This window comes from Rhinolophus hipposideros, assembly GCF_964194185.1.
Source record: "Rhinolophus hipposideros genome assembly, chromosome: 13".
Lineage (NCBI taxonomy): Eukaryota > Metazoa > Chordata > Mammalia > Chiroptera > Rhinolophidae > Rhinolophus > Rhinolophus hipposideros.
This window is the reverse complement of record NC_138059.1, coordinates 61,498,439-61,786,796: the sequence shown is the minus strand read 5'-3', so window position 1 is coordinate 61,786,796 and position 288,358 is coordinate 61,498,439. Positions and strand designations below refer to the sequence as shown.

General features: G+C 40.3%; 4 protein-coding genes and 1 pseudogene across 11 annotated transcripts; 2 read left to right on the top strand and 3 right to left on the bottom strand.

Annotated features, from left to right (window-relative positions):
- The first annotated feature begins 47,533 nt into the window (after nucleotides 1-47,533).
- CRH (corticotropin releasing hormone) lies at nucleotides 47,534-49,596 on the top strand. Of its 2 annotated transcripts, XM_081071126.1 has the most exons (3): nucleotides 47,635-47,777; nucleotides 48,548-49,156; nucleotides 49,279-49,320. In XM_081071126.1, exon 2 carries the CDS (start codon nucleotides 48,562-48,564, stop codon nucleotides 49,150-49,152), a length of 591 nt encoding a protein of 196 aa, XP_080927252.1. In that variant the 5' UTR covers nucleotides 47,635-47,777; nucleotides 48,548-48,561; the 3' UTR covers nucleotides 49,153-49,156; nucleotides 49,279-49,320. The 2 variants fall into 2 exon arrangements, with proteins under 2 accessions (XP_080927251.1, XP_080927252.1); XM_081071125.1 differs by having other exon boundaries at nucleotides 47,534-47,777; nucleotides 48,548-49,596.
- Nucleotides 49,586-91,612, bottom strand: TRIM55 (tripartite motif containing 55). Of its 6 annotated transcripts, XM_081071124.1 has the most exons (11): nucleotides 91,163-91,612; nucleotides 90,455-90,627; nucleotides 85,937-86,102; nucleotides 83,801-83,896; nucleotides 72,731-72,964; nucleotides 72,368-72,390; nucleotides 72,140-72,264; nucleotides 70,767-71,047; nucleotides 69,200-69,452; nucleotides 67,748-67,835; nucleotides 50,192-51,611 (listed from the first exon to the last, which is right to left on the bottom strand). In XM_081071124.1, exons 1-11 carry the CDS (start codon nucleotides 91,328-91,330, stop codon nucleotides 51,506-51,508), a joined length of 1,713 nt encoding a protein of 570 aa, XP_080927250.1. In that variant the 5' UTR covers nucleotides 91,331-91,612; the 3' UTR covers nucleotides 50,192-51,505. The 6 variants fall into 6 exon arrangements, with proteins under 6 accessions (XP_080927247.1, XP_080927249.1, XP_080927250.1 ...); XM_081071121.1 differs by lacking the exon at nucleotides 67,748-67,835 and having other exon boundaries at nucleotides 49,586-51,611; XM_081071120.1 differs by lacking the exon at nucleotides 67,748-67,835 and having other exon boundaries at nucleotides 69,165-69,452.
- A 20,134-nt stretch (nucleotides 91,613-111,746) lies between these two features.
- On the bottom strand, nucleotides 111,747-193,525 carry DNAJC5B (DnaJ heat shock protein family (Hsp40) member C5 beta). The gene is made up of 6 exons (XM_081070457.1): nucleotides 193,318-193,525; nucleotides 158,055-158,174; nucleotides 151,722-151,849; nucleotides 129,283-129,496; nucleotides 125,537-125,708; nucleotides 111,747-113,082 (listed from the first exon to the last, which is right to left on the bottom strand). The coding sequence occupies exons 3-6, from the start codon at nucleotides 151,838-151,840 to the stop codon at nucleotides 112,988-112,990; spliced, it is 600 nt and encodes a 199-aa protein (XP_080926583.1). The 5' UTR covers nucleotides 151,841-151,849; nucleotides 158,055-158,174; nucleotides 193,318-193,525; the 3' UTR covers nucleotides 111,747-112,987.
- On the top strand, nucleotides 166,133-253,890 carry LOC308506672 (uncharacterized protein). Its single transcript, XM_081070458.1, has 4 exons — nucleotides 166,133-166,300; nucleotides 203,091-203,236; nucleotides 240,608-240,745; nucleotides 253,287-253,890. The coding sequence occupies exons 1-4, from the start codon at nucleotides 166,185-166,187 to the stop codon at nucleotides 253,439-253,441; spliced, it is 555 nt and encodes a 184-aa protein (XP_080926584.1). The 5' UTR covers nucleotides 166,133-166,184; the 3' UTR covers nucleotides 253,442-253,890.
- A 28,032-nt stretch (nucleotides 253,891-281,922) lies between these two features.
- LOC308506590 (translationally-controlled tumor protein-like) lies at nucleotides 281,923-282,438 on the bottom strand (annotated as a pseudogene). Its single transcript has one exon. The product of its transcript is annotated as a translationally-controlled tumor protein-like (transcript).
- Between the last annotated feature and the right edge of the window lie 5,920 nt (nucleotides 282,439-288,358).

The window sequence follows — 288,358 nt, the reverse complement described above, 5'->3', positions numbered from 1 at the left end:
TCTGTAAAAGTCCAGTCACTTTGCACAGCTAATTTTGAATAAAAACCCGGTCAAAGAGGAACAACAAAAAACCAGTTCAGACTTCAGTTCTTCAGATCTTCATTTCCTGATCAAGACTCCTGTGTCATGTAAAAATTACATTAAATACATTTGTATGCTTTTCTCTTGTTAATCTGTCTTTTGTCAGTCCACTTTACAGTGCCCCAGGCAGAGAACCTAAGATAGGTAGAAGAAAAGATGTTTTCCTCCCCTACACCTCAAATGGATAGCCAATAACCCCAAAACTATTGATTGAATATTCTATTTCACTCCCCTGTCTCTGATATGAAGTGTCACATCTAATATTAACCAAATTCCAGAGTGTGCTCATGCATGAATGTGTGTGTGAGATGGGGGGAAAGGGGGGGGGGGAGAGAGAGAGAGAGAGAGAGAGAGAGAGAGAGAGAGAGAGAGAGAGAGAGAGAGAAATGTTCTTTCATTTTCCTTCATGGTTACTTAGCTGTGAGGGTTTCTTCTTCTTGAGTCAATTTGGATAAATTTCTTTTTCTTAAAAAATATCTATTTTATTTAGGTTTTCAAATTTATTTTTACAAAATTTTATGTAGTATTTTCTTACAGTTCTAACATCTTCCTGTGTATCTATAATTATTTTCTTTTTCTAATTTTTAATATTTTTATTTATGTCCTATTCTTTTAGTCATCACAGTGCCAAAGATTTATTTATTTCATTTGTTTTTTTTAAAAAAGAACCAGCACTTGATTTTCTTAATCATATCTCCTTTCTATGTTTACCATTCCATCAATTTTTCCTACATTATACTTCTTTATTCCTTCTTTTTACTTCTATTGATAATTATTATGTTGTTCTGTTTATAATTTGTGAGTTTGATAATTAGCTGATTTATTTTCTAATATGTAGGAGTTTTAAAAGGATATATGTTCTCTTTTGTAGTGTATAAAGTAATATTCTATCTATTAGATTTAGCTTGTTAATTGTACAGAGGGTGCCAAAAATATATATACACATTTTAAGAAAGGAAAAAACTGTATTAAAATTGTAATAATATATACCTATAACAAAAGATGAATACAAGTCATGTTTATACATTTTTTTGGCACCTCCGATATTATTTAAATGCTTTCCAGTCTTATTTTTGTTTGCATGACTTAACCTCTGAAAGACAGATTAGTTATAATTTTGCTATATATTTTTTTGTTTTCTCAAGCATATACAGAGATATTTTAGAGAAAAGTTGGCAGAAGTTGTGATAGGAACTATTAGTCAGGTGCTACTATTAACAACTTGGCGAGGTATTTCTTAATAACTGCACAATAATTGCTATTTTGCCTAGAAGTGGTTTCTATGAAATCATACTCATTCTTTAAATAGCTCACAGTAGTGTCATACTGCTTAATAATCCTGTTGCTTTGACATTCCACCTGTCATTCTGAATAACTTGTTATTTTTGTTTTTTTTACCTCTACCTAGATTATAGATTCTCTGAAAGAGCAACTTTTAAATTAATTTAAAAATTAGTGAGATCTAAAGACCCAGAGCATTGTACTAAAAAAAGTCTTTTTATTTTTCTCTTTACTTTCTCTTATACCCAGTCTTTAAAGAGCTAATGAAAGGTGATTTTTTTTCCTTCCTTTCTCCTCTCTCCCTTCCTTCCTCCTTTCCTTCCTTCCTTTTATCTTTATGGTTTTTTTGTTGTTGTTATTGTGGTTGTGTAGGAAAAGACCCGGTTACTAAAGGCTATGATAAAGGACACAGATGAACAGCCAGATGAAGAGATACATAAGGTGAGGTCTGAGAGGGTCTGGAGTACAGGAGCTTCTGTCCCTGAGAAATTGGGGTGCGTCACTCTCCTGGTACAAAGATGTGTTCATCAACCTACAACCTATCTGAACACCAGATTTGGGGATTTTTAGGGAGGCTTCCTCGCATAGGCATAATCAATTATTAACTTCATTTCCAGTTCCTTTCCCGTCTCTGAAAAATGGGTGTGGGACTGAAAATGTCAAGCTTCTAATCATGGCTTCGTCTTTCTGGTGACCAGCCCCCACCCAGGAACCATCTAGGAGCTACCCAAAGTTGCCTCATTAGAACGAAAGATGATCTCTTTCGTTCTCTTACCACTTAGGAAATTATAAGGGTTTTGGGAGACCTGTGTCAGGGACAGGTCAAAGACCAAGTATATTACATACGTACATATTTCTTATTATAAATTGCAATAGCACAGGTGTATAATTAATATCATGATAGTTTTATTTAGTTCAACATATCTTGTTAACTATCATTGACTTGGGTGCTATATTTTTAGGCTTTTAGTTTTAATTTTTCTAATTTTTATATTCTATTATTTCCACTTAATAATTCATAATGAAATTATATTAGCTCAAATAAAATATATATTCTCATTATTACTTACAGAAAATGAGAAGCTAGAATGTTCCATAGTATTTATTATAAGCATTTCTCCAAATGACATTTGTTAACTATTTTATTGAAATTATTGTGTGAAAGACACTCCCATTTTATGGTAGTTCTTGCATAAAAATTACCTTCTGTTTTTCAGATTAAGGTAAACTTATTATGGGAATAAAAGGAATAATCATTATGAAATAGGAACTTAGGATTTAAACCTGAATTCCTTGTTTGCCTCCCCAAATCACTACTTTCATCACATTTTCTCTTACTTGAGAATCTATAAGCAGGGTAGAGTTCAATTTTAAAGGGCTGAAAGGTTATGTAATTTTGATATTTCTCATTAAGAAAAAGAATATAAAATAAAAAATACAAAATTAGATGTAGAATTTATGCCAAGAAATCACAACAAAGTGCACATTTTAAAAGAGCTGATAAAAACAAATATCACAAAATTAAATGCCTAACACACATTGCTATGGATTTTCCACCCTACATTTCACTGTGAATTCTTTACCATCTGTTCCTATGACAACAATTTTGTAATATTTTCTATAGCATGAATGGAACGACAATTCAGTCTCTTCTTTGTCATGGTTGATTATAACGTGTTGTTATTACTGATAGTTCAGAAAAGTTTCTTTCAGCTTCACAACTTGTTATTGTCATATCCTGTAAACTTTACAACTGTTGACAAATATAGGAAGCTTCCATCAATTTTCTTACTGTGATCTGACTGTCACAGATGTGCTTGCTCTTCGTAGTACAGCTTTCTGCTCTGCCCCAGAAGCCCCAGGACTTCATGTGTTAGTTTAAAGAAGGTGGGTATGACATCCGGGAACTGTTCAGAGCACGGGCCTTGGTGTTGATGGCACTGTGTTTGAATCCAGCGTTACCACTGTGTTTCCCCGAAAATAAGACCTAGCCGGACATGTCTTTTAGAGCAACAATTAATATAAGACCTGGTCTTATTTTATTAAATAAGTATTTACTAAATAAGAATTTTACTAAATGTGTATTTAGTAAAATAAGACCGGTCCTATGTCATATATCATATCAAATATCCTATCTTATCCTATCCTATCAAATCATATCATATCATACTGGGTCTTATATTAATTTTTGCTCTAAAAGGCGCATTAGAGCTGATTGTCTGGCTAGGCCTTATCTTCGGGGAAACGGCATTTACTGTCAACTCTTGGTTATTAAACTGTGTTCTAATAAAGATTAGACTCCTAAAGTGCTTTCAAGCCAGGCTTTTAAAAACTTTAAATAAACTCTTTATTTTAGAATAGTTTGATTTATAGTTTCAAGTCATTTCTCATGTGCATTTTCTCATTTGATCGTCTTAATATTGTGAAATGAATATTTTGAGATTTAAGGGGAGATAAGGACCTTACCTAAAGTGACAGCACCTGTTGGTTCTGGGTTCCATGCTGAAGAGACATTGGTGCTAACAGCTTTTATACAACAAACAACGCTAGAAGGCAGTAACAAGGGCTGTAAGATCATTATGTAACTAACTCAAAGCAATTACCTTTAAAAAACATTATTTCTTTTTGCCAATCCATTATACACATAGTTGGCCCAATTTCTCTTCATGAGTTTAGTGAGTTTTCTTAACAATTCATTTCTCTGTCTAGACTTCAAAGTGCTTAGTAAAATCCTCATAAGACAACTAAGCCCAGTTCTCTTCCAATGACTGTCTCTCTTTGGACAAGCAGAGCCCTGGGGGGCTGAGCTGACCTCGTAGAAGTTAGTTCCATGAAGTGACTACTGAGGATAAGAAGGTATCTTTGCCACTGACCTTGATGTATCTATCTTTTAGTGCAATAACTTTCTCTAGATAGACCTACCATAACTAATTGGTGAAGGAAAATCAGTTGGAAAGGAGGAAATTATATTGTGAGGAGAAATCATCACATATGGGAAATGGTGAATATCTGTTCTTTTTCTGTTCCCTAAAATGATATTAAAATGATAAAGAATGAGAGAGGAAAGAAAAGAATAGGAACATTAGCAGAGCTATTTATTTCAACTTTTAAACATTTTCTATCATTAAAAAACAAAACTAATCACTGTGCTAAGATGGCTGTGCCATCAGCAGTATAACAGTGGAATGAACCAAGGCTTTGGAGTAAGACAGAACTTGATTCAGATTCTGGTTGTGTTGCCACTCACTGTATGATACTGGATGGGGTATTACACTGTTAAAAACCTTAGTTTTCTCTACTAAAATAGGGATAATTGCAAGCTTGCAGGATTGTTATCATGGAAGATGCATACAAAGTGCCTAGTATACCGTCTGTTACGTTGCACTGACATAACAGGACTAGCTGTGTTATTATTTGCATTAACTAACTGTGTTGTTGGAGGGCTTCTTCCTTGTTAAAGAAGAAATTTTAATAGGGACCTATCAGGGCCTGGTTGTAATTGCACTGGACAGGCAGGACGAGGAAATCCATTAGCTTTTCTGTTAGAATAAAAGGCATATGGGACTGACAAAGATATAAAAAAAGTTGTATTGAGCCAGTATTTGCCTATGACATGGTACGATGGTTAATTTTATGTGTTACCCTGGCTAGGCCACAGTACCCAGATAGTTGGTCAAACACCAGTCAGGCTATTGCTAGGAAAGGATCTTCTAGATGAGATTAACACTCAAATCAATAGACTTTGAGTAGCAGATGAATGTGGGTGAGCCTCAGGCCGTCCATTGAAGGCCTCAAGAGAAAAAGATGACATTCCCAGAGGAAAAGGGAATTCTGCCTCATGTGTCTTTGTACTCAGGCTGCCGTATCAGCTTTTCCCTGGGTCTCCAGCCGCCCAGCCTTCTCTGCAGTTGTTTGACTTGCAGCCTCCACAGTGACGTGAGCTAATTCCTTAAAATCAATCAATCTCCCTCCCTCCCTCCTTCCTATAATGTCTGTTTCTTTGTAGAAGCCCGACTAATACACATAGATTAAATATTGGTTTGTGGGGACGTTGTAAGTTATGGAAGGGCAACACATTTGGTTGGAGCCCTGCCTCTCTTCGGCATATTTCTTGTCTCTTTTTAATGCTTCTTTTGGTTTTCAGGTATTTAGGGGACAAATGCCCACATACTGTTGCTTAGTATTTGCTCTTTATGTTCTAGATATTCAGTAGAAGTCAGAAAAAATATCAAATGTTGGGTAACTTGTAACCATTTACAAAGCACGTTCGTACACAGTATTTATTACTTGCACCAACTTTGTGGGATATTAAAATTATCCCTTGCCATATGACCCAGCAATCCCTCTCCTGGGTATCTACCAAAAAAATCTGAGAACATTTATCCATAAAGACACGTGTGCTCCAATGTGCATTGCAGCTTTGTTTACGGCGGTCAAGACATGGAAACAACCAAAATGTCCTTCGATAGATGAATGGATAAAGAAGTTGTGGTATATATACACAATGGAATACTATTCGGCGTTAAGGAAAGATGATATAGGAGCATTTGTGACAACATGGATGGATCTTGAGAATATGATGCTAAGTGAAATAAGTCAGACAGAAAAAGCAGAAAACCCTATAATTTCACTGATATGTGGTATATAAACCAAAAACAACAAAAGAACAAGACAAACAAATGAGAAACAAAAACTCATAGACACAGACAATAGTTTAGTGGTTACTAGAGGGTAAAAGGGGTGGGGGGAGGGAGATGAGGGTAAGGGGGATCAAATATATGGTGATGGAAGGAGAACTGACTCTGGGTGGTGAACACACAATGGGATTTATAGATGATGTAATACAGAATTGTATACCTGAAATCTATGTAATTTCACTAACAATTGTCACCCCAATAAATTAAAAAAATATATCCCTGTTTCAGAGATGAAAGAATAAAATTAAAAACATTACTGAGTATTTGTTGAGCTCTTCTGGGCTAAACATGTCACAGAAACAATCTCATGTAAGTCTCACAGCAACCCATAGCATGGGTGTGTGCTCCTTCTGCTTCTTGTTTGCAGATGAGCCCACTGAGCTTCGAATTCAGTTAGGCCAGAAGGGAGCTTTGATCTGCAGATTCCAAAGGCGCCTGTGCTCTTTTCTCCCAATGACAGGGGCCTCACCCCACACCCACCCCTCCCACCCCACGAGACACATCTCAAAGCCCTTTTGTGGCATGGGTCTCTGTGCTAGTGTCATATTTCTGGATCTCGGCTAAAAGTCTGGTATTCAATTAGGACAGAAATCAAGTGACTCCAGGCTGTAAAACCAGTGCTTTGCCCCCCGCTGTCCCCAGTCAAAGATTCTCATTTACAGCTATTAATATTGAAAGGGATGAGACATATCATTGTATCAGTCATCAATTTTCTTCTGCCTTCTCGGTGGAGCTGCGGGACAATTCTGGGCACCGTTCCACGTGCCTGAGACAGTAAGGAGAGGAAACAGGGGACTCGAGGGTTTAGGAGCCATAGGCTCTTAGCTTTTTATCCTCCCCTGTTTGACAGATGAGCAAACTGAGGCAGCGGAGTTCAGTCACGTGCTTAAGGTATGTTAGACTGGAGCAGCTAACATTTAATGTGCACACAAAGTCACTTGAAATCTTTTTAAAGTGTGGGTTCTGATTCTGCAGGATGAGGGTGGGGCCCAGGTGCAGGAGTCTGCATTTTCTAGCAAGTTCCCAGGTGAAGCTGCATCTTCTGGGCTAGGGGTTCCATTGTGAGTAGGAAGGGAGAGTGAAGCATCAGACAGAGAGGGCAGGAAAGGTGGAAAGAGGGAACTAGGTCTTAATAGGTCTAGGTGGTCTCAACAGTGTTTATTTAGGCATCTAATATCCCTTTTAGTGTGACACGCTCTGCACTAAATACGTGTCCTCTAGGCACGTCATGACTTGTGTAAGGAAACTATCACTTCCCTCCCCCCACACACTACACTTTAAGAACTCAGATGTTCTTTCAAAAACACTGATTTATAGATGATGGCATGATTTCAAATGCTACCAAGGAGGTGATGAATTTTAATAGGCTAGAACACTAGATTGATTTTTACCATGCTTAAAGCTAAGCACAATGAATATGATCCAAAAAACTCATTGTACAAACACAGAATGGGGGAAATGCCATGTCGTAGCCACCTATGTGAAAAGACCAAGAGGCTTTAGTTGCTTATAACTTTATTGAGTCCACAGCGTGGTGTGGTTATATTGACAGGAGTGTAGTGTGTGGGGAGAGGGAAGTGATAGTTTCCTTACACAACGCACAAGTCATAACACGCCTAGAGGATGTGTTCAGTTTAGTACAGGTCATGTTAAAAGGGATATTAGAAACCTAAAATGTGTCCAGGCGAGTAAGTCTGGGGACATCTGGGGATGACAAATGTGAGGAATAGCTGAAGAAATTGAGTGTTTGACCAGGAGATTAAAATGTGATACAGAATAATGTAAGGCCCGACCCAAGTATTTGAAGGGACATCATATATATAATAATGTTAGGCTTATTCTGTGTGAACTAGGATCAGTTAAAATGGAAACTAGAGAGATTCCAACACAATCTAAGCCATTTGTGGGGAGACTGAGGAAGAGAACTGAGCTTGGAGTTGAATTCCAGTTGTGTGACATCAAGGAAATCACTTAGCTACTCTGACCTGGCCTCCCCCTTTTTAAAATGGGGGAGGGACTCTTCTTCCCTGGTCATTGTAAGGAGTCAGTGAGATAATATGTGAAAAAACATGGCCAAGTGTGGCAAAGAGTGCTGATTCTATCACTTTTTAAAACAATATCCTAGAACTAGAGCAGTTTAGCCATGGAATAAACTACCTGAGGAAGCAGTCAGTCCCCTGTCACTGGATGTGGGCAAGCCAAGGACAATTAGCCTCTTGGGAATTTGGGATAAGAACCTTGCACAGAGGTTTGCTGCCAGACGGGAAGTTGATGCGTAATGAGCATGATTTATAGGGTGCCTTCCAATTTTAAGAGTCTATGCAGGCTGGCATCACCACTCTCTTTTCCTGGCTATTAAAAATGCAGGTGGAAAAATTGCTTCATTCAATTGTAATACTATTCACCTCTCAACCCAAGATAGGGAGGCCGAAATGGACTTTATTTTGAGCATTTCATTCCCTATTCCCAAATTGAATAATTTTTCTTTGAATCCTAAAATGGTACCCTTTCCATTTTATGAGGCTATCAAGGGCATATGTACCATACAGAATAGCTTTCTATGTGGTATGATTTTGTTTTTTTTACAGAATATTGGTTAAACATTTATATAATTTATGAAGTGATTTCCTCCTGATAGGTCTCGTACCCAGCTGGCACCATACAAAGTTATTACTATATTATTGACTATATTCCCTTTGTTGTACTTCCCATGTGGTATGATTTGAGGAGCTCAAAGAAAGACTCAATTGCACTGAAGTATTTTTTCCATTGGTCCTGTTATACACCTTAAAATTACTCTAGAGTGACTAACGCCTCAAGCCATTATCAGTCATCATCATCTTGGCCAGACTCAGACTGGTCAGTACCGTGGTACATGCGATGCTCACTTCTGCTGTAGGAGCATTGTTGGCTGGCAGCCCCGCTGCTGGTGCATGGGAACCGCCGCCATATTTGCACCAGCTCATATTTCCTGTGGGTCACTCCCAGGCAGTGAGTGACCATGGCGAGGGCAGGAACGCAGGTGTGTTCTTAAGAGCCGTGGGTCTCCTCCAGGGGTGACTGGCTTGAGGACTCCCCATCAGCCCAGCTGAATGTTTCCAGGAACGGTGCTGCAGTCCCAGGCTCTCCTTCCCCAATTCCGTCCTTCCTCTCCTGTCACAAGTATCAGATGTACGCTGTGGTCTGAAGGTCCTCTCTGCCTTCTCCTGCTCCCTCCCTTCTATCCTTCACAGGCATTTCCCTCAACAAATCTCTTGCACATGTAACCCTTGAAGGACCCAAACTATCACAGGTGGTTCTAGGAGTGGTCTGAGAGAGCAGGGGTAAGCCGGGTTATGAAAAAGGCACAGAGGGCACCATCCTGAGTGATATATGGGCAATGGGGAATCCCTGGCACAGGGTGCAGACCAGAAAGCTAAGCTTTTCTCTAGTGGTGACCTGGGAAAATGCCCCAGTGAGAGGAACTCCCTTGCAGGAGCAATGAGTCAGCCTTTGAAAATGAAGAGGGAGAAGGAGATGTCTACAAAGGCAGTGGACTTGGATGGTTGCTACTTACAGGCATACCTCATTTTATGGCACTGCTCAGATGTACATTTTCACAAATTGAAAGTAAGACCCTCTACCTGCAAAAAGATGACAACTCACTGAAGGATCAGAGGATGGCTGGCATTTTTGAGCAATGAGGTATTTTGAAATTAAGGTATGTACATTGTTATTTTGCATATAATACCATTGCATACTTAATAAACTACAGTGTAGTATAAAACCAAAAAATTGGTGTCACTTGCTTTATTGCGATCCTCACTTTATTGTGGACTGGAAGCGAGTCTGCATTATCTTCAAGGTCTGCCTGTAGCTGCCCCAATGCCCTGCTGAGAATGAGATGGGGTCCTTTCGGTGGGAAACCCGGGGCCTTTCCTAAGCAGCTAAAGGCTGACCAGGAGAGCCACAGACTCTCTTTAATAGCTTACAGAGACCCAGCTGAGCAGGTCTTTAGCAAGAATTGCAGAGCTCAGGGACATCTGTGCTCAGCTGTGGCGGGTCTCTCAGGGTCCTGGTTGAGAAGACCTGGTACTCTGAAACATGGCAGGAAGACATCTGGAGGGATGTCTCTGAAGACTTCCTGAACCCCCAGAATTTCCCTGGTATGAGTGAGCACATCTCTAAGAGACAATAGGGCTGCTCCCACTTCCTCACCTGGCTGCCAGGTAGATAACAGGTTAAATCTCAGCATAACCTGGCTGAGCCTTGCTGGACCTGATAAAAGATGAAAGAGATTATACACGGAAGGAGCTTCTAGAATTAGCCATCAGGGAGATATCCCTGGAACTAGATTTTGAGGGTGTTTGATCAAGGGGGCTGGAATGTATGACTAGGTTAATAAGAATTCATTTTCTCAGGGACACTTTGTTGGGACGTATGAAATTAGCATGCTGGGAAGGACCCCGGGTGTAATGTTTGTGGCCCCTCTCCCCAGATTCCTATATTGAAACTCTAATCCCCAGTGCGATGGTTATTTGGAAGTGAGGCCTTTGGGAGGTAATGAGGGTTAGATGAGGTCAAGAAGGTGGGGCCCTTGTGTTGGGGTTAGTGCCCTTATAAGAAGAAGAGAATTAGGAATAGAGACAGTGGAAATGTAATGGCTTGGTGTGATGTCAGAGGGATAGTGGATGGGGGTAGGGGGGTCCACACAGTGTGAGGGATATAAATGATAAACGTCTAAGTATTACTTTGTCTTGTGCACCTGAAACTAATAAAAAAAAGAAGAAGAAGAAGAGACATGCCATGTCTCTCTCTCTGCCCGCGTACACCAAGGAAGGCCGTATGAGCATATGAACTGAAAGAGGGCCCTCACCAAGAACGGACTATGCTTGCACCCTGATCTCAAACTCCAGCCTCCAGAACTTTGAGAAATAAATGTGTTGATAAGAGATTGCAAGGAAGTGAAAGAGGAAGAAATACCAGCAGTTCCCCATGATGAGCCTGGCTCCGTGGACTAGGCTCCATAGAAAGCTTTGTGTGCCTGGGCGCGTGAAGATGCTGGGTGCCAAGGGAGGGGGCACAGAAGTGAGACCACACTTGGTCATTTAAGTTGAAGGTCAGTCTACATTCTGTGTAAATCTCATTGTCAAGTTTTTCAAAGGAATGTCAAAGGCAACCTTGAGAAGGGAAGTGGTGCTGCCACGCTGGACTCCCTCCAGGAGCACGTGCCTTCCTCCCGCTCAGGGCCCTCCAAGCCTCACACAATGGGCCCACGCCCCAGACCTGTGTTCCTGTGAGAGCAAGTTCACAGAGCACATGGGACTGTGGGCCGCAGAATGTTTTGAAACGCCTGAATGTTTGATGAGCGTGAACAGTTTAGCCCATTTTAAATGCGGTTTTCACATCAGAATTTGCTTATGAACATGAAATCAAGTTTTCTATGGCAGTTGCAATGTTGCTGGGCCTCCACTTATTCTGGACCCCACCATGAGCTCCATCTGGGTTCTCTGGAAGACTCTCTGAGTTTGCTCCCTGAGGTGTGCTTGGGAATAAGAGATGGGGGGCAGGCAGGAGCTGAAACAAGGTGAAAGTGGACAGATCTTTAGTTATTTTCTATGACAGAAGTGAAGTCAAAATGGGACTTTGAGTCCCTGCACTCACTGGACCGATGTGAGCATAAGGCTAAATGTAAGAACATATTTAAAACACACAGAAAGTGCCCGGCATTTAACTGCTCAATAAATATCTATTGGTGATAAGAACAACATTATCTTTTTTGTGCTGCCTTTCCTTCTCCCTGTAATACATTCTCCTCTTCTTCCACCTACCTAATCTTATCTGTCCCTCTGCTTCCTCCTTGAAGTCTTCCTGACTTAGCTCAGATCACACTAACACATTCTTTGTTTATTGCTTTAGAACTTACATCTCTACCCTCATTGGGTACAGACAACATTTTAGCTTGTATTCTGCTCCAGATACCCATCTTATCGCACTGGAGGAGGAAAATAAGGCAGTAGACACAGTGATTAGAGCATGGGATAAAGAGCCAGAATGACCAGGATTCCATTATTTGTTAGTTATGTGAGCAAGTGACTTGGCTTTTCTAAGCCTCAGTTTCCTTATCTGTAAAATGGGAATCATCAACTTACCTCATATGTTTGTCACAAAGATTTAGAGATGAATATGCAGAGCACCTGGTAGATAGAAAAGAAATTACTTTATCATTTACTTATTATCATATTTCTCCTTGTATCTGTTAGAGAATCTAGCAGGAAGGACACAATATATACTTCACAAATACTTGAAATAAAATTGAATTTTTTTTTGCAATCTTCTTTAGATAAAGATTGTTATGAAATGGGTGCTTCCCATACTTTCCAGGGCATGTGAATCCCTTGGAAAATCTAACTTGGTAGCTCAGGAGTAGAGAATGTGAGCATGCATCTCAGGGCATTCTGATATCACACCACTGAGGAAAACAGCTATAAACTCAAAGGATACTTTAAATCCTCGACTATTATGTAAAGGTATCTGTTTCATAAAAAGAGTGAATTTGTACCAGCTTTTTAATAATTGACTCACATTGCAGTCCAACTGCTTTTGGCAAAGTGACCACCAGCAAGAAGTAGGTGGGTATGTGTGGATAGTAGCATTGCCATCTTGCCACCACTGGGTCAGAACCAGTAGCTGCTAGAGTGGGTACTGCCTCTCTAAGTGAGTGCCAGACGTATTTCCTTAACTGAATGAAATCCAAAATTTCAATTCATTTCAAAACTGCATAATGTGGTAATTAGAAGCCTGGTTACATCTAATGCCCTGAATGGAGATCCCAGCGTTGTCTCACAACAGTCAAGGGGCCTGGGCAAATAATTATAAACACTTCACTGTGATAATTGCCAACCTTAGAGAGCTCCTAGGAGAGAAGGCCCGTAGAACCAACAACTTTGAGAAGGAAATCACTGCTCCAATGTCAGGCATTGTTATTAAAAGAGATTTTGTCTTTTATGAAGCTGGGGTTGGTAGAAAAGGGGTTCTTTTACATGTCATTGGTTTCCTTTTTATTCACTCGTCCACAGTGAAATGGTTTTAATGAAGCATGGGCTAGGCTGAGACTAAGACGAAAGTAGAGCAACATCTAAAATCTAACAGGGAAGAAAAAAGAACATTCAGCCCAGGAGCATCTTCCATGGTGCAAGGACAATCTTTAAGGAGATTTCCTAGTGGAAGCATTTGCAGCTTTAATAGCAGACTTGAAAGTTAAGCTCAATCTATTTCCAGGCAGCACATGAGTTACCTTTAGAGATATTCAATGTATCTTAACATTCAGATAGATTCAAAATGAATCTAGCAGGAAGGACACAATATACTTCACAGGGCATAATCCAAGCAAAGTAATTTTAAAAAAGTGTGTAGTACTCTTATCTTCTCAAGCCTAAAAATCAATTCCAGAAATCCAAGAGTCTGGTTTTAGAAAAAGAACTGAAAAGCCCACAAAGCAAGGGTATGTGTATGGGAGTTGTACACGTGACCTGACAGCATATGCTATTTGATATTATGGCTTACAAAAAATATTCCTTCATTTCTAAATCTTAAAATGAATGGTATTATTTCCAATAGACACTATATTCTATTACTTGAAAAAAGTGAAAACCTCCCTTAACCCATTAACATATGGTGGAGAACAAGAACCCCCCCAAACTGTTCACTGTTTTACTTTATAGAAAGTGTTTTTGAAATATTGATGATATTGGTGGTTGTACATATGAGGCTTGGTTGTTACGGAGACATCTTAATTATGATGAGAAGGTCATGCAAGTGTGAGGGGAGGTGGCCTGCAAGTGGAGATATTGCATCATGGGAACCTACGTTGGGAGCAAATTCTATAACGTGTCGTGTTTCCAGACAGGTATGTGAGGTCAAGACCTTTAGATGGTGAGTTCACTGAGCCCAGACCGCCACAGCTCATGGTCATGTTCACGAAATAAAAAAATTAGAATTTTTCTGTGGTTTTTAAAAAAGGATTTGAAAAGAAAGTTACCCCAGTGTTGCTGATAAAAGTAAAGAGAAAGTTGAGGTCGAGGACACTTACAGTTCTTAACTAGAAAACAGAAGTTTGGGGTGAATCAAGCAGTGGAATGTAAAATTCAGCAGTGACCCTGTTCTGTGAATATAATCAATTCACCATGTATTCTCCACAGAAAGAAGAAAAAAAGTACTTTGTGAAATAGTTTCAGCTGGTGTCTCAGCTAGTACAAAAATTGCTCATCAAGTCAGAGATAAAATTTTAGTGGGAATTGAAAAGACAATTTTTGGTATAATGATATGCACAAGAAGCCTATGTCTGTACAGAAAACTGATTTGGGTGAAATCCAGAAATATCCATAATTAAGATCTCAGGGATTTGTGAAAACCTAGATGCTTGTGTGTGTGTGTGTGTGTGTGTGTGTGTGTGTGCGCGCGCGCATATATATATATATATATATATATATATATATATATATACATATATATGTATAAATAGCTATATCTATCATCTATCTATCTATCTATCTATCTATCTATCTATCTATCTATCTATCTATCTATCTATCTATATCTATCATCTATCATCCATCCAGTCATTCTTTTTTTAAAAGCAGTAGTGTTGTGTGTCAGGCATTGTGCTAGAAGGAGGGTTATAGACTTTAAGGGATACACACTGCTAAAAGAGGAGATCTTAAGGCATCCCCATGAAAAGACACTTGTTATGCATTAAGGACCAATCTGGTATAGGATAGGAAAGAATATAACCCTTATGGTTTACTTCTTCTTATTCATTTTCCACTCACCACTTTTCTGCATTAAACCATTTGACAAGTAGCAAATCCACTCAACCTTATCAATCCCTTGATTTTTTTTCTTTCCAAAATGTTTTTCAAGTAATCCTTGATTAATTGTCTCTACAAATTATATACCATAGGGCAGTTTGTCAACAAGACATACAGAGCTTACACTGGAATGAAAGGAGGAGTTCTCACTTTGGTTTTCTATGACTTCCTGTGGGTTTCAAGTGATCTGAGACCAAGTATTAAGAGTTCTTTCTTGTTGCTGAATGTGCTTTTCACGTGGAAGGGAGAACCACCATAGGTGCTGATAGTTAAAATTGTTTCTGAAGGAGGACCCAGAATCTGGGACTAGCTTTCTATCTTTCAAGGTCTCAATTGCCTCACCCTCTCCTCCATGAATACAATAATAGCAAACACATTATGGCACAGTTATTAAAAGGTCTTTCCTATATTAGCTCATTTATTGCTTACAACTACCCTAGGAGGTAGATGCTATTACTATCCTCATTTTATAGATGAGGAAAAGGGGCCCAGAGAGATTAAGTCGTTATTGGAAATTGCACAACTGGTGAACTGCAGAGCCTAAACTCAAGCCCACAAGGTATGGTGCAGAAGACTCCAACTTCCCTGCCTCTCACACCACAGTCACTCCAGTGAGGGAAATAGCCCTCGGCCATCATATCCTCACCCACTGTTGCATGTGACAAAGAGACTCTCCCCCAGGGGCTCTTCTACTGACTGTCCCTCTCCATCTCATTAGATTAATTCATATGGAGAAAGGATAGGTATCATTAAGAACTTTAGAGCATACTTCGGTGGGAACTGGGAGACTTCTAAAACCATTTCCAAGTACGCACTCTGGTGGTGGTCCTGGCTCCATGTGCGTTGGACACAATAAAGATAACTGAAGTAACAAAAGGTCCTCAAAAGCAGACATTGTATGTTCTGTTAGAAATAGGTCTCCCTCACTCTGTAGCTGTAGGTAATGAGTTGCTCTCTGGTGAACAGAAGTAAAAAAAGCTGTTTGGTTCAGTCTCCCCCTTTCCTCACGGACAACAGTGGGTACTGGGTGTGATTGATAGGGGGTCTGCAGAAGTCCTGGACTGGTGCCAGGCCATTTCTTCCCTGACTTAACATCCCCAAATGCCTTTCACTCTTCCCCTTTAACGCAGTAATAAAATATATCAGAAATAAAAATCAAAGTGCTCATCTTTGCTCACAAAATGGGTGAGCCAGCTTCATCCAACCTTGACCTTTTTTTCTGTGAAACATTTTTGGAACCTATTTTAAGTTGTTGAAGGAACATTCCACTTGAAGAAAAGGTTAAAGTAGTCGTGACTGGGCTGAGAGGGCAGAAATCCAGAATGAGCTGAGGTTTCAGGGGCTTCGTTGACCTATTTCTGCCAGTTTTGGGAGAAGTGCAACACCCGTACCTTTCGAGTGGTTGGATGACAATCAAGGTGATCCATTACAGTCATCCTCCCTGAGTCTGGGATTTGTTTCTCCTCCTACCTGCCCGGGTGACCCTGCTGAGGGATGTGTTGGGACGAGCAGTGGGGAGCAGGAGAACGCCTTCTCCCACTGAACACGTGATGTCTGCCTTTTCCTCCTTTCTCATTTCCTTTGGGACCTCAAAGGGGACATTTTGATTGACGGCAAAACATAACCGCAAAGTGAACTCATCTGGATGTGTTTGTCCCAGCTGCGCTGGATCTCTTAGCATCAGATTCCGTGGGGGCACTGAGAGTATTGCTTAGATTCATAGGACCAGGTCACAGCTGGATTTCACATTCCCCTTCTTGATTTACCACAAACTTCTGTTTTCTAGTTAAGAACTTTAACCGTCTTTGACTCAACTTTCTCTCTGCTTTTTTGAAGAAACCCCGTTGTTTCCTTTTTTTTGGTTTGCTTTATTTTCTTTCATTTTCCTAATCACAACAGTTTCTTTTGAAATAATTCAATCTTGGATTGAATGAAAAAGAAAAGGATCTATTTACATGTCGGAATCTTCCATGAGACAGTGGCTTCCCTAAGGGGCACATTGGCACAGAGCAGAACTCATAAATGTCCATTAAATAAACGAATAAGCATTCAGGCCACTGTTCTCCACTGGAAATCAGCTGCATCACATCCATTCTTTCCACTGACTGTAGTAACTTCCTGACTCTCCATGCTGTCGACCTAAGTGTGAAGCCTGTGCTTTCCTGGTATTTACTGTGTGACTCAGGGCTGGTCTCTTAACCTCTTAGTACCTCAGGGTTCTCATTTATAAAAATGGCCCTGATAACAGGACCTACTTCACTGGGCTGTTGGGAGGATTGAATCAGATAATCCATGTGAAATCTTACATGGCTTATCGTTCCAGTCATTTCTGGCTCAATGCCTGCGCTTCCCACGGGACACCCAGCTGAGTTCCTCTTTTCTGTTGAGGGTCCCCTCTGGTGCTCAGCACACTTTCAGAGTAAAGATGACTGGTCAGTCCTTTGTGTGGTGTAGACTGAGGCAGTTGGCGTCAGGCTACCATGTCTGAAACTCTGCTGACTCCTGCTCTATGGATTATAACTGTGTGACAAAATACTCAATACTTAGAAGCGTAAAATAACCTTTTTTATTATGCTCACATTTTCTATGGGGCAATAATTCAAAATACAATGGGGATGTTGTCTGTTTGTCTGTCCTACAATACTGCGGTCCTCAGCTGGGAAAATATGATTGGCTGGGGTCTGGAATGACGGAGGCTTTGTCGCTCACATGTTTGGCATCTGGAGCTCCCAGGTGTTTCTTGGCTTGTGGCGCAGTAACTTCAATCTCTGCCTCTGTCTTCCCATGGCTGTCTCCAAGTGTGTCTGTGTGTGCACACATGTGTTCTCCTCTCTGATAAGCACATGTTCAAGCCCCACCCTACTCCAGTATAACTTCATCTTTAATTACATCTGTTTCCAAATAAGGTCACATTCTGAGGTACTGGGGGTTAGACTTTAACATATCTTTGGGGGAGACACAATTCAGCCCCCTAACAGTTGGGATGACTGCGAGCTTCCAAGAGACCCAGATGGCAGCTGCATGGCCATTTATGACCCAGCCCTGGTGTCACACAGTATCACTTCTGCCGTACTCAACTGGCTAAACCAGTCACAATCCACCCAGATTCTACCTCTTGATGGGAGGAATGTCAAAGAATTGGGGGGCCATGTTCCCTCCCCCCACCCCATTCCTACCAGCCACACACACACACCCAGCCTGGGAATAGGTTTTCTGAATTTGCTCATTTTTATTTCCATATTATAATACAGAACTTAGACTCATCTCTGAGGAAATAGAAAGGTTATTCTCTCCCACATTTCTACCAAAGAAAACACTTGTTTGATGTCGTTTTGAAGATGGGATACTAGGCTACACTAGTGTATCTTTATATTTTAATATCACCAAAGAATTTTAAAGCAGAAAAAATTAGACTGGGAGAAAGTATTTTTGAAAAAAATTTTTAAAAAATTTTTAATTAAAAAATAGAGCTGAAAATAGATGACATGACGAGCCGTTGCCAAGAGGCCAGAAGTCTGTCAGGCAAGAATGTTCCAAGCCCACAGAGGAAAGAATGAAGGCTGTGGCGTAAGCTTACTTGTTGCTGCTTGATTTTAGAGAACAAACTGCCAAAATATTGTGGAGAGATGATGTGAATGTCAATTCATCTTATTTTTTCCGAATAGATTTCTAAATACACTCAGCACATATTTTCTTATTGAGCTCCCTGAAATGGGGCCTAGAAAAGCAGATAGATACGTGACCCTCTACTCTCGAGCTAAATAGTGCTGAAAAATATGACTTGCTATGTACGCGTATGTTTACCAAAACAGGTATCATAGCAGGACTATTTGAAATAGCCCCACCTGGAAGCTACCCAAGAGCCTCAAGCAGAATAGATGCAATATAGTCATTCGCAGTGGGGTACTATACTGTATAGTGATGAGAATAATCTATGGCTACCCCCAACAATATGGATGAATCTCACAAATGATAGTGAGGGAAATAATACAGATACAAAAAGAACATACGGTATGATTTCAGTTTTATAAAGTACAGACCCAGCAAAACTAATCTATGCTGTTGTAAGTTCAGATAATAGTTACCCTTGGAGGAAGAGTGACTGGAAGGGCTTCTGGTGATTTCCTGTTTCTCGATCTGTGTGCTGGTTGCATGAGTACATTTAGTTTGTGAGGCTCAACACTTCTGATATGTGCACTTTTCTGGATGCATATTTTGCTGCAGTACAAAAAATTAAAAATAAAGTACCTGCACTCAAACAGTAGGCTATGAAAATGGTGAGTACACATTATTAGAGAACATAAGAACTCGCATTGAAACTTACAATGTTCATAATCAAATGACTGGCTTTACTGGCCTTCCTGGTGATGTGTTTTAATTCAGCAAGTTATTTTCATTTTTAGTAGAGTAAAATGGGTACTGTCACCTAAACCTCCAAAAAAAAAAGGTCACTTAACTCTGGTTCTCACTTAAAGAGAGAGTCCAAGGAATATAGGAATCTTAGGAGGCAGAAAACAGCTCACTTGTCACTTTGAAGGGACCCAAGACTGCAGAGCAGGAGAACCATTGGCTACATCAGCAGAGGAGGAGAGGGAGTCAGGAGGGGCCAGAAATACCAGATGAAATACGAGCTTTGCTAGATTCCCCATTCACCTGCCTTCCCTTCAGATCCAGGCTCTCTCTAGCCGGAGTCTTCCAGGATTCTGGTTTTCACTCCACCTTCTTCCCTCACTTCCATTACCCATGCCCTACTTCCAGGATATCTGCGTAGGATTCTGTGAAAACTCTTTTTCCTTTGGGTGTCCTTGTTTTACTTCCCCCACAGGAACCAATGACCACCTGTCTTGGGGGTCTTGGTCTTTTGTGACAAACTCCCCTCAACAGGTTTCCTTGAGGCAAATTTGCTCAAGAGCTTTATAGTCTTTGAGGATGCAGCCGAAGCTTCCAGACTCCCTAGTCACAGATTAGGACCCATACGGTACATGGCATGTTTCCCCGTGCAATGGGAGGGAAAGAATGGGGTTCATTGGTTGTTTTGTCAAGTTGGCAGCAACTCTCAGGAAGAAGACGGTGTCATTTGTGCTGATTCGAAAGAGTGCCTAGTGAAAGGAAAAGCAGTGAGGGGTCAAGGCCTGAGTTGTGCGATTCCTTGAGTACAGCCACAGAGAATGTTCTCTGGGCCACTGTGTGCAATCACTGATTGGGAAAGTGTCCCTGTGGTTTGACTAGCACTTGACTTCCCTGTCTTGGTGAGGTGAGCAACACATTTAACTCCAGCTCCTGAGTCCCTCTGCAAACCACCTCAGCTCAATCCCTCCTCAGCTGTGTCTGCTCCCCTGTTCTCGGAGGACAGCATTTTCACTTAGTAGAAACTGGGAGGAACCGTCTGAGCAAGCAGGTTGGTTACTAATAAGGAAACTGGCACTGGCAGCTTTTCAGGCTCTGATGAGAGAAAAGAGATGTCTTCACATCAGAATAGTTTAGCTCTCAATGTAGCATATCTACTGTTTGAAATTTAGAGAGAGGGAGAGAAAGTTAATTGTCGGGTTGTGGTGAGTAGTGTCACAATTACTTAGATTGTGAGACATATTTCTCAGCTTAAAGGCCACAGCTCTCATCTTTATTTCTGGTATGGTCAGCTCAAACAGGATCCAGAAGCCCCAGCCTATAACTCACAGTTCCGTCAAACACTCAGCAGAGGAAACAAGACGTATTTGACTGTAATATAGTATTAGCTATGAAATGTTCCCTATTAGTCATATGATTCTATTAGCTCCGCTCATTCCTATAAGATTAATAGATATTTCAGAGGTATTTTAGAATTAGAAGGGTCCAAAGAGATAATACAGTCCTATGTTCTCATTAAAATATATATTTTTTAAATTGAACAACAACAAACAAATTAGGCCCAGTGAGATTAAGTAACTTGCCTGAAGTATTCCATCAGACACAGAGCTGGAACTGCAGTTCAATCTCAACTGTCCCCAGCCCACCGAGGACCCTACTGTGCCACTCCGATGACCTGCTGGCTGTAGAAGTCTTTTAGAGTCAGAATGACTTCTTGCTGAGAGGTACATGTCTCTGAGATGAGAACCATATGGGAGATAAGAGGAAAGAAACAAAATGAGTCCATTTTCCCCCCATGCCCTCTTTTCTCCACAAAAGCAGAGTGTCAAGCTGTTTTGAGCCCCTATTGTGGAGCTGGGACTGAACCCCAAAGACTGCTAAGGAGCCGACTCCAGTCTATCATGGCTCTGGGGGAGTTGGCTCCACACCGAGCCACTCCTGATGTAAGGGTCTCTGGGCGTGTTAGGGAGAATCTGTAGATGGGGGCTGTTCTATTTAAGCCAAGGCATTCAGTTCTTTATGGAACCCCTCCAATACCCCCAAGTCTGTGTCATGATTCCCAAATACCCAAGAGAGTAAAAATGTCTCCCTTTCTCCCTAAAGTCCTGACGTTGGAAGACCTAAGACAGAGGCAGACCTTTCAGAAACTTTGCGGGGGGTTAAATTTATGTCTAGTGGGCTTGGGCATTAGGAGACTGTAGTGTTCGCCTAGGTAAATGGCCTTTTCCATGGTATTGTTTGTCCTCAGAAGACATTCATAGCGAGTCCAAGCGAAGGTTCTGCTATCTTCTGCTCTGTAGTTGCTCAGAGTTTTGCCGAGCTGGGTTTATAGCTAATCGCGGTGGAGGAGAAGGAACTCAAGCCAATATTGCTCAGTATGGCAGATCATGGCACAGTTAGTGACCTGACAGTTCTGAGTTTTGAGCCGAGCTCCATGACTAACTAGTACAGCCGTCAGAACTAAAGGGGCCAACTCTGGGAATCCTGGGAATGTTTTAGAAAGATGTGAGGTTTCAGATATACAAGCTCTTCTATTTGCTTATACCTATTCTCAGCGTACATGTATCAGCGTACATGTACCTGATTTATTCAACAAGTACTTCTTCAACACTTGCTGGAGACTCTTGAAACAAGCTGATACATGAGCTTTAATTAAGCACCTACTCTGTGCCAAGCCCTTTCTTATACATACATAGTCTCAGTTGTATTCAAAATACTGTTGTGTGTGTTATTTTCTCTTTAGAGCAGATCCCGAAATTGTGGTTCAGAGAAGTTAGGTGAATTATTCAAAATACACAGAGGCACAGAGCTGTCTCTTCTAATTTGGGGTTCTGGGTGGTTTCTACTGCACCTGCCTATTCTAATAACATACTCTCAACCACTGAAATTGTTGACAGGAAAAAAATGTGTGGTTATTTTGCCTAAAAGAATCCATCAAACTCAAAATCTTTGATCTGGTCAACATTCTAACTTAACTGTGCTTAACACATAAACAATAGTGATTCGATGTAATGGATGATAAATGCAGCCATTTATAGTCTACCTGGAAATGTATTACACATCTTTTTGACAACGAATTTAACTTGAGTGTCTGGTTCAAACTAATTTTAAAATTATTACTTTTTGTTTCCTGGGCTCATATCCATTTAAAAAGTCATCTGGAGAGCAGATAGAGTCAGCCTGGGACCACCGTGGGTCATAATCTTAAGGACCCAAACGTAGGCAGCAGTAGGCAAGCACGACACCACTGACTAAAACTGCAAGTGGAAACACTCGGAAAACACACACCAGCCACCCTGCAGAAACTATTAAGTTCCTTAAGAGACACAGTGCTAGATCCAGAAACCATCACAGCCAGGAGGATAAGCTTTGGAATCTAAGAAAGCTGGTTCGAAACTAGGCTCTGCCTGTCATGTATAAGCTAGAAGTAACTGGGAAGTTACAAAACTCAGATTCCTTCCCTGTGTGGAAATGGTGTCCCCACCATTTCCTGTGACTGCCTTCCAGTGCTGGCTGAGGCAGGAGGGCATAGTGGAGTATGACACCTTCCTCATGGGATTGTTGGACAGCTGAATGCCCCTTAGGGTGGAGCACGGGGAGAATGTACCAGAAGTGGCTGCTATTGTTATTAAATATAATAAATGATGAGAAGCAAGATAATAACATAACTATTCATTTTCACTCAATAAAATCAATTTATATCAGAGAAGCTAAGGAGTTTCTTGAATTAAACATCTGATGAGAGCTTAGACAACTTGCCCTTTATAGTTCGTTCCAACCATGAGGGTCTCAATTTGATAAGCCCTTTCAGGGGTTGAGTATTCAAGTGAGATCCTAGTGTCACGTTATTTTTAATTAGGTGGAATGTTAATGAATAGGTAAATAAAATATAACTGAGAAAGAAAACGATAGATTGAACACTTGCATTCATCTCCACTTCTGTGAAAAACCTCACAGTAAAGGAATTCAAAACACATGAACGTATAAGAACAAGAGAAGGGGAGAGGTGATAAGAGAGAAAAACAAAACTTTGTAAGCTGGAAAGCAAATGAAAGAGGTGGTAACATGCTTAGTAGATTAGGGACAGTTGAAAGCTGCATGTCTGTGCAGGGGAGAAGCCAACAAGAAGGAATGAAAGAAAAGCAAGCCGATTTCGATGTGGAACCTCGGAAAGGCTTAGAATAGGAAATGCCTGGAACTGCTAAGGCAGCAGAGCTGAGCAGGGCTGAAAGCCCGAGGCTTGGTTGAGAGTTTGCAAAAGGAGCAGTGGGACCCAAGATCTCCTCCTTGCCACTCAGCCAGGTGGCTACCAAAGCCCCACCTCTCTTTTCCACAGTCACCTCTGGTCAGCTCATAAGAATTTTTCTGTTGTTGCCACAGCCTTTTTTAGTCCACTTTACCCCAAAGTATGGATACAGAAACTTCTCTCCATTCTCCAGTGCGTACTAACACAACAGGAGGTAATGATGTTCATCAAACTTTATGATGAAGGAAAGGAAACCCTAAAACAAGACACCATAAATCACTATTCCTAGATTCCATCATCATGCCGTTTCCAGGTTCTCTCTCCTCTGGCCATTGCCTCCTGCTACTGGAACAAGGGCCTGCCCTTCTCCACGGTTGGAAGTCCTCTATATCTTGGCATCCTAGACCTACAGTCAAAGTAAGGGAAAACCTGTTAACCATGTCATATAACACAGGCAATATAACAGTTGACAATATATAATTGACGCATCTTGTGCAATCTGAAGATAGAATTTGTCGATTGTTGGAGTAATGACCATTCTCTGTGTGAGGCATCTAGAGGTGGAGCATTCCTTCTGGTCAGGGCTTCTATGCATGACTAAAAAAGACCAAAGTGAACCACCAAGAACAAACGGAAAAAGACCTACCCTCAAGGATATATTTTCTACCCCAAAAGCAGGTGTTTCTAACAACACTCTAGAACCAGGATTTTTTTTTTTTTCAACCCCAGATATATCAAGATGGAGACACAATCTCCTAGCAAAAAGAGAGTTTGGGGGTCTATCTCTAAAATATTGTTTGGTTTCCCATTACAGTTCCTTTCTGATTTCCCCAAACAATGTTTGTTGCTCCCTTATTCCTTATTGGTTTCTCATACTTGTATGTTTATACAAACAACAATAAGATTTATAGCTCTGTCACAGCCTACTAATGTTATTTTGTTAGCGGGACTGTCTCTCCCGGTAAGCTGTGAGCTCTTTGAGGGCAAAGAATATTTTATTCATCTTTGTATTCCTGGCACATAGTAGGCCCTTGGAAATGCTGCTGCTGAATTGAATTGGCTGTGGTAGAAGAACAAAACGCTTCTCCTCAGTCAGCATTTGTTTTCTAGGATCCATTCCAACATACTTCCAACTCAAAAATGTGATTTAAGAGACAGGCAAAAAGTGAATTGAACTGAATGTTTTGCAAAAACACCTTGTCTTTAAAGGTGGAAAAAAAAATCAGCCACCTCCCCAAGATAGCTATTCTGTCCCACATCTTGAAGCAATGAAATAATGAGTGCTGTAATCAGAGAGAAAACCCTCAGAAAACAAATTAAAATCCAACTCTAGTAATGCAGCCATAAGCTAGGAGGGAAATGACGAAGGCTATCGTTATCATTCTGATATTTTTAGAAGTTTTTTGGTGACAGGTCAGAGTTTTGAGAATCAGAAAATGATAAAAATAATCTTGTTATTCCACAAAGGAGGCTCTATATATATCAGGCCGATTTTGAACACTGCTTGAGAAGGCTGAGAAAATACTTTTAAGTGTTAGTGAAATGATAGGCTTTGGGGGCAGACCCAGGCTTGCTTTATAAAGATTTCTTTTGGTGGGGGTGGGAGTAGGGGGACGAGTTGAGAGATTTTAGTGATGTTGCCATCATAAAAAAACAGAAGTGGGTGTAAGTTTTTATTTCCCAGAATTTGAGGAGAAGGGTCCACATGGTAGAATTTCATGAGATATATGGAAAACTGAAAATTGCTTTTGAAATTATTAGAGGTGCCTGGGGAGCCCTCCTGGCCCCCACTAGATGACCACGCTATCCAGATCTTCAGGCACCTTTTGTTTTCTTTACTTTCAGATTTCAGGATTCTGTAGGATTCCTTTTGCAGCTTCCATCTGTAGCAGCCCCATAGTCATGTATCCAAAGGGACGTGGGGCATTGGACTTTAGGTAGAAATGACCCTCTGTTTATTTGGGATGTTTGCTTCTTTAAATACTCAGCCATCTGATTCTCTAATTGTTTAGGATTAGTCATAAGTTAAGTAGGACAGAGAAAGTGTTATAAATATTGCATATCCATTCAAGAAATTTAGGCTAAGTTTATGTATCCTAGCTACTAAAGGATAGAGCCTATGGGTTTCTTTAAAATATTTGGTTCCTGTTTCATTTAGAATATATGAGTCTAATATGAACAATGATTCTATAATATTTATGTCAATTGCTCTTTTCCTCATACTTATTTTGCTATCTTTTTATTTCTTGTTTATCTTAAGTCTGAATTTGAGCCTTTGAATATATTCCCTTTAAGACTTTTTTAATATTTTTAAAACACGAATTAAAAAATATAAGTCCACAATGTCAAGGAAAAGTTGTACACTTATTTCTATTGACCACTATCAATACTCGGAGTTTATTTTACTGAATAATGTTATTTTGGTAAATTACGTCTTACTGTGGCCACGGAGATCTAACTATAAAACAGAAATAATATTAAAATGTAATATTAAGAAATATGGAGGAGCCAAAAGAAAGATATTCTTTATTACTAGAGTAAAGAACAGTTGACAATAGGACTTGTAAATAGCCTGTGTCATTTATAGAGTGCCCAGGACAGCTCTGGCACTGTGCACGAATGACGTCAGATGTTGCCTCTTTGGGGAGATTTGAGGAGTTCGGAGTGATTTGCTTGTAAGTGTATACCTGCCACGGGGCACACACACATGCTCCTCCGTCTGCCAGGCGCTTACCGGAGGCACTGAAGGCCTCCTGCAGAAGGCAAGCGTGTTGTGGGAGAAGCAATGCATCAAGGCATAACACCCGGCGTCATCAGTTAGCACAGGAACTGGCCTGTCTCCTCCGCGTGCACTGGAGAGAAGGGGGAGGGAGGAGGAGCTCTGGAGAGGCAACTTGGTTCTCGCCCAGATGGAGGGAGCACCAGCCCAGATGGAGGGAGCACCACGTATCCCTGCTCTGGGCAGCCAGCGTTGGGGGAGGGGAAAGGAGAACACGGAGAAAAGGAAGGAGAGATCAGGTAGGGCGACTCGCGGTGTCTCCACAAGTTGCTACGAGGCTGCGTTTCCCGATTTGGTGGAGCCATCTGGAATAAGTAATATTTCAGTGGAAATTTACATAAGCGCTCTCCGGTTTCTCATGGGGATTTTGCTGGTCAAGGACTCTGGTCCATTAACACAAAACATGCCCTCTACTGCCCTGTGGCACAGCAGGAGTCTGACGCAGGCAACTTGAGTGGCCAGCTCCCTGGGAAGACGGGCGTTGGAAGTTCTCTCTGACACGCGTGAGCAGCACCAGAATCCTCCTGGAGTCCCCCACTCCTGACAGCCATTGTCCTAGAAACAGTCTCCTCATTTGCAGCATGAGAAAGCAATGCAGGAGTATCTGTCTCCCTAGGACTTGGGACTCGCAAAACATGTCAAGAATGAGGGTGAGTCAAACATTAGGAAAAGGGGTGCAGTTGGGGGTCCAAATGATCACTGCCCATGTCCTTTGGCGGCAGTATCCGACGTTGGTGCCAGTCACTTGGGGGGGTCTTTCCAGGTCCTTTGACGAGCCTTGAAGCCTTGGTGACCTGTGCTGACAGAAACCCCATGTTCACAAGCCCCAGTGGAGAAGCAGGCTGGAGGCTGCCAGCCTTGTCCATCGGGTTCCCAAAGGGGTGAACCTATAACCACAGGGCAGTGCTCATTTATACACATTCACTGGGGGATTGTCTCTGGGGCACAGAACTTCTCTTACTTTGCTCTTTCTGCCCAACAAGAGGCAGAAGATGGTGGGAAAGGCGAGGCCTTAGAGCGATGAGGCTGTGCATTCAGTCGTAGTCTAATAATTTGAAGCTCAAGTCATTAAGTCTCATTGACTCTCATCTCTAAAATGCAGATGATTATAGTAATTGCTTCATAGAGCTGTAGAGAAGATAAAAGAAGGTCAGAAGTGAAAATTTGACATTTATCAAAATAACCTTCGTGAGATTCCTAGTGGCAAGGACTGGCTTTTGATCAGATAATTAGCTTTCCCAAAGGGAAAAATTCCAGGTTCCTCATGGAGTGAGCAAAATTTTGGGAGGAAGCTTAGAAATATTCTTGTTCAGCCATCATACTTTAGTTTATTTTTATGTAAAACTCTTTTGAAAGAAATGCCTGTGTATAGTTTAAAATAAAATATTTATAATAAAAGCAACAGCTTTCTACCCCCATTGCACCTCAGATCCCACGCTCTAGAAGATGCTATCTTGATGAATTCAATTTTAGACATTATCTGTTGCTCTGATATATGAGCATTTACTTCCTTATACCTCCCTTCTCTATACCCATCCTCTCAATATAGTCTTGTCACTATTTTTAGTTTCTTCGTGGCATAATTTTGTCACTTCAAAAAATGAACAATTTTATCTCTAAATGTACCACGAGGCTATAATTCTTGATTTCACACTTTGAAACATGAGGCTATTGGCACCCCCTCTTCCCTTCATCCTTCACTGCCTCCCACTTCGCAGTTCCTGTCATTTGAATTTTTATGTCTATATTGCTAAAGTTGGTGACATTTACATTTTGTTTTATAATCATAATTAAGCGTCTCATGCCTTGTTTACGGGTTGTTTATAAAAGCTTAAAATGAGTAAACTATTTACCTAAGTGTGGTTAAATAAATGTGGTTTACTGCAGAGCCAGGTGGAAGACCGTGATCACACTGCTCCTCATGTACAGCAGTTTGTTTTTTCTAGGAGTTTCTAATTGAACTTTTTTACTTGATCACATTTTGCTCTTGTCATTTGCTCATTTCAAAGATTTTAAGTTAGGTTAGCTATTCTTCAAATTCTCTTTTTTCCCCCAGAAAACTTCTATTTTCCTCTGGTGGACATCTACATTTTCATTCATATTTGTTATTTTTAGACTTGTCTTTGCTTTTTTGGGTTGAACATCTTGTTTCCTAAATCCCAACTCTTCTGTTTGTTTTTTTAAATGGACTTTATGCGTTGAAGCAGACCCTCAAACAGTTTCCTGAAAACAATGCAGCCCCTAGGTCTGTGATACCACACAAATAATGTTTACAGGCCTCTTTCTACATAAATAATTTGATTAAAAATATTACAAAATTCATGGGCGTATGTGGAGTATAATGTTTTATTGGACCTAATTTAGAATATTGGATAGAGATGAAATGCATATTTAATATTCAATCAATGTATGTGAAGATTCTTCTTTCTTCCTTATGTTCTTTATTGTCTCATGCACTATTCCTGGCTCGCTCCCACCCTGAGAAAAAAGGAGCAACACTGTTATTCCTCACAATGCTGAACGCTTGGGGACCTATTTGCACTGAAACAATACAGATCTGTGTTTCTGCAATTTTCTAATACCACCTATTGGGTGCTGGTTCTGTCTTTACTTGTGATGCTGCGTCATCCATCATGCCACTCGTGAATATTGGCTTACAGTCACGCCATGCTGTGTCCCTTTGATGATGACCACAAATGTAAGTCTTAACTGGAATACTCAGGAAAATGTGAATCACGATTTGTTTTCTGCTTGTGTTGAATTTACCACTTGGAATGTTATAACATAAACGTAGAATAATATGTCTTCTAACTCTGTCATCTCTTAAATTCCTTATGGGGTGATCACTATGTTCCTAGAACGTGATTATTTTCATAGTACCTGCACCCCACCTTCCATTCGCTGCCACTCCTTGAGACGACTGTAGGGGGCACGAGAAGAGGGACCTCATGGCACAAGGAATGTCTGTGCCTTATCAGGCGTGGCTTCAGCCGACCTGGAAAAGCATCACGTCCTCACGTCAAAGGAGGCAGGATAGGGCATCACTTGGGGTCACACAGAATGCAGGCTGACTGATTGCCGCCCTGTGTTGCTCTGAGGGCGAAAGCCAGAGGCAGCACCATCACACAAAGCCAGGCAGGTGTTCACACCTGAGTCCACACATGCAGCTCAAGTCAAGGGTCCACGTGTGGAACCTAAAACTTATTCTGTATTTGATGTTTGAGAGTCTCTTAAAATCGTCATGTCTGCCATTGTGGCAGCCCAGCCACACACAATTCTATGAAAGAAATATAACACCGGGCAGCAGGAGGAGTCCACTTGCCAAGATGCCTTTCTGGAACCAGGGTCAGCACAGGACCTCAAGAAACCCCATGACACGAGTCCAGAACTCCTTGGGGCATCTGGGCAAACTCATGTGCAGGGTAGATGGTAGGAGAGCACTGGGAAAGGGTAGAAAGGGGACTGGGGCCCATGTGGATCCTGGTCCAGGCTAGGGTGCCCCCCAGGGGGGTCCACCTGGCCCTGTTCAGTCCCACGCACTGGAGGAGGCCTTAAGAAATTGCAAAGAAGACATTTCTGGAGACCAGAGCCCACGAAGAACCAGATCTGAGCTTGGTTCATCCTACCCAGCGCTGTTAAGACCCAGGCCCTGGAGAGAACTTAGAACTTGAAGACAAGTACCCCTAAGGGACAGCAGTCTCAAAGTGTTATTGCTTGCAAGTGTGAAATGTAGTATTGTTCAGTTTACCCATCTCTGAAAATGGCTTTTTCCACCCTTATCCTCGATTGTTGCGTAGAATATGGAATTCAACGTTGACAACCATTTTAACTCAGAACTTTGAAGGCTTTTGCGCCACTGTCATGTCCGATCCAGTGTAGCTGATGAAAGGTCTGAAGCCGGTCAGAGTTCTTGTTTTTATAGGTACCTTTTAAATTTCTCTCTTTCTTGCTGAAGGTTCGCAGTCTCATCTGTTTGTTACTGATGTGTTGAACTTTTATGATGCTGGGTCTAGAGGTACACGCAGGTACGTGACTTAGGTGGGTACTTAATCGGTATCTGGGTACTTGATCGGTATCTTAATTTGTACACTCATGTCCTTTGACTCTTGGAAAAATCTTTTGTGATATTCCTTAGACGATATCTTCCTCTTTGTTTTCCTTTCTGTCACTCTATTTATTAGATCTAGGGCCTCTTGGATTTATTTTCTATATATCTTACCTTTTATTTTTTTCACAGATCTTTGTTCTAGTATTTGTAGACTTTCTCTACCATCTATTTGAATTTCAGAGTCATGGTTGTATTTTACAGTACTTCTTCCTTGTTAGCTCTTTGTATTTTGTTAATGCAATAACTTTTACTCTTTCTAGGAGTGTTAGAGAATTTTTAAAGGTTAAATTGTGTTTCTAGATTATGTCTCTTCCTTTCAGAGTTACATATTCTACTTATTTTATCTTGGTCTCTCTCTTTTGTGTTGTAGAGTTTCCTCAAAAGTCCAATGATTTTTGGCTGTTCCATCATATTTTAAAACCAGACAATAGGCTGACCTTGATGGGTGTGTGTGTGTCAGGAGAAGAGGTTGCTTGCAGGCTGGTGGTTCCCACTGCCCTTCTGTTCAGAAAGATTTCCTCTCTTTAAAAGAAAAAGTCTCCAACAAAATTTGGGATTTTTTAAAATAATAAACCATAGCAACAGCCAAAGCCTTTGGGAGGAACCCTTAAGCCCAAACTTCTGAATTTCTTTTAAAAAGAAATTAAACTCCAATATCAGTAAATAACTTTGTTTAAAACTGGGAGGGTTCAGAGTAGATGACTGCTATGCTTCATACTATATTAAATGATCACAGATAAAACATTAGTTTCATTCATTCATTTATTCGTTCTTTTAGTTATTTCCCCAAACTGGCTGATAACAAGCCTTGCCATGGTGTGTGTATGTGTGTGTGTGTGTGTGTGTGTGTGTGTGTGTGTATCTGTGTACACACATGCTCAAATACCTGCCTGGGTCTGTGTGTTGTGTGTGTGTGTGAGATGTCTGTGCATTTCTATGTGGCATATGTACGCATGCACAAGTATTGGGCACACTAAATTTGGGGTTGCTTAAAAAGGAATAAACAGCATTTTATGGGAATAGTCCAGAGTACAGCCCTGTTATCCAGTGCTTCCTCTAAGAACAGCATACGCTCATTCAGAGTTGCTGATTTTCATCCTTTGTACCCACAAAGCACTTTGAGATCTCTTCTCATACCTTGACAGGTGGTGATTTGACCCTAGTCCCCATCTGCCCGTCTGGGTTGACAGCACTGGGAGCCTGCTGCCTGGACGGTGCCTGCTGCCCATCAGTCAGCTCTGATGAAGCTTTCAACACACACGCAGGTCAGGTGCAAGAGAGCTGCACGGATGGGCCTGGACCCACCTATCCCACTCCCAGGAAGGGCCAAGAGCTCTGACTCTTGGAGTCCATGACATGACCAGCTGAAGGCACGGGGCTGAGCAGCAGGAAGAATATGGTGGTGGACTGTGCATCTCCTCGGATCCAAGAAAGGGAGAGATGATTGGAGACCAGTCTGCAAGGGAAAATACAGCTGGGAAGGAGGGCAGGGTTCAGTCATTCTTTTGTTGCAGTGTAGGATAATTTGTTCCATTTCTTCAAACATTATAAATTTTAAGATAGAGCAACTCTTTTTCAGTGTCCCCCATAGGACCTAGCAGATAGTATGGGAATCCTGGTTGATTGATACAGGTATCCCATTCTGTGTTTCAATAGTACTTACATGCGGGTTTCATCCATTCAGATATTCAACAAACATTTATTGAATGCCTACTTTTGTGCCAAGCATTCTTTTAACTCTGGGTTACAAAACAGACAAAAATCTCTGCCTTTCTGGAGAGACAACAGTAAATCTGATCACCAAGATAGAATATGAGCACTAAGAGGGGAAAGTAGAAAGCGGGCTTTTAAGTGAGTGGGGAGAATGGTTCAAAATGTTACGTGAGGCGGTCAGAGAGGATGTGCGCAGACCTGAGAGATTTCCTCGGCTGGGGGAGGAAAGGCCTCCATGTGGTGACTGTACTAGACTCAGCACGTCACTTACAAGGTGGGTGTCTTTGGTTTCTGTGAAGCGTCTTTCTTCTCGTCAGAGTGATCCCTGCTTCTGTCTCGGGCAATCCCTTACCTCTGTTCTGTGTTCCATCTTTCCCATCTCCTTCAGGTGCTTTTACTCATCAGTGGGGAACTTCGCTTTCTGTGGGCTCAGGTTGAAACTTGCTTTAGGATCTTCCTTCTTCACAAACAAATAATTATATGCCCTTCCTGAACGTTGCATCTACCTCGTCCTACCCTTTTGTTCTCTCTCTTCTAGCAAGACTTTTTGGAAAAATGGTCCTGATTTACTGCTGCCTTCACTTCTGCTTCTCAACCCATTTCTTCTGCTTCTCAAGCCATTGCTACATGACCTTCCACCAAACCATTAAAATTACTCTCGTGAGGGTCACTGTGTAGATTAAAAAGCCAGTCACTCGGCCTCAAACCACTATTCTAGGTTTTGCTTTGGGATCCTGGGGCAAGGAGTCGGCAAACTGTTTCTCCTTGGTCATCTGCTTTCCACTGGGTCTTGCTGAGGGGACACCAGAGGGAGATTGGCAGGCAGAAGGGCACAGACAGGGTTTGCTCTTTCCTGTTTGCTTGCTGATTTGGTCAGCATCTCCCCAGCATCAGCCCACACTCCAGATGTAGGCATTGGTTCCAGTGTCCTGCCTCTGCCAGCACCCCCAGAGCCACCCGTATGCTGCCGTCCACAGAGGCTGTAGACCCTGCTCTGCTGGGCCCATCCTCCAAGCTTCTAAGGCACCAGCTCCAGCTGAGCGGGACCCCTCCCACGTCCCAGCTTCCTGAGGCTCTCTCTGAGCTGCAGAGGCATCAGCTCCGGCTGGGCAGCATCCTCTCCTTAAAGGTGAGACCAGCCCACGAGGCCTCCAAGGGCCAAAAAGGTCTCCAGTGGCTCCCACCTTTGCCCTTTGTCTCCCTGGTCCTCGGGGAGGGCGTTGCTTCTTGTGGTTACTTTCTGTGCTTTCTCAATGTTCCCTTTTGCTCTTTCAGCTCTCTAACCCCTGTTTACCCAATTCCTTATACTAAATTTTCTGTGTTAAAATAACTAGGGTGGTTTCTCTTTTGCTAACTAGCCCCTGATGGATACACTCACCAAAACTATCTAGGCTTCCAAACCCAATGGTTATCTCTTAGTCTCTGCATCACGGCACTTCTGTGCAGCATTTTACTTCTCTGACTACTCTCTCCTTCGAGAGCTCTCCTGCCACTGCCTCATGATGCCATTCTTTCTTGGTTCTCCTTCTCACTCTTAAAGGAGATCTCCAGCTACCCCTGAAATCTCGGCTTTCCTCAGCTCCTTCCCTGGTCAGCTCTTCTCATCCTGCTCCTCCTAGTGGGAAAAAGCAGAGAGAGAGAGAATGGAGGGACTCTTTGGGAATCCCACACCCCTCCACATATCAGCTGGGAGACATCAGGTCATTCTGAGCCATGGCTTCAACCTCTGGCTGAGGATTCATTTTCCAACCCTGCCCACACTTCTCCCCAAAGCTCGCACCCCTATTTACAACTTCTGGTGAGGTATTTCTACCTGAATATTCTCCCCTGCTCTTCAGTCTCAGTATTTCCACGTCATCTTCTCATGCCAAACTGCTCTCCTGCTGTGTACACCATCTGCCCCATTGCTCGAGGCAAATGACAAGATGGGTTTGGACTTTCCCCTCTGCCCCACATCCTGCCTTTTATTGCACTTATTATTTCCTGAGGCGGTGGCTTGCATCTCCCACCTCTGCCATAGTTCAGATAATAAGAGCTAACACGTACAAAACACCTACTCTGTTCCAGAACCCATACTAAGAGCTTTACCTAAAACTCATTTAATCCTCACAAGAATAACTCTATGAGGTGAGTCCTGTATTGTCCCCATTTCACAGATGAAGAAACTGAGGCACAGAAGTTTATATGGTGTAGCCAGTCACATAACTAGTAAGTCACAGATCTGGGATTTGAATTGGGGAAGACAGGATCTTAACCATGCTATTTGACAGCTTCTCAAATGCCTGGAACTGATCCCAGCTTCCTGACTCAATTTAAAGGTTTCTGACTGCGGTCTCTGTTCTTCAGCATTGTGCTTGACCCACAGTAGTCCCCCAAAAGTGTTTATTAGAATCATCACCTTGCGTGTTATCCATCTAGTCCAACTAGCCTGAGTGTATTTTCTAAAATACATGCCTTCCTTCATCATCTCCCTGCTTAAAGCCTCACTGGACCCCCAATAGCCCAGGAGGGTCAGAGTCCTTCAGGACCCAGCCCTTGTCGACCTCTCCGGCTGCACCTTCCAGCATTTTCCTCTGCGCATTTTCACACACTACAGGGAACCACCTGCAGTTCCTGGGACACCGGGAGGTTCCTCGCAGCTTTGCTTCTTTCCCGTCTGTAATGACCAGCCTTCCTCTGCTTGCTGAGCATTCCTGTTCTTCCTTTCAGTCTCACCCCAGGTATTGCCCCCTCTGTGAAGCTTTTCCTGAACCCTCCCTCCTTTCCCCTGTCTGAGTAGACTCTCTTCTCTGTGCCCACATAGCCCTCACCACAGATGCCATTGTTGTTAACGTGTCTTCCTTGTGGACAGTGAATCCTCAAAGGCAGCAGAGGTTTTACTTGTTCGTTTTTATCTCTAGCATCTAACACAGAGGCTGGGACAGAGTAAATGCTCAGTAAATATTGGGGGACTCGTCACAATTGTTTTCAGTCCTCTCTGGCCAGGTGAGTTCAGTGGTTAGAAGCTGAATTGGGGCCTTACTCTGGACATAGGTGTATCAGTTGAAGGACACACCCCCAGGAACAGTCACAGAAACAGAAGTCACCTGTGTCAGGTTGAATTTGGCAGTGTGATCTCGGCTGCCTGACAATTTCTAGAATAATATAATAAAACTTGGACAAACACGGCCGGATGGCTCAGTGGGTTAGAGCGCGAACTCTGAACAGCAAGGTTGCTGGTTCAGTTCTCACATGGGCCAGTGAGCTGCACTCTCCACAACTAGATTGAAGACAACAAGCTGCCGCTGAGCTGCAAGAAGGGCGGCTGGATGACTCAGTCGGTTAGAGCGTGAGTTCTCAACGACAAGATCGTTGGTTTAATTCCCTCCATGGGATGGTGGGCTGCGCCCCCTGTAACTAAAGATTGAAAATGGCGACTGGACTTGGAGCTGAGCTGCGCCCTCCACAACTAGATTGAACAACAACGACTTGGAGCTGATGGGCCCTGGAGAAACACACTGTTCCCCAATAAAATTTAAAAAAAAGAAAAAAGAAAAAGGAAAGAAAACTTAGACAAAACAATGTGACCTGCTCTGGGATTTGAGAATCCTACCAAATGATGGGGAAATAAGAAGCAAGACTCCCAGCAAAGGCAGCTAATCAGCTCCCGGTGCCTTGTCTCATGTTGTAAGAAAAAAGAATCATGCAAATGTTGTATAATTGTTTGTCTTCATTATGTGAGCTTGTTTCTCACTTCATTATGCACAGAATTTGCAAGTTGCTTTCTGCCTTCCTCCCATTTCAAAAAGCTGATTTGAAATTTCAGGAAAGGTACATATTAATTAGTAGGGTTTCATATAGCAAATATTAATTTAGAAACTGGTGTGAAGCGTAAACATCAGCTTCTACCATCCGTTATAGAATGAGAAAGTGTGCACAAAGTTTCAAGGCCTGGAGACTTGGGGGTGTTGGAATCTATTTTGAGGAAATGCATTAGTGCATTTGTGAGTAGGTTGTCCGCATTGCTCCTGGGAATGGCGACGAAGCATGGGTGGAAGGGGAGGCTCAGTGTGGTATATGCAGAAGAGGTGTGAGGATTAAAATGAAAGAGGAAAAGCCAACGCGAATGACTGTGGAGAAGGCCTGGATACATTTCCAGGGAGGTTCCCACTGAGCTCAGGCATTTTCGTTAGTTCTCTTGGGTGACGTGAACATAAGCAGTGTCATATTCCTCACAATCACACCTTGTGGTTAGTGCTAAGAGAAGAGACAACATAGGAACATAACATAAATATGGGCCTGTTCCTTCAGAGCCATGTGACACTGCCCACCCCTCCCCAGAGCTCCTGGGAGGCCTGAGTGGGAAAGAGCAGAGCGAGAGGGACTCTTTGGGAATCCCGCACCCCTCCACGTATCTGCTGGGAGACATCAGCCACGTTACCTGCCCATTCTGGGCCTCCACTTCTTCATTTGTGGAATGGAGATAATAACTACTTCTTCGCAGAGTTCCAGGGAGGATTAGAGATAAGGGAAGTAAGGCTTCTGGAAGGAGTGTAAACAAGGCAAGTCATGATTATATTTTTCTTGACCAAAAGGGAGAAAGCTGCAGTGTCCCAAAGTTCCCAGAGGGCAAGTCCCAGCGGCTAGTTCCTGAGAACCTGATCAGCCTCCTTCAGGTTCCCCCCAAAGATTTCTGATAAAATCCCAGCAGATACAAACATGGGGTGGCATTCTTGTATTTTATCAAAATGCCAATGCTCCAGTTTCCATCCGTTGCTTATTTTTATTCTGAGCCTTATTCTTGATTCTTAGTCAAATATGTACTTGTCCTAAAGAAGGTGCTCAGTGTTGGAGAGGGGTGACGTGGTTAAGGGGCCCTGACCTGGCTTGGGGATGTGATTGACACTTGGCTAGACACAGAAACCTGTTTGGAGGCGTCCCCTCTTAGTACTCCCAGCGCCATTCCGACCAGTCTCTTTATCTTGTACCTGAACCCAGGAGTCTGCCTGTGTATAAGGGAATGGAGGTCCCGGTGGCACTGTGTTCTGTCGTCAGGAGCTGCCCTGTGATCACACACAGGAATGGAAATAGGAGGAACATAAACATCTTTTAGAGAAATCCAGATTACTCAGCTTCTTGGAGAAAAGCCTACTCTTTCTCTATCTCCCCCACAAAAAGCCCTGTGAAAAGTTCAAGCAGCCAGGAAGATGGCTTTCAACAAAAAAACAGAATGAGCCAAATAAATATATTTATAGATTTTCTAACTTTAGACCAATGGAGCGACATACTGTTTATAAGTACTTGAAAGGTACAAACATTAAGGTAAGAGGAAGCTGAAGGGCTGCAGAAGGAACTATATCTCAGTGTCTTGTGGAACAGGATGAACATGAAATTGCCAAGGAAACAAAGTCTGGAAGAGGCCTGCTGGCCCCTGGGAAGGCGTGAGGCAGACAGTGTACAGTGGGTTGCCTCCAGTCTCCCTCCAGCAGGAAAGGGGTCCTCCAAGTATTGATTCAGGGAGACAGGTAAGATGAGTGAAAGGCAATTTTTTAAATTTATGGTGAATTATTATTTTTTATTGCCTGACCTTAGGGCAGAGACTACGAATGGAACCATAGTAAGATTGTCTAAGAGCATTTACAGTGTGGAGAAAAAAAAGAATTCTCAGCCAGCTTGATGCAAGCAGTTATCCAGGTCACGTTTAGAGAATCTGACAGGTCCATAGCAGCCTGTGGGGCAACAGAAGCTCCCACAGGAAGTGAGGGGCTATTGATCTCAGAATAGAAAAGATGACTATATATTCTTGTATTTTATTTTTAATTAGGAATGTTATTGTTTTTAAACCTTCCCTAAGATGCAAAATTGCCCTTTGAGTGCAACTACTTTTGGTTAAATCAATAAATGATTAGGTTGAGAATAAAAGTTTCAACACGGAAATGATCCTTAATTGAGCAGACATTTATTAAATAGAGCGACGTCAGCCAAACAGTTATTTCCCAAGTCAAAAGGATGCTATGCCTGAGTAAAAGTGTAGGAAGACAGGAAGGAACTTGAAATGCATATTACTAAGTGAAAGAAGCCAGTCGGAAAAGGCTACAATTTGTATGATTCCGACTATAAGTTATTCTGGAAAAGGCAGAACTATAGGGACAGTAAAAAGATCAGTGGTTGCCAGGGGTTGAGAAGGAGGGGGGAAGAGATGAGTAGGAAAAACATGGATTTTTAGGCCTGTGAAAGGATTCTGCGTGATACTGTCAGGGTAGATACATGACATTATGGTTTTGTCAAAACACACAGAATGTACAACATAGAGTGAACCCTGATGAAAACTGTGGCCTTTCATTAATAATAATGTATGAACATAGGCTCATCAGTTGTCACACATGTACCACACCAGTGCAAGATGCAATAACAATAATAGGAGAAAACGGAGGGAGGAGTGTGACCTGGGGAGAAAGAGTGCATTGGAACTCTTTGTACTTCCTGCTCAAATTTTCTGTAAACCTAAGACTGCTCTTAAGAAATAGAGTCTATTAATTTAATTTTTAAAAGATCTGCTGGATAGCTGAAAAACCTCCAGTACTAGAAGAAGACAAAACAGTCATTACACTTATTTTATTTCATTAATAAACATGTATTAAACCTAATAAACACCAGGCACGATGCTAGGCTCTGAGGAGCTGAGATTAGATAAAATCACTACCTTCCACCGTAACAGCCACCCAATCATTAGCTAATAACAATGACTAAAGTTTATTGAATGCTTCTTATATTCTAGGCCCTAAATTCACTATCTCACTTGATGAAATGTGCAAATGAAGACATTAGAACAAATTCCATTATAAACAGGAATCAGATGTGGCGTTCTTCCTCAAAAAGCTGAATAACTCTTTTTACAGAAGAAATCTATTCGATTATATAATTGCATTTCTCTATTCAAATAAAATCCCTTCACTGCAGTTATTGTTGTTGCTGGAAGATGAAAAGTACCTTACGCACAAGGCAGAACTTTACAGCTGTAAGAATTAAAGTGCAAAGAAAACAAGTTGGAAAATGAGGTGAGGCTCAACTATGTATCTATATTTAACTTTGTATGATAAGAGCATTAAACTTCACTGTAGCTTGAGGCCCTTAAATCTCTTCCATTATCTTGGGAACACTGTTGCTTAGATCACTTCTACAATTTGCACAAAAGAGAACAGTGAACGTGGCAAATCAGACAGATCCTTTCTTTCCCACACCTGGGTTTCATATAACCAACCTTTCAAGAGTTCACTGACTCACAGATATGAGACCATTTTGAATTGATGAAGTCTTTCTCTTAAGTCTGACATACTGGGGGTGCCAAAAACATGTATGCACGTGACTTGTGTTCATCCTTTGTTATCGTTATACATTGAGTATTACAATTTTAATACAGTTTTTCCCTTTCTTAAAATGTGTATACAATTTTTTGGCAGCCTCTGTATATTGTCAATCTCCAACAACCAACAAACACTTATCACGTGTAAGCAGTGTACCAGGAGTTACAGACTCCCAAGTACTGGGAAGAAGCTCGTAAGCTGGGAGGCCGGCAAACACACACACATATGAAAATTAACGGCCAGTCTCATAATGGAAGCTGCCATCACATTTTCCACAGGTGGATGACAGAAGCCTTAGGGATGAACAGAGCTTGCATCAAGGTTCACAAAAGGTCTCAACCAACCACCAGTAACATCCTTGAAAGCCGTGGCTCCTGGATGTTGGCTGCGCAGCGTCTCCGGCCATCCAGCAGACCGCATTGCCTGCTGTCTCTTGAGTAACTGAATTTCCTTTATGAACAACCCAACGCCACCTGTGGCAGTCAGTTTTGTCTAGGACACTTCTGCCTCTTCACACCCAAAGGAGGTCCTCCTTTGCAAGGCGGGCCGACAGATTTCCAATGGGCTACATTACTGTAGAAACCAACTCCTTCCCCTGACTAGGAATTGTGCAGACAGACCTGACCATTTCATGGGTAGGGAGGGAGAGCTCAGCAGCTACTTGCTGTGAGGTGACCCTTCCCGGGTTATCCTCAGAAGCACTAGAAATACACGTCTCCCTGTACCCTAAAATCCTCCCTTCAAGGGGGAAAGGCGTCATTTTAAAAGTTTTTCCTAGGAGTGGTGGAAAATGGTGCCGTAGTTCTAATTATGGACTCTAATTTGGATGGCAAAGAAAGAAAGAAAGTACACCTGGACTCTTCATAAGATTTTTTGGCTTGTTGTATTTCCCGACTAGTCCCACAGTAAACATGCTCTGTGCTCAGATGAGTCTGGGAAATGCTGACGATTGGGGGATTCACACTGCAGACAAATATTTTAACATACTAGGAATTCTGCCGTAAAAAAATATATATGCTTAACCTCTCTTTCAATCTGCCCCCTTTGTAACACCAGTAACATTTCTAGGAAAGCTCTTTGGGAATCTTTCTTTAGAGTCAAGAAATGTTCATGAATATAAATACCTATTCAGGATGCTTGGTTGATGGATTTCTTTCTCATGACCAACCATTGTAAGAAGATTAGTTCCTGCAAATTGCCCTTCATGACAGAAAGTTCACACACATCCTCACACTGCCCTCCATCCGTTATCTGGAGCCCAAAACAGAAAATTCGATGCATTATGATGTAAATAGAAAGGTCAACCATGTCTATCAAGACAAGGGCTTGTTAGAGAAGCAGAACTGTACCCCTTTTCTAATGCTCTGACTCATCTCCCCAGGGTAGGTTACTTCCTAACTTCTGGAAAAACAAAAGGACAGGTAACAAAGTCCTTGCCATTTTCTTAAGAAAGAAGATTAGACAACCAATGATCATTTCTGGATACTGAGAGATTTATTGACTGATGGGGCACTGAACGGAAGCCCTGAAGCCCTGCCCCACCAAGCCCTGAATAGGAGTGTGGCTGTCCACAGGCAGTGTTCTGGGCTCCTGGAGCAATCCACAGGAGACCATGCCCTTGTCTTAAAGAGCTCCATTCAAAACTGGCATGTGAAGCTCTTCTCTAGAGGTCCAGAGGTAATGATTCAGAGACCATAACTCATTTGTCTGCCACCTTGCCCCTCCAATGTATTCTTCACAGTGCATTCAGAGAGATCTTTACAAAATGCATGTGTGTTTTCTTCCCCTCCTTCTGAGACCCCATTGACGTGATAGTATAGACCCAAAATGATGAAATGTACAGGGTAAGGACCATAAGCAGGTGAGAGGGTTTAATAAACTTCTGAAATAAGGACAGAAGAAAAGATAAAATGGTATCTGAGGACAGAGGAAGCAGTTGTAAAGTAGCTGCAAGGCAGAGGAAGCAGCTTTAAAGGTCTGCAAAGGGGTAGCTGAGGAAGGAGAGCAGATAAGATACGATGGAGTGGTTACTGAGGGAAAAGGTAAGGAAGCCATTGCAGAAGGCACACAACGGGGCAGGCAGCCGAGGAAGGAGCCCACTAGCAGAACCCAGGAAGAGGACAGGGCTTGGAAACTCCAAATGTCACCAAAGGCAGGAATAAGAAAGGGGGTAAAAAATAGGGCCCCTTGAAAGTCTACGTATGGAAGAGTCGACCCCTCTACCAAACTTTCTCATCCCATGTGATGAATGTCAAGAATTCAAATGTCTACCTGTTAGGCAAAAATCAAGTAAGTAAACAAACATTTGCAAAAAATATTGATTTTGGTTGAATTGTGTCCCACCAACTTGGATATGTTGAAGTCTTAACTCCCAGTACCTCAGAATGTGACTGTATGTGGATAGAGCCTTTAAACAGGTAATTAAGGACCCTAATCCAATATGACTGGTGTCCTTATAAGAAAAGGAGATTAAAACACAGCCACAGACAAAGGAAAGACCATGTGAAGACAGACGGAGAAGACAGCCATCTACAAACGAAGAAGAGAGACCTCAGAAGAAATCATCCCTGTTAACACCTTTATCTTGTACTTCTAACCTCCAGAGTTGTGAGAAAACAAATTTTTGTTGTTTAAACCATCCAGTCTGTGGCACTTTCTTATGGCAGCTCTAACAAACGAATACATATATTTTCTTTAACTGAAATTGAACAGTCACAGAGACAATTTCTCTGTAATGTGCCATTTGTGGATATGCCCAAAGTAATGGCTGTTTCACCATACAACCACCCTGAAAGGAAGACTGCTTAGGGACAAGGTTATTGTCCTTCACAAAGAGTTTCTTGTCAGTTTTACATTGCTTAATTCTTAAATATGAGTGCAAATATTTATATATAGAATTACATTAAGAGATTTAAAGATAGTCTTCCCAACATAAACTAGAGAAGCCAACATAAACAAATTGTTAAGTGACCATGAATGGAATAGATAATTCAGGGAAAGAAAGCTTAGAGACTTTTTAGTTACTATTCTTAAAGAAATTTGAGAAAATACTACACTATAAAGCAAAAATGGGATTTGTGGAAAAAGAGTGGAGAAAGAATTCAAAGCCTGGAAGTTGAATATATGGTTGTAAAACAAACTAATGGAAGAGATGGAGGATATTTAGGAGCCCTCCCAGAAAGTAGAACCCAAAACAAAGAGTCCTAGGAGGAGAGAAAATAATAAACATACAGCCGGAATATCTTATAATAGAAGTCCCAGAAAGAAAGAACAGAGAAAATAGAGGAGTTATCATAGAAATAATGCAAGAGATTTTATCACACTTGAAGAGCAAGAGTCTCCAAATCAAAATGGATAAATTAAAAAAGACCCCAAAAACATTGTAAAAGGTCAGAACATCAACAACAAAGAGAAGATACTAAAATCTTCAAGAGAAAATTAGGAGGAAAAAAAAACAAGTCCCATAAAGAAATGAGAATCACAATGACACTGGATTTCTTATAGCAGCACTGGATGATAAAACACAGAGGACAATATTGTCAAAGTTATGGAAGAAGCTTATGTTCAAACTGGAATTGTATACCTTGCTAAAGTATCACTCAATTATCTGGGTAAAAATAAAACCACTTTCAGAAGTGCAAGATCTCAGAAAATTTATCTACCATACATACTTTCTTAAAAAGTTATTCGTGGATGTGCTTTAGCAAAATAAATGCAGTCATCAAGAAAGAATAAATCATGTGATTCCAGACAGTGAATTTAATTCAGAAAAACAGAAAAGAGAAGTCCCAGGAAGAAGCTGTGCATCAGATTTAGAAATTGACCAGTCTGAAAGCAGCAGTTTAGAGAGCTCAAGAAAAGAGGTCTTAAAAAGAGGGGGAGGGCTTGATAGATTACTTGTCATGATGGAAAATCTGAAAAAGATTGGGCACATAATTAACACAGTAATTCTAAAAGAAACTGTGACTATTAAGAAAATCGCTAATTATAAAACAAAAATAAGAAAGGAAATATAATCAGAGCCTATGACTTCATTCTGTAGTGAACAATTTTTAGATAATCAATGATTAAAAATTATATTGACTTTTAACTCTTTGATCAATCTATAGTCAAAGCAGAAGACATAACTATGGTTATAAAAATAGTAACACTGACAATATAGAAAAATACAGATGACAGAGCTTGGGAGATCAAGGTGCAGAAGGGTGTGTTTATATTTGAATCATGAAATGATTCTGTGGGTGTATTACTAAAAGGTGCAAGGGTAAGATGTAGAAGGGAAATTAATATAAAGCAGTCAATAAAATGGATTTAGATATAGGAAAATGTTTGAGAGATAGTTTTAAGTGGAAAAAAGCATATTACAAAATTTGAGTTATTAAATGTTACCTAGTTATTTCTGGATGACAGACTTATTGATGACTTTTTAATACTTCATTCATTCAACCAATTTTCTATAGTTCATCCATTCAAAAGATTTATTGGATACCTACCATGTTTTGGCACTGTGCTAGAGGCTGGAGTGATAAATATGGTGGTTTATAAATACAGGCAAGTCTCTGTCACACAGTTTACAGTCCATCAAGGAAGACACATATTGTACCAGTGATGGTTTAAAAAATGTGAGCTTTTATCATGGAGGACATTCATGATGCTAGGAGAATACAGAGCACAGGTCGTAAACCTGATCTAGGAAGCTGGGAAAGATTCTTTCAACCAATTACTTTTACATTTTAAATAAGAGGGTTTTGTTTTTGTTATTTAAGTAGAGATTCACAATTAGGAACACAGTATTATCTCAATTACAGAAAACGCATGAGCTCAGGAAAAATTCTCAAGGGAAACAACAAACTATTAACTGAGATTACCTTTAGATTCTGGAATCTAAGGAGTTTTGTATTCTTCCTTACACTTTTCTAATTTTTCCAAATTTTCTATAAGGAGGATGAATGGCTTTGATGATCAGAAGAGATTACTAGAAGTTACTGTTTCCAATGAAGCGGTTAGATATTTGTGCTGTTTGAGATCCTTTCTCTAGCCCTACCTGTCGGTGCAGAAAGTAGTTTATTACCAATCTGAAGCACACTAAAAACAAGTACCTAACCACCTGTCCACCCCAGACATTTTGAAAGGCTGTTATTTGAGATGGTAGATTTGTTTCAACAAATGTTTCTTAGCAGACGTGGAGATATTGTTTGCAGGGAACTTTGCTCATTGAATCACCCATTGGGATACTCCTCAAAAAATGCAAGGATATGCCGAAGACGGAAATAAGCTCAGCAGTTACCTGTTGTTGCTGATATTTCTTTATTCATCGGACTGCTGTGCCGTGTGTTTTTAATTTTAACTGTGCCCTGTTTTATTTAAATTGGCTCTCCAGTGACTCCTTTCAAGAAGTTATTCCTGCATGTAAGATCAAATCTGTCAGTGGTGATTTTCATGGACTCGGGTATTTCCTGTACTGCACACATTTGTATCCTTATTTTGAGAACCACATCACTCTATAATTTATCAAAAGATCTCTATTTTCCAAGGAGAACTAGGTGGAAAATCAAATGCATGCATCTGAAGTTGGCAATGCATTTAAAGACCTCATGTTATAATTGCAAGAGTTCGCTGAAAGGTAAGTTGCAGTGTGTGCACACAGAGACCTAAAATCAGGTGCCCGGGCATCAGCATGCACAGAGGACCTCTGTGTTCTTGTGCCTGAGGAGATTTATATGTGATAAGACTTATCAATATAAGTAAAGTCTAAGAAAAGGAACCTCAGGATTGGTGTGTGAATATGTCACTTTAACGAAATTCATCTTCTTGCTTCATTTTATTCATGTGTCTCTGCTGGAAAAGGAAGTTCAAAGGGTGTTGTTATAATAGGGAAATAATATATGCCGGGAGTCAAAAGAACTACCACTAACTAGTAGTTGAGTGACTTCAGGTAAGTCACTTAACCTCTCTGGTTCTCATTGAAACCGAATAATCTCTTCAAGTCATTTCTCATGTGAACATTCAGTGATTTGATGAGATCTAACCGTTGGATAAACTGTGAGTAGGGGTTGCTCTGCACATTCCCTGCTCCTCTGGGATACAGGCCTTGTGTTGCTCACCTTTAGTCAGAGACCTTTTGTCCCTAACCAACTACCTACTCTAGGAAAATGTCACAGCAAGGATTCAACAGCAATGTGGGAGTTATACGAAAACAACACCTTCCATGTAGCTCAATAGGATAAGGCCAAAACATGTTGGGTCATCTCTGGAGGAAGCTCTCAGGCCTCCCCAATGAAACCTCTGGCCTTATGCTTCTCCTAGTTCTCCTTCGGTATCCTTTTACCTGGACTTCCCCTTCCAAATCAATTCTACCTCCAGATTGACATCTAAGCTGATATCTGCCAATGGGGACAGAGAACGGTTCATAAAGGAAAGTAAGCCAAAAAAAAAAAAAAAAGATTCAGTTCAACTTAAAAGGGAAAAAAAGCTCACAAAAGCAAAAACTAAGGTTCTGTATGCCCATTACCAACATAAAACACAGCTTTCCTCTAAAAGCCCAACCACTTCCCATAATCATGATCTTCTATTAGCAACTCACATCTTTCCCGGAAGACTCTTTCTCTGTTTTCTCAGGTCAATGATCCAAGTATGCCATGACTTCTCTGGAAACTGCTAGTATTTCTTTTTCTACCTTCCTGTTGTTTCTAAGAGCAGTTGTGGATTGGTGTAGACCCAAAATAAGAGTTGAAATACGTATTATATCATTTGTCATATTAGCTACAAAGGAAACAGCATAGGTACCAGAAATGAGGAACAGAAAATTTCTGATAAACAGCTCTGATGGTTATCTAGAAGCTGAATTGAATCATACACAACAGAGTTTGAAATTGCATTTTGAATTGCAGAATTAGAGGTAACTGCCTCCCACCTATATGATAATGTCAGTTTAATTCAAAATTTGAGTGTGGTGTTATAAGCATTCCATTCTGTGGTAGTGCCAGAGAGCATTTATTTATTTTTCAGGCTCCCATGGAGCACATTTGAATTTGGAAAAAGAAATCTCACACACACACCACGCACACACCTGGGTGCCCCTAATATGGATACTATCATGGATATTAATAGTATTTGGAAGTAAAATTAATGAGGTTACTTTTTTACAGGCTCAATATTCATAAATGAAAACATGCAACTGATGAATTCAGTCCTGTTATCAAGGAATTTAAGCTTTTTCCAATAAGAAATAGGAAATTCTCATTGAGTTTGCATTGGGTAGACTAAAGATTGTTTAATTCATGCCCTTCACTGGTCCTCTCTCTCTGTAATTTTGGAATAGAAAAGGCCACAATTAATTTCAGATTCTGAGAAGAGGCACAGAGAGGAGGTTCTGGAAGAACTTAAAATCTTTGCTGCAACGCAGACTGACCCTGGTTTGTACCCCTTCATCACAGGAGTAGCTCTTGCTATCATTTTAAAAACTTGAGCTGCATTTCAAGAGTCTTGTTGGTTTTGCCTCTGTACACTCATAATTCCTTTATCTGTTCTTGGGATAAAAAAGCAGAAGGAGGCTTAAAAGCGGAGTGTCCCTGGGCTTCCGTCTCTTTGTTCTTCACTCTTATCTAGGCAGGAAGGTGGTGGGATATTTTGTCTCTAGCAAAGAGATATTTTCAGATACTGAGGTGTTGCCCAAGACAACTGGGCAAAGAAGTGGGGCGTGGGGGGGAGAGGAGGATCCAGAGCCAGAGCCAGAGTCACCCCCTACAGCTGGTTGCTGCTTCCCCCACAGGACTGTTAGACCTCCCTTCCCCTCCCATTCACTGTCTCTGTCCTGAGCCTCAATTTGGCCTTTCATAGTAAGAGGTCAGTATGTTTTCACACTTGGGAAATCTCATTCAAGAATTTTTGTCAATGGACAAGTCATGAGAAGCCCTTCCATTTTAGGGCCGGTTGACGTCACCAAGGAGGCGATAAATATCTGTTGATATAATTGGATGTGAGATTCAGTGTTGAGATAGCATAAATTCTGCCCCTGGTTCCCTGGCAGGGCCCTATGATTTATGCAGGAGCAGAGGCAGCACGCAATCGAGCTGTCAAGAGAACGTCAGCTTATTAGGCAAATGCTGCGTGGTTTCTGAAGAGGGTCGACGCTATAAAATCCCACTCCAGTCTCTGGTGTGGAGAAACTCGGAGCTCAAGTCCGTGGAGAGACTGAAGAGAAGGAGAAGGGGGAAAGAAAAAGAGAGTGGGAACAGAAAGGCGAAGAAAAGAAAATCCCTGAAACAGCCCGGGAGACGTTCCTCTGCAGAGAGGCGGCAGCGCCCGGCTCACCTGCAGAAGCGCCTCGGAAGGTAGGGAGCGCCTAGACGGAAAGGCGCGTCCAATTTCGCACCGCCGGAGCTGCCACGGTGCGCGCCGCCGAGCCGCTGCCGCGGTCCCCACGCGTGTGTGCGTGCGTGCGTGTGTGTGTGTGCGCGTGTGTGTGTGTGTGTTTGCTGACTGTGTCTCAGGATTCCGATAGTAGCTGGGAGGTGGCAAAAGCAAACTTAGACGGCTACTCATCATTACCCTCACTGCCAGTTCTCCATCCTCGCTGGCTGGGTAGACGAGCCTCCCATCCATCCTGACCCCCGAAAGAAGGATGCTGGGCCAGGGATGGGTAAAGGGGAGGCATCAGCAGTTCTCAATTTGGAGGAACACGCTGGAATGTCCGGAAAGAGGTGGGGTTAGGGGGGAGGGGTAAAGCGGCTGAGATCTTAAATTTGTAGATCTTCAGAGCTCAGGAAGTCAGTTTTGGGGATAGTTAGAAAAGGGATTCAGGGACCGTCCTTTCGGGGGTCTCGGAAGGAGAAGGGTCCCTCCAGCCTCGCGAGGAGGGGCTGCGCGCTGGCGCGGAGCCCCGCAGGCGTCCCTTGTCCTGCGCCCCCTCACGCCCACTCTTGAAGTCCTTGTCCGGGAACTTCAGGACCGCGGACAGCGCCTGCATGCGCCCCGGAGCCACGTCCATGGGTGTCCGGTAGGAAGATGCCCGCCAAGCGCACCTCCCCGTTGAGCTAAACTCTGACCGACTCTTTTTCTCTTTCCTTCTCGCCTTCGCCCTCTGCCCACCTCCGCGCCGCAGCTAGCGCCCCGAACATGAGACTGCCGCTGCTCGTGTCCGCGGGCGTCCTGCTGCTGGCTCTCCTGCCCTGCCCGCCATGCAGGGCTCTCCTCGGCCGGGGGCCGGTCCCAGGCGCCCGGCAGGCCCCACAGCTGCCCCAAGCCCTGGATGTCTTCCAGCCGCCGCCGCAGCCCCAGCAGCCCCAGCAGCCGCAGGCTCGGCCAGTCCTGCTCCGCATGGGGGAGGAATACTTCCTCCGCCTGGGCAACCTCAATAAGAGCCCTGCTGCTCCCCTCTCGCCTGCCTCCTTGCCTCTCGCCGGCAGCAGCGGCAGCCGCCTCTCTCCGGACGAGGCGACCGCCAACTTTTTCCGCGCGTTGCTGCAGCAGCTGTTGCTGCTCCGGCGCCCGCTCGACAGCTCGGCGGGTCCCGCGGAGCGCGGCACCGAGAGCGCCCTCGGTGGCCGCCAGGAGGCACCCGAGAGGGAGAGGCGATCCGAGGAACCTCCCATCTCGCTGGATCTCACCTTCCACCTCCTCCGGGAAGTCTTGGAAATGGCCAGGGCCGAGCAGTTAGCGCAGCAAGCCCACAGCAACAGGAAACTGATGGAGATCATTGGCAAATGAGACAGTGCGTTTGGCCCCACATTCTGCATTTAGCACAAAAATTAAAAAAAATAAAATAAAAAGTAAAGTAATACAGTATTCTGTACCATAGCGTTGCTCTGATACCATCTGTTTATTTTTATATAGCTTGAAACATAGAAGATGTACAGCAAGGGCGCCTACACTCAGCATGCACAGCTGTACTCACGTGCTGTGACAGCAGCAAAATGTTGTTTGTGTTGTCTACTTTTAGTTTCCATTTCCAGGTGTCTTTCACGGTGTTTTACAGAGAATAGAGACCCAAGAGGAAACCTTTTCAAGAAGCAGACATAAGTCACCCAGCCGACTTTGTTGTGGTCTGAGCAGAAAAGAATGTCATTCTTTTTGGTGGGTGAGACAAAATCTGTAAGCTCTTTGAATCAACTTGCCTTGTAAATGTTTCAGGAATAAAACATCTTTCCAATCCTTGGTCCATTTGATTGTGTAAGAGAATGTTCAATATTTATATTTTTAATAAATGCTGCCAAGGTAATCATGAGTTTATTTATCCTTTTCAATGCTAGGAGGGGAAATATTATCAGCTCCTGGCTTCCTTCAAGTTGACTGCAGCACAAGAAACACCAAAACACTTACATTTTCTTTTCTACGACAAATACAAACATATCCGTGGCTTAGATCCCACTGTCATTTTGGGCTCGTCTCTGTACCTTAGATTACGCCCCTGAGATTGAGTTAAGTAATTTGGGAAGTTGCTTCCAGCTCTAAGACTTAGTGATTCTATAAGTGAACTGTCGATTCATAGTGAAAATAACACGTAACCCTGATAAACTATAAGATGTAAAATAATTGGGGAGCGTTGGGGAAAGAGGAAAGGAAAAGAGGAGATGGTTGAGGGAGAGCTCGCCTCCAAACTATAGGGCCAAAATGCTGCATTTTTTTCTATGAGAAAGACTCACATACTATCAAGCTATTACTTTGTTACCATAGAATATTTTTTCTAAGCTGTTTCCCAATGCCTCCTTCTAATAGGAGAAACTTGATAACCTCTTCGCTTAAAGCAATGAAATTTTATTGCTATAAGATGACACTTGGGAAAAAATTTTTATAAAGAACATTTTAACTCGAAAAACTCCCCAAATACCCTCCTCATTTATGTCTATGCCAACTCTAATCACTTTCATCCTTAGAAATATAAACTATATTCACTTTTAAAATCAAACAGCACATCTAATTCGTTTTACAATGCATTCACCTTTGGTAGTTTAGTTATAACTTAAAAAAATTCAATTGAATGTTCAATACTTCAAAATTAATTTGGATGTGTGAAAATGCTCCATCTCTTGGGACCCTCTAAATACACTTGACTAAAGGATTAATAAGAGACTATAAAACACTGAATAAATCATTATAAGACTAAGTTGTTAAAAACAGCATTTATTTAAGAGTTCATACAGAGTAAAGTTATACTTATATTCTGAAAGAAGCATTATGGTGGGACAAATAAAGCATGATTTAAATAGATATACACACATACAATACCCACACACACAAATATGTGTGTGTGGGTATTGTGTGTGTGTGTGTGTGTGTTTGTGTGTGTATTTAAATACACGCAGTTCTGCCGTTTAACAGATTGGTGCCTTAGTGGATACATGAGAAAGTAGACAGTTCCTGTTGAAAAGCTTTTTCTTTTTTCCATTAAAGTGCCGGATATCTGCATATTTAAAACTAAGATTATAGAAATGTCCTAAGCTTTCAACCTTCTGGACTATGAAAGTGTCACCAGAGTCAAAGAACATTTCTACATATACCTCCAGCGATATGTATTATGGAAAAGAGGAAACCTTTGTGAAACAATTCATACCTTTGGTCAATGATTTACCTTTTGTCCATATAATGATAAATCAGTCACTTCTGAATTAACACTGAATTTCACTGACCATCTGCATTGTTAAAAAGGAAAGAGAATAAGAGCTACTATGATATAATATTCAAAACCAGTGCCTATCAGAGACAAGAGTGTAGTGCCCACTTTTTTCTGCCTTCACCAGTTACTACTAACGCACGCACGCATGTACCACGCTTATATATCCTTCATTCATATTGTTTCCCACACAACAAGAGTTTTGCCTAAAATCAAGTTTCTTTTTTTCCAATGCTTTCTGCAACTATTTTCTCAAAGTGTTGTTTTTTTCTTAATGTGTTTCATAAGTCATCTGGAATTAAAGGGCTTTTTTTTTCAGAAATCCTGTCCAGAGGTCCCTTTCCTCATCTGCATAATATTAATCTCATCTAGGTTCCCTGCTCATCTGTGCATCTCAGCCAGGCAGACAGAGGGGCAGCAGTTGGAATGAACATCATTCTTTCAGGGAGTTCAACCAGGAAAAAGAGAAGACATGGCGAGCTGGCTCAGAATCAACTCCATTCCCACTCCCTGCAGCTGCAGCCTGTCCCTGCAGGGGAGGGTCCTCAAATCCAATCTGCAACAGAGAAAATCTGAGTCAGAGGAGGTAAAGGCTAGTCCTTTAGGGAGTGGGTCCAATCTCTTTTCTACTGAGGAGAAACAATCATCATCATAATAATTATATAGGGCATAATTATTATTAGGGATGAGAAGCAAGCTCGTTATCTTGGCCAAGGTCAAAAGCCATGAAAGTAATTCACACTCATGATCCAAAGAGGAGCAGCAGTAACACATGCAGTGGAGGGAAGTTCTTGAGAAAGAGTGAGGCTAGTCTACTTTTTTAAAAAAGTCTACTTGTGCAGTATTTACTGAGATGAAAGATGCATTGAAAATAATGGGAATTTGGATTTAGAAAAGTCTGCAGAATAAATAAAATCCTATTTTAAATGCTATTACTATATCACAGGACATATAATCTCTCCACTGTTAAAGTAAGAATTTCTAACTAGGATGTGAATGTGTGTGTGTGTGTGTGTGTGTGTGTAGCATAATTTCTGCAAAAATGCAGGCTTCGTTTTCAGCAAATCTTCTTTTTAGGCCATAAAAGTCTCATAACATCAATATTTCTAAAGAGATATCTTTCTTTTATAGAGCTATCTCTATAAAAGGTATTTATCTTTTAGAGATACCCGGCAGATACAAGTTGTAATTTTGAAGTAATCTATCAATCTGATCTCATAAGTGAAATCTATGTTGTTTTGAGTTGAAAACATGATAACTTGATGGAATGAAAGACCATCATAAAATCTTATTGAAATGCAGTTTGATGGAGAAACTCCAACTCTTTACACTGAAAGGGACCGTGACAAACACAGATCTTCCTAGGAGAACTACCGAAGACAGGATAACATATGGATGACTTCTGGATGACAGGATGACTTCGCTTGTAAAGTTATCCCACCGGATAGAATGCCAGTGATTTCAAAGCAATGAAAGCACATGCATTCGACTCAGAAGCCCCGGGTGGCTTTATGAGGCTGCTATATGAATGGACAATACGTGGCACAGGCAAAGCAGAACTTTGATGAGTATGTAGTTTTGTTGCTGCTCAAAAATACTTTTGAGTGAAAAATGACTGTCCTGCACTTTATCAGATTTTACCCTAAATATATGTTTTGGGGTAATGTTTCAAGTTCAGTAAAATGATCCCAAGCCCTTATGGCTTTGGGATTATCCCTCCCACGGCCACGTTGCTCCCTGAAAGAAAGTTAAAATATGCCATGAAATCCTATTAGCTACCACAGCCTAAAATGGAAGCATGTATAATAGTTTTCTGTGATGGAATAGTTGATACATTAAGTGCAACTAGGCTTTTACAGAGAGGCTGCTATTGGATTCTATTGATAATGTGATAGCTACCACAATGTCCTTGAAGTTGAGGTAGAATAAACATCATCTTGACAGAATCCTGTGCCTATTTATGGACCTCAAATTCTTCTCCTCCCCACCATTGTCACCTTACTCTTATAAATCCCAAAACAACAACAACAACAACAACAACAACAACAACAAAAAAACCCAAGTGATCTGGGCCTATCATGGATACGTAAGACTTTTTTCTAACCATTCTATATTAGTGAATAGTGAATTCTGCCTATAAGAACAGACCATCAGGGTCCATTCTGTAGCCTCTTTTCCTTAAAGGCAATTTGTAATCTAGAATAAACTTGCATGACAGCTGTTCTAAAATGTCTAAAGAGTGAAACTAGTTGGGTAAGGTATTTTCTGCAGAGGGATATAGTCTTTGTGAAACTACTGGTTTACTAACAAACCATTTGGAACTGCTTTAGGAATTTCTATATATTTTTGTGCTATTTGTACTTGAGATTAAAATCTATCTTTCTATTAAAATGTTTTAGCTGTTAATAGCCTACAGCCTTCAAAACTTGGTATTAGACAGTTAAGGTTTGCTGCTTTCATACCCCACTTTCGCAGTCGTTATTAGATTTTCCTCCGAACAAATTGGACCTTATCTTTCAGATAAACTGTCTTTCAGAGAAGAAAGCCCAGTGGCCGAGGAGGTGGGGGGCGTAGGGACAAGAGCAGAGGTTATCCTGAGTGTCTTTAGGTGATTACACCATCTCCTTGGTCTTGTTTATGTAAACGTGAGGACCTACCAACTATCTCAGCAAAGAAATTTTATGCAAAGAGGCTTATCCTGGTTTTGAATCCCAGACGAACTACTTATTAACTGTATGACACAAACAAGTCACTGAACATCTCTGAGCCTTAGTTTTCTCTTTTGTAAAATAGAGATGAGATCCTATCTAACAAGGTTGAAGTGAGGACTGAATAAAAAGAATATATATATATATATATATATATATATATATATATATACATATATATATATATACCTATATATATATATATATATACCTAAAGAACTGTGCACCTGCCTCACTTATATTAAATGCTTTATAAATGTTAATTTCTCTCTCCCTCCTTCCCTCCCTTCCTTCCTTCCTTCCTTCCTTCCTTCCTTCCTTCCTTCCTTCCTTCCTTCCTTCCTTCTTTTTTACATTTGTGTCAAGGCTCCTCTGTCATGTAGAACCACCTGAGGACGGTTTATGGGGAACTATATACAGTAGCAATGACCCGTACGTACCCCACCCCAGTAAGGAAAAACAATTATATTTGCAATGTTCATCTTTCCAGAATCAAATATTTGATTTAATTCCTTTATCATGTTATAATCGTGGTTATTCATGACCTTCTCCAGTGAATCTCCAAGTGGCCCAACTTTATATATGGCTCTCTCATAAAGGAAGAATGAGTTAAAAGATTTAGAAACCTCCTTTTTATAAGCACAGTCCGTTAAATCATAAGCAGATATTTCTTCTATAGCCTTCCCCCAAATGGAACTGTATATATGTATTCTTTAAATAGTTTTTCCACGGCTGGCTCTCTTCCTTCACAGGAAGTGCTATTTTGGGGGAATAATGATGAACAAAGGACAGAGAATGATGAGTACTGATCTCCTTTACCTGCTTTTGAGTTTGTTCTGCATTCCAGGTTAGTTTGAGGAGTGTAAAAATGTGAAGAAAGAATTGTTAGTTCCATGTTATTTTTAAATTTTACACATTTTTCTCAGATGACAAACTAAATGAACAAACTTACAACCATCATTTAACACTGTAATCTGTCACTATGGGGCTTCAGATAATTTGAGAAATATGAGTTTTCATCATAAAAACCAGAAAATGGATTAGGGAGGCAGCATTTTCCCTCTGTCTCAACTCTGACACCCAATTTGGTCAAGACCCACAGAAGACGAGCAGAAGGGAGTGATATGCCTTTGCTTCGAGGAAAGAGCTGAAGAGGTCAGCTGAACTTGATCAGAAATTCTGGTCAAGTTAATTAATGAACCAGAGTCACCAGAAAGACAAAATTTTTTTGTTTTCTTTTGATTTCTTTCCTGTTACTATCAAATGTCCTTTGAGAGGAAGAAATTGAAGTCAGATTATGGCACTAGGGTATCATTTCACTGCACAGAAGAGCAAGGTGTTGAGAGGTGCTTCCATCCAGAGCTGTGTGATGTGCAGGCATCCCCTGGACAGGTTATGGCACCTAGAATCACTTCTTGTTGATGGGACATGCATGCTTTCTGCATGCTCCTTAGCACGCAGTCTTGCGGACATCTGTCTCTTTGCGCAGGACAGTTGCAAGTTATGGACAGTGTTGGCTCGGCTGGACCGTGTGGCTGCATGGCATTTTGAAAAAAACTTGAATTAGTTGCAAACATGAAACATTCAGGAGCAAGGATGTAGAGAAATAGAAACTCTTGTGCACTGTTGGTGGGAATGTAAAATCGTGTAGCTGCTATAGAAAATAGTATGGCGGTTCTTCAAAAAACTGAACATAAAATTACCACATAATCCAGCAATTCCATTTTTGGGTATATACCCCCAAATAATTGAAAATAGGGACTTACACAGATAAACAGCAGCCCTATTCACAGCGGCTAAGAGGTAGAAGCAACCCAAGTGTCCATCAGTGGATGAATAGATAAACAATGTGGCATTTTTACAGATGATGGAATATTATTCAACCTTAAAAAGGAAGGAAATTGTGACACATGCTACAACTTGGATGAGTCTTGAGGACAATATGCTCAGTGAAATAAGCCTGTCAGGAAAGTCAAATACTGTATGATTCAACAGATATAAGGTATCTAACATAGTTAAGTTCATAGAAACAGAAAGTGGAAAGATGGTTGCCAGTGGCTGGGGGCAGGGAGCAGTGGGAATTGTTTAATGGGTCAGAGGGTCAGTTTTGCAGAATGAAAATGTCCTGGAGATTGGTTGCACAACAATGTGAATACTGAACTGTAACTCAGAAATTACTAAGATTATAATTTTTATGTTACATGTGTGTGTGTATGTGTGTGTTTCATCACAATTAAAATTTCTTTTTAATTTAGGAGACTTCACATAAAAACCTGGATTTGCAGGTTCTCTTGACAAAGGGGAAATGTAGGAACCAGTCCCTGCATGAGAGCCTGGCAGTGCTGCCCCTTCAGGCTGCGCATGCGCTCTGTCCTGCTCCCACAGTGCTCACCACTCCCTTTGCCTCCCCTGCTGCCATGCTGCTTTCCATGGCCATTTATCATGGCCCTTATACAGTTGCTATGTGCTCAGAGTAAAAGAGGAAAGCAAACTATATCTTGTATTTATGCTTCTATCAACCTTTTCTTTTACCTGGCCTGCTTTTTTGTTAATGTTACCTTCTTAGTCTCTAAGAGCACACAAGCTTGTTGCTCTTAACAGAAGGCTAGGTTTTAGTAGGAAGGGGTCAAAAAAAAGAGCGTAAAATGCTCAGTGGAATCTTTGGCTTGATTTTTATGCTAACTGTGATAAATTTTTTTTAAAAAGCCAACATGCTTCTTGTGGCAACATTCTTGAAAATCAAGTTGTGATGTGTAGTCGCACAACAGCCTAGCCAACTGTCCCTCCGTGTCTTTCCTTAAGGAAACAAGAGTCTATGAGACTGTGCCTTTCTGAGACTCTGTTCCATCCTTGTGTTTACACCTTATGTGTCTCTGTCTGGTCCCCAAAAGATGGTTTGCAGCCAAAAACGGGTAAGATATCTCACGGGAGATACAACCTAAGCCAGGCGGAACCGAGTGGGGACCCCCAATGAGCTGCCTTAGACAAATATGGGAAGAGGCCTTGCCTCCCCTTTCCCCTGCCTGGGAAAGTCTGTTGCCGGCTCTGGCTTTTCCCTCGCACCTGTTTGTGAGAGAAGTCATGAGGACAACAAAGGTCAGTTCTCTCCACTTATCTCAACGGAGCTGTTACAATATGAGAGACTTAACCCTGAGAAGGTACATACCTTAGGTAAGACATCATGGGACCTTGTACTTCGGCTGTATACAGACAAAGGGAGATTGGAATAGACATTTTTCTACTATGATGTATGAGTCTCACAGACCTTGTGAGAAACAATGTTACTTTCTTGTAGTTATATACCTATCAATAAAAACCTTCAGTCAGCCTTATTCTGGGCTCCAGTCCTCTGAGACTGAGAGACCCCTGGCCTTCTGAGAGATTTAACCTCATTAAGTCTGTTTGTTTCTTTCTTAAAAACTTAACCCAAACCACCCCTTCTCGCACCCTCACTGCCCTTGTTGCGCGGGACTCGACAGTGATGCAGCCTTCAGTGTTCAATTGAGGCCAGATGTGTCCTTGGGCACCTAGCATAGGGGATGTAACTGGGTGAACGTGCTCTTGTTTTGGCTTGGGGCACAATCCCAGCAGCCCCCTTGACCTAAATACATCTTGTACCACATGACTCACTGACTGAACAAAGCTGAACAGATGCTTTCCTGATACTCATTTTGGCACAAGTCTGCGTAGTCACAGTAGGAGGGGAGTTATTTTTTTAGCTGACCGGAAGTAAAAGAGTGAGCTCGGCCAGACCATTTTGATCAGCAACCAATCAGGCTACGTCTAAGCTTCCTAGGGCTCCAGGAGGTGCCCGCCTCAGCCTTTGCCCAAATGATCATCCTCTGCACCCCCATGATCCTGATCCTGTAGCATTTACCTGTCCTGTGTTCCATGCCTTCAGGATTATCCGCGTGATACTAATTGATCTGATAAACTGAATTGCAAGTAAGATAATGGCAGACAGTAACTTAATGTACACTCCTGCCAGATAGCATTTTACCCAGAAATGGCCATGCTGTATCCTGAGAGGTGACTGCTGCGAATATGTTAGTCCCTATGCCAGCATGAAGGGGATGTTGGAGGCAATGAGGCTCCCACACGTGGGCCCCCCTCTCCTCTCTGTTGCTGTGAATGCCAATCACAAATTCAACCTGACAGCAGGATCTGGTTACCAACGCATGTTAAATGCCAGTCTTTCTAGGCCAATTCAGAAGAACCTTTGCCCTTCTATAATGAAGTCCATTTGCCTTAAAGGAATGTGGATAGGAGGGGTAAGGCTAGACTCAAGTGGGCAGCCGCCCTGTGTCTACCCTGCACCTGCTAGGCTGGGTCAGGGAATCAAATCCAGATGCTGGAAACAGGCGTGGGTAGGAATGCTGAGGTCATGTTTAGGATGTTTATTTGGAAAGATTAAACCCAAGCACTGGCTTGCTCCCTTAGTTAGCATTCCTGAAACTTACGCCCTTGGATAGCTTAAGCTTTACAGATTCCAGACTGGAAAAGAGTACAGCCAAGGGCCTGGGCCAGTCATCAGCCTGCGAAGTAACTGAGACAGGCCCAAGACTCACCGCCAAAGATCTAAGCCCTGGAAACTCTGTCAGGCATGTCTGCCATTGTGGTCATTTGTTTCATAAGAATGCAGACATTTCTCCTTGGTGGTGGAGCAACCAAGACATCTTAGGACCGAAGCACAGAGCTGTGAACATACAGCATGCTCTCCATGAATGTTAGAGGAAGAAGAAAACAGGTACCCCCCCATAAGAGCTCTGGCAGGAAAACAGTCACTAAAAAGCCTTTTTGTCCCCTTGGGAGGATTTAGAGCTGTACACACTGAGTGATTTAAGGGATGCGTGAAGGGAGTTGATTTGGGTGAAGGGAGTTCCTTCTTGCTAAGGGAAGATCAGAAACAAAAGTAACTTCCTCAGGCCTATGAAACAAAAAGAAATTCACTGACTCACTCACTTTTTCTTGACCTAGAGGAAGATGTAGGGTGTATTCTGTTTGGTTTGTTTCAAACATGGGGTCTAGGAATTGAGGGGTTCAGGTGGGGAGCAGGAAGGAGAAGGTAAACTGCTGATATCACAACCTGGCAAAAACTTCAAGCCAGCTCTCGTCTCAGATGTGGACCTGACCACGTGCGTCCCCAACAGACTGTATGTGTGTGTTCTCACCCTTTCTGCAAGACCTGAATTACGGAGAACTGCTAATTAGATCACTCATGCTCACAGACAAGGGCTTCTGTGCCTGTGGTAGGCAAATAGGCCAAACAGGTTCTCAAGAGCCATGGGAGGTAGAAAGCACTATTATGCCCAGTTTACGGATGAGAAAATACAGAAGCAAAAAGGCTGAAGAACTTGCTCCAAGTCACACTAAGGACAAAGTGCTGAGATTTGTTAATAGTTGGCCACAAATCCAAAGAGAAAAGGGGCAGCCAGTGCTGTTGAGCATATGAGACTCTGGAGACCAGCCAACTCTGACCCTGGAAGTCAGATAGAGAGGCAGGGTGGTCAGCAGCATGGCGTGATCTCATTTGCAATGGACCGCCATACCCTTGCGAGCAGTGGAGGCCGAAAAACGACCTGCCCTGTGAGACTATGCCAGTGGGTTATCAGTGGTGCATCAAAGCAAGGAGAACACTTGGTCCCACTGTTTGTGCTTCATTCACATCAGCCCAAGTAAAGTGGGGATGTGCTCATTTTCCCCAGATGTGAGCTTGGCCTCCATTGTACTGCATGTGCACGTCCCATTGGGGAGGCCAAGGCATCACTGGCGACCAAGCTCCCAGCAGCTCTGTGATCTAAGTAAGTCATTGAACGTCTGAGATCCCCCACTATAAAAGGAGGAAGTTTATCCATTCCTTCTGTCCAGGGTTGTTGGGAGGTTTGTGAAAGAATCTCTATGAAAGACTTTGTGAATGATGAAGCAATGTGCACACGTTTCTTACAGCCATTGCCATGTGGCATTGGGTTTTTAGATGCATTAACGTGACGGTGGATTAATTCACCATTTTGTGGGCTGTGGTGGGGAAAAGGCACATCATGGAAATCAAGGAGAAATATTTAAAAAGACAGAAAAAATCCACAGCATGTACAACTGACAAAGGTCTTAGGTTAAATCAGAATAAGAAACAATTTTAAAACACAAGAAGCAACACTCAACTTGCTATGTCATAACAACTTCCCCAGAGAGCTCTCTCCAGGGCTGTGTTACTGTTTTCATGGAATTGTAGAGCTGTAGGCACAGGTTGCCAGGGGAAATGAATTCATTACATTGCTCACACACGATTTACATTATATTTCCTTCTTTAAAATGGATACATCCATTTTAGTTTCCTATTAAAGGGACATTTACTAAGAATGCTATTTGATCCTGAGAAATATAGTCTGCAGTTCAAGTATAGATTTTTTTGTCCTTTTAGGAGAGCCCTCAAATTGACAGTTATTAGGATATCACTTTCCCAGCAAGGGAAGAAAAAAAAACAAAAACAGAAAAAGAAAATTACAGTTGTAGGATGCAAATAATAAAACATTTATAATGTTAATGTAATGGCCTCATTAAAACTTACTTGTTTAAGAAAAACCTTACTCTCTCCTGTAATTTTTTTTTAGTGTAAAAATGCCTGCATTTCATTACTATAAATTGTTATAATTTCCAGGATTACCATGTTTCCCTGAAAATAAGACCTAGCTGGACAATCAGCTGTAATGCATCTTTTGGAGCAAAAATTAATATGACTCGGTCTTATTTTATTATAAAAAAAGACCGGGTCTAATATGATATAGTATAGTATAGTATAGTATAGTATAGTATAGTATAATATAACATAATACCGGGTCTTTATTAATTTTTACTCCAAAAGACGCATTAGAGCTGATTGTCCACCTAGGTCTTATTTTCAGGGAAACACGGTATTAAGTCCTGGACAGTGTTGTGCAGTAACTGCAGGCCAATCCTGACCATTGTTCAGTATTCTCTCTGATTTTACCCAGCTGAAATTCCAGCACAGTCAGGGCACCTGGTATGCCAGTGATCTGTAAGCCTGACTCTCTTAATTTGTAATATATAGCAATCGTTCTCAGTGTGGTTTTCTATTTGAAAATAATTTGACACCTTGAATCCTCAATTAAATTTAGAGAACATAGTTAAATTTTCATCCATTTCAGTTTGTTTTGGAAAATTAAATAGATTATTTCAAAGAACACAGGACCTGTTGTCACACTCATGGGAAATCATGTTCTTAGTCTCCTGCTTTTTTAAAAAGATGTTCTATAATACCTTGTGAGATTAATCTCGCTCAGAAAAGAAGCTTTCTAGACCTCTAACCTCAGGCATCTCTCACCTGTCAGTCTCTGGTGGCAACTGGAGTTGATATTTCCTCTTGAAATCAGAATGAATGATTTGATCTCAAAGGTCATTTGCATGAAAATGATTTTATCTTTTTGCATGTGACATCTTGTGGAGACCCAGGGCTCCCCAAGGCTGATTCTCCTTGGAATATCAGCCCATTATTCATCCCAATTTAGGAAAATATGAATATTTTCAAGGGGACTGAATCTTGGGATGATGAGAAATTTGAACACAAATTTGAGTTTCTGAGAGCCTAGCAAATAAACCCTGGGCTTCAAGAAGAGAAAATAATCTTTGCTAGCTCCTCGCCTGTCTTTTTTAAAACCATTTTTAACAATTCTTCAAGAACTATGACAATGATGAATGTGAATGCATCTAAACAGAGTTTCAAAATACATGAGGCAAAACTGACAGGACTCCAAGGAAAAATACACAAATCTACAATTATAGTCAGAGATCTCAAAATTCCTCTATCTGCAATTGGTAAAACAAGTAAACAGAAAATCAGTAAGGATACAGTAGAACAACACTACAAATCAATTGAACTAATTGATATTTGTAGAACACTTCACCCAGCAGCAACAGAAAATACAATGTTTTCACTTATACATGGAACATTCACCGAGTTAGATCATATTTTGGACCATAAAACAAATCTTAACAAATTTTAAAAGACTGGACTCATATAGTAAAGAATAGTCTCTCTCCACAACAGGATCAAACCAGAAAATCAAACAGAAAGCTATCTAGAAAATTTCCCAATATCTACAAATTAAATGCTACTCATCTAAATAATCCATGGGTCAAGGAAGAAACCACAAGTTAAGCTAGAAAATATTTTGGATTAAATGAAAATACAACATATCAAATCTTGTGGGATATAGCTAAGCAGTGAGTGAGTAGAAGAAAATTTATAGCATTAATTGCTTTTATTATGAAAGAAGAAAGATTTCAAATCAATAATCCAACCTTTAACCCTAAGAAACTAGAAAGAGGAGAGAAAATGAAACCCAAAGAGAGCATAAAAATGAAAAGAAAACAAAAATGAATAAAATAGAAAATAGTCACACACAAAAATAGAGAAAACCAATCAAGTAGAGGACTTATATGACCTGTTTTGGAGATTTCCCCAAAGTTATAATAATCAGGACAGTGTGGTATTGGTAGAGGGACAAACATACCGATCAATGGTACAAAATAGAGAGTCCAGAAGTAGGCCCACATAAACGGTCTTTTGCGTTTCTACAAAGTCATCAAGGTAATTCTCTGAGGGAAAGGATACTCTTTAAAAAAATAGTGTTGGAACAAATATCTATATGGAAAACAAATAAACTAAAACCAAAACCTTTATTTTTACCTCATGTATACACAAGAATTAATTTAAAATGATCTTACCATGTTTCCCTGAAAATAAGACCTAGCCAGACCATCAGCTCTAATGTGTCTTTTGGAGCAAAAATTAATATAAGACCTGGCCTTATTTTAGTATAAGACTGGGTTTAATATAATATAATAATATAAAACCAGGTCTTATATTAATTTTTGCTCCAAAAGACGCATTAAAGCTGATGGTCTGGCTAGGTCTTGTTTTCGGGGAAACACGGTAGATCTACTTTAAGAGCTAAAACTATAAAAATTCTAGAAGAAAATATAGGAGAAAATCTTTGTAATTTTGAATTAAGCAAAGATTTTTAAATAGGACACAAGTATAATCATAAAGGAAAAACATGACAAACTGGACTTCATTAAAGCAAAAATGTTTGCTCTTCAAAACCTACTGTTGAAAAAATGAAAAGGCAAGCCACAGACTGGGAGAAAATATTTGCAAAACATGTTTGATAAGGGAGTTTTATCCAAAAATACATAAAGAACGTTTACAACTCTCTGAGAAGATAAATAACCCAATAAAAAGTCGGCAAAATATGGGAACAGATACTTCATCAAAGTAAATATAAAAATGACTAAGAAGTACATGAAAAAGATGCTAAACATCATTAGTCATCTGGAAAATGCAAATCAAAACTACAAGAAGATACCATACACATCCGTTAGAATGGCAAAAATATAAACGATTGACTCAGTACCATGTTCTGGCTAGGATGTGGAATAATTAGAAGTCTTTTACATTGCGGTGGAAACACAAAACTGAATAGCCACTATGGAAAAGTTTGACAGTTTCTTATGAAATTAACCAGGAACTTACTACACAATCCCACAATTCCACTCCTAGGTATTAACTCAAGAGAAATGAAAACATACATTCACACAGACCGATATGTGAATGTTCATAGTAGCTTTATTTATAGTTGCCAAAACTGCTGACAACATAACCATCCATCAAGTGATAAACAGATATGTTGTGGTATATCCACACAATGGAATACTTACCACTCAGGAATAAAATGAAATGGGCTACTGACACATGCAACAAAATGAATGAATCTCAAAAGTAACATGCTAAGTGAAAGAAGCCAGTCACAAAAGTCTACAGAATGGATCTTTTCATGTATATGACCTTCTAGAACTGGCAAAGCTATAATGACTAGCAAAACATCAACTGGGATGCTGGGAGGGGAATAACTGCAAAGACCCATGAGGGAAATTTGTGTAGTGACAAAAATATCTTTATCTTAATTGTGGTAGTGGCTGTACACTGCTACTACAAGTATTGCATATTTGTAATAAGTTGTTGAACTGTGTGTACACTTAAAATAGATGCATTTTAAAAATCACATATCTTTCCTCTCTTCATTCCTCTACTGTTCTGTGACTGCCTGTAATGTGCGCATTCTGTCTTTGCTCTACTGGACAGTGAGCTCTATAAGTACCTTTAGGTGGACCTCAAGAGTTGAGCCATCATGGATCTTATGGAGTTTATGGCATCTAAAGGGGTAATAACAGCTATGTAAACATTCAGTTAAATGGGTGCGTAGGAGGAGATTTGGAAAACAGTTTGGGAAATGGGGACTTCTGTAATAGCTTCAAGGCAAGAAATGTATCTTGAGAACTGCAATAGGCTCTCCATTTCACGGAGAATCTATTGTTATTATTGTCACTCAGAATGATGTGCATCAGTCCTTATTCCATAACCCTCCCAATGAAAACATACTGAAACAATATATAAAATTATTCATACTAGATTTTTCACTCTCTAATGCTGTGTAAATAGATGAATCTTTTCATTAAGTAGTTGTTCCATTTTCTTGGTGAGAAAACTGAGGCTCAAAGAAATTAAAAACCCAGAGTCAGGTGCAGAAGCTGCAGGACTGGACCCTAAGTCCTTTCTCATAATTTCATTGATCTTTCCAGTGCCCCAAGCCTTAGCAGAATTTCTGCCCAACTTGACCGTCTGTTTTCAAGCTTGAAGAAAGAAGAAATGTGAAAAGTGCATATTCTATTCTAGAAACAATAAATAGGTATGATGTGGTAAAGCTTTTAGGGTCTTATACAACTACAGGTTCATACTCTGGTGAAATACATAAACTGTGGTTCTTTATAGAGGCAGAAATTGCAGAGATTTTAATATCAAAGTTCCTATCTCCAAAGCAATTGGCTCTTTGTGGAGTGTGTGGAGGGGGGTGGGAATAGGGGGCTCGTCTGACATTGAGGCAGCTGCTATGGTCCAGCTCGAGTATCAGCTAGAGCAGCTGCTAAGCTAATCCACCAAATAGAGAGATATTTCTCTGGAAATCCCTGTTCCCTGAACAGCTTCCACGTAAATGGTTAGACAGAGTCTTCCACACAAGGCCACGAAACCTCACTGGGAAGGGAGGAAGGAGAATAGACAGGGGCTTTCATTGCTGCTCCTACTTCTGCAAAAATCTAATTGCCATTCATACTCCCAATAAAATGTCCAATTGTTCATGGGGGTGGGGAGGCAGTCCCTGTGTTAACACCCTGATGTAACTTGCATGTAAGTCACTAGGGAGAGGAATGGCAGGGATGGAAGCAGATTGGACCAGGAAATGGCCACAAGGAGACATCCCCAGGAGGTGAGACTCACAGAGACTGCTTTCCAAGGGTAGACGACCTGTCTCACAGAGTCCTTCTCCCCACCGTATTATTGCCCTGTCATCTGTGGTTGACTAGGTAGGACCTGGTGTAATTTTTTTCAAAATAAATTAAAAAATTAACACACGACATAGGTCCATCGTCATTTCCAACAAATTCTTTTTGCAGTAACTGAGCATACAGTGGGCATGGCCTAGAAAGGTGGAAACTGACAGGGTGATTTTGTAGCTAAAGACCAGTCCGTGCATAGAGGCTTTGCACAGTGTGACCTGTGACCTCTTTAATGAGGTTTTCTGGGAGGAATCAGTGTGATCAGGATCAAAGTGCATCCTGCATAAGGACAAATGGGAATCAGGGCCTTCTATAAGATCCAAATTTGATACAGGGCTGAATTCAAACCTTGTGGAAAAATTGCTTTTTCTTGGAGAATGAGGATGGGGAGGCCAGCCATGCTTCTCTGAGTCCCTGTTCACCACTGGTGGAGTGAGTTGATGTCTGGTTTTTGCCATGACCATCTTCTAACACATAATCTGCCTATGTGATTAGGTGACGAGAGAAAGTATATGATAGAGATTGCATGGCATCAGAAATCACAGGCAGCCAAAGCAAGGGCAGGTTTCACTGTGTGAATGGGCACAAGGAAAGCACCTAGAAACAGGGCATTGGCCTTCTTGAAAGGTTTGCAGTTCCACTGATGGGAGCTGGCATGAGTTCACAGATGAGCAAGTGAGCCTGGGGTGTTTCTAAGGCACCTTATTCCCCGACATGGAACCATACATTAAGAGGGACCACCAGTGAATCAAGCAGAACTTTTGTGTCACAACCTAAGTCTTCAGGGAAAGACTGATGATGAAGTGTGAAATTCCAACCAGCTAACCTTGCATTGGACAAACGTTATGTAGTGAGTTGGTGAAGGTGAATCAGCCTTACAAAAAATTCACAGAAGCCAGGAATCTGAAATTAATGTGAGATCTCAAACGATCTATCCATATTCCCTTTCACAGATCAAAGAATGGTACTCCATCATAAACAGGTTTCCTTCTCTATATGAAAGGCTCTTTCTCAAACACTAAGAACTACACAAGTGAGGTTCTTTGCAATACTGAATGTCCATTCACTCAAGCCCACCCCGTCCCCACCTGCCTCACCCTCATCTCACCAGACAAGCATGTGAATGTCAGCGTACATGACATGGGCTCAGTGGACAGAAAAGAAGCATGACTCTCCCCCTGCAGCCTCAGAGAAGCATTACAAGGATGTACGGCAACAAAACCCAACACCTGAATTCTCAGAATGTAAGCTGAACTCTTCAGACAATTATTCAGATCCACAATTAGGATATTCCAATAAAACATGGAGTTTTCTCTCTCCCCATTTGCCCCACTGAGTCCACGGCCAATACTTCCCCCTTGTTGCTCTTCAACATAAATAATGACAGGAGGAGGCGTTCTGTACCTTAGCAGACTGTGAGGACCCTCAGAACATTCTAGGGGCACAGGTTTCTGGCTGACTATGAGACATTGGGGACAGGTTCCATTCACACACTGTTACAGATATGACAGGAACCAACGAAAATCCCACTGCCTTTGTGTTCAGACAGCTAATGAGGCAGAAAGGAACTCTATGATGGGAGCTTCCAGAAGAGTGAATGTCAACCCAGGGAAAAGTCAGGGAGCCAGAAATAGCTGAGGCCTTTCAGAGCCAGTCACCCTGAATTGCTTCTGAGCTACAGGCACAGGGAGCTGTGTCTCAGGGCCAGCAGGGTCATTTACTAAAAGTACATAGGGTTTGAATCTTTAAATATTATTAATTAAACTGATAACATTCAAAAGACTATTGAGGAAGCAAGATGTCGGTCCCTAAGCCAACCTCAAAATAGTAATCAAGAAAAGGCTTGACTCTGAGAAAGAAAGGCATCTCAAAACGAGCATGTTTGTGAGTTTTGTGACTTTTCTTTGGTACTAATTCTTTATGGCTGGTAAATAAACGTTGCTCTCTGACTCTTTATTCATTCAGATCTCACCTGGCTGCAATCCCCGTGAAGTTATCTCAGGGCACCTTCCTCCCAGGGTGGGAAAGATACTATAGAGCCTGACGGTTCAAAGGGAACTGAGAAGTCACCCGTCCACCTGCTCACCAGTACAAGAATTGCCCATATATCCCAGACAAGAGTCATCTGGCCACCTCCCGGGCCCCTCTGGTATAAGCAGATGAAATGGTGCTACTTTATCTCTGGAAACCCTACATATTCCTAAACGAGTCTTTTGCTGCTCTTCCCTTAATTTTAAGAGCAGCGATTCTTGCAACATCCCGAAACTGGCCACCCCTAATGGCCATTCTGGAGGATCCCTTCTTACTGGATTACTGAATAATTGCCCACTGAGTCACTGTTCCGAGTCAGGGTTCCCCTCCATGCAGGATTAGATAATGGAGCAATTCTCAGGAAGGTGCCTGGAGGTGATTGCATTGTGGGAGCTTGAGGCCACCGTATTGTCTAGGAACTTGGTTCTTTTTAGGTGGCGGAGCCTCAAGGTGGGAAGAAATTCATCTCTGGGCCTACAGAAGAGGAACCTGATGAAAGAAACTACATGAGATGTTAGTCAAGGGAAAAGAAAATATTTCCTACCCAATAAAGTAAAAATCAAGCACTGAATCTGACTCCAGATGTAGTGAAGTATAAGAAAAGCCAAAAGTGCTAGGCAGATTGCTAACTCCTGTGAGAAAACAAGAAGAAAGCTTCACTGATATTATCACAAATAATTGTTCCAGTATCATTTAGATGGACTTTTCATTTTGCTTCGAGCCCTATTTCATGCTCCTCACTGGATATGGCACTAGTCTTTTCAAAAAACAACTCCTCTTCACTCAACTGCCACTAAAAATGTGAGAGTTCCCACAAACTTCTAGAAATAATCAAAGCCTACTCCATTTTTTTAAACCTAAAATCCACCTCAAAAGATTTCCTCAAACCAAACATTTATTTTTGTCATTTTCACCTGAGAAAATAATAAATGTCACAAAAGCATGTTACTTTTAATTTTCCAAAAATCATTTCCTCTTATTACCTCATGGAATTGAGGTTCACTTGAGCAGATACAGTCAAGATGAGAAGTTAATTTTCTGATTTTTGAAATAATGTTGTTTGTTATTCATAATCAACTGATGACCCAGGAACACGGAACTAGAGAGTATTTCTTTGACAGCCCCTTGTCTGGGCAGCATTCAGACCCACACATCATTTAAGAATGCTCACAGGTCTGGAGGAACCATGACCATCCTTGTGAAGAAATTATAGAAGATTTCTTCTATGGAATCTTTGAGCCATGCAAACATCTAAACCAGTGTTAGGAAGAAGACATGAACTTCAAACCTTCATTATGAAAAGGAAAAAAAAAAAAGAAGTAAAGAAATGCCCCTTTTTAAGAAATCCAATGGAGGAACACCTGTACTTTGCTGCTCCCACGAGCACATGCTTAGGCAGCACTGGTTTCATCAAGCCCAGACTATCTTTGTCTAGCTGTAGCCAGCACACTCCCAGAATCCGTGAATCACAGGTTATTTTCCAGGGCAGACTGAGAATTCAGTTCAAACATGCTCCTTGGGGTTTGCTGGGAACGACACAGAAGCAGGTGATTAGTCTTTGGCAGCCCAAGGAGGATACGGAGGAGGCTGAGCAAAGGCAAGTGGCCTTGCAAAGAGGAACAGGGACACGAGCCAGTCACTGCAGACAAAGCCACTTTCAAGTGCATGCCAAGGGCCAGTCTCTCTCGAGCCCCTTCCCCTGGGAAGCCAGATGTGAGGTCACCACTCGCCATCAGGGTGAAGTTGAATTGTTTTTTCATTTTTTGTTTTATAAAAGGTTTAAAAAAACAAATCAATACAAGGCTTAAACCACTAGCCACACGGGGCTGAACTGTTCCTGTGTTTGTCCCACGGCCACAGTTCCTCTCTGCCCCTTTGGAAGCCTTTCTTTCTTGCTGCGATTCTTGCGGGACCCTGGGCAGCACAGGGAAGCATTCAGACACGAGAGCGTCAACACTAACCTGAGAAGTAGCTGCAGGTGAACTAGTTTCCTTACCACTCACTGCTGCCCTCTCACTGGCTGCGGCTTCTGCCACTTCTGCCTTCTGCACATTCGAATCCTCAGAACCTGGAGGCCCTACGTGCCCCAGACCTTCGCTCCCTGGGGTGGAAGGTGGGTTGGTGGTAGCTTTCCGGGTTTGGCCTTTATACCAACTAGGGTAAAACAAGGGATCCGCAGTGTCCGTTGCTGCCGGGACTGGCGTTTCAGACTCTGTGGTCTGCTGAGAGCCAGTGGGCACAACCTCCCCCTTGATCAGGACAGAAAAATTCAAAAGTAAAAAAAGAAAAAAAAAAGAGGGGAAAAAAAAAGCAGTAGATTTTAGTTCCCTTTGGGTTTGACAACTGTGAGCTCTGTGTGTCGTGCCTGATTTAATGCATGTTTGTAGTGCTAAGGGAAGGCGTGCTAACAGCACCCCTTGTTGCAGCGTCTGCACATGCCCTCTTGGGCTTGTCGTTCCCTAGATGGCCGCCTGGCCAGGCACACAGCAGAATCCTAAAATGAAAGTCGCTTATAAAATATCAGATAGGAGAGGAAGGTCAAACTATTGACCAACATCAATTTTTTGACAGTGTGTGAGTCCCCAAAACCTCTTTTCTAAAACCCAAAATTGATCTCACTCTCATTTAGTTACCAAACCTCTTTCAATTTCAGTGCGATTGGTATACCCAGATTTTCAAGATTCTATAAACTATAAAAATTATTTTAGCTTGGTTTCCTGTGGCGACAGAACACAGAATATACTTCCATCTCTGAGTTCTCCCTCTGAGGTTTTGTTACGACAGGTAATTTCAATGCACTTTGAACACAGGTGCAAAATCAGGGCTCCTTTGTGATGAAGACTGCATTGCCCACAAATTCAACAGGTTGGGACCTGTCTGCTGAAGGTGTCACGCAGTCAGTACAAAGGCTTGAAAACTGGACAGTGACATTTTAGAAACATAAGGTCAGCCAATCAGGTATAGCCCCTGGGATGAGCTAATTTCCATAGAAAATTGAAAAATCATTCTGTCAACACATAATCCCATCAAATGACAGATACCTAGAAAGCTAGGCTTCATTTGTTTGCCCACTGAACGAAAGATATAGCTGTATTTCAGGGTAAGCAAGAGGGACATAAACTAGCATGGCTTTTCTATTTACTTACTTTATTATCTGCAGAAAACGCATAGTTCTGAAAGTATAGTATCATTTTTATTTCTCAACCTATGCCCTATGTCTGTATTCAGAGCGGACCCAATCTTCATGATAATCATCTCTCTATGAATATTTCACACACACACAATTTCCAGAGAAAGATTGCCTCAAATTTGAGGGTGTTATTGGTGGAAAAATTGTGTTAAACCTAAGTCTTGCCAACCAGTTGTAACTACAACAACGAATCTGTTGAGTCACCTAGAGGACTTTTCTCCCTACCAGTGTGACTGTCCTGAAATCTTTTGTCTTCCACATACAAATATATGGCATGTACTTATCTTTTTTCTTAAAGCAGAATAAATGGTTTAGGCTATTCAGCAAGAAGGCACATCTACGTGCCCTGTAGGTAAGAACTCATGAACGTTACCTGTGTCACTGGGACATCCAGAGGAGGCAGGGCTGGAGATGGCTCTGGAGAGAAAACCGGAAGTGTTGGAAGTGTCGCTGGGGCAGCCTGGAATTCCGAGGCCAGCTGAGAGGGCTCCAAGGCTTTCTGCAGACTTTCGTCTTCTCCTGGTGACTCTGTGTGAACATTTTCTATCTCTTCCACTTTTACTTCTTCTCCTTCTCCTTCTCTTCCTCCTCCTCCTCCTCCTTCTTCTCCTTCTCCTTCTCCTTCTGCCTCTCCTTCTTCTTCTTCTTCATCTTCTGGTAAGGTAATATATTTTTGAAGTCATTACAACAACCTCCACAGCCATGAAAACAATAGTCAGTATTTACAGCCCAGGTTAAGGTCAGGGTTAGGGAAATCCTCTCCAAGGCATTTGACACTGGCCCAAACACACCATGCGGGGCTTTGCGCTTCTAGTTAAATGTGAACAGACAAATGCAAATCACTATCCTCCTTGCTCCGCTCCACAGTATGATATGCAGAGCTCGCCACCACTGTGCACCATCCGCCTGACCCCCCAGAGCCTGTTACATCTGCAGGCTCCCGAAGAGCTAGGATTGTCACTTTTTTATCTCTGTCAAATTAAATGCAACTCTCTTCCTATCTCAGAAAACACAAAACTCTGGTCTTGTTTTCATTTCTTACCTCCTTTGCTCTGCGAATGCTGACTTTTGCCACAATTAATATCATGACTCTTTTCCTAATCCATTGATCTTAATATTCCCTCAGGCAATATTGGCTAGGATAGATCAAGACCATCAAAGTTTTGGCCAGCTCCAAGGTTATTTTCCTCTTTTCAGTGAGTTCAGCAGAATAAATTTCCAGGAGTGGAATTTATGGGCCAAATGATAGGAATGCGTTTATAACTCATGGAGTACATCTGGTCACACAGACCCAGTTTGATTTCCAGGTTGTGACTTATTCTGTGGCTTGTTACTATTCTTGCCCTGTAAAGTTTAAGTGGATGTGCTGCAATGTCCATCCAAATGACTTCTAGGTGTTATTTTTGTTCGTCCTTAACCTTGTACCTGATGACATTTTATATCATTGAAATTGAGATAGGGTTGAAATTGTGATATCATCATCACCATCAATTATTATTTGATTACCCAGAGTCAAATGCCCAATAATGACATTATAATAGGCACTGCGATATGCAAAGCTAAATAAACACTGTCAATAAACTGTATGACTATAATGAAATAGAGCTTCACATTAGATTATTAGCCTTGTAAAATTGTCGCCATCCATTGTGGAAGTGATTCTGAATCTCCCTTTCCTCCCACGGAACTCCTCTGCAGCTTTCACACACCTGCAGTTTTGGCCAAATGGTCACAAGAATAACAAACCTCTGTAAAAATCAATTTCACGTATTATTTTTTCTTCTCTATTGAGGTTGACTGTGAACTGGTTCATGTTCTCATAACCGTGTTCTATTTTTTCCATCTGAAATGCCTTCGATGCTTCAGAAATTCTGCAACAAAGACAAGTTGCCACTTTGTGTCATTGTTTACAGTTTGATAGCTTTGGGTAAACATGAAAAGTACGCATTTTTCCATAAAATGAAAATGACTTACTTTTGCAACAGGGTTTTGGCATTCTGTGAAAGCAAACAAAAGACAGGCCAGTTTAAATGATTTTCATCAAAGATGCTGTTGAGACTTAGTTCTTTCCTTTGCTGACTCTGAAAATCTCACAGCTTAGTTTCTAAAAGCCAAAATTAACTGCTCCTTTATACCAGAAGCCTCTTATAGTTAAGCACTGCTATGGTCCCTTAAATATATGCTCATGAAATTGTTTAAACAGATGGAGCTATAAGCACACCATGGACTTATATTTTAGTTGATAAAATAGATCAGAATAAGATGTACATAAAACAATGAAAAGGTGATGACAAGTACTTCTTGGTTAGCTTCATCTGGTGCCAAAAGGAGACTTACCTGCAGAAACACGGCCATTTCTGGCTCATCCATGAACTGAATTCCTGACTCAACCAACTTGGATACATTCTCCAAATGATCAGAATACTTTTTGATCAGAGCACGGACGTGTTCCAGCTTCTCCCCTTGGGTTCGGGTGATGACTTGGCTCATCTCATTCTTCCTCTCCTCCAGGATACCATACAGGTAATCAAACTTCTCACAAAGTTCCTGTTTCTGTTTTTTGCAGCATTCCTGTTAGTTGGGTTAGCTAATGTTAACAAGTGTTTGAAAGAATATCTATTTGGAGAAATCACTTGGACCTTTTGGGGGACAAGAAAATTTACTTATGTAGGATTCTCCCCCCACCCTTAGGCTGTGCCTTAGGCATACATATGTGTGGTTTGAAAATCCCACTTTTTTCAAGTTTGATACTTAGACAATCGGAAATCAATCAAATTGGCTAAATGGAGCACTGCTTATTCAGTCGTCTGTTCTTTATGAATGGAGAATGTCATATAAATTAGGACAGGTTTTGTTTTAAATTTATGTTGGTTATTTAGCATATAGGTTTCTATTTTGCTTTGGAATGAGTATGTGTGTGTTTAAGGAAAAAACTGTGGTACTTCCTGATTTGTAGCTTCAGTCTCTGTCCCGCCTATACTGCTGGGGTTTTAGTTTCAGTCCCCATGTAGATTCTGAAGCATCCAGTGGGCTCTGCAGCTCCCCCTTCACGCCACTCACACGCTGCTGCCAAATTCATTTTCCTGGAGCACATTCTCCTGGGGTGCAGTGCTTTTTCTCTCTTATGACTCCCATTGCCCAAAGAATAACATTTAAACTTTGTAACTAGCTTTCAAACCCCTCCATGACCTGGTTCCAGCTTTCCTTCATAATAGTCTATGCTTCTCCATCACATACCCTGTGTCCAGCAAAAATGAACCAACCGCTCACTTTCTTTGCTCATGTTCTCCCTCTGTGTTGAATGTTCTCCCCCAATTCACTAAGCAACCTTAAGGACATGTTGAAATATCACTTCTTCCATTGAGCTTTCCTTGATCTCTGGCTGAATGTCATCTTTTAATCTTCTGAAATTCCATAATAGTTGCCATGCATGGCTTTTACCTGTATCCACCAGGTGCTCTATTTATTCAATACAGTCTAAGAGAGGAAAATACTAAATCTGGTCTTTGATTCCTGGAGGGAAAGTCTGTATGGAAAGTCAGGCTTATCCATTTGGACTGTGTGACTAAAACATCTTCAGTGCTATCCAGCTCCCTTTAATCTGAGTCCATATTTAAATCATAATTATCTTTCCTGTTCGCCTGGTCATTGGCCTTTTGGTTTTGCAAGCTCCAGTAAGCTTGGCGTGTGTGTATGCCTGTCTCCTTAGACCTGACCAACTCTGGGGCGAGGACCTTTATCGCTGAGAGCAGGTTTTGAGCCACGCCGATCCCACCTCACCCTCCTGCCCAGTGGGCACTCTGTGGGTCCAGCCAATTTACCTCTGACATCTCTGACCTTCGTATGACCCTTGTTGCCTCTCCTTTCATTTTAATAAACATTGGTCTCTTTGATACCATGTATTACTTTATATCTCCCTTTACATGAGTTTCTTAAATATCGAAACTATATCTCCTTTAGGTTAGAATCTGGATCTGCCTAGGACACGTACCACTTTGGACAGCAGCTCTTCAATAAATATCTATTGCACAGATTTTTAAAAATTATGTTTCATTTTCTCCCAGCTTCTCTACTATTCTCAGACTAAGGGGGAGAGGGGGAATGATGACCTAAAACAAATTGTTAATTGTGAAGATAATGCCACAAATGTGCAAGCAATATATTCCTCACTTCACTGCCTCCCTTGGAACATAGTGACTTCTCATCAAGTTTCTGACATGAAGGCGATCCAATGGTGCAAACCATTTTAATAATAAGTGCCAGTGTTGCTGTCATCCACCCATCTCTTCATTCATTTAACAACAGTTCTTTAGCATGACGTTTGTGTCATGCATTGTGTGAGACTCTGGGAACCTAACAATGACTTAAATCTATTTTCTGTTCTCAAGGTGCTCACCATTTACTGAATGAGAAAGATTATGGGCCAATAATGTAATACTACCACGGAGGCTGAAAAATGGAAATATATTAGCGATTTATAGCAGGTTTTATAGAGGCATAGAAGTGGGTCCTTAGTCCAACCCTTTATGGGGTGGGGACATTTGAGGGGAACAGCTGAGAGGTGGCGATGTTAGCTCAGGAAAAGCTTCTTAGAGAAAGTGGTGCCCAAGTTTGGCCGTAAAGGATGAGCAGAAACAGATGTGGTGTGTAGAGGGGATGAAATGTATGGAGCCTGCACAGTTATGGCAGTAGTAGGATAAGGGCTCACACAGCATGTCCAGACTTGGAAATTTCTGAGCTTGCCAAATTTCCATCCATTTCCAGCTTTAGCTTGAGATTTAGACTATTATTAAGCCTATGAAGCCTATGAGTAGCTTCCTAAACTTTCTTTCACTGCATTACTTTCTATTCTAAGCTTAGAGGCAACCATGTGCTCACTTCATTCCTGAAATACAACTTTGATGTTCAGATGCTCTACTGTTTATCGTGAACATATGATGATGGTTTCTAGCTTATTTTTCTCAAATGAATTGTGTACATGAATCATGTATAATAATGGATATTATATTAAGATGCAATATTGGCAGCGTGTCTTTGTTTCATAAGTTTTCTCCTATATGATTTAGTATGTGTGACAACATTCAAGTTTATAAAAGCTGAATTCTTTTCAGTGAGACTAATGTAAAGTCATGTGTCATGGCTAATATATTTGCTCAAGTCAGATAAAGGTTAGGTCACTTATTTTGGCCATATAAATTTTAGTTAGTGGCTTAAATGGAACAACTATGTAATTATATTATTTTCAGTTCCAAGTATTATTTTATTTCTATTCTGTTTTTTTAATGATTTACACTATACATTGAATTTTAGTAAAATCACTATCATTTTAATAGCAGCTATCATTTGCTTATACTTTACTGTTTAGGAAATGCTGCCTCATGCATAGTATATGCTTAATTATTATTATTATATGACTGCATATTGTGTAAAGCACTTTGTATATTACTTGGCACATATAGTAGTCATAATTTGAATGTTTATTAAGTTTAGATACAATTTTCCTTAATTTGAATTATTCAGTTGTGGAATTTTGAAGCTGCATGGATCTCAGAAGTAACTTGCACCAAACTAATCATGTCACTCATATAGATATTAAAATCCAGCAGAGTTAAGTTCCTTTCTCAAGCCATTCTGCCATTTACTGCTGGTGCCTGGCCTTTGAATTCCTGGGTCATTGCTACTCCCTCCATACCCAGCAGTGACATACTTTAAAGTAACTTGAAAAAAAATGTATGTGAACTGCTTATCAACTGAATATATGTCTTTTAACAAATCTATGTTGCAAGGAAGACCTTAAAGATAAGAAACTTCAAATTGTTTCAAAATTATATTCATTAATTCATTCCTTCAACAAAATTAACTAAATGCTTACTATGTACCAGGCATTATAAGATCTAAAAACCTCCTTAATTTTCCAGTGTTCAGGAGAATAGTAGGAAAATTATTATATTTTCTAATATCTAAAAAAAGTCCACTCACTTCTTTTTTTCTCTTGCTTAATATACTTTTACAATTCTACACAAAATATGATTAAAAGATAGATTTGTTTCTGAAACAGGAAAATATATTCTTCCTTGGAATTATGAAATTGGTACTTACAAACTTTAGAAATTAACTTTAAGATGTTCAGGTTAATCGAATTCAGATTCAAATAAGAAATTGAAATTCTCCATGAAATTGAAATTCTTTTATTATTTTCATACTCTCAGAGGTAGGAGCAACACATGAGAGACTTCAATCTTTCTTGGGTACAAGGCCTTCAGCATGCTGTGAAAGTTGGTCAACAAAAAAACACTTCAGTTTATCAACTTGCCCTCCAAGGTGATTAGGGAATAGGTATGTGCTATGAAACAACAAAATGCTCTCAGAGGCCACTTGGCTACGGTAGTGATTACTCTGAATTTCAGTACCTACTGTGCCTTTGTAAGTATGAACCTGAAATGTTTTCAACACTGACTTCCTAGTAACCTAAAAAATGAAATAGAAAAAATATGGACTTTGACATCATCCAAATGTCTGTAGACAGCACACTTCAAGAGATGATTGTTATCTGCCAAAGCATGATAGCAACCATGCTTATTTCTTTTTCACAAAAACTTCCTCACCTCAAAGATTTCTCCTCACTTTTAACATACCTTGTCATTTATTTAAGTAAAAGGGCATGTATCTTTAAGCCCAATTCCAGCCTGTATACTTCCCCTCCCCCCACTCCTCGGGATAGTAATTGAATCAAGATAGATATTTTTTGAACTGCCAATTTTATTTTTACAAATATTCTCTGTGTTCTTTCTTTCAATGCCTATGGTTCTATGTCCTGTGTGTGTGCGTGTGAGCGCGTGTGTGAGCATGTTTAACAGTGAAAGTAACTTCCATCATAAATGCTCTCGGTGCTGGCTTCCAATATATTCTCACGCAAAACATGACCTGCAACATGACCTTCCTCCCAGGTCTACCAGGACAGTTATATTTATTGGCTTCTTAGTTGTCTGCATTACATTAATGAAAATAAAACGCATCCCATCTCAAGGGACAGCCCACTATGGATGCAGTATACTAAAACAGGAAAGACTGTTCTGCCCACAATGAAATGGTTAAATAAGGACAGGGGGAGTATTTGTTTCTAACCAATGCCATGTTGTCTGGATAAAAAGAAAAAAAAAATCAAGTAGTCATTTTGTTTCCTTAGAAGTGAGTAAGTGACCTTTAATGTTTATCTAAAAACCACTGGTTAGCTGTAGCCTTCATAGATACGTTAAAATTCACTGACTAATTTTTAGCCACCTTTATATTTTAGTGGTAATAAGATAAAACAAAATATACCACTGCAAAAAGAAGCTATTCATGCAGGGGGAAAAAATCAACAATAGATGATATTATACTAAAAAAGTAGATAGCCTACCAAGCACATGGTACTGTCATACCACCATTTTTAATGGCTAGATTTTCAGTCACTCATTTTTTCCCAAGGCACTTATTATTGTCTGAAATGATCTCGTTGTTCCTTTGTTTTATCATCTATCTCCTTTACTAGAATAAAACCTTCCTGATAAGCAGGAACCTTTTCTGTTTAGTACATCACTATTTCTCCTCATGATATGTGCAGAATATGGCACATAATGCTCACATGAGAAATATGGCTTAAATAATTGAATGAACAAATGAATTAAATATGACTTTTATCTAGGAATAGTCAGCCCTCCCTTAAAAGTTTCTATTTTGTTGTGTTCCAAAGAAATAGGGATTTAACTGGATACCTCAAGCCTCTGCTTTATTCAGTGTGCAAAAGAAAATGACAAGAAATAGCTATGTAACCTTAGGGAAGCCATTTAGACTCAGGACAGTTTTTTTTTTTTTTTTATCTGTACATTAAGGGATGGGACTGGATGATTGCAAGGTCCCTTCTGAGTCCACGACTCTATGGATTCAGGTAAATGTGGAGATAGTTCACAGTCTTCAAGCTATGAAGTACCTTTTTATATATAAAATGCCTCTTTCAACTCCTAGGTAATTTCAGAGTGGTAATCTACAGCACTAAGACATAAATTCCATCCTAGCCCTACAATGTCCGTCCAGCTTGGCAATGTGCCGTGGCTACGACAGGAAAAACCTGAGACAATTGTGAGCACTGCTCTTACCATGTAAGGAACATGGCTTTGTGACCAAAATAGAGCTGAAGATAAGCTCTTAGCCCCACCACTTGTCAACGAGCAACTGGCTCTACCCGGCTCATTCATCTCTACCACATTCCTCCATTTCAGACACACTTGTTTGGAGCAGCAGCTCTGGGTCTGGAAGTGCCCACTGAGCTTCATTTGAGTACTTCAAAATTCCCTTCATTAAGCCACTTCGCAGCAACCCACCCCCCCCCCCAAAAAAAGGAGGGGAAAGTAGATAGTAGATAGTAATACTAAAAAAAGAACTACATTAAGGTAGGAAGATTCTCCCGAGAAAATCAAGCCCAACCTTTCACTCAATGAAGACCCATTATAAGCCCTTGGAAGAAGTCTCACGAGTGTAGGCTGGGATGAGAACCCAGGTCTCTGCCAGGCTGCACTAGAAAAGGGACAGAGAACTCAGAAAAATACTATCCCTCCAGGCACATAGGCTAGATTTGGTCGCTTTCCACCAGCAGTGCTCAGTGGAACAACTCTGTTCAGTGGCCTTGAGCCTCAGGGTCTCCCACACGCATGCGTTTTTGTACTATATTGTGTTGTCACCCATTTAATGTTAGAAAAATAATTGTGTTATAATTGATGGAAATTCTAATGTTCATTCCTGGGGTTCTTGGCATTAGGGGTTTTCTGCGTTAGTCTAGGTCATTTAGAAGAAACTCCGTGAGTAAATCCCATGAAGGCTGAAGGCCAGGTGAGCCCATCTCGACTGGAGCCCCACGGTTCAGTGAAGGCCACGAGACCACGGCAAGCTGAGCAGCTGTTTAACAGACTCCTACCTCCTGTGGAGACTCAGAAGAGCTCTCAGAAGAGCTTCCCAGAGGAGCTCGGCCTCCCTTGGTTGCCAACAGTTCAAGTTACCACTAAGCCTCTTAGATAAAGATAGAGCGAATATCTACTTCATTCATTTTCGGTTTATCCCTTTGCAGGGCGTTGCTTCACACTGCCATCCTAATTGACCAAGACCCTGACAGGCTTATTCTGACACCATTTAAATGATGCTACACATGCTCCAGTGGCTTAAATGACCGTTAGCGTCATTAGAATCAGTGCGCTCTTTGCAAGCTGACTCTGAGGACGATACAAGGTGACACTTATTGAGCCCCTGGCATGTGCCTCTGACCCCAACGTTGTGGTCACAACAACACTGTAAAAAACGTTTTATTATCCCTACTGTATTGTTAAGGAAGTTAAGGCACAGAGAGCTGAAGTAATTTGCCCGAGGCCGTATAAGTAAATGGCAGAGCTAAAATTCAAACTCTGAAATCTGTTCTTTGAAGCACAAGTTATGTTGCCTTAAGAATATTGCCTTAAAAATGTGGGCATGCCCATTAACATGATTCTTACTATTTTCATACTTCATATTTGTAATTGCATGGACAATATCTCAAAGCTGTTTGGAAATATAGTGGATTTGTTCTCACTGCATAATCATTGGAGGATTTCCTTAAAGTTGTCATTTGCAGATGTTGGAAATGCTCAAGATCAAATATTTATTATTCAATCTGTAGCTCTTTCCGCTAGACAGGGATCCTCACAAAACAGGATTATTTCTAGTCTGCCTGCCCGCCTGCCTGGGGAGAGCCAGTATTCATGGCCTGCTCTCCTGGGGTCCGGTGACACAGGATAAGCGCCCTTTGTAAAGACTGTAAGGAGGAGGTTACATTTTCTAGGAATGAAGAATAAAAGTCAAGCACATTTTGCTGGAAGCATAGACTTCCCAAGACAGTACATTTCTCAGGCCCAGCCCATCCCAGGACATCTTCAGGCCTGGAAAGGCAAACGTAGCCCCAGACTGACCATGCTAGCTTGTCTAGAACAGCCCAGAAGGCCCTCCAATGTCCTGCAATCCAGAGCGTTGGGAATGTCTCTGGCCGAGCCACATTCAGCCAGGAGGTCTAAAAGGACCAGGGGCTCCTTCATCACAATCAGCCCACAGCACCGAGGGAAAATGCCTCTCCCCGTCTGACACGGTTCAGACTGCACTTTTGTGACCATAGTCCTTCTCAAAGCCACTCATCATCACCGTACACTCACATCAACTGCACATAGTATTTTTAAAGGATAACACAGAATCCACAATGTGATTTTCCCTAAGTTCAGTAGCTTTCCAGGGCCAGTGGTGAGCGGGCTGCCTGCCCAGGCCTGCCCTGGAAGACGTTGCATGATTAGGGACAAAATTAGACATTGCAGGGAACAGGCACTACTACCAAAGGGCAGGTGTTAGGTCCCCATGTGAGGAGAAGAGAAGTAATTAGGGAAGAAGAGAGCCCATCCCAGGGGCTACTCGATTTCCCATCCCTTAGGGCTTCCTCACCAATCAGAAGGAGAATTCTTTAAAGAGAACTTCCCACCCCCTGGTCGGCAGCCACCAAGGGCTTCTCAGGAAATGTTTCCAGGCAGGCGGTGAGCAGAGCCATAACACCAGGCAGAACAGGAGACCCAGGAGCTCTGAGACCCTGACCCCAGATACAGAATTCACCTGTTAAAAAAGGTAGGGCCATTTCACTCTGAGCCAAGGACCCGTGTGCTTCTCTCTGTGCTGCCTGCAAGTGGGCACAAAGTGAGCCTCTGGTGCTTTACCCACAGAGAAGACCCTGGCTGTAAGGAGATAACCCACTGATTATAGATAGGTGCACACAGTGTGGCCTTTTGTGGTAGCTCTGTCCTCAGGGCCTCTTTGAATGGAGGATATTGGCATCAAGCAGGAATTGTAAAATGAGAGACCTCCAGGGTGGCTCTGAGCCAATTCCTCCATTTCTATATAAGCCACCTAAACTGATCTGAAAGAACTGTGCTTATCTGAGCCACATTTGTTCATTCATTCATTCGTTATTTTATTGATTATTAAAAATGTTAGTCTCACTAGATAAAAATGTGACATACAGGGATATATAAGGAAGGCGTTGAAAATCACCTGTAGTTCCACTATTCACTGCTTTTAATCTTATGATTTCTGGAGATTTTTTCCTCCTGTGAATGTACATGAGGTTATTTATGAATATATACATTCCATAATCTTTTCTATACTGCTTTTTCATCTTATTTCCTTAAGGTAAAATCCCCAAAGTGAAATAAACAGGTAAAGAGATGATCCCTTTTAAGACTCCTTCCAATTTGTGGTCTCATCTTGAAGGCTTGCTTGCAGGCGACAATCACACACCCTCCACCAGTAACCTGATACACTTATAAAAGTGTATCATGTCCGACGAATATTTTTATCAGTAATAATAGGGGTAATAATCCTGATCTGATCGTTGCTGCCATAAAGTTCTTCCTGATATCGCTGCTGAATCCCTTCTGTTGACTTAACTTTCAAACCCGTTCCTTCTGGTCTCATTCTCAGTGGAAGGAAAAAACAGCTGCTTCCTGTTGCACCCCTGACGGGCCTCCAAGAACAAAACCAGTTGTCAGGTTTCTCCTCGCCCTCACAGAGTCCTCTGATGCTGGCTACATTTGCTCAGGGCCAATTGTGACTCACAGAACTTTTTTCCTGTATGTGTCCCTAGCCTAAACAGAGAGCCTGTTCCCCTGGCAGAGGTCTCTGATGAAGGCCCCACCAGAGAAGAGTATAGAGATGACCTCACTGGCCCGCAAGCAACACACTCCTATTTATACACTCAAGACTCAATGTGGTCGCACACGGGAGTGCTGATTCATGGCTTGATGATTAAGTTGTATGTGGCCTTTACTGTAAATAAGTAAAAGATTATATTGTCCACTTTGGAATCTCTTTGGGCTTTTCATCAAGAGGAAATTTTTTTTCTATAAATGGATCCCAGATTTATCATGGATCTTTTCAGGGATCTGAGTATGGAGAAGAAAGGAGATTGACTTTAAATGACGTGAAAATCTAAAATGAGATGATTACGGCCAATGTCTTAAGTCATCATCTAGGAACTGGCTTTTGATAGACTGTGCCTTCCTAATGATAAAGTAATAAGAACAGGCGCTTATGGGGCACCCACCATATGCCAGGCACTGGGCTAAGCATTTTGTTTATGCAACTCCTCACAGTAACTATAAAGTGGGTACTATGATCGCTCCAGTTTTACAGAGGAGAAACCTGAAAGATTGAATGTACGTGCGAATAGTTCTTAAAAACATAATGCTTAGTTTTAAAAAAGTAGGAAGCAGAATTAGAAAGACAACACAATACCATTTATCAAATTAAAAGACATGCATACAAAACAATACACATTTTATAAGAATACAGGTAAATGGAACATCAAACACGTTAGAGTAGTTATTGACAGAGGAGAGAACAGGGGCGGGGAATGGGGATAAAAGGATATAAACAGATAACAGAAGGGGCCTTGCCCACAGACATGAAGACAATAAGCCATGAACTGAGCAGTATAGTGCCTCCACTCTTTGCACCTGAGATCCAACTGAAAAACAAATCACCCCAAAGCTTAGAGCAGGGAGAGAGTAGTAAAAGACTCCAGGGTACAGAGCCTGAGACCCTGATGTCTTGCCTGCCTCCTCGGCAGCATGGCGTAACTAGTCTGAATCTTCAAGTCTTGAAAAGAAATTTGTTCCAGAGCCAAACCTTCAGCAATTATACAATTTATATTCGATTCTGAGAAAAAGGGGATCTGCAGTATTTCTTACATGCCAACCTAAGTGTGAGCTAAATAACCAGCCATTCATCCATTTGTTCATCAGGTTTTCATTGAGCGTTTATGTGCCAGGTACTGAGCCAGGCAGAAGGCAAGCAGAGTCGAAAGGGCCAGAACTTGGCCTCCATGAGCTCCCAGATACTGAACCATTCTCTAACCACAGTCAGACCCGTCTTTCTCCTCTTGCTGGGCCTTTACAGCTCCACTGTTCGAGCCCAGATGTAGCCCAAACCTATCCATGAATTCCTAACGTACTAAAGACCATTTCTTAAGACTATTTGGATTTCCACAAGGAAACTGTGCCATAATGGCAAACAACACTCATTTCCGTTCCTGGAAATTATTTTTCTTGTAGCTAATCTTTCCAAAGGGATTGTTGACCAAGAAAGAACAACACATGTAATAGAACCTGAGTAAATGTAGTAAAATCTGCTTTGTTGTGGTAACTTCTCTTCCTGTGCCAGAAGGTGAATATTTTAGAGACATATCAGGAAGGAGGTTGTTCTATAAGGAGAGATTGACAAGTTGCCACGGGAATTCCTAGGGTGGTGTTCAGGAAGCCACAAGCTCCGGGCGCTCAGGCGTGGTGGCACTCCCCTGGAGTCTTGACTTACCTCAATAGTTTTACACGTGTCCTCCAGCTGGCTGATCACGCCCTGCACGCGATCATTGCTTCCCACGAGGACAGCAATACCGTCACTGAGCTCAGACTAATGAAGAGAAAAGAGGGGTGCAAGACCTTAGGGTTTTTTAGCAAGGACTGCATATGGACTAATCATAGTATTGCCCCCATGGGTTCTTAATCTAGGGTCCATGGAACCCTAAAGAGTGACAGCGAGGCTTGGGAGGCCCGTGAACCTCTTAATCTCGTAACTAAAATGTTGTATGGATATGTCTAGAAATGCATTTGTGGGACAAGAGGTTTCCTATTTGTCATCAAATTCTTAACAGAGGCTATGACCCTGCTGAAAACATTAAGAAGGCTGAATTATAGCCCACAGACAGAGAATAGCATATTTAAGCTAAAGAATTCTAAGTATTGCGTATAAATTAAGTGGTCCAATATATGACATCAGGAACCCAAAATGAATTCTTTGCCTCGTGCAGCTGAGACTCAGTTTTACTAGGGAAATGTATATAGTGAATATTCACTTATTCACTTATTCAACATATACTTATTATGCACCTTCTGTATGCTAGGTGTACACATACATCGTCGACTAAGTCACTACAAACTATAACAAGCTATAACATTCAACTGGTTCTAGGGGGGAAATTTCAACTTGAAATACCTCTCAGCCTCTTTTGACCCAAAGAGATTCCATTGTTCGTACTTACCCCCTCCTCAAGGTTGGCCTAAGGAGCACCAGGGAGCACATTAGGGCCCTCAGTGGGGCATTAGGGCACTGAGTGGGGCATTAGGGGTCTGACTGGGGCATTAGGACACTGAGTGAGGCATTAAGGGTCTGACTGGGGCATTAGGACACTGAGTGGGGCATTAGGGTACTGAGTGGGGCTTGGTCCAACTCTGCCTTTAACTTCTCTGTGATAATGGGCAAAATATGCAATCTAATTTTCTCACATATTGAGTGAGAAGACTGGACCAGAACAGTGGTGATAAAACATTTCAAAGCTTCAGAACCCTCTCTTCAAATGGAAGCGAATACAATATCCCAACAGATGAAAGTGAAGCTGCTTTGGCTGAAGAGGAATGGGGTGGAAGTCCTGCCATCTGCCCTTCTGTCCATCCCACATGAGTCTCCAGGGCTCTGAGGGAAGCAGTGAAACTGGTTCTGTTCAGTTCTAACACACTATGACTTGGGGTGGGAGGATGGTGGAAGGAAAAGGGGCAATAAGTCATGAGAAGATTAAAAAATAAATGTTATAGGTGTTTTACTAAATCCTGTTTCTTTAGCATTTAGTTCTCACCGGAGGTAACTGATGTTGCCCAAAAGTTTGGCTTCCAGATTTGATTCCAACTCTGGGCCTCACAGTCAAACACTGACCTAATGTGGAACCTATGATTCTAACAGGAAGAATTTGAGAGGTGGAGCTGCTCGAATTCTAGGTGCCTGGAGTGGCTGCGTTATTTGAGCTCATGACGCTGTATTTATTTGTATCCAGTAGAGAAGTTCCTACTTGGCCATGGGTGAGCCATATTGGGAGGTTAGTGATCAGTTGGGGGAGATGCTGCATTTGGTCAGAATGAGGGAACTGAGGCTGAGGCGCTGGGGTGGGGGCACTGAGCGGGGGCCTCGGCTGAGAGGCCAGGCAGCGGGTTCGCCGAGCCTCGAGCGACAGCATGAGACAATATCTTCAAGTTTTTGAAGAAATGCCATTCATCGTATCTCTTCCCCACCAGGAGTCAGGGAGGAAAGGCAGGAGAGGAGGGGCAAAAAGAACCGTTCCCTGGTGATGAAGAAACATATTCTGTGACTGAATTAAAAAGTCATCCTTATCTTTTCTTTTAAAAAGTCTGAACGTCAAGTAATGTTTGAGTTCAGACCAAGTCCCATAACATTGCTCATCTTCAGCAACCACCAAAGGGGACAAAAACAGCGGCGCTTACCCTCCAAACCCCTTCTTGACGCTCTCTTAACTATCCCTCCCTTCTCTGACCTTTCCTATCACTCCCTAAAGAACCCAGTGGTGGCCACGCATGCAGCACCCCTTCCCCCACGTCAGTCAGTCCAAGGCCTGTGGCTCTGGGCTCAGGCGTCCCCCTCCGGGGGTGGCAGGGGCTCTGTTACCTTCTGCCTCTGGAACACGTGAGTGAGGGGGGCCACCTGGCAGTCCTTGTGCGCCCCAAACACCTTGCACAGAGAGCAGGTGGGCACCTCGCAGTTCAGACAGTAGATGTTGATGTGCTCTTCCTCGTGTTCCTCACAGCGGGGCTGGTCGGACTTCTTTTCTGGTCTGGGAGGAGGTAGCAGATGGATGTGTCAGCTCCCATGGAGGCAGAGCACGGAAGGAGATCAGCAAACCTCGGCGAGCCCCTGGACTCCCCAGCAACCCCATTCCGGAGGGCCCCCAGTTTCGCTATGATATGGCAGAGATGTGCTGACAAATCGTCAACAATCAGCCTGGGGTCGGTGGGGACATAGAGACTCTGGTCTGTAGCATTTGCCGACTTCCGTGGTATGAGCATTCCCAGCATGGCTGATTTCAAGTTCCTGAAGGTAACTTGTTGAATCCCTGAAAGGTAACGCTGGGCTTTGCGTTAGGAGCGTGCCCTAGCACTGTCTCCACAGCCCACTAGTTTCTCAAGAGACCTCCTGCCATTGGCACAGAAAATGAAACGTAAGTAACTTTCTGAGGAGTTGGCCTTGGTGAAGAGTGGGTAGTGTGTGCTCAGTGAATGGGAACAATTACACTGAACAGGCAATGAGAACAACGCAACATGCTGTTCCAGGACAGGGTGGTACCTTGGAAGTGCAAATCCCATAGACAGTCCCCAGGTTTTAGCTTTTCCAGTACCAACCAAAACTTAGCAGAGTGCTCGGAATAAGGGAGCATTGGGTTTGTATGTGCTAGTGACACAAGGAGCAAGCAATGAAGAACTGAAACCATGAGAGAGGGGGTGACAAGTCATTGCTACTAAGGGTAACCCGTTTGCCGTGACATCTGTGAGCTCCTGACTTGATTTCTGCCATATGCTGGAAGCTAACTGAGGAAAGGACACTCCACAACTGAGAAAATTATGCCCCTTCCAGGTCTGTCTGTTTCCTTCACTGGCATGTGAGCTCTACGAGGGCCAGGCCATGGTCTCTTTTGTTTTTGTTTTTGCTGGATCCCCAGTGCCCAGAGCAACGTCTTGCATAGAGTGGGTGCTCAGTATATATTTGTTGAATGAATAAGTGAGAATTGAAAGAGAATTTGCCAGATTAATGGACAGGACTCCCTGTGCTGTAACATCAAATCCTTCATCCGGAGAAGGGGAAAGCCCAGAGTCACTGGGCACCTATGAGTGGCAAAGGAAGAGGCCAGACAATGGCCTGAAAACTCCGTTTATAAATGACAAAGCCCTCTGATGCTTGTCTAGAGGTTAGGAGTGGCGAATTGGTCTTCCTTTGGTCAAAGGCTTCTCTACCTCTAAAACCTACTTCCCATGTACTTATACCTTGCAATCATTATCAAGCAAGTGTTTGGAGGACATTTTCTGGAAAATGGTGCAGTCGATGCCACTGCGGCTCATCTTCCTAGGCATTTCCTGAAGGCAGCCCATGTCCTTGTGCTGTTCTGATGTCAACGGCTCTGACCAGACATGTTATAGAACTCAGGTATGTGCACCATATGCTAACGCTGAAAATGTGGGAAGAGCCGTGAGGCTGTATGTTTAGTTTTTGATTGTGACCATTCTTTTTTTCAGAATGCAATATCAGACTGAGAACTACTTCCTATATTCCTGATGAGGCTTTTATTGTTTAGGTGGCAACATAGGCCCAGAGGCACCCCCACTTACAAATGAGCATATAATGAAAACTTCTAGGCAACTTAAAAGACATAACAGACTTGGGACAAACATGGCGTGTAGAATAAAGGTGTCAATACCCTTTCGTGAGGTGAGGGTGGCCAAGCTCACAGCTGTGGTTTAGGGCCCAATGCCAAATGATGGCAGTGGTCTTAGCCGCCCGGTGCAGCTGGACTCAAGGAGTCTGTAGGCTGCTGGAACCTACACGTTGGTCTCCGGTCTCTGAGGTTGCTGGGATTACGCTAGAATTTCCCGAAGGGTGGATATCTGGTCTTCAAGAAGCATTTCAGGAAGTACCTTTAGAATCAAATTGGTCTTATAGCTTAATTCTAGTTCAGCTTCTCCATGTGGTGGCTGTGTGGCCTTAGGCAAGTTATTTAATCTCTTTCAGGCTCAGCTTTTACTCATATCTAAAAATTGGACTAAGGATCTTCTAATTAAATATGGCAGAATTTAAATAAACACACACATTTATTTATGTTTCCTGTTGGAATCCCACTAAAATAAGATGCCTTGGAGTACTATTTGAATGTTTAAAATTATATCTATATGAATTACTTTGAATAAAATATTAAAAACTTTCACTAAGTTAATAATAATAATAGTCACAACCTCACAGGATTGTTGTGAGAATTCAAGAATAACACGATTTACGTGTAAAGCGCCCTGAACAGTGGCTGACACATACTCAGCACATATTAGTTTTACTTACTATATTTTAAAGTTAATTAGTATGTTCATTATTAATATCAGCAAAATTAGGTCCTTCTCTTGTCAACGTCCCCCAAACTGTGGCTAGTTCAGCACCATGCAGAATTCTAGATAAGAAGGCCAAGTTTGACGAGACCTCCAGTTTCTAACCTTTCTGTGGGAGGTCAAAGTTGAGCATCTCCTCCCCATTCTGCCCCCAAACCTGAAGCCTATGGGTCAGAGCTGGGTTCATCTCACTCTGTATATCCCAAGTTATTCCAGAGTCACCTAATGTACCCTGAGGCTGAGGGTTCCGGGCCGGTAAGGTTGCCATTCTCCAGGGAACAACTGGGCTTATTGCCCAAACATGTGCCGAGCCCTCTGTGCAACCTGTGGTTTTGCTACCAAGTAAAAACGTCCCAAAGGCAAGTCTCAAGTTCAAGAAACAGCAACATAAGAAGAATTTGATAATCGCAAAAACACCACTGGTGTACTCAGCTGTTAACCTCATTGTTGGAAATTTGGTTCATTGCTTTTCTATAATTTGCTCACCTGGGCACCAGGTTTGGCAGATGCAGCACACAGACTTTATAGTTAACGGAAGGAGATATCTTGTAGTTTTACCAGTGCTACAAGTTTTAACATCTCCTCTTCCCTGGATGTCATAACAAGTATTGTTATTATTTCACATGTTTCAAGCTCTCACTATGGCAAGTAACAAAACAGAAGATTATTTCAATAACCAGAGCATGTGAGAAGATTTGTGGTGTTGCATGATCAGCCTGCAATTCCGGGGAAATTATTCTGTGCAAGACACGGTGCTAGGCACTGAATCAGTTGTTACATAAATTCGCTTGCTAATTGGTTGGTTGTTAATTGGATGTTTACTTTTTTAAGAGACAGTGTATGTATTTGCATTTTAAAGTAATGAAGTATAATGAAATCAGGACTGTGAGGCAATAGCAACAATAGTACTTTCCTTCTTCTCAAGAGACTTTGGAAACAAGGGAAATAGCCGACTCCATATCTCTGCAATGTGATCAGCAATCATTCTTTCACCCCAGTTCTACCTACATCCTGGCACTTATCTAATTTAGTTTTGAATCTTAAGCAGAAACTAATAGCCATAGTGATTACAATAATTATGTTAGATTTATAGAACAGCTTTCCTTTTAAGAGCGCTAGGCTCTTAGAGCCCTGCAGCTGTTCCACAAATACCTGCCTCCTCATAAAAATCACAATGAGGTCATTTCTGCATGGTCTCAGTTCTGCTACCAAGCTTTGTGGACCCGACTAACCTGTGTACAACTGAAAAAGAGCTCTTCACACCATGCCTTCTAGGAAGGAAACTCCTGCAGTGTTGTCTCCAGGAAAGGAACCCTACATCCAATGTGATTCGATGAGTAAGAAGCAACCTCCCCCCCTTTTTTTAAAGATTGGATGTATATACTACATATCCATCAATCAGCAGGTGGATGCTGAGAGTATGCAGTAGAGACAAACTACAGAATAGGGAAATGTAACCTGAACTCCATCTTTTTTTCCCTCTCGTGTCTCTAAACTTTTAAGTTGCTAAAGGCCAGGACTGTGCCTTGCTTTGCAACAGACCATGACATGTTAGAGAATTTAGGGTTTTCTTTGTTATCGTCTAGATAACCTTAAAGCAAGACTATCTGAATTAGAAATGGACTATTTTGACAGGTGCCATTCCTGTTCATTTTCTGTAAAGTTTTATACTGTCATTTTTCTGCTATGTAGAATCTGAACTACAGAGGGCCTGTGAAGTACAGAAATGTCTACACTGTGTGTAATACATGGCCTGGGTGGGAGGCAGCATTATGCCTCTTTCAATATCACCATCTGGACTATATTAGCGTTGAGTTAACTTCATTCTTAAATTGATAAAAGCGTGGGCACCAGCTCCCTTCTCTCCTCCCATGAGCAACTGTCGCTTCCATGGGGAAGAACTGAATTGGAAAAACATTTTCCTGTAAAACAATTAGCCTGTGATTGGTAAACAAGCATTCAGAGTCACAACCCACTAAAACAAACAAAGAAATAAACCCAAACAAGCTTCAAATGGGCTCGATGCAGGCAAGAACCATACCTGGTGGATTCCTGCTTGTAGATGTCAATGATGTTTTCCACCAGCAGGTTCCTCTGAAGTCCGTATATCCCATGTCTGTCCAAAACCACTTCGTGTCTACAGGATGGGCAGCGGAATCGGCCCCCTGATGCCACGGTGGTGCCTCCTCTCGTGGGCAAGTACGGATTAGAGGCCTGTTCTTGCCAAGCAAGAAAAAAGGAATTGAGTAATGCCACAGGTAGCCTTTCTGAGACTTTTTCTCACTCTCTGCTTCTACAAAACAACATCAACTTCCGCTTTAAGTTTGTCATAAGAGACTCCCTTAGGGCCTATCAGCAAGAGGTCCTGAAACGCAGGGCCAGCCCTTAGCCACAGTCAGTGGCAATGTACCATGTTCATCACGAAGTATTTTTCCATCCAGTGTTTTCATAACCAAAGTTCCAGCCAGAAAGCCTAACATTGATGCCTTGGGTAGCAATTCATTTACAATTTTGAAACAAATTCCATTTATTAAAACAAATGTGATTCTTACTATTGAAATAAAATTAGATTTGGAAATAAGGAGAAGATTGACAGCAAAGCACAAAGCAAATCATTAAAAAAATTTTAAAAAAATTTTCTTGGCAATGAATGCAGGCTTTTAAAGTTTTCAAAAGGAATTCACATCAAAGTTAAACACTTGATTCAGAGGAGAATCTTTTCCACCCCCTACATTCCAAACAAACTTACCTGGAAAATATCACTGGCGCATTTCCTACACAGGTTATGCTGACAGGGGAGAATGACCACAGGCTTTGTGAACATCTCTAAGCAGATAGGACAGATGAGTTGTTTCTCCAAGTTATCCATGGTCTGCTGCTCTTTGGAAAAAGACTTGTAATTCAAAGATGCGCTCATCTCCTGGCCGTCCCCGTGTCACTGCCAGGGAAAGGGTGCTTCGAATGGTTCTTACAAGTGGTTCCTAGAAATATTTCCAAGGATTGTGTGATTGAGTGCCCTTCACGTTTCTTTCGGTGGAGGACATTGTTTCAGGCCCAAGTTCAGATTGGGAGCCGGTGCTGTTTTTAGCAGCCGTGAGTCACGTGACAGTGGGCTTTCTTGTCCATATAAGCCAGTGACAGGAGGATGGATTCTGACAGGTGACAGAGAGCAGGAGCCAACATTCCTGCCTGAGGGAGTGAAGAGAGTGGGTGGGAAGGAGGATTATAAACCCCATTTAGACGGGGTTGTGAGGAGAAGGAGGTCGAAGCTGACAGTTGTCATCAACAAATGCGTATATGCATGGCACCGAGTCATGAGCCCTGCCCTCTGTGAGCGCTCAGTAAGAACGCGGTGCTGGGTTTCTCCAGGACCAGGAAAACACAGCTCAAGAGTCTAACTGTAGGATGGATGCCATTTCTGTCTTGAGAGTTCAGCAAATATGCCACCCAAAGTAGCATAATTACATGTCATAGGTGAAAACAAACAAAACGTAGTTTGAAAATCATTTTCCTGGGACAATCATCTAAAAGATTTGACTAATGTTAAATATTTCACCTTTGCAAGGGTTGTGGTAGGGGGGAAATTCCAAATTAAAAACTAATTTCAAATCTTTTCACCATAAAAATGTCCACAAAATAAAAAAATTCCAAACACCAGTAGATGATTCAGTTATTTTTTAAAAGTTGTATAATAAAACTCTAGTATGCTCTTTTCTTTTTTACGTAGTTTTCCCTCTTCCATCCTTTCCCCCTGCTCCCACCCCTACACATACCCCAAAACACAAAGAAAATCGGACCATCTTTAAAAGGTTAAATTTACTTTGCAACAACTATCAGTAATGAGGTACTGTGTTTCTCTGAAAATAAGACCTAGCCAGACAATCAACTCTAATGCATCTTTTGGAGTAAAAATTAATAGACACGGTATTATATTATATTATATTATATTATATTATATTGTATTAATTATGTTATATTATATTATATCATATTATATTATATTACCTAATCTTATAGTAAAATAAGGCCGGGTCTTATATTAATTTTTGCTCCAAAAGACCCATTAGAACTGATTGCCCAGCTAGGTTTTATTTTCAGGGAAACACAGTAGTAACTGGCACGTGGGGTAACAGACCATTTCATTTTGACACATAATGGGTGACAGATAACAGTGCCATTGCCAACTGAAGTGAAAATGTAGTCCTGCTTCCATACCTGTTTTTGTGTCTGGTCTGAAATACCCGCACCCCATTGCATTTGCCGCATCCTCCAAATTGATTTTTGGTTTGCTCTTGAGTCATAAATATCAACTCTGATATTTGCCAGGATGTTGTGAAACAACTGCTGCATCAATACATATTTTATGAGAAAACTTAAAATCAGATTAAAAATGAAAAAGAAATACATGTCTTTTTTATGTGATGAATTTGCAGCTTCATTTCTCCTTGATTTTAAAATCTTCAATGAACACATTTTGCTAATATATTCCCAGTGTGCACTTAATTACCATAGAGAGTATGTCGGTGTGACTGGTTATGTGTGGTCTTAATGCTGTGTGCACTGAGAGCTTATTGAGAACCTGAAAATCTCCATTAACTAATAATAAGCGCGCTCTCTCTCTCTCTCTCTTTCTCTCTCTCTGTATATATGATATATATATACATAAGACATATATATATACATAAGACATATATATATACATAAGATATATATACATAAGATACATATATATGTAAGATATATATATAAGATATATATGTATATACATGATATATATATATATATATATATATATATATATATATATATATATATATATATGTAGTATAAAAAAACCTTGGGGGAAACTTGGGATGTATATAAAGGATTTTTCAGCAGGAACTGGGTCCTCTTTTTTGGTGGATTTTGTACTTCCTGGTTAAGGTGATGTGGAACTCCTCTAACCCCAGAATAGTTAGGAGAGCAACATCAACTCTTGATTCCAATTTGCAGAACAAGACAGAGCATTCTGGGAACTGGAGGCATTGGATAAGTCCCAGAGAATCAGTGTCAGGAAGGCTTGAAGTTTCCAGAACATCCTGAGAATTTCATTTACCCACGTTCTCTTTGTCTCTTTAACACAGATAATTGTAAATCCAGGTAGGTACTTGAAAATAATCCAGGTTTAGCTCAAAATGCTAGTCATTCATCAAACAAAACAGAGGATTTATGGTCAGATGGAGGGTAGAGCAAAGGGAAATAAAAAAAATAGATACAGTTTGAAGCAAAGCAGTGAGGAAGATAGAGTGCAGCTATGGTGGAAGAGAAAATAAGAAGAATCTCCTCACAAGGACTTGACATCTTTAAAATATTTAACATTTTCCTCTGTGTTGTCAGTCTTTTCAGTTTAACTGTCTACCTGTCAATAGGCAGTTTGGATATGTGATTTTTAAATTCTTAATGAGAAAAAATTTACAAAATCTAAAATAAAAGAGAAATGAACCAACTTGTAAAGTACTTAACAGAAGCCAACACTATGGCATTTCTTTCATTAGATAGTTTGCAAACTTCTGGCTGAAAGCTTTTTTTTTCATCTTGATAATTACTTCTTTTCCAAATCTGTTGTTTATAAATTTTACTTCATCATAAATATCTCTAAGGAAATGTTAGAAAACTAACATGTTGCACTTTCCTCTGAACATACCTTGGTATTATTCTCATGCCAGAAATAAACAATGATAGTCCAATAAGTAGCAAATACTTCATTTAGCTAACGCCTTCCCAGTGGCCATGTCTGCACTTCTTACCTTGGCACCAGGCCCTCAGCACACACAATCTCCCTGACCCCCCTCCACCCCAGCCTCCTAATGGTTTTCTCTGAATTCACTCTTGCCTTCTGCAATATATTTCTCATGTGATGCTCCCTATTTACATCCCATTAGTGGTCATATTACCCCTAGGATAATGACATTAATTCTCACTGTGGTCCCTAAGGCCTGACATGATCTGGCCCTTACTTACCTCTCTCTCTGACCTAACTGTCTGACAGAAATAAGATGTAAGTGACATATATGAGCCGTGTATGTGATATTAAATTTTTAGTAGCCACAATGAAAATCAGAAACAAACATAATTAATTTCATTAATATATTTTATTTAGCCCCCAAACATATAATCTAGTATCATTTCAAAATGTAATCAATAATTTCAAAAATATTAGATATCTATAAATATAGTTTTACTTTTTCCTTTGCAATCTGGCGGTCTTCTACCTTTTTCTTTTCTGTTTTTTTTTTTTTTTTTTTTTTTTTGCTTTATTGCACTAGCTAGAAACCTCTGGACATCCTTGCTTTGTTCCTGATCTTAGAAGGAAAGAATTCATGCTATTAAGTATAATGTTAGCTTTGTGTTTTTCAATGATGCTCTTCATCAGTTTGAAAAAGTTCCCTTCCCTTCCAAGTCTGCTGACAGTTTTAAAAATCAGGAATGGATGTTGAATTTTGTCAAATACTTTTTCACAACTACTGAAATGATCATGTGTTTTTTCTTCTTTAGTCTGTTTACTATGATGAATTAACATTCGCTTTTTAAATGTTGAACCAGTCTTATATTCTTGGAATATATCCCACTTGGTTATGATGTAGTTTCCTTTTTATATATTTTTGGATTTATTTGGCTAAATTTTGCTTAAAATTTTTGCATCTATGTTCAGGAAGAATATGGTCTGTAGTTTTCTTGTAATGTCTTTGCCTGGTTTTGGGAACAGGGTAATGTTGGCTTCATAAACTAAGTTGGAAAGTACTCCCTCTTCTTCAATTTTCTGAAAATTTGTTTATAATTGGTATTATTTTTTTCTTAAATGTTTGGTAGAATTCACCACTGAAGCCATCAGGGTCTGGTATTTTCCTTATGAGAGAAATAAGTATTAATATGTGTAAAATAACTAAGACAGTGCTTGGCTTGTGTGAAGTACTGAATAAATGTTAGCTGTTAATTTTTAAAATATAGAAGTACAGGAAAGAGATATTATATTACCTGTAATTTCAATTAAAAATAATGTTTATTATATATAGTCACATGTGGAGTACAGCATAGGGAATAGAATCAGTGGAATTTTAACAGCAACATATGATGTCAGAGGGGTAGTAGATTGGGAGGGGTGTTATCACTTTGTGAGAGATATAAATGTCTATTACATTGTTTTGTATACCTGAAACTAATTAAAATATATATATATATATATATATATATATATATATATATATATATACTGATAACAAAAGATGAAAAAATAATGTTTATTGTAGAAAACTTAGAAAATATTTTAAAATCTTAAGAAAATATTACAGTAATCCTACTACCCAGATCACTACTGTTAACATTTAATGCATTCTCCACTTTTCTTTTTTTTTTTTTTTTTTTTTTTTTCTGGTGCCATCACTTTTATTTTATTTTATTTTTTTTTATATTTTTTATTTATTTTTTTTTATTAATTAATTTATTTATTAGTTTCAGGTGTACAAAACAAGGTAATACTTAGACGTTCATCATTTATATCCCTCATACTGTGAACCCCCCTCCCCCCATCCACTATCCCTCCGACCTCACACTGAACCATCACATTATATATATAAAATTATAGTTGGCATTCATTAATGTTTAGCTTCTGATGTACAATGCCATGATCAGGTATCCACAGTATCCCTGAGGTGGTCTCCCAAATAGGACGCATGTCCATCGGATACCCAACAAAATCTTTACAACATTATAGAATACCTTCCCCAAATTAATTTTCAAAAGAAAAACCCTGAGGCCATCTTGTGGTTACCAGCTGCTTCCAAATCCCTTCACCTTTCCCCTTATCCCCAACCCCCTCCCACACACCCATCTAACCACTCTCGGTTTTTTCTCTGCGTCCCCAAAACTGACTCTGATTAGTTCATTCATAGTCTTTTCTTTAGATTCCATATATAAGTGAGATCATATGGTACTTGTCTTTCTCTTTCTGACTTATTTCACTTAACATAATGTTCTCTAGATCCATCCATGTTGCTGCAAATGATAAGATTTCTTTCTTCTTTATGGCTGCGTAATACTCCATTGTATAAATGTACCACAGCTTCTTAATCCAGTCATCTACCGATGGGCATTTTGGTTGTTTCCATATCTTGGCTATTGTGTAAAGTGCTGCAATAAACATAGGAGTGTATACAGATTTTTGAATTGGAGTTTTGGATTTCTCCGGGTAGATCATTCTCCACTTTTCTAAAGATAATTTCTACTTGTTTATATTGTTATTGCTTATATTGCTCTGAACCTATATTATCCACTTAGTATTTGATTATTAACATTTCTAGTGTCAATAGAAGTTCTTAATAAATATAATTTTAATGGCTATACACATTCCATTATACGGTCATACCATAATTTATTTAACCATTGGTTTGTAATTTAGAATTGTTTTACTCTCCCTGCATAATAGATTCAAGCATCTCTTTCCTGGACATCTATATATATTTATATAAACACATATACAAACCCTCAGAATATTCCCTCCCGGTCTTCCATCTATGGTGTGCTGATAACATACACTGATAATAGCTAAAGTTTATTGTATGTTTATTATGTGTCAAGCACTGTAATAAGGGCTTTACATGCTGTATCTTAATTAAAAATAGATACCATTATTATCATCATCCCTATTTTACAAATGAAGAAACTGAAGCACTAAGATGTCAAGCAACTTGCTCAAGGACACCCAGCTAGGGAATGGCAAAGCCAAGAAAGACCATCAGGTTTCACAGATCACATGACTAACTATGCAAAAGTGTCTCTTGGCTTATACCTTTAGACTTTTTATATGAATTCCATTCCACACCTGAGTTGCTGATCCTGAGATTTTCTTTTGAGTTCTTACCCATCTCACCTGCCCTAAACATATGTTCTTCACCTGGATTTTGGGCACATTCCTTCCTATTCATTCCACTTATTACACATTTCTTGCTTTTTCAGCCTTTTATAGTTTCACTGGAGCTCCTCCTGCCAGCTAGCTATATAACACCCATAATCCCAACTGGAAATTGGGACATATTATCTGATAAAAGGATTATTTTTCCTACTTTGTAAATTTGCTTTCACAAAAAATAATGAGGATATATTTTAAACAAATCACGATGCAGTCAATTAAAAGACTTTATTGAAAAGATTAAACTGAGATAAATATGGATACAGCCCTAAAAATTTATAAAGATATACCAATAAAACACAGCGGGTTATACATTAGTAACAAAAATGCACAAGCTGCCTAGAACCCTAAAATGGACATGGGATTAAATAATTATCATTTATTACTTGTAATCCTCTAAAAGGTAACATCTGTCTGTGCCTTGGTCTGGAAAATTCATGTTTTATGTTTAGAATGGCAGTATGGTTTCAACAGCTTTTTTGTGGCTGTATTCTAGAAAATTAGGATAGGGAGAATTTATTGTCAGAAAAACCTTTGTGTGTGTTCTGCTCAAGCTCTGAATCCGTGTGTGTGTTGTGTGTGTTTATGTGTGTGTTTGGTGTGTGTGTCTTGTCTTTGATTAACAAAATAGACTGACTACACTCAAGGGCAGCCCTAAATTGGAGAACTTTCCTCCACTTAATTCCCTAAATTCTGGTCTCTCGTTAACTCTCTTAATTAGTTCCCAGGAGGAAAATAGCATTAGAACCTTCCTCCGTCAGAAAGCCCTGGCTCCAGGGCCTTTCTCCACTTAAATCACCTCTGCTGAGGTACCAGAGGCCTCCGATTTGCCCAGAGCGGGGCACCCCCACTTTATGCAGTTGAGATGGAGCAGACGGTCCTTGCTTCCTCGACTCAACATAAGTTTAAAGTAGTCAGCGTACTTTTTCTAAGTTCTCTGTTTGTTTAGTTTTGTTTTGCCAACTGTCAGCTACTCTAACTATTGGCAGTTTTGTCCCTGATGAATCCCTGTTAGTGCAGCCATCAATGAGAAACCACAGAGGAGTCAAAATGACCAGATGTTTGACTGCAATTTGTCGCCATTTTTGGAGAGAAAAAGAACCAGTCTCGCGAACTTCTCAAAATAAGTGGGTCTAAACTTTTAAAATTTGAAGGATAAACTGCCAGCATCCACTATCCCGTGTCTGGAAGTTTTACAGAGGGCTAACTTCAAACTCGCAGTATCCCTCAATTGCCGGATGGCTGACTTGCAGCTTCCTTCGGGGTTGAGTGGAGAATCGAAAGAAAAATGACTGTACGAGACGAAGGGAAAAACTGGAGGATGCGGGCATCGATCCCGCTACCTCTCGCATGCTAAGCGAGCGCTCTACCATTTGAGCTAATCCCCCATTGCTGGGCACGGCTGCTAATGTCTTCCCCTAGAGAGAGGTTAGAGCATTTAGACGTGAGGAAATAATCTTGACTACCGTACCTTCCTGACCTTCCTCATAATTCAGGCTAAAGTAAGAAAAATATGCTCTTTCCTTCGAGCCGGAATCGAACCAGCGACCTAAGGATAACCAAAGTCTGATCTACAGTCCTCCGCTCTACCAGCTGAGCTATCGAAGGGAGTGCATCCTGAACTGTCAACTCTTCTTCATAACTTTTAGACATTTCTTCGCCATGTGTTTCATGCTGGGTTTCTTTCCTGATTCCCAGGTCCTTGGAGTACAAACTCTTCCCAGTGGACTTCCCACCTCCTCGGGGCAGCCGGAGGGAGCACTCGCGTCTCTGAACCTGCCCGGGGATCGGAGAAGTCGGAGGCCCCGGGGGCCCGCGGCTGGAGGGCGGCGGGGGCCTTGGCTTTGTCTGCGTGGAAACGCCACACACGGTTTCAACACGAGCAGAAGGTCGTGAGCCGGCAGCCGCCCCACCGAGCGCGGACTCCTGGCCGCGCGTAGGACTTGGAAGGCAGTGCCCCGCTTCGGGGACTCGCACGACTTCAAACGAGGGATGGCGCCACAGACCAAAACTGGAGCGAAAGTGCGCGGGTTTCCAAGTAGTCGTAGGAATGTAACGTGTATCGGAGAAGGATACCCGTGGAAAGGGCCCAAATCATGGAAAATTGGAGAGGAAAAAACGAGCTTGTCTCCTTCGAGCCGGAATCGAACCAGCGACCTAAGGATATCTTGCCGGGAAGTCAGCTACAGTCCTCCGCTCTACCAGCTGAGCTATCGAAGGGACGGAGGGACGGGGTTCGCCTCCTAAAATTGACCACATACCAGCCCAGGCGCCCGGCCGTCCGCTCCAGACTGATTTGAGCATGCGCGGGCCGAGCGCGGGCGGTACGTGCCGTGCGTGTCGGACGCGTGCGCAGAACGGCCGCCGGGCGCTGCCTCGGGGGAGTTACTGAGCCGGTGAAAATCTCCCCACTCGTGTATTTAAAATCTGTGGTGCGGAGATTCAGGGGCTCTGGACGCCACTGCGTTCCTGTCGCGCTTTTCCTGTAGTACCGCGTGTCGGGCGGCCTTGTTTAGTATGGCCTCATTGTTCCGTGGTCTGCGTGCCCCTCATTTCACTGGCGCGTGAGGGGCCAGTGGCGCAATGGATAACGCGTCTGACTACGGATCAGAAGATTGTAGGTTCGACTCCTGCCTGGCTCGAGCCTTTTGGCACCTCAGGTTTTTGAAACTAGAGAGGATCGCTTCCTCTGGGTTGTCCAAGTGACAAATGCCAACAGTAAGTCACGGCACCAGCACCGAGGCCCCCCTGGCGGAGTTTCGCGATCTTGAGAGGTTCGTGAGAACACGGGCCGGGGGTGCGGCGGCGGAACGCCGAGGGCAGGGCCGTTCTCGCGGCTCCAGGCGGGAAGCGGGGTGGTAGCGCGGCCAAGGGAGGCCCCGCAATTTCCCGTGACAAAACTGGCTCCAAGTCCAGGGCTGTTTCCACAGTGCAAGTCCCTGCATCTTGTAAGATGCCTGAAGACGTTACAGTCACTATGTACGTAAACGCCCGCACCCACCGCCGACAGTGCAGACGGCCGTAAGTTAAGGTTATTTACAGTGACTTTTTGGCCTGGGTCCTGCTCTGTTTCATTTTAACGAAGGTGCTGAGCTCTTCGGTTGTAAGCAGAGCATGAAAACCATCGAAGAACATGGGCTGTGCCTTCGGTGGTCTTTTAATCAAAAGAGCATAATGTTGGTTTGAGCAGCCTTTATTGTGAAGTTATAGTAATCTTATTTGTGGAGAGTTTAGAATTATTTCTTTAAACCCCCTAAGTAAGATAGCAATTCCTAGCAGTAAAAGTTTAAAGGCGAAGTTCGGGAAGAGAGAAAGAGAAAATGTGAAGTTAGGAAAAATGGCTGGTTTTTAAGTGAGGAAAGTGGCTTCCTTAAGGCTACCCAAATATGGTTTAAAAAACTGAAAATTTAGAGGGTGGGGGAGCAATCACAGATTATTGGAACAAAAAGCGTGTTTTATTTTTGTTTCCTAAAGAACATTTTGGCATTTTATTCATTTAACAAGCTGATTTATCTTCAAAGTTATAGTGTTTCTGAGTTAAAAAGATATTCATTACCTCCGTGGGAAGTTGGGGAGATATGTTGCACCCCTCCCCTCATGTTTATGGACAGAACCTTGTAAATTAGGCTAAGAGGAAAGAGCTTCCATCTTATTTGTACCTTCTCATTTTACAATGGTGGCAGGTAAGGCATTTATTATCTGCAGAGGTCACTGTCATGGCCATCATTGCACTGTGGCAGAAACCCTGTCTGGCCCCTTGGTGTAATCCTTTCTTGATGCTCCCTCTTCCCCATCAGCCAGCCAGACCACAGTAACATGGTCCAAGAGGGTCAAGATGGTGCAAGATTTCTGGCTTTCTTACTTGTGACAGAAATTCACATAGAGGTATTGTGGGGACAAAGCCCCAAAAAGCAGTTTCCAGGCTCTCGGCCTCACATAGAAAGGTGCTGGCTCGGGTAGTAAATGGCCATTAACTGTGACGGCTAGTTGGCCGTCAGCTGTAACCTGTAAGCCATTGGCCACTAATATTACTGCTGTGGCTACACTAGCCGAGGGGAATGGCGGCTAGCAAGAAGATGGTGGCTGGCAAGTGCGGACTGCTGTTAGGATGGCGGGTTGCAGATTATGTAGATCCCGCTTCTTGTATCTCCAGACCAGCCGTCAGCTAGAATATATTGGTTTGACTCCCCTACTTATGGCTCCGTGGGTGTTCCTTTTTGGCCTCACCATATCCTGCGTTCTTATGTGGGGAGCGGGACCAGAGACCCCGCAGGACGCCCCGCACAACAGGTATGTAAGCAAGAGACACATTTATTATAGAGATACAGGATGTCCCAGGGAAACCAAGGGTGAGATGTAACTGGACCTTCTTACGGTTTTTCTCTCAGTGCCTCAGCTTTTCTGTATGCTGCTTTAGTGCATATAGTTGAAAACATGGTGCTGCCACCCCCACCTGGAAGTACCTGACCTTTATTCCTCATAGTCTGTTGCTGTTGATTCAACGTTTGTGTCCCCTCAAATTTATGTGTTGAAAATCTAATGCCCAGTTGATGGTATTAGAAGGTAAGGCATGTGGGAGGTGATTGGGTCATGAGGACAGAGACCTTATGAACAGGATTAGTGTCCTTATAAAAGGAGATTCCTCCTCTCTTCCACTATGTGAGGACACACTGAGAAGTTCAGAAGTCTGTAACCCAGAAGAAGGTCTTCACCAGTACCTGACCATGCCGGCACCCTGATAGTGGACTTCCAGCCTCCAGAACTGTGAGAAATAAATTTCTATTGTTTATAAGCCACCGAGTCTGTGGTGTCTATTTTGTTACAGCAACCCAAACAGACAAAGACATCTATCAACCAGAGACTCACTTCTGTCTCAGTCCGTACTGTAAAACTCTTCATTGTTTTGGCCTCAGTTAGATGCTCATCCCTAACCCCCAAAATGTGTCTAGGAGTCAGGATTACATGCAGCCATTCAGGGATGGCTCACCTGTAGCCTAATCATTAGGCACATATGATTGCACCCCCTCCTTCCTAGGATCCCAAGGAAAAGATGATAAAGAGATTTAGAAAGAAAAAAGTCTATTACAGCGTGGAAAACAAGAGAAGGTACAATCAGCAAACCTGAGATTTTAATTTCTGGGCTGTGGAAAGCAAATGAGATTGTGTAGATACATAGCCCAAAATGGAGAAAACCACAGCTCAGAATACACATTCCTGAAATTTGTAGAGACAGAAACATTCTCCCCACGGAGCTCTCAAGAGGCTCCAGTCACAGAGGCAGCAGCACAAAGGTCAGAAACCCACAACATTGTGCAGCTGCTGCAGCATTTGTCCTCAGCTGGAGCTGCCTTGAGAACTGCTTAAGCAGAGTATTTTTACCTGGGGAGAGTCCACGGGGTGAGCATAGGGCTGGGGAGAGAGACAGTGTAGAGCCTAATTATAGTAGACATGGAGAGAAAGAGAGACCGCCCCACTCCACTCTCAAGAGTGAGTTCCTCCTTGAATTGGCAGTTTGGGGGGCCTTGGCCCATATGGCTGTTTTCTGTCATGCACCATAAGTGGAAAAGTGTGTTTGTCCCCAGAATGCAGCCATTTTGCAGATATAAATCAATATAGTCCTTTATTCATGAATATGAACAAATGTCTACCAGACCTTGGAGAGGAAACAACAACTTAAGAGAAATTCCAAGATGAACAAACAAAATAACTGACCCTGGAGGAAGCAAAGATAATTTAAGGAATAGTACAGAACTGTTTTTTTAAAATGTCAATTGATATCCTCAGAGACATGTAAGAGGATATTACAGCAATAAAAACCAGAATAAGGTGTTATTAAAAGGAGCAACAAGAGAATAATTGAGTTCCTAAAAACTAAAGTGTGATTGCTCAGTTGAAAAATAATATACTGGTCATGGCTGAAGATCAAATTTGGAGTTATAGAACATAGAATGGAAACGGTCTCCCAGGACACCAGGATATAGAGAACAGAAAATATAAAAGCAAAGCATGGAGGGTAGACCCAGAAGATACAATGGCTATCTAGTCAGAGTTCCAAAAAAAAGAAAGCAGAGACAATGCAGGGAAAGGAATGGAAGAAAGACATTAGTCATCAGATCGAAAGGGCCTTCTATGCAGGATGAATGAAAAACAACTGTGCCTGGACACAGCCTAGTGAAGTTTTAAAGCATTAAGAATAAACCCTAAAAGCTTCCAGAGATGAGGATAAAACAAACACAAAAAACAGGCTAGCTACAAAGGATGAGAATCTGATTATGATCACACTTCTCATCAGCAACACTGGATACTAGAAGACAGTAGAGCAAGACCTTCAAAGTTCTGTGGGGAAATAATTTTGAACCTAGAATTGTATAACCAAAGTAGCAATCACATATGACGACAAATAGATAATTCACACTTGCAAAGTCTTATAAAGTTTAAAAAACGACAAATAGATAATTCACACTTGCAAGGTCTTATAAAGTTTTAAATCCCATGATTCCTTTCTGAAACAAATAAAAAATAAACATTACTTGAGAACGTTATACTGATTAGGTTCTCCAGGAAGCAGAAGGTGACACACAACGAAAGTACAAAGTTTTACTGGGGAGTAACATCTGTGAATGGAAAAGGAGATGGCACAAGATTAGGTAGGGGTAGCTATTAATGAAGACCTGACAGTCTCTGCCAGCCTCCTTGTTAGCTGCAGAGCAAATATATTTCCCTTTAGAGGAGTCATGAGTTGGGCGGAAATGCCTAGGCCCTTGTACCAACCACCTTGTTCAGTCACTGGCCAGAGGCTGATAACCTTGGACCCTGAAGGAGTTAACACCTGGAGACTCTCAGTTAACCATTCTGGCAACTGGACAGTGAATCCTTTCTTGAAAGGCAAGCTAGCCCCAAATCTTGGTGGTTGCCACAAACATACTTCAGCAAAACAAAAGAATCCAAGAAAGAGGAACACACAGGATTTAAGAAAAAAGGGAACCAACCAAGGAACTCAAAATAAATCCCAAGTTGACAGTTATGCAATAAGTCATGAAAACAATCAGGACAAATTAGGAAAAACAAAAAAAAGGTCAAAGGGCTGTAGGAAGATGTTTTTTCAAGAAGAAAGTGGATTTTTCCATGATAGTAATGTGATTCAGGATCAGGAAGACCTTACAGGTATGATAAAGACATATCACTTTTTTCAAAAGCAAAAGATAATTAGGAATTTATAAAAACAAAAACAAAAACAAAAAAACTTTATAAAGAACTCATACTCCAAATATAAAGCAAACTGAAATCAGGCACAGTTTTGAAAACTTGATGGCATGTGTTATGGGCTCCCTTGTGTTTTTCCTCCCCCAAATTCTTTATTGAAGCCCTAGTACCTCATAATATGACTATGTTATAGACCTTTAAAGAGATAGTTAAAATGGAGTCATTAGGGTGGGCCCCCTATCAGTATGACTAGCGTCCTTGTAAGAAGAGATTAGGACACAGGGAGAGACACCAGACATGTGCACACATAGATGACCATGTGGACACATTGCTAAAAGATGGCCATCTTCAAGCAAAGGACAGAGGCCTCAGAAGAAAGCAAACCTGCTAACACCTTGATCTTGGACTTCTAGCCTCACAACTGTGAGAAAATAAATTTCTGGTGTTTGAGCCACCCAGTCTGTGGTATTTTGTGATGGTGGCCCTAGCAAACTAATACCGTGTTTCCCCGAAAATAAGACCTAGCCGGACAATCAACTCTAATGCATCTTTCAGAGCAAAAATTAATTTAAGACCCAGTCTTATTTTACTGTGATATAGGACCGGGTCTTATGAGACCGGGTCTTTCTTATATGAATTTCTGCTCCAAAAGACGCATTAGAGCTGATTGTCTGGCTAGGTCTTATTTTAGGGGAAACACGGTATGGGGATGGTGAGGAAAGAGAAATTTTCTTTTCTGCATTATTTGGTATTATTTGTATTTTTGTTTAATCATATACAAATTATATATGTGGGGCAGACAGTCCCTTAATTGTCATCTCATATAGATAGCATTTAATAAAAATTGATTACAAACGAAGGAACTGATACCCAAAGATACGAAATGACTTACCTTCAGTAACAAAGTTGTACAATGGCAGGCAAGATCTCAGATCTCCCGAGTCTTTAGCCAGGACTCTGTTCTTTTGCGCTAATTGGCCTCTCTGTCCCCTACTGGATACTTGAATTAGAAAGACTAGACTCCTTGATTGCTACCTGGGAGAAAGGAGGTTGAAAGGTGGCTTCTGAAGTCAGGCTAGGTCAGACGATGACCAAGACATTGTGGGAGTAACAGAGTGTTCCATTTAGCAAAAGGAACTCTCTTTTTACTTCTAGAACCCAAAGATCAAATCCCTAAAATTTGTCAACAGTGGTGCACCACAAAAGTTAGGTCAAAATACCCTGAGACCTGAAGGAAAAAGCCATTGTTCAACTTGAAAAATACCAAGTCCTTCCTTTGAGAAAACCATTCTACAGATCAGGAAGCTCCTTCAAGAAAGGTTAAAAAATTTCTTCCTGATGAACCTCCAGATCGGGGAAAGCAGGACTGAACTCACGTTTACTGATTCCTTATCCATGGCTTCCTGTAGATATGTATTAGGTTGGTACAAAAGTAATTGCGGTTTTTGCATCTTTGACTTTTTAAGCCATAATTACTTTTGCACCAACCTAATACTATCTCCAAGGAGGTGAGAAACCAAAAGATAATGTTTCCAAGATCAAAAAGGGGCCACTCTGGAGAATTCCAGGGGAGATACAGTTGATTCTTGTTATTTGCAGGCTCTATAGTCATCAGAAACACTGATTTAGTGAATACTGAACTATTGTTCCTAGGGGAAACACAGGGTTAAGTTCCTGTGAGCCTCTATTCACAACTATTTTTAGTAAGTGATCAATACATAACCTTGTTTTATGTGTGTTTCTGCTTAGACACCTTATTTAATATCTATTATTGGTTCATTAACATTGCACTCACAGCCAACAGTACTATTGCTCATGTCTGAAAGAAGCTTATCTAATAAATATATGTATTTTCTCCAGAAGGTACATTATAACCTCTTGCACTTAGGAACACTAGACAGCACTTCACCACTATGCGTTTAAACATTTTAAATGGTGAAATCACCAGCAAAAAGCACAAAAATGTAAAACATGTGGCACTTGTTTTCAGTACGAGCTGAAACAAGAAGGCAAAACATTGCCTTATTCAACCTCAGCTGGGAAACTCAAATTTCTTGTCATTCTGTGTATGTCTGAATGGCCACGAAATAAATTTTAGCAAGTAGGCAAATTTGCAAGTATGAAATCTGTGAATATTGAGGATTGACTATTATTAAGCCATAGAAATCCTGAATTACATGCCAAACCACTACATCAAAAGATGTTAATGAAACCAACCTCCAATCCCCCGCTCCCTCCATTAAAGAGGGTAACAAGCCATTTGTACTATAGGGACATAGCAAGACCCAGCCACCCTATGGGTGCTGCAAGCTCACTTGCAGTCTTTCACACTCAGGGAAGTGGGACTATCATCTTATTCATACAGTATCTTTCCCAAAGTATGGTTTGGGGAGCTGGGGAAGGATGTTGCAGAGAGATTTTCTTCAGAGATTTATATTTATTCCTTTAACAAACTTTTACTTAGGCTCTGCTATGTGTTAGGCACTGCTCTAGTGGTGGGGAAAACAGACAGAAATCCTTTGATGAGCACACATTTTGAAAGGGCAGACAGACAATAGTTGACAATAAATACCATATATAGTAGGCTCAAAGTAGTGATAAAGGGGAAAATAAAGCACAGATAGATCCAGAGTGTGGAAGATATACTGTGCTTTTCACAATGGCAAGCTGGCAGAGAGTACCAGAAGCAAAATAAATTGCTACAGAATATATATACACACACAACACACATGCACGCATGTACACTTATTTTAAATGGTGGCAGATAAAGTTCCTTTCGAGAAAGTTCAAGTTTGCCAAGTTGTATTTCCTTTGTGCTATGAAGAAATAATAAAGGATAACGAGTTTAATACTTTGACCTAAGTAATGTAGATTATAGAACCTTCACAATTGGTACTTTATTTTGTACAGTGGAGAACTTAAATATAACCACTTTTATTATGGATAACATTTAATGTCATAAGATTACACATCTCAATGTGTGAGTGGTATTGAAATACTTTATTTTTGTAATTTGCTATTATTTTTATATAATAGCAAATGTTCACCTCCCAATCTTATGGAGTCAGAATAATGGAACAGAATATATTAATTTGGGTTTATAGAGCTATAGTATTCACTTTTAGTGGAGGAGGGACAAATTAGAATATACTGAGTGTAAATACTGTTTTGACATTAAATAAGTGGTTACATCTGACTTTACCAAATTCAGGTAAGTCTTAGGCTGCTAGGGTGGTGAGTAGCTAAGCAGACAGATTCTAGAGCTAGACTCCCTGAGTCCAAATGCTGGTGCTCCTATTAACAGCATGGGTTAATTAATGGCTCCAATTTTCCCATCTGTGAAATGGGAAACAGTAGTACCTACTTCATAGAGTTGCTGTGAGAATTAAATAAATTAATCTATATTAAGCACTCTAGCACAGAGTAAGCACCATAAATGTTTGCTATTTAAAAAAAAATTTTGAGTTTTCTTAGCACTTAGAATTTTATCAGAATATTTAAAGTCACAATTATTTACTAATATAATTACTCAAGAATCACTTTTAAAATTGAAAAATAAAATCCAATTTATCACTCACTTGGTTAATGTTGTAGTTATTGGTCAGCCAAGAGAAAGTGGCAGATGTAGCTACCAAAGCCAAACTAGCTTCTCGAGTAAGGAAGGGTGGCAAGGAACTGGAGGAAGAGGAGATGGAGGAAGAGGAGACAGAAGTCTTGGGGAATTTTGAGACTTTGAGGATTTGCTTTTAAGGGCAATTCCCTAGAGGAATCTTCTTGAGCTGCAAAGGACAGTTGAAGAAGAAGGTAGATAATAAAAGGAGTGACAAGAGTGAGTATTCTTTTGAAAATAAGAGAACCCTGGGTAGGAGTTGGGCAAGGATATGAGAGGGTTTGTTTCTAAGAAGGACAAATGTAGTTGGAAATATCGGATCACCATGGAGAGACAATATAGTACAGCTGTTAATATCATGGACTTTAGAACCAGCCTGCTCTTTCCCTTATTAACTGGGTGACGTTGGCCAAGTTACTAAACCTTTCTGTGTTTTAGTTTCTTAGTCTGAAAAATGGGGAATGATAATGCTGATAGGTCCCATAGGTTGTTGTATTAAATGAATATATAAAGCTAATATAAATCTCTTAGGGCAATATCAGGTACGAAGCACTATAACTGTTGGTTATTATTATTCATTTGACAGATTTAATTTATGAATGAATGAATCATCTTTTTCAAATATAAATGCATCTGTGATGTGGGGACAAAGCCCAAAAAAAGTTTCCAGGCTCTCGGCCTCACATAGAAATGTGCTGGCTCGGGTAGTAAATGTTCATTAACTGTGATCAGATGGCCATCAGCTGTGGCTAGTTGGCCGTCAGCTGTAACCCGTAAGCCATTGGCCACTAATATAACTGCTGTGGCTACACTAGCAGAGGGGAATGGGGGCTAGCAAGAAGATGGTGGCTGGCAAGCGAGGACTGCTGTTAGGCAGATTATGTAGATCCTGCTTCCTATGTCTCCAGCCCAGCCGCCAGGGAGAATATATTGGTTTGACTCCCCTATCTATGGCTCCGTGGGTGTTCCTTTTTGGCCTCACCATGTCCTGCGTTCTTATGAGGGGAGCGGGAGCAGAGACCCCGCCGGTCGCCCTGCACGACAGTGATAATAAAAGCCACCACTTCCCACCTCCTTTCAAATTCTTTAGTTGGGAGAGGGGATATGTTGAAAAGAGGTAAGAAAGAACTAAGAAAAGGATAAGATAAGCAGGGAAATAAATCATTTTTCTTTTGTATTAAAACTTTATCCTTAGAATAACATATATCTTTCAGGTAAAATATTTTGTGACTGAGGATTAATTTCCTAGTGTGCTCTGTTGTGTTTAAAAAATAAATTCCAGGCTAAATACAACAAAAACTTTTGAAATTAAGGCATTTTATATAAAGTTGTTATGCTAATAAGTTAATCAATATATAGATTTAATATTTTTCATTCCCTGATGGCTTTCATTTGTTATCTTTAAACCTAGGTTAATTTTTAAATATTGCTTTTGCAATTATAATAAATCCTGGAAAATGCCAGTTTAGTAAATACTTAATGTATACATGTCCAAATAGAACATTCTGAAAAAATAAGAAAATGATGGAATTTCATTCCCAAAGTGAAAATCTGCACTAAAAAATTTTCCCCAATTATTATTCACCAGGAAAGAAAGTGATGAAACTTTGTTTGAGAAGAAATGAGTTTGGACATCTCAGGAGTGGAGATATTTGGCTACCAGAGCAAACTACCCAGAAGTAAAAGGGAAAAACCCTTACCAGGTAAGATCCCCTTTTCCTGGCCCTGGGAACAAGGGTGTGTAGGGGGCTGGGGATGGGGGTGGGGGGGAATTCTAAAGCATTGGAAAAGCTGATAACTGGCTATTAGAAAGCTCTGTTGGCCGCCCACTGGTGAACAGAATGTGTTAACAGCTGTCCTGGAGCTGCTGATTTGATTCTAGGAATTCAGTTTTGCTTTTTGGGGACACTTATCTGTTTGTTTGGCACTGAGAATGTTTAAGTCTCCTTTGGAGAAGCGCTTTTCTTAAAAATGGCATATATTTGAGAATTAATCAACAGGTATTTATTGGTTTCCTACTTTGTTTTTAGCAGTATGCACAATACAGAGTAAACTCTGACTCTATAATGTAATTTTGGGTATTAGGTCAGCTACGGGCATGGTCAAAGCGGCAGGGAGCCAAGTCATACCCCTCTGCCACCGGGGAGTGCAGAATAAAGCACTCACTTTTCTCAACCTGCCTGACTCTCTTAGCTTCACTATCTCGCCGCGAGCCTTACACTGAGTATCACTGCTCCTTTGAGCCATCTACAATTTGGAAATGGATTTGTTTTACAGAAACTGGTTATACATGACTTAATCTAAATTACTGGCCCTTTCTAGTCTAGAACTGCTCAGGAATAATATGAAGATGTGACCTAGGGGATTAGGAGGGCTGCAGGCTGGGGACAAAAGAGGGTTTTGGAGAGGAGGATCCTTGTTTCTCGAATAAAGGTTTTCTCTGCTTGGAGAAGCCCTGGAAATGGCTGTCTGTATATCAGTGAGTAGTAAGGGAGGGCAGGCCGGGGAAATTAAGAAAAACAAAAACAAAACAAAACTCTGTAATTGGGTGAGAAGCTTGATTGCGTGCCAAGCTAACATATTCATTTTTGTATTAATTTAATGCTAAGCTTCCCTAAAAATAAGGATTCTAGCAGTTTTTGTGTTTCTAGCAGTAGGGATTTCTCTATTCTATGACACAGACTAATGTAGTCATTTAATAGATTCTCCCTGATTATGTAGTACGTGTCAGGCACTGTTTTAAGCACTAAGGATTCAACAGGACACGAAAACAGATAAAGAAAACTCTGCCCTTGTGGTATGGAAGACAGATAATAATCAAGAAAGAAAGGATGTTAGTGAAAGGTACTCAGAAGAAAAAGTAGAGAATGGCTTGAAGGTCGCAGTTACTGCTCTAGGCAGGATGGTCTGGAAAAGCCTATGGAGAAGTGCTATTTGAGAAAAGATGTAGAAGTCTCCTGATGTTCCGAGTGCATTATCTGTTCTAAATTAATTTGACTCTGACTCAGAGCTACCGTTAGGCGGCCAGCAAGAAATTTATCGCAGCCAGGTTTTGAGTCTCCCTCCCATTTCCAGGGCTGTAAGGGGCCTGCAGGGGTTATGTCTTTGTCTTCCATGTGAGTGAGTTTTGAGCCTCTAGTCTTGCTCTAGCCCGGTTGTTCCTGAGGTCTCAGTGTCCGGCCCTGACAGCTGGTCATTAGCTGTTGGTATTGGGAATCTTCGTGGGTCTTGTTGGTTGAGAGTAATGTGACATAAGAAGTCACATTGCATTTGTCTGTGAGTCTCCACATATACAAATTGGTGTCAGACCACCTTATATTGTTAAACACTTGACTTTTCAGAGTTCTTTCACCTCAACTATTTCATCTGATCTCACAGCAACTCAGAAGGCAACAGCAAATATGAAAAGAGTCATAGGGAGGTTAGCCACGTTATTCTCATCTCACTCGATCAAGTTGCTAGTTTGAACTTAGTGAACAAATTGCTAGTAGAACTTAGATTAGAACCATGTTTCTTACCTTTCAAACCAGGGCTCTTTCTACTGATTGTGTTGATGAAAAAAATATTCCAATAACTCAAGAGTTAGAGCAGAGTTTTAATGACATCGGAACTGTCAGAACTATCACACCAATTCTCACAATGTATATTTAACCTCAGTTAATTGTAATTTAGTGATAGAGGGAATAAGAAACAAAGAGAAAAGAAAATGACATTTAATAATAGTATATAAAAACATAACAAGATATTGAAAAATGTAATGTTATATAAAGATCTAAGAAAGGCCTAGAAAAACAAACACTTTTGCTGCTGTACTATTTTGGAAAAGGCACATGGTTTCTATCATATAATGAATATGAGGATCAAACAAGGAAATACAGAGATAAGCTCTAAGCTTAAATGTTCCACATGAACAGAGCTGAGCATTTTCTGGTCAATGTAATTAATCCCACCAAAAATGGGGTAAGTAATATGCCTTTAAATCTAAATTTAGGCTATAGAATTTAGAATTCTACTCTTTACTTCATGTGTGTTTTTTTCTTTAGTCTAGCTAATCTAGGCCAGTTGTACAGAAATTATTTTTATTTAAAAATGATCAACACATTGTTTGGGGCTGGTTTGAGCTCAGAATGATTTTCTGGATCATTTATAACATTTAATCAGGTTGAAGTTTTGTTTTTGTTGCCAATTTAAAAGTACACACAAAACCTGTTCTTCCTGGTTTTATTGGTCAGTTTTCAGGGAAAGATAATTTTTAATATTTCAAAAATATACTGTAAAATAATATGGTTTGCCTTTTTTAAACCTAATAATTTCTTCCTGTCTCTTGAAATTTCTGTAACCATATTGAATATTGATAGGGAAAGATCTCCACACACCTGGAAATTTCCTCCTAAATTCTCATGTATATTTTACTGATGATATTTATGGCAGATACGAATATTGCATTTAGCTAAATAGATGAAAAGTGGCCTCTGTTTTGGAATGATACTTTAGTCTGTAAGGAATGAGGTCTGGCTCACATGAAGGGCAGGCTTATAAAGCCTGTCCAGTGCCACTGTCTTACCTCATGAAAGGAGCATAAAACAACTCTTTAGGCGGTTATTCATTAAAATGGAATGTGTTTCATTAGGAATTCTACTCAAAGAGTGAATGTGCATACTGGGGAAGTTATGTAGCAATTATCTTTCCATACCTAAAAATAAAATACAAATATGGAAAAGTTCACAGCATTTCATGGTCCCTACCTTCCCCCCATGACCACCTGGAGACATGGCTGAACCAAGAGCAGGCACTGTGAACCCTCAGTGGGCTCAATATTAAGAGTCTGTGCAATAACTTCGAGGTCCTTCTCTGATTAGCTGTGTTTTCTCGTTTGCATTTGTAGGCTGGAGAACAACAGGAAAGTCCACATCTAAAAATAAACAAAGAAAAGCAATGAACATCCTCTTATGCTATGTCTCCTTTAATGGGGCAAGTGGTGGATATTTTTGTTGAAACCATGATTGGCAAATCAATTCTGTTTGTAAGCTATTGAGGATACCTACCCTTTATGGGACTTCAGAAGGGAGGAGACATTATCTTTACTCTTTGTTGGAGTTCTCTCAGTTATAGAATTATAAAACCAAAGCAACTGAACCCAGCTTTCACTTTGAAGCAATTGCTAAACTTAGTGAACTTGAACTTTAGTTTTTACCATCCTGTGGGAATGAAGACAGTCCCATTACATATGTCATATAGACTATAGTGTCTCTCTATATGAAAAATGCCGCCTAGAGTTGTGCAGTACACAATTAAATATGTGCTCCTGGTTGGGAGAGAGGTCAAAACCCAGAGCTTGCTTAGGTAAAGAGTCTAATAGGAAGCTCTCCACATAAAGCTAGTACCCAAAATGGTTATGTGCTCTCTAAATCGCTATACCTCTAAATCTGCAAAGAAATTTGTTATTCTTCAGTTTTGATGCTGAGTTGAGGGAGGAAAGGGCTCCCCTTAAAATGTTTAATGTCAAGCCAGTCAGCACACTAATTGCCAGACCAAATTTCTAATACCTGTGTGTTCTTAAAAAACTCAAGCTGGTAATTTCGTTTAAAAGGGTCCAGTACAAGATGTGCTCCTAAGCATTAGCCGATGTGAATGGCCTGTCCACCCAGGCCTTAATCACTAAAAATTTGCAAGAAACATGAATTCATAGTAAAAACAAATAGGAGAGATAGGAGATAGGAGGATGAGAGAGAGAGAGACACAGAGAGAGAGAGACAGAGAGAGAGAGACAGATAGAGAGAGGCAGAGAGAGGCAGAGAGAGACAGAGAGAGAGAGAGAGAGAGAGAGAGAGAGAGAGAGAGAGACAGACAGACAGAGGGAGAGAGAGAGAGAGAAAGAGAGAGGAGAAAGGAGAGAGATTGATTGAGGAGGAGAAAAGGAAACATTACACATACAAACAATGCATACTGAGTGAGAGCCAGTAGAAACAACAGAAGGCCCAATCAGACCCAGAAAGACTTCAAACCCTACACTTACCAGGCATAGAATTAAAAGGAAAAAAAAAAAAGTTGTTTTCTTAAATGACCAAATGAATTTTGAAATTAATAAAAAAGAATGTCTAGAGATTAAAACATCTGAAATTTTAAAAACTTGATGAATGGTCTAACAGCTAAAGAATTAGTGAAGTGGATGACAGATCTGAGAAGATTAATCATAATATAACACAGAGAAACAAAGCAGTAAAATATAAAGGAGGTTAAAAGATACGAGGAACAGAATAATAAGGTCTAACATATCTAGTAAGACTTTCATAAAGAAATGAAGAGCAGAGGCAATATTTGAAAATTTAATGGCTGAGAATTTCCTAGAATTGATTAAAGATACCAATCCATAGATTTAAGAACCAGCCAAGATAAATTAAAAAGAAACTCATATTTAAAATGTCTTAGTGATATTCAGGAACATCAAAGACAATGGTTTTGTAAGCAGTCTTACTTTTCTACAATAGCAAATATGAAAACTGGAGAAAACTAAGGAGTTATATTTTCAAAATGCTAAAAGAAGGTATCTATCAACCTAAATTTATTGGCAAACCCTCTTATTGTTACTTTTTTTTTTTTTTAAAGCATGATATACAGGTATTTTCAGACAATAAAAACAGAATAGTGCCACCAGAAGTCTCAATTTAAAAGATGTAATTCAGGCAGAAAGAAAGTGCTATCAGATGGAAATTTTGTGCTGTAAAAATCAATGATTAGTAAAGGAGATGGTAGATATGTGAGTAAAACTAAATGATTATTGACTATATAAAGCAATAATAATAATTTATGAAGCTTAAAATTAAGAAGAAATTAAAATACAATAATAGTGTATAAAGCAGAATGGAGGTGGTCAGAGTTAAAGTGTTATGAAGTTCTGGTATTGTTTAGGAGGGGTAAAGATAAGAATTAACTTTAAACTTTAATAACTTGAGTATACTTGATAAATTTCTAGGGTATCCCTAAAAGAATAGGACAGAGAATATAATTTCCAAACTGGAGGAGGAAAAGAAATGGAATAGGAAAAACATATTCTATCAATACAAAAGAAAGAAAAAAAAAGTAAAGAAGAGAGAACAGAAAAAATAGTCAATTTAAAGTGATAATTATAAGAATGAAATATTAATAGAAAACATGTATATAATATACACAGGCCTAGCACTGTTCTCAGCACTATGTACTACATATGTTGACTCAATAATAGCTCTACCAGGTATTATTATAGCCATTTTGCAGTAAAGGAAACTGAGGCACAGAGAATTTTAAGTATTTAGCCTGAGTTACACAGGTAGTAATAGAACTGGTATTCAAACCTAGGCAGTATGTGTTAGAATTTGTTCTCTTAAAGACAACACTATACTATCTCTCACAAAAGAGTAAATTAGTACTAAAAATCAAAATATATCATTAATTATAATAAGTACAAGTGGAATTAATACTCTTTTATTTAAAAGAAAAAATATTGTCAGGCTGAATAAATCCCTCCAGCTATATGATATTGTCGTGCGGGGCGGCCTGCGGAGTCTCTGATCCTGCTCCCCGCGCAAGAACGCAGGACACGGTAAGGCCAAAAAGGAACACCCACGGAGCCATAGGTAGGGGAATCATATCACTATAATCTCACCAGTGGCATCCGCCTCTCTGCAATCCGCTCTTGCTAGCCCCCATTCATTCTGCTAGCGTAGCCACAGCAGTTATATTAGTAGCCAATGGCTTACGGGTTACAGCTGACGGCCAACTAGCCACAGCTGATGGCCATCTGATCACAGTTGATGGCCATTTACTACCCGAGCCAGCACCTTTCTATGTGAGGCCGAGAGCCTGGAAACTGCTTTCGGGGGCTCTGTCCCCACAGATGTTTACAAAAGACACATCAAAAAACATGAGGACAAAAAACAAAGTTGAGAATAAAAGGATGGAAACATTTACCACACAAATATCAACAAAAAGAAAGCTAATTGTAACTATAGTTTAACAGACAAAATTAAAAAACTAAAAGCATTGCTAGAGCTAGAAGGTAGTGACAGAAAAAATGTTCAATTCACCAAGTAGCTATAAAAATTCTAAACACATATACTATTAACGTATCTTCAAAGTATATGAAGCAAAAATTGAACTTTAAAAAAGAACTTTAGAAATAGAAAAATCCATCATCACAGTGGAAGATTTGAATGCTTCTCTCAGTAACTGATGAAGCAAGCAAAAATATCTTGAAGGATATAAAGAATTTGAAAAGTGTGATGTTGTGGACTGAATTGTGTCTGCCCTCCTAGCCCCCCCCCAAAAAAAAGTTTGTATGTCGAAATCCTAATCCTCATTACCTCAGAATGTGACCATATTTGAAGAGAGCTTCTTTAAAGAGGCAATTAAGTTAAAATGAAGTCCTCTGGGTGGACCTCAATCCAATATAGATTACAGGTGTCCTTGTAAGAAGAGGACATTAGGACACTGACATACAGAGGAAAGACAACGTGAAGACACGAGGGAAAAATGTCCATTTACATGCCAAGAATTAAGGCCTCAGAAGAAGCCAATCGTGCAACACTTTGCTCTTTGACTTCTAACCTCCAGAATTGTGAGAGAATAAATTTCTGTTGTTAAAGCAACTCAGTCTGTAGTGCTTTGTTATGGCAGCTCTAGCAAATTAATACGTGTAATAAACTACCTTTATTTAAATAGTCATATATGGAACAGTGAACCTAATAAATGCAGAATGTGTTGTTTTGAAGCAGTGAAAAATTTATAAAAATTAAGTTCTAGGCTGTAAAGCAATCCTCAAGACAGTTCAAAGTATTGTATCATGCTGTCCCCATTCTCTGATCACAGCACAGTTAATTTAGACACAAACAACAAGAAAGAACCTGGAAAACCCCCAGGTTTACAAATTAAGACACATATAGGCCTAACTTATAGATCAAAGAAAAAATTGTAATAGAAGTTGGAAAATATTTAGTACTCAGATTATAGGAACACTATAAGAATGTGAGTGTGTGTGTGTGTGTGTGTGTGTGTGTGTTTGAAGCTAAACTGGTATTTCTAGGAAAATTTATAGCCTTACTAGCTTAATAGAAGAAGGGCTAAAAATTAAGAAGTGTAAAAATTAAGAAGTCAGAAAATTAACAGAATCAATTACGAGAAGCAAGAAAGAAAAGAAATTAATTATGTAGAAACATATACATGAGAATCAGTAAAACCAAAAATTACTTATTTGAGAAGAATAAAATTTTCAAATATCTGGTGAGAATGACTAAAAAAAAGAAAGCAGAAATAACCAATATAAGGAATGGAAAATGGGACAATAATGCAGACCCTATAGATGCCTAAAAGATAATAAGTCGTTTTGAAGAACTAAGTTTTCAATAAAAAAGAAAGAAAACAAATGGTCTATAAACGTTAAATACATTGAATCAATAATTTAAAACTTCTACAGTCTCACAGCCCAGAAGGTTCTACAAAATCCTATAGAGAGAAATAAACCCAATAAAACATATTGGGTTTATCTCAGGAATTCAAGATAGTCCTCATGTTGGAACACCAATTCATATAATTCTTCATGTGAATATATTAAAATAGAAAAAACATGATTATCTCAATTGATGAAGAAAAAGGATTTCATAGAATTTCAGACCCATCAAATCAAATTCTAACAAAATAGGATTAGAAGACAGTTTTTTCTTAACCTGATCAATAATCCACAGCAAACCTCATAACTATGATAAAATCTTGCAAGCATCTTTTATTTAACATTTTACTATGAGTCTCAGCAAACACAAAAAGCCAAGAAAAAGAAAAAGAAATGATAAGGGATGGGAAGGAAGAATCAAAGCTATCACTATTCACAAATGATATAAACAGTTATGTAGAAACCATAAAGAATTTACAGATAAATAATTAGAAATAGAGTTTAATTTCTTGGATTCAAAATCAATATTTAAAAAGTACAATTCTATATACCAAAAAAGTAGGAAGCTAATATACATGCAATTTCATTTATAATTATATAAAAATGGGTAACGTATTCAGGAATAAATGTAACCAAAGATATATAACATATATGTTTATTGAAAGCCAGTAAAGAAGACCTAAATAAATGGAGAAATATACCATACCACATATTAGAAGACTCACATTTTTAAAGATGTCAATTCTACCTAACTGATCTACATTGTCACTACAATTCTAACCAAGATCCCAAAGGTTTTGTTTAAAAAACTTTTGTTAAAGAACTTGACAAAGCTGCTTATAAAATTTATATGGAAAAGCAAAAGGCCAAAGATATGTGAAACTCACCTGAAGAACAAGTTGGGAGAACTTGTCTAAACAGTATTAAGAATTGTAATAAATGCAATATTAGGCTCATTTACTGCAATTCCTAATACTGTTTAGACAAGTTCTCCCAAAATAACCAAGGAACAAGAACAGAGAGCCAAGAAACGGCTCCATATATCCATTGAAAATATATGCCAAAACCAAGACTAGAAATCGGTGTGCTGGAACGGTTGTTTACTGAATGGAAAAGAAATGAAATTGGAACCCTACATCATACCACATGCAAAAATTAATTCCAGATAACTAAACATGGAAATGAGAAAAGGAAAATTATAAAACTGTGAGAAGACAGTATAGGCATAGGGAAAGATTTCTTAATCAAAACACAAAAATTACTAAACATATAAACAAGCAAAGATTGACATTTTGACTACATTAAAATTAAGAACTCGGGTTCATCAAAAGGCACCATAAAAAGTGAAACACCAAGTATAAACTGAGAATGTATTTTAAACAAACATAATCAATATAGTACCCAAATATATTATAAAAAAATCAGTAAGAAAAAGGCAGATGTTATAATAAAAAACCTGCAAATAATTTGAATAGACATTTTGTAGAAGATTAACCCAAATGACCAATAAACATATGAAAAGATGTCCAACTTTCCTACTAATCAAGGAGATAAAAATTAGCACCACAATGGTATACCATGTCCCACCCCCCAGACTGGGACAAATTTATAGTCTGGTGATGTCAAATTTTGGTAAGGATGTGGAGCAACAGGAACTATTGTTAGCTTTGGGAGTGGAAATTACTGCAACAGTTTTACAAAACAGTAAGTTTTGTAAATAAGTTGTAGATGTGCATACTCTTTGACTAAGATACCCTACTCCTACGTATATACTTAGAAAACTCTAGCACACATGCACCAGGAGAGATGTACAAGAATGTTCATTAACAGCATTGTTTGTAGTGGCAAAAAAAGTTGAAACTACCTAAATATCCATTAGCAGTCGGACAGATAAATAAATGATGAGGTATTTTCACAGAAGAGTGTTCTACAACAGTGAAAATGAATGAATACAGTCACAATGTGAATGAATGAATCTCAGAAATGTGATGTTCAGTAAACAAAACAAAAGGCAAGTAAGAAGGATAATTGTTGAGTAGAAGTCCATTCATTTAAGTTCAAAAATATGCAAAACCAAGCGACACACTGATTAGGAATATAAACATTTATAGTTATAATACTAAAAAGAATAATAAGAAAGTGATTACATTACAATAGCCAAGACATGGATAGAAGTAAAGTAAGTGTGCATGGATGGATAAATAAATAATGAAAATGTGGTATATATACACAATGCAATATTGTTCATCCATAAAAAATAAGGAAATGCATTATGCTAAGTGAAATAAGTCAGAGAAGCATGAATACTGTATGATCTCACTTATATGGGGATCTAAAAACAAAATAAAATCCAAACTCCTAGAATACATTATTTGATTAGTGGTTACCAAAGGCAGGGAGAAGGAAGAGGTGAAATTGGATTAGGGTGGTTAAAAGGTACAAACTTTCAGTTATAAGACAAATTTATAAGTACAATGGGTGTAATGTACTATATGATGACATAGTTAACAACTGCTATATGGTATATTTGTAAGTTGCAAAGACAGTAAATCTTGAAAGTTCTCATCACAAGGAGAATTTTTTTTCTTTTTTTTTCCTTCGGTATCTATATGAGATGATGGATGTTACCTAAACATTGTGGTAATTCTGTCACAATATATGTAGTCAAGTCATGATGCTGAACACCTTAAACTTATAACAGTTATAGAACTGAATTAAGTACCTCAATAAAACTGGAAGAAAACAAAGAAAACGATTACAAATGATTTAAGATAGCAGTTACCTCTGAAGAGGGAAAAGCAAAGAACTTAAAAGATAATGGCAATATTCTTTTTCTGAAATGTAGAAAGTCAGATCATAATCTTTGTATGTATTAAATGTTTAATAGAAACAATGACTGATAAAGTAGTTAAATGAATTACCCCCAAAACCCCAACCGGTAACTATCGTGGCTTGAAATGGGGTTGAGTACTGCTCTCAGGGAGGTGGCGTATAGGCTGATAATCAGCATTCCTATTTCCCCACACTGTGAATCTCGATGCTTTTTTTAGGCCCATGGTATCATCACTTCCTGCCATAGGTGAATTTTCAGGGAACAAAGAACTCTCTTCTGCAGGAAGTGTGTTTAGTTTCTCTAGTCAAATCTTGGTCTACTTGGTCTACTTGGTCTCCTCTACTTACACACTTTTAAACCGAGGTGAGAGTCACAGAACAAAATTAACCATTTTTAAAGGGAACAATTTAGTAGCATTTAGTACATCCAGAATGTACTAAATGTAGAATTTATTACCTCTATCTAGTTGCAAAATATTTCCCCAACAGGAAACCCAGAACCCATTAGGCAGTTGCTCTCTGTTCCTTCCTTCCCCCCAATGGAATCATACAATAGCTGTTCTCCTATGTCTGGCTTCTTTCACTTAGCACAACGTAGCATGTTTCAGTACGTTTTTCCTTTTTATGACTGAATAATATTTCACCTTCTCTGTTGTTTTTTTTTTTTTTTTTTTTGCACTTTCCTCCTCAGAACCTCCTGGGTTTCTCTCAACTCCTTTACCCCCTCCCTAGTTAAATCCTACTGCTCTTGCTCTTCTCTAGCAAACTGTCCAGGATTCCAGCTGTTTTCCACCTATCACACTTCACTTTGATGGTATGAGCCTTTGTCTGAGCATATTTCAGTTTGGGGTTATCTGCAAATATGATCTCTGCACAACTTCAGCTTCGTTCAATTCCTTGTTAAAACTGTTCAATAGAACAGCCCAGTATGACTGTGCCTGCCTTGCCTGGCATCTGGAGCCCCATTTGCCATCTTATCCACAGGATACAGGGGATATTGTGCTAAGTGCTTTGCTGGTATCAAGATTCATCCGTTTTAGGGTTCTGCATCCCCATAATCTCCTACCCCTTAACTCTTCCTCATTCTTTAAGTCTTCAGCTTTAAATGGCACTTCTTCAGAGAAGCTGTCCTCACCCATATCTAGGTCAGGCCCCTGACCATTCTCTCTCACTGCCCCCGTGCTTCTCCTTTGGCAGGCTTATTACCCCTGTACATTAACCACCTCTGTGTACTTGTTTAGTATTTGTCTCTCAATCGCCTCTGCCGAATTCTTTTCTCTAGCCCCTAACACAGTGTCAGGCAAACATTAAGTGCTCAATTAATGTTTGCCTTTGAAAGAGTATCTTGATAAACCTGTCTAGTAAATTTGCTCACTGAATCTTGGCAACAAAAATCGAAGAAACCTTGGATCTGCTCTGAGCTGCTTCTGGGGTAGTTTGAGCTGACTCACTTGTCCTACTCCCCTGGCCCAGGGCCTTGATGATGCTTGCTTGAAATTTTCGTATAAAGAAGGAATAAAGGGCTTTGCAAGAATTATTTTCCATAAATCACTTAGAAATTGACTCTTTCTGATTGGGGGAAAGAGAGTAGGAAGAAGATTGAGTGAGGGTTAGTGAAATTAGAAGAATTAATTCAATCTCTTCCTTGGTGCCCTTTTCCTGGGCAGTAAAGTGTGATGAATGCTTAACAGCAAATGTAGTAAGTGTCTCAATATCTTGGCTGAGAGCAAGAGTCTAATTAGAAGCCATATGGCCTCTTCAGCTCAGTGGCTGTGAATTTATTTGGGTTTCATCCAGGTGAGTAGCAGGAACAGTTAAGCAATCAATAGATTTTTCTATGCACTGAATCTCACGTTTTTGGATCCAAGGTCAACACTATAAAATTTTCTCCTTTAGATACTTTATTGTCTCTTTTTCAAAAAAAAAAAAAAATGGGGAGGGGGGAATTGTGACTCCACAAGAGGAGTTTTTGATTCACTGCCTTCAGCTTAGAAAAAAAATGAATTTCTCTCTTGCATTTTGGGTTTGCTTGGACAGCGTTTTCAGACATAACTAGTTCCCATTTACGTTCTTGCCTCTGTGTTCTCTCTCTCTCTCACTCTCTCTCTCTCTCTCTCTCTCTCTCTCTCTCTCTCTCTCTCTCTACACACACACACTGTCCCAGGGAATGGGATTCTATCTCAAGATGGTCTAGAAAACCCTTTTGGCTAGGATTTTATTGTGGCGTTTAGCTAACTCTTCCTCATTCTTTTTTTGTTGTTGTTTTGATTTTATTGTGGTGTTTAGCTAACAGGAATGTAGGGTCTAAATGAGCTTTTTTTCAATATAACCTCAAATTTTCACAAAACGGAACTTCTAATTTGTGAACGTTTGAAAGGAAGAGAAGTAATCTAGTATCTATTACCTCTATCTTTCAAATTTCCAAAAAGGGGGGATGGGCTCCCCCCAACACACTGTCTCTCTTATATTTGTCCCTGATTGAGTCATAAGAATAATAGAGTTCCCCTGTGTTCCTAGGATTCACTGGGAGTACATTTTTATTTTGAAAAAGAGATGGGAATCAGTTTACAAGTTCTGTAGTTTCCAGTAACTATTGAAGATGCCACTGTTTTGAACATTTCCACCTTTATTTAAAGGTAGAAGCCAGATTATACTCTTTTACACAGTTGAAAGAGACACAATAGCCTAAGCAAATCTCTCTACTACCAAATCCCACTCTGTACCACTACTCTAGAACAGAGATTGGTACCATGATACAACATCAAAAAGTATCTTAGACTTTAGCTAGTGTCAAGGAGTAGGCATGTTTGAAATACACACATAAAAAGAAATATCCAAGAAAAATCGTAAGCTTTAGATATAAAACTAGAATTCTTAAACTATCTCCAGGCAGGTGACAAACATTTCTAATGGTTTTTTATGTCAGTTGGTTAAACAAAGAGTTTGATATTTCAAATTTGAATTTTCATAAATTAAGAAATACCTACAATGTCCAATAACATGTCCTTAAGAGTGAAATTTGAGATGTCACCAAATTTAAATCAGAATTCTTAGTAACACAGTCAAATAGGATCATGATTTACTTAGTCTAGAATCTGACCTCTGCAATGGAATTGGTAGCTCTGGGGGGTCAGAACTGAGAACGGTGAAAGGCACATAGATTTATCACCAGTCACCCTGCAGGAAGGAAACCTGGGTGGAATTTGGCACCGAGGATGAATTTCTGTTCCAGAAAAGAAATCTGAAAAGGTCTGCTGAAATGACCTGGTGGAGCTTTTATCTACTTTAAAAGAGGAAAGACTTTGAGGCTTTTCAGAGAAGTGTGAAACACTGGATATGGGATATCAAGGTTCAATTCACCTAGTTTTGGTTTCAGTGCTAGAAAGGACCAGTTAAGATAATGCTGCCACATTAGATACTGATGACAGTACTGTCCAATCTCAGTGTCCATCTCTATCCTCTATGACTAAGAACTGGACAGGATTGATGGATGTTATGGGATCCTGTAGGCAGCGGCCAGAGCCCCCTGACATGATTGCATAATAGTTTATCTCCCTCACAAGAGCAGATGGGATTAATACACGGGGCTCATCATTCTTCAGCAAGTTATGCCAAGGTCACTGGCCCTTCCCTGAAAAGGAGTGTACATATATGTATCTCTTTTTAACTCATTTAGGGGTAATACTGCTTGACTGCTCTTTTTGTTATTTACACCCCCATAAAAGACTTGACCTTTTCTATCCCAAATAAGGCAGAAGAAACTTGTAATTGTAGTCACCATGGGCCCACAATTTTGCTCCAGGGGCAGCAATAAAAAATTGTAAGAGTGACACCCCGTTTGCTGGACTGACCACCCCAATAGACCCCATAGGAAGGGGTCACAGGTTACAGGAAAATCCCTTTTGTCCTCTCTGACCCCCCTCCCCAATCCTAAAATGGCCTGAAACTAAGTATGATTGACATGATTGAAGATTCCTTCCTTTAAGCTGGAGTGAGGGTGGGTAATAACTGGAGGCTACTTAGCATCACATTTGACTGGGAATAAAAGGTCTGTGGAAACCTTTAAGTAGTCTCTGCTGCTTGACAGCTGGAATTTCTGTTTCATTGTGATCCAAAGAGTCAGAGTATGGTACAGTCCCGAGAAGTGCCCGTTCCTGATTTCAGCAGTTCTGACAACACTGGGCCATTGTCTGAATTATCAGGTAATTCTCTTATTTCACTGTCCAAGGTTTTTTGTGATTTTTGTGGTCAAGTCTGTAACCCAGAATTATGGTGCATTCTACAGGAGAAAATGACAGCAAGACAGAAAGGACAGTGGCAGGTTTGACTCCAGCTTGTTTCAACAAAGGCATTTTGCAGAAAATATGAAGTAGTCCTGGTGTTGTAAATTCTGTGAGATTTTATCATTTGTTACATTTTTTTCTTTTACATTTCTCGGTAGAATGAACTTGAAGAATGAAGTAATATATCATACCATGCATACACACACGTAGATGGACGTGTGGGGTGGTTTAGCAAAGCAAATGGTCCCATTTACACAGGACAATATTCGTGTTGCTGGTTTGAGGCTGGCTCTGAATGTGTCGGTTTGGAAGGAAGCTACATTTCCAGAGAAGAATGACTACCCTATCCCCAGTGCTCCCCCAAACTCATTATCAAATAACCAAAAAGAAGAAAAGTGAAGGATTGCTGACTTTTTTTGATGTCCATTCCCTTCTATTTGAATAGAGATCCTGAAGTAACAGGCTGAAACTACTTTTCCTGGGAGAAATTCTACCTTGGTTCTCCTACCCATGAGCAATGCTACCCAAAGCTCCCAGAACTCAGAGCACACTGTCTTGTAATGAGACCATGAATTGCACTAGCTTTGTTTTTGTAATCAAAGCATATTTCATGATTCTTTCTAATGGTATCAGGTTCTGCTTTTCTATTTGGCTGGTAAAAGTATCTGTCCTTTCATCTTCTGCAAAAGTGGTACCAAGGCTGACAGTCTGTGAGATACCCCTCATTTGTTGTTGGATCTCTCACATTAGTGATCACCATCCCATGGGACATGGCCCTTGGCCAGGCCTATGCAGGGACACCCACTACCTATGCTCTCCTCTTACTCCACCTCTTTCCATGTCAGTCTTGATCTGCTCCTCGAGGTCCTCTGGGGACACGTAGAAGTCCTCTTCTGGCACCGATGACTTGGGCCGGCAGCGTCCACAGCAGCAATTGCAGCAGCAGCACAGACAGCAGCAAAAATAGCAGCCAGTCAAGAGGCCAATGATGACAAACAGGGTCTATGGAAAACGGAGGCAGAGCAACACAGGGGTGAGGGGTGGTGGGGTCTGGGAGAACCCCAGAAATCCGGTGTGTAGCCACAGACCCCCCAGAGACCCAAAGACAGCGCGGTTCCCCCTGCAGCCCACACTCGTCCTCATCCTTATTCCATGCAACAACTCTTTAGTTTCCGTGGAAACAAATTGCACAGTGAGTTTTGTCTAACAAGTTAAACCCAGAGGAAATGGCTTGTAGCTACAGCAGTGACGTATGGCATTTTCTTCTTCATTCTTAAGCTATGGTGATCCTTATTAAGAGGGAAGCAAACAAAGTAACAAACCAATGAACCAACCAAGGAAACCTGTGCAGGTCTCCCGATCTAACCAAGGGCACCGAAGGATTCTGCCCAGAGGAGCTGTGGCGAGCTGCCCCTCCCCGGGCACCGCCGGCATAGTCTCCACGTCCTGTGGAGTCGGGTCCTCCAGATGCCTTGCGCCCTCCCGCTCCTGTCTGTCCTGGCTGGCAGGACTTGAGAACAGACCCCGCTGTCTCAGCTCTGGACTCTTCAGTAGCCTCCTCTCTGGCCTCCCTGCCTCCAGTCCTGCGTCCTCATCCACCTGCGCATTGCTGTTGGGACTTCCTGAGATACTCGTTCTCGTGAACCCATACAGCAAGGCTCTTGCCTCTTAGACCAGGCTGGAGCTCCTTCTTAGGGGCTTTGGGCCTCTGTCAACCCTTCCCCTGCACCAGCCAGCCTCGTTCCTGCCGCCTCTGCATTATTTTTGCTCTCCCTGTGGGTTCATCTGCCTAGACATGCCCCTACCATTCCCGGGTCATCTCAGAAAACCCACTAAATGTGTAATATTCATCTCAATGATCCTCTCCCTGACGGCTTTTCTGACCCCCCCCCTCCCCTCCTTGGTGCCCCAGTTGTACTCCATGCGAGCTGCATACCCTGGTACTGCTTTGGCTGACACTTTAGGACCTTGACTGGTTTGTAGGTCTGTCTAATCTTAGACTGAGCTTCCTGAAGGCTAGAGCTTTGTGTTTGTCATCTTATAATCCCTCCTACCAAAGGATTTAGTACCTGGCATGCGGTAGACACTTAATAAATATCTACTGAATAAATGAATGTATAAAGTAATAGATAAACGAGTGATTCGTTCCTCCTCGCGAACAGTGCCAGGATTTCCCCACAAGCATATCAAAGGTTTGCTCACTAAGTTTGCCACAGCTAAAGATGAACAAGAAACTCTCCTAAACCCCCAATTTGAATTTAAAATAAGCCCTTTTATGTTAATTAAGCAAAATAAATGTATGATTTTATTAAAACTATGTTATTTGAACTAGAAAGACATTGGTTTATACATCTTCGAATCAGAATTCGGATTTTATTTAATAAAGGGAGCAAAGGGGATAAAGATCACCAGGTGTGTCTACAGGATTTCAGTAACTTAACGTGAAATCTGCTACGTCACCTGTCTGTTTGGCTTCTTAGCCCAGGACTGTTGAAGGGTGGAGCCTACGGATGGCTTAGCGTGAGGAAGCTTTACTCACACCCCCACACCTTTAATCTTTTTGCTGTGGATACTCTACGTTTTCATAGACCTGGGTAAATTACTCTGAAAACAAAACTGCAACACTCTTCTCACCACCTGCCTCCAAGACCTTCCTATGCAGCATTCCTGTGCCATTGCCCCAACAAGCTCCTCCTTTCTTACCTACTTTTGTCCTTTTTTTTTAACTCTGTGATTCCCATATTTTCCTCTTCTCTGAAAATGTCCTTCAGTTCATATACTGTTTTGCTCTTTAGTTATTCCAACTAGATTGTCTGTCGCTGGCAGAAATAACCTTACCTTACCCCTTTCGTTGCTTAGCACAGTACTAGGCACAAGTAGGTGTCAGTATTTCTTTAAATACACGTTTTCAATGGTATACTGATTCATCATACGACACGTGCTCACTAAATACTTAGTACATGCTCACTGTGTGTCATCCACTCTAATGGGCTCTGTGCAATTAGGCTTTGGCACAAGCAGAAAGGGAAGGTGGATGGTTTTGTAGCCTATTTTTAAAGAGCCACATCAAGAATTGTTATATATCTCTCTTCAACTACTGGACTGCTTCTGCTTATCTATGAATTTTGGTCAATTCTGTCAACTGCTGGGCAAGAAACGCTATTCTCATTTTTATGTAGGAGGCCCTGATATGTAGGCAGGTGCCAGTGTGCAAAGCATCTAGAACTCCGAGAATGTACCTCCCTGTGCAAAGAGTGTCATCTATGGAGGTGAGCTTCCCAGGCAAGCCCACAAAGGACCATATTTTGAAGTGAATGTTCAATCTATTATAAATGACCTTGTCGTATGTACAGTCTTATTCCACGTTCCATATCTGCTTAGCAAGGACTTGTCTCCCTCCCAAGTCCTCAACAATAGAGAAAGTGAGTTTCAGTGGGAATCCTTCAGTTATCCCCAAGAAAAAGAATTCCGGGGACTGCAGAAGGCAAATGAGGCCTTAGGTTGCAGACTCTCTCTCCATGCTTATGTATAAAAACATATTCTCTCTCTCCCTGCATATATCAAAATCTTAAATTTAGCAAAATTTGTTTTCAGTGGAAAAAATAGTAATCAGAATACTATGGAATATGAAACCTGCCTTTTTGGAAGTCTGCATCTTTTTAAATTATTAATTACAACTCATAGGAATGTGAGTGCATATGATTTCACAAACGTGTGTGAACTGTCCACATGTATGTGAACTGTCCAAAAAATAAGCTGATAATATGCTAATATTATCTGATAATATGATAATAAGCTGATAATAAGCTGATAATAAAATAAGCTGGTTATATGTATGGTTCATATGTAAATCTACTTTTATTAGAAAAGAATGATATTAAAACTCATAAACAAATATAAAGCCATCACTAAATAAACATACTAGGGATTCCTAAGAAACTTCACAAAATTTATTGTCAAAAGTCAGTTCTGATTGCACTAAGTCCTTAAAAATGTTGCCTTTTTCTTGACCAGACATCCTTTTTTGCTTTTTCTTCCTCTCCAACTCCCTGTCCTTCATTACTTAATTCTCACCTTTTCCCTCCCATGTCCCCCTCCACTACCTCACAGCAGGCTCCATATGAGCCTATCACATAATTACCACGCATTCTCCCAAGTATTGTGTTTGCTGATGTAGCCTATGCTATAAATAGTAAAGTACATGACTAAATTTGTTCTATAATAATTTATTAAACAGTCGTCACACTAATAAATTATTTTTGGTTTTGAGCAATGAGTCAGTTCTTAATTAGTCACTACTGGGAGAGAGAGTACAATCAGAATTAACCCGAAGCTTCAAATTCAAATATAATTAATGTCTGGAAGTATTAAGTCAGGCTGTATTTTATAATTATTTGATGAGCTAAAGCAAAAACGATCCTCAAATAACAGCTTTCCATTGAAGCGATGTCTCCTTTTATTTACAAGAGTTTAATAATATGGTAAGGTTAGGCTTTCTTCGAGATCGATTCTAAAGGAGTGGATAATATAATGATCTAATAGGAAATTGTTTTTGAAGGAAAAAAATATGATTCACCTTTGCCCACCAGCTTGACAGCATAAAGTAGGTATTAACATTTTCATCTCCAAATTGCTCGGCCACATAGAGTCCCAGAGATCCGTACTTGTCATATATGTTTCTCTTTGACACGTCAGTAAGTATTGCATGGGCATTGTTGATTTCTTTAAACTTTTCAGCAGCGGTTGGGTCATCTGGATTCTTATCTGGATGGTGTTTCAGGGCCAATTTTCTTAAAAAAAAAAAAAGTGAGGAATAGTGTTACTTGACAAGAATTACAACAATGTTTTCAAAGGGCACTATCCATTTGTGCACCCTTTGTATGTGTCAATACTGTGAAATTATAAGTTTCACACGAATATTGATTTAACTGAGCAAATTTTCATTAAATGTTGCCTCTTGTTTCTAACGTGCAGGCACAAAAGTATTGTTTCTCCCCTCACATCCTCAAAGAAATTCTCAACTGTATAGTTGTTGAGCCTGAGACATTTTGCTGCTGGTACATGTGAAGTTTATTTTTACCTAGAAGCTGATCAGTACCTCACCTCTACATGCAACATGCAAGGAACTTTAAGCGTTCTGGAGACAGGACCAGTTTACATCAAAATTTCATTTAGAACTGGAAGAATTTTCCAGAATTAACAAAACTTCACACCACATATTCTAAAAGTTTAACTCAATTATAAAGAAAAAAAAATTCTAATTTATAACCCCTTTACAAATCTTCCACAAATTGGAACTCCCTTTGTTTTTCTGAACAAATACTGTGACTTCCCTTGTATTCAAATGTATATTTTACCACTTTTCAAATAGGTCTTTTCACTTTAAATAATCTGTAGAAATTTCCTTTGAGTACAAGGCCCCTCTCTCCTCTGCAGACAATAATAAAGCAGTTCCTGAAGGGTGTAGGTATGCATTGTGTTGCATTGCGTATGTGTGTGTGTTAGGGGGAGTTATTTGGGGCTATTCTTTATTATTCAGTTATAGTGAAGTATAAAAAAAACCTGTAAAATGGATGTAAGAACTGAGCTATGATAGTCAGTTTCTGGCTGGTGGTCCTCTACGCTTCGATTTAAATAATGATTAATGCTATGTACAAAATTAAATCTGCAGTATTTTTTTCCACTACAAAGTCAATTAATTTTATGACTTTCTAAATGGAAATTTCACATGACTTATTCTCCCTACTGTGCCCGTCATAGATAGGTATATATAGGAATATACCTTAAGCTTTTGTTTATCAGTTTAAAGTGTTTTATTTTAATGCAATAATAAAGGCATAAGTAGAACAGAAAAGTAAAGTATGTCTTATAAATTAATCTGTACAATAAATTGGAAAAAAATTACATCTATTTTAGGAATTAAAGTATTACTGGTTCAGAAGTAAGTGAATAATTAAGCAGCTCAGCATCAGGATGCTTAAAAAGTACCAAAATATTTAAAAGTATAAATCATGGTATATAATCTATTCTCTCAACTCAGAGTAAACAAAAAGAATAAAACAATGATGGTTCATTTTAAATTTGTTTGACGAAAACATTTTTTACCCTTCTTTTTGAGAGATGTTTAGGGTATCTATAAATTCTTATAGATTTGACCATTGGAGACATTTTTTTATGTGCAGAATTTATGATGAAATCTTGTACTAATAGCACAAAATGCTATTTTGTCATTTTTAAAGCTTTTATAATGTTTATTATATGCTATCCTTACTATTGTAAGGATGTTATAAATATTAATTCATTAATCTTCACTACAACTCTATATAGGTATTATAATGATTCTATTTTACAGATGAGGAAATTTAACCACCAAGAAGTTCAGTAATTTGCCCAATGTCACACAACTAATCATTAGAGCCAGGCTTTGAACATGGCACTCTGATCCTGAGCACATGCTCTTAACCACCATTGTGTTGCTTCCTATATATTTTTAAATTTAAAAATTAAGGCATACAGAATGTTAGTGGGCCATTGTAAGCACTTAGGCCCTGGGTCTAGGTAACATGGGAAGAAGCCATTGGAATGTTTTGAGAAGGAGAGTTGTGATATGACCTTAGTTTTAGGAGGGAATAAAGGCGAGAGCAGGGAGTCTCTGCTACCACAGGAGAAGTTTATAGTGGTTCAGATCAGTGTGGTAGTGGAGGAGTGGTAAGAAGTGGTTAGAGTCTGGGTATGCTTTGAGGACTAGCTGGATTGGATGTGATACGTGAAAGAAAAAGAGGAATCAGGGATGGCACCAAAGTTTTGGCTTCAGCAAGGGGAAATTTGGAGTTATGGTCTAAGTTGGCAAGAGATTTTGGGGTAGTAGGAAATGGTTTGTTAGGATTTGGAGTTCTATTTTGGACACCTTTGGGATGCCTATTAGACTTCCAAGTGGAGATGGAGGTAGAGAGCTCTATGAACCTGGAGTTCAGGTGAAAATTACTATGGAACGTGTATGTTTGGATGTTCTCAGCAGGTAGATTGTATTTAGAGCCATGGAACTGGAAAAAATTCTCAAGAAAGTGGGTCCAAGAGAAGTCCAAATACTGAGCAAAGGAGAGGAAGAAAGAAAGACAAATGATGTAGAAGGAAAAATCTGGACAATGTGGGGTCTTAGGATGCAAGTAAAGTATTTTAAGGAGGATAGTGGTCACCGGTGTCAAACGCCATTGACAGGTCTTGTACGATGAGAACTAAGAACTGATCACTGGGTTAGTGACAAAGAAATCTTTGGTGACCTTCACACATGCGTGCATGCGTGTGCACACACACACACACACACACACACCAGACAGTTGAATATATGTCTTTGTATAGGGGAACATAAAACAGAAAATGAACAGAGGAGAAAGAGGAAAAGGCACAATTAAATGTGCTTATAGGTGCACATTGGGATTATAGGTGATTCTTTGTTTTGTTTTTGCTTGTCATCAAAAAATATGTATGCATATTACTTGTGTGGTTTCCTTCCTTAAGCATTTTTAAGCTCCTGTTGCAAATTTTGTGCTCTTTGAATAGCTGCGAGTTTAGAGTTTGTTCCCTTAAATGACCTACTGCAAATAAGGCGGAGCAGGGGAGGAAGAAAGAAAGAAATCCTCAAACTTGAATGATACAACATTCATCATCAAAAAGCTTCAAGTGGATTCTTTATGTACATTAATTTTAATGGCTCGGTATTCCTGGAATTCTCACCCTATGCCCTGGAATACAATGGCAGCATTTCCCCTACTACTGTTTCCCCGAAAATACGAGGTCTCCTTTTCGGGGAAACACGGTAGTTCCAGAGATCATGTTCAGGCCAATCAAATGCAAGGTCTGTTCCTTCTGCCTTGAAAGAAAGAAATCCCTGGAAAATGGCTCTTTACATACATTACTTTGTTCCTACTGTTCCGTTGCACACTGATACACACTGCCCAGGCCTTGGCCAGAGAGCCTGGATTCTTGTCATATTTTAAGGTGCTTGGATCTTTGTCATCTCACAAGGGCAGATGTACTCAACCATTTATCACATTCCTCTAACAATGGAGTTGGCAAATTCAGAGGCTGGAGCTCCTCCATTTGTAACAAATCCAATTCCTAGTTGTCAGCAGCATTTTGACTCCTCTTGGCAGATACTCTTGGCTCTCAGGAATCCTTGGAAATATGGCTAGCAGAGGCAGCTGCCAAAATCACACAACTGCTCAAGGAGGTAGTTGATCAATGACCCACCCTCTTGGGAATTGTCTATAGAGCAAGAAAACGTGTATGGGATTTAGGGTGAAAGGAAGTGCTTGGAGTGCATTTAAATGTGCGTTTACTCACCTATTCATTTTAAAAATCTTTCTTATAATTTCTTATTTTACATTTAAAGGTGACTTAATACTCAACCAGATGTGAGCCTTTAATTTTAAATGTCTTTCTGCTTTTAGTCACCTGTTAATCTGTTATAACTAATATTAGAAATAGCAACAATGCCTCTAATTTCCACTTCAGAATCCAATGACAGCTCTCAATTGAAATGCACAGTGTATTGTCTTCGGATACCCCTCGTCTTTTGCAGAGTGTGAAAGAATTCACAAGACTCAGAAAAGTCAGAAAGCAAGGAGAGGTTTTATTAAAGTCAAGAGAGAGAAAACTAGTGGCAGTATCTAGAGAGGACAGCTGCCTGTGCTCTAGGCCAGCTTTTTCTTATATAGAAAAGGGGAGGTAAATTTTCTTACAGCAGGAGATGTGATTCCCTCTGAGGTCATTTGATTGACATGTGCAGGTTATATAACTAGTTTCTTTCTGTACATGCTCTTACCCATAATGCATACAGAAAAACCCACGGTGGGGGCAAGCCTTAATGTTCATTTTATTCTAATTGTATTATGATGAGGCTGGAGTTCACTCTGGGGCAGGCCCCCGCAGTCTGCACAGGCATCAAAAACCAGATTTTTCTGGTTGGGCCTTATCTCCTTTTGCTGAGGATATTTTCCACAGGAAGATTTGTCTCTAGGGCTGAGTGTGGGTGGTCCCTGGGGACGGGATACAGGCCTGGGCAGTCTCCCCTGGGCCCACCGTCATTAACTCTTTTTCTGCCTCATCACATAGTGATTTCAGTAAGTGGCAGATAAGATAAACATGGGGTTTACAGTTGTAACTACCTAGGTCTCCTAAGATCTACCTACTTTGAGGCAGTGTAATAATTCTAAGAATTGTAATGTTCTGCCCAGTTCTCTTCCTTGCACCATCTAACACTCAGGTGAGATCTACTTTCTACTCTCTACCAGTTTCTGAGTCACCTAAGAACTGATTCTGACCATGTTGCCCCAACTCTAGTCCAAATCTATCTCGATGGGGTTGAGATGTCAGAGGAGACCTTCTTTTTTGGGAAGGCTGGCCTCTGAGCCTCAGGAAATTAAGGTCCACCATGGCATGGCTATGTCTATAGCTGCCTTTCCCCACTTGACACATATTCAGCTGCTTTCTCCAATTACTGTCAGTTGCTTCCTTTTTCAAAGATTTACTTACTGCTCTGTGACTTCCTGCTAAAATACCTCAGCAAATAAATAAAATACCTCACAAAGTTTATTGCCCCTCTAGTATCCCAAAAGAAAACCACCTGTTGCCTAAGACAAAAGAGTTAGAAGCGGGAGGGTGAAGCATTGATATCTTCTATATCCTCGAACCTTTAAAACTACTCTCATGGCAGAGACAGCATCTACTGCAAAGGTAGCAAAAGAAAGCAAAATCTGAGCTCATATTAGATATATACTATTCTTTCTAGGGAAAGAATGGCTACGATGGGAAGGAGACTGATGGTAGACAGGAAAATAAACTCCTATAACCCAGAGTTTGCAGGTGAAATCAAACCCTAGATTAGTAACCCTAGGTGTATAGCAAATTCTGTAATTATGGAACCTCATAGTATTTCATGACACCGAGGTTCACTGGAACTCCTGTACCCTCTCGGACTCAGGCAACACCCGAGTGAAAATATAAGAAACCAATATATGAGTTCCAAGGCACATCTCTCTGACATGTAGTATTGACAGACATTTTAATGTTTGACAATCAGATGACAGATATTATATATATATATGTATATATATACATATATATTATAGATAGATATGTATTATATAGAGAGTATATTATATATAATATATATAGCTATATATATAATATTTATATATATAATATATATATCTCCATCCCTTTGCAGTTTAATTTACATTTTCTAATTTTGGATATCCTCTATTTAAGTTAGTGTTTTACCAGTTTTGAGTTTAATATTTAAGAATCATTTGTAGGATTTAAAAAACTATGTATTCTGTACATGAATCCTTTGTCAATTATATGTGTTGCATATGTAGTCTCCATTTCTGGGACCATTTTAGGTTGTTGTTGTTAGTTTTTTTATGGAATCTTTCGATGAGCAGGAATTCTTAATTTAGTTAAATTAATCTTTTCCTGAATTCAGGAAGATATTGTCCTATAAACTCTAAAATTCTAAAATCTTTATAAATTTACCTTTCACATGGAAGGCAATGATCCATTTATTGCTGATTTTTTAACGTGGCGGAAGGTAGGCATCCAGTTTCATCTTTAAAAATGGATATCCAACTTTCCTAGCACCATTTACTGAAAAAATAAAATTCTTTTCCTATATTTCTAGGTGCTCTATTCTGCTCCATTGGTCTATTGGGCTGTTTCTGGGTCAATGACAGTCTTAAATATGGTAACTTTCAAATATGTCTTAGTATCTTAAAGAGGAAATTCTTCCATATTGTTGTTCACGAGTTCTGTGGCTATTCTGGGCCCTATGGATTGCCACATAAATTTTAGAATTAGCTTGTATACAAGGTCTGAAAATTTCGCGAACTCATCCTAGAAAAAGTGCTACATACCTCATTGCTGAATATCACTATGGTCACCTTTGAAGTTCTCCCCTTGGGAAGCTATGCACCGATGCCAGTGCCTAGTCTACCCTTCAAAGCAATTTTGGAACTCTTTTTCTGGAATGGCCATCAGAGCTGTTGTCATATAACCTTGACGTCCTGAATGTCATCAAAATGTCTTCCTTTCAATATTTCCTTTATCTTCGGGTAAAGAAGTCATTGGGGGCCAGATCAGGTGAGTAGGGAGGGTGTTCCAATGCAGTTATTTGTTTACTGGCTAAAAACTCCCTCACAGACAGTGCTGTGTGAGCTGGTGCATTGTCGTGAAGCAAGAGCCATGAATTGTTGGCGAAAAGTTCAGGTCGTCTCACTTTTTCACGCAGCCTTTTCAGCACTTCCAAATAGTAAACGTTTGTCCAGTTGGTGCAAATTCATAATGAATAATCTCTCTGGTATCAAAAAGAGGTTAGCAACATCACTGCAACAAGTTCGTGAACTTAATTGTCAGGCCTCATATATTATTTTGTTAATCTTTTCAAAGAACCAGCTCTTTGTCACATTAATTTTTTCTATTGTCTTTTTCATTTAGTTTATGTCTCTATTTCATTTAGTTCTGCTCTGATTTTTGTTATTTCCTTTCTTCTGCTGACCTTGGGTTTCATATATTATTTAAGTCTTTCAAAATTTGAGACTTGATTTATGTCTAATTATGTGTTCAATTTTTATAAATGTTCCATGTATAGTTTAAAGAGTATGTATTCTGTAGCTGTTGGGTGCTTTGTTCTTAGATAAGAGTGTTAGGTTTTGTTTTGCAAATTTTTGTTCAAGTTCTTTACATACTTAGTCGTTTTACTGATCTATCAAGCAAGGTGTATTAAAATTTCCCACTACGACTACAGGTTTGTATGTTTCTCCTTATAGTTTTGTCACTTTTTTCTTGTATATTTTAGGCCATGTTCTTTTACTTACTTTCTTTTCTTTTTTTGGACTTCTTGGTGGCTATTTGTTTTCTGGTAAGTTGGTACCACCTGTGGCTGGGAGCTCAGCTAGGGCTGTGGGCTGAGGACTCTTTCTCCAGCTTGCTTCTCTGCATAGCTAGGCGAGGTGCCTTACAACAAGATGGTCTCAGGGTAGTCATATTTCTCTCCAGTGGTGGCTAGCTTAAACCAGATTGCAAAAAGTAGAAGCTGCGAGGCCTTTTAAAGATTTAGGTAATTCATCACTTCTGCCACATTCTAAATCAGGTTAAATCAGGTCAGAGAGCCAGCTAGATTCAAGAGGACTGCACAAGGACATGAATGCCAGGGGACAATGGCTTATGGAGGACCTCTAAAGTATATCAGCCACAGATGGTTTAATTTCATTCTGCCCTTTCTCTTGGGCTGCAGCATTTTAGAGTCTAAGTAGAATGGCAGGACTCTTGTTCTGGTTGGGCCAGAGTCCAAATTTTTACCCCCTTCTTTGTAGAGACCTGCTCAGCCTTTCAGCTTCTCTTCTCCCATATCATGACCTAGTCAGCAGTAATTCTTTACACTCAAATGCTTTTAAGATGTATATTTTAAAATATAACTTTCCTTTTAGTTTTTCTGGTTGTTCTCAGCAGAAGAGAGAACTGGTACAAATTAGCTACCCAGGGATAACCAGAAACTCCTGATTTGGAAACTCCTTGTTACCTTTACTGTTTATGTTTTCTTCTTTCAAATATATATTAATTCCACAAATAGCTTTATACCACTATTATATAAATGAGCCAAAGATTGACTCTGTGTTAACCCCTACGTTTATTTCTTAACTGCGGGCTGAGACCGATTAGCTCAAAAACCCAATGGAGCCAAACTCAAAATTTTATACATTCGGTTAATTTCAAAATAACCCAAACAAGCAAGTTGTTAGCTATGTAGAGCCTGCCTGCTTTCCATATCTGCAAGACCTCCCTGCATGTGTGCTGGCCATTGATAAGGTACAGCCCTGCGGTTATAGGACGCCACGCTGCCATGGCCTTTGGAGCTCTCTGATGCAGACTCCTCACTGTGCTCCTCAGTGATGTCACCTAGATAATAAACCCCCTTTCAAATCTCCCCCTCCTCTGGGAGCTCCTTAGCCCTCCTCCCCTTTTGAGGGTAGCCCATGCCGTGGGTCTCTGGATGGTCTCATGCTGTGAGGGAGTTGCCCTCTCATGTAATCCTGTTCAAGCCCAGTAAAGCATGTTGTGAGTTCCTGCCTCTCTTGGTCATATGCTTTCCCTTGATCAGCCCCCAAATCTCTCAAATCCCCTATCACCTTTTTGTGTATTTGTACCTAGTACAGTTTCCTTCCCCACAAGAAGCTTTAATATAGTATGCTGCTGGAGAAAACGGAAGCAAGAGTGTTACTGAGGCTCAAGGAAGCAGGAGCCACTGGGCCAGGATTAGTACAGAGTCAAGGGACAGAAATGCAAGCTCAGGGCACGAAATTGGAGTTCAAATTGCAAATAATGTTGCCAATACTACCTCTGCTATAAAATTATTTCTGAACATCTGCTATTAGGTTGGTGCAAAAGTAATTGCAGTTTTTGCAATTATTTGTAACCTTTTAAACCACAATTGCTTTTGCACCAACCTAATACTACAATGAATGATTCAAGTAATTTAACCACCAAGGCCCCGTCCAAGGACCTCTGAAGGCCATAGCGTTAGGCAGCCCTGCGATTTCCTTACATTTACACATAGAATAGCCGAGCAGCTCACCCCAGAAATTGTTAGGATTTTTTCTAGGATCCACAGTCACATTCATTATTCAAAACAGATTGCGTGAGATACAGCAATAGGAACCGTAAATGATGATCTGTTTCAGAGAACTGGTCTTTTCCCTCCTGTAAAACCACAATGAGAGTCAAGTGCTGACCTCTAGTGGCGTCAGTGATACCACTACATCTCAGTGATTTCCTTGGCAAATAGCCTTCCCAAATTTTTACTAGAATGTGTAATAACTTGACTTCATGACGCATTATGCCTGGGTCTGTTTTTAACATAAGAATTACAAATACTTAAACTTTTGAAAAGTTCAAATGCCAATTGATAGAGCTTTGTTTTAGACAAAGCTCTGGTCACTATAATTCTTTCCAATGGCTGGTTTAAGAGCCAGCTCTTTACCTTCCCTAATAGGGTGGAATAGACTAGAATATTAGTGCAAGCACAGTAGATAAAATGTGTCCAATATTAGAAGTATTTGTTCACAGCAATCATAAAAGTATTACTTCAGGGAAAAGTACTACTTCAGTTCTGACACCAATAGGCCACTGACAGTCTTCCGCGGGCCACTAAATCCTTTGCTACATTTTAATCCTTTTTCTCCCCAACTCACACCTCACCCATAATCTGAGAGCTGCATGTAATTCAAGTTCTTTGTATCTGGCTCAGCATCCCAACAAAAGTTTCTGGGCCTCTAACATTATTACATTTCCAGAATTTTGCATTCTTATTGTTTTGTATGTTTTTTTCAAGCCAGTAATCTCTATTGAACACTGAACAGCAAGGGAGAATGAGACTGGAATGTAGGAGAAATGGCTGTACAAATCTTGTCTCCTATTTCCAACAGCAGCTCTCAACGACTGGGCTAGTCAAAGCACTCATATTTACTCGCTCTGATGATCTCCCTGATATTGGAGACATTGGAAAAATGTCTATTCATATCCTCTGCCCATTTTAAAATCAAATTAAATCAGATTTCGGTTTTTTTTGGCTATTGAGTTATATAGTTCTTTATATGATTTGCAAATATTTTCTTCCATTTGGTATGTTGCCTTTTCATTGTGTTGCTGGTTTACTTTTGCTGTGCAGAAACTTTGAGTTTGATGTAGTCTCACTTATTAACTTTTGCTTTAGTTGCCTTTCGTTTTTAAAAAATTCAAAAAATCATTGCCAAGACAGACGTCAAGGAGCCTACCACCTGTTTTCTTCTTGGAGTTTTATGGTTTCAAATCTTACATTTAAGTCTTTAATCCATTTTGAGTTGATTTTTGTGTCTGGTGTAAGGTAGGGGTTCAGTTTTGTTCTTTTGCATGTGGCTGACCAGTTTTCCCAACACTATTTATTAAAGAAACTGTCCTCTCCTCGTTGTACATTCCTGGATCCTTTGTCATAAGTTAATTGATATATATATATATATATATATATATATGTGGATTTTTTTCTGGGCTCTCTGTTCTGTTCCATTGATCTATGTGTCTGCATTTCTGCCAATACCACACTGTTTTGATTACTGTAACTTTGTAATAGGGTTTGAAATCAGGAAGTGTGTTGTCTCCAGCTTTGTTGTTCTTTCTCGAGATTGCTTTGGCAATTTGGGGTCTTTTGTAGTTTCATACTATTTTAGGATTCTGTGTTCTATTTTTGTGAAAAATATTATTGGAATTTTGATAGGGATTGCACTGAATCTGTAGATTGCTTTTGGCAATATGGACATTTTAACGACATTAATTCTTTCAATTAATGAGCATGGAATAGCTTTCCATTTATTTGTGTCTTCTTCAGTTTCTCTCAATAATGTCTTATACCGTGTTTCTCCAAAAATAAGATCTAACCGGACCATCAGCTCTAATGCGTCTTTTGGAGCAAAAATTAATATAAGAACCGGTCTTATTTTAATATAATAGAAGACCAGATCTAATCTAATCTAATATAATATAATATACCCGGTCTTATATTAATTTTTGCTCCAAAAGATGCATTAGAGCTGATGGTCCGGCTAGGTCTTATTTTTGGGGAAACACGATAGTGCTTAGGTTCCAGATTCCAAAACTTTTATTCTGACTGTTTTTCAGATTTTTAGTTGCTTTCATGGAGAAGCAGACTTTTAGAGTTCCCTACTCCACCATTTTCACCGATATCATTACCTATCTATAATTTTAATATCTATACCAATTTCAGTAAAATGTATTAAAGTTTATAGAAAACATATCCTTTTTAAAGTATACTTTTATTATTTATGCTTTCGTTTTAAGAATAGTGATCGGCATAAAGCAGACTTAAGGAACATTTTGGTACCTAACAGAGGTGACAATTTTCATTGAGATAAAAAAGTGTTGTATCTTCATATTCTTGCATTTAAATTGATGTTCACATAGTTTCTTTCAATTACAGTATTAGATTATTTGGTTTGATACCCATTGCTAAAGCACCCAGGAAGCATTGCTTTTTCTCCCTGATTTATTCATTTATGCTTTCATACTTGCGTTTATTCACCACCTATTTATTAAGCACCTAGTTCATCAAGTGTAGCAATAGGTACAGGATATATGGCAGGTAACACGCTGAATGATGCCCTGATTTTACTTTGTCATCAGATGACTTAAGAAGCAATTGGACTTAGCAGTTAGTATTGCCAGAAAGAGGTAATGTTACATTACTTTAGGACCTATAAGGACTCCCTTGCAGATCGTACTATGTTAATTCTCAGATGTATAATATGAACTTGGCTAGTAAATACCAAAAGCTACTGCAAGGACAGATGTCACGTGACCTGGTATGTGCCGTCATCCGCTAGGTGTGCTGATAGCTCACCCACTCCTCACAGTGTCTGGAGCTTATCGCTCTGTCCTCATTCCTACATGTCAGCCTGGGACTAAGAACCTGAATTTCATCCTCAGCCTTCCTTCTCAGACTTGACCTTTGTCTTCCATTACAGCCCATCACTCAGATTTTGGCCTTGGAATCCTTTGGCTTCATGGTAGCTGTGCTAAAATCAGAGAAGTGATGGGTAAGAGCAGTGAGCTCTGGAGTAAGGCAACCCAAGTGCCAGTCGATATTGAGTGAATGAGTGACTGAAAAAAAGTCATTGATCATAATGATTCTAGGGCCTATGAATGACTAAAGTTGAAGTTACATGAAGAAATAAGGTGCTCAAGTGGAAAATTTGCCATGGGAGAAGGGAGGTTATGCAGCTGACCTAGAAGATGATTCTGACATAGCCTGATAATCTCTTCTTTTTAGTGGAAGGTTTTAGAATTCAAGAAACAAATTAGTGCTTGATAGATATTAATTTCAATTTATTTTGTGAGCTTGAATCATCACTTTGCCTTGTAAATATTTACAATTCTTCTATTAGCTATGCATTCCCCTGACATTTATACTTTATTCATCAGTAGCCTCTGTTATAACCTCTAATTGCTAATAATGATGGGTAAAAGCACCACAGAATGGGGTTGCCACAGATCACTATGGAAATGACACTTCTTCCTGCTCCTTGCGAAAACAGCTTTTGCCTCACTTTGGACTACTCTGAGGCAACTCACCTCTTCAGGGATGGAAGATGAGTTCCAGAAAGTTCCATGGGAAACTGAATTACATAGAAAAATCAATTGAATCCCTGCTGCTCTGTGAACTGGATATTTGGTACCTTGTCAACAAGGAGAAATTAAGCTCATCCATAAGGCACAGACCGAGGAGCTGATGTACAAACTAGCTGTACACTCTGGTTTTGCGGTTCTCCGAGAGGCTAAGGAAGAGCTAGATCTTTGTCTGACTTCTCATGCAATAAGCAGGCGAGCATTTTGTTACTTTCTTGCATCAAGAACACCAGAGAAATCAGTCAGCCTCCTTTTTGAGCATCTTCATCTTGTTTTTATCTTACTTCAAAGATGTACATATCAGTGTAAATGAACACTAACATTTACGTTACATAAGAGATTTTGAGTACTCAAAACTCACACTCTTAAATTGTATAATGGGCTCTATTTTCTACAGTTTTCCCTTCCTTATCCCCTACTTCTCTCCTGAAGGGCCCACAGCCGTACAAAATGTATCAGGTCCCAAACTGAAACTGGTCTTTCCTTGCTGATCTGCTTCCCTCTATTTACTGGGTCAGTAAATGACTCCCCTTTCAGCGAGGTGGCCAACATTTCAGAATGGTCCTGAAGAAATTATGAATATAATCCAGGAGAAAACCCAGAGGCAAAGTCTATTTGTTGACCAATTCATTATTGTATTTGGTAAATATTAGCATGGTGCTAGGGCTGGATGTGCGATGGAAGACTAAGCACAGTGCCGCCCTTAGGGAACTGATGGAGTGGGAGAGGCAGAAAAGAAAAAAGGGAATTACAACCTGTGGGGGTTTCATGTTCTGATGGGACAGCACCATGGGGCATGCAACATAGAGAGGGCCTCACAGAAGGCCCCCGACAGGTCTCCTTCCCCCAAACACACCTCAATGGCTCCTTGTAATCATTTTGGGTATGATGTTTGAATCTCTCTCTCTCTGTCTCTCTGTCTCTCTGTCTGTCTGTCTGTCTGTCTCTCTGTCTCTCTCTCTCTGTCTCTCTCTCTCTCTCTCTCTCTCTCTCTCTGTCTCTCTCTCTCTTCTCTCTCTCTCTCTCTCTCTTAGATTCTAACTTTTTGCTTATATGTCCCTTAAAATTTTGAGCGATTGTTCCCTCTGCATTCTAAACTTGTATCTAAATTTTTTTGTTTGTATCTAAAATTTTTATGAGAGTGAAAAGATGCAAAGGATATACATTTTTCAACATAATACAAACACTGCCATGTTGAAATAAAAGTTTTAACTGTCTTTTAAATGTATGCAATTGATTTGAAATGTGTGTGTGTGTCCCACACACACAAACACACACTCCTTGAAGAGTCTCCTTGAGCCCATGCCCTAACTAGTTTGAAGAAGGCCATTCTATAGGGCCATTGCTATGACTTCTTCTGTATCCTTTGTGGTACCCAGTATCCGTGTGCCAGACCTTGGCGAAACACTTCACATGTATCATCTCATTTATCTTCAGCAACGCTCTGAGGTCAGTATCACTATCTGCATTTTACTTATGACAACAAGAGGCTATGACGAGGGGTTTGGAGTCAGGTTTTTCTGACTTCATACCCTGTGCTCTTACCTGCTACTTTATACTTAGAGCTCACTGTAAACAAGGGGTTTTAGTGTTAAAATCGATGTGGAACACCTCAAAGAGAATGCGTAACTCCCAGCAACACTCCTAGCACCCCAGCCCTCCTGCCTGCTTTGCTTTACTCCACAGCTCTCACAACATCTGACAGACTGTTGTTTTACTTACTTATTTATTATTAAGCCTCCCTGCTCCCCCAGCCCAGAATATAGGCTTCAGGAGGACAGGGATTTTGTCTGTTCGCCCAACACATAGTAGGTGCTCAATAAATACTTGTCAAATAATGGACAGCACTTGCTGCTAGCAAGCCATGAAGATATGGGAGACTCTAGACACACTAGTGCCTGCTCAGTGCTCTGATCAGCCTTCCTGGCTTCTGCCGTAATTAGGCAGCAGTACGAGGTATAGATCAACAGTCTACTGACTCTGGAATGAAGGAGTTTATGTGCCAGTCAATATCAAGAAAAGAAGGATCTAATCACACACTTAAAGTGCTTGCTGAGCAGCAGTATCATGGCGAACTCTATTTACTTCATTCAATTTACTAAAGAGAATACAGAATAGGTAGCCTTGTTTGTTGTAGGGCTATGCTAGGAATGCGTCTTTGAGCCATCGCAGCCTACTGTTCACACATGGGAGTCTGAGCACATCAGAGTGGCTTGGAAGCCTGGAGGTGGCCTCCCAGAAGTCCGTCAGGCCTGAAGAGCCTTCCAGAAAGAAATCCAAGCCGTATACGCTGCTGGGCAGCCACAGCTGAGTAAGTCTGATGAACCAGTGGGACAGCCTGACAAGCCTATCTCGGGATGGCATAGGAAATGCAGAATCTTCTTGAAAAGAATGCCATCTTAGGGAAGAAAGACCCAGGCGTGAGGAGCTTGACCCAGGAGCACAGCTTTATCTGCCAGAGAGGATGGGGATTCTAAGTAGAATGTCATTACTGCTAGTCTCTGATTCACCCCTGAGCACATGTCTGGGTCCTATAGAAAGAGATCTTCAAGGAAAGATGGAAGGAGCTTTGCTACCAAGCTTTGACACTCATTGGGGGCTCTAACAGAGGGTGTCACAAAAGGGATGGAGGCATTTTCTACACTCAGCCTTCCACTTCCCAGGGGCACAGCCCGGCAGGCATTGGTGATTCCCTCAAGTCTCAAGATAAATAGCAGAGGTGGTTTCTTAGCCTAGAGGAGTAACCAGAAGACTTGGGCACCGAGTATTTAACAAGAGCACCTGTTGTGCCTGCCAGGCCTGGGAGGGTGACACAGAAAAGCAGCAGAGCAGCTAGACCCAGCCGAGAAGCAGCGGAGCTGCAGCAGTGGTGCCTAGATGCCCAGTTGTGCCTGGGTGTGACCATGGACATGCCCACTGGGTGGCTGGAAAGCGGATGGCATCAGTAGGGTGGAGCAACAGGGCGAAGGACCTGGGTGGTGACAACTTTGCAGGAACCTGTGTCCGTGAGTCCCTTTAATAGAGTAGGTAGGAAGGCAGCCATGAGCAGGAGGAGAGGAGCTAGCAGGCCCCCACGGGTAACCCAGTGGCAGCGTCACCATCCTGTGACAGAGCCAAAGAAGCGAGTGGCCAAAACAAGGACCTGGGCTGGTGCCAACACACTAGGATGGAGGAGGCGTGCAGAATGAGGAGAAAAACAGGACAAGGGAGGAGGAAGAGCACCCACACTATAGGATATAAGGCCAGGGTCCTCAAGACTCTGGGCTGCTACCCCCCGCAGGTCAGCCCGTTCCCTGCTCGGAGCGTACTTGCTTTGCAATCAACTTTGATGTCTGCTGCTTGCTTGCCTCCTGCCTCTTCACTGAACCCTTTCTTTCAAGAAGACAAGAACCGAGGAAAATCGTGACAACTGGAAAGGTGCCAAAGCCCAGCACTGGGGGTTATATAGAGAACAATTTCTGAGTCTCTTGTTTCAACAACTGACTATCTCCCCAATTGTCCCACCATTCACTAGTGTCTCTCTCCTCTCCCTCTTCACCAGCTTCTTAACTCAAATTCCTGTTGGCTCAGAAACTACATAACTTAGGTGAAAGAAGAAAACATGCCATTTTAAAGTTACAGCAAACCTGTGCAAGATGGGTAGCCGCTTAGCCATTCCAGGTGTATTTGATTAACTCAAATGAGTCTCCTTCAGACAACATGAAAAGCGGGAGTCAAGACTTTTAGTCGGTGGGAGAATAGGAAAAAATATTTGCTTATCTTATGCAAACACTGTTAGGACTAAGTCACATGACCCAGCAATGAGAAAATAGGATTGAATGGGCCTTAGACTTCAAGCTCCTCGGTACAACTCTGTTCTGTGATGTGAAAGGCAATTACTCGATAGTGAAGGCCCAGGATGAGGCTCATACCACCAATCTCACCCTGTGATATGGCACTTTTGACATGGAGCAAAAATGCACTTTGTGCTGGATAAATGGTTTTTGAACTGTAGCAGCAAATGGCAGGATAATTTTAGACGTGTAAGGATGACGAGGGTATCTATCCATTCATGATAGTACCTTGTATTTCCATTGCACTTTTCCACAAAGGGCTCCACACTGAAAAAAATGATCTCATTTCTCTTTACAAAAATCCCAGTGAGACAAGAGCTTCAGTACATGATAGATTGACACAATAGAAGCTTCCTCTTGTCATTCCTCCCAGCTGTCCTTTGAGGTAGCTGCGGACTCCAGTTTATCAGCTGACTAATGAAGTATGGTTACACTATTGTTGGAAAATGGGATTTAGGAAAAAGGATGCTTTATTCAGAGAAAGGTTTTATGCTAAAGATTTATAAATAGATATAGGAATTGGCTGGCGTAAGTCTGTGAGGCTGCCATTTATGGTGGTTCTTTAAAGGAATAAAGAGCTAAAGATACTGATAATTTCCTGCCCAACTCTGTACCCCCCGTTAGAGAACATTGCCCCCTTTTCTTCCCATACAGTTGGGTCCCATGGTTCTTGCTAACTCAGGTAGTGGGGATTTGTGATTCCAGGTCTCTAGTCAGAGCCAGCTAGACTGAGGTGAACGTCTGACCCAGCTGGGTTTGTCGATCCTTGCTCGAGTAATTGGGAATCAGGGCACAGCAAAAACTGGAAAGTGGACAGGAACCAAGATTATTTCCCTCTCCTTACCTCTGTCTACCTTTCTGGGACCAGGGGTTTTCCTGAGAAGCTCTGAGTTGGTTCACAAAGGTAGCCTTAGGGAAAAACAACCTAAATATTTATCAACAGGAACTGATTAAATCATGGGACATCTATGTCATGGAATACCATGCCACAGTGAGAAAAGAATGAAACTTTATGAACTGATCATTTGTGAGAATGATCTCCACGATATATTGTAAGAGATGAATGCAAAGCACAGTATAGGAGTGATAGTACACCACCTTTTGTTTAACAAGAAAGGAAAAATATAACATATGCTTAGACCATTTACATTTAATATGATCATTATTTTAGGGTTTAAGTCTATCATTTTATTATTTGTTTTCCATTTCCTCTGTTTCTCACTCCTCTATTTCCCCTCTTTTGTCTTCCTGTGGGTTATTTGAGCATTTTTAAGGATTCCATCTTGATTTACTTGTAATATTTTGGTGTGTATTACTTTGTATAGTCTTCTTAGTGGCTGGATATATATAGAGAGGGTGCCAAAATAATATACACATATTTTAAGAAAGGAAGAAAACTACATTAATATATACCGATAACAAAAGATGAATGAATACAAGTCATGTTTGACTCCTGCAATTACGAGAGATGCTCAAAGTGGTCACCATCAGCATCCAGACACTTCTGATTATGGCGAACTACTGCTTGAGCAACATTGACCAAACTGTTAACATCTGTTAAAATGTGTACACATTTTTTGGCACCCTGGTATACATGTAAGAGTAAATAGATGCAAAGGATATACATGATATCAATGTTTTACCAATTTGAGTAAAGTGCAGAAACATGACTCCCACTTAGGTCCCATTATCCTCCCCACTTTTAAATATAATTGTCTTGAGTATCAGATGATGTTATAATTTTATACTAATCATCATGTAATTTAGAAAACTCACAAGGATAATATATTGTATTTACCCATAATTCTGCATGATTCACTTTTCTTTCTCCCTTCCTGATGACCCAAAATTCTTTTCCTTATCATTTTCTCTCTTTTGAAGAATATTCTTTAGCCAGTCTTTAAGAGTAAATCTGCTAGTGATGAATTCTTTTAGTTTTCCTTCATCTTCTCCTTAATTCATGAAGTGTAATTTCACCAGATAGAGAATTCACAATTGATGGTTCTTAGTTCTTTTCTTCTAGCACTTGAAAAATATTGTGTCACTTCTTTCTGGCTTCTATTGTTTCAGATGAAAAATCTGCTGTCATTTGAATTGGTGTTCCCATGTAGATAATGTGTTGTTTCTCCATCTGCTTTCAAGATATTTTTTTGTCTGCTTGTTTTTAGTTTTCAGAAGTTTAATTGTGATTTGTCTTGGCATGGATTTCTTTAGATTTATCCTATTTGTTATTCATTCAGCTTCTGGCTCTGTAGGTTTATAGATTTTTGACAAATTTGGGGAATGTTTAGTCATTATTTCTTTGAATATTCTTTCAGTCCCACTCTTTCTCCTTCCCTTCTAGGATTCCAATACTGTAGCTATTGGATTTTCATTATAGTCTCATAGGTTCCCGAGGCTCTGTTTGTTTTCAGTTTATTTTCTCTTTATTGTTCAGACTCAGTAAATTGGATTGATCGGTCCTCAACTTCACTGATTCTAGCCTCGGTCATCTCCACTCTACTACAGAGTTCATCCAGTTCGTTATAGTATTTCTGTTATTTTTCAATTCTATAATTTTCATTTGGTTCTTATTTAGTAACTTCTATTTCTTTGATGATATTTCTGTTTTTTTCACTTGTTCCAAGAGAATTTGTAATTGCTTGTTAAATCTTTTTTATGATAGTTACTTGAAAATACTTACCAGATAAATCTAATATCTGGTTCGTCTCAGTGGGGGAGTCAGATGATTATCTTTTCTCATGCAAGTTGTGATTTTCTTGGTTCTTTGTACAATGAGTGGTTTTCATCTGGACATTTTAGCTATTGTGTTAGGAGACTCTTGGTCCTGTTTATATATTTTTATTTTAATAGGCAGCCACTCTTGTTTGGGTGTGACATGCAGCTTACTTTTGTGGGCGGTGGTTCCAGGGACAATCTAGTGTTCAGCACCTGTATGGTGCCATTTTGGTCTGCTTGGTATGTCTCCTGCCTCTGGGGCTTCCACTGGCACTTGTTGGTACTCGCTGAGGAAGTGAAAGGAGCGTCCCTGGGCTGGGTTGTCTGGCGTGGGAAGGGAATCTCCAGGCTGCAGGGACAAAAAGCACTTCCTAGGCTGGGTGTTTCTTGTGACAGAATCTACCTTTTAATATCCCTTGTCAAGTAGCGTCTCTGAGTGAGAGAGGAGAGTCTCAGGCTAGTGGGAAAGTCCTCTGGCTGATTATTGTTAGGGGGACGTTCACTTGGTCCCCTTTTCTGTTTCTGCTGGGCTTGTCTAGAGTTGTTAGCAAGACTCCTGTTCTGTTTGGAGGAAGAAGGACACTGACTACCTGTCTGCCTTCCATTGCTGGAATGGGTGTCAGGAAAGGCCAGGCTGGATTATCTTCTCTTGGGTGGGAAGTCATAAGTTGCCCTGCCACTGTGTTATTCCCTTGGTCCTGTGGTCACTAACCAATTCAGCTCCTCTTTCTACCTTTCAGTGTTCTCTTTTAGCTGTCTCTTGAATTATTTCCAAGGCTTTTAGTCATGCTTAGCAGGGAGGACCAGAGAACGACAAACCTATACCATTCTGCCCAGACCAGCAGGTCTGTATATGTGCTTATATAGGTATAAGTTCTCTCTAGAAGGGTACATGAAGAATTGCTTTGCCTAGGGAGGGAACTTGGTGAATACAAGGTAGGAGGGAGACTTCTTTTTTTTTTTGGATGCTTGTTTGTATGATCTCATTTTAATTAGGTGAATATACTATCTATTCCAAAATAAAGTACAAAAAAAGAAAAAAGTCTTCTATCTCAGCCTTGTTTTCAAGAGCACAACCAAGGATTACAATGGAGGTCAAGCAGCGTATGGATTCAACAATTGGTAATTTTATTAAATTTCACTGACTTTTAATTTCACTATATTTTGACTGCTTTGATCCAGATCCCTGAATATAAGAATAATATTCTCAGTGGATTTTCAGCCTGCTCATACCCTTTGAATAACTTGCAGAATACAAATGTGTAATTTAGATAGAAGTAGATGCTTTGGGCAGCATACTAGTACCCTAATCAGCTGAAAAAATAATATTTGTATGACATTAAAACAAAATTAATAGCAAGACGCTGATTACATGAAAAGACTTCATGCTGTAATTATTTAACTTGCAAACAACTTGGCATAATTAGTGCCCTAATTAAGATCTGACCTGAAATTTTAGCTTAAAAAAATTAATAAAGACAATTAAAAGTCACATTTGTAAAGTGGGTTTTAAAACTTACAAGATAGTTAGCTATCAAATTTGTTTCTCATTTTGGGGAGTATCTTTGTAGATATTAGGCTTACAGTGCAATTACTTTGATTCCCAACCCCCATCCCGAGCACAGTGTCTCAAACCAAAGCCTTAAGAGGTAAGTTTAGTCACCCTCAGTGAAGGGTGTCCACCCTCAGGGGCTGAGCAGGTCCTCGGCACACTCCAGATAGTTCTAGGGCACAATAAAACAGGAAAGACTCTTTCTCTCCCCAGCACTTTAAGTAGAATATAAACTAGAAGATTGATATTGAATTTGATCAAATTCTACCATTTTCACAGAACTATTTGGATCCAAATGGCAATTTTCACCGCTGTCATTTATTCTTTAACACATACTTCTGAAAAGCATTCTGGGTTCCACAGTTTACCACATGGTGAAGTTCCCAATCCAAAAACAAAGAATTTCTATCAGTAGATAAAAATGGAGAATTCAGTAAATATTGGTGGGCTAGTGATTTAGGAAAAAATAAATGTGGAATCCAACTTTATTCTCCATGTCAAAATAAGTCCCAAATTGATCAAAGATTTAATATAGAAACGTAAAGTCATAAATGTGCTAGAAGACATAGGTTAATATTTTTATAATATTGTGATCAGGCGAGGCTTTTTAACTATAACAAATGAAGCAAAAGCCATAAAGGAAATGACTAACTAATTTGCCTACTTAAAAATTCTAACCACATACATTTTAAATACCTAATTCAAGGCCAAATCAATAAGTAACTGATTAAAAATAAACTTTTATTTATATTTTGTTTCATTTTCCTTTTAAAGGCACAATTTTATTCCTTAGTAATTAATGAATAATTGGAAATATGCATCATGATTTATATAAAAGGATATTAAGTATAGGGAAATTTTACATTTTAAAAAATAGTTCACAAAGTAAATGAGAGAACAGCCATAGGCTGCAGGCATTAAAAATCATAATATTCAATAACACTGAGATATTTTCATGATAGGACCTTTTTAAAGTCAAAGAGAATAGAGATGAGTCCAATTTGATTTTAAAATGTCTTATATAGATAGAAAAAAGACTAGAAGGAAAAAATATCAATGATAATTATCATCAGAGGTAGAATTATGGATAAATATTTCCATTTTTAGTAATTTCCAAATTTTCTATAATAGGTAAATTATTTTTGTACTCAATCCTTTTTTTTTTTAATTCCTTGGAGCTTTAAAGGAAAAATGTATTTTATTTCCATTTTTCCCAAAAACAGCTAACTAGGAACTACATCAGATATGAAAGAGCAAAACTGAAGACTTAAAAACTGTGGCATACATACAGCAACTGCCACAAGCCCCCATTTTTTTTTAAAATCCCGCTACCAAATTCTGTGACACTATATGATATGGGTTAACTCACAACCTCTGGTTGTTCACAGTGATATTTCTATCTATCTGGCTATCTATCTATCTATCTATCTATCTATCTATCTATCTATCTATCTACCTACCTACCTAGAATACAGACTACCCTTTCCGAAGATCCAGTACCATGAGACAGACCTTAAAATCTATCCCTAACTGCCTATGTTATAGAATAGGGAACATGAGTTTCAAAACTCTGATTACCTGGTCTTAGCGGGAATCTTCTGTCTTTAATTGGAGGCACTTGCTAATCACAAAATAACTATCACTAGTAGTATAGGAAATGTCATCATTGAGCTACCTCTGTACCTGTAGGTTTTCTTAATTTCTTCATTTGATGCTCCCTTATGCAGACCAAGAATTTCATACAGAGCTTCTCCAGATGTCGACATAGTCCGCTGTCTTTGGTTAGGTGTGTTACATGCCATTTTCTCAGGCTGCAAAACCAAAGCGGGGGAATAGCCATGAAGGTTATGCATACTGAATCCCACTCCCTAAAGAGGAAGATAGTGCATTTCTGACATTTTGTAAAATGACAGTCTGAGTACATTTTTGTGCCAGCTACAAAAGGAGGGGATAAAAGGGTTAGGATTGCCGAGAGTAGAGCTTCAAGTCAGGGTATTAAGGCCACAAGCCAAAAGGAATATGGCTTTGTCCATATGGTTAAATAGAAGCAAAATGTTATCTAACTATTCAGCTAATTCAGAATTATGGAGAAACAACTCTCATAGGTCAGGCATAGGTCGATATCTTTTTGCCAGAATTTGTATAACTCCTTTTTTGTATGTTTTCCAAAGCTAGCCAGCAAGGGAACAAATCTTCCATTTTACCTTCACTTTATTGGCCTAGCCATTGTTAGAGCAGGAATTAAAAAAAAAATAAAAACAGCTTTCTGTAAGTACCAAGGAACAAACCCTGGGCTCATCTGGGAGGGAGGTAGGAATTTCTCTGCAGCTGTGCGATACCGGGGGGGGGGGCCCCACACTGCCCCTGGGTTCAGCATCTGAGAGAGCTGCTTTCCCTGCGCTCTGGCCAGAAGGAGCTGTGCTGCCCCCCGTCCCCGCTGCATTCTGGCTCTAGGAGCAGGTGTGAAGAGTAGCAAGCACACATGTGGGCCTTCCCATATCCACCACTTAACCTCTCTAAGCCTAACCGTCTTCACCTATAATATAAAAATAATAAAGCCCACATCATCAGGATATCTTAAGGATTTAGAAATAATGCATATAATGTAACTAGGACTTAGTAAGTTCAAAGGAAAAGAACCATTTTATTTAAAGGCGGCACAGTGTATAATTCAGAGTTCACTGAAGTCAGGCCCTCAGGAGTGGAATATCAGCCTTGCTCTGAACTTCCCTATGATTTTGGAGACAGAAACACGCCTAAGCACACGTAGCTGTTGTCAGAATTAAGTGAGCTAATATATTAACAAACCAAAATGAACACCATTGTTCAGAACAGCATTATTCATAAAAGCCAAAAAGTTTGGCAACAACCCAGATGTCTATCAACATAGGAATGAAAATGTGGTATGTACATACAATGGAATGTTTTTCAGCCATTAAAAGATATGGAATTCTGACACAGGCTACAATATGGATACACCTGGAAAACATACTAAGTGAGAGAAGCCAGTCACAAAAGGACAAATATTGTATGATTCCGCTTATATGAGGTACCTTGAGTAGGCAAACTCAAAGAGACAGAAGGTAAAATAGAGGTTAACCTCCCGCAGGTTAACTGGGAGGAATGGGGAATAGGCAGTTATTTATTGCTTAATGGGGACGGAGTTTCTGTTTGAGATGTTGAAAAAGTTGTGGAAATAGTGGTATTGGTAAGATGTCACAGTGAGTGTACTCAATGCCACTGAATTGTACACTTAAAAATAGTTTAAAAGGTAAATTTTATGCTATATTTTATCACAAAAGCAAAACAAGAAAGAAAAGAAAAAAAACTACCTAGAGTGCCAGCTCCTCTGACCATAAGTTCCTTAAATATCGTTGTCCATCTCTTAGCTTTGGGTCTTGTGTAGCAAGTGCTGTGAGAGAATGAATGTGAAAGAGTGAATATACCAGGGCTCAGGAGTGTTTTGGGCTGTGGAGACCTTTGTGTGCAACATAAGGAACCTACAGAGACAACGGTGGCAGCAGCAGAGCCCTAGGGGCATGTCCTCGTGTCGGGAGGGCTCAGTCGGAGCCCACTTCCCAGTTCTGCTCCCGTCAGGCTAATGACCGAACCAATGCAGGCCAGTGCAGAGCCCGCCGAATGTTGGCTGGTGGATCAGGTGGTCTTAGAGGCCCCTCAGATCCCAATATTGTACAGTGCATGCGTGTAGTCCTAAGCAATTCGATTAGGAACAACAACCTGAAGACCTTCAAAATGTTGTTGTGAGCTTTTAGTTTCTCAAGGGGAGCAAAGGAAGCCGGGACTGAAGAATGTCAGACCCCAGGCAAAAATTCTGCAGCCCTGAAGGTGCTGAGGACAAAACTGGCCTCCCTGATGGTGTGACAGGCATGGCTGCATCCTCCTCTACCCAGCCGACCATGGATGTGGGGACCCTGGAGGCCCAGCTGTGATGAAGGCAAACTGAAGGCAAAATGGCCTGAGTAACGGACTCCCTCTCTACTTCCTTTCCTGTCCTCTCTCCCGCTGGCACCACACACACATAGGCTCAGGATGGATGCTCTGCCCCACGCACTACCTAACAGTTCCCAGAAGTAGAGGCAACCAGCTGACTTCTCACACGTCACACTCTATGCCAGGAATAAATGGGGCTCAGAAAGTGGGGGTTTCTGGGTGGCGTGGTGGACCAGGAATAGGGCCACAGTCATCATGCTTGTCTCTTTGAGATTTTAAGGTCTGGCTTGATAGCAAGATCCCCAAAGTCACTAAGAATATATCAGCATAAGGATTCAAATCCCAGGGCTGTAAAATATGGAATTAGAGGTCATCTAAGCCAACTTAACAAATGCCTTTTAGGGCTTTCTGGCCAGAGATCATTGTGGTAAACAACTTTACTCTTGGCCTATTAGCTGCTCCTTATCTGGGGAATCCTTAGGTCCCCACTGCAATGTGCTTTTCCTGAGAGCTGCCTCAGTCTTACCTGATCTCAGTTGACTAGACCAGGAATGGGTACCTGACCCAACCCAGACCAATCCCAGCCCTTCCCTAGGATTTTTTTTTCTTCTTATATTGGACAACCTCTCAGAGGATAAAGCCTATAAAATGTAAAATTTGGGGCATGGTCAGCTGGCCTGAAATGAGAGAGTTTGAGACTGACTCACAGAAGAGGAGCGACGGCAAGAGAAGGAGAGAGAGCCCTAACGGGGGTTCAGTCCCCTAGTTCCAGGGGTTTCTGGGTGCACTTTGCAGCTCTTCCCCTCCCACTTTGTCTATCCGCCCTTCCTTGGATTGAACCAGTAAAATTCCTCCCCATACACAAATTTACACAATTTTTTTTTCTTTTGAGCATACATACGTTAGCTAGATTTGGGCCACTGTCAACCACAACTGCTTAATGTCACATGCTCCCTCCATTAAACACCAGTAGTGGTTTGCTGAACACCTCCAAGCCAGACTAACATTCTATTGTGGATTTTTCTTAAATCATAGCAACTACTCTTCACTTAAATTGAATGTGGCTTCCAGGTACTTGGGAATGAATACTTCAGGAAAATAACAATAATATACTAAGAGATTCAAACCAAACAGAGTCAGATGTATTGTGTGGACATTGCTAGTATGGATAAAAGGAGCAGTGATAAATCTGGGTCAGGATGCTTTCATAAAGAAACTCTATAGAGAGCTATACAAGAGAACTAAGAAGAAAGTATGACAAATAGTTAGTTAGCTTTGCTTTGTTTTTCTCTCTATTCATCATTCACTCAGGAACTAAGACAGAGGTTGTGGTTCCCATAAATCAACAGATAGTCTAAAATCAGTTTGAACAAGGCACAGTTTCCACTGTCGTGAGCCTCATGCTCCATGACCAACTTTGATTCTTACACAGGTCTTGCTGTTACCACTCCAGGAAAAATATTTACAGGTTACTAGAGATAATCTGCTAAACAGATTATGATAACACTCACAGCAGACAATTCAGTCATTTATTCAAAGCCTGCAACGTAGTAGGCCAGTCTTCAGGGAGATTGCAAACTGTGACATACAAAACTTTGTTCAGGGGTTAAACAAGTACTGAGTAGAGAGGTCCAACAGAACAAGAAAGAATCTTCTGGAGGACAAGCATTCAGCTTTGTGCCATCAGAGGCCTAGCATTGTGCCCAGCACATATTAGCTACATGGTAAACGTCTGTTGAGTAACTAAATAAAAAACAAGTGGTGAACTTGAATGGGAATATTAGGGAGAACTTCACAGAAAAGATGAAATGTGAGCTGATGATAATACTACCACTTGTTTCTGTAGAACTTGGCACATCTTTCTATTGTGGCCCTTTCATCTAGGCCTAAACTTGGGTCTGCATGGACTTGGTAGCCAGTGATTCTCTTGATCATCTGTTTGCATATATCAACGTGACAGAGGACTTCTGGGTTTGGGGGCTGGAAGAGGAGGAGGACATTTTGACAGTTTGACTGGGACTTTTTTTCAGGTCTGCCTCCTTCAAAGTTATCCTAGGCGTGCAACAAGAGAGATGGGGTCCATTGGGGGTTCCCCCCAGCTCCTTCTAGAGAATAGGACTGGAAGCAGCCTGGGATTCATCCTTCCCTGTCCCATCGCCATCCTCCTACACATTTCACTTCCCAATGGGAAAAAGGAAGGCAGATTCCATTTCTCAAATAACTTCATACATACCTAGAAACTCATACCCAAGAAGACATGGTAACTGGCTATTCCTTTGGCTGATGTACTTTTTCAAATCATCTCTTCATTTATAAATCTAATCACACTGTAATCTGCACCTGCTGAGTGAAATTCGATAGCTGGCTTGCTTTATGGTATGGATTGAACAATATTCAGAATGGGTTCTTATAGAGAGTTTGGAAATTGTTTATTACATGTTTCACCTTCTTTGCCCTATTCCCCGAAGATTTCCTTTCAGACACATATTGACTCCTAATTAAGGTACTGAAAAAAAAAAAAAGAAAAAGAAAAACCAGCACCCATTTACATCATCAGTATTAGGACATGAGATAAAGAGTTGGTCAATGTGATTAATAGTTGGCTGACTCTACAAACTGAAACATAAAGGAACCAAAAGCCTGCAAGTTTGCTATCTGTGCATCAAGCAGCAGCAACCTGCTACTTTTCTGTTTCCTTGCTGAGCTAGAAACTAGACTCTTCATATATTATTGATGTAGAAAACATTTAGTTTCAAATTCAATAGAGAAATACATTGAAACCCTTAGTTGTTTTAATGTATGAAAACAAAGATACTATGCCCTGAGAACATACTAACTACAGAGTAATAGTAAAAACATCTCCTAAAAATTCTCCTTCAATAAGAAAACATTTAGTTTCAAATTCAATAGAGAAATACATTGAAACCCTTAGTTGTTTTAATGTATGAAAATAAAGATGCTATGCCCTGAGAACATACTAACTACAGAGTAATAGTAAAAACATCTCCTAAAAATTCTCCTTCAATAATCTTAAATAATTGAGTCATACCCTTATTTAATTCCTATGTAGAATATAATGTTTATGTATTTTTCTGTAGCCTTTGATTTCAAATTTCCTATGCAAAGTTCAAGTCTTTATTATTTATTCGTAGTTCCTCATCTCTAAGCTATCCAATGGAGAAAAAAATGTTGTCGTGCAAAATTATTAAGTAATTTAATTTTGATCATGTAGTACGAGATACTTAATCTTCTGACCTAAATTGCTTTCTAGCTGCATTATGATCCATTAATATCATATTTTCTTAAAGCACTGGTCACACTATACAGTCACTACCAAACCACATATGGGTCACCTGTGTCTAGATAATAGATGTAGTTGAAAGAAGGTTTAGCACTCTGATGATGATGGGTATCTGATTCAAAATAAACACATATTTTACAGGTTCTAATTCCAGGAGTCCTACAAATGCCATTCTAAATTTTTCATGTTGGCATGAAATGTTCCTTTCAAAGCCAAAGAAGCTTCATCTATATTTATTATGTGAATTTCTGAAAAATGGAAAAATTCAAACTATGCCTTTCTTGGCAGGGTCCCTTCATGGCTGAGAAAAGGAATATGGGCAGGGGAGAATTTAGATCATTAAACACAGCAAAAACACTTTTGATAGCTGGGGTTGGGGAAATCAACATGCTTTGCCATTTTGTTATTACTTCTGTAATTCTTTTATAGGAATCAGTTTACTGCAGCAAAATCTCCTTATTCAAATAGTGTTGTATCTTAAAGCTAAACACATCCAAAATGTTAATTCTATGTTTTAAAGTAATAATTCTTCCTAGCATGATTACTTATTTGAAAAAATAGTTATCTCTTAATTGCCCTGGTACTTACATAAACAGCAACCTGAAGACAGGCAACTTGGAAATATTACAAATAACTCACAGTACCTGTTCCTGTAACTCCGCTTCTGTGTTCTCAGTCAGGAACAACTTGCCGATTTTAACTGGTCTGGAAATAAAGGTGCAAAGAAATAAAGGAAGGCAACAATGAAAGGAGCTGTTCCATACCTGTTGCACTGTTTCAAAGCAAACGGCTCCTCCTTTCCATCGTTCCCATATGGAGTTAAGCAGGTCAATGGAGTCAAATTACTTTTCATTTGTTACTCTATCAGCCAATTGCTTATCCCTCTGGAAAACATAACAAAGAGAATAAAACATGCATGACGATAGGGGTTGCCACTGTAAGGCATCCAGTGATACCAAAATACATGCTATATCTAATTTGCTCATTAGTCAACTGGTGCTTGGCTTAACCAAACGTTGCTAAGGAACTGCCTCCAGGTTTCCAGCAAAACTTCCAATTAGGAAAATATGCTAATCTCCTGACATGCAGAGTGAATTCTTTTCATTTTTTATTGAGGTATAATTGACAAAACATATTAGTTTCAGATGCACAACATAATTATTGATACTTGTATGTATTGCTAAATGATCAGCACCATAAATCTGGTTAATATCCATCACAGTACATAGCTGCAGATTTTTTTCTTGTGATGAGAACTTTTAAGGTCTACTCTCTTAGCAACTTTCAAATACGCAATACAGTGTTATTAACTATAGTCACCATGCTGTACGTTACATCCCCATGAGTTACTTGTTTTATAAGTGGAAGTTTGCACCTTTTGACCTCCTTGACCCATTTGTCCCCCGCGGCCCCACATCTCTGGCAACCACCAATCTGTTCTCTGTATCTATGGCCTCCCCCTTTTTTAAAAAATTATTCTACGTATAAAAGAGATTATATGGTATTTGTCTTTCTCTGAGTGGCATCATTTAGCATAATGCCCCCGAGGTCTATCCATGTTGTCATAAATGGCAAGATTTCCTTCTTTTTTTATGGCTAAGTGATAATGTATATATATTTTTTATGGCTAAGTATAATGTATATATATTACATTTTTCTTTATCTGTTCATCCATTGATGGACACATATGTTGTTCCTGTGTCTTGGCTATTGTAAATAATGCTGCAATAAACATGGGAGTGTATCTATCTTTTTGAATTAGTATTATCATTTTCTTTGGATAAATATCCAAAAGTAGAATTGCTGGGTCATATGGTAATTCTGTTTTTAATTAAGGAACCTCCATACAGTTTTTCATAGTGGCTGCACCAATTTTCAATCTCACCAACAGTGCACAAGAGTTCCATTTTCTCTACATCCTCACCAACACTTGTTATTCCTTATCTTTTTGATAATAGCCATTCTAACAGATGTGAGGTAATATCTCATTGTGGTTTTGATTGGCATTTCCCTGGTGATTAGTGATGTTGGGCGTGTGTTCATGTACCTGTTGGCCATCTGTGTGTCTTCTTCGGAAAAAAATGTTTATTCAGATCCTCTGCCCATTTTTTAATCAGATTGTTTTGGTTTCGTTTGTTTGTTTGTTTGTTTTGCTATTGGGTTGTATAAGTTCTTTATTTAAGGGGGGATAGTAATCCCTTATCAGATATATGATTTGCAGATATTTTCTTCCATTTGGTTTGTTGCATTTTCATTTTGTTGATGTTTTCCCTTTGTTGTACAGAATCTTTTTAGTTTGATGTAATCCTTCTACTTGTTTATTTTTGCTTTAGTTGTCTCTCCTTTCGGTGTCAAATCCAAAATATCATTGCCAAGGCCCATGTCAAGGAGCTTACCACTTATGTTTTCTTCTAGGAGTTTTATGGTTTCAGATCTTACGTTCAAGTTTTTAATTCATTTTGAGTTGATTTTTGTGTCTGGTGTAAGATAGGGATCCAGTTTCATTCTTTCAAATGTGGCTGTCCAGTTTTCTCAACACCATTTATTGAAGAGACTGTCCTTTCCACATTACATTGTACATTCCTGGCTCCTTTGTTATAAATTAATTGGCTATACAAGTTTGGCTTTATTTCTGTGCTCTCTATTCTGCTCCATTGATCTGTGTCTGGTTTTTAATGCCAATACCATACTGTTTTGATTACTGTAGCTTTGTAATATGGTTTGAAATTAAGAAGCATGATGCTTCCAGCTTTATTGCTCTTTTTCAAGATTGCTCTGGCTATTTGGGGTCAAAGTGGGTCCTTTTAAATTTTATTTTCTTTAGGTCTAAAGCTAGTACTAATCAATTGCTTTAAAATTACTGGAAAGACCATATAACATTAATAAAGGGGCAACTGATCTCTCACCACAAAATTCAACTGTTTTTATATCTGCACATTTTACCCTAATCTTAGTCAAGAAGCACTGAGCCAGTGGTGACAGAAGTCGTTTCAACAATTAAGGAATCTCCTGTTAAAACAATGTGCAAACTTTCATATACAGTATAAGTTTACCTGAGAGAATAGTTTCTGTGATTTCAAGTTAAGAACCTACAGACTGAAAAAGGTTTCAATCAAATGAGACAGGTTTTACTCCTGAATTTGGTGCAACGGGGTCAGACTCCTGAGGCTAAAGGCAGAGTTTAAGTATGCTGCTTAGCAAGATGGTAGCAAAGCCTCGGGCTATTTTGTGTGACTATTTCAGAGCACTCTGGTCTTTAGATGGCATTGGTTTTTTTGTTTGTTTGTTTGTTTTTTAGATATAAAGAAATAAAAGGCTGTTTCTCAAAGATCCAGACTTCCAGCCAGAGTTTAGGAAGCAGGCCATCATCATGCAGAGAAATAGGGGACGGGAGGAAACTAAAGACATTTAGAACTCAATCCCCAACTTCCAGCATCGCTTCAGCTTAAGGACAGTGTCTTTGATGAAATGAAAATAGTTTCTATATCAATATGATGAAATTATGGGTGACGTTTTAAAAAAAATTAGTTTATGTTTCAAATTCAGTTTAATAAGTATAGTTAGTAAAATTCATTATTTTTATTCAATTAATTGCTCTTTTTAAATCATTACTTTTTAGTTTTTTTAAATATTGACTAAACCATGAGTTTTGAAATTTTTTAAGTATTGCAAAAGTCTTAGTTGAAGTAGGACTGTAGCTGTGTTTCAAAGAGAAAACATAGTTTCTTATTCATCTAGTCATTCAACAATGAGTCACCTACTCGATCCAGACACTGGACTAGAAATATACTGGAAAACCAAACCAAACACAGACTCCAGGTTTGTGGTTCACAGAGTTGTAGCCTACCAAGAGACACAGATATTAATCAAATGATTACTCAAAGTATAAAAATAAGCATCTTTGGAAAGATGCTACAAGACCATGTAAATTAATAGAACAGGAGGAGATGAAAGACAGCTTCCCTGAACAAAAATAACCAATCAGATATCTGAAAAGTTGATGAAGGGGCGGCTGGTAGAAGCAATGTTCTACCAGACAGGTAAAAGAGCATGTCCAATTCCCTTGGCACTTAAACTAGAGAAATAAAAGAGACCTGCTGATGTGTGCTCTCATACATATGTAGTATATACTCGTAGTATGTTAGCAAATGCTTGCGCATATATGACTTCTGATATAAATATAAAGCTGGAGATGAATGGGATCATATCCCACTTAAACAGGTGAGGCTTTCTATAAGTGGTGAGCTTCCATGATGTTTGTAGAAGGACATAACTCATAGTAAACACACAAATAATTCCCCGATACAAAATGCACTAAATATATTGTAAAAGCTTTGCCAATTAAATCATTCAAGTTTGAAAAGGATAACTTAGAAGATATTCCAAGATTAAAACAAAGTGGCCTTTCTTCTTCAAAAGGCCTCAAAAGGCCTTTCCACCTTTTGAGGTAGAAAATTGAAGAGAAAATGTGTGTGTGTGTGTGTGTGTGTGTGTGTGTGTGTGTGTGTGTGGCGGCGGGGGTGGGGGTGGTTACATGGGAATTTTCCCTGTGTATTCTATTTATGGGGTCTTCATTATTCCCTTAGTTGTTCCTAGAGACCTTTTATATAACTCTTTCTAGTACTGCATAGGGTGAGGCTTATCATAAAAAATGACTAGTCCATCAGCAGAGAATCTGCAGCAGGTACTAGATGAATTTGAATGTTCAACCAACATAATCTAACAGTCATAAATGCTAGGGTACATAGTGTTTCATTTAAACTTCGTATGTCAGCAGGTATAAGCACCACTTCTTATGAACACGTGATGTGCAAGGGTACATAGCCCCAGCAGACAGATCCTAATCTACACAGCCCAACGTAGTGAGCGAAGACTCACTGCTGTCATTGTTACTGTTTTTGTTACCCCTCTACATTGTTTACATTGCTATTATTACAATATATGGAATTCAGGCCATCATCTGGGCAAGCCACATTCTGTTAGGCGACTTTAGAAAGGAAAAAGACGTGTGATTACTTTGATTGTGAAATAAAGAGGCTGTTGGCTGCCACTCCACCGGCATCTCAGAAGTAACTACAGAACAATTCTGATAGTTCTGTAAAATGAAGTGTTTATGTTTCAGAAGAGCAAATTGGTTAATTCCTATTATGTTTCATAATTTTCCAAAGTTAAAAAAAAAAAATGTCCCTTGTAAGGAAGGTTACAAAGGGGTAGAATTTTAATGTGTTTAAATCTGTAAATAAAAAGAAAGTGAAGAGCCATTAGAAAGCTAAGGGAGAAGAACTAGATAGGAACCCTTTGTAAAATCACCGGGGAAGATTTTCAGAATTTTGATAACTGCCTCTCCCCCCCCCCCCCCCAGATTATCCTAAAGCAAATTCTTGCAGAGTGGGGCCAGACTCCAGCACTTTTAGGGCTCTGGGTTGTTCTAAAGAGCTGCCCAGATTGAGAGCCACTGATGATCACTTCCCTTATTCATTGGATCTGGTGAGCAAAAAGCTCTTCAGTTAAGTAATATGGAAAATACCCGCTGACTAAGCAGCTCTCTAGAGGAATTGTCCATTGCCTGAGTTACCTCAGGAAACATTTCCTGAAGACAATGGCATCCATGTGATTAAACACAAAATAAAACTTGGCTTAGTTTAACTCAAGAAGGAATACCAAAAACAACATGCCTGTTTCTTAGACTCTGAGCAGGTCACTGTAGGCCTGTGTTTTCTCTGTGAAACGGTAATGAAATAGAAACCCTTTTTTATCTATCAGACCTTTTGTCTCGTACAGTGTGCCAAGAATGATACTACGAACTTTTATAAACACAGATCTAATGATTGTTTTCTAGGGTTGGGGTTTGCACATTTGTTAAGCAGTTACTCTCTCCATGCCCCTTCCACCCAAATCCAGAGTATGCTAGAAGTGCTTCAAGAATTTGAAAGTGCAATTCTTGTAGATTTCATCCCAAATTTATAATTCATCAGTGAATGGTATACAGTGAGTTGTAATTCATCTGTGAATGTTTATTGCTTCCCTATTATGTAGTGCAAGGCACTACACTGGGAGGTCTGAGGGATTCAGAGGCGATAATGATGGTGATAATAGTAGCTAACGTGTTAAATAGATTATCTCATTGAAATCCTAATCTCATTGGGTATTTTCATATCCTTAGTTTACAGAGGAGGAATATAAGGTTGGAGAGGTAAAATGAATTGCCCAAGCCCACCAGCCTGTAAGCAGTGAACCCAGGCTTTGGAATCAAGCTCTAACTCACTAGAGAGCTTTGCTTCAGGAATTTAAGTCTAATTCCAGGGAACTCCCTCCTGCTCCAGTCCTTTGCTTATCAATCTGTGACTAAGCCAGATGATGTCTGTGTTAAAACTCACAGAAAAAAAAGAGAGAGTAATAGCTTTAAACAAGGCACTACCAATAAGCACACTCCTTAATGAGGTCCAACATGTAGGTCACTGTCAAGGACTATATCTATTCAGTTAAGTAAAGCTCTGAATCCGAGACCTGTGTCACTGAGTCTTGTTCCCTGCTAGGAAACATATATGTATCCCACAGGTGTGAAGTTGAAATACTTCGTTGTATACTTAACAGTAAGCAATTGCTGTAATAAACCAAGGAGGCCTCAGGGCCAACAGAAGTGTTTATTTGACAAAATGTCTATAAACAGAACCTGGATTCCTCATTTTGCCAATAGTTGTTCCCTTTTCACATTAGTCCAAGAAATCTCCTATGTTAAGTAGCTAAAAAAGATAAAAGACAAAAACTTTTGCTCAAGGCAAAAGTCTGAATGTTGCTAAACAGCCTACAAAACCAATAGAGTGCACAGAAATCAAAATAGTTTTCATTTCTATTTGTTTGGCTTTTAAGTGGTAGTAGGATTGGACTAAAACTTTATCTTTATCTTAACTCTAGTTAAGCCCCTTTTCAAATGAACTCCACCCAGCCCAGATAACAAATATTTGAAAGAGAAGGAAATGCTAAGGATTCCCTCTGGAGATTAAGAATTGCATTTATATCACACTTAGTAATTTCCTAAGTGTTATCGCATGTCTTATACATTGTTTGATACTCAATGCCCATTCTAAGAAAGAGAAAACCAGCTGAGTGTGGTCATACGACTTACACCAAGCATGACCGCCAATAATGAGGGGCAAAAAGCTGGAACTGGAATCCAGTGTAAGTGCTCTGCTTCCAAATCCTATTCTTTTATATCCTTGTTAAATAACAAGGCTGATGGAGCCTTAGAGCATCTTTTCTTATTGGTGCACGTGGCCAGACGGCCCCCACAATGTCACAGGCCTGGGAAGTCGGGCCGTTTTCTGTCTGCCTTCTGGGCCCACCACGCCAAGGAGATCATGGTTCTGCACCAATTTCTAGTGTCCATGTGGGTCTTCAGTGGTACATTTCAACTTACTTGTCAGGAGAATGACAATGACCTGTGCCATCTATTACAGATATACATTCTCCCTCATTTTGTCATTTTTCACTTTCAGATAAACAGAAGTTCAGAAAACATTGGGTTACAGTCAGCCCATTAGCAGAGCTTTTGTTCTGCAGGGCCTTCTATTTTGTGCAGTAAGTGGGCTTTGCTATTGACAACTCGCCATCACTAAGAACAGTCTCGCTTGGTACTGAGTGCCATTGGATGGAGTCTAGAACTGAGAGCTCAAGCTGAGCTGCCTCTCCTAGGGGGTGACGGTGGACAGGCCCCTTTCTGAATGAGTAATCGGGTGCAGATTCTTCTACAACTGCACACACTCATCCATGGGTTCCAGACATACAAGAATACATAAGCTCTGATACGTCTCCTGAGGTGTCTCCTCCCTGCTGCCCACCTAGGCAGGCCCCTGTCCACAGGACTCCAAAGCCGAGCCCTCCCCTGCATGTCAGCCAGTCTCTCCTCCCCAGGGCCCTCCCTGCCGCTGTCAGGTCTCCCATAGATGTTCCTAACTGTTCCACCCCTGCTCCTTCCAGGCTCTTCGATGAGCCGTACACAATTTTGCTCCAGAAACCATGAACATTTTGGGAGATCATCCTCACTATCAGAAGGCATCAGCGGGAGCTGGTCCAAGACCAGACACAGACTGGTCAGCTGGCCACCATCACCAGTGCCTCAGTAGGCCCTCTGTAATCTCTCAGCCTCTCTGCCTGCTCTGGGCTAGGCCTCGCTTCCAGATACTGAGTAGAACAATATCATGGAACCAGTTTACAATGATTGGCCCTGGAAGTCCCCAGCTGGGTCACTACACAAGGTAGCTTTAACCTGGGACACGGTCCAGACCTTCCCACAGAGCTGACCAGAACTAGACAGTCTCAGGATGGTGTGGGAGGGTGAGTGACAAGCACTACCCCTCAGAAAAAGCTGCAGCCCTGCCCAGCGCCCTCTGTCAGTCTCCCAGTCCCAGACCCAGGGCTTGGACATCCAGCAAGTGGCTTCAGAAGCCTTCTCTGTAACTTTCTTAGGGGCCTGAGCAAAATACATAGTCAAATATTCAATTCAGCATTTTTTTCTCACGTTAAAAAAAGAAAACTTATTGGTTCCCAGGATTTCCATTTTAGAGCAAGGTAGGCTGGTTATTCAGTATGACTGTATCGCCCTCTGGTGTTCATAAAGAAATTAACTGTAAACAGGAGTTTCAACTAAAACATTCCTCACCCCAAATCACCCTGACTTTCAGTCGCCCTGATGCGTCTCTCCCTCAGCCACCTGAGATTCTGAGAACTGACAAGAAAAACACTCACTAAAACATCAGGGTGGGGCAAGCCATGCCTAGAGGGGGCACCGCCCTTCTGTTACATTCTTCTGAAGCTGAAGTTTTGCAATCGTTTTGAGTAGCTTAGTCAGTTGGGGGATTTAAATTATAACCTTACAAGAATCTGTTTGGAAGCTTATGGCTACAGGGAGAAATGTTGAGGCAGTTATTGAACTTCTGAGGTATCAGGCTCGTCTACTCATGAGCTGGCAGGACAGAAGACCCGCCGACTGGAAGTCACATATTCACCAACAGTGAGTAAATGGTTGCTGGCTGCTGCTGGGGGCAAGCCAAGGCCAGAGACGTTCCCTCCTTCTGGCCACAGTGCAGAGGTCCCACCATGAGAAGCTTCAGTTGGGTTTTCCTTGGCCAGCAGGGTGGGGTAAGTGTTTTAGTTAAAGGCTGAAACATTCCTGTCTGAAATGGTTCCCCTGGCGTCACACTCAGCAACTTTGCCCCATGAGGCAGCTGAGTTTACAACCTCTGGTTAACACCAACTAGAAGAGGAGGCAACATGTGTGCACTTAAAAGCATAACCCACCATACAAGGCAGATAATAGGAAGGACCAGATGATGGTACAAAAAGTATGTGCTGGGGGAGGTAGGAGGGAAGGTTCCCCGGGAGCCACAGTGCAGGAAGAGGGACATTCCCTTTGCGGTTCCCACTGAGGAACTGCCACTTGCCTCAGGCCCACACTTGACGGGGACGGGGATGGGACAGGTGTCTCAGTTTCCTCGAGCTGCTGTAACAAGTTAGCACAGACTGGATGAATTCAAACAACAGAAGGTATTCTCCACAGTCTGGTGGTTGACGTCTGAAATCCCGGTGTGATAGGGTCGGTTCCTTCTGGCAGCTCTGAGGGAGAGTCTGTTTCACGACTTCCTCTTAGCTTCTGGTGTCGCCGGCGATGCTTGTGTACCGGGCTCTGCCTCCATTACCATGGCGTTCTCCCATGTCTGGGTCTTCACAGGGCGTTCTTCTCTTTCTGGGTGTCTGTCTGTGTTTGTTCTTCTTAGAAAGATACCAGCCCTGTTGGATTAGGGCCCCCGCTACTCTACCACAACGTCATCTTAACATCTTAATTACATCTGCAAAGACCCTACTTCCAAATAAGTCCCATTCACAGGTACTGGAAGTTAGGACATATCCTTTTAGTGACACAATTAAACCACAGCAACAGGACTGTAGTGTTGGGCAGATTTGGAGGTTTGGATATTCAGGACTATTCAATGGTCTTTTGGGAAATGTTTGATAACCAGATTTCCAAGGGGAGGAAAAGCCCTAGTTTGTAGTGTTTTCAGATTTTTGTGATGTAAATATTCCCTCCTAGGCCTATTTCAAGCTACCAACATGACACCTAGCTTGCAAAATTCCACAAAAATTAACAATGTGTGGTCCTCATACACTGGTAACTAATTGGCTGCAACGTTCCATTGTGTTTACTATATTAAAAAATGTCAATGGCTAAATGGAGTCATCCATTATAATTTGTTAAAGCAAGATCTGACCATTAAGTTTGCAAACTCAACCTAGAAACAGTGCTACATACCTCATCGCTGAATATCACTATGGTCACCTTTGAAGCTATGCACCAACGCCAGTGCCCAGTCCACCCTTCAAAGACATTTTGGAACTTTTTTTCTGGAATGGCCATCAGAGCTGTCGTCGTATTACCCTTGATGTCCTGAATGTCATCAAAATGTCTTCATTACAATATTTCCTTTATCTTCAGGTAAAGAAAGAAGTCATTGGGGGCCAGATCAGGTGAGCAGGGAGGGGGTTCCAATACAGTTATTTGTTTACTGGCTAAAAATTCCCTCACAGACAGTGCCGTGTGAGCTGGTGCATTGTCGTGATGCAAGAGCCATGAATTGTTGGCGAAAATTTCAGGCTGTCCTACTTTTTCACGCAGCCTTTTCAGCACTTCCAAATAGTCAACTTGGTAACTGTTTGTCCATTTGGTACAAATTCATCATGAATAATCCCTCTGATAGCAAAAGCATTTAGCAACAGGTGTACAACAAGTTCGCAAACTTAATTGTCAGACCTCAAACTTAACTGTCCTTTGCGTACTGAGGCCAAGATGCCCCTACAACGTTTGCTTATCTCTATGTAAAGTGATCTGTTTGTATATAGTTCATATCGAATGTTAACCATGAGCTTGCCTCCAGACCATTCTGTTTCCTGGGTCTCCCCATCCTAAAGCAACATCAGCAGCTTTCTCCTTCCTGACACTCTCCCCCCACCTTTGATTCCCTACCACCCACAGGTTCCGTGTCCTCCCATGGCCATTGCCAGGTCTGACAACTCACCCATTTTCTCTAAGGGCCCTCGTGCTCGGCTCTCTCTCCCTGTACCCCGAGTCCTGTCACTGACCTGGGACCCTTCAGCTCCCATGAGCTCCTCCCAGCCTGCATCCTCTTGCTCACAGCTCCTTTCCCTACTCGGTTACCTAGACGTCCTGCAGCTCTCAGGCCTTTAACTCCAGCCTTGTGCTCTCTGCCCACCATTGCCCAAGTCGCCAGCTAACTCCCCTGGACACATGGCACTTACACCGCACTAACACTTCCCAGCCCCCCAAATCTACCAGCTGTGTCCCTTTGAACCCTTTCCCTGTACAGCTTCTACTCCAGCATCACCATTGCAACTGTTCCCTTGTCAATACCCCTAATTCCTTCCATCGCCCCAGCCGACATTCAGCTGTGCATCCACTCCTGAGGCAGATGTTGCCATCACAGACCCGAGGTCTCCAATGCCAGCTACAACTCTGCGTCGCACTCTTCTGTGTGTCCCAGGGGGACCCTAGTCCTTTCCCATTTTCTACCACTCTCCTCCAATCTCATGCCTCACTTCCAGCAAGACAGTATGTTGTATATCACAGGAAAAATATCGAGTATTGTTTCACGTAAGTTTTTTCACCTACACAACAACTGAGACAAGTGGCAGAGAAAATATTATTATGCCCATTTTACAAATCAAGAAACTGAGGCTCAGAGAAGTTTCCTGTCAGCATCAGACAGTTATTAACAGAGCCTGGGTAGGAGCACAGATCTCCCAGTTCCAAGAATCTCAGGTCAAGCAGTGAAGTGGATGACTTGTTTAAGGGCACCGGTGAGTCCTTGGCAGCCAGGATGAGCACCTGGCTCTCTGGGTACCTTCCAAATTCTTTATGCAACTCTAGAGTGTGCTGCCTTCTCAACAATGGCTCTATTGCTCTCAAAGCGCCTGAAGTCCATTTACCCTTATATTTTAAAAAATTAAAAGGTAGAATGCTCTTCAAAACAATAAGCAGTTTGATTTTTCCTTCCTTTTGAAAGTTACCACCAAGGATCGTTTCCTTGTGTAAATGTTGATCTGACACAGTGTTCTCAGAGCCGTGGCTGAAAAAAAGCCTGCTTGTCCTCAGCTCCTTCACCTGGTTCACAGGCTCTTGAAACAACACCAGAGAGGAGATGGAGGGAGCCAGACCAAGGGTCTAATCTAGAAACATCATCCCATGAAGCCTGAAGGTGCCATGGTGAATCCCCTGAGTGGATCCCTGCAGACTTACAAGAAGCTGATGTTCTGTGAGTACACAGTACAAGCCGAAGCTACGTCCGTCGGGGCTGGAGGCCATAGTGAGTGACTCGCTGCAATTCCAGACACATAGGAATCTCAGCTCTTTCTTGGGCCTTCCAGTGAAGCATGTAGACCAAAGAGAACCTGCTTCTGTTAATACAAAAGGACCTCCCACCCCAGGTTCTCTGTACTATGAGGCTTTGTTTGTGCTGCACACGTCATTGTCCATCACGGTACGTGGGAGCAGACATGTGAACAAGGTGCTCACCTCCCTTGTCTCCCAATGCAGTCTGCCCCTCAAATGCTGCCTTGGGGAAGTGCTGCTCTGCAGCCCGCCTCCCCTGGGCTGGGCTGGAGGCTGCCCCATGCACACCCCATCAGAACTGATATCTATGTGTATTCTGGAAGCACGGATTGGAAGACAGATAACTTGGCTTCTAACTGTGAACTTGAGTAGGTCACATGTCCTCCTGAGTATCAGATTCCTCCTCTTCAAGACTAGAGGCTTGCTGTGGCCGAAGCTAAACATGGCAACACTGGAAAGACTGCTTCTACGAGGTCTGACAGGTAAGTTCGCGAACTCATCCTAGACGAAGTGCTCCATACCTCATTGCTGAATATCACTATGGTCACCTTCGAAGTCCTCCCCTTGGGAAGCTATGCACTGATGCCAGTGCCTAGTCCACCCTTCAAAGCAATTTTGGGACTCTTTTTCTGGAATGGCCGTCAGAGCTGTCATCATATTAATACCTGATGTCCTGAATGTCATCAAAATGTCTTCCTTTCAATTTTTCCTTTATCTTCAGGTAAAGAAAGAAGTCATTGGGGGCCAGATGAGGCGAGTAGGGAGGGTGTTCCAATACAGTTATTTGTTTACTGCCTACAAACTCCCTCACAGACAGTGTGTGTGAGCTGGTGCATTGTCATGATGCAAGAGCCATGAATTGTTGGTGAAAAGTTCAGGTCATCTAACTTTTTCACACAACCTTTTCAGCACTTCCAAATAATAAACTTGGTTAACTGTGTCCACTTGGTACAAATTCATAATGAATAATCCCTCTGATATCAAAAAAGTTTAGCAACAACATTTTGACTCTTGATTAGGACTGACGGAATATTTTTGGTTGTGGAGAATTGGCCGACTTACATTGTGCACTTTGATGCTTTGGCTCAGGGTTGTATTGTTACACCCATGTTTTATCATTGGTGCTAATACAGCCCAAAACATAGTCTTGCTTCTCCAAAAAGTCTTGGCAAACTAAGACTCTCCTTTGCTTTTGTTCATCTGTGAGCTCCTTCGGGACCATTTTTGCACACACCTTTCTCATGCCAAGATTTTCAGTTAAGATTTTCCTATTTCTCTTATCAATGTTTACTTGGTCTGCTATGCTTCTCATAGGTAGCTGACGATTTTGATGCACAGTTTGACAAGTTTTTCAATGTTTTCGTCAGTTCTGCTTGTTACTGGACACCCTGACCTCTCTTCATCAGTGACGCGTTCTCTCCCCTCAGAAAAACGTTTAATCCGTTTGTACACTGCTGTTTTCTTCATGGCATTATCCCCATAAACTTGGACTAACATGTCCCTGATTTCACTTCCACTCTTGCCAAGTTTAACAAGAAATTGAATGTTTGTTCATTGCTCTAATGTAAGCTCAGATATTCTCGTAATGGCACACAAAAACAGGCAACAACAATAATGAATGCCACTCAGCAAGACACAACCACACATTGACATGAACACAGCTGTGAGACACTGATATACTAAGGTTTAAAACTTTACCAAGCTGTTTGTACAGTGCTGCCAATGTGAGCGCACTGCGGCAAGTTAGCAAATGTAATTGTCAGACCTCGTATTGTCACAACAAGGAAGCTCCAGTGGAGCAACCCAGAGAGTGCTTCAGGGAGAGGCACAGAGGAGTCTCCTTTGAACAAGACTGATCAAGGGGTTTACAGGAAGTTTGCCACTGGATGTTTCTTGCAAGTGCTGGTGGAGATGGAAAGTAAGGAGCAGTGGCATGTCAGGCATGAGGACCGAACCAAAAGAGGGGAAAGCCCAGGCCTGTTCCATGGGTGAATCAGCAGACAGCACACACCTGCAGAATTATTGATTCATGCACATTTTAAGCTGGATTTATGAGAAGATTTGGGGGAGGGGTGGAACAAGACTGGACTGGCCCAGGGGGACATTTAAAGCAATGTAGGGCGCTCTTGGTGGCTCTGAAGACAGTGGTTTAAAAGAGATATCTCAGTTACTACCTGTGGCAGCCTCCGGTGTCCCTGTCATCCTCTCCCTCCCACGACAGAGTGGGATGATGAGGCAAGATAGACAAAGAAATTGACAACCCCCTCCAGGGTACAACTGAGGTGCCTCACTGGTTACACAAGTAACAAGTGACTGTAACCAGCACCTGCAGCTGAAGAAAAACGAGAACCAGTTTCATCCAGCAAGGCTAATCCCTATGACGGGCACCTGACCTTTAGTGAATTTTAGTGTCATTTGCATTGCGGTTACTACGACTCCCATCATGCATCTGACTCCATGACAGTTCTGGAGGAACCCAATAAGGAACAAAAGCGGGAGACAGAGGGTCCCACCCAGGGCGAGGAGGTGAATGAACTACATCAATGGGATGTCACCAATTCCCTCTCCGGGAGGTGTAAATACCTATGGTTGGACTTGCTCAGGGCACTTTCCACTCCAGTGTGTACTTTCGTTTCCAATAAATCACTTTCGCTTTCCTGCATCTGTCCCGCTCTTGAATTCCTTCTTGTGCAGAGACAAGAAGCCGGTCACCACGGCTCTGGTGGAGTCCTGCCCCAGTCATCCCCGGGAGCCTCCGGCGACAGTGGGAAGAACACAGAGTCTTTGTGAACATTAAGTGATATTCCTCCCACAGAGCGAAAGCACGTAGTTTTCAATAAAGGGTAGGAACTATCCACGTTCTGTGGATTTCCTCAGAGGCACAGCACAGCAGCACAGCAAAGCCCTCCTACCAACTCCAAGTCGCACTCAAGTCCCATGTGTTCAGACACGTGAAGACAGAAACGAGCTCTCTTCCCCACTGCTGCCCTTAAGCTTTGACCAACAGCTAATGCTCAGACCTGTCCCACCCCAAGGCCAGAGTCTCAGGCCTGTGGGAATGCAATACCAGTCCTGGGAGGCAGTGATCACACAGTCAAGAGCACCAGAGTACTAGGTACTAGGTACAAGAGTACTAGGTCTAAATCATTTAGACCTAGATTAGAATCCTGGCTCTGCCTTTTACTAGCTGTGCTGCCTTAGACAAGTTACTTCAACTCTCTGAACCTCAGTTTTTTCATCTCTAAAATATACAGACATTTGTTAAATAAATATCTATTGAGCAAATGGGAATAAGACTGCTTTCCAAATGGGTCTTTGTGGCAATTAAATGAGATAATTACTAAGCCTACTGGTGACATAGTAGGTATGATTGCTAATTTTATGTGTCGACTTGACTGGGCATTGAGTACCTAGATATTTGGTCAAACATTATTCTGGATGTGTCTGTGAGGGTGTTTCTGGATGAGATTAACACCTGAATCAGTAGACTGAGTAAAGCAGATTGCCCTCCCCAAGTGGGTGGGCCCCATCCAATCAGTTGAGGGCCCGAATGAAACAAAATGTTGACCTTTCTACAAGTACAGCCATGTGCCACTTAACAACAGGGATACATTCTGACAAATGTGTCATTAGGCGATTTCCTTGTTGTGGGAACATCATAGAGTGACTTACATAAAGCATACCTCCCCCAGTCATGGGCAGGAGAGCAGTGGTGGCAGGGGAGGGCAGGGCATATCTGCCTTGGCTGGTCAGTCTGGAGATGTGCTGTTTCCTGATGGCGGGGGAGAGGGGTCTCAAAATGATTCATAAGGAAAGGAAAGATGCAGTCAGAAGAAACTGTGTGTTCAACGACTTTGTTCCAGGTGGGGAAAAGGACATACATAGGGCTCTAGGGAACATTTTTTCTCTTCTTGTACGGGCCATGATTTTGAGAAAGGAAAATGAAGGAAGCAGTCAGCTAGCTTGGGACGGTGTCAAAGGACTTAATTTGGTTTTCTGTGATGACCTTGGCTACCAGACAATAGACACCCTGCAGGGAATGCCATGAAGCCTTTGAGAACCGTCAGTGACCTCGGGGCAGGAGATTTGTCTCCTACTCACAGCTTTCAACTACAACCCTAGTTGGGGAGGGAAAAGGGCCCAATTACAGCTTATACTATAAAAGGCAATAGAGGATACAATGCCCAACAAGTGATAGGAAGAGATAGTGGGAAGGCTATGAGGAACAATACTTATAGGCACGTATGTCTGTTTACCAAGGTTTATTGGACACCTTGGTACCCTGGGACCTTAACAAATGAGTGAGATCCAGCCCCGTGTCAACTGAAGTGTCCTCTAAAAGCAAAGTGTCTGAGAAGCTCTTGATCAGCCTTGTTGGAAGTTTCATCTCTAAGAAGGAAGGAAAATCTCTGTTACTCTGAGCTTAGTTTTGACTCACAAAGAAGTAGTCCCCGATTGGCAGTGGGGCTGTGAGATTTTACAGTTTATAACACCCTTGCTGTGGCAGGAGAAGTACAGGACTTTCAAAGCACATTTCACAAATTTAGAGAAAAGATTGGTGGATTTGTTGCTCAAGGAATGTGAATCCAATAAGCCAAATTGACACTACCGTCGCAGAGACTCAGGAGTGGGAGAAAAATGGTAGGATGTGTTACAGCCAAGTGGCTGCAGAGAGAGGTCTCTTACTTCTGATCTGAAAAGAGATCTGTGTGAAAGGCGGAAGGAGACAGTGTGACCTGGAGTGAGATGAGACCGTGCGTGGGTTAAAGCCGCAGACACCTCAGGAGCTGTGGATGGAGGGCAAGAATAAGGACAGGCAAGCACACTTTCAAACCATGGCGCTTGTGAGATGGATAACTGTAGGTAAATATCCACTGCAGATCACGGAGGAAAAGAACAGAGACTGGGATGGGAGAGAGAACTGTTTCTCATAGCATACTTTTTATCCTTTTTTTTTTTTTAACTGTGCACACAACTTTTCAATTAAAACACTTTTTTTCATTAAGCTATGTTTGGGACAGGATCCACAGTGCTGAGAGGGGGCCACTGCCATGAGCAGCTGTGCCCTGTCAGCATTTAACACCCATCTGCAGATGCCATCTGTGGCCAGCCATCCCTTTCCGGCCATCTTCCACACCACTTCATTTTCTCTTTCGAAAATTACATTTACCTAAGCCAAGAAATCCTTGATGCCTCCTGTTTCCTACAGGTCAAAGTCCAGTTTCCTTAGTTAGGTATTAGTGAGAAGTGATATTGCACTTCCGGACCCAGCCAGAAATCTGGCTGTGTTTCTTCATTTCTCCTCTGCTTGATCCATGCGGATGACCCACCCAGGCCGAATAAGTTCTCCTTTCAAAGCTCTCTGAAGTCCACCCCCATCCTTTCTTCCCACTGTCACCATCTTAGACCAACTTCATCATCTTCTTGGTTCATCCTGCCTCCTAACGGATGGTTCTTTCTCCGGTCTTTCTCCACTGCCATCTGTTCTCCATACACTACGTTCTCTTAAAATGCAAATAGTATCCCACCGCTCCCCTGCTTCTAACCCTTTAAAGCTGCCTACTGATCTTAACCTAAAATTGCAACCCCTTAGCTGGGCAAGCCTCTGCCTCTTTCTCCAGTGCCATTTCTTCCCAGTTCCTCCCTCTCCACTCAGACTCAGTTTCCCCGAACTACTGTACACCATTCAACACACCATTCTCTCCCCCCTCTGAGTCTTTGCTTGTGCTATTCCATCTCAAAACATTCTTCTACTTCTTTGTCCCTAGTCTTCCAAACCCTCCTGGCTCACTACTTCAGCATAAAGGGTTATAAATAATAAGTATGTCACGAGCATATATATGCAGGAAGCATATATATATGCAAATAATGCAGGAAGGAAGCAGTCTCCCCTTTGAGGAGGAATTATGCAGGAGTTCAATAGTGAGAACAACACTGCATGAGTAAGACCATAGAGGCAACACAGTGGGGGCAGGAGGGAGAGTGGAAAGTACGGGGATCCTTCTGGTGCGTAAGCGCAGGGCGGGCTGGAAGAAAGTGTGGCAGCAGGGAGAGGAGTGGCCATGTGACGCCAGGAGGGTGAAAGACCTCAAAAGCCAAGATAAGGGGCTCAGTCCTCATTCTTCAAACAATGGGAAAACTTGAACTGTTTTTAAACTGGCGAGTGACAATCTCTAGTATTTATTTTAGAAAGATGTGGAATGAAATTGGGGAGATGAGTGATCTTAGGGAAAGATGATGAGAGCCTGGCCCAGGGCAGAAGCAGGCAGAAAGCAATGGATTCGAAAGAGAGATGGAGATACAACCTCCTGGGCTGGATGACCAAATGCAGAGGAGAAACCTGGGAATCAGAGAGGACTCACGCTTGTAGCCAGAATAACTGGAATATGGTGAGTCATTGGCTGAGATGGGAATCGCAAAAAGGAAGCAGGTTGGGGGAAGATAATGAATTAGGTGTGGAACACGTTGACAGTGTCAGGTCAGGAAGCTCATGTCCATAATTAAAATCAGACACAGCCCTGGTGACTGCACGCAGGGCCTTTCATAGAAACCACCTGTTTCATTCTTCCTGGTGCGGCATGTTTCCATGACTCCTGTTTTCCATGTCCCAGCCAAACCATGGGAATTGTCTGCCTTGCATGCAAAGGAGTTGTAAAAGGACCGGGGGGAGTGGAGATAAGGTCTGTGAGTGGGAAAAGACCGGGCCCAAAATTTGCACTAGAAAGTTGTTTTTCTCCCCAAGCTGGTGTCAGTCACTGCTCTGTTTCTCTTCCTTCAAGACTCTTCTTGAGTCCCAGCACTACCATGGTGAGCAACCCAAATGCCCTCTGCCCTGCGCTCAGCCTCTGGGACATTGAAATCCACAGTGCAAACGTGTTTCACATATGCTATCTTTCTTTGCTTTTGAACTCTTCACAGGTGTATACCTTGTCTTCCTAACTAAATTCTGAATACTTACAGGGCTCAATTTATGCCAGACATTTCATTTTGTTATTGCCGTAATGCTTGGTATGTATTACGTTTTCAAAAAAATACAAATTGGATTGGAACCAACACTGGATTCATTTGGGGGACTTAAGAGAAAGGACAATAACTTCCTCGAGAGGACAGGGTACAAGAGGTCCTGTATTGGTTAGAGAAGTGAGCCGGTATCAGTTCCTAACACGCAAAGGAACATACTCTAACATGAAAGAATGCTTTTGCTTGCTCTAATAATAATGATTTTGCATTTTAAATATGCTTAAAAGGAGCAGGATGATACTGGTGCTGTCATTGTCAAGTGAGTTGTCTTCTCAACTGGCTCAAAGTCTGTTTTCCTGGGACCACCTTTTGTTTACAAGAAATACTGATAAAATAAGATAAAGAGCTGGTCATTTACAGTTAATTATACTCAGTTGTACTAAATAGTGCTCAAATGGCAAGACTAAGTCTTTCATTTTCTTTTAGTTAAAGGTCCACTTGTGTGGCCATCGTGATGTTTGGGCCACTTAAAAGAAGGGTATTCATGACTCTGCTCATGGAATAATTCCCTGGGCAGAAGAGGGGGGACAACCTAAGTTTTAGCAGCGGCCAGATTGTGCCCTTGACATTATGTCAGGGAGGGGGGGCGGGGGTCCAAGAGGAAGGAAGCTGGTTTATGTTGTCAGTTGACAAGAACCGATAGGCTTATAACGGCAAAGATCCCTCCAGCTGCCCTGCCACCAGTTTCTGGCACTCTACATTAATGTCGCTATTTAATATGGGACACCCCCCCCCCATTAGGATCACCCTTCACCCTGTACAGGCGCACTAGAAGAATGTGACTTATGACTCAGCTTTCAAAAGGGGGTGCAGTTAGGAGTAGGAGAGGAAGTGGCTCAAAAGTAGATGCGCCTCTGCTCTCCGGAGCAGCATGAAGCATGCCTCTGGAGGTTGGCAAAGACAAAGGGAAAAAGCTTCACAATCCTGCCAAGCGCTGGTTCCTGCTCCTTTGCGAGCATACCTCTCCCCCTTCTGAGGTTCCCCAGGCACGGGGTAAACAGCAGGAGAGCTCCTTCGCAGCCCTGGTAGCATGTTGGCTTTGGGTCACATTCCTTTCCAGACTTTACAGGCCTAGGGTTACAAAGGCCTCATTGCGCAATTCTTAGGAGACGGCATGGGGGCGGGGCTGGGATGAAGGGGAGTGTGTCAGAGACCCAGTTGTGGCCAGAGGCCAAGGCGTCCTACGTGGTGGCAGCAAGAATCAAATGGCTCAGGACGTGTAGCGAGGTCACTTTCTTTTACTTTTTTTTCCTTTCAAACCTGTTAAATAAGACTCGTCAAGATGCATCTGATAGGGTAGTTTGACAGAAAAGCATTTCAAAGTTCACTTGCATACCCGTGTTTCAGTTTACTGGAGAGATTTGAGAATTCAAAACCCACAATGAAAAATCTGAAACTAAATATCCCTTTACCACTCCATTTTTCACAGTCGGCTTTCTCCTGCAGTTTTATGTTGTATGTGCAAAATTACTCAATATATTACACAACTTTTGAAATTAATATGGAAGCTGAAAGATGTTGCCACAGTCCTTTTTAAACCCTATGCCATGCCGGAATGTTCTGTACTGTTGGTAATCATTTCATAATTCTCTTTTATTAAAGACAATTGGTGTAGAAAACCAGAAACATATGGAAGAACCTTACAGAACATACAGTTTTCAGTTGGTTAAAAAATAATCTAGTGGCCTAAAACATATTCACCAGAATGTTAGAGCTGATGGATATGAAAATAAGATCTATGCTTCGATTCAACAACTCAATTTCATTTCATTTTCTTTCAGATTTGGGGACTTTAGGCTGATATTAACCTTTTCACTGCATTAATTGATTTCAAGTTTGCTCTCCAAAATGTATCAAAAATCCACATAAAATAATTACAGTATTTATATTTTTAAGTAAATACAGTTAAGGTGCTACATTTTTAAAAAAATAAATGATTCCTTTAAAGTATAAAAATTTCCTATTGTTATTCATTCTTTAAAAACACAAAAATATAGAAAAATGTACATCTGCTTTCCTAACCTTCCTTTCTGGAATACTGAACTCGTGGGGTAAAGTCAAATGCTGCAGTCAGCGCCATGGAAATATCATTCGACTGTAGATGAACATCACAGTGAAAATGTTAATATATTTGCAATGAATTCAATCAAAAAAGGCTCTGGGTTCTGTAGCTAGGGAGTGCCTGAGCTCAAATTTATAGATTAATTGGAAATGCAAGACATATATAGCTCTACACAAAACAAACCTGGACAAATCTAAGGCAGCTCCTAAAATATCAACATAATTCCAAGTGAAACATTAATTCATGGGATAAATCAGGAAAGGCTTGTATAGGAGACGTATTAGGTAACAAGCTTAGTTCAATGACCGTAGATGGTATGTAATAGCCCCACACCTGCCAGATGAAGTGTTTCCATTTACCTATCACAGATTATACACACATACACATCAACAAAGTGATCTACCTAAACTGAAAAACGTAAGGCTAAAGGAAGCCTGTATATTTATTATAAAGCAAAAGCTTGTTAATTGTATAAATGCTTCTTTGTGTCCAATAGACTACTTCTGTTCAGGCCTCAAGTCATAATAGCCTGTCAATTTTCCTGAATTTATTTCCATTGTTATCGCAGCCTTTTGGATAGGGTTTTTTGAGTGCTTTTTCTTGACCTTGACCAAAGTCTGTTTTGTTTGTAGCTGTGAAGGCTAAGAGTGCTTACATAGAGTATCTAAATTTATCAATAACCACATCAAGGTGACAAAGTGAGATTTCCTCACCTCAGAATATTCTAACTTGGAAATTAAAAGAGCTCAGATATGAACCGATAACTTTGTTCAGCATGAGTTAGGGGACAGAAGTACTGGAGAGACCACTAGACTGAGAGTGAGAGGATTTACTTTAGCCCCCAAGCCGGCACTGACCGCTCAATGACCGGACAGCACACTAACCCTCTCTGTGCTGGTTCCTCTTCTGGAAATGAGGACGTTAGAATGGATGATCTCTTATTTCCCCTCCACCTCTGAACTTCTGTGGTTTGTGACTAACACAATGGTCAGAGAACATTACAGTCAATAAATATACATGTAGAATGGTTAGGACATTCTGTGTTTTATTATTTTAGGGTAAACCTCAACTTAGTTTTCATTGACTATAAAATGAACAAAGTCTAAAAACTGGCCAAATGAAGTTTCAATTTTCAAGGATGTAAGCAGTTGGATCATGATCTAATTATGAAAACCATAGAGGCTTTTCTAGGTGGAGAATGAATATATGCTACAATTAATGTGTGAGTACACTTTATTTTTATCTGGACCTCTGGGCTTATTTATATGCTTTGAGTTATTACTACTTTTATAGTGTGAGCGTACTTGCCTTACTCCTGAGATGTATTTATTCCTGATGTGCTAGAGGCCAAAAGGTGCTGAAATTGTGTCCTGTGGATAGAGATGGGGTCTCCCCTCCCCTTGTCTAGTGCCGCTGGGGTCCCCTGTGGGTAACTAATCTACCAGTCAGAGCACTGGAACGCAGCTTCCTTTGAGGGACGTGGCAATAAACTGGGATCTGGCAGGCGAATCTCAGCGTGCTGCCTGGGCAGGACGTACTGGCTCTGGGGTCACACTGCTGAGACCCAGGCCAGTGCAGCTGAGTCAGGGTCTGGCACGCACTCTGCGCTCCGCTCGTAAACAGAGCAGCTATTTGCCATCACTCGGAGCCTCTCGGGGCCCCAAGACTTCAGGAAGAAACAAATACTTTCGAAGCCAAAACCCCAAGGCAAGGTAAAGAAAACAGAACCGTCTGCATCTCCAGCGATGATTTCACTGGCCTGAGTTCCTTAGAGGAGGAGCTGGAGATGGTTCCAGCTGAACTGTTTTACTTCCCACCCAGAGGGCCCTTCTCTTTCACTGTTTATAGGGGGTGGCCTTTTGCCTTTGAAGCCTGGAAATTTTAAAACCAGACTTTAGAATCAATCATGGTTGCTAACCCATAATAACTTTTGTTTCCTCCTTTTATTACTTTTGTTTGTATTTTTGTCCTATTTTATTCTATTAAACTACTTATTTCAGTTAATGTATATTTTGTTTAGTTTATTCTTCTCTGTCATTCTGGGAAGACGTTATTAAAAGAAAAACATGTAGATGAAAGAATAAACATCACTGGGGAACAAATCCAGACTACTTTAGAAAGTAATTTGACAACTGAGCTCTCGAAGTACTGGTGCATTTGCATTTTCCCAGTGGTTGGGGCTACCAGTCTTGGAAAAGTCCTTGTCGTCTGGCTTCCTGACAGTAAGGCTGGCTGTTGGGAGGACGTGCCCCAGTTGTCCTTCTGGTGTGACTGCCTTTGACCGTTGGTCTGCTTATTTGGAACTTCCACATTACTCTAAAATATCTGGCGCATAGTCTCTGCTTATTCCTAAGTCTGGAGACATTTGTTTTGTGATCCTCTCCTTCTGTTTACACACCAGCTATTCTGTTCTGAGCTTAGCGAATGGCACGTACCTGAACTGCAGGCATGGCTGGCTGATTGCTTCTAACTCTGTCAGGTAGTGTCCCACCTCTAATATATCAGTAACTGAACCTCCTGTTACCTTCTCCTTCTCAGTAGGCAGGCTGAGCCAGCGCTGGGTATTGTGATGTCACAGAGTAGGATCCCTGCTCCACCAAAAGGCCCAGGAGACCCTCTGGCTGCAGCACTTCCTTTCCTGCTCGCGGTGGGTGGTTGGGAAGGTAACCTCCTAATTTCTAAACTGACCCACAGAATTATAGACTCTTACTGTGGGCAATGATCTTTGAGACCCAGTGACTAGATTGTAATCTAACTCCCTTAATTTATCGGTGAGGAAATTGAGGCCCCAGGTAGTTAAGTGGGAGAATTAAACCTAAAACCCAGAGCCCTTCTTGAACACACTATGCTCACACTGAGCTCCACTCTCTGCGTTTATCTACATCACGTTTTCTGGTAGACAGCTTATGAGATGATTGGTACCTGAGTCCACCCACATCAAGAGACCATTCAGATAATTTGCATTATGGGAAGAGAACGGTCTCAGTGAAGATCATTAGTTTTTCCAACAATCTGTAGGTGCCAGGAATAAGCTAACTCTGGTGGGAGCCCTAACTCAGGAATCCGGAGCCACCAGACAATTCTAGATTAACAAGTAATGTGACTTTTGAGTAAACAATGTTTTCAATGAGATTTCACGATAAGGAACAAAGCTCGAAAGCCCAGGATGAGTGTTGGCTGTGAGGCCGTATCAGGTTTTAGTATTTGTTGAGGAGGGAATGGGAAGGAACGATCAGTAAAGAAATATTCTCACTAGAATTTAGTTCTTTCTTAGTACCCTTCACTTTTCACTGTCCCGATATGGTATTAAAAAATTACCTGCATTGCATGAGATGATTGTACCTGTCAAACCAGGGAATTGCGCTTACGGGAATCTCTCAGGAGGGGAAAATAAATTGGACTTTTATAATACCACAACCAACATTTTATATCATGCTGTAGCATTTACTGGCTGTGTTTACATATATCATTTCATTTAATCATCACAGCTCAGTGAGGTTAACTGTATTATTTTTAGTACAATTTTATGTGTGAGAAAATTACAGCTTAGAGAGGTTGTGACTTGCACATGATCACAAAGCTCATTAAGTGGAAAGGGTAACATTAAAGTACAAATCACATCTCCCAACCAAGCATTTCCCCCACCACAGGGCTTCCCCGGGATGGGAGGAATTGTTATTTGGTCCCAGAACACACTTAAAGGCAATTACATTAGGCAACCCTTTGAGTGACGGAGAAGAAATTATTCCCATGGGTCATAAATACTGCTTTACTGACCTCCTAAATGTCATCATAAAAACTTAGAGATATGGTTAATGAACACTAATTTCAAACTTTGAAATATTATAATCATTGCCCTTCCACCGGACAATTCCACGTCTGTGGATTCTCCTAAGGAAATCATCATGGATGTGAACAATATTTAGCCACAAGAGGCTCTTTGAAGCATTGTTTACAATAGAAAACAAGTTAAAAGGTCAACATTAGAAGAGTGTTCAAATGGATTATGATTAACTCATGCAAATAATATTGTAGATGAGATTTTCCAAACTATAATCAGGTTTGTGCCATCCTTGGAATATTGTTATCTGCACTAATATCTACTTAACATTTTCCTTTAAGCTAACTCCCACATTGACTAAAATCAGAGGATTTAAAGGGACATATGTAAGTGGAAATATGGTATAATTACCTTAAATGTCAGATAACAATAAAAACAAATATAAAGAGAACAAAGTACTGCTATTAATGCTTCGATTTGGTGCAGAGTTCCTGCACAAAAAGTGGACTGATTTAAGCAAATCATAATTTCTCTCAAAACCTTCACCTCTCTGCATTAAAAATCTTTTTTTTAACCACTGATATACGAGGTCTGACAATGAAGTTCGCAAATTTGTTGCAACGATGTTGCTAACCTTTTTTGATATCAGAGGGATTATTCACGATGAATTTGTACCAACAGGACACACAGTTAACCAAGTTTACTATTTGGAAGTGCTGAAAAGGCTGCGTGAAAAAGTGAGACGACCTGAACTTTTCGCCAACAGTTCATGGCTCTTGCATCACGACAATGCACCAGCTCCCACGGCACTGTCTGTGAGGGAGTTTGTAGGCAGTAAACAAATAACTGTACTGGAACACCCTCCCTACTCACCTGATCTGGCCCCCAATGACTTCTTTCTTTACCTGAAGATAAAGGAAATATTGTAATGAAGACATTTTGATGACAGTCAGGACATCAAGGGTAATACGACGACAGCTCTGATGGCCATTCCAGAAAAAAAGTTCCAAAATGTCTTTGAAGGGTGAACTGGGCACTGGCGTTGGTGCATAGCTTCAAAGGTGACCGTAGTGATATTCAGTGATGAGGTATGTAGCACTGTTTCTAGGATGAATTCATGAACTTAATTGTCCAAATTGTACAACAGTTTCAATAAGGAGAAGAAATATGTGTGTTATTCCAAATCTCAGTTCTGTACATTTATACATACCTTGTATACTAAATAATTACCAACTTCCAAAAGTGACCCTTTGATGTACCTCAGAAAAGAGCATAGCTGTTGTATGGACAGTTCATATAGGAAAATTCATACTAACCCTCTGTGCGATTTTCACTAATAATTCTCAGGAACTGTGTACTGCCTAGGGAGATTTAGACATTGGTTGGTGTTTTTGGGTGTTGCAGTAATTGGCGGTTCGCAGTACTACTGGCTTTGTGGGACAGGGGCCAGCGGTGTCAGACAGCCAGTGATGCCAGGCATGGCCCCACATGACCAGGAATTGACTGGTGATTCCAAGTGACTCTAAATGTCTTACAGAAAATCCAAATTGGTGATAAACATAGTGAGCCAGACCTAAATGTTATTCATAGTTTGTAATTCCCTAAACCAGACCTAAATCCATTTCACATGTAAATGCAACATTTTTACACAGCTTTACTATATGCCAATTTTTCCAGAAATGCAGCTGCTTCGTACATCAGGGATAATCATACTTTATTTTGTTCAGAACTTGACCAACAGTTGTTCAAAATTTTGGAAAAACAACATCACCCCTGGCCATGCTGCTAGTGGTGTTTGAGTCACCCTGAAACTCATCGGTATCCGTCTGCACTTACAGCCTCACATTCTCAGCGAATCTCTCGCTGGTAGTCAAACCCAAGCATTTAACTCACTGAAATGTATATTCTTTTATATGAATTATATTCTTTTGTTTCTCCTTTGTGTCCAAGGTAGGGCATTATGTTTATTTTGATTAAATTATGTACGTAGGTTGGTTGGCTACCTATGACTCTCATTTCAGGATTGCATAAGGGGAGTTTAAATTTTATCATTAAAAGGGAACACTGAGTCTGATAGGCTTGAACACCACTCAGCAATTCCAGGAAGTTATTGTATATGATACATTCACAGGCTCGACTAGGGATCTCACTGTAATTCACATGTTCTTCATAAAGTCGATTAGCCTTGTTATAAGCAACAATAACTATAAAATTATAGGTGCGATGTACTTGTTATATTTTTTAATTACTCACACCAAAAAGTGTAACCATTAAAAATGTTTAAAATGTGTTCATGTACCACCCAAAAACATCATCTTACTCATAAACTGTGGCTTATCTTGCTTTAAGCAATACAAGATTTTTCATGTTAATGATGTAGAAGAATGACCACAAGATATTAGTGACCAAAAAAATAAGTTGCAATAAAGTAGGTACCATTTTTAATAAATACACATACTGGGGAAAATTTGAAAGATCCCTAAAATACTAACAGTAGTTACATCAGAATAGGAGACTACATCAAGACTGTGATTTACATCTTTTGCATGCCTGCCTTTTCTAAATGTTTTAGAATGCACATGTATTGTTCTTAAATTAAGAAAAAAGAGGCTGTTTAAAATATATATACTAAGGAGATAAAATTGGAGGGAAATGTGGGACATTTATATTTACATATACATCTCTGAAGTATTTGACTTCTTTAATAAACATTTTTACTTTTGCTATCAAAAAATCTAATAATGTAGAAAATGAAACACAGAAATGTGGAAAGGAATATACCTGTAAATATAATGAATGACTATCAATTCTTTCTCAGTTGAAACAGAATTATTATAGATATACATTTGTGTATCATAACTATATATCTAACTAGCTAAACAACATATGTACGGCCAATAGACAACACGCACCTTTCTTTTTATTTACTTGGTATCCAAAAACGTTCATTACCGTATTCTTCCTACCATACAAAGTGCAAAGACCTAGACAGCAAGCAGAGAGTCATTAGAAGCAGCATAACACAAACCAACAATTTCCCTACTTTCATTAATGTTTTCAGTAGTGTCCATGGATTAACTAGTTCCCCAAACTTCCTTTAAAGGTCACCTTGCTTGGAATAGAGTGTTCTTACAGGAAGGTATGCAAGGATGGCACTCCCTATCACCTAAAGTGATCTTTCTCTAGCTATCATCTCATAAAACAAATAAAAATAAAAAACAAAAAAACAGCTGAATCCTTAATTGTGTTTTATCTTGGCTGAGCATGTACTTAATCCTTTCCATTCTGCTGATATATGAATGGCACTGCTTCTCCTTTACTATAGGTTTCTGGAATGAAACTGCCACACACCTGTGGAAAACTTCCCTCTGGCAGTGAGTTGAAGGAATATCTTCATTCTTCCAGCTAAATGAAAGTTATAGGTATTTGGGAGTCAGAGTTCAAAAGTTTCTGCTCAGTTTTGGAGGGGACTTTTATGGGGAAAAATATTAATTTTGTCAACACAGCCCAAATTTCTCAAACTGTGGTCTGCAAGACCACATATACCAGAAACACCCACCTTGCTTTTTTTTTTTTTCTAATTCATGTTTATTTCCACACAGCTATCTGGATTTACTGCCACTGAATCTCAGGACCTGGGTTAGGGTGCACAACCCCTCCAAGGGATTGTGCAACACAGAAAGGTATAAGAACAATTGCTGAGGCCAGAAGTTCCCAGACTTCACAGCAGAACATCCAATTGTCTGAAGGGCTTGTGAAAACACAGATTGCTGGCCCCATCCTCAAGTTTCTGGTTCTGGGGCCCTATGGAAGGAGACCAAGACATTTACATAGAGATAGATGATGATATAGATATAGATATAGATGTAGATGTAGATATAGATATAGATATAGATATAGATATAGATTTTTATGAGTGGAGTACATGTGTTTATTTGTTCAAGACGAGTTTATTGAGTGCCCATTATGTCCTATTCCAAATCAATCCATGAATCTAATGGAGGTCCAGTTAAAATGCCAATCAAATTCTTTTATGTTTAGTCTAAATAGATCCATTAGAGCAATTGTAAAAAAATAGTTTAAGATTTTTGAAAAATAAAATTCATAAATGAGAAATTATTCTACAAGTTACCAGAATTTATTATGATAGTATAATAATTAAGACAACATGGTACCAGCACAAGAATAGACGTATCAGTGGAACTGAGTGGGAAACCTGGAAACAGTCCAGATATATGAAAGAATAGTGTTAAAAGTACTGATTCTAACTGATGCTTTGGGAAGAGCTGTGATATCCATCCAGCTGATAGGGAAGGTGTAACATGAAATAATGACTTCATACCATATACAAAATAAACTCCAGATGACGAAAGGAATGACAACAACTAAAAAATTCTGTAAACATTCTAGAAGAAAACATAGATTATTTTTATAGAATTCTGGTGAGGAAAACATTCATAAACAAGACCCAAAGGAAGAAGTAATAAAATAAAATATAATAGCACACAAAAAGTTGTAACTGCTGAATGACAACATACGTGTAACAAAATTAAAGGAAAATAAAGACAGAGAGTATTCACCACATACATAAGAAAAAATATATAAGATATAGAATGCAAATAGCTTATAAATCAATACAGAAAGACATAATAAAATTACATTTTATTATATATTATATATTATATTGTGCAAGATATATTTTAAAATAAATCACACGAAGAAAAACAAATGGCTAATAAATGTAATGAAATTATTATCAAAATCACTAGGGAAATTCAAATTAAAACGAGATGACATTTTTAACCAATCAGTTGGCTAACTGTAAGAGATAGCTAGCAGCCAGTGTTAGCAAGAGTGAAAGGCAAATTTGGAGGTGGATTTGGCAGCAATATCTAAGCATAAATTTTACATAGCCTTCAACAACATAATTCCATGCTAAGGAGTCTGTTTAACACAAAAATGTGCACAAACATACAGGATGTTTATACCATGATGTTCATTGATGCATTATATTTATTAACTAGAACTGGAAGACTACACTTAATTTTACAGCAATGGAGAAACAGTTATGATGGTGTGATGGTCCTTAGTTGACTTTTTCCTCAGATCCATCCCCCCACCCCACCTCCTTCCCTGCAATCATGTGGTTACCAATTTGTGCTTCCTAATCCCTTCATCTTCTCCCTCACCCCCCCATCTAGCAACCCTCAGTTTTTTCTCTGTATTTCTGAGACTATTTCTGATTAGTTTGTTCATTTACTCTGTTCTTTAGATTCCACATGTAAGTGAAAGCACATGGTATTTGTCTTACTCCGTCTGACTTATTTCACTTAGCGTAATGATCTCTAGGTCCATCCATATCATTGCAAATGGTAAGATTTCATTCTTTATGGCCGAGTAATACTCCATTGCATAAATGTGCCACAATTTCTTAATCCAGTCGTCTACCGGTTGTTTCCATGCCTTGGCTATTGTGAATAGCGCTGCAATAAACAGGGGTGCATAAATTTTTTTGAATTAACGTTTTGGATTTTTCTGGATAGATACCTAAGCGTGGAATTTCTGGGTCATAAGGTAGTTCCAATTTCCAGTTTTTTGGATACCTCCATACTGTTTTCCATAGTGGCTGCACCAATCTGCAATCCCACCAACAGTACACCAGGGTTCCAGTTTCTCCACAGTCTCGACAGCACTTGTTGTTTGTTGATTTATTGATGATAGCCATTCTGAACGGAGTTTCTCTAATGATTAGTGAGGTTGAGCATTTTTTCATGTCTGTTGACCATCTGTATATCCTCTTTAGAGAAATGTCTCTTCATGTCCTTTGCCCATTTTCTAATTGGGTTGTTTGTTTTTTTGGTGTTGAGTTGAATGCGTGTTTTATAAATTTTGGATATTAACTCCTTACCTGGTGTATCATTGACAGATGTCTTCTCCCATTCAGTAGGCTGCCTTTTTGTTTTATTGATGGTTTCCTTTGCTGTGAAAAAACTTTTATGTTTGATGCAATCCCATATGTTTATCTTTTTTCTTTTTTTTTAACTTCCCTTGCTGAAGGGGACATATCAGTAAAAATATTACTCAGGGTAATGTCTGCAAACTTACTCCATATATTTTCTTCTAGGAGTTTTATGGTTTCGGGTCTTACATTTAAGTCTTTAATCTGTTTTGAATTTGTTCTCATATATGGCATAAGGAGGTGGTCCAGTTTCACTTTTTGCATGTGTCAGCAAGACATTATATTTTTAGCAAGTATCCAGATGATCATGGCTGATGGTTGGGACCACACTTTGAGAACCCCTGCACTCATCCCTAGAAACTAAGAGTCTAAAGACATTTCCAAACACCTAGGAATGGGGCATGCTGAGATCAGATGCTGCTTGTTTGGGGTTTGTAAACCTTTGAGAGATTTTAGGAGAGTCCACAACATGAACCAAGACAACCCATTTGTATGGAAAAGCCACTGGAAACCGCTTGGATGGTCCTGAAAGTTGGGTGGGGTGGAACCACAAGGAATCACCAGGGTGGGGGTGAATGGTATTAGCCAGTTTGACAGAGACACAGATATGACAGCCACCTGCATCTGCATGCTGAGAGGGGATGGGTTCAACAAAGAAACAACGGTTTCTGCCAGCACTTGTGTCTGGGAGAAAGCTGCTCCTCCAGCCTTTGACCTGAAGCCAGACAATTCAGTTCCTCCCTGTGTGTCCCTGGCACCATTTGAGCTACTGCCCCAGTACTGGAGCTCAGAGCAAATGAGTCCCTCAGTGATTGAGTCCGTGCACAGGCACTTTAAGAGGACATCTGGGACTCCAGCTGCCCTTCCTCTCACTCAGCTACAATCTCCACTGGTTTTCACAACCAGAAGTTGTTGGGACTTCTCTTCTCAGCACTGGAAGCCTGGGCTGGCGAGCCTGGTGTAGGGTTGGGACCCCTCGCTCCTTAGGGGAGACCTGTGCAGCTGAGATATCCCTCTGGATTTTTAATTGCCACATATCGATATGGGGACCAGCCTGTTCCACGTCCCTGCCCCTCCTACTAGTCTCCATTTGGCTTCTTCTGTATATTTTTAGTTTTGGACTCCTGTTCAGCTGGACTTCAGGTGAGTCTCAATGATAGTTGTTCTGTAGTTTAGTTCCCACAAATAATTTTTATTTTTCCACTAAAACTCTTGTAGTCTATGTCCATCCGTTCAGGATTCTGCAAATCAAACAGAATCACTTTCCCTTTATTTTGTACCTCTTATATGTGAGAATTTTGATGAATGAACACAACTGATGTGTGATTTTTCAGATGCCTGCATTAATTTTATTTCAATGACCCACTGAACACCAGTGTTAGCATAACAACAGTTACCAGGAGCTAAAGCTACAAAATAGGTAAAGGATATGAACAGACTATGTGCTAGAGATTTTAATTAAGCCTTAGTGACTCTGAAGCTAAACTCTCCTTTAAAGGATGTTATGAGAATTCAACATAATCCTGAAAACGTAAATCTAAATCCAGACTTTTTTCCAAACCAAACTACTTATACTTAATAGAAATGAAAGGATGCCTGGAGAATCAGAAAGATATGTATTGTCAATGTTTGTTACCATAAGACCCACTTCATGTAGTCATAAAATCATATTTTCTCAAAACAAAAGTAGTGCTATATAATCCAGCGTAATTCATTTTTAAGTAGTGTTAATGACATTAGTAAAAGAAAATGTCAGCCAAACTGCAATAAAGCATTTCCAGGCCAATGAAAGTAGTTTCAGTTGGAGCTTTAAAATTATTGGCTTTGAAAGGTTAAAATAATAAGTGATCACAGATCCAAGAATTACAATACTCAAGCTATTAGCAAAGACATTTTATGCTCTATCACTATCAAAGTCTCAGAAACTTCTCAGTTTAGGTGATTCTTATAGGACAATCTTTGCTATGTGATTCCTCTGTGAAGAACAGAAAGTTATATATAAAGGACCAATAACACAAACATTTTCAGAAATTAAAAAAAAGTGTACTTGGCGTTGTAATAATACATTTGTGTAATTCTGTTTGGACGTGACTGGAAATGCTTTAAACCAAATATAAGACACACTGTGAAGATCTACATTCCCAAAGACGGGTGCTGATATTGGTCTAACTTTCTCACCAAGACACCTTGTCAGAAAATTTTTCTTATTCTTACACCCATGACAGCAGCAGACACAATCACTTCTCAGGAATAAGGGAGTATATCATTTATCGAACTTTGTGATTAGGTACTTGACATACATTATACTTGTCCTCACCACTCTCTTGTGAGGTAGGTGTCTTGTGAATGCCGTTTTACCTAGAAGGACAAAGTTCAGAGAAGTAAAATTTGCCTTGAGCTCTGTAGTAGTCAGTGATGGAGACAAGATTGAACCTGAGAAATGTCTGACTCCAGAGGTTGTGCTCTCTTAACCCCAGACTGAATCATCCTGGAATGAGCTATAGTACTTATACCTGCCCCTACATCAGAGAAGGCAGTCTGTTTCAGCTTAAAAACAGGGCTAGAGTTTCTGGGAGGAGTACAAATAAAGGCGAGACAGTGAAAGGTCTGAACGAGGGCCTTTGGTATCAACTCTTTCTGTTAACGAGAACATGAAAGCAAGATTTCCTTCAAATAATCCGAGGGAAGTGGGTACAGACATCTACTTTATTGTTTGCAAAGAAACTCTTGCTAGTTCAGTTAAAATTTTGGAGCTGAATTATTCCTAGTTAAGCTGAAATTTTATAAATTATATATTAAATGCATCAAGAGAAATAATTATTTATCAAAAATATGAAGTCGGTCCCTTTGTTGAAAGAAGGGATATTTACATCCTAGCTTATCTCCTTTATTAAGTTGAAATTTTCACTTCATAATTCATTGACTTCCACAAATACTAATTGCAAACCTACCACTATGTCAAGTGCTACAGGGGATGGGGTTGAACAACGACATCATCCTCAGAGATTTAGAGCCTAATGGTGCATAAGTTAAATGCAAAGAAAAACAAAAAAAAAAACTCTATCAGGAGGCCGTATATACATATTATAAAAATAATTATTATTAAAGTGCTATGAGATATTAAAGGAGAGAGAACTGACATCTGGGTGTGGCAATCAGAGAAAGCTTCATGAAGTGGAAGGTATATGAAATGAGTAAAAGGATAGGTACTTTTTTAACAAGTGAAGGTGAGAGTGAGAGGTGAGAAGGAATTTCTGGGTATAGCCGGGTTAGAATTTATCTGTTATCAATAATTCTAATCAAGTCAAAGACATGCATTTATTTGTAATCCACTCCAAAGGCTTTGAGAGACCATGTGCCATATTATTAAATTACACATATAATAGGATAGTTAAAAATAAAGATTATATGGGAACTCCTATACTTTTTGCTCTATTTTTTTATAAACCTAAAACTGATCTTTAAAAATTAATCTATTATTTTAAAAAATAAAGGTAGACTATATTATGTTTCAATTCAATGTTTGTTTACTTTTTTTAAATTAAGGAAAAGTCACCTCAAAACCTTACTACCTGCCACTGTCACAGGTGGCTTCCATTATATTATGATCCAGTCCAATATTTCCTCCTCCTCCACGTCAGCGTTCTTCAGCTCAACTGTGCTGGCTCCTGATGCCCCAGATCTTGTTATCACCCAGTTCTAAATTTTTAAATTTCAGTTGTTCTCTGACCATCTCTTCCTGTTCTTCCACACCATTTCCTATTGAATTGCTCTTTGAGCCTGACAAGGGCCTACATTCCATACTGATTTTCCCAGTATACCTTGTTGAACTAAGGACGACATTGTCCCATCAATCACCCTCTTGGGCACACCTTAGATACTTTACTTCATTGTCCTGTTGAACTCTCCCAGCAACAGCTGAGCCTTTGATAAACCTGCCTCTTTTCCTTTTCTTTACCCCAAATAGTTATCATAGCTGAAGAAACTCCTAACACCGTGCAGACTGCTTCCACTGCAAATGGTCTCCAACCTCAGTTATGCCCTCAACACAAGGCGACTCTCCCATTGCCCATTGCGCAGTTGACAAACCTTGTCCAGTCTCCTGAAGCCCTCTCTCTTACCTGTTTCCCTCTCACCCTTAGCAGGGAGCCTTATCTCCTCTGCAAAGAAGTCAGAAGTCATGAAGCATTACCTCTCCCAGCTCCAGCCCCACACCACTCAGCAGCACCTCCACAGTCTGCACCCTCCCGTACCTCCTTCCTTCAGCTAACACCTCCCTTTGTGCGCCGAGCCCCAGTTGATACTGCCACTTTAGGAACTTGTTGTTCTAACTGTCTCCTTTAGCTCATCTCTACCACCGTCTCTCTCTTCTCAGCATAAAAACATTCTCAAGTCTCTTCTATTTATAAAAACACAAAATCTCCCTTAAGCCCAGACCTTACTCCCAACACAGCTACTTTCAGTTCTCTTTTCTCCTTTTACAAGCCAAGCTAATGCAAAGAATAACCTACTACGGTCCTTTCAAGCCACAATGCCCATCTCCAAAGCAAGATAAGAAAGACACAAAAGTACCCAGGCTTGATAGTATTTTATAATGAATGACTCCCTTCATAACATCACTCTCAAACTCTCCCAGGACTTTGTTCAACCTCCAGCTAGCAGACAGACTACTCACGTCCCTGTCTCAAAGACTGTTTACAGTATCTTCATATGGTTTTTTCTCATTCTAATACCATTGCCAGCACATCTGGAAATGGAGTCTGTGCAGTTCAGAGTCAGATGGACCTGGACTCCTGGTTACTCACCAGCTGTGTTTCTGGCTTGCCTCTCCTTGGGAATCACAAAGACGTCAGCTTTCAGCAGTTTCTCCTTCCTCATGAGATCTTGGTGTAATCAGCATGTTTCCTTGAAACCATTTAACTCACAACTTTTTATTTCTTCTAAGGTGTCTTGGATTACCTTCCCTTTCACTTTGAAATGATTTTCCTCTTAATTCCTCCTCTGCTAATACTCAAGTGGCATTCAGAACTCTAAAGGAATTTACCTCTACCGCGAATTAATCTTTTCTATGTGTAGTTTGGGTTGAACTCCACCCAAGTTTATTTCCATAACTATTCCTTGATCCTAGGGTTGCATTGGTAGGAGATACCCAGGCTGAGCATGTCAAATCACAATGCTGTACACCTGAAATTATTACAGTATAATACTGTATGCCAATTATACTATAATAAAAAAATGTTTTTAAAAAGAAGAAAAGACAACTGTGTAAATTAAGACATCAATTGAGAATGTGTTCCAATTTAAGAGACATTTAAATGTGCAAAGGAAGCTCTCTTTTGGCATATAGGAAATACAGTATTTTTGACTACTTACTGTGCAAGACACCATGATAAGATATAAACTGATACAGAGATGGTCCCATATGGTACCAACCCAAAGGAGGTCCCCTACCGAGTAGGGAGACAAAAATCACACAGATTTCAAATGCAAACCAAGTGTTCCAGCAGAGTTGTTAAGACCACCATATTTGGAGTTAAATTCTGAGTTCAAATCCTTAACTAGTTTCCTCATCTATAAAGTGGAAAAAATGGTGCCTGCTTTGCAGGAGTGCTGCAAAGAGGAAATGAGATGGTAAATGCAGAGTTTAGCATGGTTCAAGCCCACTGGAAGTTCTCAATAATGTCAGCGTGATTTTGATGACTAGCTCTATGGACCTAAAGGACAAAGGGAAAACAGACGCTAGGGAGACTCAAGAAAGACTTCATTCAGTCGATGGCCGTTATGAAAAGCCTTGAAGGATGCATTGTATTTCTTTAGGGCGGGATGGAGGAGCTGCATCTCTCTACAGTCCTGGCATGGGGACCCTGAACCTGCCAGTATAACGCCTTAGGGGTCATGGGCAGAAATGAAACTTTGTACATGTTGAAATTCACAATATTTATTTAGGATTGCACCTGGTTGATTTATTTATTCAATAAATTCCTATTTATAGCTTCGATTGGAAACAGGCAATACTTGTTGAGGTGCTATAATATTCATAAGTCAAGAAAGCAAGCAAAAGTATTTTGAATACATGTTACTGTGAATTATTTCAAAAGAGCATACTTATTATTAATGACAGGCAGTGTATGATGTACTCCTTGGCTTGTCACCCCGTCTAGGGAGTACGCGTAAAGGAGGAAGAGTGGGTAATTATATTTCACATGAACATCAAGTTGAGTGCTCCTTCCTGTAGTTTTGTAAAGCAGAATTGTGGCGAGATTGTCCCTTGTTAATGCCAGGGGAAATTAAAAAATAAATGTCTTTTTTAAAATGTCTTTTAGATAAACAAGTAAAACCTGTTAAAATGGTTTGCAGTCATTGAACATAGGTCAATTCTCATTAAAACAAACTCCGTGGATAAGTCTGAATTACTTTATTATGTTGGTATTTTGTTGTATCAAATCTTGCTTGGCATGAAATTAAATATATAAAGTTTGTATCAGAGCAAAATAAATATTAATATTATTATTAATTAAGCCATTGGTAGAGGACTCAAATAATTTTGCGATAAAAAAGTTTTCTTAAGGTGCAAATTTATGGCTCAAAAACAAACACGTAATTTTTCAAATCTTGTTCTATAAATGTAGAAGTGAATTTTTGCCTCAGATGTCTGTTTTAATAATTGCCTTCAAGATATTTATCAGAAAAACACAGTAGAGATTGTGTCATTAAGATTTATAGTATATTCTGCATAAAAATGATCTAAGAGATTCTAATATTCATTAGCATTCTATATCTCAATCTCATTCCCAAGGAGTTTATTATAGGACCTTGTTTGGGACTATAAAAATTATCTGGGTTTTAATAGTATCACTAATTAGTAAAGTTTGATATAATGTTCTGGACTTGAGTCATCGGAGAACATTTCTAGTATCTCTTGTGGGTATATTTGGAACACTCTAACCTAATTTTGGAGAAAGAGCTGCTCATTATCTAAAGAGGCCCTACAACTTTCTCCTTCATGCACGCCCTCACCTCTATTAAACTCAGCTGCCTTCTAGAGCCATTCCTCAGTTCCTTGGCAACCTTTGTCAGATGTATTAATCGGCTTTTGCTGTGTGTACAAAAACTTGTCAGTGGCTTGCAATAACAAGACATTTATGTTTTGCCTATAAGTTGAGCGGGCAGCCGAGGCAGCCCTGCTCTTAGCTGTCGGTCAGATTCAGGTATGTTCCATGAGTCTTTCATTCTGGGACCCAGGTAGAAGGAACAGTGGCTCCTGGGCCAAACTCTTCTTAACGTAGAGCGTGGGAACACAAAAGGCCGAGAGGTCAAGTCAAATGGTGCAAGCACATTGAAAGCTTCTACTCACATTCATTGGCCAAGACAACTTATATGGCCAGCTCCATAGGTGGAGAGGGTAAGAAACTCTTTATATAGATGAGGAAGGGAAGACAGAAGTGAGTATTTGCTGAATAGCAAGCCCCCCCCCCCCAGCCTACCCTCCCCCCTCCACACACACACAACGTACCATAGTAGAACAGAGTCGGGATAACAAAAAGAAACAACCCATTGCAGAAGGGGAAGCAGTCACTGGCCTGTGTCTGTAGGAATTCTGAAATCTTCCTGGGTAAATATTGCCAAGTCCCCAAGCTGGAGGTAGGGAATACTCCTTGACTAGGCTCCAATTTTGTTCTCATTAATCGGCTCTTCCTACCATTGTTCTCATGGCTCTTGGCTCCACCTTCTGGGAGGTAATTTTCCATGATCCTTCTTGTTCACATCTGAGGGAGAATACGTTCTCCCTGGCAGCTGAGCAGTTCCTCATCCTGCTATCTGCCTGCAGAATATTGGGGACCCTAAGGTTTATTTGTTTTTAAATAAAATTTTAATTGAGAATAGTTTTAGATTTACACAAAAGTTGCTAAAATAGTACAGAGTGTTCTCATATTACCCAGTACTGAGTTTCTCTTATTATTAACATCTTACATTAGTGTGGTACATTTGTCACAATTAATGAGCCAATAGTCATACATTATTATTATCCTCATATTTTTTGTATGCCTTAAAGAGTCACAATCTTGTTTAGAAAAAAATGTCCCAGTCTCTTTCAATCCAGGCTAGGCTGCTTTGGGACTTAAATTTCTCTCACAAACTGAGGAAAACTTTTTTTGTAATTCTGTTAGCAACATGAGACAAGAGCCATATCCACAATAATTTTCAAGCTCTCTAAACTTAATTACAAACAGTTTGCATTTATCAGTCTTTGTGGAACTTAGTCCTTCTTTTTTTTTCTATGAGCCATTTTGTCCAGGTAAAAAAAATTGACTGGGTGCCACCTAAATCCACTCAAAGGTTTACCAAAGAGTAAACCTTTTTGGTGTTTTTTATTTAATGGTGGTTTTTATTTAATCTTTGTCCTGAGATACATCTTATTTAGCATCATAACCAGGCTTTGTGGCCTTAAGCATTTCTCAGTTTTTTCCTGTTTCTATTTGAATATGGGCAACCCAGTCCTACTTTTCACATTTACGAGTCCCAGAATTTCTGGAGTCACTCTTTACTCTTTCATCGCTGCCTGCAAGCAGGCCAGTTCTTTCCTAAGAGACCTTCACAAAGGCAGCAACTAGCTCATGCTGTCACAGTCTGTGTTGAAATCTTCTCACCAAAACCACATGTTCAGGGGGTATATTTTTTGTCTTCAAGTTATTACAGGTGACAGTTTTACCAAATACTTGCTATTAGATAACACGGATCACCATTTTTCCAGTCCCCCAAACCTTTTTGCTGCCTGATGTTGAATTCCAAGGCCAAAGTCACATATTTTTAGTTTTTTTTCATCACAGCAGCACCACATTTTTCGGGACAAATGTCTATATGAGTCAGCTTTTCCTGCAATAACGCTGTGTAATAAACAACCACGAGATCTCTGTGACTGATAAACACATCTTGCTCATAGATCTGAGGTTGCCTGCAGTGGCTCTGCTCCAGCCTGCAGGCAGTTCAAATCAGCTTCTCTGTTGTCACTCAGCACCCAAGCTGACCCAGAAGGCTCTTTCTACCACAAAGGGCAGGAATGCAGAAGGCCAAGCCAAATCACACAGGCACATTTTTAAGTTTCTGCTCTCATTTTATTGGCCAAAGCAAGTCACACAGTCAGCTCTAGTCAACAGAGGGAAAAGAGAGAGCAAATACTTACACAAGAATACAATCTAATTCACCAGGCAAAGATCTTCATTATTTATCATTCAGGTGGTCACTAAAATGTAGGGGGAGCAGAAAAGGGAAGGATGCAAATATGGTTAGGGAAAAAGCTTTTTAATACGCTGCCACTCAAATTCTAATCCCTTCTTTCATCTCCCTTAACTAGCTCCTTTCCCTAAAAGACTGTCCAGGGCTGGATTTTGTCACCTATTTTCTGAGGGGTTGGGGTTGCGTCAATACCTGATTTCTGAGGGGAGTGCAAAGACTTTTCAATTTCACTCTGGAATGCTCCTCGGTGCTTTCCAAGGGCTACTGTCTGGCTCTTATCCAGTGGGCCCAGCTCCAAATGAGCCAGAGATTTCTCTTTCCAGCCCTGTTACCTCTGCTGCAGATAAGAGTTCTCTTTTACCACTCTCTTCTAAGGGGGATGATCCTTTTGCCTTTTTAAGGAATTTACAATGTCCTGATAGGTCTCCAAGTCCTTCCCTGGCCTCGGGCAGAGAAGAGAATTGAAGGCCGAGTTGCTGAGCGTGGTTCTGACAATCTCTCAAGATCAAAGCCAAGGTCCTAGCACCCAAGATACACCTTTGCACGTGTTCCTCCTGGGTTTTAGGCAGCAGGCCCTAGCCAGACTTGTAATCCCTGCATTTCTCTCAGTGCCTTCTCTCCTCATCCTCACTGGCTCCATTTGTTCGGGCCGTCACCACCTCCAGCTTGGCTTCCTGTACCAGCCTTTGAGCCCAGCTCTACCTTGAGCCTGCCCACCCCCAAACCACTCTCCACTCAAAGTGATCCAGAGGGATCTTTCTAGGGTGACCATTTGATCTTGTGGCTCTCTTGATTTAAGTCTTTCAATGTTTTCACATTTTGCCTTTAGTAAATAAAAGGTGGTTTTCCGTGGGTACCCCCTTTTGCCCCCAAATATTCAGCGTTAGCAAAGAATCAAGCTTCCCCCTCCCACGCAGGCTCCCACACTTCCAGCCTTCTGGATACAAGTGAAATGGCCCTGGCCATTCTGCTGGACAGGCCTACGGGGCTGCAGAGTAGGACAGAAAGCCTAAGTGCCCCGCAAGTGTGCCCTCCCCCTCGGCCAACACCTCCCCACACCACCCCTGACCTCCCCAAAGCGGGAAATGACTACTGAAAGAAATGTAATCAAACTGCCAGACACATGATATTCGCTTCACAAATTGTGAAACTTAAGTCCTGCGCCCACTTGATCCTGTCTCTGGTATCAGGAAGTAAGTAGAGAAGGCTGCTAGGGAGTCAATGGGGAAGGAAATTTGAAATAATTCTCTTCTTTGGGGTTTCAGAAGTAATAGGAGAACAATTTCTGTCCGAGGTAGGAGTAGGTGACCGCATGCAGTACCTTTTGAAGTTTCTCAGCCTTATTGGGAGGTAGAAGATATCTTTCAGCGTTTCTTCAATTTCTCAGATCGGGCATGAAGAAGGGCAGAGACTCCAGCTTAGTCACAAAGTTGATAGCTCTGTCAGGAAGAATCCATGAAAGTCATAAATCCATGTTTGCTCATAAACAGATCCCTCTTCCCTGGACAAAATCACTGTTCTCTTTTGAAATGATTTCAATCAAACCTTTTTCGTTTCCAAGTCACAAACACATCAAGCTAACAGAAGCAAAACAGTGTGGTTATTGTAAGGATTCTGGGGTGTCTCATAAAGCTCAAGGTCAGAAAAGTGGGCCTTATGAGTAACTGAAATGAGGACTTGGCTACTATAGTACAAATTGAAGCCAAATCTGAGCGAGTATGTATTGGCATTGATGTTTTTGTGTAATTATTATGTTAATACCACTTAGCCCAGGAGAGCGAATGCTGGACTCGTCAAATGCCAGCTGTATTCAGCTTCTCTTCCTCCCTGAAACTGACCCTCCCACCACTTTCTATGCAGGGAACCGGCATGTGGGTCATTGTTCCCTACATAGGACAGCCTTTGGTGGACCCATGACAAGGGCATATGATCCAAAGGCATCTTATCCATTGCTGGCCAGAAACCTGTGAGGTGGGTCAGTACAAAGGTCTCACCCAATAATATCAAGTAGTTAGCTCAAGCCAATTAGTTTGGATTGTGGAATATGGGAGCATTGGCTCGTGAGTAATAAAGGTAAATGGAACCAATTTCCAGAGAGTCACAGATGCCATAGCTAAGCGAACATAATGGCTCAGAGAGCTGGAGATAGTCATTGACCTCTAGAAGTATCTTTCCCAGTTCTAGTTTATAGGTACCTATATTAGTTTGCAGGGGCTCCTGTAACAAAGTTCTACAAGCTTAAACAACAGTAACTTATTTTCTCACAATTCTGGACGATAAAAGTCTGATATCAAGGTGTTGGCAGGGTTGGTTTCTCCTTGGCTCAAACATGGTCATCTTCTCACTGTGTCCTCACAGTGTCTTTCTTCTGTGCGTGTCTGTGTCCCAATCTCTTCTTATAAGGATAGCAGTCAAATTGGATTAGGGCCCATGCTAATGGCTTCGTGTTAACTCAATTACCTCTGTAAAGACCCTATCTCCAAATACAATTACATTCTGAGGGACTGGAGTTTGGACTTCAGCATGTGATTTTGAGGGGTCCCAATTCAGTCCATAACAGTGCCTCCTGCCTTTCTTTTTTTTTTTTTCTTCTTTTTTTACCTATATGATAAGCAGTCTCTATTTTAGTAAATTTTAATTCGGATAGAACAGCACTTACTATATATAGCATCTTGGATCAAAAGAAAAACCACCATAAGAAATTTCTTCATAAAAATTAGGACCTTTACCAAAGGCCTAATTTGATCATTCTAGCTGAATCTAGAACTGTCTTTTAATAGATCCATAGTGAATTTCCTCAGTCTAACAGAAACAGATCTCGCGGTTTCATGTAATAATGGTTTATCAGAGTCAAGCCACAAAATTTTCAACCTCTCACATCTTCTATTTATCTAATTACCCAGCCTTTTCTTAAAGAAATCCCCCTTTCAATGAGCATGTATTGACTACATGTAAACCTAAGAGCTATGTGAGCAATCTTATTCTATTTCATATAAACATTTTATTCTTTTAACTTGAGAACTCTAATTTTCAATTTCCAAGTCTTATAATTATGAAGTCTCCTGAAGACAGTTTCCATATTAATTAGTTAATGATGACTGTCAATTTAACAAACTGAAAAATCCCAAAGCGTCAATGATACAAATAACTACAAAAGCTTATCACTGGCAAAGAACCACGAAAGCATAGATACAAAACTCCAAGCATCGCCAAAAACACCTATTCAAGTTCTTGATTCAGTTATGACAGATATACCTCCTACCTTTTTGAAGTGACTTGTATGACTATGCAATGAAAAGAACCTAACAAACTGTATTAGGACTCTCTGTTGTAAGCAGAAAACCAATTTAAGCATGCTTTAGGAAAAAGAGAATTTATTCTCCCAAGTAACTGAAATGTCAGGAGTATCACTATGTTTAGGCGTGTCAGGATTCGGAATTGAAATAAGGTCATTTTATTTGTCAGAGTCCTGGCAAGAAATAGATGGCTCCATCTACTGGGTTTTTTAAAAAAGGAAGAAAGGGGATCCAGAGCAAGTAATAGTGAGACATCGTCACCATCTCTAGGCATGAAGGGGCAAAGCCAGAGTGATTACTGGAACCTGAAGACAGAGAGTTGTATGACATGGGTCCCCTGACAGGAACTGTAGTCTTCAATAGACACACAATCAGCCTGAGGAGACCCCACGGAAAGGAGCTGGGAAATAAATAGTCTAACGTGTCTCAGCTCCTGATAGCACTCCCACCTGGAAGCCAGGTGGAGGAGAGGGTGATAGAGTCCATTTAGTGAAGCGGTAAAGAGGAGGAGAGAGAAAATCTGGGGCAAGTGGAAAATATGGGGAACCACCACTGAGACTTGGTCTCACTCGCCATCTTCTGTGTTCGTGTCTTTCTAAGCAGGGTCTCAGCTCATCAGTCTTATAGAGTGCAACCTGTGGGAGGCGAGCTGCTCTTACCCAAGTGTTTTTCAGCAAAAGTCCAGGATTTAGTCTCATTGGCCTGGCTTATATCTCCAAACCAATCTCTGTTTCGATCTATACTGATGTCCATCCCTAAATCAGTCTCTGGGGCCAAAGGACAACTGAGCAGGGCATGCTCATCTGAATACCCTTGCAGCTAGAAGGTGGGGTTCATCTCATAGAAACACATAGTGTAGAGTTGGGAAGAATGGCTCCCCAAAGTAAAATGGAGGTGATGTTGACAGAGAAGGGGTAATACATAGAGGCCAGACAGGCAAAAACAGTGTATGTACATTACCTTACCCAGACTCCTCATAGGCCAGTCCTTGGTAAATATGTAATGACTAATTGCATGGATTGGATGTGATATGTTTTGAGAACTATTAATTGCACATAGTTGGAGCTCAATAAACATTTTCAAAAATTTCTTGGAATAATCCCTGGACAGAATTATTTTGTAATTGACTTAGAGATGTTTCTGGATCTAGAGGATATTTTTCCTCTTCCAATCTTTACAGTGATCCTTATGAATGTTGACTTATGATTATTAACTTCTCATTTGCAGAAATCTATATTTGCGCCCCAAACACTGCCTCTTTCAGTATACTGAATTATTTTGTAAACCCTGTTTATTTGCTTTCATTAGACCACAGGCTTGAGAATTTCTGGCTTGTTTACACACATCACCAAGTATTTTCTTAGACTTATTTAGGAAAAGATCATTCTGAAAGAGGTAATAAACTGAAGGAAGATTAGTGAATGATTTAAATTTAACTGTTAATAAGGCTTCTTTGTTTCTGTCCATTATAGATTACTATCAGTGTAGCTAAGAGCTGTTTGCTAAACTGATAAAAAAATGAATATTGTCTTTAGAAAGTCAAGCTGCCTTTATCTGATCTCAAAGGTGAGCTTGTAAAATTAATCCTTCTGATGTTTGCTTGCCATTCAAGCATAACTTTTCTTCTACCCACACCCACTGGTTTTTTTGTTCAGCTCCAGCAAGTTTTTGGCAGTAGTTCTGTTAATGGCTCTTTGGTTAAGAAGCCCTGCCAGTAGGGCTTAAGCAACATTTTGCAGGGAGTGGGAGCAGGGAGTCAGATGGGGCTGACCCTGAAAATCAGAATTTCCAAAGTATAAGAATCACCATCTTTTAGGTTTCAATGCCATTGAAATTTTCAAATAGAGAAACTTTCCTTTTATGTCTCCCACATTCTGGAAATCGATGATTCCTTTTATTTCATAAATATTTATTCATAAATATTTATGCAGTGGACAAGAGAAGCAGGGACCTCACCTTAATGGAACTTAATCTCCTGGGGGCGGGGGGGGGGGGGGGCGCGGCGGTCCCGAATGCGTGGATGATGAGGATTGTTATGCTGTCTGCAGGTGTGCACGTGTAAATGCCTGTGAGATGCTGCACCTGCTGTCCATTCATCCTTGTACAGAACACGCCGGGGAGACTAGGAGAGAAGGCATGAAGTTATGGAGCCTCTACTTTTCCATCACCTGTGCCAACAAAGGCAGGCAGCAATGTAAGTAGCTCCCCAAATCTCACCCATTCAGTTGTGAAATACATGATACGCCACAAGCGTAGAAGGTTTAGTTTTTCTCTCCTCTTACTTAGATATTCCATCTGTCTAAATCCCAGTCTTTTTTATTATGACTTTCTGGTCATTCCAAATCAGAATGTTCATATTGCCCCCTTTCTTTCAACTCCCATAGTATTTGACTTAATTATATACTCCCTCATAGCAGTATCTGATTTTTAGATATCTCTCTCCTAAATCTGGTCCCTGCTCCTTGAGGGGCAGGGACCAGATTTAGTGCTTTTCTTTATCCCTCACGGCCTGTAGCCTGGGGTAGAGCAGGTCTGTAACTACCGACTAAAATAACAGGAATGCTTTGCTCAGGTTAATATTAAACTTAGTTTGCACTCTCAGACTATAAACCACCCCGTCATTACAGGGCTTTTGTGTAGGAGCAAACTTCCCTACCAGTAATGGAATAGATCTTGTTGGGTGGCTGGAGGAAGTAGACCAGGCCTAATAAAAATCAAATAAATTAGGTCAAAACTGACCCAGAGGACATCAGAGCTAGAGGAGTTTATACGAAAAATCATTTGGTGCACAGCCTTTTTTATAGAAAGGAAACCAGGGCACTTAGAGTTGCGACTTGCTCAAGGTCACATTGAATTAGTGACAGAGCCCAGAACAGTAACTACAGTTCTTGACCAGGTTGTGGAGTGAAGAGTCAGGTTGGGAGTCAGCTGGATGTGGGCTCAACGTGCTGTTTGCCACGTCATCATCATGGTAACTCCCATTTTTCAAATCGTTTTTAGTGTTCCTGATATTGTGTCAAGTGTTTCCTTATGGTAATCTACTACTTCGTTTCATCTTCACAACCCATCTGTGGGAAGTACTGTATCAGTCATGGTTCCTTCTGAGAAACAACAAGCAGGAGACATATATGAAGAGATGTGTTGCAATTCGTTGTGGGAGCTGACTAGGAAAGTCCAAAATCCGTAGGGAAGGGTGGGCGAGGATTTGGAGCACAGAGTGAAGCTGCCATCCACAGGTAGAATTTTCTTCTTCAAGGAAGCCTCAGTTGAAAGCCTCAGTCCTTTCAACTGACTGAATCAGGCCCACCTAGATTATCCAGTCAACTCACTTAAAGCCAACTGATTATGAACTTGAATCATGTCTGCAAAACACCTTCACAGCAACACCTGGACTAGTTATCTGAGTTGAATAATTGGAGCCTGGAGCCTAGACAACTGCACATAAAACTGACCCTCATAGGTACTATTACGCTTGACTAGTTCCACACGTCACAGGGCCGGTTGGTGGCAGAGCAAAGATCCTGGCCTGTTCTGCCTGTCTCCATGACCTGTGTCTCCGTCATGCAGTGTGCCGTCTCTGTGTGCAAACATGAGCAAGTTCTCCTACCGCTCTGCGCCCCTGTGAAATGAAGAAAATCACATGTATGGCACAGAGTTCATATGTGAATTAAAGGAGAAAAGGTGAGTAGTTAGCACATAGGAAGGATCCAACAATGTTAGTTTCCTGTCCTTCCCTTTCACATTACATCACACTGACACACACGTGAGCTGTGCTCCCAGTTCACGCCGAAATTAATGCCACGGGATGGGCCCTGGCTCAGGTGTCAGTTTTTTCCTGAAATATTACACAAACATTACAATTTCCAGGAGTAGCAGAGCTGTGAGTTTTTCCATGAATCCTTGGGTGTTCTTTCTGATTCATCCCATTTCTCTTTCTGGCTCTGACTCCTATCTGCTGGAAGATTGGTTTGCTTGCTTCGCCAGGTAAAAGAGGAAAAATTGGCTGATTCCGGCTCTTGCTGTTTTAAGTGTACTTCTACCTCACCTGATCAGATCTCTTTTCTAAGAAAGAAGTATGTCTCTTTCATGCAATAAATGTAAGACATCATCTCGTGTGTTGACATTTTGTAAGCATATTCCCCAGTCACTGCCCTACTACTTCCTGGAACATTCGAAGGTTGTCTGCAAGGGCGGAGGATTGAATCTGCTGGAATTCTTTTGTCTTCCTTGACTTGGGTAGGGCAGAAAGGGAATGGATTGCTCTTGCTATGTTCTCAAGATAAGGGAGGTCACAACTCCAGGTCCAATAACCACGTGGCACCACCTGATATTTCACAGTTTATCTTTTCTGCCCAAATTTGAAACCAACAATTTTAGAAGACCTTCATGGCCTTGACATTAACTTTACCAAATGAAAACATTTTTTCCCCACTGGAAAGTCAGCACTGCATATTTTTCTCTACTGCCAACCTGTATGCTATGCATTGAATGCGTCACCTGCCTCAACCTTCCATCCCTGAGTACATCTCGTGATAAGATCTCTGCACCTCATCCAGATGCAGCTGGGGAAAAATGTACTGAGTCTCCAGCATGTGGTCCTACCCACATGAGCCCTTCGTGCCATTTAGCTTATCACCCTCTCTCATTCTCTACTATCACTATTCCAATCATCTCCCTACTGGACGTCCCCCTACTCACCTCCTGCCTCCTTCCCTGACTCTCAGGAGATGACCCTGCCAACTCCCTTGCAGAGAACTCTACGGCTGGTAGATAGAAACTCTCTCAATTCCTGACTTACCACCTCCCGCTTTCCCCCCTTTCCTTACTTCCTGTAGCAGCCACTTTCTTCAGAAGAAAGGATATTCCTTCTCTTGTTCCATGTAAATTCCTCCAATTATCTCCTTCCCCCCCAAAAAAATTCTCTATCATTTCCTTTCTTGCTTTTAGACTCTTTTGAACAAGATCCTATACAACAGCCTTTAAAAAGGTGCAAGTCTTGTCTATCAGAAAGGGAGTAAGGGAAGGAGGGAGGGAGAGACAGAGGGAGGGAGAGAGGAAGGGAGGAAGGGAGGGAAAGGGGAAGGGGAGGAAAGGAAAGACAAACCACTCTAGCAGTTGTCCTGTCTCCTCTCCTCAGACTTCTCAGGATGGTTGTCCTATGTCTCCAGTTTCTCCTCTTTCACTCTCTGTGAACACACTATGATTTGTCTTTCCCCCTCACCACTAAAGATGCTTTTGCTAAAATTACCAATGTCTCCCTATTATCAAATCCAATGGATACTTTCCATTCACTATCAAACTTGATGATTATGGGGGATTTGACACTTTCTCTTTGCAAAATGCTTTCTGATTTCCAGGATACCTCGCACACCTGGTTCTCTTCTACCTTCTGACAGATTCTCATCAGACTTCTTCCTTGACTTTCTCCTTCTACCTGCTCCCTAAGCTTCTGTCTTTACTCCTTTTCCTTTCTCACTCTGTACCTTCTTCCAATAATGTCCAGGCCTTCCCAGGACCTTTAATGGTTCCTTCCTCCCTGTGACACAGAGCACTAGAACAAACACAAGTTGCTGCAGTGTCTCCCTACAGCCCAGGGAACTTCTCAAGGCAACACCTTTCACCCACTTTTTAGAACCTTCTTCTCTTGTTTTGTTTCCATCCCACTCCCCGAAATTAGGATCCTTATTTTCTAGAAGCTAACCCTCTTTGCATACATGACTTATTTAGATGATGAGCCTGGCTTTTGAGTCTACTGTAACAAGAACAAAATTATTAATGCATGAGTCCATTCAACCTTTCCCTTCCTCTTGGCCTCTAAACGGATCCTGACTTTGCAGGTTTCATTTCTTCTCCTCCCTCACCCTCTGGAGAAGCCTCTTCCTGCCTTACCAGACTCATCTTTGCGGATGCTGAATAAGGGGGAAGTGGGAGGGATATGTGGGGGCTAGAAGTGGGGGAAAGCTTTTCAGGACATGTAGGAAGGCTGGCAGAACAATTTGTGATGGGAGGGAAATAAATGGGAAAGAGAAAGGTGTTGCGATGATCTATGTGTTCATTCAAAATGTTAAAGAAATGCAAGCAAATAAAATGACTTAAAGAATTTTTACAGCACTTTTTGGTTCGTGGCAGGTTTACTTGGACAGTTCTGTTCTAAGGGTGGAACACAGGGTTTCCCAAGTATACCACTCTTTTCCCCAACACCCCAAACGGAAGCGTGGATTCCCCCTTGGATTCCACCCTGGCAGCCCAGGCTTCCTCATTTGCTTGAGGCCAGCCTGTGGTGGAGGAAAGGTCCAAGTGCTCATCAGGCCGCACAGATGCGGTTCTGGGTTCTGAACCAGAATCTCCAGCTCAAGTCTCTCTCTGGAGCTCCAGACCCATCTGTACGTCTGCTTACAAGACATTTCATCTAGATGTTTCACAGAACCCTCACATTCAACTTGTCCCAATGTCACCTCTTTATCTTCATCATCCGGTCTTCTTAATGTCCCTTCTCTTACATTTCTCAGTAAACGTAAGTTTCTCTTATGTTTCTATATCAACCTCAACAGACCCACTCAGTACAGAAACCTGGGGGCATCCTTCCCTTTGCTAAGCCTTCTCATCCAGATGGTCACCAGTCCTTGCCTGCCTCTTAAATATATCGACATGCTGAGCCACTGATGTTTTCTGAACTCTTGAGGTATCTCCTTTTCACGTCATGCCATTGAGTGTTATGTTGTGTTTTGCACCTTTCCATTCCCCACCTCTGCGTGTCTGTTAAACGTTAACTGATACTTAAACTTCATCTCTTCTTCAAAGCCTTCCTTGCTCGTTCCAAGTGGACTGATCACTTTTTCCTTCACACTACTTTGAACTCAGTAGTACCAAGGCAGTTATCACAATGTACTGCAATAATTTTTATTTATTCAACTGTCTCAATTATTTTACTTATTCAGTTCCTAGACAATGAAATTTTTGAGGGAAACCATTGTGTCTTATTGTTGAATCTCTAGCACCTAGCATGGTGTCTAGTTTCTAGTAATCACTCAATAAATAAACATGTATTAATTACTTGAATGAGTGAACAATAAAATTATGAGGTTATCAGTAATCTAAATGAAAGATAGGAAAGATAGGCTTCATGAAATTAAGTAATTTGCCCAAAGTTACACAGCTACGAAGTGGAGGAGCAGGGCTTGAACTTGGTCTGTTACTACAAAGCCCATACCTTTTTTCGCAACAGTCACACTACCTCCTAGCTGGTCAAAACTCTTCTTGTACTTTAGAAGTTTATATACAAACTTCTTTGCTGATAGTGATAATGTTGTCTCTCTTTAAGGTCATAGTTAGGGCATTTTCTTGGAGGTGTCTCAGGGGTGCAAGAAGCATTTTAACTGGTCATTTTCATTGCATATTTTTATGCTCGTATTTGAAGTTTTCCCAGAAAATTCAAACTATTAAAAACCTTTTCTTCTACATGTATTTGACAAATTCTAGGTGGTGATATTGTTGGAAAGTAGTCAGAATCAGAAGCCCTCAGCTCTGCCTGTTGCCATTCCTGGAAAGCCAGCCATCAATGCGAAGGGCCCCTGAAGCAAAGATAGGTGGAAGAGTTTATTCTGTAGAAAACTAGGGGACACAGTGTTTGGGGGAAAGCGTTTTGTATTTAGTAGACCCTTAGTATTACCTAGCAAGGACGTCTCTGTGGACTCCACAGGAGCCAAGTGGAAGATTCACTGATGCTCAGTGAATAGTCTTTTTTGGATTCATTCCTGAGTCTGTATCCTACATCTGTAATTGATACCTATGGCAATGTGGCAGGTGATGTCTGGACATATTATCTCAGGAAATAAAACAGAGACATTTGGCAGTCTACACTCTTAAAAAAAAAAAAGGTGTTTCTTCCCTATTGGAGGGTAGAGAATATGTGAATCAGATCAATCAAATGAATGATTTTTTTTTTTTTTTGCTCTTTCAGAATCTTCTTTTTATTTCATCTGGCAATAATGTGAAGTAATATGGGGTCATTTTTAGTCATTTAAAAAATTATACCACTTTCCTAAGCAATTCATGGCACCTGTATTCTCTATAAGCAGAACACAAAGAGAGCTAGGGAAGTAACCACGGATCAATCATTATCGAATTTTAAAATGTTCTTGGCCCCTTTTGTCCAAGGAAATTCAGCCTCCTCACAAAACCTTCACTGCCAAGTAGGCATTGATCTCTCCAACACCCAAGGAAACAGGTGAAAGTGTGCACTTTTTCAACACCGTTTTAATGAACTATTTGGGGAGAGCAGTCAGCAGCTCACTTGCAGGTGGAATATGTAGGGAGGAAAGTCATGGAGACCCTTATCAATTTGTTCCCCAACATTTGCTAAGCACTTTGCAAGCATCAGGGACTGTACTATGTGTTAAGGACACAGAGATTAAATCAATCAATCTGGATGTCCCTTCTCCCCAGGCACTTACAGGAGGGTGGGCAGTTGTAGCCAGTCCGTACTGACTGACGAGGGCCTCATGGCCGCAAGCACTGAGGCCATGGCGACACATTGAGGGGACCTTGTAAGATGAGGAATGAAGGGAAACTGCCCAGAGGTAGCACCTAGGCTGGGTCTTGAGGATAAATAGGAGATAAACCAAGAAAATATTAAAGAGCTGCTTCTTCTGCCTTTATTAAACAAAGGAAAGAACACAAGTCTCCTTCAGGAAACTAAGGATTTCAAAATGGCTGAAGTAGAAACGTTGAGGCTGTGAGTGGTTGGCCTATGGAGGGCATGGTTATGGGGTGAGGAGGAGACCAGCTCAGACAAAGGGAAAGAGCAGAGAGGGGTCCCATGAACCAGCTTCCACAGCTCCCTGTTTAGCTATAGTTGAGCCAAGTGTCTCTGGCAGACACAGCCTTTTTATAGATATGACCACTTCTCAGAAACAGCCCTGAGAGAATCATTGTCTCAGAATTCACAGAGCCTGCTGCCCTGAACCTAGGAACTCTAGGAGGCAGGAAAATGAGCCCCCTCCCAACCCCATTTACCAAGGAGCCTCTTGCTCTCAAATGGGAACAGGCTTTCTAAGAATCCAAATACTGCAGGTCTTTACTTTCCTTGAGGCCAGCCACCATCAGCAATTGAATGACAGTGTTGCCCCAAGCAGTGGAGTAAACTACCCACATTGCATGGGAACAACTGGGTTCCACTGGGCAGGGAACAACTACACTGTCTCTCCCCATTGCTTCTGATGATTGTTCAGTAAATCTTCACATAGTATTGACTCTTCTGAACTATTGTCTAATGGTAATTGATTGATGCTCAATAAATATTTACAGTTAATAATTACAATTGGATTCCGTGGTGAGGGAGAAACAAAGGAAAGGGAAATGGAGCAGAGAGAAAAAGTGAGGGTGCAGAAAGAATGCAAAAGAAGTAATCATTAATATTAAACTTATTGAGTACTTACTAAATCACAAATCTGAAGCTTTGCACTTATGTATATTATCTCATTTAATATTTACAAAGATTTATTGTTATTATTATTATTGTCTCTAATTAACAAAGGCGGAGACTGAGACTCAGAGAAGTTGAGTGACTTTCCTGAGGCTAGGGGAGTGATTTTCTGACTCCAGGCCAGGGTTTTTATTTGTTATATCTAACTTCTGGTAAGAGAGGGAGAGGCGTTGGGGTTTCTCTGTGGAAGTTTTAGTAACAGTTCTTACCTGAGAAAGAGCAGAAGAGATTCTGCCATATGTTTCAATAACTAAACAATAAAGTTTAAATCTTGCTTGGGTGGCTTAAAAAACTTATGGACCCAGCCACTGTTCAATGAACCACACAATTTTCTCTGGACATTCAGAATCACCATTGTCACCTCTCCTGCTCTGCCCACCCCACCCGACCCCCTTGATTATCCTGATCTTTGTTATAATCTTTTATATCCATTTTGATTATCAACCTCCCATGAATGACAAGTGCATGTATGCTTTTCACCCCACCCGACCCCCTTGATTATCCTGATCTTTGTTATAATCTTTTATATCCATTTTGATTATCAACCTCCCATGAATGACAAGTGCATGTATGCTTTTCAGGGTGCTTTGACTTAGCAGGAAGTCCAGAGATTAGCATCTGGTGTCTAACATGACATCATGACAAATGTCCACACTTGCTGTATGCTTTCTCATGGTGTTGGCTTGGGACTTCCCATTAGATCTGAGGGAAATTATTTTCAATAGAATTATTCATGAATGAGTTGTGGATGGCTTTAGAAACATTAGTTCATGAACGCTCTTTGGTTATCAGATTGACAAAAGTTCACTAGACGATCTATTTAAAGACTGAAAATTAGTGTTTGAAGAGCTCTGCTTTTGCTATACCTGGCCTGGGTGTGTACTTTTATGATTCATTATATGCACCTACGAGGCAAATGTTCTGTGTTATTTAGCCTGCAGATAAGATGTTGCTGAGTAAGCAGAAACATACTTTTGAATAGGTCAATGAGGATCAAAAGGGTAAATAAAAATGAGGAAAATGTACCCCCATGTCACAATGTTTATAAATATAAGCTTAGTCTGTAGTTCACTACAATAAAACTAAATGCAGTGGGATATTTTCTTTCATAATTTCTTATGTAGGCCAACCATAACGGTTACTTAGTTGAATGGAAGAACTGATTAAGAATATCATTTAAAAAAATATATCATTTTAAGTATCAGATTTAAAAGTGCACATTTAAGTTTCTACCATCAATCGTTCATTCATTGAAATAGTTACTGAGCACCAGCCTTCCAGCCGGCACCGTTCCGGGGAGTGAGGATACAGTAGTGAAGAAAACAAAGGTGTTTCCTCATGAAGCTTGCAGATTCTAGTGAGAGGAGACAGAACTGAACCCATAAGTACGTGATGTGCCAGGTGGGGAGAAAATGAAGCAAGACAAAAGATCTACAGAGTAATGGAGTGGTGGTATTTTATTTGGGGAATCAAGGAAAGTCCTCTGTGCTGTGGTGACATTTGAGCAGAGACGGGAAAGTGAACACATGAGCTAAGCAGGAAACTGAGAAAAGAACATTCCAGAACACATGAGCCATGAAGTAACTGAGGGAAGAATATTTCAGGCAGTGGGAAATAGCAAATACGAAGGCCCTGAAGTAAGAGGCGACTAGGTGTGTTTGAGGGACATTGAAAAGGGTAGGCTGAAATACTTAGGATTTAAATCTCAACTATACATGTATAACATTTTTCATTTTTTAAATTTTCTAATAAACCGGCTAAGTAGAAACCTCTTTTCGTTTCAATGCATATTAAAAGTCTAAGTTTCCTACTGAGGTAAATAGTATATTATCAAGTTATTTTAATTTTCTATTCTTTCATTCATGCCTACTACTAGGTATCAGGCATGTATGGGTGCTGTTAGGTGCTAGGCAAGCAACAGTGAATGTCACAGATGTTTGCAGCCTTGGTGAAGTGTACAGTGTTGAAGCACTTGCATTTCTCAAGATCTTCATTTCCATGAGGTGACAGGAGTAGGCTTTGGGGCCAGGATTAGGAATTCAACTCGGAAGACAGGTGGGGAGTGCTGAGAGGGAAGGCAAAGGATTGGGAAGGCCCTGTAGGCAGACAAGCTCTGACTCCGAGAGGAGAAAGAGGAAGAAAAGAGGAGGAATGGTGAGGAAACCGAGGGGGCAGGAATCAGAAAGCCACCAGGCACAGGCACCAGGAGACAGGAATCCCCGCTGAACATGTCGGTCTGCTAGGAGAGGTCTGTGTGAACGGCAGCCGCACCCACAGCAAGAAAAGAGCTGAAACAGCCCATCTCTGCCAGTAGGGCCCAAGGTTTGGCGTGGAGCGTTGGCAAGTTTTTTGGCCAAGGCCAAAAGGACACAATCTCAATTTTTCTGTTGTTGAAAAGGTGAAGGCAGGGGGTTGACTGCATTGTTCACCACAGTGTGGGCTGACACACGTTTGTTGAGTTGACCTGTCCAGTTCCTGACTGATTACCTGAAGTGAACCCCTCTGCTTTCTAGCACTGGTGTCCTCTGGACCCCCAAGGGCCTCCTGGCCAGCCACTATCGGTTGTGGCTCATGTCTGGACCCTCTCTCCCAGCCATCTCTCCTCCCCATGCTCCTGGCTGATAAGGACTGTCACTGTGGAAAGTACCAGAGCACAAAGCAATGACGTTTACAATAAATCTCTGATATCAATTAGACTCTTTTACATGTCTGCTTCTTCTAGAAAAAAAAAAAAAAACCAGAAAACTTAGCCTTTAATTTTATTTACATATGGATGATCAAGATTTTTTGTCGTTTTTGTTTGTTCTTTGGGATCATTTTTCCTCAGTAGCTGTGGCCCCATTCACATTTTTAAACTAGGCATACTTACTCTTTCTTCCCCATACGTGGATACATACATCTTATCTTTTACATGAACAGTGCATTGTATAATGCCATATATGATTGTGTCTTACATACATTCATAACCATCCTCATCTATGAAATGAAAACAGCATTCAAAATATAAATCAAAGTAGAATGTGAATGCTAGGCTCTGGGCTTTATATAACACAAGGTAAAAGAAATCTGATAGCTGACATTTAGAAAATTTGTTTAGGTGTTCAAGTCCGACTGCATGGTTCTTGGTTGCCTTGGCAACCTAGTGTATAGATAAACTCTGAGATGATGAAAACCCTGGGAAGAAGGTTAGATACACTGATTTATCAAAGCTATCCTATTACAAGGACAATAATATTCACCTTATTCCATACTCTTCAACAAAAATTTTTAAAGACTAGTTTAATTTTCTGGGTTCAGAAGTTTTTCTTGTTAATAACTTTTTTCCTAAGTAAAAACGTAATAATCCTCTTCTATACAAAAAAAAAATTGATGAACACATTTATTCTCTCTACCTCTTATAATTGAATCCTTTCGACCTCATGCTGACTGACTGCATGCATGGAGATCCCCCTTAGTTCAACTCAAGCTTCAGATTGCATCAGCTCCGTAGCGACAGGTATGATCAGACCAAAGAGGGCGTTCTAAAATGTCTGTCCCGGGTTTGCCAGTTCCGTACAGCATCTGGACTGCATTAGTTCCCATCTACCCAGATTAGTTTCTGTCTGCAATAATTCATATAGAGGCTCTTTAACTTAGGGACCTGACAAAGGATCTGTTGGAATAACAGCACCCTTTAGAAAGACAACTACACCTAAACTTTACTAAACAAGGGTCTTATAGGTAAACACCCAGGTGATTCTGAATCATCTCTAGTTCTTTCTCACTCAGCACTTAGTGTGGTTGTGGGAATCGTCTCAACTGTTATACAGCCTGGCTTCTCTTCTCCCAGGTTTTGAGATATACTTCTGAATATTTCTCCCTAGTTGCCATGGCGTGTCCGTTCTTTAAGGGGCCATAATCTGAATCTCAAAAAGTTTTCAGGCTTCACTTGTACCAAGTTCGGACTATAGAGAGGCAAATATTAGAGAGGTAAATAATGATTTGCCTCTGTGAATTCTCCTGTTGGAAACTCCATCACACTCCCTGTGCCGAATAAACCCTGGAAAGCAACACCAGAGGTGGCATGATTCTTAGTGGCCAATATCTCGTGGGCTACTTGTTATCTTCCTGTCGCATGTTTCCATTGCACATCGTACTGCCTTTCCCTCTAACTCCACATCTACACTAGAACTACTCCACAGCTTCCTCCTAAAACCAGCTCCCTTCTTGATTTCCTACTTCTACTATGTATTTTCCCACTTACCCAGGCTTAACACTACCTAATCATCTCTGATGCTCCTTCTTCTTGGTCCTCTATTAGTCAACAAGCCCTGACCATTCATAGTTTAGAATCTCCTCCATAATCATAACTCTTATCCCATACCAATGCCACCATTTCAATTCCTGTCTTGTTACTTCCTGGAGTAACAGGGATAGTGGTCTCATTGCCCCATCCTTCAGGCTTGCCTTCCTTCAATACATTTTATTCTCTAGCCAGGTTAGTGGTACCAAAACACTGCTTTCATCATGTCACTCTTCTACTCACAAATTTCCAATGGGTCCCCATTGCTAAAAGGATAAATGCCAAACTCTTTAATTGGGTGGATAAGGCCCTAGTGCCATGCTATCGCGCTAATCTCATCTACTTCTCACCTACTCTCAGCTCCAGTGAGATTTTATTTACTCACCCTCCCTCCAACAAACCTTGTACATTCTACCCTGTCGCCTATGCCCCAGCCCTTTTAGCTAGTTGGCTAACCCAGCTTTCATTTCCAACTTGCTTTATTCTCTTGCTATCTTCTGCTGTTAGATGCTGGGAATGCTAAATATCCTCTTTCCTAACCTGCCTTGCAACTTGGGTCAATCATGTGTCATAGTTGAACATTTTGAATGTCATCACATCTATTATAGCGCTATGCTGTTTTATTTCTAGAAAAAATGTAGTAATTAGTATAGAAATATGGATTCAATAAAATGTCAGGATGGGGGTTTAAAGCCAAAAGAGGAGTAGTGCTATAGTCTCTAGGTTCCTCGGCTAAATTAAACATTTTCATCAAACAAACAATGAAACAATAGATACAACTTCTATTCTGGAGTTATTAAAAACTTCCTTGTTTGATTATTGAAAATGTTTGTATTTCCTTCCTTCTTTCTTTTCTTCCTTCCTATCTCCATTCCTCTTCGTTAGTTTGATGGAGAAAAGAGGAGAGAGGTGGGTTGCTTGTTTGACATCCTAGGGGTGACAGAAAGGTTGAAGTCTTCTTTACCTCTTTTGATAATTTTTTTTAAGTGGTGACTTTATTTACTCGCTAGAAACTACATGTTATTTAGTTGATTATATGCCCCGATACAGGTGTGCTATTAATTAGTAGTCACAAAACTTAAGACTTCTTGTTTACTTGGATTTCAGCAGATATCTTTACAAGGACATTAAGGGTTTTTTTTGTTTGTTTTTTTCAGGGTGTGTTTAGGGGGTTACCAAGTCAAACTGTCCAACCCAGAAATTGTTGAACTGTAGTCCACAAAGTAGTAGCTATAAAAACTGAAAGAGTCGCTTAGAAAGGCTATGTACAATGAAAGACAGCTGTGGTTAACACCAGGCAAAAAAGAAGGAAAGGCCATCGATCCTGAATCCACATTATGAACGGTTTTACTTCTGTTTCTTAACAGTCAAGTGTAAACCAATGTCAAAGTAAAATGTGTCTGAAAAAGAAAGTTATAATGTGGCAACAACTGCAGAAGTCAAATCAAGCTCCCCCTTTGGAAAGTCAAATGATGTTTGAAGCCTTTGCCCATTTGACTAATTGGGCTTAATAATCAACACTTTTCTAAATGTTGTTATAAAAATATCATTCTCTAAAAGATTTCAACTCTGGCATTTATGCAGTACATTTATAACCAACAAATGAAGAAGCAAGAGTAGACAGAAGGAATAAGAAGAAGGAAAAAGGAACGAGGGGACTGTAATGTGGGAGAAAAGGGAACAATGCAGGGGTCAAACCCGCATTCCTTCCCAGGGTTCCTTCAACAATCCGAACATACACAGCCCTGTGCCGGACACAAGTGTGTGCTGGGGTCTAGGTTCGGGGTGTGGAGGTGTGACAGAAGACATGACCCCTGCCCTTTAGGTGAGGGATGCTACCCTAGATGAAGAAGTCTGATGGAAAGCTGGCCGCCATAAATGCTTAAATAGCTCTCTGATAGTAACAGAAAAACAGAGAGGGACAGAAAGCTTCCTTCTTGCAGGTAGGAGCAGGGAGGTTCTGATGGAGGTGGTGAGATTGGAGCAGGATCCGGAGTGATGAGCAGAATCATGACAGATGGAGATGCCATGGGAAGGAGTCAGCCAGACATGGTGACATGCGTCATTCCCGAGGAACAGCAAAGGACTGGGCACGCCGGGGCCACAATTTGCACGGGAGCAATAATGATCGAATGGGAAAGCCAGTCTTGACTTAGATACAGGCTGAGAATTTCAGCCCTTTTGTCTGCCTGAAAGGTGGTCAGTAAGGTGTCTGCCACGGCAGTAGGAAGGAGAATAATTTCAGCAAAGGTCACAGCTCTGGGTAAAGCCCAGCCCTGCCCTTTCTCCACAGTCTCAGCCTGAGCCCCGATCCTGGCAGACAGCACAGACTGCCCCCCACCTCCTCGATCTGCCCCTCCTCCTCTCTGCTTCCATGCTCTTCCTGGGTAGACACCGATTCTCTTTTTCTGCCCAGGACCCTTCCCTTTTTCTGGGATTGGTACCCTTACTTTGGGGAGCTCCTGCTCCCTGCACCTACTCACGTGGGTCGGGGGTCTAGTCCCAGGACCCTGAAGCCCTGAGCACAGCTGGTTTACTAGAAGTCAGCGGGTGTGAGACTCAAACCCATCCTGAGATTTTTCACGCTGGACATAGGATTCAATCTCTCTTTGCTGCTCATGGATGAAACTGATTTAAGAGAATGAATCTGAAATAGAGAAACATACAGAGATGAGAACCCAAGATGGCAATGGTTACGTCCCCAGTTAAGTTTTCCTAAGGTTCAAATGACCTCATGCACTTTCCACTGAGACTTCCAATAAATCTCCTTTTCCGTTTCCGTTACATTAGGATATGGTTTGTCACTTGTAATCACAAGGTTCTTAATTACAAGATGGCTGTGCTAGTTATTTCCCCTGTGCTGGGAAGTCCCTTTATCCACGCGTCCACCCTGCTCTGTGCCCTCAAAGGCTGACTGTGGGGGTTGTATCCAGCGGCCCCTTGCCTTCCTGCTGGGTTTGGCGAATGGGACTCGCTAGCAGGAGATGGAGGAGGGAGGAGAGTGAAGCTGAATACTTATTTCGCTGCTTTTGTTCAGGCCAGGCCCTTGCAGTTTGCCTGCAAGCTTCTCATGAATGTGTAGCCTTGTCCACACTGCCCTCTTCCAGCTTTGGTACCTGCTCCCTTCCCTACCCCTTTCCACAGAAGTGCAGAGATGGCTCCCTGCTCTGAGTAGCCTAAAGTAAGCCATATCCTTTGTTGCTTTTTCTAAACTCTGCCCACACCTTTGCAAGTAGTCTTTTTACTAAAATCACTTCAATTACTCAGAGAGTCCTTTCCCCCAGGACTCTTGACAGGGGCAAGTCTGCAGGTGACTGGTGGGGGCTGTGAACCTTTCCTAGGCCTGGACTCTTGAGATCTACATCATAAACAAACTGCTAAACACCCTGGATTACTTGGTTTTGAAATGGTAATTCTCATCTACCATCATCAACTGTTGTTATCCTACCGGAGTCCTGCCAGGACCCAAGGTCAGCAAATGCAAGGCCACGGCCCGCCCGCACTTCCTGTTTCCATACCCCGTGTGAGTTTACTAAATGCGAGTCCCTCAGTCACATCTCTGTCGCCTGGGCCCAGGCACAGAGTCACAATCCCTCTCAACACAGCCCCGCCCTCAGTGTTAGCGTCATTCTGCCCCGGGCCTTCCCATCATCATGAGCCCCAGAGCAGAGCCCGTCTGTCAGCCTTACGCTGTGTCCTGTCATCTCCCTTGCTCAGGACACATGTCACACAGTAGGGACAGAGAAAAAGTCCAAGGCCATCCCTGGGTCCCACTTCCAACTGAGAATCTTTCAACCAGCGCTCAGGATCATGCCCTACAAGGGTCCAATCTTGATTTTTATGGGAGCATATTTTGGAAGCAGACTCCTGGCTCGGGGCCCTTGATCACCGCCCAAGTGCCTGATCACCCTGGTCACGTACGCCATCTGAACCAATCTTCTCACAACATGGATTCACCGGGTGAGACATCTGGAACTTCAGTGGACATAGGGAACTCGGTGATGAACTTTTCGGGTATCTAGCCATTTACAAAACTTCACAGTCAGCAACCCCAAACCTCTATACAGCTTTGAAAAATAGCTTTTCTTTTTCTGTCCATTTTCTTTCTGCAGAAGTGGTATCTCAGACATGATGCTTCGTGACATACACCCAAGCACAGCACACTCCATAGGTTTGTTAGTTTCCCAGGGCTGCCGTAGTGGCACAGCACCACGGAGTGGGTGGGTTAAAACAACAGAAATGTATTGTCTCACAGCTCAGGAGGACAGAAGCTGAAAATCAAGGTGTCCACAGGGCCATGTTCCCTCCAAAGCCTCGAAGGGGGCACCTGCCCTCGCCTCTTCCTAGCTTCTGTGGCCCCAGGCTTGCCGCGGCTTGTGGGAATCAGCTGCAACCTCTCCCTCCATCTTTACATGGATGTCTTCCTGTGTGTCTGCCTCTTCACATGGCACCCTTCTTTATAAGGACCCCAGTCACACTGGATTAGGGGCCCACCCTCATTGTAACTAATTATATCTGTAAGGACTATTTCCAAATAAGGTCACATTCTGAGGTCCTGGAGGCTAGAACTTCACTGGACCTTTTGTTGCGGGGGGGGGGGGGGGGGGGGACACAATTCACCCCACAACAGTAGGTGTATCTGAGATTGGTCACAACTCCCCAGAATATCAGCCAAAAGTCTAAAACTTTCTCTCTGGTTCAAGAAAGCAACACTGGAATTCAAGTGAGGATCCTGTTAGTATAGAGATCATCTTGAATCTGTTCTAATTTTTGGAAACAAAATGTCATAAGTATTGTTAACTCACACCTGACAGACGTAATGTTTTGTGTCAGAAAAAGGCACTACCCAGAGACCTGTTTTCAAAGCCTGACTTCCCCACTACCAGTAGTTGGCTTTTATTATTTTGTTTTTTATTATTAATGGTAATATTTATAATTTTTATTTTTAAAATACTCCCTTGTACAAAATTAAACTCAGTATGGCATTCTCTTCACCTCACAGGTGATTTTCAAAGTCATTCTCAAATTTCTGCTCAAAATCTTGAATTCAAGAGGAAGGTATTCTTTTTTGATGTATCCAACAAAGAAAATAAGAAAAGCTATTCTATTTTGCTTCCTGTAGGAGCAGCCTTTGGAGCGTTTGATTAATAGTTTTTATGGAGAATCGCAACCAAGACAAAAAGACAATCTGTGAGCAAGTGTCTGCTGTTTAGAGGACAAAATGATGAAATTCCTTTGTTACTGCACTTATTGTTTACTGGGAACTGTATATCACAGGAAATGAGACATTTTGAGCATTGGTCCCAGTCTTTTCAAAGGAGCTTCAAAAAACCTAGATCTGCTTTTTGTTTTCATGAGTCATTCTTGAAGGAGGACAAATCTCAGACCCACCATAAAGAATCATTTTCCCCATAAGAACCGGTGGCAACCTGACTAGTGCACACACAACCTGGCATGACCTGACTTCCGCAATGCAGACAGTGCCTGGCTAATTTCTCCTCGAGTACAAGAAGAGAGACAGAAAGAAACCATCTTTTTCAATCATAATAACAAAGCTTTTTGGGATGTGTTTTAATCCATACCTGGAAGGTATGAATAAAACGAGAAGATATTAAGTATATCCAGTAGCTTCTAAAGTGTGCCATCTTGATTCTCCCTTTATTCTTTCCGAATGGATAACGTTTTACCAGTAGAACATTGTACAGCTCTGCACTTTATTTAAAATGATCTTTAGTGGTCACGAGGGTAACTATTGCTGGCTTGTTTGCACTCGTCTTAGGGGCTAGGTGGAGGAAATTGGACACGATAATTAATTCAAATTCAATACCCAAATGTGCGTCAAGGAACCTGAACTTTAATCTCAGGTTGCAAAATTGCAATTCAAAGAGAACGAGATATTTCTTCTCCCCTGGCATTTTGCTGATAGAATTATAAAGCTAAATGGGAGATTACCACTCACAGTATGTTATATTCACTTTAAACATCAACTACTCTAAGAAGCAGTAAATTACAAGTAAAATGATATCACCAAAGTACTTCCTTGATTTAAAATACTACCATCACACATCCAATCTGAACTTTTAAAATAATCTTTGAAAAACCAAAAAACAAAAAAAATGCATCTCACGTCTACTGATGGTTCCTGTATTCACACACTGTATGGTGGAACTGCTGATTTTTTTTTTCTTCTAAGGGCAATTTTATAATGGAAGAACCTTAACCAAAAACACAGACACACTGCATGTTGAGCATAAACAAAAATACCTAACTACCAGGCTTATTTCCTGGCCAGTAAGTGTTTAATGTGTTTAAATCCTCGTAAAGTATTACAGCCGCTCTGACCGTATGGAAAGTCTCCTTGGGCAGGTTGGTACATGACCTCAGTCTTATTTAGAATCGTCGTCAGCTCCTTGGAGGATACTGGCTTTTTACAGTGGTTTAAAATCCAGTTATGCTTTCCAGGGTGCATTCACCAGCATCTGTGTGATTGTTTTGCGAACTTTTGTTGATGTTTATTTAACTAGTTGCATAGGAAACATTTCCTTTTTGACTACTGTGCTTTCCTCAAAAATAAGACCTAACCAGAAAATAAGCCCTAGCATGATTTTTCAGGATGACATCCCCTGAACATAAGCCCTAATGCGTCTTTTGGAGCAAAATTTAAATTAAAAATTATATTAAAAAATGAATATAAGACCCGGTCTTATTTTCAGGGAAACACAGTAACTAGGCAAGTGAGGACACCAGTTAGTTTACCATATCCTTCATGCCATTGGATTTTGTGATACTTTTAATGACTCCTCCTAATAGATGGCCATGATAATTCCCAGTTATGATTTTCATTTCTTTGGCAACTAGCAAGGAGTTATTTTTTCCCATAATTTGTTTCACTATTTATATTTCTTCTCTTACAAGCTGTCTTTTTGTGTTCTTTTGCATATATCTATCAGTGTTTTAGTGTTTCTTTTATGGATTTGTGAGAGTTCTTATTGAATGCTTTGGTCTCCTGTTTGCTGTATATATTTGTTTTGCTTTTAAACTCATACACACAGAATTTTAAAATTTCCCTGTAATCAAATTTGTGTATTTTTCCTTAATGATTTCTGTTGCTTCTAAACTTGGGAAACTCTTCTCCCCACATAAAATGGGCAAATGAACTCCATTTTCTCCTAGATTTTCTGTTTAACCCTTTAAGTTACCTGGAATCAGTGTTCCTAATGATGTCAGTCTAAACTGTTTTCTCAACTGCTAGCCAATAATCTCATTTGTTTGTTGAATATAATGTTGTATAGCATAGCTATAATTCTTACATTTGAGTGTCAATCTGCTGTGTTTTACTGAGCTATCTGTTTAAAACTTACAGCTGAAATGATTGTAGCTTTATAATATACAAGCACAACCCATATGTCTCCACAGGTAAACTTTTCTTTTATTATTAGAATGCCTCTTGAACTATACGACACAAATTTCTTTGAACATACTTATTTTTCCATACAAGATTTTTTTCACCACTGCTTATGTAAGAAAATTTATATTTTTCCCTGCAACTCAATACCACATTTTAAACAAAAACTATAAAGGTAATAAGTCTTCAGTTAATAAGGAATAATAAAAATAAATAATAATTCTTGAGTCAAATGAAATTCAGGAATATTATAACCATATCAATATCATCATTTGTAGACCATTTTGAAAAGCACTAAGTGAAGGCAAAGGAGATTATATCTGGAATATTACATACAAAGCCAAAGCTGGTTAATAACCATATGAATCGTCTGGTGAACAGAAAGTGATGTTTTAAATGTATTACATATACTAACATGATGTCACTGATATGTAGGCGTTTTACTGTGTTTTGCTTCTGTGTTAGGGGAATTCGTTGGGTGTTTTGGTTTGACAGACCAACGCTACAGTTTTTCCCATTTAAAATAGTGAGAAATAGGCTTCCAGTCCACACTTTTCGGGGAGTAAGTCTGATTATCAAGAACAAATTAGTGACTTAAGTGGGAGGTACCTGTTCTTTATCATCTTGTGGGACCAGAACTGCCCTACCATGAATATTCTTTTCTATAATATTTCTCCTCTTTCCTTTTTTAACTTTTAAAAACCTGAACCACTGAGAGTAAATTGTCTATACGATGGCCCAAAACATCCAAGTACTTTAGTACGTAATTCTTATAAACAAAGACATTTCCTGTATAATCACAATACAACCTCAAAATTGGTAAATTAATGCACTACTATCATCTAATCCATAAACTCCTCCCAATTTTTGTCCAGATCCCAAAAATGCTCTTTGTAGTAAAAGGATGCAGCTCAGAATCATGTGTTGCATTTCATTGTCATTTCTCTTTAGTCTCCTTCAAATTGTAATCGTTTCTGTATGTTTCCTTGTCTTTCATAACCTCGGCACTTTTGAAAAATGTTCCCCAATTTGGATTTGTCTAAAGTTTCTTTTCATTGGATTCAGGTTTTGAATGTTAGTCAGGAATGTCACAGTGTTGCTATATTCTCATAGTAGCCTGCCACAGAGAAATACTAAAAGTTAGTTTTTTGGTTTCATCCTCAAATTCATAAAGAAACAAAAGCAAACCAATTACTTAAAACTGGACAGAACAACCAATACACTTTATTCTTGGTTGGCAGTAAATCAGACAGATGCCGTTGTACCAATTAGCTATTGCTATTCAACAAAACACTTCAAAACTTAAAACTTAAAACAACAACTGTTTTTCAATTCATGATTCTTTGAGTTGGCAATTTAGACTGGGTCTACCTGGGCGGTTCTTCTCGTCAGCTGGGCTTGCTCATAAGTCTGTGTTCAGCTGGAGGACCAGCCAGGAGGGTCAGCTGGAATAACTCATTTCCTCAGGCTCCCAAGTTTCTAAGAAAAAAGAGTGGAAGCACACAGGCCTCCTAAGGTCCAGGCTCAGAACTGAGACAGTGTCACTTCTGTCACATCTAGTGGCCAGGACTCAGAAGGTTAGACAGACTCAAATTTTGTATAGCTAGCAATTACTATGAATGAAAAGAACAAGTGCTTTTGATTAAATAGTGACTTCAAAGTGGAAGTTGGGGCTGTATCATACGACCCCAAACTCAGTGGCTTGAAACAACCAGTTTATTTTGCTCATGAGTTTTATACCTCATGAATTCTGGAAGGGCTTGATTCTGATCCGCAATGCATCCACTGTAGTGACTTGTGCTCGATGACCTACTGCTAAGGCGACTCTTCCATTATGTTCTCATAGTAGCCTGCCACAGAGAAACACTAATACATATGGCACGGCTGTTCTCTTTGGCCTCCCCCTCCCCATACATGATGTCTCATCTCCAGGGCCTCCCCATGTGGTTGGGCTTCTCACAGCATGGTGGTATCAGGATAGTCATACTTCTCAACTGGTTGGTGTCTGGCTGCCCAGAAACAGGAAGTGAAAGTTGCGAATCTCCTAAAACCTGGATTCAGAAACTGCTGCAACTTCACTTTGGCCATATTCAGTTGATCAAAAGCGTCACACAACCTAATCAGATTCAAGGGGAGGGACACAGACTCCCCACTTATCAATGGGAGGAGTGTCAAAGAACTTGTGCCATCTTTAACCTGCCACAGTCTGCCGTGTGGTCACAAATTATTTATATTCTTTCCACATGCAAAATATGCTAACCCCTTCCGCAGTCTCCAAAAGCCTCAGCCCATTATGTCATTGAGCGTAGGCTGAAGGTTGCAGATCTCAGGGCCTGGTGCTGGTAAGCCTCCTTGGGTTTGGTTCCTTGGGTCTGTGTCCTCTCAATCTGAAGTCCTCCTGCGAATAAACAGTAAGTGACTTGTGCACGCAGACACAACCCCTCCGCCCCCCATGCACACACTAACACACAGTGCTGGGGCAGGCGTGCGTAGACAAGCCCTTTCATAAAGGGGCAAAACAGGGCACAGAGCAATCAATGTTCCATAGTGATATGGCATCCAGCTCGGCACATGTGGCCAATTCCTTGAGTAACCCCGGTCCTGCACCCTTGGTGTGATTTTCTGTGGTTCTGACCTTTGGGCCCTGGGTTCTGCCCCAGTTGCTTTTCATTTTCCATAAGAAGTAGCCTATGTTTTCTGCTGAGTATGTTTCTCAGTCTGAATCCTTTCTGTATTAGTCCAAAGCCCTCTTTTAAATGTGATATTGATTCTGACCCTTTCTGTCTGAGGTGGTATAATTCCTTTAAAAACACTGCGGGAGTCCTGGGTGTCAAACCAGAATCCATTCCGTGAGATAACAGTCATACCCACAAATATTTTTGATCTAGGCTCTTCTCTGCTTTTGGCCCTCTGAAAATCTGCTTAAGAATGGGACAATATCTTTAAGACAGTGATATGTGGTATATAAACCAAAAACAACAAGAGAACAAGACAAACAAATGAGAAAGAAAAACTCATAGACACAGACAATAGTTTAGTGGTTACCAGAGGGTAAGAGGGTGGGGGGAGGGAGATGAGGGTAAGGGGGATCAAATATATGGTGATGGAAGGAGAACTCTGGGTGGTGAACACACAATGAGATTTACAGATGATGTAATACTGAATTGTACACCTGAAATCTAAGTAATTTCACTAACAATTGTCACCCCAATAAATTAAAAAAAAAAGACAGAATCTCTTGTTTAACAGACAGGGACTATAAGGCACACTCTTAATATCTTCTGTGTAGCTGGTGGGATCCACGGCATCACCTTCAGTGCTTCTGAGATCTCGTCACAGGGATTGACGCTTGCAGCTTCCACTTCATCTTTACCCTGAGTCTGTGTTCCACTGCCCTGGTTTTGATCTTTACCTCGCTTTAAAAATGTTTTCTTTGCTAGAAAACAGACGAGAAATGGTTCTATTTTTGAAGTCCTGGGTCCTATGTATTTCCTCTAAATTCTGCTAAAAAATGTGAATGCTTCTTCAGCTTATTTCTCCCTATCTATACTTTATCATATGCAGATACAGGAACATTCTGCCTGGAAATGTACTTACTGAAATCCACCAGTTTATTAGGTCCATTTTGTACTTTCCCAAATATGTCAGGTGACAGTTTTGCTAAACCTTCTACGACTACACAGTGTGGGTTACCCTCTTGCCAAGACTGAGTAACAACCTCCTGTCCTTTCAGCCTCATTAACACTCTCTTTCAAGCTTTGCCAGTCTCTGCCCACTGCCCAGTCTCAAAATCAATGCCACGTATTTTAGGTTTTTGTCACGTCAGCACTTCTGTACGTTCCTGCTATTAATTGCTGCATAGCAAACTATCACAAAATTAAGTACCCCAAACAACTGTTTTATTTGCTCAAAATTTGGAGGTTGGAAAACTCAGGATGACCTCAGGTGGGCAATTTGTGTTTGATCCATGTGTTGTCATCTGGGGTTACAGGGGCTGGGTATCCATTTCTAAAATGCCTCATACGTCTCATTCATATGTCTAGCTTCTCAGTGCTCTTTGGTCTCTCTCATTCCACATGGTGTCTCATCTCATCCTCTACTTCCTATTCACATGGCTTTGGCTGCTCACATGATGGTGCCCTCGGGGAAGGTATACTGTTTCATGAAGGCTGGCTTCCAAGAGTGAGTGCTCCACACGGCAGGATGTAGAAGCTGTCAGTCTCTTAAGGCGTGGGCCCCAAAACTGGCAGAGTGTCATTGCCACCATATTCTATCCATTAGAGCCGCCATGGAGCCCGCCTAGGTTCAAGTGGGCAGGAAACATAGACTAACCCTGCTCTCTGGGAAGGATTCCCTCATTGGGTCACTGGCTGTCTTGCAGAAATATTTATTTAAGAAACATTCATTGAGCATCTACCAAGCCCCTAAGAACAAGCTACACATAAATAAATAATTTTAATGCAAAGTGGTGCGTTTAATGATAGATGTGCAAGGTGTTGGGGTGAGTCATAGAAGAACATTTAATCATCCTGGCAGTCAGCGCAGACTTCTTTGAGATGGCACTTGAATTAAGTCTCAAACAATTAGTAGGTTTTAGCCAGACAAACAGGAAGGAGGGCAGTCCAGGGGAGTTGAATAAAGAGGGGCATCATGGGATGAGCCAGAAACTCAGAATACTTTGGCGCTCCTGAAGCATAAAACATAAGGAAGTGAGTGGCAAGAAAAGAGGCTGCAAAAGAAAACAGGAGTCACACCATGAGCCTTGGATACTGTGTTTAAAGGAGCTTAAATTTTGTCTTCGAGGGAGTGGGAAGCCATTGAAGCATTTCAGTGGGGAGAGCACAGTTGGGTTGACATTTATGAAGCTCAGTCTGGTTGATGTGTGAAGGACAGGTACTCCGGGTCCTCGTAATGACCTCCAGATTTGCTTTGTCTTACTGTGGCTCATGGCCCCAGCGAGAGTAGATCTGTAAGGGGTTATGTTCTGGGAGTCAGCCCAGTAGCCAGTGTACCTAAATGTAATTCCAATCTTTATTCCTGAAATAATTCCCAAGAGAATCTAATTTTTTATCCGTAAGTTCTCATTCCCTTTGTTCTTGATACTGCTACCATCCTTCAGCTCCTCCAACCTTTTCTCCTCATGCCTTAATATTATCTCTCCACTGAAATTTGGGCAAGTATGATAGACACACAGCAGCCATTTAGAATTCTGGAATCCCGCTGTGTAAGTGTTGTAAAAGCCCCCTGCTCAGAGGCAGAGAATGTACTTTGATTCTCTATTCCAATATCCTCCTTGACCATAACTGAAGTGAGCTTTGGAGAATGTGCCTTCCTTGGGGACTAGCCTCCTGCCCATCAAAAGGTAGAGACCAAAGGGTCTCTTAATTCTTGAAAGTATAGACTTTTAAAATTCTGGCTCATGGGTTTTTGGTGGTAAAAACTTTAAATATAAATCATATATATATGTATGTATGTATAGATTTACATATGATAAGTCATACACACACACACACACACACACAAATACATATGTATGATTGCCAAGGGCTGTATTGTCCAACATGGTAGTAACTAGCCATAAATACACACCAGATTTCAAAGACTTAATATAAGAACAAGTAAAATTTGTAGAAGTAAAAAGTATGAAATTTCTCATGGATAATTTTTAATATTGATTATATGTGGAAATTATTTTACCACCAAAAACCCATGAGCCAGCATTTTCAAAGTCTATGACTTTCAAGAATTAAGAAGACCCTTTGGTCTCTACCTTTTGATGGGCAGGAGGCTAGTCCTGAAGGAAGGCACATTCTCCAAAGCTCACTTCAGTTATGGTCAAGGAGGATATTGGAATAGAGAATCAAAGTACATTCTCTGCCCCTGAGCAGGGGGTCTTTACAACACTTACACAGTGGGATTTCAGAATTCTAAATGATTGTGTGTGTCTATTATATATATACACATATATACATATACATATATATATATAATTGCCAAGGCCAATATATTTTTGATACATTGGATTAAATTAAATATATCATTAAAATTAATTTTAACATTTCACTTTTACTTTTTTAATGTGACTACTAAAAATTTAACTAAAAATTTAATCTTACATATATGACCTGCATTATATTTCTATTAGACGGTGCTGGCCTTGGCAGAAAAAAAGGAAATGTACCAAAGTGCACACTGGTTCATAAAGTTTCCACCTAGAGGTAATACACAACTTCTGCTCACATTTTTTTGTCCAGAACAAGTCACACTCGCATACCTAATGTTTTCTAGGGGAAAGGAAGTGTGATCAAACCATATGCATTCAGGAGACCCAGAATAATTTTCTATAGCACTAAAGACGATCACACATCCTTTTCATAAACAATTTCATCAATGCCATGTATGAGACAGACTTAATATTAAATGCCATTGAAGGCTGGAACCCCATCAGTTTGTTATTCCCAACCCTTGCCTTACACTTTGCAAATGCTGGCTGAATGCAGATTTCCCAAGAAGCTCTGACTCATGAGCTGATGTGAAGCAGACATTCCTAGGACATAAAGAAGAAACAACTTAAAGAATCAATGGCAGCCCTGCTTAGAAGCAGTAATATACATCAGTGCTGACCACTAAGGAAAAGCTGCAGGAGGCAGACCCTTCTGGTGCGGAGCAGTCAGAGATGGAGTAGTTATTGGTGAGCCAAAATGTCATAAAATATATACATAAGGACACACAACCACAGCATGCAGATATTTAGAGCGGTCATGAATCAAAAAGCAGTCTGCACGTGTGCATAATATACCATCAGAAGAACTGTGGGGGTGTGAGCTTAGCACAAAGACAGGCAGGAAGCTGGGGCTGGGAGAGCAAAGAATGTGCAGAAATTGTGGATCTGGGGTGCATAGCAGGTCTGCAACCAGATAAGGAGCCAAGGGTGAGGTGCTCATACAAATCAAGCATCAGGGCAAAGCTATGAATCAGCCCATCAGTCCGAGCAGCACAACAGTGATTGGTCAGGGAAACTAGTGGGGTAAGAATGAGGGAAGAAGGTAATAAACAGGTGTCCTCATATTGCAGAGAAAGGCCAGACACTGCACCGGAAGGAAAGGGGCAGGGCAAAATGAACAAAAGCAGAGATGCAAAAAACACTAAAAGGAAACCTCAGTGTTGCAGGTAATCTACAGCCACAGCTAGGACACTTCCTGTTTGCTTCTTTGTGGTTCAGGAATTAATTCCTGGCTTAGCCTGGAGGCTATTGACGGGAGAAGGTAAGAGTGAATCTGCCAGGAGGAAGGAGTATTCAGAGATGTAAGAGAAGATCCTGACCATTTGACATAAAAAGAGCAGATTGTTACACAATGGGATCTTTGAAGCTCATGTACCCCATGTAATGTCTTTATAGGTGCATGTCGGCCTTAGGACCCGTTTTCGGTGGAGCATATACTCATCCAGAAGTGGTCGTGGTTGGCCCAGAGCCAGTCACATTGTCTTGTTTCAGCCTTCCATGTGACCTGTGCTACACACTGACAAACGACTGCCAATGCACAGCAGAGCAGTCCCGCAGCGTGGCTCACCCCGTGGAGAATAGCAGTGCGGCAACTTCCGCCCGATACCCTGAGACCTGGCCAGTGGGCAGTCTCCTTTCTAGGAGCTCATGCTGTAGTTTCGTTTGTTGGTTTAGTTGCTTGGCTGGGTGGTGGTGGTAGTGTTGTTTAGGGTTTCTTCCTTTCTTTTTCTTAGTGTGAAGATCATTTGTCCACCTTGGGAGTAGGGGAAGGAAACTCATCTGAAAGAAGGAGAATATGAAAGCATCGGGACAGGCTTAAGGACTGGGCTTTCTGAGAGGATGGCTAGTGTTGGCTCACTTGGTTAGAGGCCATTAGGTTCCTTAATGAGAGAAACGAATAGCGTTGCATGTTGCTTAGGAAGCCTCAAGAAGGAAGCACTAGGACCATGGAGAAGACTTAAGGGGAAGGACTGGGGCCAGGGGCCCTCTGCCCTCCTTTTTCCTACCACACACTTTCCTAGGATCTCCTCCATTCCCGTGGCTTTAAATGCCATCTGTACTGAGCCTGCAGAGTCCCTGCCTGTAGATCAGACCCTCCCCTTCCGGGTCCCAGCTGTGTGTTCTAGCTTCCCACTGGGTGTCCCAATTTGTCTTTCTCACAAACAGCTAAAACTTAAGTCCAAAACTTGAACAGATTCCCCCTCACTCTCACAAATACAACCTCCTCTCAGATTTCCCCGTCTTAGCTAATAACACCACCACTGGACCAGTCAGTCAAGTGAGACCACTGGTTTCCTCTTTTTCTCACTTCTTACATCAGATCCAACAGGAAGTTGTGTTGATTCAACACTAAGTGAAAGGAGAGACCCTCCATTCCTCGCCAAGGCCTCTGTACTTGGCATCAGCCCCCTTACCCGTTCCCTTGCTTTCTCTTCTGCCTCCTACAACCCATTCGCGCGCACTTTGAAGTAAAAAGGACCTTGAAATTGCAGTTATTTTATTCTCCCACTCAGTGGCTTCATTTTCCATGTAGAATTACATCCCAGCTCTCTATCCTGCCACAGACCATGCCTCAATTCTCATCTTGTACCTTCTCCTCCCCCCACCCCACTCTCCCACCCCCGCTCACACCCATCAGCTACTCTGATTTTCTTTGACTTTGTTTAACATATCGACCTCAGGGAGTTTGCAGATGCTGTTCTTTCTGGCTGTAACACTCTCCTTCCTTCAACGGCTTGCATGATCACTGTCTTTTCATTCTTTTTATCCTATTTCTTGTCATCTCTTCAGAAAGGCCTTCCATGAATGGTCATCCTCCCCTAGTATTCTGTCTCTGTCTCTGGCTTATTTTGTTCAAAGCACATTTTACAATTTGTAATCATGTTTTAATTCAGTGTTTTGCTGCTTGAACAATTAGCACCTAGCCTGTGCCTTACATATCGTAGTTACTCAATACGTTTTGCTCTTATTTTTCAGTCCATGTATCTTACACCTGAATTCTACCATCATAGTTGCTTGAAAGTCAACCAGTTGCCCAGAGTACATCTGTCCAGTAAACTGGGGGTATGGGTGCTGTAAGCGTCACCAAGGAAACATTTAGAAATTGTGCTGACTAAAGGGATTCACATGTCAGAGAAGACTACCCATTACACTAGTGGGAATATTTTTCAGTGTGTGTTTCAAGACCTCACCCATCAGCCATTCACTCATCACATATGCAGGAGAAATCTACTGCACGTGCTTTAGACCTTGCCCAATATATATCTGATCACCGCATGAGGACATTCTTCTGACAGCCCAGCAAGACATGCGTGGACTCTAGAGGTCAATGGGAAGCCTGGCAATGAGGGAAAAGGTCCCAAGTTGTCCTTTGGTGCTTGTCGGGGACACACCGGTACACCCTGAGCATGAGGCAGAGTAGAATAAGTAGCTCTATTTCACAGTCATTAGCTTCACCAGTGTCCAGATCCCACACATCATCTTGGATCAGAATTAAGAAGACCTTCCTTTTTGGAAGGGCAACTTAAAGGAAGGAAGAGCGTCCCAAGTGTCAAGTGAGGCTGAAGAAATAGTACCCAGGACAATGTGAGAGTGTGCCAAAGTGTAGACGTAAAACTGTACTAGGAGGAGAGGCATAATCAACTAAGAGTTAGAGAGACAGGAACAGGCGTCAAGTAGGAAGGGTAAACAGGAGCCAACCTGGGAAAGCATCGCGTGGGCAGGCTGGGAAGTGCCTGCTAGGGTTGCCCCCACACCTCAGGGCAAGAGACCGGCGTTTGTGTCACCAGTCTGGTAGGGTGCCAGAAATTCCACCTGCTCTGCTCTGCTTAAGGACTCTGTGCCTGACTGGCCATAGAATTCCCCTGCAGTTTTAGGAATTTAAGAAGTTGTATCAGGTTGCTGGCAAGGCATTCAGACAGAAACACAGGTCAGGAGGGAAAGGGAAGAGGCAAGATGTGACAAGACACAGTGTACTGTGGAAAGGCTACTCGCGTACCAGGTGTGGAGTCTCTGCCCGCAGGGCCAGTAAGTGAATCCGTGTCTCTACTTAATGACTCATTTAAGTTCCTCCCACAGCACTGGAGTGGAAAGGTCTGGAGATCATAAGGTTCTGCCATGGTTTCACCTCAGGCACCCCAGGGTTTTATATCAAAGCCCAGGAGGCTGTGATTTATAGAGAAAAAAGAACCATTTTCTTTTGTCACCTTCAGTCACAGGTATAGAAAGGCAAAAATACAATTTATTCACTCGGAAAACTGAAAGTTTTGAGGGTAGAAAACTTCAGGCATGAATGAATTTAGTAGCTCAAACCTCTCCATGAAAAACCAACGTCTTTCTCTTTCCTTTGGGCCTGGCTTCATTTTCAGGTTGAATTCATGTCCAGACTCACTTCCTTTCTCTTTCTAAGAGGAGAAATAGCTTTTATTTCTCAGCAGTTCTACAAATAGGTCAGGATTGGCTCTATGTGGGCCAACTTAGTCATGTGTCTATCTCCAAACCAATCACTATGACTAAGAGCACGGTATACACTGATTAGCCAAACACTGAATGGTGCAGGGAGGAAGTTTAGCTCTACCTGAATCACGTGAACTATGGGTAAGAGGAGAGTAATTTCCCAAAGAAAAAGAAAAATGTTCTAACTATAGTAAGAAAGAGGAATGGAGGCTGGAAGAGCAAACACAAGACCACAATGGGACTGAGATAAGCCAAGATGGATGTGAATACAAAATAGAGCCCAAATAGAGATATAATCAGGAGAGAGATGGTACTGAGCTGAATGAAACTGTAATGTGAATTAAATGAAAGGGACAAGGAGAGGATCCATGGTTCACGAGTTCTGACAATTAAGTTCGTGAACATACTGCAACGCTGTTGCTAACCTTTTTTTTATATCAGAGGGGTTATTGATTATGAATTTGTACCAACTGGACACACAGTTAACCAAGTTTACTATTTGCAAGTGCTGAAAAGACTGTGAAAAAGACAAAACTGACCTGAACTTTTCGCCAACAATTCATGTCTCTTGCATCACGACAACGCACCAGCTCACACAGCACTGCCTGTGAGGGAGTTTTTAGCCAGTAAACAAGTAACTGTATTGGAACACCCTCCCTACTCACCTGATCTGGCCCCAATGACTTCTTTCTTTACCTGCAGATAAAGGAAATATTGAAAGGAAGACATTTTGATGACACTCAGGACGTCAAGGGTAATACGATGACAGCTCTGATGGCCATTCCAGAAAAAGAGTTCCAAATTGCTTTGAAGGGTGGAGTAGGCACTGGCATCAGTGCATAGCTTCCCAAAGGGAGTACCTCGAAGATGACCATAGTGATAGTCAGCAATGAGGTGTGTAGCACTTTTTCTAGCATGAGTTCACAAACTTTATTGTCCAACCTCGTAATGTGCCCAAGAATTAGTAAGTGGGATTATTAAAAGCATGGATCTATGAGCAGGGCTTAGCCAAGGTTCCCTAGAAAATAGAACCTAAGGCAACGTTTAATTACTAATGCTTCATTGGGAGGTGCAATCCCAGGGCAGCAAAAGTGAGGGAGAGAGGAAGTGACTGGAAGCAAACACAAGATGGTGTCACGCCTTCATGAAGGGACGCAGAGGGACTCTTGTATCAAGGGGCCATCTCCTTTGTACTGTACTAGAACACATTACCTCAGAACAGGTCATTGCAGAGAGGGACTGAAAAGAAATTTATCTGTCATCACCACTGACCAAAGTGTGCCCCCACAGAATCATCTCCCCCCCACTTCTGTGATGTTGCCTGGCCCGTTTAGTATGTGAAGCCTGCCCTTGATATGCAAACTGACCAATCCAGAGCCAGACCTCATCTATCTGGCTGTGCACCCCAGGCAGCAATGTCCCTCTGCTTTCCTCATCCCAGATCCAGGCACCAGAAAACTAGGGACCACCCCTATAGCCGCAACTCTACAAAACTACTCAAACTAGCCAGGCAGGCTTACTGTCCACCCTGCTCTGCCTCTCTACCTCCTGACCACCCTGGTATTTTTCCATGTGGTCCTTTAGAGTGTGCCGTGCCTCTTGCCTCTAGGACCAGTGGGAATAATAAAGTTTGTTGTTGGTTTTTTCCTGAGCCTTTTCTGTATCTCCTCTTGTGGCCACACCTGACTAAGCATCTCAGAAAAAGATACAAAACAAACACCAAACTAAGTGCCAGGCATTGTAATGAATATAATGAATATATAATGAATATATGTTATATCTGTACCTGTGGATATATCTATATGACGTATAGTGATCTGACATTGCAGATAGCAGATCACTCATAATTTTTTGAGGTATAATCATTAAAATATTTAACTACAACCATTCACTCCTACAGTAATTATAAATAATAATCATATAGCACTTAGATGTCCCAAGCCTTGTTCGGAGTGCTTTGCCGATTTCACCTTATTTAATTCCCTCAGCAATTCTGTGAGATAGTCCATAGCCCACCAAGAGATCTTCTTAGACTTAACCAAATGTGCAGACTTACCCCATGACTGGGAGCCACCATCCTACTCAGAAAGATTTAGGAGAGGAACCGCAGCTCATCAGCAGGGCAGCTTCAGACATTTCTCTTCAATGGCAGTTCTTCAAGCAGTCCAACAGTTTGGGACAGGAAAGAAGACCCACCAGGGGTAATCGTAGTATCTGGCTTAGAAGCCTCATTCTTGACCACAGCCAATACCTTCTGTAGGAATTTTTTCCTTTTAATTAATAGATGTTATATTTTAGGGCAGCTTTAGGTTTCAGAAAAATTAAGTGAAAAGTACAGAGAGTTCCCATTTATCGCCTCAGCCGTTTATACCAACAGTTTCCCCTGTTATTAGCATCTTGTGTTAGTATAGCGTAGTGGCACTTGATGCACCAATCAATGCTGACACATTATTAACTAAAATCCACAGTTTACTTCAGGGTTCACTCTTGGTGGTGTACATTCTATGGGTTTCGACAAATGCATAATGTCACATACCCACCATTATAGTATCAAACAGAATAGTTTCACTGACTTAAAAATCCCATGTATTCCACATGTTTATCCTCCTTTCCTCCCCCAAATCCCTGGCGACGACTGATTTTTTTACTGTCTCCATAGTTTTGCCTTTTCCAGCACGTCATATAGTTGCAATTACACAGTAAATAGCCTTTTCAGACTGACTTCTTTCGCTTAGCAATGTAAAAAGTTGGCATCAGTGGAGCCATCTTAAAATGGAGCCGGGCAGCCACTCCAGAGAAGCCTCATTCTTCTCTGCATGTCTTAGTCCTTGAACCTTTGGAATGTTTGAACTGGGCAAAATAACCTCTGGACTGGGTCAAACCAGTATTATCTTCCAAACAACTGTTTGTAAAGCTAACAAGAAAGCGTATCTCCGAACTATAGGACTGAAAATTAAGGACATTCTTTAGAATTAACACCGCCATGTATAATTAAAAAATGACTCAGTTTATTAGCAACAATAGAAATTTCTTCCTTTTACTCAAGTAATTATTTCCCTCCCCTTCCTCATAAAAACCCCTTGCCTTTACCTCATAATAGGAACACTATTTGGATTTCTATTTGGATTTGAACCTGGGCTTCCCAAATATCTATTATTTGTGATCTCAAGTAAACACTTATTGCTTTTCACTTCAGCCTTTTATTTTTAGGCTAACAGTAATATGCTTTTATTCCTCCTTGTCTTTTCCTGGTTTGAGATCTCATTTCTTTTCACTGCTGAATAATATTCCATAGTATGGATGTACCACAGTTTGTTTATCTATTCACCTACTGAAGGACATCTTGTTTTGGTAATTATGAATAAAGCTGCTATAAACATTCATGTATAGCAGTTGTGTGAACATACATTTTCAACTCACTTGGGTAAATACCAAGGAGCACAATTGCTGGTATTTATGTAGTAGCACATATGTTAATATGATAATAGCACGTACGAGGTCTGACAATTACATTCGCGAACTTGCCACTATGAGCTTACACTGGCAGCATTGTACAAACAGCTCGGTAAGGTTTCATAACCTGGGTATATCAGTGTCTCACAGCTGTGTTCGTGTCGACATGTGGTGGTATCTTGCTGAGTGGCGTTCATTATTGTTGCGTGTTTTTGTGTGCCGTCCCGAGAATGTCTGAGCTTGAATTAGAGTAATGAACAAACATTAAATTTCTTGTTAAACTTGGCAAGAGTGGAAGTGAAATCAGGGACATGTTAGTCCAAGTTTATGGGGATAATGCCATGAAGAAAACGGCAGTGTACAAATGGCTTAAACGTTTTTCTGAGGGGAGAGAATGTGTCACTGATGAAGAGAGGTCAGGGGGCCAGTAACGAGCAGAATTGACGAAAACTTTGCAAAAATTCATCAAATTGTGTGTCAAAATTGTCAGCTGACTGTGAGAAGCATAGCAGACTAAGTAAACACCAATAGAGTAACAGCTAGGAGAAATCTTAACTGAAAATCTTGGCATGAGAAAGGTGTGTGCAAAAATGGTCCCGAAGGAGCTCACTGATGAACAAAAGCTAAGGAGAGTCGAAGTTTGCCAAAACCTATTGGGGAGGCAAGACGAGGTTCTGGGCCGTGTTATCACTGGTGATGAAACATGGGTGTACCAATACCACCCGACACAAAGTGTCAAAGTGCGCGATGGAAGTCAGCCAATTCTCCATGACTGAAAAAGTTTCGTCAGTCCAAATCGAGAGTCAAAACGATGTCACTAACTTCTTTTGGTATAAGAGGAATTATTCGTTATGAATTTGTACCAACTGGACAAACAGTTAACCAAGTTTACTATTTGGAAGTGCTGAGAAAGCTGTGTGAAAAAGACGGAAACAACCTGAACTTTCCGCCAAGAATTCATGGCTCTTGCATCACGACAACGCACCAGCTCACACGTGCATGTCTGTGAGGGGGTTTGTAGGCAGTAAACAAATAACTGTATTGGAACACCCTCCCTACTCACCTCATCTTGCCCCCAATGACCTCTTTCTTTACCCGAAGATAAAGGAAATATTGAAAGGAAGGCATTTTGATGACATTCAGGACATCAAGGGTAATACGACGACAGCTCTGATGGCCATTCCAGAAAGAGTTCCAAAATTGCTTTGAAGGGTGGACTAGGCGCTGGTGTTGGTGCATAGCTTCCCAAAGGGGAAATACTTTGAAGGTGACCGTAGTGATATTCAGCAATGAGGTATGTAGCACTTTTACCAGGATGAGTTTACGAATTTAATTGTCAGACCTCATATGTTAATATCTCCTGTAGGATTTTTATAGGTATAGTTACAGGGATCCTGAAAGGTACAAACCTAGTTATAGGGGTCACCATACTCTGGGAAGCCCAAAGCATGGCATCCCCATCAGGTATGTGTAGTTATTTTCTAATTCCTTTCAATCCAGATGCAATTTGCCACTTAGGACTCATTTTTACCATAAATAACAATGTCTAGTGACATAGTTGATACTTCTACTTATTCCAGGTTACCAGGAGGACAGAGCTGGAAAGCAATCAATATTTAAGCATCACAGAGGGATAATAGGTTTAGTTAAACCCTTTGCTCAGAGATCAGTACTTTCATTTCCCCCATTTTTCAAATGAAGAAACTGAGGCATAGAGGGTTCAGTAACTTACCCAGGATCACATGGCTAGTAAAAAGGAAAGCCAAGAATCAGACTTGAGCATCTGGCTGCAGAGTCTATGCTTGTAAATGCTACATTATATGCCTCAAGCATTATTTGCTTTTCTTATAAATGGAGGCAGTGTTTATATAAATAAGGCAGAGGCTAATATCCCTAGCATATTGATTATAAGGCTGTGACCACTAAACTTGCTGTAATGCTGATTTTCTCTAAGGGCCTCTCTGTTTCTGTGCTTTGGGGGAAGTTTTTTTCAAAGCCTCTAATTTCCAGGGGGTGGGGAAGTCCCCAGGATTTCTGGGGACTCTCACCAACTCAAGGCCTCCGAATCTCTGACTCAGCCCCGGTACCAAAGCTTACTGTCTCTGTTTTATTTCCCACCATAACTATGATGCAGAACTTGGCCACTTTACTGGTTTTCACAAGAAATCCAGTCACCTCAAGCTTTTTGTGATTTTGTAAAATTTCCTGAATGTGCATGAGGTCACGAAGAGGAGTCACCTTGCTTATTTCATAGTCTCCCACCAAACATGACGTTTGCTCATGTTCTTTGTTCTCCTTTTTCTCTCTCTCCCTTCTCCTTCTGCCCCACCCCAATTACAAATAGATTTCTTTTTTTGTCTCTTCTATCCTCAGAAGACTTCCAACCATCTAACACCTATACCCCGTGGGGAAGGTTTTCACTCTTTACAGGCTTCTTAAGCTTTTTTCCATAAGAAAGGTGAGTCTCCCCCAAGAGGATCCCACGTACCATTTGTTACATAATATTTTTTCCATCTCATTATATTGCAATAGATTTAGCTAATCAGCAGCCCCTTCTAATAGACCTTCACTGAGTATATTTGATAACAGTAAGTAAATGACCAAAACATTACCAGAAATGTGTCGCTAAAGATCTTTGTTTACTGTATTACATTCTTGTTTTCCACTTTTAATTTTCTTTTCAGGATAGCCAACCAAATGGTAGAGAGAGCAGTAGCCATTTCTTATTTCTGATTTAGCTGGGATTTGCACTTTTCTCATAAACTTCAAGCGCTACAACCCAGGAATCATTTTATCCAGTTCCTCTATTCTGTGTCATCAAATGTCCATTAGTTTTGACTTAAAGGAGTCTTTATTTACAATGCCTGTCTTTGTTAATGTTTAGCCAAAACTGTGGTTGGCATGTTAACCACAGATCGAGACATTTCATCTCTCATTCATCATCTCATTCTTGAACTAATATTTTCAGATATGCCACATCTAGGTCAAAGCTATCAATTTCCTGGAAGATCTTGTATTCACTAGTTTTTAGTTCATTTTCTACTCTACAAATATTTTGAATGCCTGCTATTTGCAAGGCCCCAGATGATGGGAGAGGTACCAAGACGAGTATAGCTGTGTCACTGACCTTGAGAAAGCCTAGTAGGAAAGATAAGACATGAAGCCAATCATTGGAACATAAGGTGGAAAGAAAATGGTACAGATATTTTGCTAAGGGATTTTAAGAGGAAAGATTGATTTCATCCAGTTGGAAAGATCAAGAGATGACTTTAGAGTAGGTCTTTGAGGACTAAGTAGAATTTTGAGCGATCAGGATAATGAGGAAAATATTTAAGATGGGAGGCCCACAAAAACCAAGTGTCTGGTGAGGAAGTAGCAAAGCGCTCTAATTTGGCAGGAGCATAGCGTGTTGAGGGGACTTAGGGTGACAAGATTGGAAAGGGAGGGAATGTTTGAAGAAGCTGAAAACCTGCCTTCAGATAGTAAAAATAGTTGAGGGTGGAAAACCTTCCAGTCTTGAAGTCATAAGCAGTTTCGCCCTCTCGGGCAGAGAGTGGAATTTACCTTTGGGGACAAACTGCTAAATCAAGTTTCTGTAAACATCACTTCAATGGACCTTTTAATTGTGTGGATATAAGGACATGTAAGTACTCACTGTTTTTCTTAAAGAAGGCCAAAATGAGATGAAGTAACCCAAATGCAAATGCCTTGAACAGTCTAGTAATGTAAATTGGGTGTATCTTAAGCTCAGTTATGCTCGTTCAGAGTTATAATTTTTTCCTCAATCCAGATTTACAATTACTTATGTCTGAAAATTGTTGGTTGTTCTTGGGAGATGTGTTGATAGCTTCTTGCCCAAGCATTTGTTTACATCTGATCAGCAATGAAATCTCGGCTGTAGAAAGGGTGTAAAGGACCATTCTACTCTTCCCCGCATGCTGAAGAAAAATCTCTAAAGGAATTGTGCTTGGCTTGTGGTAGTGCTTCCAGGCTGGATTCTTGTGCATGTTGTAAGTAGAACAAGCCAGGAGGCAAGAATTGGTAGATGTTAGCCAAAGCCAAAATAGAACATCTCTCCATTTTAAAGACTAAAATCTTAACTTTCCCCCCATTTTTGAGGTTGCCATGCATATACACATAATTCAGAATTCTTAAAATATTAGAGAACATTTATTAACTTATTCTTCTCCCAGTATTCTGACATTATTAATACTTGTATTTTAAATGTGATTTCATGAATTAGTAAAGGATAAAACTTTAGTCCTAGAAGTGTACAGTTTTAAGTGTCTTACCCCAGCCTTTGACTTAAGGATGGTAATCCATTTCATAAAGAACAAGATTAAGGGCGATAAAAGTAGTAATTTATGTTTAGAGATAAAGGCATGACAGACATAAGTTTATATCTGACAGTTGGTAAAAAGTTATGGATATAAAAGAAAAATGAACTATTCATGTTTCATTTTGCTTTGTGTCTCTGCCCAGGTCATGACCATCATACTGGAAAAGCTGAAACAAAGGCTCTCTTTAATCTTTGGCTAAGCGAGGATATTTTGAGAACCGCCGACTGCCAGAAACACAGAGATAATTGTGCCACCATCTGTGATCACTGTGGGCAAGAAGGTAGGTACTGGATAAGGGAAAACGTTCTAATTTTCAAACATAGGAAGATCGTGGATAATAGAAAGATATTTGTAACGCATTTACTCATAAAACTTTATTGAGAACCTTCTTATGTAACAAGTACTGTGCTAAGCACTGAGGGTAAAAAGAAATAAGACATGTTCTTAGAGAAGGGAGACACCTTAACACATAATATAATAAACATTTGGGAAGTGCAATGATGTTGATTTGCACAGTATGTCACCTGGAGGCCTGAGCTGTAGTTCTGAGTGTGGGCTTACAAATTAGACAGACTTGACATTGATGCTGGCTGTCTCATTTAAGCCAAGTGGAACTGGAAAAGTGATTAAATCACCTGGATCATTCTCCCTCTGGGAGTGAAATTTGTCTCAGACTTGTAGAAATTAAATGAAGTAATGTAAGTAAAGAACTTAATATAATGCCTAGAACAGAGTAGAGACTCAATAAAATGGTGGTAATTGGGGTTACTATTACATTTATAAATTACATATTGGTAATGTTAGTTCTGGGCAAAATTTGAAAACTGTTAGATAATGTGTCTCCTAAGAAGGAAAGATGTGACCACTGAGTCGTATCATAATGGGTTCGCTAACAAATCAGCTGCAATTAACCACATTTCCTTTTACTGACATGGTTGCCACCACATTTAGTTACTGACAAGTAAGATAAAAAGAAGTAAACAGACATAGTGTTGGTGGGTTTTAGCGAGGCGCCCAGCAGAGTCTCCCCTAACACTCCATTAGGTGTTTGGGGAAACCAGGTTAGGCCAGGTGGCAGTACAACTACTGGGAGCTGGATTTGCATGTGGTTGATGGCTTTTACCAAACCCGAAGAGAAGTGTACAGGGCCATTGTTCCTCCCTTCTCATTCAAAAATTTTATGAACAAATTAGAAAAGAGCTTTCATGGTAGCCAGATAAAATATGACTGCTCGTTAGAAGAGATAAGTAATATGTTTCATGATGGATTCAGGACCCCAAACGAACTCTCTCCACAGACCAGAAAAACAGGTCTAGGCAACTTGAATTTTTTTCTGTGTGTAATCTTCAAAATAGTTGTGATTATTTGTAGACTGCATGGTCTGAATTCACAAAGAAAACAATAAAGCTTAAGTGCTCTACTCCAAACGAAAAGCACGGAAAATGTTAAAGTACACATCTAACAGTATATTAGAGACATACTCCTTCTATAGAAAGACAGACATAGTGCTGCAAATCATACAGTATGTCACTATGTTGTACTAAATGTGCATGTGATATAAGAATTTAACTCAGTTTCTTGATGTGCCAGTATTATCATTTTGGTAAATGGCTGAAACTTGTGGTGACAGAATATAAGCTTTCTCTCTGAATTTTCTGATAAGCTTTCAAATTATACACAGCTTTTGACCTCAAGATTAAAATACAAGTATTAATATTTCCCCTAAGACAATTGATTACTCAGACTTTCGCTTTAGTGTTCAATAAAATTGGCATGGATGTTTGCATAGCATTATGTCTTAAACAACAATATATTTGGCTTCTGTTTTTATGGAGCTTTATAGGTTATATTGAGTCGAAAATTTTTGTTGTTTCAATGGAGAATATAGCATGTACTTAAGTAGGGCAGATGCTTGTTACAATCTTTCTACTCCTTGGAATTTCAATAACAGCCTTTCCAGATATGAAAAACCAATTGAGTCAATACAGTAACCTATGCATAAACAATCGGTGGGAGCACACTTCTGGAATACCCTCCTCCTTGCATTGGGGTTAACTTTGTAAAGGAAAATAAATGTGGAGGCAGCAACCCGGTGTTCCATGGCTCAGGGCCAGTGGTGATGAGCTGTGATGTGCTCACACGAAACTGGTGCTGGGTGGAAGTGTCGCCTCCCAAATTCATCTTTCCCAGAATCTCAAAATGTGACCTTACCTGGAAAAAGCATCTTTACAGATATAATTAGTTAAGATGAGGTCATATTACAGTAGGGTGGGTTCTAAATCCATTCTAAATGATATCCTTATAAGGAGAGAAAAGACAGACATCACCGAGGAAAGCTGATGTAAAGTTACAGACACACAAATAGAATGCATATGATGACAGAAGCAGGGATTGCAGAGATGCAAGCCGAGGAACACCGAGGATTGCTGGCAATACCAGAGGCTAGGCTTGGAGCAGATTCTCCCCTATGGCCCAACAGAGAGCATGGCCCTCCCACAGTCTGAACCTGAGACTTGCAGCCTCCAGAACTATGAGAGAATAAATTTCTATTGTCTTAAACCATCTAGTTTGTGACACTTTGTTATGGCAGCCCTAGGAATTAATCTGAACCCTGAGGTGCCTAGGGAGAATGAACTTGTCTTAGGGATTTGTGAAAAATGCAAATTCAGGGTGCCTCAAGGGTTTCACAGAGTTCAGATGAGGCTTCACAGAACATCAGATAGAGCCTCCATTTGGTGGGTCTTGCCCTTCCACCATCTGTTCTCCCCTTGGTGGCCAGGGGGCGTCTTTCTAAAGCCTAAATCTCATCCCTTCATTCCTCTACACAAAACACACTGATTGTTTCCCCCAGTGCCCTCAGGATAAATCCCCAATTTCCCAAGGTAGGGTCTTCCTTATCTGTCCCCAGTTTACCTCACCTTCACCCTGTAACTTCTCCAGCTATCCTACTTTTCAGGCACCCCTGCTCTTTCTTCCCTCTGGTTTATTCCCTCTGCCTGGAGCACTCTTCCTCCCCCTTTTCTCCCGGCTAATGGTCCTCCTCCTTGGCTTCAACATTTCTTCCTAAGAGGCCTTCCCTGCCCCTCCTCAGTGCAACCTGTGTACTCTGTGCTTCACCCAACATTACTCATCCCTCTGTGTTGCATTTGCTTGTTTATTTGTGTAGCCAACCGGAATTTTACTCTTCACTACTCAGGTGCAAGAAATGTCACATTCCATTATTTCTAAAATTAAAACTAAGTGTGCTCCTCATTCTTATCCTCTTGAATCATAAGAATTCAATCTTTGGGCTTCCTCCCTATCCCACACTCCCCTGAGATGACCCAAGAAGTCTGGATTCATGCAACACCAGGAAACTGGTTCTCCAGCTGCATGAAGCTGCAGTTGTGTGGTAACCTCAGGTACCACCCTGAGCCCTGCAGCCCTCTCCACAGCTACAGGAGGGCACAGAGACCGCTCAGCCACTCAGAGCCTCAGCATGGACTGGCCAGTCAAGATTGACTCCCCGTTGGACCAGAGAGTCACCCCACCTTATACACCCCACTCCACCTCTCAAAATCCTTACCTTCATTTATACCCAGGGAAGCCTGCATTCTCCCTTCCCCATGCGCGCGCGCGCACGCGCGCGCGCGCGCACACACACACACACACAGCTAGGCGGTCCTGTCTCCTACTTAAGTCTCTATCCCCGCCCTGAGTCAAACCAGAATATCCCTCCTCAGTCCACCAGAAAAGGTGCGTGCTGACCTGCAGGTACTGGTTCTCTGGTAAACTCAGGGGCCACCCTTCCTACCATGTGGGATAGGATGGGTCTAAGATGATTGGGTTTCCACCTAGGCTCTCCATCTAGGTGGAAATGGACAGGATCTTGATTCCCATTACACCACACTTTCCACTGCAGTGAAACAAAAGCAATTTAGAAAGATAACAGTTTTAACTAACATTCAACCTATTTGTTTTAGTTTTTCTTTCTCACTAAGAGTAGAAGTTCCTTGAGGAGAAGGAGAATGCCATGTCTCCATAACATTGTACTTGCTGTGTAGGAGGTGTTTTAACCATTACACTGTACTGGTAGGTAGCAAACTATCTTTAGAAAATGGACAAACTTGGTAATAGTTAAATAGCGTAAAGTAAGGATAAAAAGCATAGAATTAGACAAATCTGAATTTGAACACATGCCCTGCTACTTAAAAGCTTGTGACTTTGGTGTACCTAGAATATTTGACAACCAGAGTAGATCATTATTTTTAACATCCTCTCCTTTATATAACTCCTCACCGAGAAGTTATTTTCGGTAATACTCATGTGATAATTGCTAAATTGTCGTTATTTTCTTGATTCTTTCATTTTAAACCAATTAACAATTTTTAAAAGTAAATTTCAAAACTAAAGGTATTCGAATTCAGCCAAATACTTAATGAATGATCTAAAATTTGCATTTACTAAATAGAAAAATTACAACTCACAGTTGACAGTTTTATTACTTTAATTTTAAAGAAAAACAAAAACTCCAAATTATTCATATAGAATGATAGCATTAGAGTGACTCAAGTTCTTTGTCTTTATAGTCATATGCTATCATTGTTTATTTTAAATTTAGTATTTAAACACAGGGATATGTAGTACAACGGGTTCAAAATATGAATTGCACTCAAAGTGAGGTCAAATAATTTCAAACCATCACACAAACATTCTCTAAACAAATAGGGGCAGAATCTGTAACTCTTGGTCTCAGAATTAACTTTTATATAGAACCCAGTATTTATTAAAGGGAAAGTAATCTTTAAAATGTGCTAATTTCAAGGCATACACTATATTGTTAAAATTCAGTAATACCCAGAACAATTGCCTAAAACTTGGACCAACAAAAGATTTTTTTCAGGAAGGGGTATTTTATCACTGACATTATAATTGCTGCCATATAATGATTTACACACACACACACACACACACACACACACACGTTTATAAGAGTATATATTCATAGTAGCCAAAAAGTGAAAGCAGCCCAAGTGTCCACAGATGGATGAATATATAAACAAAATGTGATATATACGTACAATGGAATATTATTCAGTCTTTAAAACAAAAGGAAATTCTGACATGCTAAAACATGCATACACCTTAACGACATTATGCAAAGTGAAACAAGCTAGTCACAAACGGACACACACTGTGTGGTTCCACTTACATGAGGTACTTAGAATAGTCAAATTCAGTAAGACACAGAATAGCATGGTGCTTGTCAGGGACTGGGGGTGGGGGGGAAGAGGAATGAGGAGTTATTGTTCAATGGGTTCAAATTTTCAATTTGGCAAGATGAGAAGAGTTTTGGAGCTGGATGGTGGTGGTGGTTGCACAACATTGTGAACGTACGTAATGTCACTGAGCTGTACACTTAAAAGTGGTTAAGATAATACATTTGTTATGTATGTTGTACCACAAATTTCTAAAATTCTAAAAAAAAAAAACCCAAGGTAGTCTGAGTTTTACTCAGTTTTATTTTTATATTTAAGTTCTTTGCAGACAGTGCACCTTCCTATTGCCTGAACTCAGGGCAGCCACACCACACCCACCCCTCGGTGTTCTCCTGGACTTGGGGAGTCTCAGTTTTCTTATTTGCAAGATGAAGATAATTTCTTTAAGGAGTTGTTGAAAGAATTAAATAACTGCCCTTGGCATGTAGTAAACATTCGGCAGTGCTATTGTTATATTCATATTTAAATGATTTTTAGGTGCCATGACATCAATTAAGCCAGGGAAATGAGAGAATAATGTTGGCAGAACTAGAAACTGGCAACATAATTGGGTCCTTTTTTAGGAGCGAATTCTGGCAGTATATAACAAAGTGCAGTGTGCAGCTTTGACCTACAATTTCACTTTGTGCACATGAGTTCCGGTGAGGGTCCAAGCCCATCCCACTGCTTCTACTGTCCACCAACCCCAAGCGAGCATTCTGCCCATCCTTGAAATTAATAAGAGCCAGCTTAGCAGATTTAAGGTGCTCCCTTTGGCTAAACAGCACCTAAAGGGTAAACTGAGGCCCCACCCTCAGCAAATTATCAGCATCTTCTTAATCTGTTTTCATCTCCCATAGCAATGTTTGGCAAATTAGAAAAGAACATGGAGCTATATCAACAATGTTTAGCTATCATTAGGGCTTCCTCTCTTGTAAAGTTATAATGATAATTTTTAGAATACTTTTCTGTATTGAATTTATTAATTTTCACAGGCAGCATCTGCTTCTGCAGCATGAAGGAAGTTGTACTTGTTCCTGCAGAAACAGGATATCATTGACCACATCTGACATGACAACACAGGGAGGAAACTTGGTGCCTTTGCTAAGTGTGTGAGACCAGCTGCAGTGACAAGAGTTAAACAAAAATAGTAGGGGAGGATAGAAATCCAGTGTAACATACAGAGCATACACCACACAAAATATTTACTGCTGTGTTTTCAGTTCCAAAACTAGGGACTAGAAACTTAATATACTTTTGATTTTTGTTTTTATTAATTATGAGAAACAAATTTTACCCATCCCAGCATATTAGGCAAGTTATTTCAAACATAAGTTTTATTACAAATGACAACTACTGATTGGGATTGTAAGAACCAATAGCAGTCATGTCACCAGATTTAAGCCGGAAAATTATTTTTTTCTGAAGAGTGAATAGAAAAAAATACTGAGCCCTATTTTTCAAAGGAGGTAAAGACAAGTGATATAAAGAAAATTACTTCAGTCTTATCTGACATACCATAAACAAGTATGCACAGTGAGTCTAGGCAGAAGTTTTTAAATTGAAGGACATTTTAAAAGGCAACCATTTGAATGACAAAAAGAGTTTTAGTACCACCACAAACTACCACCACCACCACCACCACCACCACCACCACCACCACCACCACCACCTTCTTGTTTCCTGAATCCTGGTGTAGGTGTACAAGGGGACATTTTGAAGTGTAACACAAGTTTGAAGAAATGGGGATCATATAACTTTAAGTAGGTATAGGATTCTTACTAACAAGAGAAAGGAAGGAAGGAGGAAAGTAAATAAGGGGCAGAGAGAGAGAGAGAGAGGGAGAGAGAGACCTAAAATGTCTTTTCAATTCTTGTTATTCAAATTGTGGTCCTAGAACTACAGTGTCAGCATCACCTGGGAACTTGATAGAAACGCAGACTCTCAGCTTCACCCCACCCCCCACTTATGAAATCATAATCTGCATTTTCAAAAGAGCCTCCAGATGATTTGTAGTGTATCAGAGGAAGCAGTACTGTGTTCCAGAACCATGCCAAGGCTAGATGGTGGCAGGGCCTCAGCCATACTCTCCTTCACACTCGGAACTGGTGCCTCAGCTGAAGAAAGCAGAGACATCCCAGGCTAGATGGCAGGTCAGGAGGCACGGAGGGTACCAGAGCTAAGGGAGGGCACAGGCACAGTTCCGGGCCAGGACAGATGGTGTCTGTGGCGACACAGAAGCCACACTGGGAGGCACAAAGCCGGACTGAGGCCTGTGCCAGGGATGTGGCTGGAAACCAATCCCAAGTGCCTCTGCTCCGAGGACTCTGTGTGATTAGAAATCACCTCTGGAAGCAAAGGGCTGAGTGACACATTCCCTGTGTGTCTGGCTATCAAGGAAACCATTTTGTTGTGAATTCTGTCCCTCTCACGCAGAAGGGCTTCAGAACTGAGGTTACTCTTGAAAGTGTCAAGTAAAAATTTTTATATTTAAACAGAGCCAGTGGACAAAGGAAGCTTTGCTGAGGTAATAGAGGTTTTAGGAAGGAGTGTATTAGAGGACTCTTGACTACTTGGGAAGGAGATTGTCACTGAGGAATAAGTGACTCATTATCAAAGATGGAGACATTGCTATCTACTCTGAGGGACACGTCTACCAACAAACCTCAAACTCATGAAAGCCCATTAGTGCATGCCTTCTCCAGCAGCTCCATATAAAGGAGATGCCAATAAGAACAAACAACTGAGCACTCCCTTCCTCTTGACAAACAGGATGTCATTCTACTGATAATCAGTTTAGACACATAAAAAGGGAAGTACTTTATAGAGATCAGAGAATTGAATGATAGTTCAGCAGGTTAATTCTCAATCCAGGAATTTTGACGTAGCCAAATAAATAAACTGAAGTTCTGTTGAGCAAGGAAAGATGTCAATACAAACTGAAACCATTTGTTCTACAGAAAATAGACCCTCCCTTCCCTTTTCTGGAGGTTCTTGGAGCCTCTTACCGTGAGAACACAGGCCCAGCACCATGTGGTCAAGAATCTTCTGAGCAGTGAGAGTTCAGCTCCGTGGTTAGAGTAACCAAACCTGAATGGGGTATCCTTTGTTTACAAGGGCAGATTTCTCTTTACAGTTAGGGAAACAAAAAACAAAAAACTGATTTTAAGTAAGAATGTTATGCAGAAGATAGAGTGGCGAAGACCTTAGAGAAAGATCCCTTCCAATAACCAAAGTACACTCCTAGTTCTTGGAACCTGCTGCTCCCTTCATATTTGTCATTAAAAAGCTTTTTTGTCCTTGTCTAGACAAGTGCTATAGGCTGTATAAACAGTGAATTGCTGCATAAAAGCCTCTATTCATCCAGAATGAAAATGTGTCAGTGTGCAGTCTTTTAAGATTCAAGAGGGGCCTTTGTGCAGAGAAATAGCTATTTACAGCTACTTTGGTTTTACATTAATATTTAATTATTAACATTACAAAATTGAAAACCTAATTTCCTTCCTCTTTAAGTGCAATTTACAAGTCATGTTATTTTAGTTAGTATTGTAAAAAAAATATAAATCATTTTTACTAGTCTTTTATTAATATTTGATGAAGTCAAGCTAAATTATTTTTAATAATCATTCCCATGTATGAACTTAGTTAATTCCCCAAGTTATTTAGTCACTTCCTTAAATATTTTATCTACATTCGCAAATTTCATATATTTACTGTTCTCTTTTAAGATTTCAAATACTTGACAGGGCAAACAAAACAATCCTTACAAGCAAAAAATTCCGTAAGCTAAGAAATGTTACACACACACACACACACACACACACAGTGAATCTCAAGTTATCCTAAAAACATAAGAACTATTCATAAAATTAACCAATTAACCAAATTCTTAATGCCCATTTATTTAAAATTATAAGTCTGAAACCAATAATGTGGGCAAAGCTGAAAGCACATGGGTAATCTGTCAAATTCTCTTAAGCATTACAATTTAATAGATGACCCCGATGATTACTTATTTGTATCCTTTACACGAAAGTATTGTTTGCGGGTTTGGTTAATTTTATTCTCTCTAAGTTGAATTCTAAACTCCATGGGGCTGGAAGGACATTTAGCTGGAGAGCCATGGCGTTGCAGTGCCCCTTTAGTTGAGCTGATTGTGCTGACCATGAGACCTTGACGCTATTGCTTACTAACCAGTGATTCCAGGCAGGGACACAGCCCTGAAGATGCATGCTTGCGAAGGGAAGAGCTGTGACAGGGAATTCTTATGCTTGTTCCCTGGGTTTGTTTTACCTTTATTTTTTTTCACCTTTTTCCTTTTTTCATGATTATAGCTTGGTTTTGGTAGATGGAATTCTACAAACCACCTTTCACCCTCCCCTGATTAACCCTGGCTGAATTAAACTAATCCAATTATTGCATGATTGGCTCTGAATTCTATTTAGATCTTTTTCAGACAACAGTTCTTCAGCCCTATAAATGTCATCTCTTAGATCATGAATTTCTGTCTGGCTCTGTGGCTACAAATCTAAAGTCATACTCGTGGAAAACTGTGACACTAATCATTAGTATACTCTAACTAGAATCTCTAAATCCATGCAAACAGACTATTAGAAAGGTTAAGAGTACTGACCTACACCATTTCCTAACCATACACGTATGACCTTCAGCTGTGTCACAAAATGGATTGATGAAGTGTGTGTGTGTTCAAAAATCCCTATACATATACATGATATACAAAATTGGGACTATACTGAAAATATTTTTAAATTGCACTTTTATCAATGGTCCTATTTTTTCCTGTAATTAAATTTTCTTCAAAAATGTAATGACTGCTGGGAGTTCTACTTCTGGAATGGAGGAAGAATTTGCTCCATGGACCCACTCCCCAGCAAAACAACCACATCTTGTGAACATTATAAAACAAATCATCATTTAATGTCTTTGGAAACTGGCCTAATTTCCAAACATACAGCAAATGAAGAAACACTTATTCAAGAAATCTAAATATCCATTAAGAACAGCAAGTTTGTGGCACTTGAGCCATAACTCATTTCCTCCTTCCCCACTCTCAGCTCAGCGTAATGGCAGTTCCAATCTAGGTGGGTGTGGCCAAAAGGTAGGGCCAACCCTACCCTCAGCTCATAGTCAAGGGATTGCGTATCTCTCTGGGAGAGTCGGGCCCACTAGCATTTCTCATCTCCTCAGCTACAAGTTGCAGAGGCTAAATCCTTGGTGAGTGTGGCTGAGGGTGGAGGCTCCCTTCCTCCATCCAGCCTCCTCACATGTGGTGGAAGCTCTCCCCCAGGCATGGCAGGCCAAGAACACGGGGACCCCAATTGACTTCACTTGAGGATATCCCCTCCCCCCATGCCTTACTCATAAATCAGGTGTGGCACTCTGAAAAAAATGGGCCCCTGTCTCTACCCTCAGCTCATGAGCAGGGTCTGAGAGATTTTGCCCAGGAGGCAGCTAATCCTTACAAAAAGAGAGCTCTGAAGTACTGTCCAAAGGAACTGACTTTATTTGAAACAGAGAGAGGAGAAATTCAAGCCTAAGGATGCTCTTGAAAACAAGAGATAATTTTAGTAAGCAATTAGTAGAAATCTGGTAGTTTGATGAGAGCAAGGAGCTAAATTTGGCCAGCCTAGTTTACCAGAGAAAACCAGAGGAAATAACGCTATGAACTCGTAGGTTTCAGAAAATAAAAAACCTCAAAGATTGGTCTCAAAAACTACCCCTGCAAAGGAACTTTACTGTGATTTGGTCAGACTTTATTGTAATTTGCTCCATTTGGTCAATATGGAGCAAATTGTGCTCAAGCCACTGCTGAACACAGTAAGGCAGTCAGCCAGCAATTAATGGAGTCTAACAGCTGGGTGTGACACCAACCAAGGCAGATGGTGCAAAGGCGAGATCAAGGGAAGAGACTGTCAAAGAATGCCATGCTAAACCCAGGGTGACTGTGCACATGCCCATGGGCATGCCCTCTGAGGGGCAACATCAGAGACTTTACACTGTGGGGAAATAGACTTGATCAGTATAGTCCAGCCAAGTTACAAAACAAACAAATAAGCAAACAACAAAACCAAGCCCCAAGGGTGAGGGACGACAGTATTCAGTGTTGTTACAATGTATTACCTAAAATGTCCAGTTTTCAACAAAAAATTATGAGACATGTAAAAAACAAACACCAAAAGTATGACCCATAAATGGAGGGGTTGGGGGAGGAAACAAACCATGTACAGAAACTGTACTCTATGAGAGTACCCAGATGTAGGATTTAACAGATCAAAGCATCCATTATAAATATGTTCAAAGAACTAAAGGAAACCTTACTTAAAGAAATAAATTGAGGTAGGATGATAGCATTTGATTAAAGAGAAAGACATTATTTAAAAAAAAAACAGAACCATATCAAAATTCTGGAGTTGAAAAAAACAATAATTGCAATGAAAATTTCATTAAGGGGCTCAATAGTATATTTGAACTGGCGGAGCTTAGAATCAGTAGAGTTGAAGATATATCAATATAGGTCATAAAGCCCAAAGAACAGAGAAAACAAAATGAAGCAAAACAAACAGAGCCTCAGAGAACTGTGGAATACAATTAAGCACACCAACATATGTGTAATGGGAGTATCAGAAGGAAAGGAGTATCAGCAGAGAATATATTCAAAGAAACATTTGAAAACTTCCTAAAGTTGATGTTAATATTAATCTACACATCCAAGAAGGTCAAAGAACTCTAAGTACAATAAAAATAGAGACATTCACATTTAGAAATACAGTAAAAATGAATTATACTTTAAATGGGTGAATGCTATGGTATGTGAAATATATCTCAATAAAGCTGTTATAAAAAATTTAATGACTGCAGTAACTTACAATGACTACAAGATAATTTCTTAAATGGATTTGATAATCTGTGACAACTTTAACCATTACTCTCTTTTGAACAATGATGCTGTTTTTAATTTTAAATGTAACAAATAATGTTATAATAAGCGTCCTATACATAAGTTGCATCATCTCTGATATTTCCTCAGGATAAATATTTGCACAGATAAAAATCTGAAAAGGAAATATTTTACAATATTAATAATTCTTCTCTCTGAGTATGGGAAATATACGAGGTGTGATCAAAACTATGGTGAATGTTTAAATAAAAAAATTTATTAGAGAAAAAGACACCTTTACATTAAACCCCCTCACTTCAAACACACTTACTCCATCATTCTTGCCACTTTCTGAAGCAGTTCTGGAAGTCCTCTTCCATGAGTATCTTTAGTTGCCCTGTCTGGGCTGCCTCAATGTCCTGAATTGATTCAAAACGTTTACCTTTCATGGTGGTTTTAACTTTGAGGAAGAGCCAGAAATCGCACGGTGCCAGATCCAGTGAATAAGGTGGATGAGGACACACCATCATGTTTTAATTTGACAGAAATTGTCGTACCAGAAGTAATGTGTGACATGGAGCATTGTCATGAAGGAGGATGAAACCATTTGCCCCTTTCATGTTAATGCATTGTTCATGATCCATGATTTACGGCACACTTTAAAGCATACCTCCTCTCAACCGTAGCTCACACCAGACTGACTGCAACGAACAAGTTGAAACTTGTCCCACAGTTACTAAGTTTTGACATGCCACTTCCTGTATTGAAGATTCCTGAATTTCCATTGGATGACACTCGGCAGCAGAATTCACTGTATTTTTTTATCACACCTCATAGGTGAGTTTTATTCGACTTTTCTCCATTCTCTATACTGTGTTACTTTTATAATCAGAAAAAAATTAAAATGATAGCATTTATATTATTTACATTTATATGAACTTAGAAAGAATGAAGTAGTTGAATATAATACATACATAGAAATAAATGATGCGTCGTACTAAGAAATGTTTAGATCTTCCATTATTGACATGAACAAGGAATCTACCTTACTCCAGAGACCATTCAAGAATATAGAGACTGCAAATAAGAAAGGAATCCATGATGACTAAGTTCCTGCTATGTACTAGCACTATGCATGTGAATGCCTGATAAAAAGGCCCATATCTAGCGGGACCCTTTTATTTCAGTAATTTATAATTGAGATGTTTAAAGAAGAATAAGAAACAAAGATGTATGTAGAACCATTTCAAATGACTTGTGGTTAAATTATATTAAATAATATATTGCTTGAAGTGTTGGACTATACCTGATGATTCTTTGTATCTCTCATAGCACATAGTAGGTACTCAATCATAGTCGTTGATTTTTTTCTAGTGCTCCGTAGGATATAGGCTCAGAATCTTCTATTAGCGTAAGATGATACTGCACTTTCATGAAGAGACTTTAATACCAGAAATTCATTATAACTACATTTAGATAAATATACAAAGGGTGACAAAAAATGTATACACATTTTAAGAAAGAAAAAACTGTGTTAAAATTGTAATAATATAATATGTACTGATAACAAAGATGAATACAATTCATGTGTATACATTTTTTGACACCCCTGGTATTATTTAATGACCCCATTACATGTTAGCCTCTGGTAACAAAATAAATTGCCACACATTCCAGAGAGTACTTTATCAGCATATAAGCACTCCTGTAAATGTTTCTCTAGATTTTTGCTTGGACCTCTGATCCTTCTAGAAGCAGCAGAGGTATGTGTGGTTAGGGACCCATTTGCAGAAAGATCGATTGCCCAGGCAGCATCAGAAGGGCAGCTGTCTGGGAGAGGCCCTACTAACTCAGGGTAAGGAGAAAGCTGGAACAGCATTAAGATTAGAGAAATGGTTTAGGCCAACCAAGCTGCCCTGGAGGCAGCTGTCAGCCCTAGGACTTAAGAGACATCCCGGAAGAGAGAAGCATTGAGGTCTTCTCATTTGCTGGATGGGAACTATGGATCAAGAGGACTTACAGATAAATTGTTAGTTTGACCTTGCTTCGGATCCACAGGCTGGTGAGTTCTAGAAATATGACAAATGTGATCAATGTTAAACCTCTTGGCCTGTCATACAAGGCGCTTTAAACTGGCTCCCAACTTCCTTACCAATCCTATCTCCCAGCGCTCACCAGCCTTGGTCGTGATATTTCTCACTGAGGTGCCGTCTAGTGTGGTCATAAAGAACACACAGTGTGGGGCTGCACTGCCTGGGTCTGAATCCCTGCTCCGTCACTTCCTCGCTGAGGGACGTTGGGCCAGTTGCTAACCCTCTTTTATGCTTCGGTTTTCTCAAATGTGTAATGAGGAACATGAGAACTCCTGTAGCTTAACATGAGGTTTAGATGAGGTTACTAGTTTAGTGCCAGTAACAGCCAGCCATTGCTATTCTCCCTAACAGTTCTTTCACATCTCCACGCTTTTTTAACTTCTTCACTCTGTCTAGAATTCATTCCACGTTGCTCCCTCCCCTCTATTTCCCTTCTGATAGCCAACTGCCAATCAGCCTGAAATGTCAACCAAAGACTTGCCTCTCCCAAACCCTCCTCCATTCTACCAAAGTATTCACTTTTCCTCTGGACCTCCAACTATTTACTCATTACTTTTGCCCTCATTGCATAAAAAAGAATAACTGTAGTACAGATGTGATGGGGTATGAGCACTCAGAAAAGGGGCTTGAAGAGCTTCTATCAACATATTCCCAGGAACACACACTGTGCTTAAACTGTGAATGTAAAACAACTAAAGATGGAGAAAATCAGAGTTTTCTCCAATTTGGCATAAAAGTCCTGATTACTTCCTCCGTAAAGACATTTCCAATGCCTTCTTCTCTCCATGGAGAACAAGAAACAGAAACTTAAATTTCATCTTTGAATCTAGGAAACATCTGTAACCCCAAACCACATTATACCAGTGGGGAAATCAGATGGAGGAATGATAAATGACAGCAGAACACAAGGTCAAATCTAAGTGCCTGCAGAGGTAAGTACCAGGCCAGAAGTAAGCCAGTTTGATTCACTCGATCTCCATATGGCTCAGAAACTGGAGACACCAGCATCTTGAAAGGCAAGGTTGAGTGAGTGTTAATAGTAGGAAGATTATTGGAAAGTCTGTAAAAGGAAAAATTGAGTCCTCGCATCTTCATTCCCAACTCTCTCAGCCTGGTGACCATCCTTCTGGAGAAATGTGAACCGGAGAGGATACTGACAAAGAGAATGGTGAAGGGAGTGCAAGAGTTAAAACAGAATTTTAAGCAGAAGTCTGCATATTAAAGCTCAAGAATCCTGCCAGCTCTCCTTTGAACACTCTAAACATAAGCATCCGGGTTTATACCTTCCAGTAGGAGACTGAAAGATTCTTCCCCGAAGAAACTGACCAGACACACCAGAGAAAAGCCCGTTAGCTATTGATATATGGGGTCCATAGTGAGAAAGCAGGCTGGCCATACCCCTACACCGGGGTTTTTTAACTTAAGCACTGTTGACATTTTGGACCAGATAATTCTTTGTTGGGGTTGGGGAGGGCAGGGAGAGCTCTCTACCTGGTTTGCAGTTGGCCATCTTCTTGCTGTGTCCTCATAGGGAGGACAGCCTGGAGAGAGGAAGCGAGTTCTCTCAAGCCTCTTCTTCTGAAGGCACTAATCCCATCGTTTGGGCTCCACCCTCATGACCTAATTACCTCCCAAAGGCCCCATTTTCAAATATCATCACATTGGAGTTTAGAGTTTCAACATATGAATTTTGAAGTGACAGATTCAGTTCATAGCATCTGACCTCTGTCTTTTTTTTAAAGATTTTTATTAAAATATAGGTAACATACAATATTATATTAGTTTCAGGTTACACAATAGTTATTCAACATTTATATACCTAAAGAAGTGGTCACGATGGTAAGTCCAGCAACCATCTGACACCGTACTATACTATCACAATACTCATATCATTGACTATATTCCCCATGCTGTATATTACATCCCCATAACTTATTTATTTTATACCTGGAAATTTGAACCTCTTATTCTCCTCCACCTTTTCCCCCCCATTTTTAATTTTTCAATTACAAGTCACATTCATCATTATTGTTTATTAATTTCAGGTGTACAGCATAGTGTTTAGACATTTATATAATTTAAGAAGTGATTCCCCCGATGAATCTAGTACCCACCTGGCACTTTACATAGTTATTACCATATTATTGACTATATTCCCTATGCTTTACTTTATATCCACATGACTATTCTGTAACTACCAATCTGTGCTTCTTAATCCCTTCATCTTTTTTGCCCTGCCCCCCAACTCCCTTCCAATCTATCACCCAAACAAATCTAGTACCCATCTGACACCATACATAGTTATTACAATATTATTGACTATATTCCTTATACTATATGCTATATCCTCATGACTACTGTGTAACAACCAATTTGAATTTCTTAATCCCTTCCTCTTTTGCACCCACCTCCAAACCCCTCCCTATCTGGCAACCACCAAAATGTGTTTGTTTCTGTTTTGTTTGTTTGTTTATTTTGTCCTTTAGATTCCACATATAAGTGAAATCACATTGCATCTGTGTTTCTCTGTCTGATATATTCCACTCGACACAATATACTCCAGGTCCATCCCTGCCACTGCAGATGACAAGAACCCATTCTCTTCTATGGCCGAGCAATACTCCATTGTATATATATACTACCTCCTCTTTATCTATTTATTCATCAATGGACACCAAAGCTGCCTCCACATCTTGGCCATTGTAAACAATGCTGCAATGAACATATGGATACACATGTCTCTTGAAGTAGTGTTTTGGGTTTCTTCAGATAAACACCCAGAAGTGGGGTTACTGGATCCTTCTTTGTCTCTTGTTATAGCCTTTGTTTTAAAAGGCTATTTTGTCTGGTATAGGTGTTGCTACTCCAGCTATTTTTTTTCATTTCCATTTTCATGAAATATCTTTTTCCCCACCCCTTTATGTTCAGTCTGTGTGTGTCTTTTGTAGGCACACAAGAGACTACAAATGAGTCTCTTGTAGGCAGCATATGAAAGGTTCTTGTTTTCGTATCTATTTAGCCACCTTATGTTTTGATTTTAATCCATTTTTATTTAAAGTAATTGTTGATAGATATGTAGTTATTGACATTTTATTCATATTTTTTATCTTTCTTTGTGTGTGTCTTAATGAAGTCCCTCTAAGATTCCTTATAACACTAGTTTGGTGGTGATGAACTCTAGCTTTTTCTTGTCTGGGAAGCTCTTTATCTCTCCTTTGATTTTAAATAATACACTTGCTGTGTAATCTTGAATTTTAGGTCCTGATTTTCACCACTTTGAATATTTCATGACAATCCCTTCTATCCTGCAAAGTTTCTGTTGAGAAATCAGCTGATAGTTTTATGGGAGTTTCCTTATAGGTAACTAACTGCTTTTCTCTTGCTGCTTTTAAGATTATCTTTTTGTCTTTAAGCTCTGGCATTTTAATTATGATGTGTCTTGGTGTTGGCCTCTTTGAGTTCATCATGTTTGGGACTCTGTGCTTCCTGGGATTGTATGTCTATTTCCTTCACTAGGTTAGAGAATTTTCATTATTTCTTCAAATAGGTTTTCAATTCCTTGTTCTCTCTTTTCTCCTTCTGGTACCCCTATGATGTGAATGTCGGTATACTTGATTTGTCCCAGAGGCCCCTTAAACTGTCCTCATGTTTTTGGACTTTTTTTTTTTTTCCGCTATTCTGTTTTGGTGTTTTCTACTACCTTGTCTTCTAAACTGCTGATTGGATTCTCTGCTTCATCTAATCTACTGTTAATTTCCTCTAATGTATTCTTCATTTCAATTATTGTAGTCTTTATTTCTGACTAGTTCTTTTTTTATGTTTTCTATCTTTATTTTTATGTTCCCTATCTCTTTGTTGAAGCTCTTCCTGAGGTCATTGAGCATCCTTATAACCAGTGTTTTGAACTCTGTATCTGGTAGATTGCTTGTCTCCATTTTGTTTAGTTCTTTTTCTGGAACTTTGTTCTGTTCTTTTATTTGGGACATGTTTCTTTGCCTCCCCATTTTGGCTGCCTCCCTGTATTTGTTTCTCTGTATGAGGTAGGACTGCTGTGTCTCCTGGTCTTAGTAGAGTGGCCTCATGTAGTAAGTGTTTTGTGGGGCCCAGTGGTGCAGTCTCCTTGCTCACCTGAGCTAGGTGCTCCAGGTAAGTCTCTTGTGTCAGTTGTGTGTGCCCTTCTGTTGTAGTTCAGCCTTGGTTGCACTTGGCACATTGTCAGTGAGAGGGATTGACCATCAAGCTGATTGACTGTGAGGACTGGCCATTACAGTGGAGAAGTTGTTGTTCTGGGTCTGATCCTACAGAGCAGGGTTAGCTTTAGCAGGACTCTGGTGCCTGCCCAGTCTGCCCTTTGGGTGTGTTGTCCTTGGAGGTGGCCAGGTGATGCTCTGTCTTGGTCCAAAGATGACCAATGAGTGTGCCAGCTCTGGGGTCTCCTGAGAGACACCCTGCCACAGGCCAAGTTCAGCTGCAGCCAGTACCCTGCCCAGGGCCATCTGGGGTGAGCCACAAAGCTATCTGCAGGTGGTTGCCACCCACCCTGAGAGATGCATTGAGAGGCCAAGTCACAAACCGAGGCTGGCTACCACTAGCGCTGAGCTTGGGGCTGCTTAGCAAGAGGTAGGAACACACCAAAGCCAAATGCTACTTGTTTGGGTTTTGTGACCCTTTGAAAATTTTAGGAAAGTCTGCAGCATGAGCCAAGACAGGCCATTTGTATGGAAAAAGCACTAGAAGCAGCTTTGGTGTGCCTGAAAGTTAGGTGTGGCAGGGTCTCAAGGACTCATCAGAGCATGGTGAATGAATGGTGTTACCTAGCTGATTGAGACTCAGATATGGAGGCTGCCTGAATCTGCATGCTGACAGTGGGGAGTGCTCAGCAAAGAAAAAAATGACACCTGCCAGCTCCTCTGTCCAGGAGAAAGCTGCCCCTTCAGCCCTTGCCGTGAAGTGAGACTATTTAGTTCCTCTCTGTAGGTCCCAGGTGCCTTTTGAGCTGCTGCCCCAGCACTGGAGATTAGAGCAAGTGAGTCCATTAACAAGTAAGTTCATGCACAGACCCTTTAAGAGGATTGCCTGCAACCACCCTTGTCTCACTCAGCCACAATCTCCACTGGTTTCCACAGCTAGAAATTATGGGGTCTTCTCCCCCTGGCACTGGAAATTTGGGCTAGAGTGCTTGATGAGGGGCTGCGACCCCTCACTCCTCGGGAGAAGGGGGAACTTCTGCAGCCAAGTATCCCTCTTGATTTTTAATGGTCACACACAGGTGTGGGACTAGCTCATTCTAAGTCTCTGCCCTTCCTACCAGTCTCAAGGTGGCTTCTTCTGTATTCCTTAGTTGTAAGGCTATGGTTCAGGTGGACTTCAGGAGATTCTCAATGATGGTTGTTCTGTAGTTTAGTTGTAATTTTGATGTGGTTGTGAGAGGAGGTGAGCACAGCATTTACCTACTTCACCATCTTGACCAGAAATCCTGACCTCTCTTCTTCATCCTAACAGCTAATTGGCTTACTAAACATAAGCAGTCCTGATAGCAAATGTTCCACTAACAAACAGATGAAGCAATTTATACATATATATACACACACAAAAGTGAGGTTTCATCCCTATACCATACACAAATGAATTATGAATTCCAGGTCAATTAAATTAGCATATAGAATAACTTTATAATCCCGAGATGGGAGAGGCATTCTTAAATAAGAGGGGGAAAAAAGAATCCATTCTTTTTGTCATGTACTATCTAAATTTTACCCACTAGGCATTATTGGCAAAGTACCTAAGGTTATGTCATTTTTAAGGGCCTCTGATATATTTTGTACTGAAAAGAAAAATAATGCTGGCTACAAAATTTTAAAACATTTAATTAAGTGTTTATAAAATATAGTATGTCAACTGGACAACTCTTAACTTCTCTCAATGATCATGTAATTATATATAATACAATTTATATCATGAGGACAGAAATATAATTTATACCTAATAGAACTGGAAAGCTATAAGAATTATTGCAGTTTTTTTGAAGTTGTAAGAGAGTATATTTCAGGGAGGACATAGGGGCAGTTTAGTGAGATTGATTGGATGCAGGGAAGAAGATGGGTCTTGGTTTGGCTCTGAGCAGCTCTGGTTACTCCCAAATACCACTGTTGTGTACTGCCCAGCGTCAGCACCACTTGGCCCTCATCGTGTTCTCCTCTGAGGACATTTCTTGTCAGTCATATAGATATCACAAATACAACACAACTCTTTAAAATGCGAAACTGTTTTCTGGCTTGGATTTAATTTTTTCTTCCCAAAGTTGTGCCCTTCTTTCCCCCTCAAAGAAAACCTTCTAGAAATTGATTTACATTGTGCAGTTTTATGCATGATGCATGATCAGTGAAAGACAGTAAGGCCCAAATGTAATTAGCTTCATTTTTGCTCTTCTGATGCTATTTTCCTCTAATAACCTCCTAGGGAAGCAGTGTCTGATTTTATAACATTCCTCTACCAGTTATTGTAATGATTCTATACACCACCAATTTAACAGGATCCGTAACTGACAGCACCAATTATTCATAATTGTAACTTTTAATACTCACATTTACATTTATATCACCTCTCTATTCATTTGGCAGTGAGAAAAAAAGAGGACAAATTTAAAAGCACTAGTTTATTTTTTGATTCTCCCCTATAAGTACAAGAACAGCAGATAAAGGATATTTTAAAATCCTGAAAGAACTAGTTGTATATCTTTTATACTTAGACAGTTATTTGAGTATTTGGGGCCTATGATATCAAAATGAAGGTCCTTCTATCCATGCTTCTATTACAGAATTTCTTACTTTCAATTACAATTAACTTTTTCCCCCACAATAATCTCTCTTGAATTTAAGAAGTTATTTATCTCCACATCCTTAAAAATAGCATTTTCTTAAGCATTTTCTTACTAGATGCTTAATACGTTTCTCAAATAACTAATTTGTACCATACCATTGAATTGATATAGAAATTATAAAACTGTATCATACTTTGTCATCAAATAATAAACTGCTATTTACAGTTCATTTCAAGGCTACTGGAATCCATCTCCTGTAATTCTCTTCTCTGTATACTACATCATAGCTTTTTATTAGTATTGGATTATCTCCATTATCATACTGACACACTCTGATTCCCTTTTATCTTAAAAAAAGTTATCTTGACCCTTTTTCTCTCTTCAACCATTGCTTCAAGTCTCTGCTCCCCCATACAGAGAATCCCTCTAAATGTTTTCTATATTGTTGTTTACAACCCCAATAGGGGAATGGGTGGGGTGAATGGCTTGGCTAGTTAATCATGTCCTGGAATCAGCAAAAATGGAAAATCAGAGACAAGGAGGTCTGGGGAAGATGCATGTGGATGGATTTCTGGAGTAGGCACAGAGAGTGTGGATCTTTGTGGTTTGCTTTAATAGTTACCAGAATATACCCATTGCAGAGGAAATACTCAACAACCAGGTGGGCTGAAAACACTTAGTTGACCCAGTGCCTACAGTGTACTCGCATACAGAGTAGTCATGGTGACAGGGTTGGAGGTTGTGCATGGGCTCAACATCACAGGTTCTCTCTCAGCAGGGCTGACCTCACTATAGCCACTGCTGAAACTGACCTGAGAAGCAACAGAGACCAAAGCTGTGTTCTCAGTTTAGTAGCCCTTGAGAAGATCAACTGTGCTCTTGGATAAATTGATTATTTCAGATCCTTTCAATCCTGGAGAGACACTAATTATTCTTTGACACTTTCTTTGCAGAAGGGTATGACTTTTCTGCCTATAGAACTTTTGACAGCAGCACTGTCTAAGTGTTTATAGAATGTACTTTGCCAACATGGGATTTTGTGTAACACTACCACAGACCAAAGGAACCATTTCACAGCAAAAATGTCTGTCACAGTGGGCATATGGTCATGGGATACACTGATCCTACCATACACTGTGTTTCCATTGCATCAGTCTGATAAATCTTTGGAAAGGTGTGAGGAAGGTGCCAGCTTGGAGACAATGTCCCATAGGGTTGCTGCAGAGTCCTTCAGGATGTGAAACGCATTTAACAATTGTATGATCTCTGGTGCCCCTTCCTCACGAGTGCACTACACAGATCCAGGACCCAGGAGATTGGCTCCTCTCAGCATGACTCTCTTGGGCCCACTTGCAGAATTTATATTTTCCATCCCTGCAACTCTGGGCACTTCATTCAAAGTGGGCAAAACTGATGCAGTAGATTGTGATAAATCACATATGTATATTATCACGCCTAGAGCAAATACCAACAAACTGTATAAAAGGATCTAAATGTAATGGCACCAAACTACAGAGCATCAGAATACGCAAAACAAAGCTATCCCAGTTTTGCTTTCCTCACCCCAGGAAGGGGGCTGGCTGATGGGTTAGAACAACTTATATGGATACAGTGGGTTTGGGATATATTCTTATATGCCTTATCATAGCTGCTCTGCAGGGAGCAAAAAGAAAGGAAAAATATCACACTCAAGAGAGAGCTCCAAGGACCAAAGTCAAAGGTTTGAAGTACTGACCACAGGAAGGAAGGCCTTAGAGGAGAACACAGCCCAGGTGTCAGCAAGCTGGAAATACAGAGCACAGAACTGTAGCTTGAAACAGGCAAACAGCAGCAGGAATACCGAGGCAGAGTGAGGGATTTCTTGCTACAGTTGAACAAATGGCACTGTCCAGATAGCATGTTCTGTGAAATCCATGGATCCTTTTAAAGATCTACGATACCATGAAAACTTGCAGATGAATGCATGATGACCCAAACTTCTTCCAAAATAATAAAAAAATTACTAACATTGAGCACTTCCTATTTGTCAGGTAATAATATCATATATGCATTATCTCATAATTTTCACGATAGACCTGTTGTATTAGTTTTCTATTGCCGCTCTAACAATTTGACATAACCTTGGTAGCTTACTACAACACCGATTTATTACTTTATAGTTTTGTATGTCAGAAGTCTGACATGGTCTCACTGAAATCAGCTTACGGTGTCCACAGGGCTGTGTTCCTTCCTGTACACTCTTGGCAAGATCCATTTTGGTGCCTTTTCCAGCTTCTAGAGGCTGCCCACATTCCTTGGCTTGTGGCCCCCTTTAAAGCTAGCAGAGGCAATTCAAGTTCTTCTCACGTCCCGTTACTCTGAACTCTTCTGCATCACGCTTTCACTTTTACTCACCCTTGTGATTACATTGGGCCCACCCAGATAATCCATAATAGCATCCCCATTTTCAGTCAGCTGATTAGCAACCTTAGTTCTATCTGCAACCTTAATCCTGCTTTACCATGTATCGTAACATATTCATAGGTACCAAGCATTAGGATGTGGACATATTCAAGGACAGTTATTCTGCCTACCACACCTATCAAGTGGGTTCTATAATCCATAAGTTACCATCAGAAGCAGTGGTTCCCAACTAGGGGTGATTTATTCCAGTAAAATGTGCGATGTCTGGAGACATTTTTGTTTGTCAAAACTGGGGGCGGGGGAGGGAATGCTACTAGCATCTAGTGAGTAGAGATACCAAGCATCCTACAATGCACAGGACATTCCCCCACAATAAAAATTATTAAAATGGCAATAGTGCCACTGTTGAGAAACCCTGGTCTAAAGAAACTGAGACTTGGAGAGGATAAGTGTCTGACCGCAGTACCAGCTCATAAATTTCAGAGCCATGATCTGCACCCAGGCCCACCTGACTTTGGATGATAGACCCGTTCCACCTTCGCCACATGCTGCACTGTACCGTGAATTGTCCTGTGACAAGCAAACCTGAATGTCCCCCTCCTTACACAACAAAACGAAGATTTCTTTCGTCTCTTATTCTGAAGATTTAAATGTCCAGCTCCAAGTGCTTTGATGATTTGGACAAAGCACTCTTATTCAGTAGTTGAAGCAGGTGTAGTTGTTTCATGGATGCTTTCATTAAATATAGTTCGTTCAGGACTTAGAGTAATAAAAACAAAATGTGTGGAAGAGCATGCACTGTCAGAGCTACAGGTAGGAAAGGAATTGGTCCTGGGAGATGAAATGTCACATAAATCTTTTGCTTTTATTTACCCATCTCCTCAGTTACGGTTGCTCCACTTACCGGAATGTCAGCGCTGACAATATGCAGAAATATGTGTTGCCTCTGAGGATGGATAAATACCAGAGTGCGTGCATGCTAAGTGTGTGCTGTGACCCTTGGGAAAATCTCATCCTAGCACATTTGCGTAAATGATGAACCGTGTTCGAATGCAACCCATCATATTTGTCATCCAACATGTGAAAAAGTATTGCTGTAGCATAATATAACAAAAAGTACATTATCCAGTCACGGAAGATTTTTCTAATGATAATGTAATTTACTGTTCTCAATAATCACATCGTTAACAACCTGCTGCATCTGAACATCAACACTGCATAAACCATTCCATCATTAAACACTGAAAATAATTACATCAACATTATTATTTGCTATAGCCACATGTTCCCTGAAGCACCAAGAATTCATTTGAACATAATTATAGCATCTCAAACGTACAAATATCAGCACGAATTTAAAGACTTTAATTAGAGAACACCTTTAGCTTTCATTGGGTAAACAGTTACATTCCAACAGCAATAACAGCAATTCACATAATTACATATTTGTGTAAAGGGTTTGCTTGGTCTAAATTATTTCACAGTTTGAATCCATTTTACTGCCTTACAGAGTTTCAATTTCAGACTATCAAGGTGCCACCAAAAAGAGAACAACGTCAGCTAACTGCAGCATGACACATGTAAAGGAAGTTTGCATATCTTTTAGAAGTGGTCACTAATGATTTAAGGTTCTATAAAAATCAGTTACCCTGCTGCCTCCCCTAAGTTTCACTGATTAGAAAATTAATCAATTTTTCAAGAAGCTCTAAAAACTGGTGACTTTCTCAAGGTCCTCCAGCTCCTGAAATCAGATCGAAGACCAAATCTCAGGTCTCCCAATTCCGAGATCCTTGAGATGAGAGATCACATATTCCTTATTCCTGCTCTGCCCTGAGGGGCTTACATAATGTCTGACACAGAGTAAGGTAAGGTCTGACTTGAATTCTCAGCCTAATGCTCTTTCTACTTCTCATGCTCTTACAAATGTCTTCTTTTATGTTCAAAGCTAATATTCAGCTAAATTCCCAGTCTATCTGACCCTCTCCCACAACTCCTGGATAAGCCAGTAAAACAGGAACAAAAGGGACCTTACGGGCCTCCTGGATCCTGCTGCAGGTCTATGGTCGATGTCCATTCTGATAGTCAGGTGTCCTTGCCATAGACGATTAAAGGCTGTGAACATCACCCTGATTTATATCTAATAACCTTCAAACTTGACCTTGAGTAAGTTACCTAACCTTTCATCTTAAAATGAGGGTGAGAATAATAATGGTTCTATTAATGGGGTCGAGAGGGTTACATGAAATCATTTGCATAAGGTTCTTAACACAATGCCTGGCATATAATAAACTCTTAATAAATGTTAAGCTATTATTATTTTTCTACCAAAAATTATTTGCTTAAAATAAGTCAGTGCACAAATATTTAAGATGCGCAAAATGCCGAGGTTCAAAACACTTAAAATCTAAAACGATTTTTAGGTAATTAGAATAAGAATAATTGTAACCAATTATTCTTGGGCAGCAATTATACTGGGATAAAACCTTTCCTAAATACTTCAACATGTTTACAAAGTGCTTTCTCATACACGATTGAATTTACACCATAAACTAGAAAATAGTGGCTGGTCTGAGAGATTCTCTGGTAAAGGTAGCCTCGTCAAAAGAGGAGTTATATATGACTTTAATTTGAGGAACACTAAAGAAAGCTTAATGCACAATATATTTCTCCAACCCAGATGCCACAGAGTCTGAATTCCATTATTGTTGTAAAGATAACAGCTTTGTTTTTGGCAGCTCTTCTTTAAAATGCGATTACTTCTCCAACTGCTGATCGCTCAGGCTAAAGACCTGCAACATATATTTTTAAGATATATATATGTATATATATATAGATATATATGTATATATATAAAATATCTACTGCCTCAGAGGAACTGGGACTTCTTAATATACTATAAAACAGAACAATTGGGAATAAAAAGAGAACAGAATCTATTTAAAAAGAACAAAGAAGTAGAGAATACCAAACTTCAAAGTGTGAAAAGTGGGCACCGAATTTATTTTAATGCCTTAGCAACTATGACAGCAGTTGAAAGCATCTTGCATAACATAGGTCTATGTTTTTGGACAAAAAAAAAATTGTCTGCAAATGCATACTTTCTCCTGGGAACAAGCAGTACTAGAAACATTGCCAAAACTCTTCTGGTTTGAGTGTGAATCTCTTAGGATTGACTCATTGTCTTATGGGCAAGAGGTCTGGTGAGGAATTTAGAGCCCTCCCATCTAGTTAGGATTACTATCATGGTAGAATGAAAATCTGCCTGCCTTTGCCTGGTTAATGTTTGCTGTTCCTATGCATGTCATATAAAACCGTAAGGTCAGCCGAAGTTAGGCTCAACTATTAAAATCAAACAAAATATGTTACAATTCATTTAACATGTCCAAATTCATTATTTATCATTAAAATATAAAAAAGATTTCAAGTAATCAGAGTATGAATAATGATTACAATTACAATACCATGTAAACAAAACTTTATAGTGTACAAAAATATTTTCACAGACATTATTGAAATCCACTGATGAATTCAACAAATGTTTATTGAACATTGATTATGTGCTAGGTATGTGCTAGGACAGAGTGGTGTAAAATATAGTATGATTCTTGCCTTCTTAGACTCACAGTTTAGTGGACAAAGTTATACCTTGAATAAATAATTAATAAATTACACTTGTTTGAGTGCCATGACGGAGAAATATGGGGGATTATGAGACTGTCTAACAGGGAGTCCTGTCCTAGAGTAGGAGGTTAGGGAAAGCGTCCCTGAGGAAGTGAAATTGAGACAGGTTAGCTAGCATGTCAGGTAGACGGGGAGGTCCCTGGTGGAATAAACAAAGACAGTCATAGCCTAAAACTCCACATTTTGAAATCACTCCTTCGCTCCAGGACATAATGTAACAAGGCCTTGAGGTTAATCATAAAATTCCTTTTGGCCTGACAAACGGAGCTGATCTGATAGATAAGAGTGGGTTATTTTGCTAATTTCTTTAGGATGGGTAAGCAGAACAAACCTGGTAGACGAATTTCATTAGAAGGCGCCAGTTCCCTTCTTCAAACAGTTCCTTTCTTCAAACAGCTCCCCTTCCCCAAACAGGCAAGGGAAGGTATAAAAGTAAGAGCTTTTGTCTCAGTCATGGGGCACCTCCATTCGGAACCCCCTCCCGCTCGGGAGCTCTGACCCTTTGCTTTCAATAAACTCTCTTCTTTTTAAAACTCTTTGCCTCTCCTGGGTCCGTGTTTCCATTCTTCGGTTTCATGAGATGCAATCCCGGCGCTCACTCACTCCAAAGTCCTCATTTGAGGACTCACAGAGACATATTCCTCCTTCAAAATGAAGGTTGAGACCTAAAGAATAAGGGAATAAATGTTAGCCAAGCTAAGAGAAGAGTGAGAATTAGAAGCCAAGGAAAGAACCTGTGCAAAGGACCAGCATTGGGAAAGGGCACAGCCTATTCTAGGAAGTGATAAGTGAAGAACAGGGTGGCTGGGCATCGAGAGCCAAAAGACCAGTCACGTAAGATTAGAGCAAATAGGGAGAAAGGCCAAGGGTCACATCGTGCTGAGCCCTGAAGAGTACAGTCCTTTAAGGATTTAATAGGATCTCATAAATTTACACATTTGGTGGATAGTGCAAGGCAATGCCAGCAGCCATTACACATGGGTGGGTTCCCGGAGTTTTATTTAGTCAGATTAAGGGAAGTTGAATGCCCCCAGTGCCACCCCAGCTGGCTTCAAACTACAACAGCCTACCACTGTAAAAGGGTTACCTTGACTCTCAAAGTATCTAGATGACTTAAAGAGTAGACTGTCAGGGTGTTGGCAGTTAACAGTTAGACTTTCTCACCTTAATTCTAATTCTGACTCACTGCTTTATGACTGTGGGCAAATCTTTAGCTGCTCTGAGCTTCAGCTTTTTTATTTACAGAATGGAGATAAGTTTTGCCTCACCTGGTTATTGGGAGGATTAACAAAGAAAAGCACTTTGCAGAGATACAATAAATGCTCGATGGTGATAGTTTTATGATTCTGAGTCATGCGATGTTTTCCTTAGTGAAATTCTTAAGTAATATTTCATTCTAAAAGGTTTTAAAATGCCCTCTTTCATATGCTTAAAAGACAGCTTGATAAAATAGAAAAAGCTTTGGAGTTGAAAACACCTGAAGACAAATGCCAGTCCTGGTATTTCCTAGCTGGGTGACAGTGGGACCCCCGAGCCTCAGTTTTTCATCTGCTCATTGGAGGCAATAAATTATACCTCTATTGTTATTTAAAGTATTAAATGATATAACATTGGTGAGACTCAAACTATATATAGTGTCAATTACATAACAGATCAGCAGTAAATGTTCCCTATTTTCAGCGCCTTTTCTAAGGAGAAAACATTTCTGAGCTGCATGTAAGGAAGTAGTATAGACCAGTGCTTCATGGAGTTTGAAAATGCATAGGAAACACTCGGGGATTTGTTAAAATGCGGATTCTGTTTTGGTAGGTCTAGGATGATACCCCAAGATTAAGCGTGTCGGAAAAGCTGCCCGGTGATACTGTCCCAACTGGTCTGTAGACCACACTTTTTAAGTAGCTTGGGTGTGGATGAGCTGGCTAGGTTTAGTTTACAAGTATCTTTAGCCTACTAGCTCTTTCAGAACAAGAGTTAGCTAATGCTGGAATGTATCTTGGTAGGCCTCCGTGCTTCCTGGAATAAGGACATAAAATCTAAGACTTCTTATTGTTTGATTTCATTTACATTTCTTGACCCTGAAATAGGAACATATTCCCACTATAGAAAAATCTAGTAAGCATCATTCTTAACATATAGGATTGCTGATCACTTATTTGAGCGTTCCTCAAAAATGCTAAGAAAAATTAAAAATGAAGAGAACAAAAATTGCCTATTATGAGGAAAAGCAAAGTTTCTCTTGCTTTTCAACTAAAACAGTGATTATGGAAGCCAAGAAATCTAAATTTTAAATGTGGCAGAGAAGGCAACAAAAAACAAAATTCCTCTTTTTTAAAATTATAAAATATACATAACGTAAAACTTACTGTTTTAACCATTTTTAGGTATACAACTCACTGGCATTAAATATATTCATATTGTTGTGCAACTATCACCACTACCCATCTCCAAAACATTTTCATCACCCTAAACAGAAATTCTGTCCCATTAAATAGCAGTGATTCCCCGTGTCCCCCTTCTCAGCCTCTAGTAACCACTATTCTATTTTCTGACTCCATGAATTTGACTAAGGTTCCTCATACAAGGGAATCATACTATATTTGTTTTTTTGTGTCTGGCTTATTTCACTCAGCATAATGTCTTCAAGGTTCATCCATGTTGTAGCAGGTGTCAGGATTTCCTTCTTTTTTAAAGCAGAACAACACCCCATTGTATATATAGACCACATTATGTGTATTCCATTCACGCATTGATAGACTTTGGGGTTGTTTCCACCTTTTGGCTGTTGTGATTCATGCTGCTATGAGCACTGATGTCCAAACATTTTTATTTTTTTTTGAATCCCTGCTTTCAAGTCTTATGGTTTTATACCCAGCGTGAAATTGCTGGGTCATATAATTCTATGTTTAGTTTTTTGTTTTGAGGAACCACCTTTTCCACATAGGCTGCACCATTTTACATTTCCGCCAGGAATGCCTGTCTCTTCTTAAAAGAAGAAAAACCATGTTTTTCAATAAGGAATCATTGTTTGAAAGATGCAATGGGATTGCAACTCCTTCCTAAAATGGACTACTTTTTGGAGCCTCTGAGCAGATAAGTGAGTTGGTTTTACTGAGTTATTAAGTACCACGTATTGAACCCAAAATGTTATTTTCTTTCTTCTGCTCCTGGTTCTCCAAAGAAACTTTTTTAGACAAGGAAGATATTAGTGTGTTATAGCAGAAAGAACAAGGCGTTTTGAGTGGTATATCAAAAAGCACAGCGATTTGTGGTCGTAAGATCTGGGTTCCAGTGTTGACTCTGCCTCATACTAGTTGTGTAACTTTGAATAAGTCCTAAGCCACTCTACGTCACTTTCCTCAAGTGTAAACTATAATGACGTGGAGACCAAATGAGATAAGGAATTGTGATTTCCATAGAGGAAACAGAACCCCAAAGCAACACCTTCCAACCACCACCAACAAACACACACACACAGTAACCTTCAGAAGAGCAACTTCACTTTTATTCATTTTATATATTAAGTTTCCCTGTAAGATTGGTTTGAAGAAACAGCTCTATAGTTAACAGAAATTGAGAATTGCTGAAATATGTGGACCTTCTTCCTCTCCCATTTCTTTCTCTGTAAGTATTTGCAACTTTTTTTGCTCCTTCCTGACCCTTCTCTATGCAGCTCTCCTCTCTAATGGAGGAGAAAAGGGAAAAAGGTAACTCTTCTTTTAACCCCTCCTGCTCCTCCCAGATAATTTACGATTTTTCTACTTTCTTTCATTGCTCAATTTCTCTAAGAAGTGACCCAGCTCTCTGTATCTATTTTCTTTCTACTGCTCTCCTTTTAGTCCCTTAATATCTGAATTCTGGCCGGAGGACTCCATTGCAACTATGTACTTGAAATCAACTTCTCATTAAATTCCATTCCCATTCTCTTAGCAGCTGTCAAAATGGCTTAACTTTCTTCCTCAAAACCCCTTTCTTCCTGGTGTTCAGAGAAATGATAAGATTCGGCATACCTCCCTCCTTCTTTGGCAGCAGCTTCCTAGGACAGTGGTGGGTTCCCAGGGGTCAATCCTCAGCCATCTGCTGCTTTCCCTGCTAGTCCTTCCTCAGAAACCTTGTTCAGCTTCACATCAGCGGTCGCGTTGTGAAGACCCAGGTATAACTAGGACCTCTCCTGGGCTGCAGTTCTCTGGCTTCAATTGCCTGCTGAACATTTCATTTCAGATGTTTGGCAATCGGTGATATCCATAATTGAAATCATTAACCTAGTCCCCAAATCCCTCCCCCTGCAGACTGCCTGTTTATGTTATAGCACCGGCAATCTCACTGTACTGAGATTTTTACTGAGTTACCCTCATACTTGTGTAATCCCCTGTCCTCATCCCTCTACTCCCCGATCTGATTAGCCACAAACTGCTATTGATTTTTCCAACCAATGCCTTTGAAATTTCTTCTCCTTTCTTCACTCCTTCCTCTATCATTCTAACGTAGGCCCTGTAACAAGACTATTACAGTAATGTCCTGCAAAGACTTATCTCTGGTGTCTGTCTTTCTTCAGCTTTTTCTGCGCACCATTACTTTATTTTTGTCAATCTCCTATTAAAAACCTTTCATTCCTCCCTTTTGCTTCTAAAATACAATTCAAACTTCTAAATCTTGCATGCTAAATCTTGCATGAATCCTCTACAATCTGATTTAACTTACTTTTCCAAACTTACTTTCTAAGTCTTCTTTACTTTAAATTGTGACTTTCTTTAGTCAAATATACTGACTCAATCTCTTGTCCTAGTTCCAAGAAGCAAGAGTTCCAAGAACAGAGAGTGTTATAAGCTCATTTTGAATCAAAGTCCCAACTCTGGTCCATCTCCAGAAGTCTTGGTCACGCTCAGGTTTGCCTTTTCTGTGTATGGATAGAGGAGTTTTCTACATAGGAAGTACAGACGAGGAGAAAATTATTTCTAGTATTAAAAGAAAATGCTAAGTCAGTATCAGCACCAAGAAAAGAGTGGTGGAGAGGCTTTAGCTCCGTTTTCCTGACCTACCCTAATTAACCTCCATTGGAAGTTTCCTCAATCTTATGCAAATATAGTCTCCATGCTTCTCCTCCTCCCCCATCTAGCGAGCCCCGCCCCCCTTCTGAGATGTCCTGGAGCAGCCATGAAGGTCTATACAGGATGGCACATTTTTTGGATATTTGCTGTGACCCAAATGACAACTGACTTAAGTTTGTTTATTTGCATATTTGTAAACGAGGCTACAAAATATAACCATTGTACTGAAAAATATTAGAAAAACTGGGGTGGCGGTTAGCTCGGTTGGTTAGAGCCCAGTGCTCTTAACAACAAGGTTGCCGGTTTGATCCCCGCATGGGCCACTGTGAGCTGCACCCTCTGCAACTAGATTGAAACAACTACTTGACTTGGAGCTGATGGGCCCTGGAAAAACACACTTAAAAGAAAAAAAAAATGTTTAAAAAAGCTATTAGATATTTGGTATTCCATACATACAGAATTGGTCCAATATTTTGCTTTCTTGACTCTCTTTATCCATTATTAGAATGAATAACAGACCCTACTGTGTATACAAAACCAGAAAGATACTCCTATGACAACTATTAACTCACTTTATTTTCTCTTCACCAAGATATTTTGGATTCTATATTGTCCTAACTAAAAGTTGATGTTCATCTCATGGAATAAATATTAAACTTGAGCATAAATATGAAGAACCATTTTAAGAGAATGGGGAAAATATAGTGGATCTAATAAGCAGGTTAAGAACTTGACATTGAAATGAATTTGTGAACAAAAGGAATAAAAGAATGTTGGGAATGTCTTCACATTGTGTAAGAGATAGAAATTCTACAATCTAAAGAGATGTTGAGTTTCCTAAGTTATACTTCTGTGTTATTTTTTACAGCTTTATTGTATAGATTTCACATACCATAACAATCTCCCATTTACAGGTTACAGTCCATTGGTTTTCAGTATATTCACAGAGTTGTGCAACCATTACCAGAATCTTTTTGTAAAACTTTATTGGGCTGAAAAAAAAAAGCCTAAAAACCTAACCCCTGGCAACTACTCCTATTAATCTACTTTGTGTCTTTTATTTGCCTATCCTGGACATTTTACATACATGGAATCATTAAATATGTAGTCTTTCGTGACTTTTCGTGACGTCTTTCATTTAGCATGTTTTCAAAGCTCATCCATTTTGTAACATTTATTATAGCAGTACCTCATTCCTTTTTATGGCTGAATGATACTCTATATGCCCACATTCTGTTTATCCATTCATCACTTGATGATGGACATTTGGGTTGTTTCTACTTTTTGGCAATAATAATGTTGTTAAGCACATTTGTTTTGGTGTAGACATATATTTTTATTTCTCTTGTATATCTACGTAGTTGTATAATTACTGGGTCATATTCTAACAATATATTAAATAATATATCTAACATATATTAAATAATACCAACTCTATGTTTAATATTTTTAAGGACTGCCAAACAGTTTTCCAAAACAGCTGTACCATTTTACATTTCCATCAGCAGTGTGCTAGGGTTCCAGTTTTCTACATCCTTGCCCACACTTCTTATTATCTGTCATTTTTATTTTAATCATCTTAGTGGGTATAAAGTAGTATCTCATTGTGGTTTTGAGTCATTCTTATTTTAACAAGAGGAAACTGAAGCCTTGAGTATTATGCTTTGTGACCCAACTAGTCATGGGCAAAAATCTGATCTACAAAGCTGTGTTGTCTTAGAGAAAGATATGGGAGAAAACCTAACTGTTACTCTTAGTTACTAGAAAGTAGAGATAAAAGGAAGTGGGGAGAGACTATTAACTGTTTTTTTTAATATTTACCTATTATTAAAATGAGCATTGCATACATTGTATACATTGTGTATATATATACACACACACACACATTGTATATATGTATATTTTTGCTGTAATAATTATAACAAAAATATCAAACAACAAAATAAGAAAATCCACATCTTCTGATTTCTAGTTTTTAAACCTTTGAGGTTTGTGTTAAATTCTTTTTGTGCATAAGGATTACATATATACATATGTATTATATAATATTTATATTACATAGCACATTTATAATATTATATACATATAAAAACTTAATAGACATACTAGCAAGGTCAAACTTAGCCAAATAGAATCTGAGTGTTCTGTGGCAAGAGTGACGCAATGGCTAATGATTTGTTGGAATGTTTGGATAAAAGTGTTACACTATCAGTGTTTTCAGATTGTGGAGCATTGGCTGGAAGAAATTTGTTTCTTAGTGATTAAAATGGGAGATATGGTGGGTCATATTCTCCTTGCAATCCTTGAACACAGTTTAATAAACATAAAAGACTCATGACTTGATAAGCTCAAGTAAGCACCAGGTTGTGCCATTTGGCAGATTTGCTGTCATGCTTCTGGGGACTGATTTTTCTGCTCTGGTGTGACACTTAATCTACAGAAAACCATTTCTACAGACTGGTTTAGCAGTTCACAAACCTCTGTTGAGTCATTCTTCCAACACAAAGAACACAATAAATTTTAAGTAATTTCAAATACTTACTGGCAATAAAACCAATATGTGGGTAAAATTTATGAAATTTAAAAAAAATAACGCCCGATGTATCTTCTATATAGCGTCTCAAAACTTTTTTGATATAATTTTTTTATTCATCCATGTTGCACCAGGATATGCAGAAAACATGACAGATACAATGTTTCCAATTAAAAATTTGATTTTTTAAGGACTATGTTGTTTTCCTTTACAGTTGGAGCAAAACTGTCTAGTAGTGTTTCAGCAAAGCTCAAGTGAAAGAGAGAGAAAAGCAGACAGTCTCTCGATCCAGTTACTACCAGTAATCAACTATATACTACTTGTAAGATTTATATTTGGGAATGAAAACCTGATAATAAATACTCCAGCAAAAAAAGGGGGCCTAACTCAAGAGTAAAAGGATAAACATTCAAGCAGTAGTAGAAGTAGAAGAGAGTTTCTCTGTGCTTTTTCTGCAATACCATTACCCTTCTGTAGGAAAGGCAGTCAACAAGAAACCAACCAGAGTGAATAGCACTTTCTGAGGCTCCAGGCATGTGTTTGGGATAGATAGGATCAGAAACTACCCAATCTCAAAAGAATAACAGAGAATGCAAATTCCACAGACAAGAATCTACCACCAACAATATGCCTTTGCTTGCCCCAGAGCTTCAGATGTTTGGAATGAGGAGTAAGAATTAACTAATCATCATGGCAAGGATTTATCGAGGCAGTACCAAGAAAACTGGTTCTAGAACACTGTAATAATCTATAGCTTGACATGTTCCTGAGACTAGTTATACTTTCTAAGTAGCTGAATTTGTAAATACACTTGAGATGAAAAGTAGGCTCCCCTGGGCACAGCCCTAGATAAGTAGGTAGGGAAGACAATTCAATACAATGTTACTATGTATGTTTTGGGGTTGTATAGTTTAGAGAAAATTCGTCTAATATAAATGAAAGTATCCATTAAAAAAATCTAGGTGGCAAAAACCTCGAAACTAGGCTTTAAGAAAATGTTTAACATTGAAATTCCTCCAATGCTCTAAGCAACTAATAAGATATTTTAAAATGGGAGAGAGGAAGTGGAGCTAAATAAATGAAGTAAAATTTAAATGTTTAACCAAGTCACACACTTTTCCCTAAGTAATTGCACCTAAACTTATGCTCATTATATATTCACCAACAGAAAATATGAAATTCTTTTTTTAAATACATCCTGCTTCTTGCCTAGCTTATAGTACCTTGACTATACCTTTTCTTACTAACTTCATTTCTTGTTTGATTAGTTCATTCCCATGCCAGAGATCAGCTTGACTTAGCTCATCTCATTCAGACGCAGATCCAGGTTTTGTACGGAACAGAAGTTTACATAATTTGGGGACCCTCTTTAAAGAAAAGAAGGCAAAATTACAAATGCAAAATTAGGTAAAACAAAAATAGAAGGGTAATAGAAATAGCAACATGTTTAAAATTTTTAAATGCTGAGAAATACCATAAGTAATACAAACGCCAGGAAAATCACATATTTTTATTAATTAACTGCCTGATAGACCATATAATACTTTTCTTCTAGATTTTTTTGTTTAATACTCTTTAGTAGCTTCTTTATACAGCAGCTATCTTGTCATATCATCTTCTATAAAGAGAACAGAAAAGGAATTCAGTCTTTCCTCAATTATACTGATTGATCAAAATTTGTTTTAGATATTGAAGTTTAGGATGCATAAATCACCCCCGCGTCATAGACAGATATAATTTGCTGTTTTCAGTGCTGCTACAGGTGTGTGCCCTAAAATCAAAAGAATTTTGATCAATTCTATTTCACACAATTCGCATCACAAAAGAAAGACATACATAGTGTCTTGGTGATTGTAGATGTTGCATCACCATACATATTCCAACGAGAAAGTTCTGGGTATGCCTAGGCTTCAGTGCAAACTGAATCCTCTGCATACAGTTCTATACATCTGATGATTGGAAGGATTTTCTATAGACTAGCTTAGGACACTTCAGACACATTTCTCCACCACGTACCTACACAGTCCTGGTAAGAGGTACGATAGGACCCATTCATGTTGTGTAAACCTTGGCTTTGAATCTCTAAGTCATGACACTGGGTGGGGGTGGGGAGGTCAGAGCATAGTGGGAGGTAAAAGTGTTCCCAGAAGCTATTCCTTCCCCAGGACACCTAGCTATAATTTAATGACAGAAATGACTGCAAACCATATAAACATATTTTATGAAACCTAAACTAAATGTATCACCAGTTGAACTTCCCCTTACCAGGACCCTGTAATATCCACAGCCACTCCAACATACTGAACACCAGGGCAAGTGCTACAGAAAGGAAGTCAAGGACAAGAGAGTACGGTTAACTGAGGGTGACTAAAATACCTTTATTCTGCAAAATTTGCAAAAATATATGACATGTGAATACATTGCTAAGACCTTTCCCAACATCTTGAAAAGACCTGTGCAAAAAAGGAGACCTGAAGCATCAGCATTCAATCAATCTGCTCCTGCCCTCATCTTGTCTCAGTGGCATTTGTGGTCAACACACGGTGAAGTGTAAACACATCCACACAGAAATAAGTCATGTGATTTGAAAGTATTTCGTCTGCTTCTCCAGAAGGAAAAAAAAAGTCACTTTCTACTATAGTGAATAAACTTTAGTTGAAGCCATATTCCTCTGAGTCTTCAAGAATCTTTAATGGAATTATCTGTGGGAAAATGAAGGGAAATGACCTATTTCCCTATTATTATTTTCCCCGAAAATAAGACCTAGCCGAACAATCAGTTAGTTCTAAAGCGTCTTTTGGACCAAAATTAATATAAGACCTGGTCTTATTTTACTAATAAGACCGGTCTTTATAATACAATACAATACAATACAATACAATACAATACAATACAATACAATACAATACAATACAATACAAAATATAATGTTATATATTATATAAGACCGGGTCTTATATTAATTTCTGCTCCAAAAGATGCATTAGAGCTAATTGTCCGGCTAGGTCTTATTTTCGGGGAAACACGGTAGTTGAGAAAACAAGGAACAAATACCATGGAAACGAAGCCCAGCGAGAATGTTCTGAGAGCGAGCTCAGCGAGCCCACCTTGAACTCTAGTCCAGGGCTGTTATCACAGGTATGTGGCAGCTAGGGCTGCAGGTATGGCCAAGGAGAAAAGAGGCCTCAATAGGGGGAATGGAAAACATAAAAGATGATCTGTGCTATCTTGAAAATTTATGCCTGAGACTGATCTTACCAGGTTCCCTAAAATAAATTTAGATGGCGACTCTGAGGTTGGATTTACACATCAGAAGGAAAATAGGCAGTATTAGAAAAGTGTTTTAGCTCCCTATATAAAATTTATCCTTCCAAATTAGATAAAGATTATTTGTATCTGAAGGCAAGAGTGATTAGACGACTTCTTAAGTCATTCATCTCAATTTATGATATAACATGAGAGGAGAATGAAAATTTATTCTCAGAGAAAGATGAATGATATATATTGTAGATTCAAGGACTATTCTTTTAATATTCTCTATAACTCATATAGGCTATTTAAAGCCTTTCAATATTTTGGATGTTATAATTTTCCCACTGGAGAAAACAGAAAAGAAGCAGTGAGGCAATTTTTAAATGTGCTTTGAAAGACCATAGAAAAATCACCAAGATATTATTCTCTAATATATCTTCTTTAGGTTCTTCTTGAGTGATTTTTTTTCATTTCTATTTGTATAGGAATATAACAGAATTTTGCAATTATGTTTAAGTAATACACAGAATCTGAATTCATAACAGGCAATTAAGCTAGGAAAACCAACACTTCCTTTACAGCAGTCTCTCTAGATGAAAATTACAACTTTAATGATCCTTAAAATACTAAATTAGAAAAATCATGCAAGTTCAACTGTACCTAACACTTTCTTTCCTAGGAGATTTGACCTTCTAGCAAGTTAAAGCTTTCTTTTTCTTTTCATTTCTCCTTTGTAAATGTGATGCTCCAGGTAATTTTCTCATGTTCTTTGTCCTGGTAATGTTACGTCTTCCATGGCAACACTTAGCCAGTCTATTATAAATAAGCTAAGCAAATCTTGGTTGCTTTAAAAAAAAATGGTTTATAGTTCCTTAAAATGTCAGATACTCTATTTACTTTCCCACAAAATTGAATGAAATATTGGGGGCAGGATACTTTAAAACATGAGCATAAGTGAAATTTAGGTCAAACTGGGAAGATAACATGCTAGAGATTTTAGTAATTAGTGCCAAGGTTATATAATGACAATGTTCTCCTTTCCATCCCTTCTCACTTGATGTTTATGAACACAGGCTTAGTTAAAAGTCGCCTACGGAGGTAAATGGCAACAATGGCTTTTGAAAAAAGAGCTTGCAAATTATGTCATTATTTTAAGAAAAAGGATCTGAAACTGCAACTACATAAAACGATTTACCTACCAACAGGATTGGAAAATAACATGCATAAATAAAAACGGGTGCTTCAATAGCAAGAGAGTAATATTTTTTTTCAAAAAAGTTTTTAATCTTGTTTCTCTCAGCATCTCAATAACAATGATTTGAAAATGGGTGCATCAGCCCAATAGTGCACCCACAGCAGCCACAGGCAGGGCCTCTCAGCTAGCCAGACTGGGGGCCAGCCCCATTGAAAAGCTCACCTACAATAAACACGATCCCACCACAACAGAAGGGGGTGTGCAGCCTACACAGGGGACACCCCTGGAGTATCCAGAGGGGATTGTGCTGCTGGGTCCCAGAGGACATCTCTTACATCAGGCGACTTCCTCAAGAGCAGAAGACTTAGGTGATATCCCTAATACACAGAAACAAACACAGAGACTTAGACAAAGGAACATGTTCCAAATGAAAGAACAAAAGGAAAACTCAGAAAAATAATTAAATGAAACAGAGATAAATGACCTACCTGATAAAGAGTTAAAAGTAATGGTCACAAAGAAGCTGACTGAACTCAGGAGAAGGATGAATGAACACAGTGAGAACTTCAACAAAGATAGAAAAGATGAGAAACTACCAATCACAAATGAAAAATATAACAACCAAAAATGAAAAAAATACACTAGAGGGAATCAACAGCAGATTAGATGATACAGAAGAATGGATCGGCAATCTGGAAGTTAGAATAGTTCAAACCACGCAAGCTGAACAGCAAAAAGAAAAAATAATTTTAAAAAATGAGGATAGCTTAAAGGACCTCTGGGACAATATCAAGTGTACTAATTCTCATTATTGGTGTCCCAGAAGGAGAAGAGACAGATAAAAGGGCAGAAAACTTATTTGAAGAAATAATAGCTGAAAACTTTCCTAACCTTGGGTAAGAAAAGAGATATGCATGTTCCGGAATCAGAGTCCCAGGCAAGATAGACCCAAGAAGGTCCACAAGATATATTATAATTAAATTGTCAAAAATTAAAGATAAAGAGAGAATCCTAAAAGCATGAAGAGAAAAGCAACTAGTTACTTACAAGGGAAGTAAGTAACTAAGTAAGTTACTTAGTAGTAAGTTACTTAGAAGTAAGTAAGACCATAAGGTGATTTTTCAACAGAAACTTCGCTGGCCACTTCCAATGCATAATAACTTTTTAAACCTAAAACTTCTGCCAAAAATATCTTAACTGACTAAATAAAACATAAGTGAAATCAAGAAAGTAAAACTTACAAAATAAATAATATACATTTTAGAAGTAGAGAATGGAAACAATACCCTTTCCCACCAAAACCAGAACAAAATCCATTTTGAAAGAAACTTTATGTTTAAGGTCTCTGAATTGGGTCTGGAATATCAGCAATTGGAATGACTTTCCAAGGGGAGAAAGGAGATTACTTTTAAGAATTTTGCTGTGTCATTTCTAGAAGGTTCCATTTTGAAAGACAGTCTCTAAACTATAGCAAACTTTACTGCTTTACTGGAATTTAGAGTTAAAGGCAGTCTGATGAAAACAGATGCCGCCATCTGCCATTATAATCTTAATGACTGTTATCAACAACACTGCACTTCTTTTCTTGAAGGAAAAAAGGAAACCAGTTTGGTTTGTAATGTAAAAAGATGGCCAGTAGTGTTACAGACTTTTATGTCTAATTTAAATAACTTAGATCAAATAGCCCTGTGTGGTCTTGGGCAATTCACTGAACCCGTTTGAGGCTTGTTTTCTCATCTGGAAAATGTGAGGGAGGAAAAAAAAGCTACCTCATTGGGTGGTTATGAGAAATAAATGAGATAATGTTTACAAAGCACTTAACAAAGTACCCAGCACATAGAAATGACTGCAATAAATGGGTAACTGTATTCTGTGAACAATCAAACTTGACCTAGCCTGCCTTTCAGAGGGTGTTCTCTGAGAATAGTTTTTGAGCAGATGACTGCTCTGAATCAGGAAGGGAATTTGAGAGCAGACCCCAGGATATTTCTGGGAAAGGAAGAGATCTTCTACAAGACTGTAAGTCCCATGAAAGACTATATATAATATCAAATTTTACAGAAAACATTAGAAATTTTTAAAATCTGAATTTTTTTTCGTTTCAATGTATTTTATTTTTTGACAACCTACATGACGTGTTTTTCTTAAAAGCAATGCCACCACTCCAAGTATCATCAAGGTCAAGAGACACGAAGAGCTCAAGGTAACATTGGTCTCATCTGTCCTGTTCCTGGTGTGTGGATGAAAAGCAGCAGCTGGTTCTGATGATGACAGGTGATGGATCCCAGTGGCCAACTGTGTTAACATTTTTGTATTTTTAAACCATCCTTAAAGAAAGTCATACATGAGGTCACACCATCCTCGCGGTAGTCCAGCGGAGCAACCATGCCACCTGGATTCTTGTTTTCACCAGTAAAGAACTGGTAGTTTTTGAAATTAGCAAGGATGTACTTGATTTGTTCTGCAGCCCCTGTCCTAAATGGTTTTACTCTTTCTGGTCAGTGTTTTTCAAGTTTCCCTTTGATTAATTTCATGTAATCTTTGATGTACTTCTTGTAGGCTTCTTTTGTGAAGCTGGTTCCCTGCAAATGATGGTTCATGACAATAGCAACACCAGTGGCTACTGTATTTTCGGGTCCTTTGCCCTCGGGACCTTCAGCCGAGGCATTTCCACCAATGAGCGAGTCACTAATGTCCGCCTCTGTCCTGCCGAGCATCTTCCCCTCCACCTCCAGGCACAGCCCATCTGCGATCGCCCAGATGTTGTCGATGTCGGAGAACATCTCATGGCTGACGAGGTCCCGGTAGAGGATCATGATGGTCACTGGAAGAACAGCGGCGCTGGCTGGCTCAGCAGGAGCTTGGAGTGAGCGCTGCACCAGGAGCAGGGCTGGGGGACGAGGGAGGAAAGGGAGTGGGCACAAAAGGAAAATATGAAAAATTTAAAGTAGTATCAAGTAGTTTAAACAAGAAATTTTAAATCAAGATAGCTGTGGTAAAGTAATTAGAAAGGTACTCTCTTGACTAGAAGTGTAAGGTGCTCTTTTTTTGGAGCTGCTATGGATAGGAAAATGAACCAGACGTGAATTCTGCCTTCATGGAACTTACAGTCCTGAGGAAGAGTTAAGACATAGCCACTGGACATGGCCTCTGGACAGGTCAGTGTACACTTTATTTTGCTGCCTAGTGTCTGAATCCTCTTATAAATATAGAGACTCTCCCATTATATGAGAATTTGGGAGAGACAGTCTTGCCACCTCCTATGAAAGTCAAGAAGTCAGGTATCCTGTGTCCTGAGACCCTCTGGGCATATACCTAGGATAAGCCAAATATATGTACCCACCCAGGACTTTCAATCCTGAGCTGGTGATGAAAGATGAAGGATGGTGAGAAGAGATTGAATTGGCTCCTAGATCCAGCGGTGGCTGGTTATGGAGACAATACAGGTGGTCTAGCCTTCTGTCTAGCCTACAGATTATCCTGCCTGCTTTTCAGCCTCACATTCATTGGGAGAGTCCACCACGTCATTCAATACATTGTTTTTGTTGTTACTTTTCTTTAAAATAATCAAAGTTAGCTACTGTTGTTTGTAACCAAGAATCCTGACTGATTCTGAAATTTGCCCTTTTGGAAAATTTCATGGGGAGTAGAGCAACTGAGTTTTACCTTGAAGAACAGTGTAAAACTTGGCAATGTGGTACGAGAACATTCCAAAGTAAGATCACTACGTGCATGAGCAAAGGCATTGGGTGGGAATTGACTCATTCTTTCGATATGTATTTCTAGAAACTGTGGATGCAGTGGTGAACAGGATAAAATAGTAGTTGGAGGTTGGGGAAAAGAGAAATGGGGTGGGGAGACAGGGGTGAAATGACCATGGTATTATACTACAGAAATGTAACTGGCAAGCTTTGTAACTGGATGTGGGCAATGAGGGTGGGCAAGGGGGTTTGCCCCCAAGTGACCAGCAAGGCCAGTATTAGCATAAGGAGGAAGAAAGTTGGGCAAGGAAGATGGTCATTTCTACTGTAGACTTAGTGAGTTTGAAGTTGCAAGGGGCAGCTTGGTGCAGAAATCTAGCAGTTAGAAATAAGGGACGGAAACTTGAGAGAACCATAAGACTAAAGATCAGAATAGAGATGTTGGAATCATGTTCATAGAGGTAAGAGATGGTGAAGCAGCGGGGAGATGGTTGTGGTGGAGGGATACGTGTGTGGATGTGGTGTAGACTAAGTAGAAAGAGGGTCCAGCAGAGAGCGTTGAAGAACATCTGCCTTTAGGGGTCCAGACAGATCATACATGTACATAAATAAATATAATACCTACCGTGCAGAAAGGGGAGTGCCCGAAGAGAAGTACAGAGGAGCTTATAGGACTTGATGAGTGAGAGATTGCTTTCCGCTGAGGAGTTTGGGGAAAGGCTTCATTGAGGATGGACCTTTACATTGGGTCATGTGTTATGTGGGATTTAGACTTGGGGAACCCGGGGCTGGGTGGGAAAGAGAGGGCGTTCAATTCAGAGGGAATAGCATGAGCAAAGACAGGGAGACGAAAGGACAAGGTACTTGTGGAAAAGTGAAAGTCTAAAGTAAGGGCTTTGCAGATGTGAATAACTGAAGACTCCGGTGTTTTGTGAGTTGTGCAGAAGCCAGAGCATTCTCTCCCCGTCACTGCCATTTCCGGTCACTTATTTTCCAAAATGGTGGCTATATTTTTTCAATGATATCTTGCATTCATGATTCTGAAAACATTTTTTTTTTTTTTTGAAAACAGTTTTATTTCTACTCCGTTGTGAACTTTCATCATTGCTACATTTAGTATTAGAAGTCTGAACAGTGTTTGTCATTTCACTTAAGCATGATGGAGTGAGAGAGAGTTGTGTCATCTGAGGATTATCTGGCAGATGAAACTCTCCACAGATTAAGAAATACATTTCTTCCAGTTATCTCTGTCATCTGACCAACTTTGTCTAAAGTAAAAGCAAATTGTTTCTTGTGACTGTGTTCTAGCTTTTTTAGACGTTTGGTTGTTTTGTTTTGTTTTGTTTGGGAGGACTTTTTTTGTAAAGCACTCCTTTGGCTTAAATCTTTTAATATTTTTGTTTGCTTTACAGCTTATCTGTTCATTTGTCTTCCCATGTGTGTACAGTTTTATCTGTGGTGCTGACTTGTAGGCTGTGTGCTTTATCATAATTGCCAGCAGGTACATTGTAATTACAGTATTTTGCCTGCTGGGATTGGATAGATTGCTCAAACCAAGGAAACATACAAGAGCTAAGCTGTCAAGGCATTTGCTGCCAATAAGTATTTGGGTACTACTGACAACATTCATGTCACCTCCAATAGGCCCAGTCTGAATTTAAAAGTCAACATATGGAAAGCATGAAGGGAAATAATGATAAGTGTACAAACTTCAACTTGGTAAATGACTCTATCTCTCTCTGTGAACTATGAGAATATTTGAAAAGAGAAAGCAAGTGTCATAGACTATCTGAAGTTTTTTTCAGCCTTTCCAGAAAAACAGTAGAAGAGAAAAAACACACATAATAGGAACAATAACAAGATGTATCACTGGCTATGATTCCTGTGGTGAAGGGAGGCCGCAGCCATGCTCTATCAAACCCCGTTTGGGGGAAGAGAACTACTGTGAGCATTGAAGAGGGGGGTGTGTGCTTTCAGAGCAAGAGTGGTGACCTGCCTCCATGGGTTTTTTTCTGGAGCTCAGAGAGGTTGGCTAAGGCAGTGAACTCTCATAGCACATGTCTCGTCCCTTTCTATTGTGGTAAAACATGCCTAACCTAAAAATTTACCATTTGAACAATTTTCTAGTGTACAATTCAGTGGCCTTAAGTACAATCACAGTGTTGAACAACCATCACCATTATGTATTTCTAGAACATTTTTATCATATCAAATAGAAACTTTGTCCCCATTAAATAACTCCCCATTCCTCCCTCTCCTAGCCCCTGACAACCCCTTTTCTACTTTCTATGTCTATGGATTTGACTATTCTAGGTGTCTCATGAGTGGAATCATACAATGTTGGTCCTTTTGTATCTGGCTTTTTTCACTTAGCATAATGTCATCATGGTTCATCTACATTGTAACATGTATCAAAATTTCCTTCCTTTTTGAAGCTGAATAAGCTCCTTTATATGTATATGCCAGATTGTATGTATTCATTCATTCATCATTGGACATTTAGGTTGTTTCCAACTTATGGCTATTGTAAATAATGGTGCTATGAACATTGGTGTAGAAGTATCTATTTGAGTCCCTGCTTTCAGTTATTTTGGATATATATCATGCGGTGAAATTGCTGAATCATATAGTAATTCTATGTTTAATTTTTTGAGGAACTACCAAAGTGTTTTTTATATTGGCTGTACCATTTCACATTCCTACAACAGTGTAAAAGGATTCCAATAATCTCCACATCCTCACCAATACTTGTTACTTTCCATTTCGTTGATAATAGTCATCCTAATGGGTGTGAAGTGGCATCTCATTGTCGTTTTGATTTGCATTTCCCCAATGACTAATGATATTGAGCATCTTTTCATGTACTTATTGGCCACTTGTATATCTTCTCTGGAGAAATGTCTATTCAAGTATTTCGCCCATTTTTGAACTAATTGTTTGTCCTGGGAAATTTTTTAACAGCTTCAACCTTGAATATTTAATCATTTCATTTTCTAAAGTCAGTGACCACTATTACTAATTATATTCATTTATTCCCAAATGAAAAAATTTCGCATTAAACAACTGAATTTTAAATACTGACTCTTTACACTCTAAGAATTTAAACTTTTACTAATTCTTAGACAATGTTGAGGTTCCTCAATACTATTAGAAGGATTATTCTAGTTGCATTTACAAAATTAACTTGATACTGCTAATATGTATATATACGTTTGCTCATATATATGAGCGAGCATATGTATATATAACTTATTTTGCTACACTTTGTACAATTTTAATTATTTATAAGTTCACCTAAAAAATTAAACCTGGGATTGTTCAATAGTAATTTCATTTTTTTTTAGTAATTTCATTTTTATCCCTCAACTTTAAAGTTCTTTTAAGTTTTTGAACTACGAATACAATGTTCAGATGGATATTAACTGGTTTATGTAATAACTCATACCAGTTTCTAACCTAAAGAAATTCAGGGGATGTGAAAGAACCCCATTACTGTGGTGATTTTTAACCAGAAAGGGGGATGATATTTACAGTCTTAGATGGTTACCCGTAAATTTGTGCTGTTTACATTTACATAGTGCCTCCTCCAAAGATGCTCAGAGGCAATGCCATCTCTCTTCCAGGCTATTATTTAAAAGCTTTTCAAAAGATCTTGCTTCCACTCTTCATCCAGAGACCATTGGCTACAGAGCAGCTGGAGAGATCTGTAAAATATACAAATCCAATAATACCATTTCTCTGATTAAACAAAACAAAGCAAAACAATAAACAAAACACAGTGCAGTGGCTTGCTATCACGCTTAGATAAAATCCAAATCCTTAGCCAGGCTTTCAGGGACCTACATTGATCTGCTCTCATCTCCTTCCACGGCTTCTCACTCACTGTGTTCGCTCTACACTGGTCTTATCCATGCACAAGGCCTACATCCTGGTTCCCTTTATCCAGAAAGTTCTTCCCTACCCCCCAGTCATTGCCTAGTTTACTTCCTTAATCAGGACTTGGCTCAGATGTCATCTTCTCAAAGATTTCTTCTGTGACCTCTATATTCTACTTTCTAATATACTTCCTTGTTTTATTTTTCTTCACAGCACCTAGTAACATGAGCTTGTGTTATGTTATATTGTTATGTATTTGTTTATTGCTGTTCTCCTGCATTAGAATTTTCACTTCATTAAGTTAAGGACTTTCTGTCTCATTTTATTTCCAGTGACTAGAGAGTACTTAAGATGTAGTAGTTACTTAACAAATATTCAGTGAATAAACAAATGAATGAAAAAAATTGGAATTGAAATATTTTTTTAAAAAATCATGAGATACCACTATACACCTATTAGAATGACTAAAATTGAAAAGTGGACAATACTAAGTACTGGAGAGGATGTGGAGAAACTGGAACTCTCATCCATTATGGGTAGAAATGGGAGATGGCACAGCCATTCTGGAAAACAGTAGGGCAATTTCTCATAAAGTTAAACATCACTTACTATATGATACTACAATCACACTCTTAACAATTTCCTCTAGAGAAATGAAAACATTTCTCTGTGAGATGGACACCCAAAAGCACCAGATAGAATGTCAGACTGTGCCCTTTTGGTAAAGGGCTGGGTATGGAGATCAGAACCCAAAACTCTGCTAAAGAGAGGAATGTGTCAGACATTCATGCTGTTTGTTCTCTCTAAAAATGCTCCAAGGCATGTTTTTGTGGTAAGAGTAGACATTGAAATCTAAATAAACTATGACAATGCAAACATTAAAAAACAAGTTTTTTAAAGACTCCCCTCCCACAGTATTATAATTTTGATAAAAGCCCTATATATTTGTTTCCTGTGACTACTGTATAAAGTTTCACAAACGGGGTGGTTAATGGTAAATTTCATGTTATTCTGTGTAAACTGGGTGGCTTAAGACAAGATAAATTTATTCTCTCACAGTTCTGAAGACTAGAAGTCCCAAACTAAGGTGTCAGCAGGGTTGATTTCTTCTAAGTGCTCTGAGGAGGGAGAGTCTGTTCCATTTGTGTCTCCTAGTTTC

Coding starts and splice junctions, on each gene's coding strand:
- CRH (XM_081071125.1), top strand. CDS start 48,562: ATGAGACTGCCGCTGCTCGTGTCCGCGGGCGTCCTGCTGCTGGCTCTC.
- TRIM55 (XM_081071119.1), bottom strand. CDS start 91,330: ATGAGCGCATCTTTGAATTACAAGTCTTTTTCCAAAGAGCAGCAGACC. Junction 90,628..91,162: donor GCGCCAGTGATATTTTCCAG/GTAAGTTTGTTT, acceptor TGGCAAGAACAG/GCCTCTAATCCGTACTTGCC. Junction 72,265..72,367: donor GCCAAAACCCTGTTGCAAAA/GTAAGTCATTTT, acceptor TCTTTGTTGCAG/AATTTCTGAAGCATCGAAGG.
- DNAJC5B (XM_081070457.1), bottom strand. CDS start 151,840: ATGGCATGTAACACACCTAACCAAAGACAGCGGACTATGTCGACATCT. Junction 129,497..151,721: donor GAAATTAAGAAAACCTACAG/GTACAGAGGTAG, acceptor TTTTTTTTTAAG/AAAATTGGCCCTGAAACACC. Junction 125,709..129,282: donor TGTCAAGCTGGTGGGCAAAG/GTGAATCATATT, acceptor CGTTTTCCATAG/ACCCTGTTTGTCATCATTGG.
- LOC308506672 (XM_081070458.1), top strand. CDS start 166,185: ATGGCTACAGGGAGAAATGTTGAGGCAGTTATTGAACTTCTGAGGTAT. Junction 166,301..203,090: donor AAGTCACATATTCACCAACA/GTGAGTAAATGG, acceptor TGCTGTCTGCAG/GTGTGCACGTGTAAATGCCT. Junction 203,237..240,607: donor CAACAAAGGCAGGCAGCAAT/GTAAGTAGCTCC, acceptor GTCTCTGCCCAG/GTCATGACCATCATACTGGA.